Below are 288,358 nucleotides of genomic sequence, written 5' to 3'. Positions count from 1 at the left end.
ACCTTTGTGGCTAAACTAGCAGTGTTCTTGGCTTTTGTCCTCTAAGTGACGTCTCTTCCTAACTCACGGTATGTGTTGAAACAGAATTTACTGTATTCTAGAAACAATAGTTGGAATTTACTTTTTCAGCTACATAAATTCTGTCATCTCAGAAACTTTGCCATCTACATTATAGGTGTAATGTTACTTTAGTTGCATATTTGTTGTGTTTTTATTGGTAAAAACTATTGGAATAAATCTGTTGTACTCCTTATTTATGAACATGTTAAGTAATGAAAAATTATGCTGGTTACAATTGCACCAGTATGTTTTTCATTCCAGCTGATCTCTTATAAGCACATGATGTGCACAGGCCTAGTATCTAGTGATACTTGGTGAGGTTACAAACTTACAGAGGGAGGAAAGGATGCCCAAGTCACTATTTGCTATATTGGATCGAAGTGCAGACTTGGATGTTAATGGAGGATATTGCAGGCTAAAGCAAAGTAATCTTCCCCCGCCCATGATCTCAGGAGCTAGAATACTTTACAAATTACAGCCTCATTTATTTTTGATAATGGTGAAATTAGTAAAGGTAATGTTTGAACAAATGTAGTTATACTAAAAATCTGTTATCTTGAGGAAAATAGTTTGGGAGCAAGGAAATGGTTAAATTCGTGTCAGATTTCATTCTGTTAGTAAGATTTCATCATTGCATATCTTTGAACTTCACTTGATCCATGAAAGGTTAATGCAGCAAATGTAAGTTAACAAAGGATTAGCACTTTGATCTATCACTGGCACGTGACAGGAATTGTCCTGTGTTGATGAATGCACAATAATTGATTGTGTGTTCTAGGGTGTCTTTAATATAGCAAAGTTTGAATGCTGGCACCTGTTGCACTCAGATGACAACTTTTTCTGCCAGGCTGCATTGCACTGTGTTAAAACATATGCATTTTATCTCTTTGTTCACTGTGACAGGGAAATAATCTATCCGACTTCTATATTCTACTGAATGGGTTACAGGATGAACTCTGCTACGTTCCTCCTTTTGGTATTGGAGTTTTCACTTCAAGCATCTTGAAGATTGTCTCTATGACTTAGGGGACTGCAGTTAAGACTAGATGCCACAGATGGGCTTGGCAGTGGTGGAAGTCTGTGGCATGGTGGTAACTGGGGTCACTCCCACTTTCTTCTGTCAGCTTCCATCTAAGGAGGCACTTGGCTGCTAGGCCATTGCCACAGATGTCAAAGTAAAGTAAGGGGTTTGCTATGTAACAGTTGGCTGGGACACTGCATGGTGTAATGCCGTAGACGCCTCTTCAGTGGCTGAACTTCACTGTTTAAGTTCTCAGCTGTGGAAATTAATCAGTAATTTATACAAAGCATGAGCTCAGGCTTGATTTTGTAGTATGATCATGGGCCCATAGTAGTGTCAGGTGAAAAAGTCTGGCAGACTGTTAAGGTGAATGAACCTTAAACTTTCTCAATAATTGGTATCAGTAATTAATCCCCTTTTCAACCCCTTTGTGCCCACTTGTGTTTTGGATGCTTCACAGGACTTTGGAATAGAGCTGTTGAATAAGGGGCGTATAGGCACACAGAAAAGTGAATCTAAACTGTTCTTTGCTAGATCTGGGAGGGAACCTACAGATACTGGGACCTGAGGGGACTCTTTACCAGCCTTGATGGAAAAAAAAAAAAAATGACACATCCTCCTTTATTGGGGACTGTGGTATCTCAGGCATTTGTTTGTTCAGACTGAGCTAGGATTTTGTTTACTGCTGCTTTGTTTGATGTCCAAGCACGTTCACCTTTAAATGCTGCGTGCTTTCTGTGTGCTCTTCAGATGTCTCCAAGGCTCTAGCCGAGGCAAGTACTTGACCTGAATCATAGGCCTGGAGAAAACTGTTGGCTTCCAGGTGGGTTAAAAACCAAATATGCTCCTAAACTGAGGAATGCAACAGCTGCTAGGCAGGGTTACCAGCTGTATCTGTGTCCTGTTAACTTATTGGTGCCCTAGACACTGTAGCAGTAGAGTGACATGAGTAGTGCAGTGCTGGCATGAGACTGACTGGGCCGTGTGGAAATGGTGTGCAGAGCCACCACTGTTTGAACAAAGTTTACTGTCTGTCTGAAGAATTAGTGTGAAGGGAAAAGATGGAGGGGTCAAGGATCCTGCAGGATGAAAGACAACAGACTGCAATTGCTACTTCTCAAACTACAGACTTCTGATCTGAAACACTAATTAGAAAAAGGTGTTGCTTTCTGGACAGTAGCAACTGCTTAACTGATTAAAATTGAAACCGACTTTTCTGTAAAATCCCCTTTACCCACTTTACAGGAATTTTCCCCAAGAGAAACCACTGTGTTTGCCTTCGGATATGACAGGTAGATGTTTAATTTCCTTTCCCCACATTTGCTGAGCACTCTTATCTGAGCTTTTGTGCAATAGTGAACTTCAAAGGGAGAAGTTGATGGTGGTTAAAAGTGATGGAGGAAAAAAGAAAAAGGAGCGATGAGTTCTTAGGTCAGATGCACTACTTCTACAAACAGTTGCCTCTGTGCAGAAGAGGTGGGGTGAGCAAGAGCTAAAATTTGAAGGTGAGACCATCTCTTTTACTTCAGTACTTCAGACCTAAACTGATTATGGAAACATAGCTCAACTATCTGTCTGGTCAGCCCAGCTTGTGCAGGTAACTTGAAGGAATTAGATTGTGAGAAGTGGCACGTGGCTTATTGGCATACATTTTCCCTTAATTCTTGCTTTTCAAAATGATTAAAATAAGATGCATGCTGCTTTTAAAGCCAGAGTTTGAAGGTGCAAAATGCCTAGTGTTGTAGGTATGTGACACAGCAAGGAAAAACCTGACACTGGTATGTGCCCATATGTTGGAACAGTGATCTGAGACCCTGAGCTTCATCTCTCTGAAACAGATTTGCAAAACTAAGGCAATATATCTCAATTACTGACCAGGTCTTGAGGCTGTAAGGAATGTATCTTGTAGAGTCAGATGTTGTGTGTTCATCCTTGTTTTTGCTAGGAAGTATTGTTAATGCTGAATGCAAGCACTGAGTTTGGAAGGGGGTGGTGGGGTCATGGATGAAATGAGCGCTGAAGCTGTTCATATAATGAGCAGTCCCCAAGGACAAGCATGATTTATCCTGCAGAAGCCATGGATCCTGAGCCATTGTCAGAACAGCTTACAAAAGTAGAAGGTGTTATCTGTGGGAAGGGCTCATGCCCTGCTTGCTGCTGCGTGAAGGTGGGTCAGAGGGTTTTGTCAATTCAAGGTATTTGCAGAGAGAACAGATGAGAAAAGGAATATGTTTGAGAAGGGAACAGTCACACAGTTCATATTCCTGCTAGGACAAGTTTGTATTGTTCTGTTAGTAAAACTCATTTCTTAAGAAGGCTGGGAAAGCAGGAAGGCAAAAATGTTGACACCTAAGGATATTTGTCTGAGGTATTTCTTCTTGGGGGTTATATCTTATGAGACTGATTCTGATAAAGGAAAGTCTTTGTACATCTCTCAAAACAGGAAATGATGCAGCAGTTAAACCAACTTTGACTTTTGTTCCTCACTTGGATCTTGGTTGCAAGGCTTAGTATTTTAGAAAATTGGCTAATCAATTGTAGTATTTATGTAAGCTTTTTTGTCCTCTTGGGCAATTCTTCTGCTTGGAGAGACATTATTTTATCAGTAAATATTGGATGGAATATGCTTCATGGGCTTTGTTGTTTGTAAAGGAGTTTAATCAGTTTGGAACAAGATGTCTGTGAGGCATACTTACATCAGCCATACCATAAGGAGAGTGTGTCTTGTGTGTATGTTCCCAGCAATTCTCTGTGTACATCAGTTTTGTTGTTGGTGTAATTGTGTATGGGATGGGGCTCAGGAGATTTAAGTTTATCTGGCACACTCTCATAGTTTAGGAAAGCTTATTTTGAATGAAAATGAAGTGTTTGAGAACCAAGGTTTTTCCTTTCAGCATGATAGGGAAAAGGAGATGCCATGGTGCTCAATGAATATACAACATCACTCTGAGATTGTGTGGTCTGGGGATAGTGCCAGCTCTTCTACTGACTGGCCACAGCACCCAAAGCAAGTTGTGTGCCGAGCCCGTCTCCATTCTACAACCTGTAAAATAAGAGACTGCTGCCTCTCAATGCTTTCGCATCTGTGGGGGAGAACATGGTGTACATACTGGCAAGGAAAATGTTTTGCACTTCAGTCTCATAATGACTGTTGTCATAGTCCTTAAACACTTGAAATTTTCCTACCTGTGGAAATGAGAAGATTGTCACTCAGGTTAAGATTTCTGGCCTGTGCAGGGCAAAAGTTAGCATTAACCCTGTTTTCTTTTGGGAAGAAACCTTTCCCCTGGAAAATAGTTTGCAAGAGGCTTCATTCACTTGTGGAGACAATGGACAAAATGACTTTGCTGTGGTGCTGAAGTGAATTTGAAATTTCGAACTATTTCCTTTCAGAGTTGTTACCTGTTATTCATCTGAGTGGAACAATTCTGAAATGGGAGATCTGTTCAGGGAGCACTTGGCTTCAACTTGAGAAATAATAAAGGGGAGGAGGAATAAAAGGAATGGTTTGTACAATGTATGGAGCAATGGCACTCTGAGATGCTTCGGTAGACTTACGTATCTTGAGTGTAACCTTTCATGTTACCTCTGGCTGCACTCGCTTAGCTACAGCCTCTAGCTCTTTGTCTTGTTTGGCTATTCTTCTCTTTGAATGGATTTATATAATTTTTTTTTCCCCTGTATGAATTGGCTTGCATCCACTTCAAGGGCTTATTGATCATGATGGACTTTACTTGCTTTGGAACAAGCCTCTGATGAGGCATGCTTGTAAGGTGCTTCCTACAGTTTATGGCCAATGGATCGTAACTTCCTTTAATCTGCTTCCTCTGTAAACTTGCGGTGGCCAGGTTTTTACCAGTCTCAGCTTGCTCCTGCACCTCCAGTGAAGTGTGAGGATGCAGTGAACCCCATCCCCTCTCAAAGGTGACTGGTGAGCAAAGCTTGTTTGGAAAGGAGTTGTGCCAAGTTTCCCAAGACATGTGAGTTTTGGAAACTATGCAGAAATGCCTCTTGCCATTTAATACTGTGCCAGTACTAAGCTCAAATCGGTTCAAGCTGATTTTATTTTTTTTTGCCCTGCTAAAGAACATGGAAAGACAAGTTGCTTCTCGTCTGTTGCCTCTTGTTGAATTTTTGAGAGATTTCTCTAGAAAGCTGTTTAATTTATTGAGGATTTAAAGAAATTGACATGCAGTGGCAGATCCCAGCCTCGGAGCCGTGTCGTTTCTTGCTAGAAGGAAAACAGGTTTTGCAGTAATTACTCAGGAGCCCCATACATCCCAAATCTAAACTTGAGAGCTGCGATTCGGGACCGTGCCCGTGCCGGGCTGCGGCGCCACCTCCGAGCCACGGGGGGGCGCTGCCGCCGGGTGGGCGGCGCAGGGCTGAGCGCAGCGGGGCTTTTGGGGGTCCCCGCCGCCGCCCGGGAGAGGGCGGGACAGGGCGAAGCCGGGGAGGAGGGTCCCCCACCAAATGAATACATCCCTCCCTTTTGAGTGGGAGGTCCTGCTGCGGGCTCCCTATCGTTCTCACAGCGTAGGGCTGGGGGCGCAACAGCCATGTGGCAGCTCAGAAAGTTTGGTGGTCGATTTGCTTACAGTGATCGTGTATTTTATATGTACAATGTTGTTTCTTATTGTACTTGCAACAGAAGGTATAATGAAAGAATATATGTGTATGATAAAGGTAGTCAAAATATAAAGCTAAATAAGTCAAAAGAAATAGTATTTCTGTGGTATTGTTACTTCTGGTATTGGTGAGCAACTCAGTCTGCTAATTTGTATTCTAATTCCCTTTTTACAACAGAACAAGGAGTTTCTTGGGATGGTTCAGTTAATCACAGTTTTCATGACTCAAAATACATAAAATGCTACTGTATAGCAGTGAAGCATGGATGACTCTGGGCACGCTGGCTGACCTTACAATTCCATCAGTTGAAGGTCCTACTTAAGCTTTTGTTCTCTGTTCTCTGACCCAAAACCATGTTTGGGTCTCAGAGGTGCAAATAATAAGTTCTTTTGGATGTGACTTGCAGCGAATGATTCATTTGTGATGAGTGGTGCTGCTGTGATTATTTCTGACACGCAGTGTGTCTGAGTGGTGTGTGCTGGGTGGAAAAATCTGATAAGGGATGAGTTCATCCCTTTCTTGCTGTGGCTCACATCTCGCTACCAAAATAAAATATTCAATGTTTTTCTCATCACTAATCTACAACTTTTCTTTCTTTATATCACTTAACATATCGAAGAAGACTCACTGTTACCTGAAAAATGTCTTTAAATATTTCTGCTGCTTAAATACTTGAGGTTTTTCTGTTTATTTTTTCTACTGGTACTGAGCCTGTTCAGTGTCAATTCAATAATCTCTGTGCCATTCTTAAGATTAAATTTCTTTGGCAAACCAAAATTGAGCTTTATTGCTGTCCTTATGTTTATGTGTACATTAGATTGAAGCATCAATAGTCATAACTGTTTGACTGAAAGTCACGTCTCTACCTTCTGAGAACAAAAGGCAATGGATCTTCATGAACACCACTGGCAGCTGCTGGTGTCTTATTACTGAGCTTGCCTGTACGGTTTTTCTTCCCTTGGCTAATAGAATTGATACTTCTTACCTCATTGAACTGTCCTTGAGTTTTGGATCTAGGGCTGCAATGCTGGTTGTGCCCTACTGAGTTATTTGTACTTCTGCTGTGAGGTGACATTGTCTATTCAGGACTTAGCAGGGTCAGGGAGTAGCTTTCAGGTTACCGACTTCTGGGGGACAAATAAATAGTGTTTTGTGAGGTTTTCACTTGTCTCTTTAAAGAAAGATATTTATGGCAATTTTGTGAGACAGCATTGTAGCAGTTGTCTGGGAGGCGGGGGGAAGGTCCTTAGTGGTCTGGTTACCAATTCTGCTTTGCCATGTTTATCTCAAGCTGTACCTGCATGAGTTGGGCCAAAATATTTTCAGTACTTGGAGAATGCACTTATTGCAAAGATTCTCTGGCCTGGAAGTGTGGATTTGATCACTTAGTTGATGTTCTGCACAGCTGCTCATCAATCTGATTTCAGCTTTGTGGCTCCCGTTATCCCTTATCATCACTGCCCTGGTCAGAGACTGCTGGGGAAACATCATGCAGCTGTTGCCTAGTCAGTGGCTATTGTTGATGTAGAGAAGACCATCTTCCTTGCAGCATGAAGGTCCTTGATGAATTTTATAGCATGACATAATGTTGCCTTGACTTCTGCAGTTTGTGTGTGTTGGCTATTAGCACAGCATGAGGGGAGATTAGAACAACAGAGATGTCCAATGCACACCAGGTGTACATAGCATAGTGGAAAAGGGAAAGTAGCAGGAGGGGGGGAAAAAGCATGGAAAACTCTGGTAAGGAGGGAGCTTTCTAGCCTGTGGAGCTGGGCACCTTGTCTTTCACTTATAGGTATGTTGTAGCTTACTCTGTCTAGAAGAAAGGAAATTTTTACCTTAAATCACCATCTTGTTCTCCGTGTAATATCCTTGCACAGAATTTTCCTGAAAATGTTCTATTGTGCTTTCTCCTGTTTACCACTTCTGAACTTGGAAGTTCTGGTTTACCTTAATACCGATGAACAAATATATCAGGAAACACTAGCTGAACTGATTATATATATTTTTTACATGTATATTTCACCAATGTAATAAATGAATATTGCAGACAGACACACTTGGTTCATTAATGCTGTAACTTTACCTCTTTGCTCCCTGTCATTGGGCTACTCGAGAGAGAGTGCAGACAAGAATGGAGAACCTTCATCCCACTAAGCCTCCAAAACACTCACAGCAGAACAGACTTGTGTTTTGGGATCTTCAGCGTGGCTCTGCAGTACTTAACACGCTTCAGGTGGTCCACTTCTGAACACTTAGCATAATATTGGAAAAATGACTAAGAGCTCACTCATGTAAAAGCTGGACTCTAGTAGTTTCTTGAACTGTAAAAGTACAATAGCTCTGTACAACACTGGGTGTCACTTTTTTAGGGGCTGTGTATGCTTTCTGGTTGATTTACTTGAAACTGTCTCCAAAGTATCTAAGATGTGTTATTGCTCAATTGAATTGGTCACCTGAGTGGTATCAAACCCAAGTTAGCTCTACCTGTCTGCACGGTAAGTCATCTTAACATCATATATTTTAGTTATATGCAGAGGACATTTATGTTACCATTGTAGGTAGAAAGATGCAAGATATTAATTGTACTTTTTTGAGTAAGTAGAAAGTGATTTCGTGGCTAAATTACAGATGATTTAATTGATGACAAATGCATCTGTTGTCAAGTAGTTCATATAGTACAGCACAGTTTGATACCTTTTTTTTTTTTTTTTTGGCTTACAAGGTCAAGTCACATGTATGACGGCCAGTGAGAGACTGCAAGTCCCATTCAGCTCTGAATCGTTTTATCTGCGCATGTCACGAATGGAAGTAAGATATCAGGTGTAATCCTACAGTTAATATTTCTTGCAGTAGGCAAACCAATGAGGGGAGGATTGGCTGTTTGACTGATAAGCAGTTAAGTTTTTACAAATGTGTAAAATATCAGATAAGCATAGATTTAGTGTGGTGTAGGTATTCAGCTATGTGTACATCTCCTTAATGCCTGTGCAATGGTCATACCAGTAAAAGGAAACCTCGAAACAAAACTCAAGTGAGATCTAGAACTATCCTTAAAGCCCCAACCTGGCCAAAAGGTCTCTGTGTAAAAAGTCTTTCACCTAGGTGGAGAATGAGTTACCAAATCACCCATGTATTATAAGAGCAGAACCATGACTGAATTGTTTTCAGGTGAACTGCAATTGTATGTCCACTATAACATTTGTGAAAGGATTCAGAATTCCCCAATGTAAACCCTTAATTTGGCTTTAAAAGCACATCTTCAGGTGGGCATGTGGAATTAGAGGAACCTTTGTGTTAAGGCATCAGAACTGGCCATTGGCTTTGTACATAGTAGCACATTAATTAACACAGCTTTGAATTCTCATTGGTTTTTGCCTTGTGATTCAATGCTCTTATCAGAAAGTCATCAGTATGTTTTAGGGGCCAGCGCCTTTATAGTTTAACAGGGTTGCACAGAATAACAAAATACAGATTGAAAACTGAAAGTTTTTGTACTAGGAAACAATATGTGAAATAGCATCTTCATATATGTTTTTAAGAGTGCATCAAAAGCCAGAGTGCCATTATCTGTATTAAATGTTCTGTAAGTGCTGGAAATTAATGGAATGTAATTTGTTCTTCAGATCTAATATATGGACTGGTGAGAAAACCTTACAGCCAAATGAACATTTTTAGATTTAGAGTCTGAAGTACTTTTAGAATTGCAACAAATCTTTTAAATGGAAATCTTCATGTAGTAACTATGACATTTGATTGTTTTTGACTGTGAGGTCTGCCAAAATGTAAGAGCCTCATAAAGTTCAGGGGTGAGATTTTTGGTGAGGTCAGAAACCTTTCTCTACATAGTTAGAAGACAGGCAAAAAAAATGTTCCAAACGCTTTAAAGATAAAAGTGAAGTTTGGAGCATACCCACAGCTAGCAGATGCTGTATTGTGTACTCAGTACAGTGTTTTACATATTTCACCTTAACATAATTTATTAAGTGATAGTTTTATTTTCCTTGACGTTTTGGAAATTATTGTAACATTATAAAATTAAAAGTTTTTTGCTTGCGGAATTAATTTTAATTGGGAAGGACCCATCTGTATCCTGCAGATCTCCTTCAAGTTAAAGGCTTTGTGGCTCTTCTGTGTAGCTGCAGAGTAATACATCGAAGTTATTAACCCCTGATCAATGGAGGTTATGATAATAGAAATGCTGACACATTTCATCTTTAGGGCTACAAGGAGTGCTACTGTGATAACACAGTCTCGTCTCACTGTGTGAATATTGTGAAGAGGCCTTCACATGCTCAGGTACTTTTAAAAAACAAATTTGATTTATTGTGGAACAAACTTTGGGACAGACAGCTCTAAAAGTGAAATACTGCTTTTAATCGTAGAAGACATGTAATGTGGACAGTAGAAGCATGGGTTTCTTAACACCAGTAACAAGGAGTTCCAAGTTATTTAAGGCTGGCTCATAGAATCAGAGAGTCATTTAGGTTAGAAAAGACCTTTAATATCATGGAGTCCAACCGTAAACCTAGCACTGCCGAGTGCACCACTAAACTATATCCCTAAACACCATCACCATCGTCAACCTCTAGACAGTCAAAACACTCTCTAACCCAGAGGGGCTACCCCACCGCCTCCTTTCCTTGCCTATCCCATCTGAGGAGTTGATAGCCATCCGTTGCAGCACTCCAGTTGTATGAGTCATCTCGCTATGTTTCTGTGATTACAACTATATCACAGTTTTTCCTGCTGCACAATGGCTTCCAGCTCCTCCTGTTCGCTGCCCATGCTGTGTGCACCAGTGTAGATGCATTTCAGTTGGGCTGTTGATCCTGCCACCTTTTTGGGGTAAGAAGTCCTAATTCCTATATGACCGTTCTTAGGTACTTCTGTGGTTCCTGACACATAAGTAACCCTTGTGTCTTTGCTGCCATGTGGATCTCCATCCCCTGCCTCCACTGAAATGGCAGACCAAAGGACCTTGCTATCACGCAGCCCCCAGGCTTATCTCTAGTGAGCCTGGTTTTATTGCTTTTTCCCTTGAAATCTAGTTTAAAGCTAACTCCTGTGCAAATATCCTTTACCCTTTTGAGCAAATATCCTTTACCCTTTTGAGACAGGCGTTTCCCATCTGTTGCCAGCAGACCTGGTGTCCTGTAGACAGACCCATGGTCCAAAACCCAAAATTCTGCCAGTGACACCAGGCTTGAAGCTGGGTAATGATCAGGTGGCTCTTAAACCTGCTGAAAAAAATTGGAATATGCTAAGGACACTGGAACTTTTGGTAGCCTGAAGGTGACTGGCAGCTCTCCCCTTGGGAAAGACCTTGCAGAACAACTAAGTTAGTGCATGCAAAAGTAAATTAAGGTTTTGTAAGTGAGTCTGAATTGGAGTGTGTGCCCAAGATCTAGGTTGCGCTTCCAAATTGCTGGGAGTGATATGTAATTAAGCTTATTGGGGTGGGGAGCAGTGCCGAAGGTGCTGCACCTTGCATTTCTAACTCAGGTTTTGAGTTTGCACTGGGATCGATGTGATGTAATTATTCACTAACCTTAGGATGAAGAGGGCAGCAAAACATTGGTTTACCTTGCTTACCAGCCTGGCATTTTCAGGAACCTGATACGCAGTAATTCACCAACTGATATATTTCTGAGTTCTAAGGCTTCATTTTCTAGTCTTTGAAATATAGTTATTACTTGGAATCAATGAAGTTAATCCTTAATGAGTAAAGATGTTGGAGTGTGATCTGTCTCATTCTCCTGCATGTTCTGTAAAGCATGCCATTTTCCAGGTGCAGTATGATACTGACAGTTCAGGTGAAAAGTGCTAGTTTCCTGAGTGCAGCTGTCTGCAACTGAGTGTTGTTGCACATCCCCTGAGAATTCCTAAGCAGTTCATCTCTCACCATTTAGTACCTTGCTAGGTACATCTGACATGGTGTTACTCCTTTGGCTTTCCCTAAAATAATGCTAGAACAGTATCATTCTCTTCTGTTGAACATCAACTAATGCTGACAGTACTGTGAGCAAGTGCAGACAAGAAATCCACACTTTTCTTTTGGATTTTATTGCTTTCTATATGATCATGAGTGGAACCGTATATTGCAATCCGCTGCAGCTAGTGAACAATAAATATGAAGAATCATAACCCCTTCAACTCTTCCTGGTGGTTGACTTCAATAATATACCGTTTCTAATGACATTGTAAAATTGTATGGATAAAACAAACTCATTCTTTCTGTAGACTAAATGTAGCTCACGTAGTACATACTCAGCATTATGAGTGAGATTTGACTTATAATACAATTGTTCTTTTACCAGTGTAGCCCTGGGTTCAATTTCTTGTTCTGTAGCTTCCAGGAAGCCTTTTTCCCTTTAATCATCCAGTGCAAGCATGTCTTAAATGACTCGTGATGTACATCTTATGGTAAGAATTAGAAATGGGATACCTGCTTTGGATGAAATATGAAATTACTAAGCCTGTATCTCGACAATTGGGTTAAACTTCTGTTAGGTTGTGGACACTGTAAATTCTCCTTGTATGTTGCCTTGTAAGATGCTTTGCTTTGCCAGTTTCTCTCCTCTTCTAGCTGGTCTGAAACTGATTGAATAGGTAGTATGACAAAAGGGCTACTTTTGGTTATTTTACTTGTCAAATGTAAATAGTGTTTAGGAATTCTGTGAACAGTAGTGATGTCCAGGATTGGGATGAGCATCTGGCCAAATTGAATCTCTTGAGTTCAAGGATGTGCTTTCAGTGCTTATCCATACAAGCTGATGGATTCCTCAAATCTGAAAGTTTGAAAGCTGTAGCGAGACCGTGATAATACTGACCAGAATCTCGCATTGACAGTTTCTGTTCAATGGAGGTATAGTATTGCACATCACATTCCAAAAGAGATTTCTATTAAAATTTCTGCAGGGGTTTAATGTCCTGCCTGTCAGCGTTGTAGAGTTGTATTTGCAGAAACAGAAGAGCCACATGTTTGGTGTTTTTTTTTTAAATACCTGTCATGATAACTAATCAAAAAAATCTGCTGGGTGGAAAAGAATTAATGAGCCATCAGATTTTGGGCAGTGAAATTACATGACTCCTCTTACCATATGCTTACTTGAGCTTATCTATTGCAGGAGAAGTATTACCGTGGATCCTGAAATGCTTGCTAAGTAATAAGCAAGAAAAAGTAGATTATTCTCTGGCAGTTTTCATTCATTAATAATTGTGAACTCTGTCAGAAAGAGCTGTGAATTTTGATGCTGCCCTTCCAAGGCAGAGTAGTGAGGTTAAAGAAACAGTAGAGGCCAACAGCTATGAATGGATTTCCTTAGAGAGCAGCTTGATTTATGCAGAGGTAATTTACCTTTGTTCCTTTTATCTGAGTCTACAGGTATTTCTTACTGGCAACACACTATTATTAAATTGCATCATTGCCTCTTTATAAGAGCTGTGCTTAAAAAGTTCAGAGGTGATGTGGAGAAAAAAGCTATGATAACTGATGTTTTACTTTTTTTCTCCCCTAAGTCAGAGAATAATTATTGTTTTAAAATAAAATCAGTATCTTGGGTTTTAACTATTTTTTTTAATTTTCCATTAAGAAGTGCAACTTGTCACTAGAAATTATGCTTTTGATGTATTGCTGTAAAACAAAGTGAATAACAAGGAAGATAAATTGATGACAAAATAAAATTAGGTTATTTATTGTAAGGGAGGACTGCAAAACCAGAAGGGAGCATGATGGTAGAATACAATGAAGCATCAACAAGTTTAGTTTTGATTTTTGCTGATATTGGCACTTTCTTTTGTGAGAATAATGAAGGGGATCTTCTTAATGTATACTTAGTGTGAAAATTCAAACATTGTTTTTAATAACACAATACAAATTTACATGGATACATGAAACTGTTTACTGCTAATAACAAGGACACCTTTCCGTTCAGTCTCACTTTTCCTAAGTTTTTGTCATCATAGAGCAGCAATAAATTCCTTCTAAGCCTGAAGAAACATTTTTGTTTGTTTTGACTGAGTATGTGCTAGCAATACTTATTTAATTTCTCCTCTAAAAAGAAGGGACAGGGGAGTAGCTCTATTCATAAGGTTCCCTGGAAATAGTGTGTGTGTGTTAGTGTCTGAAAACCATGTCTTGTGATAGTGCTGGCTGTGATGTCTCCCCATGTTTTAATTGACTAGACTTTCACTGAATGTTTCAGTGATGGATGCAGCTTTTCAGTGTATCTTGTTTTCCCACCATTGTTTCTGCTTGGTCAAAAGTAGATCAAAGTCTGAGGAGACATAACATGGAAATTTGTACAGCTGAACAGGGACCACAAAAAAGAAGCAGAAGTTTCATGGGAAGTGCCTTGGGGATGATGTCTGGACAGCAAGATGCAGCAAATGTTTTGGGGCTGGAACTGAATGTGAAGAATGGGGACAATGGTATTTTTGTCTCCCAGCCACTCCAGGGAGCAGTGGGGGAAGAGGCTTTTAGGGTGTACAGTACAGCAGCCTCCATTAGCAATCAAACTGGCTCCAGGCAGATGCGGGACTTGAGAGGAGCAAACTGCCTCTCCATGAGCTCTGCTTGATGCTTGGATAGGTCAGGTCTGGGAGATGACAGAGGGGCTTTTGGGGGGAAGGCAGCTTCTCCAGCAAGGAGAGGTTCTTCCAAAACGTGTTATTGGTGCAGATGCATCCTGGTGGGCTGTGTCCTGGGGTGGGAAACTGTGGGAAGATGAACTCTCCAACTTCATATGTCAAGCGATATTTAGCTCAGGAGAACTTGTGTCATGGTAGAACCTGAGGTAGCCTGTCCTGTGAACTGTCTGCTAAACTGACGTTTCTGTTGGTGATAAAGTTTGACAAAGAACAGCAAGAGGAGCCAGATGCCCTGAGGGTTTCTGTATGTGATAGTCAGTATTTCTTGCATCAAAAACAGAGCTGAGTGGTTACCCTCAGGGCAAAATGATAGACTGCTTGAGATGTTCCATAGCTCTTCCTGTACAATGAATGAAACTTGGATAAATGAGCTGTCTACTAGACCAGCATACAAGACCCCTGGTTATTAACTTGCTGAAGTGAACTGTACAGCTAAAATTCTAGAAAATTATAAGTTTAAAATTATTTTATGCACTTAAAGGTAGAATATAATTCTAACGGCTGTGGGTGACAGGAGTAAAAATAGGCTTGCAAGATCATCAGCAATGTGGTAATTGCTTCAGTTGCCCACTTTGGGGTCAGGAATGAATTACAGATGTTGTCACCTGTCTGAAGCTCTCAGACTGATTTAGTCTGAAGGAGCTTGTCAGTTTAATATTGTGTGTGATTGTAATGGTTATCAGATGTAAATTAAATTGATTGGGCAGGAAAAATAGTATTTCACTACTTAAATGTGAGTCTTGGCTCTAGGAAGGTGGCTTTCTGTAAAGTTTTAAGTAATATCTTAACATTTTTTAACAGATGTCAAGGGTAAATTGTGTTTCAGTCAAGTGCATGTGATAATTTTTACCTTGGATCTCTGGCATGCTGTTTTGGTGTGGGCTGAAGGTCCAAAATATGGCTCAATCTGGACTTCATACCTTGCATTTTGGGGCACAGAAGTCTGAGACTTGGCTGTTCAGCAAATAGCAGACACCAGCTTCTCATTTAATTATTCCTGGCGGTACTCATGTTTCTGTCCAGTTATCTGTGCAATTTAATTTGTTGGCCTTGATTGCTCTTCCATGCTGACTCTTTTGATGGCTTCATTAACTTCAAAAGTCATATGTGTACCACCTAAGTTTGAGGACCCAGGGCACTGTGTTAGCAGTTAGGAGGCTGGCTGGACTTGAACAGAGGTTGTCACTTCAAATCCTAGTAGATGTAGGATCTCAGTTCAATCATACCACCCAACTGTTCACAAAGGAAGACTCGTTTGCTTGCTTAGAAGCGGAGGGGCAGGGTAAGGAAGAAGGAAGTAAATCTGTTGTCTAAAAAATAGCTGGACTTTTAAATCTTTAAGGTGCTTCAGGCTGTACTGAGGCAAAGTCAGAATCTCCAGTAATTAATTTCACAAGAACTTGGGTTCAATTCATCCTTCTTAGTTACATAGTTGTCTTTCATTACCTTGTCTCCTGAGTGCTTGCTAGCTGATGACTGCTCTTGAGATTTATGGAAGTGTCCATTCTTTCCAAGTCAGATACAGGCTAAAAGCTCAGGCAAAAGGCAGAACTTGTAAGGCAGGTAGGTCCTGTAGGCTGTATTAGCTCTGTGTTCAAGCAAATGTACTGGTGATGTTCTAGTTTTGCAGAAATAATTATCATGGGATTTTGATATTACAGGTGCTGAATTAAAATAGTGTGAAAAATATTCAGTGGTATGACCAAGGGAGCAATGTTTTCCCAGAATGTGTGAAAATAGGCAAAGAAATGTCCCCTCCAGTAGGGCTTACAGATTATCTTAGAGGGGAGTTGAAAGTACTCATCTCAGAAGAGCAGAAGAGAAGTAAGTTAGTCAGAAGGTGCTAAGAACCTCATGCTTAAGCTTATTTATTTAGTTAGCTACCTGTCCTACACAGTCATAATATCTACAGGAAAACCCTGACATAATTAGGTAGTTTAATGGATTTTCTATCTAATCCTTCCATCCTATTGTCCTTCCCTTTGCCAGACCAGAAATGAGTATTACACAATGTTTCCTCTGGCTTACCCAGTCTTGTTTTAAATGGTCAGGGTGTGGGAGTTTGTGCTAATTTACTTGCAGGTAGCATCTGGCAAGTGTGTGGGAAGACGGTGTGGGCATTTTAGCCTTGCCATTTAATCTGACAGTTGAAAAACAATGCTGCTTATGTTACCTTATGCTTCTCTGTATTAAGTCCCTTATTGTTCCTTATTCATAGTGGTATCGTAACATTCTTGTACTTGCTCGGTATGAGCGTGCCTTAAACTGCTGGAATATGTCAGTTTTGTTATTAATAAAAAAAAAGCTTTTGCTCTCCATTTTGAGGGAAGGATTGATTTGGATTTAGCATTAGAATAGGGGAGCTGCTAATTGAAGACAGACATACCTAGTTTTTCCCTGTTTCCAGATCAAAGTGCTGGTTAGTTTCATTAGTGCGTGTAACCCTAAACTATTCAAATTCAAGTCTTCTGTAAATTCTGTGGTACTAATCCTATAGTTTTGGCCACCTGGTTGAGCATTACTAGCTGAGAAATGGGAATTAGCCTACTTAACAAAATCAAGAATCTGTCTGGAGTGAGCTTCCATCAGAATGCAAGATTTAAAAAGCAGGTTAGGCCAAAACCCTAAAAATTACTTGAATTCCAGATGTGCTTCTGGCATTTTTTTCTCTTATGGCCCTACGTAGAGCCAGGACTGAAACTTCGCTATGCTATTTGTATAACTTGTATACTGTACAAAGAAAGTTTGAAAGAGGAGCCCATTTCTGTGTTGTCTGGATAGCCTTTGAGGCAGACTGCTCTCCCCTGAGAATTCGCAAAGCTCAGGTTTATTTTAAGGCTACATCAGAGTTCTGTAGCTTCAGGCTATTCTGTTTTCATACCTGCTGCTCACTCTGTGCCTGTTTCTAGCAACCTTAGATTCCCTTTACCTTTATATCAAATGAGTCAATTGTGCAGTTCTTGAAAAGAAGCCAGAAGTGCTGCTTATTCACCTGTGCAAAGGCTGAGCGGAGACTTGTGGAGGTAGTCATCTGCTCACTGACTCATCCTGAATGCCTTAAATACTCTTGTAGTTTGCTTATGGTTGATCATGGTCAAAAAGACAATGTGTTTGTGTAACTACACAAAATTTTTCTCAAAGTTAAGGTTCAAGAGTATTTGCATGTTTGTTTCATAAGCCATCCTCCTGGCTAGGGAGGAGCTGTGCTGTTGGGAGGTAGAAATACTTTCCTTTTTAGTTAACCACTTAGAACAGTGTGATTTTTAGGGAACCTGCAGGATCCTTTTGCTTGCTAGACTCTAGTCACAGGGCTTCGATACCCTGTGGCATAAGAGTAGCAACAAATTCTCTTCAAAGATGAGTTAAAAACAGAGCTTGTTGGAGGTTGCTGAAGGTTGGCCTCAGCTCTGATTGCCCTTAAGATGTAAGAGTGTGCCATGATGCGTTATAGCTGGTCATTCAGCGTTGCACTGCTGTGAACGTGCCAGGATACCCCTGTTTTCATGTTGCCTTTGGCTTCATCTGAAAGACAAGGGGTTATGCCCTACAGTATGGTTCATGTTCGTCATAGCTTGCTACTGGTCCCTCTTGAGGTAGAGTTTGGGGTTGTGAGGCTTTCACATACGTGGAGAATTAATGCTTGCTTTTATGGACTATTCAGCCCTTTAAGAAGGACCTGTCTTATGTGATCACAAGAAATAAACCAGATAGACATTTCTTTCACCCTAAGCAAATAGCAAAGTTGTGGAAGCAGGTGGGTTTTTAATCTACCAGCTTCCTTACTAAGCTTGCCTTCAAATTTCAGAGTCTCTGGTTTTTATTTAGGCAGTTAAACTTAGGTTCCATGGGAACTCTTCTGCATAAAAGAAAACTTGATCATTCACAGGAAGTAAAGATGATAGAGCTAGATTGCTCTCAGCCTTAACACCAGTGAAAGGGCAAAAGGCAATGGCCACTGACAGAAAAACAAGGAAGTCTGTTTTATCACAAGAAGTCTTTCTCCTGTGAAGGTGGCCAAGTAGGATCAGTGGTCACTCGGAGAAGCTGTGAAATCTCCATTCTTGGGGGTATTAAAAACCCAAATGTACATGGTCTTGGACAGCCTGTTCAAGCTGACCTGTGTTTAACAGGGGTATTGGACCAGATGATCTCTGGAGGTCTCTTGTAAGTCAGTCCTCTGATGTCCTGTGTTTCCTCTGTAAGCATCAATATGAGGCAGAAAGCTGATCATTTTACTACAGTAAGATAAAGAAAAGCTTTGTTCAGCCACACAAAAAAAACCAGCCACAGAAAGACTCAGGAATACTGTCCTTTTTGCAGAAACTTGTAATAATGAATCTCCTGTTATAGCCTATGTGTTAAGGAATTCTAGGCTTTTATAGTATTCCCTGTAAAATTAAGCTGACTTCATCATTTTCTGCACCTACATGAATAAGTCTGTTAAACAGCGTTGCAAACTGCCACAGCCTGACTTGTGATGCATTTAATTGGTCTTCAGTTTTAAACTTGCTTGCTTTCAGTATCTTCTTACACTGACAGTCCTGTTAAAATATATGTATAAAAGCAGGTGCAACACGTGATTTGATAGAAGTATTTGATATTCCTGACTTTGAAATGGCAGCCTCGGCTAAAACCTATGGGCTGCCTTAAAAGGCTGAGGCCCTTTAATATCACACCTTTTACCTTTGTCTAACACATAATATATATAAAATTAATGTACCTTACAGAGGAGAAAGCCAGACTGTTTCAGGGATGCTTTGGCTTAATTTTACGGGCTATTTGTTGTATCCTTTCACCTATAAAGCCGTGTACCTTATAGCTGAGAAATCCATGTACACATTGGAGGGAGAAGGAAAAAATTCTGTAAAATCACTTTCTTGGACATGAAAATCTGAGCTCTGCTGTTTTAGAACATGCTAATGTTAAAGATAGAGTGCTGATAGTCGCAGCACTGGTAGAACTCCATTTCCAGGAGACTGTATCTCCCTCTGAGCCTTTGCAGAAGCATTGAGACCTGTCCTTCCAGCATCCTTCTGTGAATAGATGTGGTGAAACAAGCATGGCTTAACCTGAAACATGGAGAGCTTGGGGAAGTGGTGAGGACTTCACATACGGTGCTTTTGAGGGAAGAAAACAAGTGTTTGGGAAGTTCTGATAAATCATAAAGTTTGAGTGGACAAAATATAAGCAAGCAGAGTACAGTTCAATACTCACAACAGTGTTCTGTTTTGTAAATATGAAGTCCTGCAAACAATTTGATTTGCGTTGGTGGTAAGAATATAATCATACCAGCAAAGCCTGCTGCAATGCTGCTGATGCCTTTTTACCTGAATATTCCCCTAATGGAGTTAAAATTCTTTTAATGCTGGCTTGCAACTTGTTTAACTTGATCTATCACTAGGCTTTAACTCTGGGGGTTAAAGCATTGATAGGTCTTTTGCTTCCTTTGCAACCTGTGTAGGTATTACAGGTACTTAAAATTTTTGCTTCTTTATCAGTGTTTGCAGAATATTGTGTGTTTTAACAGTGATTTTTGTCCAGCTGCAGACAAATTGAGGAGCCATAGCTTAGTGGCTTACAGAAGCGGCAAGTACGCAGTCTACATTTCATGGATTACTGTGGAGTGGAATTTAAAATATATTGGAATACAATTAACTTCAAAATAGAAAGCTGGTATGTACCACTATTATTGGACTAGTATAACAATGATGTTCTCATATCATGTAGTTTTCCTTCTGTTCTGCTTGAATTTGAAAACATTACAGGGAGAGAAATGAATGCTTCTAAGAGTTCACAACTGTGTGCCAACTACATGAAAGACCAATACTGCCTATAATGTCAAGTGCAAGTTAGGGGTCTGTGTGATTTTTAAAGTAAGTGAGAAGCACATCACTTTGGTAATGAAGTAATGAAAGGTGATACTTCTATATCTTTAATGCTACTCGAGGTGGGGTGGAGGTTAAGGTTTGGCTCTGAGTATATTTTTAACAGAGTTGGTAGATTAATGCATGAACAAGTGTAAATAATGAATTTAACATGCTTTCTTTTAGAGACCAAGCTATTTGTAAGAGTTTTTGTGTCTGATGGTTGGAGTTGTTTCTTAGCCTGGATAAACAAAGCCTGTGCCTTTACAGAACACCACATGGGGCTGTCATTCTCTATATTAATTCCTCTTGCTATGAGTTCTGCTCTGGCAGAGAGCTTGTAATTAATATCATGTTGTACAGTATCTAACTACGGCAAGGTTCAATTAAAGGTGCTCTGGCAGCACTGGCACACAACTACCTGTTCCTCTGAGTTAATCTTACGACTTCAAAATGTTATTTTTAAGATTGTTGCCTTTGGAATGAATTTACTGTGTTAAAGTTGAGTATTTGGGAACATTTTTAGTAGCAAGGTGCAAGATACAGTATGATGTCAAAAGCGCACTTAAGTTACTTCCTTTTCAGAAGTTAGTAGACAGCTTTTCCGGGAAATGGATGAGCTTTACTTTTCTTAAGAAAGTAGCAGAAGAGTGTCACGAACCTGTCCATAAGCAGTGAGAGTGTGTGCACGCACACCAAGTTACCATGAATTCCAAGGAAAAACCTTGTGGCATGGTTTATGAAGAGGGTTTTTTTTAAGAGATAAATGAAGGACATGTAGAATTCTGTTTTGAAGTAAGCAGGAGGTAGTATCTTCAGAAAAATTAAATCCCCAGTTGTGAATAATTACCTAATTGCGAATAAAGAGAAGATATGCTTGCAAGGAAGTTGCCTTTATGACACAAGGTGGGTGGAATAAAATGCTAGTTAGGCAGGGATAAGATGAGAGAGAACTGAGAATCTAAGCAACCAGCTGTGTATATTTCCTGGTATTCTGTTTGTTATCACTACCTCATTCTGTTATATGAGTTGTCTTAAAGGTCTCTTTAGTGTTCTCAGAGCTGCAGATGGTAGGCGGTAACATGCAACCGATGAAGGCTTAGACTTGTGCAAAAGTTGCCCACAAAAGCCAACTGCAGAAAGCATCATACTGTGTTTCAAAGGGTGTGATCTGTATTAGTGTTCTGAAAGTCAACATTAAATGTTCATAGTTCCATAAAGTAAGACTGAAAGTGAAACTGGGTCACAGTTGTCCCATGTATTCCTAAAGCCTGCAGGATACCTTCTTTTCACTTGGAGAACTGTGGCTGTCAAGAATCCTTGCTGCGCTGTCTGCAGAGTGGAAGCATGACTCTCTGTGGGGGTCATGCTTCATGTTTAGGTCTGCATAAATGGAGTGGTTTTCTTCAAAACTGGTAACAGTGAAGCTTCTTTAAATCTGGTCTTTGATATGGTTTCTCTTTGGGATACATGTAGTGTAAGGGTTTTGTACCAGAAACAGTACAAGCCTCTCAAACCAGGAGTAAGAAAACCCACAAGTGGCATCTTCTGTATTTTTCCTGAATTACCATCCAGAAAATTAAGCTATTTATTTTGAACTGCCTAGTAGTGTAGATTTATAAGCTCGCTGGCACTGAAGAGATGTTCTTCTGTCAGACAGCTACAGAGAAATGTACTGCATAGGAAGAGTTTTCTATTACTGAAGTCATCAGTGTTTAGTCTCAGAAAATAAACCTTTGAGAAGAGGACTCATTCCTTTCCAGCCCAGTTCCTATGGAGGCATTGATCCTAAAAAGGCGCTGGCTTGGGTGAGTGTCAGGGAAGGCAGTTAGCTGAAAGAGTTGATGTTTATCTCAGCCATCTCTGCTCTGTCTGTGTCAGTTTGACGTGGCTAGCAATGGCTTGGCAGTTAAAGCAGCTGGAGTAATGGTTCAGATGAAATTTAGAAGAACAAAATTCCCCAGTAAGCAGAGCTGTTATGCTAGTTTATTGCTAAATCCAACAGTGACAGCTGTACTAGATAGGCTGTGAAGATAAGCATCTGTATAGTGTAAGTTCTTCATTGGTCTTTTGCTTCAGTAACGTTTTAAGTTTTATGATGGATAAAGAAGTATATGGCATTGGCTGAAATTAATTACTCTTTAGCTTTCTCAACTACTTTTTGCCTTTGATGCAAACACAAAATTTAAGGTGTGGTTTAGAACTGATAAAAAAAAAAGGCATTGAGAAAATTGATGAATACCTATGTTATGGTTTTCTTAATCCATATGATCACATAGATGGTATATACCATTAAATCATCTCATTAGGTAAAACATGGAATGATGCAAAGTTGGAAAGAAAACTTTGCAGGCCTTTTTAGATCTGGTATTACTTAGATCCATTTTAGGTCAGCAATGACTGAGAGGCATTTTCATATTATGTTCTCATGATTTGTTTTACAGCAGCTTGTGCCAGACACAGGTGAAGACATCAAAAAGTAGGTATCTTTCAGTGTATTGTGGGCAATATAGCAAGAGCTTGTCTGAAGGAGTAGGTGATATAACAAAGAAAGAAGGTACTTTTGTTCCTTCTGTCAAGTAGTTTTTCCCAAGCTGGTATTAAGGAGCTTGTCTGGATTTCCATGCCTTTCTTTAGAAGACAGGGTTAGTATCTTGCACATCAGTGTTCTTCTGGAGTTGAAGTGGGACAATTAAGAAAATGGTGAGCTAGGGTTCTCTGGTGCAGAGCATGTAGGCAGCTGCCTACTTTGAGTAAGAGAAAATAAACGTGGCTTGTATTTACAAATCAAATACATGCAGGTGCTCTGGAATTCATGGTGTTGTGGGTGATGGATTTCAAGGGGATGGAGAGGACTGTTAACATTAGAAAAAGGCTTAAAATGCTGGAGGAGAGATCAGTGTGTGTAAATGCTCACTTTACTCCTCCTGATTGGTATTGTTAAAAAGATTACAATCATCTCCATCCTTTGACACTAAATAAGGATTAGGGGCACGTTTTTGTTTTGGTTTTTTACATTACAGCACTTGTGACATATTTGAAGTGATCCATTTGACCAATGAGACTGGGGTTTTAGATTTTTTCAGACAAGGGGGCATGATTCACCTGTTTGGTTGCTCATGGTTTGGGACTGCTAGTTTAACCAAGGAGCAAGCTAATGATAAATTATAAAAAGGACGGTATAAAAGGGCTGAGAAATGAAACTAAAGAACAGTTGCAGTGTTTGATTCACACCGCAAAGTGGAGGTTCACCTTTCCAGTCAGAAGTTCCTTTTTTGTGTGTCTTAATAGGTTTTATTTTTTATTTCTCTCAACACAGAGCTAAGCTGTCCCGTCTGGTATCTGTTCTCCAGAGGCCTTCCTGTTGGGAAAACTTATGTTAAGTCATTACTTCTGAGAGTGGAAATTCTGTGTTCCCATTAGGGTTCATGTTTCTTGTGCGTGTTTGTGTATATATAACAAGGAAGCAAATGTTCTCTTAATACTGTTATTGTTAATTGTTGCCCATTCATGCTTTTGAATGCTGTAGGATAAGTGGTTGAATGATCTGATGTTCCTAATGATCTGTTAAAGAGCCCTAATACAAAATACTACTCCTTCATAACACTTTATGAGTGATCTGGAGAGATAGGTAGACATATATTTAAAAAATCTAAAAAAATATTCTTGGAATATAAAGAAAAAACCCGCCAACTTTGAGAAATGAAGCCTGCCTGTGCACTTCATAATGTGACATGCTCTCCCCGGAACATATTTCCAGTCTTAGGAAGTTGTACTAATGTAAGAGTTTCGCATCTGTAGTACTACTACATTGATTATGAGGCTGTAAAATCCATATATTTAGCTTAGTCCAGGCCCATGCTCCGAGGTAGATGAGTAACAGGTCATTGTGTCTGCAAATTGTTGCTTGTCTACATGGCTGGTGTCAGAACTCGGGTGGTGCAAGGAGAATCTGCTCAGAAAACGTTTTATATGATCTTGCATTACTGGCTCAAATCATGGAGTTGCTAGCAACACAGAAAGAACTAGTTCAATTTCACGGTGGTAGTGCGTTTATTAGTCGCAAGTATCAAACACCTTGAATTCATTTACAAAGCGAAGCTGTTTGGTTTAAAATTCCTTCATTAGTTAACCAATTTAAGTTATTTTAACATTTTTGCATAAAATTTAGTTAGTTGAATGACCAGCAAAATAAGCCATTCGTTTGTTAAATACTCAGTGGATTTTTTTTGTCTGTTCTTATGGTTGGTATTTTAGCCTTGATGTAAACTGTACAGGTCAGTTCTGTCTTATCAAGTTGTTATGATTCTGAATCATAGAATCATTTAGATTGGAAAAGACTTTTAAGACCAAGTCAAACCACTAGCACTGCCAAGTCCACTACAATATAATCCAATACTTTAACTGAGAAAGATATTAAAAAAATATGTGCAAAAAGATGTGCAAATTAAGTTCACATAAAATGCAACACTAGCAGTTCAAAGATAATGTATTTAACCAAAGTAGTAAAAAAATCAGAGAAAAGCCTTGTCCAGTAGTTAAAGTACAGAACTAGTAGCAAAGCCTGCTGAATTCCAGGCTGCAGTGTAGCGCAGGTGTTACTGTGGTAACTTTTAAAATCAAAAAAGTATGTGGATACACAAACTTTCCCAGTAGAGACTTGGGAGGCAGTTAGTTCTGTCCATGTGAGGTACAGGCTCTGAGCTCTATTGCAAATGGGCTTCTCAGTGAAAGCCAGAGGAATTGGGGGCTAAACAAGCATTTGAAAAATTATTGCATTAATAATGCTTATTTTCTGAGAAGTTACTGCAATAGATTGATTAGTATGTGTAAGGGTAGAATCATCTGTATTTAACTAAAATAGCAGTGGGGAAAGAAAGGATTTATGGGCATGACCTAAGGGCTTCACTGTTCGATTGCTTCTGTGGTTGGAATTATTTCTATTCCAAACATATTTCTTGAAAACTTGTGAAGTGGCAGCTGTTAAGGGAAGGACGAATGGTTCCAAACGTGTGCTATGCAAGAGATTCATGGGCTGGCCAGTCTGACTTTCAGTCAGTTTTCACTGTGGTGTCAAGCAGACGAGACACAGAGACAGAATACTGATGGCTGGTGGGAAAAGGCAGCACATCTGTCTTAACGCTGACTTTAACTCGTAAGCTGTTTGTTTTCAGTGCAATATGAGACTCCTGACAGATCAAAGCTGTGTTTGCTTTCCCAAAACACAGAAAAACTGGCTCCTTGGCAACTATTATGGTTTCATTAAGATTTGAGATTTTTATGGGGTAGAACATTTTGTACTAGTTTTGCTGTCACTTGACACCCTGGTGATGAGATCGATGAAATCCAATTCTGTTTGTATGTACGTTTGTCCTGTCCTAAACTGGGATTGCAAGGATCGTTTCCTTCAATGTAGCAGCTGGCTATTACAAAATTCCTTTCAAATAGACCCCTGTTGTAGATATTCCCACAGACCTTCTCAAGTGCCCTCCCCATGCAGCACACACTGAAGGCTCTCTCTAGAGCAGGCATAGCTGGTGTTGGAATAATACCTAGGCTTTTTGCGGGTACTTCAAGAGGATTTACTGTGGTCTCTTTCCTAAACGTTAGAGGGATTATTAATGACGCTTGCTAGGAGAGAGCAGAAGAGGAGAACGGTGGAGACAAAAGGACACAAAGTCACCTCACATGAACTGTCTGTCAGGCCAATGAATGAAAGGAGTCACTGATGTGTCAGGAGGGTGAGTAATAAATGATAATGTTTTCAGTTGTGCCAGCTTTGTGGAACGGCTGCATGATACAGCCACCATAGAGATGACCTCTGTCTGGACACCCAGACAGACCATAAAAAATTAGTCACAAGTCAGAAGTTACCTCTGCAGACCCTATGGGAAATGGTTTATAGGACTTGAGGCTGGTGAGCTCATCAGGTAAAGAGCTAGAGGACTAGAGATGGCTGCCATGTGCTGTTTGCTGGTCACCTGTAGTATACACTCCAGTCCTTCCCCTTCAAGACTGCCATGTCAAACATCAAGGGAGGACTTTAAAGCTCGGAGCTTTTCTTGACTATGCTGATGCAAAATTGTCTAACCACTGTATGTTGTGTATTGAACTCTGTTGTGTACTGGGACTTGGTTTTTGGCTTGAGTTTCAGATCTGGTTGCTTGCAAGTGACACAAAATCTGAAACTAAGAAAATGAAATTATGCAGTGTCCTTTAGGTACTGATAGCTTTGATACCTTTTCATGGTAGATAAGAACAGGTTATAGAAAGGAAGAAGAACATTAAAGGCTAGGGTATTTCAGTTTATATAGCCAGCTCTAGATTAAGGGTCTTATGCATATTTTTGTAAAAGATGGAAGCATTACTGTTCCTTTATTAATTAGTATCTGAGTTCTCTTTATCAGTTATGTGTACTTTATTTCAAGTGTCAGTTCACAGATAAGGTTTGTTTGCATTCATACTCATGCTTGCTCTGTATCATAATTTTCATACAGTTGTAAGAATGAATTTGTTTGAAAATTCATAGTTAAGTGTAAAAAATACTTTCCCATTAATATTATCTTTTTGGCAAACATTTATGAGAAAAGGAGAAAAGTACCTGCTGTGGATACTGTTCTGTGTGTTTGGGAAGATCTTGCTTCAAAATCCCTTTATGTTCTGGGAAAAAAGTTTGAGTATCACTCATTGCACAGAAGGCCTACAGAAGAAATACCTGTATCACCCAGCTGTCTGTGATATTGATAAATAACACTGTACTCCCTAAAAGATTCTTGGGGATGAGGCTAAAGTTAAGGATCACATTTTCAACAGTATCTGACAAATCGTTACAACCTGTTTGAGCAACCAGGATATGCTGCTGCATTTTGCATGTGCAAGTCACATGGTGTTGCAAGGATTTAGTAACTGGGAAGATTTGTTCTTGATTTATTGGGATGGAAACAATTCTGCCAGGTTAAATTGTTACATCCTAATTTTACTAATGTGAGCACTGTTTTAATGATACTGTAAATGTGTAATGCTAGAAGTTTTCCAGATACATAGTATATCATTTGCATATATTTTTCTAGATATTATATTGGCTTTTCAGTTTGTCAGGTGACACCATTATAAGAGGGAAAACTGTGTTTTGTCTGGGATCCTGAATGCAGTTTTCTCCCCTTATTTTTGATCTGAGGTCTGTAGGAGGTCGCTGGAGATGATGGCTGGGAACAAATGAAAGTGTGCTAGTACAGAAAGCTACAGCACCATAATCGAGCATCTGTTGCTGTAATGCGTGAATGTTTGGCAGTCTGGGAGCTGGGACACAGATTGTTACTAGCTCTGTTCTGAGCTTATTTCAGAAGCACACAGAGCAGCTGGCAAGGTCTGGGGCAGGTTTAACTCTCTAGTGGCTTCCAAGTGCATGCTGTGTTAAAAGTTAAGTATTCATCAAGAAGCAGTTTTTCTCTTTTCTCAGCATAATTTTTTTCTCTACTGTAACTTATGCTTGACCTCAATACTAAATCCCTTGGTTACCATCTGAATGAATTACATCGTGTAGGACATGCAAAAACAGAAAATAGAAACCTGCAATAGGTTGTGATAGGGTTTGGTGATTGTTTTTGAATCTGAGGGGTTGAGCCGAACTGAACAAAAAAATAGGATATCTTTACTGGGAGCTGACATTAAATTACAGCCAGATATTAACTGCCCTAGTAATGACCTGTAGGATGTAATGAGACATTCTTTCGTCAGTCATCACTGTGCTATCCAATTAGGTAACTGTGGTTACAGTTTGCCATTCTTCCCGCAAAAGGTTTACTGCACAACTAGACACTGGCAGCTAGTAAATTGTAGACTAATGTTTTTCTACTTTCACATTTGATCTGAGCTTCTTCTAAAAAGAGTTTAGACTCACTATAGTGAAATAATAGCAGGAGAAGGTATTATTCATATGGGAAATTAAGTTCCCTTACTTAACATGCTATTACACCTGGCTTGTTCCTCTACAACTGGAACATCGTTGTAGGATTAGGTTTTGAAAACTTACAATGTGAAGTCTTGGAGACAGATGAACAAGTCAAGTGAAATGCAAAAAGGAGTAGTGAAAGTATTTTTCTTGGCTTCTTAAGACCTTATACTTCATAGCATTTTTGAAACTTGGAAGTTGATTGCTTTTACAAAATATGTTTTGAAAATAGTTAAAGAATATACTCACTATGTGATCATGCCTTCACTTCCCTGAATGAACACATTCATCATTGAATGTCTGTTAGTTCTTGAGCTATCACAAAAATAATTTTTTAGTGATTTAAGCAATGAACTATCTGAGTTTTGAAAGTTCAGGGTGGGCTTGGGCTTCTTGTTTTGGATTTTTTTGACTTAAGATGTAATGTACTTAAGATAGTCTTCAAACTCAAAGTAATCAAAGTATATGCAGAGAAAGAGTTTCCCATATTTGTGGCATGTTATTAACACGGCAGTGAAAAATGTATAAATACCTCGTGGTACACGAAGGCTGCTTGTTGTGCTTAACAAAGAAGTTGCTCATGAGTGTCCTCACTTTGTTGCCCTCTCAGATGGCTTGTGATGGTTAGCGTGTATGGAGTGGTCATTAAGTTATAAAATAATCTTAACAGGTGAGCACATCTAGGTGTGCAGGTGTACACAGAAACTAAGAGTAACTATATAAAAGAGGTGAGGCAGTCTTTCAGCACTGTCATGGGGTGGGTGGTTTTTATCAGTGCTTATTACACAGCATCTTCTATTGTCTGATTTGGCTTGAGGCACAGTTTCAGTATGGTTTACAAGGGAAAATATGTGGAAGCTTCTGAGGCATGTCTGTTACAGAAGCTGCATTGTAGTCTTCAGTTTGTAATAAATTGCTATTTAATCCACTGTACAAAAGTGCTGTTCATGATGTTCATCATTAAGTCTAATATTGAATATGATTTTACATGCGATGTGATTTTTTTTTTTTTTTTTTTTTTAATCCTTATCTAAGTTTCCTGTCTTCTGATCGTAGCTGTCTGAAATGTTGCTGGAGGGAAGGGAATGAATCTTGGCTAGTAATTAATCTGGTAGCTGTTGGTCTTGTGCCTTTTACAGAAATCAAGACTGATTTCCTTTATAGATGTCTATGAACACAACACTGGCCACAGCAGAGCTCAACTCCCCTGTGACCTGCTTCATTACGCTTGTTCTGAAGGTGTTCCTGTATCTGATGGAAGAGCTTAGATCCCATTAGTTTTCATTTCCTTCCATTGAGACTCTCCCACTACTCTCCATTTCCCTCCATTGAGACCAGTGCTGGCTAATAAGAAGCGTGAGAGTAGTGTAGCATTGCAAATACTTCTACAGTAGCACTGCTTAATTAGCATTCTTTCTGTCTCTAGAGGAGTAAGTTTCTTTCAGTGCTGTATATAGAAGTGTCATATGTTCATTTTATGTGAAGAGCTTATTCTTTTCTAGGTACCCTTGCTTGACTTAGTAGACACAAGGAATCGGAGCCCCATGTGAGGAATAAGTTGAAAGTATAAATCAAATTGTTCAGTCAGTCCAGGCTATGGCTTCTAAAACAAACTGAAACATGGTGATGTCTGGCCATTAATGTAGGTCGTCTTGCTGCATATTTTTTTGCTGCTGTAGCCTCTGTTTCTCCCCGATTTCCTTGTTCTGAAACCTTAAAAATTGACTGCAAGTGTTTTTCCATGAATAAATTGTAGGGGGGAGGGTGTGTGTGAAGAAGATGAAACACAGGTCCTGTTGTTTTTCATCCTGCTTTGCCATAAAGGTAATAGAAGCAAAACACATATTTTCAGGTCACATAGGTATGGAAATTGTCACCGTGTGGTGTCCAGCACCTCCTGTAATGAGCAACTCTGCTTTTTTGGCCTTCCATTTTTCCACAGGGAGTCTCGGGTCTCCCTTGCCAGACAGAAACCTGTTAGGTGCATGTGTGATATGTAAATATTTTGTATTAATATTATTTCATAAATGTGAAACTTAAACAAATGCTGAATTATTGACCTTGTCTCAGAAGAAGTTCCTATTTTGACTTAATGCCATGCTTATTAATGTAGAATTTTTTCCAGTGTATCTTCCATGATTTAGAAGTGATGTGAAACACTGTACTTGATGTCTTTCTGTATGAACATGATCAAAAAGGAGAGTTTTTGTTTGCTAAAGGTCAGATTATATAAAAAGGTTACACTGTTTTGGGAGGATTGTTCTTGCTCATGTGTACGTTTACTGGGTCAGATGTGGGTGGCCTGCTCTGATAATATCAAATATCTGAGTAGGCTGCTTGCGGACTGCTCAGTAAACAGCTCAGTTACTGTGTCTGGAAGTGTCTTAAAGGGTACTCATGTAACATTTTTTGCTCGGTGTATTGCAAAATATTTGGTAGTTCCTTTTCCACAACCTGCTTGCACTTACTGTACTGTTACATCTCTGCAGCATTATTGGAGAAGAGTCTCTGTAGTAACACCTGGAGTGTTTATTTTCTCCTGATAAGCTCTTCCTTTCATCTTGTGTATCAAAACTCATGACCTATTCTCATCTTAAAGGGCTTACATGAGCCAGGTCAGGATATTAACGCAGTGCTCCCCCCAACAACAGCCTTTATATTATTATTTGCTTCACATACATAATTTTCCTTTCACCATTCCCTGCATGCACACAGAATGTTGCAAGCAACTGACAAGTTTTTGGACACTGAAAGGCTTCACTGTTTACACGCCTTTGCTGTTTGACATGATATTTTCGTGGTTTCAGTATAGGTCAAAATACAGATAACTTGGTAAGTGCCTTTTTCAGTGAGGGAGGTGAGTACAAAGATGGTGTTTTATGAAACTCTGTAAGAACGCCTGGAATAACTTTTATACGTATTGGGCATGTCTCTTCTGTGTTGATAAGTAGGTGGGCAGGGTTTGTGTACACAGTTTGACTTGCCTTTGCTAAGCTACAAGTCGAGATCTCAGGATTTTGGGGATGTGCCTTATGTTTGATCTGTAAACCTCTGAATGTGAGATAGATGCAGAAATTACAGAAGGGCTTCTTAGCTCCCCAGGCTTACAGGGTGCTCTTTGACAGGGTTTCCAAACCCTTTCTTGGCGAGTTGGCTTTGGAGGCTTTGCCTTCTGTGGGGTCTCATCATTGATTTGTTCCATAGATTGCTCTCTCCTGGTGTCCTGACAGGGAAGTCTGTGTTATTTTTCTGGCTAAGTTTGCCCTTAGCTCCTGTCCTGCATTTCTCTTCTTAAACCTGCTTTTCCTAAAAAGAGTTGTCTGAAAAAGTTCTTGCAGAGGTGTTCTGTTTTTGTTGTTGTTTTTCATGTGGGTTTTGGGGTTTTTTTGAGGCCTCTGGAGTTTATAAAACAGGATTGAAATGTGAATTTTAGCTGTATGTATTTGATAAGCTGCTCCTCCATAGTGATTTTAATATATTGGTGAAGAAAAGAAGCAGAACATTTCCTTCCTGGTTCATCAGTCCAGTACACTCATAGATCACCTGAATTTGATTTTTGTCTGCCACAGTTTGACACCTCAGTTAACACTGGGCTTGAAGGAGAATTCTTGCTTGTTATTACATGTTAGCAAGTTAAATATTTAACAAATCAACTTGATAGCTCACCTACTTTTACCGCATACCTACAGCTGACACGTCTGATTACCAAGCGTTGCTACAAAGTTGAATAAAATACTCATATGTGGTCAGTGAATAATTATCATCATGAAATCCATAGCTGCTAGCACACCTGAGGATGGCTTCCTCGTGTGTGAGAGATACTGTCTTCCGTATTGGTAGCATGTAGGTTCTGCTCCACTCCAGCATGTTCTCCCATGTGTCTTGGGATATCCCACTACCCCAGTGTCCAGCTGGCCCTCAGGCAGTCAAATAATGGGTGGAGTTGGTTCACCCAGCTGTAAGGCAGGAGGTCTGATGTATGCATAGCCACAGGGTAAAAATGATGCTTCATGCTGTGCCTTTTGCTGTATGCCTCCTTGCCATGACTGGTTTTTTGGCACTCTGTGGCAGGCAGACAGAAGACTAAAATCAGGTGTGAAGCGTGATGCAGAGTTTTGAAGCCACCAGTGGAAGAGGGAGGGAACCCCTCAACCTTTGTATAGCGTCTTTCCCTTTGGGCCTGATCTCTCTGCTGCATTGTAGGCACTGCATTTACTTACCCCTGTTCTGCCTGAAGATGAAGTACTCAATTTTGTTTCCTTGTACAACTCTAAATGGTGACACAGTGGTAGTAATGGGAAGTTCTATATTCCACTAGCGTAAGCCACGTGACAGCCAGGTGAGAGAAACTAAATACAAAGAAAAAGTTGTTTTGTAAGAAAACAGACACAGTTTTATCAATTTAATGGCACCAGCTGAAGACTTGTTTAAACCAGTGCAGTTTAAACTGGTTTTAAATGGATTTAAGCACGCTGATTGTAAGTGAAGATCAAAATGCTCTATGTCATACTACGGTAAAATTGGGACAATTTATCTGAGTGCTTGTTTGTTTTGTCAGCGTGATGTTTGCAGCTGTTGTTGCTTTATTTTATAAGAGATACTTGTATCCAGGTTGTAAAAAAACCTGTCATTGATTGTTTCAGCATGGTTGCTGGCTTTCACCTTTTCTTCCATTCACACTAGTCTTATGATTGCCTCAGAAGCCTGGGTTAACAGGCTGTCTACAAGGAAGGTGCTGAGAGCCTCCAAGCCTGCACAGGCAGGGGGAGCCTCTGAGAGGCAGGTAAAAGAACAAAAATTCATTTATTTCTTTTTAGTTTAAAAAGCTCATGGGAGGCAAAAGCCAGCATGAAGATGTGTCTAGGCCAGGATCACATCACAAGGGTTTAGGACACATTTTAGTCTGTCATTCATGGAAAGGTCCTTTCAGAGGGGAAAAAGAAAGTTTTGTTAAGTCTTTGTACTAATAAAGTGTTTTGGGAGATGTACCCTGGAGGTAGCAACTACCAAGTTTTAAAGATTTCAAAGAAACAAAAAAAAACCCTCACCCCCCATTTACAGGTACTTTTAGAATAAAAGCAATGAAACAAACCCAAACCATTCTCTTTGAGGTAAAGTTGTCTGAGCTTAGGTATGGTATGGCTTAGTGTCTTCAGTGGAAGTAAATGGGAAGTATACCTGTTTACATCATTTTGGAAATGGATGTTACCATCTTCACTTTCTTTCATAGTTTTTGCTCATCAAACACTGAGGCAGGAGCAAGGATGAAAATCTAACTTACTGGTTAAAACAGCAATAACCCTTCCCATAGCTGTAATAACAAAGTTCTTTTCTGATTTAAAAGAATAGAATGTTAAAACATTAAAGCATATGGAAGGCTTGCAGATGAAGAAAATAAACTAACTTAGAAGCTTCTGATTTATGGTGCCAGTGGATACAAAGCTTTACAAGATGGTCTTGTTCAGAAGCTTATAATTAGAGTATCAGTTTTCTTGTGGGAAACTGTTTCTTTTTATAACTGAAAGGACAAATTCCTTACTAGTTCTATCATCTGTTTTATTTATTTTTCATGTTATAATTCAAACAAAAAGTATTTTTCGAAGGTTAAAAAGTCAGCAGTTCATATCTGACAATCTGTGACTTAAATCCATTAAAAAGCCCCATACATTAAATGAGAAATAGCACTCTAGACTGTCTTTATTACACAGAAGTCTTAAGAATTGGTTTTTTGCAATACCTTAACCCTGAAATTAAGTTGATTGACTGTCTTAAAAACTGCTCTAAATAGTCTAGTGAGGAAGAGGAGAGATTGTCAAATAGCCATTTGCCTAAGGGCATGGTGCTATTTAATACCTGGATAGGAATCTCTGGCTCCTTCTTTAGCCTCTTTGGCCTAGCAAATGGAATAACAACCTAATTAAGAATTATAGACCCCATAACAAAGAACATGTGCACACTCTGTTACTGTTCTGTCTGAGTCTTTTGTAGGTACATCAAGAAGTGGTGGTTTCTTCACAGCTGAGAGCTTATATAGCTCCTGTAGCCTTCATTTATCTCTGATTTCTAAATGTCTGATTTGTTTTGCTATTTGGTCAAGGTTTCTTCCTGTAGTCAAAAAAGTCTCCAGTGTAGAAGCTCTTGGAAAAGTCAGGTGTTTTAATTAACTGAGTCTATTAAATATTGCTGTGCCTCCAGATATCTAGAGGATTGTTCAATAGCCAGAATGAGAAAATACCAGACAACAGAAGTAGGTGTTAAGAATTTTAACTTGATGAAAAACAGCTTTTTAGAGTGGGTGCCCCCTCTTCCCACTTGAACTGCAGGATAATGGAAAAGAGCTTTAGTACTAAGGAAAAGGAGCTAGCGAAGGTTTAGACACACATGAAGATTTATCAGCTGGTATTTGCTGCTGCCTTCCTTTCAGGACTCTACTATCCTCCATGTGGGTGCAAATGAGAGGGAGCCTGTGGGTGCTCCATAACTGTGTATGCTCAAGTCCTGTCCCTGAGCTGAAGATGCTGTCCTCTTTACTTGAGTGTTGCAAGAGGGCTCATATTAACCCTTCTGACAAAAAAGAGCTGTGGGGCAGTAAGGCCCGTTTAACTGCTAGGAAGGAAAAACATTGACAGTCTTTTACTAAGTAAATGTGTGTTTAAACTTTAGCACCTTTGCCAAGTGCTCTATAGGAAATTTGCAGCAGCTCTTAATGGTATTTAGCAATTACTGCTCTCTGAAGTAATTTTCAAATTAACTTTCCTCTGCAATCAATTTCTCCATTGTACATTTTAGTAATATCTGATTGCTTCAAATGAAACAGTAGTTGTGTTTTCTTCCATTTACTATATAGAGTTGATAACGTTTTGTTAAGTAGTAGTTTACCATTTCCCTCCAAAAGGAACTGTATTTCCCCTGCCCCTTGATTCATGTGGGTTTGCCACCACACACAAAAAAGTTTTGGGTTTTTTTAACTGGGAAAGTTGATGCTAGACAAGACCAATTATAAAAGTAATTCAGTGATATCTGAAATGGCTAACATCATCCTTTAACCAGAGTTCTAACAAGATGTCTGAACATTTGCAGTTGCACTAGGGTACCGTAACTCTATGCAGCATCATTTGTCACTTAGATTTTAGGTCATTTTGCATGATAATGAAGTTGACATACCATACTTAGTAATAGTAGTCAGTATCTAGAATTAAATTTAAAGGTATTTTGTATGCTGGATTCCCTGACATGCAAACTACTGTGTAATGGCAATAGGGTTAAATCTTTTCATTAGTAAAGGACAACTGCAAAGTTGAATGTGTTTTATAAATAAACCTGTTTCTATTCCACTGACATAGAGATTAGACTGATGTGGTATAATTAATCCTCCTGTTGAACATTACTGGAATTTAGGCTGTAGAGGTTTAAGTGGGATTTCAGATAGGTTGTATGACCTCATCAGCATTGCACTTACACTGAAAAGTGCAATACTGTTTGTTTCAAAATAATGTGCAATTTGAAAATCTAAAAATGGTAGTTAAGTTGCAAAATACTACTTTTAATTTTTAAAAGGACTTACACTTCTGTGGTATGTTGGTCAGGCCTCATCTATGTTTTCTTCAGTTGTATATGTACAGGTAAAATTACTATATTAAAAGTCTCAGGACGAAAACTTGATAAATTTCCTTTGTAAATGTGAAGTGACTCAAGTAATTGGAAAATGTAAAATGAATACTCTACTTAGTTTGTAATAAGTCCAAATGTACAATTTAAGTGTTTAAAACTCAGCATTATTTGATGACAGTGATATATACTTGCAAAGTCTGCATACCTATTAAAAATAATGGAGTGTAGAGCTTTTGTACCCTTTTGAAGTTGTTTCAGAACTGAGAAGGCTCTGGGATCATGGTATAACTCAGGATGTAAATTAATATCTAATCAAGGCATTGTTCAAATGTTTCCCTGGATTAAGTATAGCATGAATATTGCCCCATCTTGTCATATCCAGAGAACGTTCCTGAGTTGGGTGCTTCAGTACCTGGGCGTGGATTAGTGAGAAGGTGCAGGAGAAGTAGAAGTAGAAATGCCAACTTTGTGCCTGTTGCCAGCTTGACTTGTGACCCTTTGTCTTCTGCACTCTTCTCTTTCTGTTCTTATACCTGGAGAGTGCTTTGTTTCTCTGTGATCGCCTGGATGTCTTATTTGGAGCAGATCTTTCATGTCTGAAAGTCCATTTTGTAGATTTTAACTAAGGAAGAGATTAAGGAGATGCTGCTTGAGTTTATGCCTGAGTTAGGTCAGCGGTCACACATTTGGGAGTACGAGCACTAGCCAAGGGGACCCTACTCTGTAGTTAAACAGTTTTTTTGCTACCTTCCCACTTTGATAAATTGAAGTAGCTTTCACTGAACTTCAGTTAACTCTTGCATCTTACTGATAATGCCCCCTGTGGGTTTGGCTAAGTGAAGGCTACCCTTTCTTTAACAGTTCACGATCTAAGCTCCAGATACTGCAGTAAAAAGAAAACCAACCAAACAACTGAATGATGGATCCTGAGATGAGATCATTGTGCAAAATAATTAACAACTCCTTTCAGAGCTGAAATACTACTGTAATTCCAGTGATGTTCTGGCTATTGTAGTTGAGTTACTATTGCCCTGGAGTACAGTCTCAAGTCTGCTAAAATACTCTAGTTAAGTGACCATACTTGATTCGGTTGTGGTCGTTTATTGCGTGCTTACATTCACTGTAGGTGGAGACATAAGAGGGAAATCTTCTGTGCAGGGGATAATCACAAGACAGGCAAGTCAATGTTAGTAGAAGAGACCAATAAACGTGGAAGGGCCAAAACTAGTTTTTCATGAGGGTGCTGAGCAGCAGTGCAGGACGTGAGAAGGAGCTCACTGCTGAGGTCTTTCTTTTCCCAGTGCCAAGAACATGTCTGCTTGTGGTTCTGCATGAACCAAACTCCTTGCAGACTAGGCTCTCAAAGCATGCTGTGGTTATATTGCTGTAACTACTATTTCTTCTGCGATAACTCAGAAGATAATAAACATGAGGTTATTCCTGTCAAGTGTTTGAAGAGGTTTGGTCAGAAACTTAAACAAGGTGTGGGCTAACCGATTCCTGGTTTTGGCTTTGCTCAGTGACTACGTTCTGCATTTTGGAAGGAAGAGGAAACATACAGCACAGGTTTTTAAACAATGACATGAAAAAGAGTATCTTTAGTACACTTTGTGCTTGTAACATAGAGCCCAGTTTGTGGGACTGAAGCAACAGCAACACGCCAAGATGTGTGCACAGCAGTACCAACTACACCCACCTGAGGGTTTGGCAAAGCAGTATCTTGAAAAAAGAAAAAGGCCCTCTGAGGGTCACAGGACAGTGAAACAGATTGTCTGCAGGGCTAAACTTGGCCCTGGGGCCCTGATGCTGTTCTTTGCTGCAAAGCCAAGTGGTCTGGCAGATTCCCTCTCGTGTACAGCAGCAAAGGGAATTGCATTGGTAGGAGCATGAGTGGTGGTGTGTCCCCTTGGCCTTGCAGCATGGAGCACCTGCCACAATCCTCCTTACTTGGCCAACAGCTGGTCTTGTAATACTTCACTTGCAGAGAGGATGTTTCCTAAATGCAGCTGAAATTCATACAGATGTCTCTGAATGCTCAGTTCATGACGTTTTCAAGAAATACTGGACACCTCTCTGGTCTTGTGAAATCTATTAAAGCTGCAAGTACTAAGCATCAGTAAAAATCTGTGAGCCTGTGCTTGAAATGCCTCACCTAAAGAACCAGTGGTTTATATACCTTGTCGTATGTTTTGTAGTCATGCTTTGGCACTGTGGGATGCTGTAACTGTAGCCCTCATTAACTCTGAAATAGCAACCATTTTCTGTGTATATCCTCACATAAGATGAAGAAAGTCAGACTACTAATCTAGAAAAGGTTGAGAAAGAATAATTTGGAAATTACCTCGTTAACTAGGAAAGTTGCTGCTTTTTTCTGTGTGCTTTGGAATGAAGGACAAACAGTGCTCGGTAGGGCCAGGTCAGACCTGTAATAGAATCATAGAATATCTGAAGTTGAGAGGGACCTGTAAAGATCATCAAGTCCAACTCCCTGCTCCTCACAGGACTACCTAAAACTAAACCGTATGACTAAGAATATTGTTCAGATGCTCCTTGAACTCTGACAGGCTTGGTGCTGTGACTACTTCCCTTGGGAGCCTGTTCCTGTGACTGACTGCTCTCTCAGTGGACCAGTCGTTCAGAACCTTTCCTGATGTCCAGTCTGAACTTCCCCTGGCACAGCTTCATTCTATTTCCTTGTGTTCTGTAGCTGGTCACCAGAGAGAGACCAGTGCCTGCCTTTCTGCTGCCCTCCTTGAGGAAGCTGTCGGCTGTGATGAGGTCACCCCTCAAACTTCTCTCCTCCAAACTGAAAAACCCAGTGACCTCAGCTGCTTCTCATAATTCTTGCCCTCAAGGCCTTTCACTGTCCTGGTCACCCTCCTCTGGACACACTCCAGTAATTTCATGTCCTTCTATTGAGGCACCCAAAACTGCACCCAGTACTTGAGGTGGGGCCACACCAATGCAGTGTGAAGAGGGACAGTCGCCTCCCTCAACCAGCTAGCTGTGCTGTGCTTGGTGGTGGTACATTTAAAGGGATTGCTCCAGTGAGCTTCCAAGGCAGCACATTGTTCTTTGGTGTGGCAAATCCTTCCTCAGTGAGGTGCAAATGGCTGATGATCAACCCTTTTTCTCTGGGTAAGATACTTGCACTTCAGTGAAAAATTGTCAGCTTTTAAACCAGGTTGCCCACTGTTCAGCTGGCAAGATAGACTTAGCTAGTGTTTGAGCAAAACGACTGTTAAGACATGGCTTCTACCTGATTTAAAACACCCCTGTGTATAGCACATGTACCTGCTGGGTAGCAGAAATCTGTCTAGTTATACTTCTTAAAGTCTGTCATGTCTTCACCAACTATCACCAATTGCTGTATTTTCTTTTAAAACAAGCTTCTCAGTAAATACTTCCTCTCTGATTAAATAGCTTAGTCTTGACTGGATGTTGCTTAGTCTTTCTGCTCAGCGTGCTTTAGCAAACATGTTTCAGTTGTACATTGTGTCCATTGTATTCTACTATTAATGTAACCCTTGATGGTATTTTTTTTGCCAGCAAGTTGCTGACCATTTTCCCATTATCTTCTGGTCTTATTTCTCTCATAGACCGTACTTTAAAGACTCTAGACAATTCCTAATTACAGTTTGACATAGCATGGAGTAGTTCTTTGGAAGCTTCCAGAGACAGCTGGGATGATTTTTCAGCCATGCTCTGAAACATTTTGTACATTCTCAGGCTTCATTTCCTTTGCCAGTTATTTATACTTGCTTTATTATGTACATTTAATCCAAAGATTACCACAAACGAAAGAGCAGTGATGGACTTCTGTCATGGGGATGGGACAAGCAACTTGTGATTTCAAAAACAATGTGAAGTGAGCAGTTGAGATATCCGTGATACAGGCTTACCTAAATCCATTTGCTTGTGTGAATACCAGTCTTAGTGTGGGGTTTTTTTAAAATGATCAATCAGAAGGAAATAATTCAGCATACCTCAGCAGATTCTAGTATCTGCATTTTACTGTTGCCTTCAAGAACTGTGGATAGTCTGCTCTCTAGTTTGCTGATGTATTGGCACAAATGTACTACCAGTTACTGAAGAAAATGAGTATCGGTGCATTGTCATGATACTGGTGGTCTTGCACCACAGGCTAGCAAGGCTTTCAGAAGTAATGCTTGGGCTATAGCTTCTTTTAAAAAGATTTGGCTTACCCTTCTCTTTTTTTTTAAAGCTGAGGTCAAATTTTACCTTTTTGGAGATGGCGATACAAAACAGATTCAAGCTGTGACTCTGGTATTGGTGTTTTGTCAGTTTTCTTACAGTGAAAATGGCAGTAGAGGTAATACTCAATACAGGTAAAAAGGCAATTTCCAAAATATTACACAGAAGATGGTTGAACTCTGGCTTCGCAGGGCACTGTTGCTGTACAGCTTTAGGTGTGTTTCATTGTCCTGCTCTCTTTGTGTGAGTTTCCTTTCTTGCTCTGTCTGACCCTTTTGATCTTATTCAGCATAAAATGGCCAGCCTGACTGCGAAGGCACCAATTGATTCTGTTACTTAGGTCACTGTAAAGCAGACGAATGGCAGTATTGCATTCGTACATGTGCCAGCAGCTCAGCTGAGGTACCAGGCATCAGTGACAGCTCTTAAAAGTAGAGCTCTGGAGGTCCTCTGTGTGATGGTCGTGATGGAGGGAGGCTTTCTTGTTGTAGAAGCAGTGGATCATAAAAATTACTTGTGACAGCTAGTAGGGAAACTTAACTACTTCAGAGATGCTGTGCAAGGCTGAGTAATGTTAAATAACATTAGTGAAATATTGCTGCTGATAAAAACAAGAGGCCTTGGAGGCTGATCTTGCAGATATTCGTATATTCTTTTTAATAAGAAAAGTCATTTATCAACAGGAGTAGCTGCAAACATGGCTGGGAAGGAGAACAATACAACAAGTGATCATAAATTGGTGAACTGATTTGAATGTATATATGGATTTTAATTAGGAAATACACAGTGTAGCATGTCACTGCAATTATTGTATGTAAAGGAAACCATGGCCATTGAACTTTGGTTTTTCACCATCTGGAAGGTGAGATTGTAACTTGAGCTATTGTTTTGCTAATACCTGTGAAAGCTAGGACAAAACACAAAATAAGTGAAAAAGATTTTGTGGGAGTCTTGCCAATAATCGCTGTTTTTTGGAAAAACGTAAAGGAGGAGTGTGTTTACTTTTTTGGTAAGGGACTTCAGGCTGGGAGGAAAATTAGCTGTAGTTTTCTGCTAAATGTGCCTTGAAGTGGAGGAACAAAGGCAATACAGAGTCCTAACATCAAGGAATGCCAAGATCATACCACACGTACAGTAAAGCCCAAGGTGTTTATATTCTACACCACATAGTGATGCTTTGTTTTCATGTAAGTACTTATTTGATGAACCAAAGAAAGTGTATTATTCAGTTTCACTAAGTTGCTATACTTGTAATGGTTTCTGTCAAGTGTTGCTATGCCTGCTCAGTTCATCAGACCATGCCTTGCTTGACAAAAAGCACCTGAGAAGGAAAGAAACTTTTAAGTATTAATTCTCTTCAGAAGCTTGGAGTGTTATTACAATGGCATAAAAATACATTCTAGGTAAGCCCCCTGCATCAGCTGTTGAAACAGGCTACCGCTGTGTTCCCACTGATGGAGAAGTTTCCATTGTAGGAATCCATATTAATTAAAAGTGAAAGGAGCTTAAATGTGGTAGATTAGAGATCACTTAAAAGAATTCCAAGTAAGATGATACTGATGGATCTAGAAATACACTGATGAAGAATGAAGAACAGGTGGAAACAAATTTCTAGGATTTTTTTTTGATGGATGTCTGAAACATTAGATCATAGTTGTTATGATGGGGGTAGGGTGGTGGTGGGGAAGTATGTGTTGAAGGAACCTTTTATGCATCTAACAAACAAGAATTTGTATGTCAGTGTGTGCAGAATTTGGAGTGTTGGCTTTTCATCCTAGCTGTAAGTAAAATAAAAGGCCAACTTTTAAATTACTGCCAGTGCTATCAGAACTGTGAATTTTTGGCCCATGTGAAAGACTGTCAAATGTTCATCCTGACAGAACAGAGAAGAGCTGGCACACTGCCCCATTTGCACATTAGCCCTGGGCTCTGGGGAAGGACAGAGGTCTAGTTTGCATTTTCTTCAAGCAGCATTGCATGTTCATAGTGAACAAGGGTGATGAACCCTTTGTCATTGAGTAAATGGACAACAAAATTATGTCCAGAATATAATTACATTGTTATGAAATATGCTTTTATTTCAAGAATGGTCTTTTACCTGTTCTGGTTTTGCCATGACACAAACAGTACAGGACCTTATCTGAAAAGTCCAGAAGGTCTGCATGATGGATGCACTGAGTTATTTAATGATTTTTTAGAGTAAGGGTAGAATTGTTGTGTGGAGCAGTAATTTAGCATGTTGCACAGTGTATGTATTGCTTACACGAAACTGTAAATACATTTTGCTTGTTTGTATGTTGTCACAGAGTGGCATGTGGACAAGAAGGTAATATGCGTGTCTAGGAAATATCTGTTACCTATTTCCAGAAATCCAAAACCTGAAATAGTCTTTACTGGAAAATCATGGTCACATTTGTTTTGGTTTTTAAAGTTGACTTCTGTGTGTGTGTAGCAAAAAAAAAAAATGCATCGCCTCTGTTGATGAGGTGGCTATAGTATTCAGAAGGAATGCTGAGCTGCTATAAGCGAGTAATGTCTTGCAACAGTTGGCCTTGACAGTCTTGCACTTCAAGTGGATTTATAATCATCTTGTATTTGCACGCTTCCTTTCAACACTTAAAGCGTCAGTTTCTATTTTGTCACCATTAATGTGGGACTGCTTTTTCAGGAGGCATTCTCCATCCAGTATGAAGACAATTTTCGCCTAAATAATTTCATTCTCCTGAAACGCTAAGTGAGATGGTTGCAGCTTTCATGAGAGGGACGTTTCTTAGTTCATCACTGGCTGTGTCATAAGAGGACATTTGCACTCTTGTTTGGGCAACAAGAGTCTCATTATAACAATTTTCACATAGAAAAGAGCTGAATGCTGACGTTCAGCTTTAATTGTGTGCTATATCTAGCTTACCTTCTTTAAAAGGCTCAGAGGATGAAATACCATATAATTAAAGGGATAAGGTAGACTAATGACTAGGAGCTATAACAAAGAAGTGAATCTGGTTTCTTTTAAACATGAAATGTGGGGCTTTTTTGTGGACTTGAACATCTCAGCCCTTGTGGCTCTGTTGCCCCAGCTAAAGAAATAAATGGTTATAATGCTCCTGAAAAAGTTGTTAGTGAAAACTAGTTGACAGCAACCTCACAAGGCCTATTATTTTTCTAGGTATTGCCACAGAGGAAAACATGACAGCATGATGGCTATGAATGAACTCCTTGGAAGATTAGTATTCTGGTTGCTGCAAAGACAGTTAACAGTTACTGTGGGTTTGGTCAGAAGTATAAGCTCTGTTTAGTCTGGTTGTACTGTTTGGTTTTGGCTTTTTTTTTTTAAACAAGCAAAAAACCTTACTAGTATTAGTATTCCAGACCTGTTTGTCTGAGTTAGCAAACACTGAAGCTTATCTGTTCGTTTGCTACACTGAGGCTATTGCTGTGAGGTAAAAATTGCTAGATATAGAAAATAACAGCACTGACGTTCAAGATACATTTGAAGTTATTATATACATCGCTTTATTGAAATTTTTGTTGAAGAGTGACAGAATTTGAAGGGCATTTTGCTAGTACTAATATCTTTTAGGACAGAGTTACATTAAGAATAGTATTCCATAATATTTTAAATCTGGAAATTTGTCAAAGTTCTGTGACAATGCAGATTTTGTTAATTTGTCACCAGAAGCTATAGTTAAAATTTAGACATCACAGTCTAGACAGAACTTGTAGAAACTTTTTTCACACTACAGAGTTGGCTCTAATTGAGAGTAACCATAGTATCTATTATATTTTATTCAATACTGCATTAGTCAAAGACACTTTTTTCCTTGTTCATTAACTGCTCCTTTCTGTATATTCTGGTCCTTAGGTACAGAGGGTAATCACAATTCTCACTTTCCTTATTTTTCTCTTTTCTGGTATAAATCTTCCAGATCTCATCAGCTGACAAAAAAGCATGGCTGTGCACCCTTCAGCACAAGTTTGAGTTCAAGCAGGCCAAAGAAACACAAGGAAAAAAACATTAAGATGCATGTGTTACCAGGTTGATCTGCAGAGTAATAACATTTAGAGAATGTAGTAGATGTGCACTGCTCCTGGTAGCATGAGTGCTAATGGCTGTTTTTTCACCTTCGAGATAGGAAAAAACCTTCTTCCCTTCAGTCTGCTAACAAGATTTTTCTACTGTGGTAATACTGTGGTTTGTTTGTTGTTTTCCCCAGGAAACGTCCAACTGTTTAATGTAATTACATTTTACTAAAACCAACTGTGATTCACTTGTATTAGATTTTTGCTTTGCTACTTTATCATATGAAGCCAAAGCTAATCATTCACCCCCTCAATTATTCTCTTTAAAAGTCCTGTATTTCTTAATCCTGGTGATGACACATGTTAACAGTGTAATTCATAGAAACATTTCCTGGTATGGAGAAGGGTCTTCAGCTGGTGTACAAGAGCATTTAATCTTTTGACTTCTTTGAAGCCACAGTGTTGGATAAAGTGATTTAAAATATTTGTAAATTACAAACAATATTAAAGCAGCAACAGTGAAGTGCAGTGTGGCAGGAGGCACACCGGTCCTATCTAGCACTACTATCTAACTACAGTACTGTTCCATTGGAACAGGAGTGCAGAAATAACGGGCATAATGAGAATAAAAACAAGGTGGTCAGTACTATGTGTACTACAGATGCGCAGCACTTCAGTCAAATGCAAGAAGAGATTCCCCCCTGTTTCTCATCTGCACTCGTGTGGAGTGTGATCTGCTGTAGAGCGGACGTGGTCATCAGGTGGAGCAAAGGAGTGGTGAACAGGAGGTAGAAAAGATGGTATGTGAGGAGGGTGTGTCTGAGCTTTGGGAATTGCAGAAAAGGCACTTCAGTCTGTGCTCTTATTCTCTGTCTTGACAAATGATCTTAACATCCCAAAGGTACAGATGATAGACAGCAGACTGTGTAATGAGGTCCTCCCAGATGGTAAGTGATGCACATCAGCGGTGCCAATGGAGTGCCTGTGATCTTTAAAGCTGAGACCCTCTATGCCATGGAGTAATAGGTGCCCTCAAATAATGTTGTGGATTTCAGTGATTTTTACGTGTTAATGTGCTTTCATCTCCTCTTCAGTGCATCTTAAAGCTGTTTTTGCCCACAGAGACATTTATCTTGGGCCTAGGTGTTTGTGTGTTACGCACAATTTGGTACATTACCTTGCACCTTAACTTCCCAATGTCCTTACTCATTTTTTCATTCTCTTATTTCTTGAGGTTGCTTTGGCCACAGCTTACTGAAATGGAAGGTATTCTATAATTTGTTACGTAACTAACATCTTCTTGGATGTTGTTTGGGTTGAGTGACTTAAACTTAAGGGTTTTTCCTTTTTGTCTCTCCCAGTAACAGTGGGTGGCTGGCTGTCAGAGGTGATGGTATCATGAATGTGGTTCATAAGTACAATGCAGATGGCTTTGGAAAGGAGCTCAGCAGAAGTACCAGCACTGGGATATTACCGTCAAAGCATTTGTGAAATGAGATGTTTCTGCCTTCAGCTAAATTCTGAAAGGCATTTAATGCATGTGGCTGAGCAGTAGTAAAAATGGCTCATTTTTCTCCTTGAAACCATGGTCTGTGTTGTGCATACCTATTTCTTCTTTGGGAAGCCCTTCCTATGTTGCACTTGTCAGTATAATTTTAATAATCAGGATATTGTTGTAGGTAGATGCCCACAGGTAGGTGAGAGAAAGTGGTGTGTCTGCTTAGGATTCTCTGCCCTGCTGCAGTATATAGCTGGCCCTGTGTGTGTGAGCTTTGTAGAGGCTAAGTTACTGAGTCTTATTACTCCTGTTAGTGTGTATATCAAGACAAGAGATGTGTTTATTTTGCTGAAGCAATTTCCAACCCAGAGTTCATAAAAGCAAAATGATGTCCGCTTCTCACTTGGTTTTTTGAGATTCTGTTTACCCCACGTAGTGGGACCAATATTGGGCTACTTTTCCCTCCCCTCTTCCAGGCCATTTACGTACCACCAAATATGGAAAAAATTATGAGGGTCAGCCCAGAATTTTCCTGTGCCAGAAAAAGTCCTACAATCAGTGGGTTCTCTCAGATTTTTATGGTCTTTGTGAAAATCAGCAAGGCATTATTTACTTGTGCTTTTTACTGTTGCTTGAAGTGATATTAGATGGGTTTCCTGGTCTGTTGAGATGGGTTTCACAGTCCAAATTCCTCTTTACTTTGCTTCCAGCACGAGTGGGTGACTTCATCCGGTTCCTCCGCAGCCGAAAATACAGAAAAGAAAATCCTGTGCCAGAATTTTTGAGAACTGAGCCTGGATATCCAACAGTCACCTTATGCATATAAGGTCTTTGTTGTTTCCTAATGGAAGCACAACATGTTGGGCATTGTAGCAACAGAGAGTCATTGTCCTGGAGAGCTTAAGTTGAAACAGATGTGTTAGAAGTGGGGAAGGAAGAAGAAAGGCACAGAATAGCAGCATGGGTTGCCCAGATTTGCTTGGCTGGCAGAAACTTGGACTAGAGCTCAAATCTCATGGCCCCTAGCTCATAGCTTTTTTGGGGCTGGATCCTGTTCTCTGTTTATATCACTCATGACATCTGTCTCATTTCTGGGACTTGCCAGGTAGGTTGAAGGGATGTTAATGGGACATTACCTCTGCAGTATGGATATCCAGAAGTTCCCCACACCACAATTACAAATTTTGGAAGGGGGGAAGTAACCAGGGGGGGCGGGGGGGTTAGCATCCAGATTTGCTGAAATGTTTGAGTAAAAGGATTGACTTGTACATGACTTCTATACAAGGATAAGTAGGAATTGTTTTATAGTCTGGGATGCATTTTCCTACTCTGAGATTTTCAGCTCTATTGTCATGTTAGCAGTGTAACAACTTGCTGCTGTCTGGAGAAGTAGGATGGTTGTGCCAAACCTCGTGCCATTGTACTTCTGTAGACAGGCCAGGAATGATTGTGGCTTTTTTTTTTTTTTTTTTTTTTTTTTTTTTAATTTAAGGAAGGGGAGTGGGGAAGCTAGTCACAAGAGCATTTTCTCTTGCATCTGGTCCCCAAGGTCTGGGAAGCAGGAAGGCTCGGGTTGCTATAAAGCCCTGGTCTGTGTTTGACAGCTAGGTTCTGGCTGAGAACTGGCAAGTTTTCTGGCAGCCTCTTCTGAAAGGGATTTAAGTCCTACTGTGGGCTTAATGGTAGATGCAGTGTGATCTGGTTCCACAGAAAGTTTCTGGTTTTGTGCAGCCAGTTAAGTTTTCTTCCTGCTCTACAGTCTGTATTGTATGATCTCAATTAGATGGGTGAGGGGGGCTTGGGTGGGCAAAGGGGGCTTGGATGAAGTAGACTTCAACAAATATTATCACACAGATCTTCTGTGAGTTGCAGGAAGAAGGCTGTCATATTTTATTTTTTTTTGCCTGAGTTTAAGTAAAAACTTACTGAGCGTAATTTTTACCTCAAAAAGTCAAAGAGCTTCAGAAAATAAATTAAATATATTGGAGCATCAGGTTGAGACTTCCTAGCATGGGGCAGGGGCATGGGGAGTGATTTATCAGGAAAAAAAGAGGAGAGGCTTTTAACTTGTTAGGGCTTGGGATTTCCTATGAAAGGCTTGGTGGAGATGAGGTAGATGGTGCTATTCCTCTATCAGCCATTGTTTGCATGGCAAACGCCTAGTGCCGGTTCCTTGTAAGTAGAGGATTTCTGGTTCTTTGATGTTGCCTTAAAGTCTTTCAGAAGTGCTTCTCCATAAATGGAGATAAGCAGATCTCCAGCAGCAAAGACAGAGGGTCAGAAGGGACATGTGACATTGCAGAGACGGTCAGGTGCCGAAGAGACCCTGAAGGAAACCTGGTATCTAAAGCTGGGATGGCTGTAATTTCTGTTTGGTGTGTCATCTTGCAACTTCAAAGAGTTCCAGTAACCGGGAGTCAAGCGCAACTGTTGGAAAGCTATCCCCATTGATAGTTATCCATAAAGGTAAATATTATTCCTCATTTGAAGTTTGTAATTATTTAGTCTCACTTGATAGCTGTTGGGTTTTAGTATACATTTTTATTCACTGGTTCCTGTTCCCTGATACAGACGGTGATGCAGTGTGAGGCAGGTGTGAATCACTGGTAGCCTCTGTCAGATCATTCCCTTGTTTTTCAGCATTCGTTGTAGAGTCTGAATGCTGGAATTGTGTACTGTTTTAGAAATGCTCCTGTCTACAAAGCATGAAAGGTGACAGCTTCCCTCATGATGAGGAAAACTGCATGACCAAGACCTTCCCAGGAGCAGCTGGTGAGGTTCTTAATTCTGGAAATACTGGGTCCAGTCTTAGTTCCTCCGTTTTTGGATCTGGATGTCTGTCATGGAAGGCTTCTTCCACAGCCCTGAAGAAGCTGGGGAGCAGTGACTGCTGATTGCCATGCATAGCTTGCCTGTGAGGGGCACCAGATAATCTCTGTGCATGCAGGAGGTACTGCAAAATGAGATTAAACTTTTAAAAACCCACAGCACAACCTGTATGCTAGATCCTTTATATATAGATCCTTCACCAGCTCTAGTTAAATTGCTTGACATAGTGGGTCGAAAAGTGAAAGGTCTGTATGTCATCCATCCTGGATTATGCTGCATAAATAAGCAATCCCCACAGTTTTAACTTGGTGACTTGAAGGCATTACTCTGAGTAGTTCAGGAAGGGAAGCGTTTTTTCTTCTTGAAGCAATAGCTTTAATTATCTCATTGTTGCAAGAAGTGACCCTTTTCATTTCTGTGGCTGCTTGCCTAGAGGAGGAGGTCATTTGCCATGACACCTTGATAAAAATCTCTGGAATTTAAAACTTTATGAATACACAGGTCATCAGACATACGTTAGGTTCTGGAAAACATAAACCTAAATGAGGTGTGTGGAGATGAGTGCAGCACCCTTTATTGCCATGATTAGGTATCCAATTTTGTTGCTTTATTTGAGTATCTGATTCCATGCAGCCTCCACTCATGGCATCACCTCCATTCACTGTATCTGTTTTGCATAACGTTGGGGAAGCTGTGACAAGAGTTTAAGATGGAGCTCTGTGGCAAGCATAATAGAGATGCTTTAAAATATTCAGATGTAAAAATCCTGTTCCTGTGGGCAGGGTTCTTCCTGGGTAAAAGAAAGGTCTTGTTGAAGAGGGTAATATCCATAGAGAGTTCTAGGGGGAGGAAGAACAGATGACAATGACATTGCAAGAGAGAAGCCCAAGAGCTAGTTGAAGTTTTTTTTCTGTTGAAAGACTTTTATTAAGCACCTGGAAGGCATAAAATACATAGCGGAAGCACTCTCAGTTAATTGAATAGCCTTGGAAAGAGCTTGTATGTGGGAGAAGAATAGACAGATGCTAGAGTGGTGTTCATGTATGGGATACCAGAAAGAGGTCCCAATTTATGTTTGATCAAAAAGAAGTATGCAGGGTGGCAAATGGGGCTTTTGGACTATGAAGATAAAAGCCTTATTTTGCTGTGCTGTTAAATGGCTCAAGAGCTCTCTAATATTTTGAAGTTAAGTGCTACTGTTTGAAATGGAGTATTGTCTGTCAGTTATGCCTCAGGATGCATCCAAAAGAATGGAAGAGAAAGGACTTTGGACTGCTGTGTTTTCTTTTAGTATTGAGTCTCTTGCTAGAACTGTTTGTCACTTGAATCCCCCATTGGAATTTGAAGAGCTTAATTGGAGGATCCTGAAAGCTCCCAAAGCAAATAGTGGAGCAGAGTAAATGTTAAGCAGCTGTCAGTTGGTGCTTAAAAACTCCACTGATTCTCCAGATGAAGCAGGAAGTGGTAGCTGTGTGTGTTGTAGCTCCCAGCTCTGTGCTACAGTGCAGCAAATAGTTTGTGCTTATACCCAAAATCTCTGGTCATCCTTTAAGAGCTCATAGCTGACTTACTGCAGAGCAATAACGAGGACCGTGTGCAATCTATCTTCTTTAAATCCATGTGATTTCACTAGTTGTTCTCGGTGCCTTTCTGAATGCTGTTTTCAGAGAAAAAGGGGACAAACATAGCAGAGCAAACATACCTGCAGAAACTCTTGTAGGAAGATGCTATGCTAATGAGTTTGGGAAGTTATGGGTATCATATTTCTTAACTGTCAATCTTCATAGCGTCCAAACACGAGAAGGTTTTCTCTTGCAGTTAGGCAGAGCTGTACAATGAGCCATCAAGATAGCTGTACTATGCTACTGCTAGACTGAAGTAGCACTCTGGTTTTCCTTATCTCCAGTTCATGTGAAACGCATGATGGCAAACACCACTGCAGCTCTGAGAGCTCAGGTTCTTAGTACTCAAAGTATAAGCAAGTTTACAGTGAAAATGTAATGAAAGTAGTCAGGATTAGCAATCAGCAAATACGAGTGGGGTTGCATTTCATCTTTTCTGATTTTCTTTTTTGGCTTTACTCTTCTAGTTTAGGTCAGCATCATATAATGGACACAGTAAGACCTCATTTACAGTACTGAGAAATAATGTATCGTGCATTAAAGCTGAAGTGCATATAGAACTGTTTGTGAGACTTTATAGAAAGCAAACACACCACTAGTAAAAGGCATCTGAGCTTTAACGATTTGAACTTTTATTTCGTTTTCATCTAGCCAGGATCACAGTTGAAGGGAAACAGCAGATAACGGAGTCCAAGTGATCAGTAACATTGGTGAGGCACTGAACACTTCTTAACCATTTTTGTTGTGGGTGTCTAAGTAACTAACTGCAGAGATATGCCTTAATACACAGTTGAAAGAATCCCAGGCATTTAGCGATATCACCAGTAAAATAAAATTTTAAAAAGCAAAATAATGGAATGCAACTGCAGCCTTAATAAAAGCATTTTCAGTGCTAGGGTAATAAGAATGCGTTCATAAAAGTAACAAAAAGCTGGTGAGTTTCCTAGAAGAATTTTGAGGAAATGAACAAACATTGTCCACTATAAATGCAGATCAGTAATATTAAAATGCTTTGATGTATTAGTCCATGGCACACTGACAGGGTAGGCTGTTGAGAGGGGTAGGCAATGATGAATTTATCTGGAAATGTTTGTTGCAGTAGTAAGATTAGTGGATGTTAATAGCCTCTGATGTAGCCTGCATGCATATGTGGATATTCCAGGAACACACTTAAGTTACTACAGTATAGATTTTGCAGGCAACGTCCTGCAAACAGGTTGCCTGTGGCTTTACCAAAGCTCTTTGAAAATGAGTGAGGTTCCCCTGGCATACAATGTGTTGGTGATAGGAGGTCTAGATTTCATGCAGGTATTGTATATTCATGGCACCTAACCTGTGACAATTGCTATTACATAGTGATATAGTGAGATACGACTAGAAAGGATACTTGTATCTGGAAGAAGGTCTGTGAAAAAAATGAGATTAGCATGATCTGGGAAATGGTATGCTCAGTTTTTAAGGCATTGTGCAAATCCTGATAGTAGCAGTCTTGACACAGTAACTTTACTGAATGAATTCAAGGCATTTTAGAGGTCCTCTTTGCATTTTTTTTAAAAATAAACCTGCAGTGATATGGAACAGTCATTTGTTTCCATCACCCTTGCTTACATTTGCTCAGTAATGAAAGCTGACAAGAAATGCTATATGTGGAGGTTTTATTGCCTTATATGAGTCTTCAAAACCAGAATTTCTGATTTGTCCCTAGTGACTAAGCCTGTTGTCTCATGCAAGTGTGTTCTGTGGACAAATTGTAAGAGTCATGTTTAGTTTTTGCTCTCTTGTTCTTTTGTTGTGATCTCATCATGTAAGTCTCTACCTCTCTTTCCATTTGCATCTTTAATGTAGCTAATCAATGTGCATCTTAAATGATGTAGCTCATATGATGAGGTTTGTCACCCTGCAGAGCTGCAGTCCAACAGGTCAGGACTGCCCTTGGGGAATCTGTGTCAATGTTAAACATTGATTCTGTTAGATTCCTCCTTTTCATGTGCCACCAGGGTAAAATAGAATGCAACGGTTGTGTTCATTTTCTCAGCTAAAAATTAGAGACATTTCCTAATGAAAGCCATTTGAGACATTTCCTGCCCCTCTATGCTTGTTCTTTACTGATGTACCACAACAGCAACTGACTCAGAGGGCAATGTTTTGCTGCAGATGTCAGCAGAAGTCATTGCTGTGATAGATTAGGACTTGGGGATTTTTAAATGGACACAAATTGTGCCTTGTGCAATAACTGTACCTGTGCACTTGCTGTAAAAGCTGGTTTTTACCAGAAAGCATAGAAAGGAGTACAATGTCACCCCAGGAGGATGTTCTCTGTGGTGTTCTCATATTTCAGCTTGGAGATGATCCTTGACAGTTAGGTGAATTAGTGCCCTCCAGACAGGGCGTGCAGACAGCTCAGTAGAAGTCAAGGAGACTGTGAAATACAGGCACAGTGACACATAAATTCATTGTTGAGGGTTTTCTGAGTTCTTTACCTGTTGACTTAACTGTGTTAAATTCTTCGCATTGGATGCATTTATTCCTGCGATCAGGTTCACTGTGGGGTGCTGGTTTTTCTTTGAAAATTTACTGCTGCTTTATGGGATGGATGTTTCTGTTTTTCCATCCAGCCTATTGAGAGGCAATGTAAACTGGAGCTCCTGTTTACTGTTGATAAATAACGTTTACTTCCTAGTGACCTGAGAAGATTTCTTGGCCAGTGGTGATATCCTCTGAGCTCTTACAGCTTGAGGGTTTTTTTCTACTGCTTAAGCTGGTATGTTGCTTATGAAAGTGGAGTAGCTCACAGTCTACATCTATGTGAAGGTGGGGAAACTATGCATTTAAACACCGGTTAGCAGGAACATAACTATACTTTTAAGTTCTGCTTGCATTCTTGTGTATATACATTTTAAGTGTATCACCAAAATAAACCCTGATGTAATATTTTTGGGTTTGCTAATTTCAGCTAGGCTGCTGCAGCTGCTAAATAGACAGCTGAGGAGTTTTATGTAATGTATTGCAGAATGTAAGTGTAGATGTTAATTTTTAAGGGGAAGAATTTTTTTTTTTCTTGCAGTGTCAGTGTTCCCAAGAGGGACAGGCTAAAAAGCTGGCTTTTTTTTTCCCTCCCCCCATGTGAATGTCAGCTTCTACAAAGATCCCATTCTCTGGAGGGTTTAAGTGTTTAAAAGGAACCAACATTATTTTTGAATGTTGCTAAGGACTCTCTGACATGTCCATTGTCAAACTGTGAAGAAAACCCATGCTATCTCTGTATTTGAAGGTTTTGCTCTCTATATAGAAAGGAACAGAGGTAAAATGTTCTGTTCTAAGCTGTCCTGTGCAAATAGGATCCAGAATTTGCTGATTTGAACTTTGATGTTTAATGGTAAATTAAGATTCACTGTTGGAATGGCTACATTAGGGAGGGGATTTTTAATTACATTCCTTCCTACCTGCTGCCATTCCTTGTAGGAACACATATGCTTGTGTTCTCTGCTTCTGACCAAAGACACAAGGTCAGTTACCTTCTGCCTGTCCTGTAATTCCAGGAGAAATTTGCTTAATGGCTGGGAAAGAATAGTATGTTCATATTAGTAAGGGCTACTTCCAGAGTAATCTTGGAGCAATATTGGAGGATGTTTAGGAAATCAAAGCCAAGATCAAAATGAGATCTAATGTGAGATCCTGGCAACAGCCTTGTGAAAAAGTCAAATCTTGTAGTCAACGAGTGCTTAAATAAAAACATTAGTTTTAAAGGTTTCTGTTGATGTACCTGGTTGTCTTGTTTCTACATTTTGTGCATTGATCTGTCACACCATAAATCATCACTATATCTACTGAAGCTTTTTTCTGTGTCTTCTGACACTTTTCAATTTCTAAAGAATTAATATAATTTGAAGCATATATTAGATGGGTGATCATCTTTTCCTCAGTCAGAATACAGTTGAATCAGCTTTCTTCTGCGTGTGTCCAGGAAAACCTTGTTTTGTTTTTTGTAAGGTTTTAGTGCAACTCTAGACTCAACAATCTGGACTTGGAGGAAGTAGACTAGATAAAATTGTTTGTGCTCTTATAAGAGGAGGAGAAATTCTCTGCTGAATACTGACCTCCAACCTAAACACTAGATTATTCTGAGCACTTGCACAGAAAGGAAGAGGGAAATGATGTAAATTATTTAAAATATTTGGTATTATGGTTCTCCCATGTGACTTGATGTATGCCATGCAGATCTTAATTGTCTTACATTAGTCCCAGTTGTCTAGACTGGAAAACAGAACATGTGGTTAAGAATTATGTTGCTGAGTGCAACTAAAGGTTGTGTGTGAGGTTCAGTTGCCGAGCACAGGGCTGGAAGAAGTTGTAAGGCACAGAAAGCAGAAAGTCTACAAACTGGTGAGTAATATCTTGCTGCAGTTGAGAGAAGTGGATGTGAAAGTGGCTGTATGTCTGTGGGTTCTCTGAGATAAAATGATTCCCAGCTGGACAACTAGATTTTGTAGATTTGAAGATGCACAGATTATCAAAACATTCCTGATGACTAGACTAGAAGTTTCCTGTATGTGTAAGGAAGATTACCTACAGTTTTCAATCCTTTTTCGGATGTGTCAGGTTTTGGCCCTGTCTTTGAGCACTTTCATGTCTCTGATTTAGGGCTATTAGTGTAAGTAGCTTGACTAATTTGTGAAACATCTTGCAGAATGTGTCCCTATGGAAACAGTAAAGATTTAAGCCACTTTTCTAGGTTTCGTCAATTAATTCTGAGTGTGGCTTGTCCTTTTCTTGCTGGGGACTAATGATATAGAACGATATTTATTCAGCGAGCTGTGGTTGTGTTTTCTACCTTGTGGCTTTAGATTTTGCTGCAACCTGCTATATTATATCCCAGTTCTTTTTGACTGTAATATTATTGACTGTAATATTGGATGAATGAAGGAAACAGTGGTGAACCAGTACTCAAAAATAGCCAACAAATGTTGGAACAGTAGTGTTTAAAAATTGTACATCTTCCAAAATACTCTAGACACTGGGGAGGTAAGACAGATTTCATCTGTAAAGTGGGTTAAGGGTAAAGGTGAACTGATTTCCATGAAACTGAATATGGGAAGTGACTATCCAGCCTGCTCTATTGCACAACATAACTGCTGCGAATAGGATGAGAAGATATTTCCCAAAATGTGTAGTGTATTCAGTACCACCTTCTCCATCAGTATTAGCCAACAGAAACTGCAGGGGCAGCAGATGCCTTCGGGGTTTAGTTATATTGAAAAAAAGTGGTTTTTCCCGTTTGTTTATACACTTGTCCAGTTTGTTCACCAGACAGTAGTGATGCCTGCAGAGAAGCCCTGTTACAAAGACTGTGTATATACGCACATGAACACATAAAGAGTGAGGCTTCTGTGTATACTCTATGAAGTCCACAAGCTGTGCAGACCCCCTCTTGCTAGATTAGAAAATGCTTGCAAAATAAGTCTGACTTAGTGAATGAAATTATTTTTTTTGTTGTTGTTTGGCATCCTGTGGTGCAGAACTTTTCAGTGTGTATCTTCAGGTGTTGACAGTCACACGGTTAACTTTAGCAGTAGATTTTAAACAAATAACCTGTTATGCCTTCTACAGTGATGAGGTGAGAAGGTGAGGCTCTGCACAGAGCAACAAAGTCAATTTGCTGCTTCCACTGGTATAAAAGGCTTTAAGGGCAAGAGGCTTAGTAGTGGACTGTAAATAGTTCAGTGGTGGTAGTAATTACAGATCCATTTCTACATAAGATGAGCAGGGAAGAGGGAACTTGGCTAAGGTACTCCATGACCCCCAGCTAAGTGACCCCACTTGCAAAAGGAGCATGTTTGTCCAGAGGGGTAGAATTATCTTTGGAACTGCCTGCAGTTGCCCATGGGTATGCCGTGCCTGAGCAGACTCACTCTGTCCCATGCAAATGCAGTTTTCATCCTTCCCATTTGTTTGATTGCTTGGTACAGTGTATCGGGCTTGTCCCGTTAGATGTTTTGAAAAAAACCATCATGTTTTTCTTCCAGACAGAAAGATTCAAAATTTTAGTTCCCTGCTACGCAAAGGTCAAGTCTTTGTGTCCCAGTCTGCTCAGGTAAGATACCCAAGAAGTTAGATAGGAGCGGTCTTGGCAAGGAAAACTAGCTGGGTACCTACCAGCACCAGCCCAGGCTTTTCTTAGTCTTAGTGGTGTATTGCATGGAGTTGGGTAAACCATTTCCAGTTACAGATCTGGTCCTGCTGGCCCTTCCCTGATGTAGATAATGAATGAGTAATGTTACTGATGATGTACACACAGAAAACACAAGATGGGGTGAAGAATTTTAATGTGTCTTGCAGATGAGCCCATAAAGCTGCAAATATGAATTGTTTTATGTTCTGAAACTCAGCTTGAAAAGGATATCAGCTAGCAAACCATGACTGCTGCAGAGAGAAGGAACAGTAGCAAAGGGCCACCAATAAGAGAAGGAAGGAAATCTGACTTCAAAAGGTCTCCTCATTGTTATTGTTGTAATTATGTATTAATAGCCAGACTTCAAATGTGCGGTTCTTCAAGGATATGAGTGGCTTTGCAGCTCAGTTTTTGAAAGCACCCATGTTGCGGGCCCAAGGCTGTGAGCTTTTTGCTGTGTGTGAGCAGTTCTGGCGCAGGACCAGGGGGTCTGCGTGTGCCCACTGCTGCAGCCAGCAGTTCCAGTCTGCCCTGCAGCTTGCTTCCTGTGTGTCTCTGTGCTTAGGAAGTACATTGTGCCACTCTCCTTTCTCTCTGGTAGCTGGAAATTTCCCTGGGGTTACTTCTCTCTTAAGAGAACAGTACAGCAACAGAACAGTAATTTCCTATAATTTAAACAAGAGGTCTTGTGTGTTAATATGGCTGTTGTTCAAATAAAGGCACGGAGCTGCGGAGACGAAAGTTACAGAAGTGCCTGCGTTAAGTTTTTATATAGTGTCGATTACTGTGATGCATAAAGTGAGGCTCCCATATGTACAGGCACCTCATCAGAGCAGGCATGGTCCTTGATGGTGGAAGGCTTTCCAGCCCATTAAAAAATGTTTTTTCTAGTATGTCATTCTGGCTGTTCTCCTTGTGAGCCTGCCTTTGGCAGCTAACCAGACCGAAGGCCAGCACAGGTATCCTGCTGTGCATGTGTTTAATTGTGTTCTCCTCTTTGCTGTCTAAAGTTTGTGCATGTTTACTTTCTCTTCTTGAGCAGCCGTGTATCTGTATACTCTGTTTACTCTTGGAGGGAAAAAAAATTACACTGGTGTAGTGGCAGCAAGACTTAGTGTTTCTTCAGACTGGCGTGGTTGTTGGGACAAGCTGCATTTTGGCGAGGTGCAGCATGCTGTCCCTGATGCTGAGGACCTCTGTTGGCCTATCATCTCTGAATTTGGCAGAGAGATGATGGGAATGGTTTTGCTCTGCCTTCTCCTTGTTTTATCTCTACGGACTTGTTTTCCAGGGACAGGAGTGGGAACCAGCCCTTGGGCTGAGTGGCTTGCATAGTTCTTTTTTCTGGCTGGCTATTCTCATGACAGACTGGGAAAGTGAGGAAGGTGTCTTGGGTGTATTCCCCTTCATGTGCTGATATCTGGGCTGGCTGCTGCAGGCCTCAACCCTTCTTGCAGTATTAGTGAGAGGCAGAGTTCAGAGATTTGATGAACTGTGAATAACCAGGCAGTTGAATGATTTTTTTATTACTATTCCACCCCACCCCCACCCCCGTTAAAAGTAGAAGCTGCTCCAGTGCAGTGGTATCCCATTATCACTGCTGCAAGCTATAACATGTCATATGTTAACAGTATGTAAATGTTCTTCAGACCTCATCTATTGAAAAACTTCATAGACCTGAGGAATTTGTTAAACTGATTGCTTGCAAAAGGCTGTAACTATGTCTTGTAGTACTCAGGAGTTTTTAGTGCTGTCACATTGGGTGGAGCTGGAACCAGCAAATGCAGAATTCTAAGTGGGTCATGGGAGGGAAGTCAGTGGAAGTGTGTCTAGGTCTGTCCAAACTGCATACTCATCAGATGCTGAGATTCTAGGTCATGCAAAACACTTTTCCAGCTTCTACAGATTTGCCAGCTCCAGTCATTAGAGGAACACCACGTGGCTGGTATGTGTAGCTGAAAATGGGCAGGGTTTTTTTTCATAAATGTGTACAGTATGCAGAAACTGGGTGTAAAAGTGTACTGTTGTGCTGTTTTCAGCTATTATTAGTAGTAATTTTTTCTTATAACCTCATTGTGGTATAGTATTAGAGACTGCTGCTTTTTCTCCTGATGGGGATCTGAAAGATGTGACCAGTAACACAGGGCAATTAATATTTTCCAAGAGAGGATGTTTTTCCACCTAAAACCAGTACTGTGGCATCTGATGTGCTGGAGTGAGGTGGTGGGAGGGAGGACAGAGGATACACATCATTACTTGCACCAAGTGTGGGGAAGAGTGCAGCCTCACGCTCACTGAGTCACCCGGGAACAGACGACAGTCATGCCATTCAGAGAGGGAACAGCGGCTCCTGAAACCCAATTACAGCTGCAGTTCCCATCATAACTCCCATCCTGATTTCTGCTGTGTGACTGAGTTGGGGCTGGGCCTGCGGGAAAAGGCATGCAGACCTTGTGCAGGTTCCACGGAGACCTCCGTCAGGTCCACCCAAGGTAAAATCCTTAGTCCCACTTAAACAGACCATCGTACCCAGTCGCAGAGAGGCAGGCTGTTGAAAGTAGATGAGTCAAGACCACTTAAGAGTGTGTCTAGTTGACTGAAGAGGCATCACAGGCAAAAATATAAAAGGAGGTGGGCGGCAGCAAACATCTGTGTAGGGTCACAGGGTGTCTCTGTCAGTTGGTGGCCGTATGCAGCAGGAGAGGAGCCCCTTGCCCCAAGGGCACGATCGAGTTGCTGCTGCTGCTGCTGCTGGTGTAAGGTCTCCGGCAGAAGCGCATGGTAGCGCTGAGAGGAATCACAGTGCGTAGCGCGGCTGTGTCCTACCCCTGAGAGTGCAGACCCCGCTCCGCAGCACCAGCAGCATGGTGAAGCAGCTCACGGAGGGTCTCCAGGCACTGTCGGGGAGGCGGGTGCCGTGTCGCTGGGATTTCCAGAGATGTCTGGGAAGGGGGCCGGATTCCTCCCCGGCGCTACAGCAGTGCCGCTGGCGCGCTCCAGAGCTGCCAGCTGCCAATGAAATCTGAAACGCGGGGCTGTGTCTGCGGGCTGGCCCTGGGAGGCCGTTCCAGCCTCTCGTACTGTATATTTACACATTCATACACACACAGCCACTCTTTTTAACTTCTTGGGCTGCTCCTCCTCGTGCGGCAGCTGGGATTTCTGGAGGACGTACGGTGGGGAGCGCAGAGCTGCTGTGTGGTGGCGGTAGCCTTGGGTGTGCGCGGATCGGCTGAGCGGCTGAGAGGGTGAAGGAAAAGAAACTTCTGAGTGCAGTCAAGCTGAAACAAGCTGTCACTCTTTCCGAATTTGTCTCAAGAAGCCACCGTGTTTATGGGTGAGAATATTGACCCTGCCTGTGGAAGGTAGGAGTCCTGGTCTGGGGCAGTTCCGGAGCTCTCGCTGGACTGGGTCAGCGCTGCAGCTAAAACCCGGGTAGGTAGCATCGCTGTGATTTTTATCTTAGTGACAAAACCGTGTGGTCTTTGCAGGACGAGTAATTGCTGCAGACCAGGAAGCAGTGGCAGCAGCTGTCTGTGAGTGTTACGGCTGGTCTTGCCTGCTGGAGGGTGTGTGTGTGGGGAGGCATCTCGAAGTGGTGTTGTGTGCTGTTATTTCCTAACAATGTCAAATACTTTGTAACGGGATTCCTTTTTGTTGGTTTCAGGGGTACAAGCAGAGTATGTGTCATCTGACTACTTGTTAGCTTAAATATAACTAAAAGCCCTTTGTGCTTTCTGCAATCTCCATGTTAGTGTTCATCTTTGAATTTGTGATGGTTGTCTTAAAATCTTCCTCCTCGTACACAAATATCTGTAGCAGGCTTTCAGAATCAAGGTTCTCACTGAGACAGACTCGACAGCAAGGACACTGATAGTAATCACAAAAGAGTTTGAGAGTCTTCAGTGGATTTTTGAGCTACTGAGTGGATTTCTTTTTAATGGAGTAATTGGCTTCCCCTTTTTTCCCCTCTGTTGGGCTTGTGTGTATGTCTCTATCTTTCATAGTAGTAACATGAACGTATGTTGTCAGTTTGGGGGTTTTCTTTTTTCAGCAGTGTCAGCAGTAGTAAGTAATTCATGTTTGATGATGTTAGAAACATTTTTACAACAGATGACTGGAAAAAAACAGCAGGGTATTTTTAGATAGGTACCCGTGTCCTGTATAGGTAGAAACAAGAAACCAATTTAGTTCTCTGTGTAGCATAGTGACTTCATAACACTGAATTTGTCTAATCTGAATTCTTTTTGTCTGTGTTAAGTAGCACAGTTGCTGGGAGAGGGTGAAAGCTCTTATTAGATCAGCAGGTATTAAGATGCTGTTAGGTTAAGTTTTTCTGTTGCAGAGTAGTTCTGTACCTGGAAGGTGACAATAACTTTTGTACATTCGGGGAAAAAGAATTTCCTGTGAGTTAAGAAATAAGGGAGGGTTATTTATTAATACAAGGGGCAAAGCATCCAATCCTAGCTAAAAATCATTGAAGTGGCACCTCATACTCACAAGAAGACATGTAGAGTTAAAAGCAGAGGTAGAGAAAAGTGAGTGAGAGTCAAGTGCTTTGTTTCCAGTCCCATGACATTTTCATGTTGTGGCAGGTTATGTTATTGCAAAAGGCATCTTCTAGTACGTGATACAGTGACTTGTGTTAAAAATAAATGTGCTTAGAACTCATGTTTCTTTGTGCATGGTGCCTAAACTTATTTGTCTGCCTCTTCTTTGATTGTTGTCCTGTCTATCAGCTGCTTTTTTCCTTCTCTTGTTCTTTACTTGGTTTTCATTCTTAATGAAATTAAATAAGTTTAGTTTGGAATAAATAGTTTGCCCACCCAAAGGAAAAAAAAAAAAAAGGCCCACAGTAAGTAAAAAAACACAATATAAAGCCATGTAGAAAACTCTGCTAGCAACATGATTCTGTGTGGAAGACACCACTTCTTCGCACTGTATGGCAAAGCACTTCTGTGTGCAAGTGAGAGGGAGCCTGTGGGTTATTCCTTTAAAGACTCTCCTGTGTTTGCATGCAGGCTGGTGTGTAAAGATCGCTTTTATTAGTGGTCCTATAGCTAGGTTTAGTTTTCATAAGATGGAGTTAAGAAAGCTAGAAATGAAGATCCCTTAAAGGAAATTACCTCACAAGTAATAGTTTGAACTCCTGATAAGGTCATGTCTTCAGAAGTAACTAGAATAGAGAAAACCCCTTCGAGCTCCATGTGCAGCTATTGTACACAGGCCTCTCTCAGGACCTTTTCATCTCTTGCTGCTTGATTCAATATCTGGTTTTTTTTTAAACACACCAGGTTGGGGGGGAAGGGAAGGAGCTGAAATTCACAGTGGGTAGTTTGAAGTGATTTGCATCCTATATTACCTTTAGCTGTCTTCTCTGCAGGCTGTTTGGTTTTTATTGTGACCTGATGGCCTTTGGAAGTATGCTTTATTCCTGGAGCTATTACTTACTTGCTTTATCTATATTGGACAGAGGGAATGCTTGACAGGTTTGTTTTTTTTAAATAACCTTCTGGAACAGAGTGCGACACTCAATAATATTGGGGTGGGATTGGTGTTGTAAACTGTCTTGCAGGTGAATGAACTGTATGTTAGCTTTCAGCCAGGAAGAAAAAGAAAAGGTTTTCTTATGTTGGCATTCTAAAACAAAAACACTGAAGGAGAATAGCTGGTATATAGGGTTTCTTCATTCACTGTCTGGAACTTGACTTTCTGTAATGTGGAGAACTCCAGGTTAAGACGAGTGGCTGATAATGTTGGATGATAGTGAAACACACAGCTTTCTATGAAACTTGTTACTCCACTGCTAGTCTTGGGAGGAACAGAAACTTAAAAAGATAAAAGAGGCTAAATTTCCAGCTTAGATTCTCATCCTACATGTAAGACTGCAGAAAGTACTAGTGGTAAGATTTGGTCTATGTTAGTTTCTGTTATTATGCTAAAAGCAATGATTTCAAGTTAGATATTTTTTTTATAGTTGTTGCCTGCATTTATTTAGAAAACGTAGATTAATTGCCTTTTTTTTTTTAAATTGGAGGAGAAAAGGTGGCTCAGTTCTATAGCAATGAAAAGGGTATGAAAATACCAGGCATCTCAAAGATGGGTGTATGTCAGCTTCAGCAGCATAGCAGACTTCAAGTCCTGTGCTGAGACAGATAAAGATCCTTAATCTGTAGAGATGTAATCAAATGATGCTGAAATCCCAGCCTTATAGCAGCGGGGAGGGCACACAGCCTTTGGTGGCAGCAGTACTGTGGGAGCCAGGAGCCAGGCTGCCTTGCCATGGCACTGTGCATGAGCTCCCAGAAGCAGCTGGATAGTGTTAGGAAGCAGCTCGCTTTGGTTCTTGTGGTGTCCCAGCCTTGCTAGGACAGCCAGCAGCTGGTGCTTGCCAAGCCTCATGGTTTTGTTGTCTTCACTTTCAATAGGTACATCCAGGATGTGCCTGCAAGCGTTGAGTTTATGAAGTGACTTTTGGTTAGCAAGCTGGCTGTGGCAGCCTGTCTAAGTGGCAGATCTTGATGTGAGGAGCTCCATGCAGAGAAACTCCTTCCTATTCTGCAGCTTCTTGTACTTTTCCTGACTCCTCCTACTTCAGCATTTTGCCAGTTACATTTTTGTGATCAGAGTGTGGATGGTAAGGACTGGAGTGAAGCTGTAAATTTATTTTGTATTTGATTACGAATCAAATGTGAACCATAAGGGTCCTTGGTTAGGTCCCATTTATAAGCTAGGTCATTTATTTTTGAAAATTATCCTGTTTTGGTAACAGAAAGTCACTTGATGAACTCTCAGTGCTCGCAGTATATTCACTTGGTGTAATTATCATCAGTCTTAAATTATGTGCTTTACTGCTTGTTTTATTTCACTGTCTTTTAACTACCAGCTTTGTTAGCTCTGGTTGTTATTAGCTTTTTGTACATTTAATAGCCTTCTCAATACAAATTTCTGCTCCTTCTAGAGTTACTATTGTTCTTTACCTTCTGTTTGTAAAAGCAGAAAACAGAGTTCCTTCATTATGTTCTCCCATTCTTTAGTGATTCTAGCCTTTTAAAAATGGTTTCCAGTTTTCCAGAATGCTTCTAGATGTTTACCAGCGCTGGAGGTAATATTTAGGGTGTAGTCCTGCGAAACCCAGAGACACAATGATTTTATACTGTCTTTTTCCTTGTTAAATAGTCTTGTGATGACAGTAGAGATGGGGCTGTTGTGTTGAACAGGGACCTTGGTTCTTTCTTCAGGAGGATGCTCTCAGGTGCTGTCAGTTCTTCACAATTTGTGTGTCTGCTGAGCAAGAACACATGGGCTGGTGCACAAACAGCTGTCAGTCACATTTCCTCTTTGCAATTAACGGCTTCCTTGGTACTTGTCACCTGCACAGTTTTTAACTCATGATCTTTTTTAAAAAAAATTTTCCTTCCAAGTCATTGGCTAAACTGTGAAATAAGATCCCCTGAGACTAGAAACCACCTGCAGTATGATGCTTTTTTTTTACAGTCATGTTTTTTGACTTATCTGTTAACTGTTTGAATAAATTTTGTCTGGCTGGCTCAGCTCTTGTTTCATTGGACTTTCCTAATGAAAGTGTCATGCTCTACCAAGCCAGAGGCCTTGAAGGAGCACACAAGCTCAGTGATTTTAACAAACTTGCATTGTTTACTGTTGTACTGGTTAGTTTGGAGGGGCTTTCATTCTCTATGGCTCAATGAGACAAAATTTAGCAACAAGTCTTGAATTCCTTGGCAGTGTTTATACAGTTTCTTGTCATGAAATAACATTCATTTTCCTATATTTAATTCTGTTCAATTTTGTATAATAGCAATTATGATTAGTAGCTCTTTAGTAAAGACATCTTGCACGTCTGTTGCTTCCAAAATTTAACTGGTGTGTCCTGTTGTATTATTACTACATGTGTCTTTCCTTTTAGAGCAGTTTAAATTTTAATTGGGCTGATATTCTTGGCCTGCCAAATTGAACAGTCATGAAGTGTTATAAAAAGTAAAACGCAAAACCCCAGAAGTTTGTCTGTATCTTGAGGGCAGTATGATCCCTCTAGGTCACTAACTGGGAAGAACCAAACATGTTTTTTCCTGCGTTAGTGTGGTCTGGGCCAAAGTGTGTTGGTTATTTCCATATTTTGAGGTGTTTCCCTGTTTTGCAAGGAGGTGAAGTGCTCCTTCAGTAGGCAGAGAAATTAGCCTTCCGGTTAATTCTTACTCAGATGACCTGACCTCAGCTCCAGTGGTAGCATTCTGGATTTTCCTTAGGCTGCCTTTCTAGCTGTTTCTTTAAGCTCCCCCAGCTACCACATCCTCCTTTGTGAGAAGAAAAATGTGAAGGAGGATAGTGGTGACACCAGGGAAGTTGCTGGCTGCCTGAAAGTGCTAGTAGTTTGCAGCTTAAGCTGGAAAAGGTTTAAAAAAGGGTGAGAAGAACAGTCAAAGGCATAGCACAGCTTCTGTCCAAGAAACAGTGAAGCAGGAAGGAGCTTTTCAGCCTGGAGATGAAATGACCGAGAGAACTGCATTAACGAGTGGCAAGGAAAGGGTGAGCAGAGGCCAGTTCTTCCCTCATTTTCCAGTACAGGAATCCCAGGATGTATCAAAGAGTGACAGCAGCAGGCTCAAAACAAATGAAAGGAGATAGTACTGTGCACAAGAGGCAAATAAAGTGTAATCAAGATGCACAAGTACTTGCTGGAAAATGTTGTGGTTAGTGAAGGGAAAATCCAGCTTTAAGGGTAGCTATCCAAAAGAATTGTTGCATGCTTGTCTGGGTTACCCTGCTTGTCCCTGAGGTTTTACTTTAGTCTCAGTTAGAGACAGGATGCTGGGCTGGGTGGACTCTTTCCATCCCATTGTAGCCATCTGTTGTTCAGTTTTGACCCTCTTTTGTTTGGATGTTCCTTATATAGGGGGAAAAAATAATTTGATATTCTGTTTGTGGCTTGATGGAAAGGAGCTGAATGACTACAGCAGGCTGTTGCTATACGTGAAGGCTTGCCTTCTTCAGTTGGAAGTGTGTGGCTGTAAGGAAGGATAAGAGTTGATGTTGCAAAGCAAGTTGTGATGAATCCTTGTGCTTTTGATTTTTAAAGATTACAACCCTGTTTCCAAGTAGTGCTGTAGGCACATGTGTGCACAATCTTAGACGGTGAGTATTTAGAAAATGAATCACAAGAGTGGATCACATGATTTCAAGTGGAGCAGACCCCCTGAAGCATGTTGGAGCTTATTTAAGTAGAAAGTCTTTCTCTACATACCCAGCTTGACAGCTGGCACTGTAGAGGTGAAAAAATAAGAAGCTGAAGCGCTACCCTGCTCTGACAGTCCCAGTGTGCTAAATGACTGTTTAGCAAATGGGAGAGCACTACAGTCAAGGGTGACTTAAAGTGTGCTTAAGGCCCCTCCTGAGTTGGTTGAGAAAGAAAAATGATGCAGAGGCTGCAGACAGTTAGCTCTGCTCCTTGTTCTTCAGATCCTGCTCTGTGCATCAGCTAAATGTGGTGACTGCCCTCCACAGCCAAAATGTCTGGTAATTCTTTCAGTATTTTGGAGGAGGAAAAAAAGTTTCAGTAAATCCCTAAATCTGGAGGAGCTGCGCATTCTATGATAGCTCCAAGAGCTTGTTGCCATCATGGCCATGTGTATTTATAACTGGCTACTTCAGCTGATTAATACTGTAATAGAGTGCTAATCATACCTACTTGAGCTTTGACTGAGAAATAAGAATTACAGTTACTAATATATAGCACAGAGTACGATAAAACTCATTCTTAATGCTTCCCATTGGAGCACAACAGATTGCTGCAATTCAAAGACAAATATATGAAGACAGACATGTATCTAGGAGATGAAGACAGACTTTTGGAAATCTATTTATTTAATGATATCATCGCCGAATTACCAAAGTATTGTCTTGGAAATTGTGCCGAGTTATTTGGGGTCTTAGTGGTGGTGTTAAATGTGAGATAACAGTGAAAAAGCTGGGCTGTACATCTGCTTATAATTATAAATTACTTACCCTGGTATTTTGATTGTCCACAAGAAGTCAGAGCAAGCAGCTTATTTGCTGTATAACCTTTGTATGGTGGTGCCTCTGGGCATTTCCTTCAAGGGTTTGGGTTTCTGATTTTTTTCTGGTTGTGTGTGTTTGTGTGTCTCTATGGTGGGTTTGTGTTGAGCTTTTACCTCTTATCCGTGATTGAGATCAAAATTACATGTCAGATGCATGGATAGTCACTGTGGTTACCCACTACTAAGCGGTCTTGCAAAACACAAAACAAGAAATCTTGGATGCTAGAAAGAAATCTTATCTCTGGCAGCTGCAATATTTGTGCAGCTGTTCCCACAGATGTTTCTTTTATTTGGTCTTTTTAATTTCTCCTAAAAAGCAAGTGAACTGAGGGAAAAATGTTAAAGGGCCTGCCTGGAGAATGAGAAAACTTCCAATAACTTGTAGTTTGGAGATAGTGATGTACCTTCTTTTAAAAGGATTGTGAATTCTTACTTTATGTTTGCAAGTACAAAGCCTGTTCAGTCTCTGTATTCAGAGAGCTTTGCAAATGGGCTTTGAGAGTTCAGAATCTTTGGGGATCTTAATAGCTTTGCTGGAACCTAAATCAATTTGATCTCAGTAACTTCAATGTAAAATATGCTGAGTTTTGAAGTGAATAGGAGAAATCCCGGTCAAAAAGCTTGTTCTGACAGAGTTTTGCAGTGTGGCTAAAAATGAAGTTTCAGAATGAAAGCATAGTAGCAACCCTTCCCTCCCTCCAGGTCGGTAACTGGTTTCCAGACTGGAGACTAATTCTGTTCATATGGGTTGCCAAATATCATTCAGCATCCACTATAAGACAGGTTTATTCACAGTTTTTAAAAAAAGCAAATACAGTTCCATTATATGGCTGTGGGAATTCTTGAAGGTGCCGTTTTAAATACAGTTCAAGTAAAAATTATTCAGAAGTCAATAAATTAAATGGAATGTAAAACATTAACATTTGGGGCATGATGCTGAAACCCCTTTGCCTCCGAGGAGTGTACAGGGCTCAGACCGGAGTCAGTTAACTTCATCCTCCATAAATTTATAATAAATAATATTTAGAAAAAACATACATTTGTAGAAGTAGATGCCAGCAGGCTTTCTTAGGTTGGGTTGGGTTTTTCTCAAGAGAGGGGCAACTAAGTAAGCAGCAAGAAACTGTAAGAACGCATGCTGTAAGTAGTGTTTTTGAGTAATGAAAGCTTACAAAAACAATATGTATCTGTCCATAAGCAAAAGAGACCTGGTGCTTTTGGGTTGTTTAGTTTTCTTTGTAACCTGGTATGTGTGTGATACCTGCTGCCTAGGCTTAACCAGCCATGGCTCAGTCCTCTTTCTTAAGAGAAAATGTCTTTGTGTATTGCACTGAAAATGAGAGAGCAGCACATAAATGTATCAGGTCGGTAAACATCAGGAAGGGAACAGAATTGGGTGATAATGCAGGAGTAAATTTGTGTAGACTGCCCATGAGTGTGCTGGGATGGAAAAAAAAAATTCTAACAGAGTAAGGAGTTCCTGGGTAGGCTTGGGACTGCTGGGTTGGGGGTGAGGGGAAATACTAAAATAGCTGTTTTGATGGTGTTTTTTCAGTATCTGAAGTAACTGTGTTGCTGGCTCCCATGGGGCTTCAGAAGCTGGGCCTAATGAATTGGGAGGTCCTATCCTGTCAGGCCTGTTTGTCATGTGTGGACAGTTGTGAAAGGATAGCCGGGTCCCTAACCATAGGAATATTTTACATGTATTATAAGAAGTGCCAAGGCAACAATAAAACTGACAGTAAATAAACATGCTTGCAGTAGGACCCTTATTTTCACTGTGATGATTCTGTCCTGTAATAAGCCAACTATTAATTAATTTCTCATAACTTTACTGATTTTGAAGAAATTGCTAGGTCTCAGCATTGATGTTACAAACAATTCTGGTCATTTGCCATGATGATTTGACTCCTGGTTTAGTCAGCTGTTACTGCTAGGCTTTACCACACTTAGAAATGGTTGTTGACTCTGCCCTTTGCAGTGGTCTGTGGGTCTTTGTGTGGGAGTAGCCACATCGGTTCCTTCAAATGCTGCCTTCTCCCAGGCGTAAGGGGAGAGGGAAGCTTCTGGGAAGGAGCAGGGGGCAGCTGTGATAATGACTGTAAATTGGGGAACTTGGCACAGTTTCTTTTGCTCAGCACAAGTATCTTGTGGTTGACTGTTGAGTCCTTTCCTGTTTAATATGCGTTGAATTTCCACGGGCACTTCTTGTGCTCCTGCTGACCAGCTGGGCTCACAAAGCTCACAGTGCTCTTGGCTGACACCAGTAAAGGACTAAAGCAGCCAGCTGAGTGTGGACCACATGGCACATTCAGCGTCAAGACTATTTATCATGTAACAAGATTAAGCCATCGTGTAGCACTGCTGTACAACACAGGCTCACGCAGCTCCCAACGCCTTTCCTTGGCAACTGGAAAAGTGCAGAACAGGAGTTTGGCATAGGGGTGATCCTCTGCTAGCATTAGAAATAAAATCCTAAATGCTGAGATTCCCTTCAGATGTTTGTGTGTTATTTGATGGCATCACCCCTGGGACACTGCTTTGGAGATCTTCATCTCCCAGCATGAACAAGAAGGCTGTGAAACGTGAGTTTTGCCGTTTCATACTTTCATAGGGACTACTAGAAAATAATGCCTTAGCCAAAAGGACACAGTAGATATTGTTAGTCTAAATATGATTATGCAGTAAGTATTTTGCACCTTACTTGGATGTCCAGTAAGTCATGATAAATTACTGTACAAAACCTGGTGGAAATACCTAGTAAAGGAAATAATTTCTAGGCTGTGCTGTTACACCAAATGCTGAATGAACACAGGATGATGAAACAACAATGAAAAGGTCACGCTACTGCAGTGGTGGGAGAAAAGAGTGGAATGATGGGATACAAACAGTACTACTGAGAGATTTCAGAGAGACATGCCTTTGTGATATTTCAGTTTCTTTTCTGAGGATGTGAAAAACCGGCAGTTGTCACTGAGGTGTTGCTGTGGGCAGGTAGGTATCACAGGGAATAGATCCAATTTCACTTGCAGACTGATTACCTTATAGTGCTGCTGGACTGCTGAATTGTAGACAGATTGGGAAGTGTTGATAGATGTGGGAATGTTACATGAGGAGCTAATTATTTCTCAAATGACTAGTCAGAAAGTTTAGGTTTTGCCTTTTTTTTTTTTTTTTTTTTGCCTCAGAGTTCATTAAAAGCTTTCACCTGCCATTTGGCTCTCCCTTGTAAGTTGTTATTACCTTGAGTCAAGAAGGATCCTTAGGTTTTTCTTTGAAAATACAGAGCTGCTTATGCCTTCTCTGGCAAGGGCAGGTCTGTGCTACTGGGCTATGCATCGAGACTAGGCTTGATGGAGGGGAAATGAAAGGTTTGTGTGGAAGCATCTGTAGTTCATAACAGATGTTTTGTAGGAGGTGATGCTGCTCAAAAGGCACAGCTGGGCTGCAAGCCTGTGATGTCCCATGAGCTTAGGCTTCTGAGGAAAAGTTAGCTTTGGTAACTTTGGTTACTGTTGTGGCACTATGACATACATCATTATGGAGCTGAATACCCTCCTCTGCTTTATAGCTGCAGTGTCTTAGGCTGGTGGGATTGTCCTGGGGACAGACAAAACCAAAACTGAGTGTCTGGGGCCTGTGATGCCACTCTGTTATGAAGATACTTTAAGTTAGGTTGTATTTATTTTTTAATGCCATAAAATATCCAGCAAATCTCCATACGACATGTGTCTTGAGGGGGAAAAAGTGTATGGGAGCTGTGATAACATTTTTCACTCAGCGGTTTGATTTTTGAGCCGCAGATACACTACTTGTTCTACTTTTTGTAGAAGAGTTTAGCATTTTCTTCTGAACCTTGGAGGTGCCACATGATGGGCTACTCTGTGTGTAACAAGTCATCAGGCTGTTCAGTTCCTGTGTTACATACCTTAAAGAGCTTAAATGTGAACAGTGTCATGTACCTTAATGATTCAGAGCCTCATTGCTTCTTTCATCCCTAGGCGGGGATCAGGTGTTCACGGAGATATGGTTTGCATGCATCTTGTTTGAAGTAGTCTTGAAGTACTCAAAAAATCCTATGATACCTCCCATTGAGTCTACATCTTTCTCTCATGGAAAGTTTCTCTTTGCATGTTACTGAGCTTTATGAAGTCCTGTTCTTTAATATGTGTGGGGCATACCTCCTCTACATCTTTATGTATTGAAAGGCAGTGTTTGTTTTCCATTTTCTGTCTTCTCACTTATTACATCTGGGATCAAAAGGCAGATAAGAAAAAAGAAATCTATTTTACTTGAAGGATGGTCCCTGTCTACCCATATTTACTGTTATAGCATGTTCACATAAAAGAAAAGGTGTACAATTAGCCAAATCTTCCACTGAAGGAATATTTAGTAGTATCAGCAAGGTAAGGTACTTGGGGATTTCCAGGAAGAACTGCTCTTCTGCCCATCTTTTCTACTTATGTGGAATTTCTACTATAGAAGTTGTGACTTGCAGTGCCTACAGTTGTACATCTTGCATTTGCCCACCCCAGTGCTTTTGAGAATGAGTAAATAAGTAAGATAGAGTAGGTTTTCTTTTATATCCCTCAGTAAGATTTGTTCTTGCCTTTGATCCGCACTTTGAAGCAGTGAAGAGGTAACACTACCTTGGAGAATAACCAGAGGTATTCGGGAATTGCCTAGAATCATGGAAACCCAAGTATCAAGCATGTCTAAAATCTCTCCGTATGGGAAGATTACTGACACTTCCAGCCAGTATTGAATATTGGCTGTGGTATGATAGTACAGCTGAAAGGATACATGCAGACTTACAGGTGCTGGCTTGGAAAATGTGTGAAGCTGGTGGTAGCAAGGTCCTCTTTAGATTAGTGTGAAGTTAATGTCTCTGCTTAAAAACCAAGATGAAAACTTGAGCTCAGAAAGCGCGTGCTCCTGGAGGTCTGGAAAAAGTAGATTTTTTTTGTATGTGTGTGTTTTCAGAAGCATACAGAAACACAGCTTTCTGGCATCTGCTACAGATGGCTAGCAATAAAAGGGTTGAAGTCTTATCACAAAACCAAAAAGATGATTTATTGGAAATGCCAAGGAATAAATCACAGAGCATATCAGGCCTGTTAAACAAGCTTTTTGGTTTGGGTATGTTTAAAAGAAAGGAGGCTTAAATAGTTCTTCTGCTTTATAAACTTGGATGCCTAGACAGATTGCTTGGAAACTGATATGAGCAAGTAGTTTGTTCTGAGGCTCATTGAAAGTGGAACAAAAAGAAACTGTGTTTTTTGGCTAGTCCATCATTTGCAGATTTTTTGAGGCTAATAAGGTAGAAAAAAAGTAAAGTATTGTGGAAATCGTGACGTGATCCTGTAATTTCTCCCTCTTTAACCAGCCTATTAAAATTTTACAGAGCTCTTTAGAGAGTATTTTTAAGCCACAATTTGTCATATTTTTGGTGGTGGTAGTGCTGAAACAGCTCTGCAGCAAGACTGGAAGGTTTAGCTGAAAGCTTATGTGAAAATATATTAGTTTTGACCAAGCTGTCATCAAAAGGACACTGAATCCCAAGGTGGTGTTAGTGAGAGAGAAGATACTTATTTGCCATCCTGGGACAGAAGGGCACAGGGTAAAATTACTGGTTGGTTGGAATGATCTGAATTATTATTTTTTTTACATTATGCGATTTTTACTGTCCTAGTTTAATACATATATATGCTATGTCATTTAGTGTAATAAAATTATCAGTTCCATTGGTTTACATTACATTTGAAATGAAAAACAAATATTGCTTTAATATTAAGTAAACAAATATTGCTTTAATATTAAGTAGCATTTCTCATTAAAGCCTTGGTGTTCCATTGTAACATTAGAACGGCTAATTCTTTTGGTCATTAAATTTGTGGAGGTTGAAAAAATTTCTCATAGTAGGTGTTCTAGAGATGGGAGAACAATACTAAAGCCTCTGCACTTGGGAAATGGGGAAGAAAGCCTTGGTCTTAACACATCTACACTTAGGACAGGATTGAATTGACTTGATAAACTGGTGTTGTTCAGACAAGGAGTCCATGGACAAGAAGCAGTGATTTTTCTTGCATGTTTTGTTTCTTTGTAGATCTATTAGAGATAGTTAAAGGTCTTAGAGATCCTGAAAACAGTTCTAGATCCATTGGTGCCAATTTCTGCTAGTGATGTATAGGCTTAAGATTGGTCTTGTGAGTGAATTGAACTTCTTTGTTTGACTTGGCAACGTTTTAACAGCTAACAAATGAAATTCAGATGTATGTGATTGGTTCTTGGTGCCATATCACTTTATTTCCTTACGGACTCTCTAAAAGCACTTAATTTTCTAATTATAATGGTTTTCTACCAATTTATCGTTTGTCACCCATTAGTCTGTTATATGCTATGCTAGCTTACTCTGAGAAAATCTTGTAGAATTACCTTGATTTTCAGGGATATAAGTGAAGGTTGTTGTGATGTGTAGAGTGGGGTTCTACAAAATTCTCTGCTGAAATGTGTTGTGGAATCTGGAAAGCATATTACAGGAAAAAGAAGACACTTCAGCCTGCCACCTTGAGAAGTGCCGTTGGATTGTTTTAAACGTTGTTCATTGTCCATACAGATGAGTTTAAATAGAATTATGTCATTTGCAGAGCTGGGGAAAAAAGATCTCAGTGGTAGAAAAATCAATATACCATGGCTCTCCTGGCTTTTGCACCACTTCACTTTCCCCTAGCTGGCACTTACTCAGTGTATTTGCTTCTTGTTAATAGTCATGCTTTATGTCGTTTTGTAACATGAATGTGTGCCTCTACACAGCTGTTAAACTTTCTAAGGCATTTGTGAAAAGGAAATACTACATGTGAACAGTTTGCAAGTGTTCCCTTGCAAGAAAATAAATTATTTCCATCAGTCAGGAAACAGACACCATGTCTTGTTATTGATCACAAACATCAAGCACAACCAAGCAAAATACTGGATTTTATCTTGCTGTAGAATTCGGGAGACCTGAAACCTTTGAATAGTTAAGAGTGATATTTTACAAAAATGCATTACTTTGAGCGTTTGGGGTGGGAAAACAAAAAGTGAAATGATTACAAACGATCTTAAGTATTTTAGTGATTTGAGAGTTGTCTTAAATGTAATGTGAACTTGAAACTGCTGCTTTTTTTGAGCAATGATGACAGTAAGTCCCCCATCATTTCAGTTAGTCGTGCATAATTTCATGGTCTCACTTAGGATATGTTACAATGTTTTAAAAGCCACATAAATAGGCTTAAGCATCAGCAAATTCGAAAGTATGTTATGAATGATTTAGTAATTTTTCAATAATTAATTTAGAGCAAAGGTCTTCATGATAACATACTTTTTTGCATAGTTATAATAGTCTTGCTGTGTTTTTTTTGCAGCTGAAATGGAAAAGCTGTTAATCAGAAAGGTTTTTGTTGTTATCAAAGTACAATGATATGTTGTGTGATGACTGAATACAAATATGCTATAACAAGAGCAAATTTTTATCATTCTTCTTGACAGCCAGATTTTGACTGGCCCCTTTGTGGGTGTGCAGGGCTGGCAAATAAAAATTTCTCTGAAGACAACAGAAGGCAAGCTTCCAGGTGTCTTTATGTTTGTAACCTACCTGGGAGTTGGTTTTAATTGCAGGCTTTTTGTACAGCAGACCAGAAGGAATAATGTTTCATTCATTACTCTGTGCTTTCGTTCAGGTAGCATACATGGCACATGGTTAACATAAGAGAGGGCTCTGAGAACTTCATGGACAGATTTAGGGTGAATATGTTCCTCTTAAGTGGTGAAATTGTGGGTCATTTCCACTGAGCATCACCTATACTCTTCACATAGCAGTGTGTTTTGCAGTTTGCCATGTTTACTTTCAGACAGGTTCTTAAAAATTGCCAGAGTCCTTAGAAAACCCAGCTAACTGCTGTGCAGAAAACCGGGCAGTTACGTGTGGATGCTAATGTGCCTTCAGCGCTTTTTGGACTGAACTGGTTTTTTCAGTATGTTGACCTGCCCTAGAGTTGTCAGCAACTCCACAATCTATACTATTTTACCAATATAGTTCGACACACCTTTCTTTCAAAAAAACCTGTTACCATTGGACTTAGTACTGTTGTTGTTACCCTAAGTGTTGCTGACAATATCTTGGCATTCTGTTTGCATGAGGGATCCGATTCATGACCTCAAGATACATCTGCTGTGGGCTTCTGATAGCTGATGTAATTTTCCCCCAAACAAATGCTTCCGTTTATATTGTGTTCATTATCTCCTGAAACCCAATAAAAGGCAGGAAAAGTATTGCTGAAAAAATGCAACACATACCAGTAAAACAAGAATCAGGTAAATATAAGCAACAAGTATAAAGCCAGTAGCAAGTTGAGAAATGTGGAACAGAGTTTTATGGTTTTGCCAGTTGTTTGTGTCAATCTATGAACTGAAAAAGGAAAACTTCCTGCAAGGTGATGTAGTTCATGGAATAAAAATTACTTTAATTGTTCACAGGTAGAAATGTTTCTTCATTACTGCTGTTTTGTCCATCACACATCCACAAGTTTGTTCATATGCTTCAATCCTTGGATTTGACCTGTACAGGGTGGATGCTGTCTTAGTGAAAAACACTGTAAAAATAGGAAGATATCTTCATACATTGTGGAAGTAATTAGTAGTGAGTAATACTAAGGTGTGTTTTCCTGAACCTCTGTATTTTCATAAATTCAGAACCATACTTAACATCTTGAGCTTGATGTGAAATCATGCAAACTTCAAAACATGGGAAATCTGAAACAATTGGCAGTAGCAATACTGAGAAATCTTTTGGCTAAACAGTAAAACAAGCATGTTTTCAGAATATACGTTTTGTGTTTATGTACAGAATTCTCATGAACAGCTTTGGGTTTATGGAATCATAGTTGTCAGAATGGTAAAGATGTTTGAATACCATTCAGGACATGGTTTTTTTTAGTAGAAATTTGGATGAAGGTGTACAGCATGGAAAAAATTAACTTGTGCCAAATGGTGTACATACATTTCTGGCTCTGAAGAAATGGTTAGATGCAGGAGTAGTCACTCACTGAACACTTGAAGGCTTTTGCTGGGCAGTGGAAAGGTGGTGCTCGTTTTTGTTCTGGAAACGAGGGGCTATTTACTCACTTAAGCATGCTGTGGGAATGTAACTGTGGTGGTGTATATTGCTGCCAGTGGATATGGCTGATGTACTACCTAAGCCGCTAATGAGAGCTGATAGTCTTCCCCTTTAAGCTGTTGTTTTTCTGCTTGGTGTTTGCACCCTTCAAACATTTGTGGAATGTTTTGTGTTCTTTTCTTGGCTGTCAGGGTGTCAGTCCAAGCAAATGCTCATCATCGTTCCTCTGCCCTGAATGTCTTCCAAGTTGTCTTTGTTGTTTCCAGTGGAGAAGAATCAAACTCTGTAAACAAGCTGATGATACGTTGATGTGATGTAGTGCTTTCCAACTGAATATGGAAAATAAGTTTGCAAATAATTTGTTATATATTACAACTGTTAGAGAACTGTAATGAGGAAAGAGATCTCTGTTTACTTGGTGTTCCTTTCAGGCTATTTTTATCAGAAAAGACGAACTACTGTATTTTTCAAATGTGAATCTTGCAAGAAAAATGCCAGAGTTGTGGTGTCTTCTCTGTTCTTTGTCCATCAAATGTGATTCTTGCAGTTCTCATGAGGATCAAATTGTCTTAAAAATCTCAAAGGCAGGCTTCTGTCCAAGACCAACGACCTCATTGCCTTAGGATGTGAAGGAAAAATCCCGAATAGCTTTGACAAAGCCTGAGTTTTGTAAATTGTACCATCACTTCCAAATTACTGCTCTCGAAGCCTTTTTTTCCAGGGATGCTAGCACAACTTGCTAAGGCTTTGCTTTGCAGATTCAAGCTTTAAATACTTCCTTAGGAAAAGGTTTGCCACAGGGCTGCTTGAATGGTAGGTTCTTACAAAAATCTGGAGTGTGAGGTGAAATATGCCAGGGTGCTCCCCAAGTCCCAGACTTGAGATATCTTCTGGGGTACCCCAGATTTCTCAGCAATCTCTCAGGAAATTCCACAATGCTGCGTGAGTTCCTTAGGTCCGTCCTTCCTTCCTTACAGCAAACATCAAGTAAAATTCCCCAGTGAACCATAATAAAAATGATAAAGCAGCTTTGTTCTGGAAAACTGTGTTGAAATCTGTTCCTCTTAAAATTGGTTTTGATTTTTTCATTCCATCATGTGCTATGCTGCTTATCACAGGCTTTTTGATTTTGCCAGCAGAAATTTGCTGCTGCTTCTGGGTTATTTTGTATTTTTAAACTGCAATTCAAATAACTTGGGACTAGAGTTTAGCACATCTAATGTGTATTTGCCAGAGAGAAAACCTGGAAGTCATGTTGAAAATATTTTGCTTTCATAACATCCAGATGTGTCTGGACTTAGTTTGTCTGTCTGCTGTTGTGATGACATCCCACTTTTCTTTTCCTTTCACTTTGTTTTCTTCACAAGTGACTGATTCAAAGGATAAACTGTGTCTCAGTCCTCTGTGTAAAGTGTGACACAGGGACATGATCAGGCTCCCCTCAACATCTGTTTTGAGTTGAAGTTGTGTTTTGTCTGCACAGAAGAGCTATTGTGAAGATGCATGTGTCACCTTTTCATAGTGTTGAATTCCTCTTTTTAGGAGTTGTGCAACACTCCAGTTGGGTATTTTATTGAAGAGGGCTAGGCAACAACTTCCCAAACGGCTTTCCACCAGAAGGCACTTATTCATGTAATTGTAGCCATTAGTGAGGGTTTATCATTTGCATGATTTTTTTTTTAATTGAAATACTGCATTGCATGGTTTAGACAGCATCTTGTAGACTAGTGTTGAATATAACAAGTAATATACTTTGTGTTGACATTTAAGATACTAGGATGTTTCTGAAATGATGAGTTTTGATGAAAAATAGGTCTTGAATTCAAATTTGAGATGACAAAATATTTAGAAAGCTGGTGGGGGGAGGTTCTTGAGAATGTGATGTCTAAGGTTCCATACTGTCTGATTAGGTCACAATTGCACTTTTAACATTCTTAAAATGATCCTATGCATCTTCTCAGGAGCTGTTATGCATACTTGAGCTTGTACATGGATTTGGCAGTAAATCACATACAAAGATTTATTACTAGGTATCAACTTAAAGTGGTCACTATGATAAATGTCTACTTCTTTGTTTATATTGTTCATTTATAATTCTGTATACATCTTGCTTCTAATACTGTGAAAGAGCTGCTGTCTGACAACCCTCTTTTTTCTTTCCCATCTCATTATCTTCTAGATGTAAAGTTATTTTCTAGATGTAAAGAACTGGTTGTCATGTTTTCTTCAGACTTTGAATTGTCTCTTGTAACTTCTGTGTGATGACACAGTAGCTGTAGACCCTGGATATAGAGCATCAGTGGTACATTGGTCGCTAGGTTCATTTGCCCCTCTGACAAAAGTAGATGTCTTTGGATATGGTGTCATCCTTGCTTTATGATGGCTTTGGGACTGAAAAGATTATGATTGGGCCCTAAAGTTACACTTGGGTTGTGGTTCCCAGTTCCTTATCTGTTCTCATAGTCTAGTTCTATCTTGCAGAATTGGCAGTCTGGATCAGATACCACTGGGAGAGTGAGGTGCTTCTCTTGAATGCCTTTTTCAAACTCCTTCAACAAAACGGTTGGTAAATGTTTCGGGGTTGAAAAACCAAGTAAAATGGAGAGGTTTTGGCTGTACTGCTTTGTGTCATCTCTTCTCCTTCTGTGCATTGTTTTTCAGTGAAAACACCTCTGTTGAACCATTTTCTGCAAAGATTTGTGTAGCCGTGGCTGTGGTAGATATTGTCAGTCTTGTTACAGGACTGGCAAATCAAAATGTCCTCTTGGTACAGTGGACAGGTCTTTTTTTGGTTGCCAGAAATGTGCATTTTTAGCTTATTACCCTCCTTGGGAAAAATGAGCCATATCATATGGACAGGAGCATTTTCTTACAGCATTCTTCACAGCATACAGGTCTGTTTAGGAGGGGGACAGTAGGTGGAGGCTGGTTTTAGTTTCTCTGCTGCCGTTTGAGAGAGGCAAGTGGAATTTTTCATGACTGTCTTTGCCCTGCCTCCCTTATGCTTCTCAGTTGTTGAACCAGGTGTAGAGCTGTTAAAGGCTCAACACAGCTGACAGCTGTGCCAGTGTTGTGCTTGGATCACCTATGTGGGTGTGCAGGAAAAGCTGTGTGACTGAACTGGATAAAAGTACTAGTAACTAAATCATTGCCTAGTAAATTCCTGGGAATGTATTCTGTTTGTCCCAAAATATTTACAAAGGGAATGTTTTTTTGCCAATTTGGAGCAGAAAATAAATTGAGCTAAATTTACAGAAGTACTATTTAAGGAGGGGGCCGGGGGAAAGGGAGATGTTTATAATCAATGGTTTTAATATACACACTCCTCCTCCACCTGCGTTTTTTTGGATCCGGAATGTGAACCCAGGCCTCTTTCCCATTCATACTAGTTATGTAAAATGGTAAGCTTTGTAGGTTGTTCAACAAGCTTTAAAGAACCATGTGAGTTGTTGCAAGTGAAATTTTTCTATGATTTGCTTAGTGAGTAAGAAATATTTGACAGTACTTGAACACTAAAGTGTGTGTGTATGCTTGGAAATGCCATGGTAATAGTTGAAATTTCAGGCTATTCACAAAATTTTTGTGGCATTTAAGTCAGAAATAGCTGCTCCTTTGGGGAAGTTTCAAACATACTCTGTGTAAGGTCTAAAGCATTAACTTGTAGCATGGATAGCCAATTTTCAGAAGGATCAGCAAGTACTAGAGGAAGGCATCACATGAAAAACTTGCATTCTACTCCCAAGTGTCAAAACTACTTACTGCAGAGCTTACAGATCAAACTAATTGCTATCAAGCTATGTATTGAAGGATGGAGCTTTGGAAGGAGAATTCATTCACCATTAAATAACTTCTGATGTGTAGAAATATTTTCAGAATGGGCAAAAAGCCTGGGAAGCTGGGACTTAACTGTGTGCTTTTAGTGTTTTGGATTTTGTCAACCTTAGTTTAATATTCGAGGACAAACTAAACATTAAGGAAGCTAAAAGTATACCCTTGTTAAACTTGCGTTTGCTGCCTGCAACACCAGTTAAAAGAATAAAGCCACCTACACATGGTGGAGGGAATAGCTTCTTTTCACAACGATACCCAGAAGTTGTATTAGCAATGGACATAAGTGGTTTTTTTCTGTGCTGTGACTATTCAAATAATAAAATGAGCAAGGTTTATATACTTGTGGCTGAGACTGAGGACTGCAAGTGCTTGTGCTTTCAATTTCTCTCTCAGTTAAATGTCTTGTAGGCTTTGGTCTGTCTTGGGGGTGTTAGGAAAGTGATGGATTTAGTCCTTTGGTCTTGGGTTTCCTGGGGCTGCCAGTACTGAGGTGTACATTCTTTCCCCTTTTGTCTAATTTCCTCCCTTTGAAGTGGAGATCAGGCTTCCATTGAAAGCAGAGATTGTCCAGATACATGACACATGAACATCTGACTTTATTTGAGAGTACATGAAAGGCTTTTATTACTTTCTTTTAACATTTCTGTCTTGTAATATCATCCTAAATCACACTATGAAATGAAATCATAGTAGTTACTGCCTGGATTCCCTGTGCATTGTAGAAAGCTTAATGCTTTATGTACAGGATCTTTCAAGGCCTAGCTGAGGTTTCAGCTGCATTGTCTTCCATATGTTTGAGGGAAAAAACCCTTCATCATCTGCATCTAATTTAGCAGAAAGCTGCAATACCGGAAACATATTTTTGTTCCTGATGAAATATAACTGCAAGTACTTTGTGAGCGAAAGCATCAAATTGGAGCTGTTCCTCTATTTGTGTAAACAGAAGATTTCTAAGTTCTAGGTGCTTTTACCCATTTATAGGTTATGGTCCATATCTCTTTGGTGTGGCCCGAGCCTAGAGAGCTGCAATGAGCCAGTGCTGAAGCCATTAGGTCAGCCGTGGTTCAGCTTAGCTCTTGGTGTAGGGTAGAGGAGCCCTGCTGCTGCTCAGCTCTTGATGCCTGTATTTGCGTGCGGATCGGAAGTCCTTAATGAGCTGGCTGCTCCTGTCGATTTCTCACACAACCTAACAGAAGCCACTTGGTGATGTTTGATATCTTAGTAACTTGTGCTTAGACTCTTCAGCTGGCCTTGATGCAGAAGGTAGGTAGATGCTACCGCTTTATTACAGTGCCTTGTCACAAATAGCAACGGCATTAGCAGTTTTATTTTTTGTTTTGCTGAAGCGTGTGGCAAGTTTAGTTATCCTAAGAGGCAAAGTGATCTGGTGCTTGTAAGCTTTGGTGTGTGTTGTGCATATTTTGTCCAGATTCCTTTACCAGATTATCGCCAAAGAAGCTGAATGCCATCCACAAACAAAATAAGTCCGACATCTGTTAGCTGTGCTTGTTTTTCTCTGTCAATTCTGAAAATTTTATGTATAAAGCTATTGTTTATTTCTTTGAAACTTCCAGGGCATTTGACTGTTTTGTTAGGAAGTGCAAGGTCAAATAACTGGTTTTGATGAGTCTTGCTGTTTAACAGTTCTGAAGTGGCACCAGCAGTCTTATGTCTTCTAAAAGACAAAGGCCTTAGGAATAATTGAAAACAAAAAAGTGAAGAATTAGAAAAGCTTTTCCAGAGCTAATCTAAAAAGAGAACTCAGGTCACAAGACAATAATCAGGGCATCTGGTCTGCAAACCTCCCTAAGTGCAAAGTTATTTGTCTTTACTAGAAAACCCAATTGTTGCTGCAATGTCATCCATTGTTTACACTGGCTAGTCTGTTTTTTTAAAAAGGTTAATTATATATTTCCATTCATAAAGATTGAAATATTGTCTTGAGAACTACTGTGTCTGTTGGAAGATAAGTTGAACAATCTTACTCCATCTGCATCTGTTCTAATTAAACTTAGTTCCTATGAATAATGAACTATGTACAACTTATTTAAAGAACAGAGTGCCCACGCTTTTGTTTGTCCAAGAGTTTATAAACCTTCAGAGACCCTCATTACTGGCTCTGAGGATGCACTAAATTCTTGAATTGGTGACGTAAAGAATGTACTAATTACCGAGGCTTTGGATTTCTTTTATCTTTAGAAAGACACCTGGTCCTAATAATATGAAGAAATTGTATGGAATAGGGACAATAAGTTAAGTGTAAATATATTTACTCAAAGAATGTAGGTATAGTAATTAGGTCATGTAACCATACAGTTTGAAAGAAATAATTAATGAAATAACTAGTGAAAGAAGGGGTCTGTTTCTCTTTCTCTAACTTTCTCTAACAAGGGACCTGTTTATAAGTTATCTAGAGGGAGCGACTGAAAGAAACAAGAATAAGAAACAGATAGTTGACAAGGACATAAGTTAGCTCAGACCGATAAGAACACTGCAAACTTGCAAGACCATCACATTCCAGGCAAAGGGTGAGAAGTACACCATGAGGGAGACCTATGGCCTTCCTCCCAAAGACCACTGCCCACGTCCCGGAGACCCCTGCCCACAATTCTTGAAAGAATTTGCACAAGTGCGAAGGACTAGTAAGCTAATGAACATACGAAGCAAGAGTAGGTGGGTTTAGGTAGTGAATATGTATAAGTGTTAATTGATTATTCATTGTTTTATTGTATGAATATGAGATAGTTCATCACTTTGGGTGTGCATGACTTTGGTGGAGTGATTCCTCCATGCACCCAACGCTGCCGAATAAAGATAACCTCTGCTCACTCGAATATTGGTGACTGATTCTTTAAATCACCTAAATTTAAGTAAGTGATGAATCAAGCTGATATAAAGCAGACAACTTTGAGAAAAATTACTTCCTATGGCACTGATACCTAGAAATTTTGCCTTCTACCTTGGAAGAAGAGAGCTCACTTTCAAATCACTAACTTATCAAGAGTAGATGAAGAAGTAAGAGTGTAGTTAGGATTGCAGATGCACAGAAAAGGGAAGTATGAAGTTACTAGAAGAACAGATTTAATTGCCTTACACTGGCTTTTCTGCAATGTCTGTTCTAGAGGTTGTTTGTAAATATAATTCCTTGGGAAAAGTTGTACATAACTCGATAGTTTTAAAATAATAGAAGTGACAGTTGTAGCTTTTACACAGCTCTTATGATGCTGACTTGCACATGGAATAAACTGTGATGATGATTACTGTATTTCTTTTAGCAGTCACCTCACGTAATTAGTACTTTCCAGAATGCACCTTACGCTGCAAAAATACATCATCAAACAATCAGTGCTTGGGGAAGTAAGGAGTTATTTGAATTTTTGAGGCATTGATTTAAACTGCTGTTGGTTTCCTGCATAGATTGAATACATTACTTTTGAAATGCAGGATGGTGTTGGTACAGGCTGTAGATAACCTGAAGGTTACAAGTGAGGAAAAAAAAGGTATCCTTTCCTTCTTTCTAAAAATAAATGTTTTTGAAATGACAAATATTTTGACACCTGCTGTAGACTGCAGAGGAGAAAAATAATTATTCTATGAAAGGAATTTGATTTTGTCCTGTTTTCCTTAACCTGTAGCCACCAAAAAGAAGGAAAGGATAAGATAACTTGCATATGCATTACTCAGGGCTGCTGAAACTCCTGGAAGAGCAAAACTGCAGGAATATGAGGATGAATTGGTCCTTGAGCAAAGCTTGAAACTGGATATGGTAACTACCGTGTACAACTTGCATGAAATGCCTTTCTCCTTGGAGAAGGGAAATAAACAGTTCATCTAATAGTAGGAGATTAATATTACAGGTAGGAATTATTGTAAAATAGCACTCAGGAATCATGACATCTCTCTTCATTAGGACATTAGCTTTTGGAAGATATACTTGATACTGAAGTGCAAGGAGCTACATTCCATTGTACTTCTGTTTCTGTTCTCCATCTTTATGTCTATTCAAGTCTTGGACTGTAGTATCAATTACGTCAGTGCAATTCTGTTTTCTGTCCTTTTAAAATATGAGTCCTTGTTTGTACCATTTGATTTGTGGTCAGGCTTCCTTGATTTTTATTGTTGTGGGCATTGCACTGCAAGTATGTCCCTCCCAGCTTTACGGTGAGTTTATTAGGCTGGGAAGGCCCTGTTCATTCTGGTGTGGAAGTGTTGCTTTATGTGTAGGAAGGTCTTTCTGTTGTATTTCCTTCTTTATTATTCTGTAGTGTTTACTGATGAACATTGGCTGATTGTATGTATCACAGAGCTGTTGTGGCTTCTTATCTCACGGTGACAATTTTTAAAGAACTGGTCTCAGGAAAGGATTGAAGCTTTAGGAACCAAAAGGAGAGTCCCTGGGAGAGGAATGCCTGTTTGTTGTGTTGCATGATGCTGCTTTTCCACTGGGCAATGCAAAAGGAAGAGCAGGCTGTATACAGACCAAGAATGTACTTTCCTGCTAGTCAGGAACAAGCTAACCCTGCGCTGCCCCAGAGGCCAGGACCTCAGCTGACAGCGTTGCTAGAGCCATTAGCACAGCAAAGTTCGCTGATAAGCCTGGTGATCCTAGTCCTCAAACCGCGCTTACTTGGCAAGTCAGTGACTGTCTGCTGTTAACTTATAAATGTAATATCCCTGTGAATGTGGTTACTTTCTCCTGTCCTGTAATTTATTGCTTCTGATGGTATGCTGAATGAGTTTTATTCAGTCATGATTGAGGATGGTAATTTGGAGGGAGGCAGGAGGGTGGGGATGATTAGCTATCTGACCAAACTAGCAGGTAATTTACAGAGATGGTCTTGACATTAAGAGTGCAATTTTATGTAACTTGGTCTCCAAGCATCTTGATGTGTTGGCATGATGACCGGTGGCTTTGGCAACTCCTCAAGAAGATAATATCATTCAAGAGTTATCCTAACCTGTTTGTTTGCCTATTTACTTACAGTCAGCAAATTTGTGAAAGATGAAAAGAAAGCTGAAGTGTGATGAGTAACTTATGTTGTCACAAAAAGGAAGTGTGTATCTTGGAGATATCGTGGTAATGTTTTCAAAGCTAGTGCTGCAGACATCTCAGAATTAAGCACCATGTGTTACAAGTTTAGGTGTGAAGAAAAGGGGGCCTGTGTTGGGAAGAAAACACTTTAATACAGTGCTGTATCTTTCTAGTAGTGCTACAGAGATGACCCAGATCCAGGTCCGTGTATGTATTCCTTGTGATTTCATGCTGTGGGGGATGAGCTCTATTAAAATGGGTGGTACGTTACTAACATTGAAGTAAATTCTGCATGTTCAGGTTTGTAAAAAGAGAAGCCCCAACAATGAGGTTTTTTTTCCCCTTCCACACACAAACTAGAGAAATCTGTTCATGGGGTTCATGCTTCAAGGTGTACTTATCCAAGGCAGTAGTTGCAGACCTGTGAAATCACGGCTGTTTAAATGGGGAGAGAAATTAAAAATCAAGGGAGCAACACTGTGGAGCAATGATGTCCGTACAGAGACAGTAAGGCCCTCTGGATGTAGGTGATAACCTTCTTTCCTGCAGGCACACCGATATTTTGCTCTGCAGGTAGTGATTTATAAAAACACAGGCTCTCCTTACTGTAAAGGAAGATAATAGGAAAAGGCAGGTCTTGCTGGTTTGTTCTTCATATTTTGTGCTGTTAATGAGCACTGTCCTTCATATCAGGAGGAATTTATATTCTCGGGGTACTTTGCCTCTCTTAAAGTAGATGCTGAATAAATTGAACTATGTAAACATGAACATGCTTAGCACAGATTCAAAGTGGCTGTAGATTCAGGGGCTGCCATCTTTGAATTGTTTCTCTGAAGTGTTAGTCCTAGTTAATGCAACTGTCTCTCTTTTTGTAGTCTGCTTACAACCTTGAGAATGCCTGATGTTGCCTTGTTACTTGCTGGTGCTTTTTTTTTCAGTAAACAAGAAATGTTTACCTTAAGTTTTGTAACACATGCGTCTCTCCTGTTTCTGAATCATGTACTAGGTGAATAACTTAACTTGGGTTTCAAGTATATATATATATATATATATATATATTTTTTTTTTTTTGGCAGAGCAATGCCAGAAAAAGATGTTTACATCATTTTAGTTAGCTTCCAGGTTGCTGAAGATAAGAGCACTTCAGCAAGTAACTGGTTGACTTCAGTTCTGCTTCTCACTCAATTCACATAGCAGGAAGGTTACGCGATCTGACAGCACGCAGTTAAGCTCTGTTGTGCATTTTATGTAATTGCCAGACAGACACATTTGAATACAGAATGCTTTTAAAGGTGCGTTCACCTTTTCACTGTGGGTTATAGTAGCAGAGCCTGAAGACTTGTAGGTGCATACCTTATAGAGAGTTACAACTTTGGCTTTAATGGTTCCTTTACTACAAGCTGGAAAAGTAGGTGTTAGCATCCGTGCACATCCATGTTAGCATCCTAATTTTTAAAGGATAAGGACTACATGAATGTATAGCCTTCCTCCATATGAATTGATTTCAGAGTCAAGGGGTAGTGTCTTGTTAATGGCTTAGGAATTCGGAAACAGTATTTGCTTAGAGCTTTACTGGAAAAGGCAGTGCCACAGTGGCTTTATTAGTGTAGCATAAACTTCCATTTACAAAAACAGTTTAGATGGCATAACATACTACTGCTTTCTGAAATACACAGGAAGGATTGTGGACTCTTTTTCTGATGTGAACTTGGCTTTAGAAAAGTGAGATGTTAATTCCATGGGTACAAATTGATGCTTTTCCTAGGCAGAAGATGGAAATGTCGACTACAAAGTAATGGTGCTTATTTTGAGTTGGCTTTTTCCATGGAAGGACACACATCTGCTTTTAAAAATTTTTACTATATTGTCTCCAGTATTCTAACACAGGAATTTATGTCAGTATGGTTAATGTTTTTAAGTGTCAGAAGCAATTACCATTTATATAAAACATTTCTGAACAGCATTAAAACTATACTGATTTCTGTTTAAAAGTAGGTCTGTTGTAAGTTTAGGTCCTATTGGGGCTGGCATGCAGAAAGGACACAAATCTTGGCTCTGGTGCTGGGTTTAGTAGGAGTGGAAGCGGATGCACCCTTGAGCATGCCAAGTGTGAGCCCTTGGTTCTGACCTGCCCCTGTTTATTTCAGCTGGGATGGCGCCAAGATATTCCCTGAAGCTGGGGGGTGCTCGCTACCTGTGTACCGTACGTGACTGCCTGTTTACTATCCAGATGCTCTTTTGGATGCATACAGTACATGTGTAACATGAACACACATGCCATTACAGTTGCCCCCAGGTGCTGCGCTGCCCATGAGCCTCTGGAGCAGGTCAGAAATGAATACAGTAATTCTGAATTTCAGTGCAGGTGGGTGCTGTGATTCTGTCAGTCCCTCTGAGACATTGGGGTGGGATGCTCCCAAGTGCATATTTCAGTGATGCCGTAGTCCTTCTGGGGAACACATTTCCAAGTGTGAGATGTCTACTTCAAAGGCACTCTCAGCGGAATACCAAATGCTGCTGAACTTCTTTGAACTGAAAAGGAAACACATTACATTGTACTTAACAAAGCAGAAGGAGGTCAGTTTGTGTGACATGTTATGTCAAAAACAAGTCCACAGACTTCTGTTTATCAAAGATGAACTAATGTAAGACTTAAAAGGTAATTTTGGGGTGAGTTGAGGTTGGTTGAATCTTCCTTTGTTTCCACTGTGGCTTCTGTGGAGGCACCCAAAAATCAGGTTCCTCCTGCTCTGAACATCTGTGTATCAGGAGAGACGTCACCAGCCAGTACTTGCTGTGCTAGCTGCTTGTTGCTGGAGTTGGAACTTTGCTGGGGCTAGCTTTGGTCAGGGCAAGAGATGAATCTGGAGTGTGGTGCAGGCAGAAAATATTCCCCTTACTTCTTCCCACTCTCCAGCAACCACAAAACCTTTTTGCAGAACCTGTATGCTCCTTCGATTTAGAATTGCAGCAGGTTTGGGAGGAGGCTTTTGCTGCCATAGAGAAACTAGAATGTATTTTTCCCACCTCTCAGCTTACTTAGTGAATGTAACTTGTAACATCTTGATTCTTTTGGTCAGTATTACAAGGAGTGTTGAAGGCCTGAGCTGCTGTGAATAGAACAACACAGAAAGTCCTGTTACACTGGATTTCCTAAAGGAGCCTTATTCCATTTTCAGTGACTGTCAGGGAGCTGTGGACATCTGTACTTGGATGCCTTTTGCCATCAGTCTTTCAGAAAAAGAAGTAGTGCCAGAGAGTATTTTTATGCTTTGAGAGATCATCTGTTGAGATCATGCTTGGACACAACTTTTAATCAATTCTTTTGTAAGTGAAGCCAGTAAGTGCTGAAGTATTCACTACTCACATATGGGGATGAATTTACTTTTATGATTACTTTCTCCATGTAAAGTATGAGGCTGTAAAGAGAGTTTGAGGTTTTTCAGCATCAGACATTCAGTGTCAGCATAACCCTATGGTTGGGAGAGACGTCTCTGCGTTGGAATATCTTTTTGCTTTTCCAGATGCTGATTTTGACTTGCTCCTTGACCTTTTCACTGCTCAGTGTTTCAGCTTGTGAGACTTGCCAACTGTTCTGCATTTCTTTGTCCATCTTGCATCACTTGACCTTTCAGCCACCAGAGGCTCTTTCTGTCTTTTCTGTATGCTTTTCCAGATAGTAAAGCTGATTTTCCGCTATATGCAATTTCTCCCTAACATTGCCAGTTTTACAGAATAAGACACCTGAAGTGGAAGCCTAGGCAGAAACCTGGAAGATGAGGGACCACTCGGTTCTAATCGTAGCTTCACTATGTCAATCCAGTGGTAGTAGCAACCTTGTCTTGCAACCGTGTGCTACCACGTGAGGAAAAAGCTGAGGACCTAAGTGTGTCAGTAACATGCAAAAGTGTAGCAAAGACAGTGTTACTGAGTTACACAAGTTCTTCTGCAGGTGGAGTCCATCTTGACTCAGGAAAGGCAGTGAGGTTAAGACGTGATGGAGGGAACAAAATGTCATTTTTAGGGGCCAGAAGAGAGTCTGTGATGGACAAAGGGCTGTTAGCTAGACAATTTCATTATGCTTCCTGCTGCCACAACAGCAGTGGAAGGACAAGAAAGGGCATGTCTAAATATTGCTGCATAGATTTAAAGAGGATAGGACCAAATGGCAAAGGCAGCAGAAGTTTACCTACGACAATTACCGAAAGTACTGATGTGACAGCATGATGCTGCAGTCATAGAACTGCTGCAGTAGCTTTCCTTCACATAGCAGCAGCTGACAGACAGGGGGGACACTTTGAAATACTTTGTTACCCAGTTATCTCTACCAAGGAAGCCAATATGATTTTGTTGCTCTATGTGGAAGAAATACGTTCTATCAAGCAGAGAAATTAAGTGTTTAGGACTAACTGAGCTCCTTTCGGTGCTGACTGCAGAAAGGACAAAGGGGAGGCAAGAGGTTCTGACCCTGCAGTCCCGTATCTGCCAGCGTTCTGTACCAAAGACCACACTAAATAGAGAGTCATTACTATTGATCATTGCTGTTTCAAGAGCAATTGCAAAGGTTTGGCACACTTCAGCTTCCCATCTGCCAGCTTAGGCCGAGTGTTGTTGTCAACATAGAAGTTGTTTGAGACAAGTCTGTTATGTGACTTCTAAAAGGTAGGTCTCATGTCTTGTCAGTGACCCTAGACCATGGGCAGATTCATACTGGGATAAATGCAGCTGGTACTGTGGGATTACGGTGAGGGGAAGTGAACTAGTGTCCAGACCTCATCTATAGGGTTTCTGTGCATATGTATACAAACACTAGTGGCAACCACAGGAAATGAATATGCACACACAAAAGCTGATGTTTTCAAAGGTGCCTGACAGTTTGTTAATTAGCTGCCATTATGATTCACAAGAAGTTGAGTACCTTCTGTTGTTCTTTATAAATTCTCTAGTGCCATTTTATTGGGGCTATTTCTAGCTGTGCTTGAATTCCTATAAGCAAATAGTGGGCTTGTAAAAGTTTGGCTAGTGTAGGAATTTCTGTAGGATTGTTCTGGCATGGAACTACAAATCACATACTAAAGAGTTATATTTGACCAAGACCTCAATTTTGTGGCAATTGATCTTTGTTTTGGAACTGATCCCAAAATGCATTGATAAGTAATGAGTCTTTCCCGTAGCTTCACTGGGCAGTGGATCAGGCCTTCTACAATCTGACTGCTGGTAACGCCTCTCACAACTTTTTATTGCATAAGTAGTAATTATTTAGGCCTTGGAAGTTAAATCCTTTCAAGCAAAATATCTTTAGGCAGTCCCTGGTAGGACAAAAATGAGAGTGGGGAATGCGGAACAGCCAGATGTATCTGTGATTAGAAGTGTTACTGCCAGTAGTACAAAAGGTTTCTCAGATGTCTTAGAAAACCTTCTGGATGAAAGTATAATGTCTGTTCTAAAGGCTTGTGGAGGAAAGCTACTGTCAGGCACACTACCGCAGCTTTTGAAAAAGAACAAGACAGGAATACTTTAAAATCTGTCCTTGCAGTGACAGAACTTGAGACGTTCCTCGCAATGTGCATCTTGTAAAAATCGTTGCTAAGCACTAGCAGAAAGTCAAGTCTCTTTTGAAGTATTTTTTTACCTCTTTGACATGTTTTTTCCTTCCATGTGCAATATCCTGTTGACACAACAGATGAGCAGCAACTGATTTGAAGCAACCTGATGGTGAGAAATAGGCCAGTCTTTTGCTTCCTGCAGCAGTTGCTTACAGATGCATGCCTGTGTTGTAGCAGAGATTCAGGTGTCTTGAAACACATTTCAAGATAAATACAGACCCTGTTTTCACGTACTAAGTAGTTTTACGAAGTTGTTACTCAGCCAGACCAAATCAAGAAAAATCAAAGGGAAACTGTCAGAGGCAGCACTCCATACCTGAAAGATAGCAATAACCTTAAACTTAAGCACTTATGCTCTATATAGTTCATGGGTAGTAAGTAGAAAGGAACCCAAAATTAAGTGTTGCTTGTAAAGTAAGTTATACCTCTTCATTTAAGTGTTACAGTACTGAAGTAATCTAATTTTATATAGAACAGTCGTGTCACAAAGATGTTTACAAATTTTTCACGTGTATATGTGTGTATGTATATATAGTTGGCAGATACGTTCATCAGTGACCAAATCAATTGCTGATGCAAAATTACAGCCTTTCACTGGATGTCTGCTAATGTGTTTGACATGGAGAAGCCATCTCCATGCGGTGTTGCGTTGCTTACCCTTTTGAGAGACAAAGGAGTTGGACCTTGTGACAAGCTGGAGGAGCATGGTTCTGGGGCAGGCGCTTTGGTGGTTTCTCAGCTTTATCTATTTTGTGCCAGGCTGATATTGGGCTGCAAAGAACCTGATACAGCACCTGAGCAATGGCAAAGATGAAGAAGGGTTGCTGGAAGCAAACACTGATGATGTTTTGCATGCTTGAAATGTGCTATCTTGGCCATGAGAAATTTCAGTGAGAATAAAAGCATACTGCAAACCATCAGGGTTTCTTGCCAAACGTCTTGGTGTAATCCTGTGACTTTTCGTTGTAACTGGATTTGCTTTGCTTTAACGAGTTTCTCTGACTATTTCCTGGCAGCGTGCTGGGATCTGGGGGAGCTGCCCAGTTCCATATTTCAAGTATTGTGTGAGTGGTAGCTGAGGAGAAAAGAAACACTTGACCGCTTTCTGTGCGTGGTACTGGCACAGCCCTTCCATGTTGGTGAGGAGAACTTAAGTGCAGTTATTTGCCTTCTAGACAGACTAGTGACAGAGGCAGATGCCCTTATGGCAGCACAAAAAGCTGGATTGGGGCCAGCAATGGAAAATGGTGATGGGCTCTGTAGACCGGGAGATGTTGATGCAGAGCCAGTGCATCAGGGAACATTTCTCATCTTGTTTACTTTGCACTCCCAATGTCCAGACAAGCCCAGGAGAGTTAGCCTGCAGCCAGCCCCAAATGAACAGACTGTGTAGCATTTGTTCAGTTCTGGTCATTACCTAAACTGGAGGTTGGCCAAGTCAGTAGAGTTGACTCTGGCAGCAAGTACAAGTTGTGTTTCCCGTTCAGAAGATGGGTTTGAGGAATATGCTCATTTAGTGCTTGAAAATGCATGGCTTTTTGCCTCGTCTTACAAGAGTGAGAGGGCTTGGAGTATGTTGATGTAATTCCACACTTTGTCATGTGTTATTTACATACTGTTTGCACCTCGCTGTTCTCTGCATCAGTGCCAGCACCCTGATATTTCTGCAATTTATTTTTATGATCTTGGTGTTGAAACAGCTGTAAAAACAACTAGTGAAAGTGAGCCAGCTGCTGGAATTTCTGATTCCGAGTCTGGTTTGTAAGTAGGCAGATTCTGAAAGGGAAGGAGAGATGGAAAACAACAAATAAACTTAAACTCATGACTAAATACAACTTCTCTTAACAAAAGCAAGTTAGGTGGCTGAAATTTTAACTGCTGAAGAGAATTAAATCCCTAATAAATGAAATGAAACTGTTTTGTACAGAAAGTGTCTAAAGATCAACTGCTGCTTTAAAGGAGATCTTACGCTTGCCTGTGAGGGCTTGGGAATGGTAGAATGTCATCTGTCCCACACCTCATTTGTTTCAGCATTGCAGAAATAGTTTAAGATATAAATTTTACTAGACACAGAGATGTAGATCAATTAACATTTTTCCCTGGCTAGCTAAAATCCGAAGGCTTAGTTTGTACAGTGGTATCAACACCAGTGAAATGTGACTTTGTGGAACGAAATTACAAATATCCTTTCATCCAAGGAGTTAATTGCTTTTGACTTTGGTATTTAGATTCTTATTTGTGGTCCAAGCGTAATAAGGACCTGGTGTCCTTAGCACTACAGTGATACACACAATGTCTGTATTTAAACTCTTCCTTTGCCCCTTCCTTGAGGCTGGCCCAAGCAGCAGCAGAGATAAACTGATCAGGTTAGCTGCAGCTGAGAGCTGTGATTTTCTGCATTTGTGCAGTAAGGAGCAGGGGGTAGCCTACGGGTTATGATTTTGTTCCTTCCTTTTTTCAGCTGCACTAGCTTACCTGCTGTTTACAATGCTTTGCTTAAATATTAGCTAATTCATTTTCTAGGGATGTGAGTTGGAGGACTGCTTCTTGGCATCTATTTTGGCCCAGCCAAAACCCAGCAGCGTCTAAGAGATTTCTGTTTGTATTCTTAAAATGCCAGTTATGAGTTGTGTGTCGTTCCTTTTGGAGAGAATGATCTCATATAGTGCAGCCTGTCCTCATTCCTGATATATTTTCACCGCACTCAGTGAGAAGCAGAGGTAGGGTACAAGTCAGTCTAACCAAACCTGCTGTGTATGGATGAAGTCAGTTCTTGGAGATTATCTTATCATTGCCTATTGCAAATAATCTCAATTAGCTTGTCGTCTTCATCTTAAAGAGCTAAGGTAACAAGTGAGAGAGCTTGGGCATCCAGGGATAAAGCTGTAGGGCTCTCAGAGGCTGCTTGGCCGCTGATTTGTTGCATTCATAGTTAATTATTACAATGTGAAGTGAATAAAAAATATGACAAAAGCCCAGACCACTTTGAAGTGTGAGCAGACATTTATGAACAAGGCACTAAGAAAGCAAGCTATTGATTTTTCTAGTGGTAGTTGAATGTGCCCTTACAGCTCCGGATCAGAAGGAAGCAAAGTTCTGCTCAGAAACTCACTGCAGCATCTAATACACTCTGCAGCCCAGAGCTGCAGTTTTCAGAGTCTGTACTTTGTGTATAACCCTCACGCAAACCCTATGTCAGTGTGGTCTGGGGGTTTATCAGCTGGTTTGTTTCTGTTAGGATGTAATTGTAACCCTGGGCACAAAAAAATTCTTTGTCTGCTCTGTTGAGAGCCAGACACGTTTGTATGTTTTGCAGGCACACTTTGCTCAAGTAAATGTAACAGTACAAGTGTTCCAGGTAGCTGTAGGTGAAGAGGCAGGAGGAAGATTTGTCTTTTCCTTTTTCTGAGAAGAATGCCAAGTGACTTAAGTTTTGATCCTCTAATTTGTACCTTGCAATGAAACCTCTGTGCTTGTAACCTCAGTGGCACAGGGCAGTTAAGAATTTCAATCACGGAGATCAGATTCCAGGATCCAGCCTGAAGCTGGGACGTGACAACAGGCAGTGTGCGTGTATTAAAAGCAGAAGGTGTAAACACACAGCAGAGATGGCAGCTGGAGAAGTTGTTCCAAAGAAGGATAAGTATGAACAGTAGGAAGAAGGGAGACAAAGGAAAAATGTGCTGTAAAACACTCTTGACTGCAATCTATTGATCTATTTGTTTCTTCTTGATTGATTATATTGCAATTTATTTTACAAGGATGTAGCACTATCCAGCCAAAGCACCTGTATTGTCAGAGGGATGCTCTCATCTGTCAAATGAATGTGGATCTCTGTTCTTAATCTGCTTTAGAAGCCAAGTACTCATCTTTGTAATGCTGATGCCTGTTCCTGCGTTCAGTACTGTAGTTCTGTAGAGGGGACTGGAGCTTGAGTGCCAGGCTTGGATTTACCAATCTGCTTTGCCAAAGTCAGAACAGGAAGCTTTGGTCTTAGTCAGAGACATCTCCTGCCTGCAACATCTAGAATATTTTATTCTTTTCCCACCCTGATGTTTAGAAACAATAAATAGCTTACCTCTGAAGCCAGTTTTCCCAAACCCTAACAGCTGTCTAAGTTCCTGACTAGGCAAGAAAGGATGCCAGCGGTAGCCTAGAAAGAAAAGAAACATGCTGTTCTTCAAGCACTTACAGTAAAATTTCACCATTAATTTTGCACGCTGCTGTGTTTGTGGTTGTAGTCACATTTTATTCTGTTTAGGTATACGCTATTTGGCACATGTAGGTGTGGGTTTGATTTGTATTTCAACTGAAGATAGAACTTGCAACTCAAAATCCTGAATTTGTTGAGCTCTAAACTTAATGGGGGATCAGGAAGAGCCTTCTGACCATGAAGGTTAAGTATATGACTGCATGATTGTATGTACGAAGTCCATCAGAAAGATTCATGACTGCCTAGAGATGGTCAAAAAGTATATTTTTAACAAGGCTGAAAAGCCACATGGAATTTTCTCTAATTCCACACTTCAGCTCTGGTTTTGACACACTTCTTATGCCTTGAGCCAGTGCACCAAAATTCTGTGTGATTTGCAAAATGTCTATAATAAGCATGGCCGGACACATACCCACTTTAGTCAGGGTGTTTGTTGTATGAGGGGATATGCAGCTATTCTTGTATTTACTGTCACCATTCCATTAAATGGACTTCAGTAAAACAAAACAAAACAAGCCTGCGTGTCTGGTGGATCAAGCTCCGTGGAAGCAGAGGCTTCTTTAATACTACCTGAAAGCCCCAAGCTTGTCAGTGAATATTAGATCAAGAGGTCTAGTAGTGAGAAGGTTACTGCTTTCCTTAGTCTGAAAACATACTGCAAGTTCATTCCTTGTTACTGCCTGTAATCCAGCAGAACTGACCTCAGGAAGCAGCTGATGGCTTCCTCGGTGGCTGTTAAAATTTCTTACACTGTACTTGTGCAAATCTTCTGCCTTTGGCCTGCTTTTTAGCAGCTCAGTGTGTTATTATTGTTTCATAGGCAAGTAATCTCTCAGCAGATGGGGTGCCAGTATACGAATAAGCAGGTAGATGCTAAATGGTTTTCTAGCACACCCTTGGAGTCAGGGCATGTTTCTTTTCCAGCTGTGTTGAAAGGACCAAGTTACTGCCTGGATAATAAACTAGTTATTTTACTTTTTCCTCGTTTTCCCAACAGGAGAGTTGCCCAGTCCCAGTATGGAAGAACACAATGGCTCTGTAGAGACTCCCCCGCCAAGCCAAGGGCTGCACAGTGCTGTCAAGTGTGGGTGGCTGAGGAAGCAAGGAGGCTTCGTCAAGACCTGGCACACACGCTGGTTTGTTCTCAAGGGTGACCAGCTTTACTATTTCAAAGATGAAGATGAAACCAAGCCCTTGGTAAGTGAAAGGAGGAGACAGGATGGGAGGTGAGGGAGGAAAATAAGTTAATGCAATCAGAATTGTTTGGTGTTTAAAGAACCAGACCTGTCTGTCTCTGTCACTGACTCAGTACAACTTGGGATTTTGATTGTAGTGAACACAAAATTGTGTTAGATCTTGGCAGTTAGTGTTGTTTACCCGTCAGGCTTGTTTCTAAACTTCCTTTTCCAGGTCAGGTTTTCTCACCGTAGCATTTTAAATGGAGCAAAGTGTACATGAAGTTCAAGTAGCAAAAGTCAGTCAGATGGACTTGATTGAGGCAGATGAACAAGCTGTATTTGAAAAGGTACTGCCTATTGTTCTGCTGTTTAAAATGTGGAGTACCCCTGCTTTGTGTCTTCCCAAATAGGAAACCCCATAAGACTGTAGCCTGAATACATTGCCATCTGTAGTGTGGAACAGACCACTGTCTGCTGCCTCATTCTGTTGTGGCGATTTAGGGCTCCTTAATGCTCATCTATTTTCCTATTTATTTAGTTTTTTCACCAGCATGCTGTAGGGCCGCCTATCTCTAGAGTGCCTTAAGAGCAGGGAAATAATGCTGCCTCTCAGGTCAGGGCAGGCTTGAGCTTCTGTGATAGTTAGCTGAGAGATCTTGTGCTAGCACCTACAGGAATATAATAATCCTATATATTAATCATTTCCTAGGTGCTTGTGATTTCAGAAAAAGCTCTGGCATCTGAGTAACTCCTGTGCAGGTATTAAATACATCTGCACTCATGCCTTTTACGCTTACTACATTTTTGATGGGTGTACCTTTATGTGGAATTTCTCAGGCGCTTCTCAGAAATGTAAAGCCTATCTAATCTCGCTTCCTGTATGGAACAGGTCATGACACTTTGCCAAGCTTTACAGCTTGCATTATGGTGCACATGTTAAGAAAACCATTCAGTCTTGAGGTGATTGTAAAGAAGGTTTTGGTATGACTTAATTTCTAAGTATCAATTTCACAGCCTTGGTAGCTCTTTGCCCTTAAAACTATCCCAAATAGTATAGGTTAATTAATAGCACACTGCATATTTACGAAGTATATGTTAGTATGACTGCTTTGAATAGGAAATAGTTAATATTGCTGGGAAATCAAATGTATCTTTCACTGTATATATTTTGTTAATCAAGAGTGTAAAAAGTAGCCATCAAAATAAAAATGTTTATGGGCTGGAGCCTGGGTTTCCAGAATACAACTAGCACTTGACATCTGCCAGTATGTTTGCATGCAAGGACATCATTGTTTTTTGAGAAGTGACATGGTTGTGTATCACGTGGAGCTTTGTACAGCACAGTGGAGCCCAAATTATCATCTTGTCTGTCTGCCACTGACCTGTGGGATGACTTCAGAAATCCTATTTACTTTTGTGAAATGGAGGTGGTGACTCTGATCTTCTGATACCTTTGATAAGTTAGGTAGCAGTTGATTAAATAACTAAATGTTTGAGTTTTCCACTTGTCTCAAGTAAGTTCCTAAGAACACCTAGAGATACGAAGTTTGGCAGGGGGGGGAAGCCAACAGAAGTGTAACTTAAAATATGCCAGTAGGTTTGGAAAATGAATGGGCCTGTCTGAATTAGGATCAGTCAGTATCTCACCTTGGTGTACCTTTGGAATGTTTCTGAAGCAAACTGCACAAATTTCAGTTCCTGAAATATGGCTCAGGTTCAATGCCATGTACTGAAATGTTTTTTTTTCCCCATTTAACCATACTGAAGAGTTTTCTGCATTAACTTTGACAAGAAAATTGCTGTGACCTTCTGGGAACCCTGTTGTTCATACTCTGGAGAGCTAAAGCAAAGAACTCCACTGATACCATGAATTTTCAGTGCTTAGGGATATCATCAGGAAATGGCAAGTAGTATTTTGTTACATTAGCCATCTAGGTATTGGATCTGTATATAGGAGTAGTACATGTTTATTCACTACTGGATTGTACAGTCTCTACAATGTACAATTGTACAGTAACTTTTTTAGACAATAATATAATGGAAGAGAGTTAATGAGGTTTTTTTTCCAAATTAGATTATGGTTTTCATTTTGCTTGTTGGTTAGTTGTGTTTGGAAGGAGACAGAAGAGCAGTGATCCTGAGGAATGTTCTAATTGCACACCTTGTGTATATATGTTTATAGACAGTAGAAGAACTATTGCAGGAGAGGACAAGGCAAGCAAATGCATTTATGTTTATAGCTTTAATGCAAATTAAAGAAAAGCAGAATCCACTTTCTGGTGTGAATTCAGCAGCCATCCTGAGCACTAGTCTGCTTAAGTCTTATTTGGGCTTGGGTTCTGTCCAGTCTGTACCAGAAATTATGCCGCGATGTTTCTGTTTTTGAAAGTGATGGAGATGTGAAAAGAACTGAATTTCAGAAAAATATTAGTATCTGTCAGACTTTATTCTACAAATGCCTGTGTATAATGGGAGTAAAGAAAAATACCATCTTGCATCCGAACCATCAGTAAATTGCTGAAGCATGCTCATTTCCTGCTAGTAATATAGATAGTTACCACATATGCTTTAGTCAGTATGTGTACATGTCATTGGTGTCAGATTATTACATTTAAAAGTCATTAACTCTCAGTGTGAGTGTGGGCAAATGTCTCTGCCAACCTGTGTCAGATGCCTACAGGCACACAGAGCTAGTGAGGAACAACAGAAGAAAAAGCGGTACACAGCTGTTAGCTTTACAGTCAAGGTCAGTGAATTTTCATTGATTGTTTATCATCATCAGGCACAAGAATCTTTCCCTTGTAATGTTTTATCAGTAAGAATAGCAGCTATTTTTTGCTTGCTTGTCCTTGAAATGTCTCTGGGGATCTGGCAAAGATGGCATATCTGTTTATTGAAGATGTGAGTATAGATTGCAATAATCTAGTTAATTCCAGAAGGCAAAAAACCCTAACAAATAAGTGAACAAGGCATGTGAAGAAATAAAATCTGATTTCTGATAGTTCTGTGTAATTTTTACTTCTTGGAAGTGACAATGGATTTTGCCTTGTTAATTCTTTTTACAGTCTTTGTAGGTCACCTTACTCCTGACAGCCTATTATGCATTAGAAAGCTAGTATTATGCCAGATCTGAAGGTCAGCTTTGAGTTTGAAATGTGGGCAGCTGAAAGAAATCAGCGTTTAGCATTCCACGTCTCACAGTATAGCTGTTGTTTACATGCAACCCATGAAAATGTATTTCTTGCTTTCTTCTCTGCCTATGGTTAACTTCACCAGCTGCAGTGTCTGGGTTGGCATGCTCCTAATTGAAGGTGGGAGAAGGAAGTCAGTGCCTTCTCAGTGAGACAGCGTGCCTTTTCTGTGGTTTTGTGAGCAGCAAGAGGGAGCTTCCAAGCATCATCTCCTTGTTTTATCTTTGCTGTTGCGCTCTCCTGGTCTTACTTGAGTGAGTGAGTTTATCAGAGCAAAGCTAGGTAGCCTGTACTGATGGAGCATCATTGATATGAGGTTGTAAATGAATAAGAATGGGCAAGTTCATCCAGTCACAACAGTGTTCTAGGCTTAGGCACCTATTTAGTGTCATTGCTGCTCAACTTGGTTTACGGACTTGAGTTTGAGGTGTGCACAGTAGAGAGGTCTTAAAGAACTATGAACTAGCCTTCAAGAAATACTTGGTGGTGTATGCCTGAAAGCAGACAGTGATCTGCTATTTCTGTTTATATCCCATCCTGAACATTTTGGTGTGCAGTTTTTGTCCTCTGGAGCTTGTTAAGCTCTTCACTGTTTGGTATAAGTGATGCTAAGCAGAATTCAGTGGCTCACAGGAGCTTAAGACAAACCCTGGGAAGGGACAGTAGACTTGAACGCTAAGGTGTGAATCTTAAATGCAGAATTTGAATCAGTCTTTGACTGAAACTGAGCAAGTGGCAGATGGAATCTTAAGTACAGGTCACCGTTTGTAAGGGAAAAGACTGTCTCTGATGTACAAATAGAATATATCTTGAAGTATTCCTTTCTGGCAAAATACATGCTACTCATTCAATTTGTGTAAAAATTTCTTTAACAGAAAAATCCATTTAATGGCATTAATAGGGAAGATGACAAAACTCAGTTGCATTTTAAAATTACAATAAAGGTTCTAATGAATATGTTAAATAGAAATTAATATGATAATTACTTAATTTGAAACAGCCTGTTAGTAGGGGAAATATTTTAGTATTAGTATTGAATATGATCAAAGATTTAGCATGGTGCTTTTTTACAAGTTAAAAAGGAATGGATAACATTTCTGGGTGGGGAGAAAATACGTAATTGTACATGCACTTTAGGACTGCATCACAAGAAATGCCCATCTCTCCTTGTTGCCCAGAGGATTTTCAGGAAGGGAGATGGGAGTATTATTCGCTTTGGTCCTTGTCTTTGGAAAGGCACAAGAACTAGCTTTCCTGTAAATACTGAAGAGCGCTGTAGCAAGCAAAACAGCTTCTCAGTAGATACTGCTTTGACTTGTAAGAGCAGCTCCCTCAGTCTTGGGTAGGGGAAGATAGGAAGCGCCAAGTCTCTGCACACTTGGCTTCATGAGCCTTGCTCAAAACTCCACTTTTCATGGAGCAAATTCAGGGACTTGATGTGAAAATAGCAAGGAGTGTCCAGATCATGGATGATTTTTTGTGGCTTGTTTTTTTTTTCCCCCACGTTTGGGCAAAACACTTGCTATTAGTCTAGGAAACAGAAATGGTCTTGGGATGAACGTGTGCTCAGGGTGAGCCCTCACCTGTGTAGGAGCAGTGCTTTGAAATACTGAGTAACCTAAAACCTATTGCAAACTGTAAGAGAGAAATCAATCAAATACAATTATGCAGGTGTCACAAGAAATGTGGGGGGTTGATAGCAAAAGCGTGTTTCTCAGGAATTTCACCGGAAGCTCAATATACTGGATGAAATTGTATAATTGTATAGGATTTTCTTGAGATCAGTAGTGACTTTTGCCAGTAATGAAAGGATTTGCCAGAAAAGCTTTCTATTACTAGCTATTGGATATATTTTTTTATTTCAAGGTAGTGAACATGGAGCTTAAAAACCAAACAAAAAGCTTCCACAAAGAAAGCCCACTTTAAACAGTTGATGTGGGTGCAGTGGAATGGAAGGACGTCCAACACTCCTTAAATGAAGATTTTTAAAAAAAAGTCAAATGCATGGTATTGGCACTCAGCTGCCAATGACTTGAGACAGTACATGCTCTGGAGCAGTCCTGGTAAGTTTTCAGCTGGTCTTGGTGAAATTTGTGTAAAAAAAAAAATATAAAGTAGACAAGAAATAGTAGCCCTGTTTTTCAGATGTCTGCATGGAGCCTCCTTGTGACTGACTGTATAGCCCTTCTAATAATTTCTGCTTGTGGAGTGCTTGTTGCTGGGTATTAAAGTAGAGCAGTTGGCTCACACTGAGCTCAATGCAGTTGTGGCCTTGTTGTTCAGCAGTCTGCAGTGTGATCTGTCCTTTATTTTCTTTCCTTTCACGGCTTTTGACTTTGCATAAGCTCACTAAAGGTGCTGTTTGTTGGAGTTTTGCACGCATCGTACAAACTAGCAATAGATTTTGGGTTAGCCATGTGTTCCTAGTGTAAGGATACTTCCTGTTGCTTGAAACACTTAGCTGAAGGAAGAGAAGCCTCTGTGTAACATACTGTCCTGTTTATGACAAATGCATTTTTTTCCATTCTGATCATTCTTGATCTCCATCCACGGAACATGAGGGTCTTTCAAGTTTTAAACTGAAGATTTACTTCTTAACTCTGTCACTGATTGAGTTTCAGATGAGGCAAGAAGGGTTGTATCCTGTCCAGTGTGAGTGGCTGCATCTCGGGCTGTTTTTCTGTGTGAGGCAGAAACAGGTATGACCTGGCAACGGCAACAGGCAAAGCAATCTGAAGCTTGGTCTGTGTCACATGGTAAACTGCTCCAGTGGTGGCTGTTCAGTGCAGAGAGTGAAGGGAAAGCCCCCAAACTGCTTTGGGCCTTTTTTAATGGGTTTTCAGGGAATGGCCCCTCTAGCATATGAATATAAGCAGGCTTTTTGCAACTCAGTGAGATTTCTGGAATACAGGGATGGTTATTGAAGGATAGGTCTTTTTATATGCAGTAGCAAGTTCTGCTATTTCTAATACCTGTGTGCCTTTGTAAGTTTTAAAAACATTTATTGCTGCAGGTTTCAGCAACTTACTCATAGAGACACTTTTTTTTTTTTTTTTTTTTTGACTGCAATGACTTATGCAAGTGCTATTAAAGATGTAATAAACTTTGGTCAGTAGATACCCATGGGAATTTTGTACTAAGAGATTAGTGTGATAAGGCTAAGTTTATTTGAAACCAGGGTGTTCCAAATGCCATTATTCTGTTTCTTGGGAAACATTTCTCAAATTCGCAGGACTGAATTTCTGTCCTCAACCAGAGACAAATAGCACAAGTTCAGTCACTGAGGTGCTCGACTTGGAGGTGATCAAATTCCAACTTTAATCCCCTTTTCTGCTTCTTTTAGACCAAAACTGTTAGCTTGAATTTTCAGTAATTGTTCTTTATTTTGTTTCTTTGAAAAACTTTGGAGGCCTTGGGCTTGACCCAGTAGGAGTCTCAAAAACTTTCATAGGAAGAAAAAAGTTTTCTCCTCCAGCATTAACTGCCTCGTTGTTACAGGAATGTAACTAAACACTGTGGAAGGTTATGGATTCTGTGCCAAAATCAAGCAATTCTTGGTCAGTGCTTTGCCCCAGCTTATGCTGTTGGAAATTCATTGCCCTCATAAAGCTGGTTTTTAGGTTTCAGTGTAATGCAAGGTAAATTCAAATGTAAAGCTAAGTGTCTCCCTTAGCTTTGCACGTAGCAATCATGTCATTGTGACTGTACTTGGAGCATCTGCAAACTACCATCCTGCTATTGTACAAATTCTTTTAAATCTGCACAGACTTCATTCCTGAGGGCTTGTAGCCTTTTGTTCTCCCTGAATGCAAGTGAATTTTCAAAACAGCTCTCACGTGCAGTCGTCCTTCTTGCATGCTGCTGTTCTCTCTCTTCGGATCCAGCTCTGACCCCACCTTCCCCTGGAAGACTGGAAAACACAGGCACTCTAATAAGATGTAAACTAGCCGACAGCTTAATTTCAGTTGTTAGTGGCCAATGCGTCTGCTTAGTCCAAATGATCAAAGAACTGCCCCTACCTTTCGCTTTGTGGGACCAGGGAGCTAGCTTGTTTGTAATAGCTTGGTAACTCTGAAGTAAAGTTAAATGCTTGCTACGCTTCACCACATTTCATGGATCAGCAATACTTCCAGATGTAAGAAGCTGCTATGTGGTACAAAACTGCTTTCCTGTGGTGGTGGGGCTACCCAGTCTAACTGTATTGAGTCTTGCATTTCTTTTTATGCTTGCACCATCTTTCTTCCTCTCTGTTTCTGGCTTGTGCCCATTGGCAGGGTTTGGAGCAGGAGAGGGGAGATACTCTTTCTGCTTTTCTCTGTTGTCTACCAGATGAAAAGTGCGTTTCTGATGGATGCTAATGAATGTATATTTAACAAGTTAATGAACCTGTGTGGAGAGGAGTAAGGATGGTGTCAGGCTGCTGCTGGTTAAAAAAGAATACTTTGTTATGTTGTGATGGTTGTCACTGATTGTCTTCATACTACCACCTTCTTGTTGGAAAGACCGCTGACGTAAATTCCTAATCATGCTAGTGGTTTTGTGTTATCAACTCCAGTGCAGTGCCAGTCCAGTGCCTTTTGTCATGTGCAGCAGTGGTCTGCTCTAGATGTTTCTTTCTAGCTTTCCTTGCTTAATAGCTGTTGTACCAGTAAAGCAACTAATGTAAATACTGCTACACAGCACATGTGAGGGTACGGGTGAAACTATGGAAATCAGTCATCAAATTCATCTTTAAGTAAATTTAATGTGTTCTTTTTCAAGCCCATGTGGAGCCTTAACCATTATAAAAGTAAATATTTTTTTTTGCACTCCATTAATTTCGGTAGCAGAGGCTATGTGATAAGTTTGTCTTGTCTAAGGGCAAACGCTTGAGATAATTAACAGATACAGATGTTGTTTTGGAGCCTGACTGATTAAATTCCATGACATTTGATCAACTCTCAGCCCAGAGCTGCTGCAGGTAGCTTTTAGCTTAGTGTATGCTGTTAAAGAGAATGCTTGAGATGTGGAAAAGTTCAATTGGTGCTATGTTATCTTGTGGAGGCCATAATTAACGTCCCTGTTCAAAAAACTCCTAAGTGTGCTTGCTTATTTTGTTGCGTATTGCTAAGGGACATATTTAATGTTACTGCTGTAGTAACTGAGAACCAATTCTACCAATAATTTTAGCAGCATTTGTACAAATCCACTGATTTCAGCTTCATTCAGCTGGCTTGTGTGAGTGCTTTTCCGTGTGAGCTTAGGCTCATCACATGGAAAATGACCTGAATCCTATGCAAGTTCAAATGCAGCAAAATGGTGAAGACATGCTACGCAACATAGACACTGTGGACTAACCCCTCCCCCGCTTCTTCAATGTCTTGGTTATTAGAGCCTTTGGCTTGGCACATGTTCCCTGACAAGCTGAGCCAGACATTTCAAATCCCTTCATACAGAACAAATTCTTGAGAATGGTCATCACAGGTGGTATTTGTGTTGGCAGCTTCGGAACAGAGACCAAGGGTTGAACGGTAACAGAAGCAGCTAAATTAACTTCTAATGCGGGAGGGACATCCTTTTCAGCAGACTTGCAGCACAAAAGTTGGGCTAACAAGAGCTTTCTCTGTTACTGCTTGGGCTGCAGAATAAAACCCATTAAAAGCCTATGTATCTACCCATGAAGAGCTCCTGCTCTGAGTAATTGCAGCATCTCCAAGAAAAAAGCAAATGCTTTTAACTCTTCAATAATGACCACAAGCAATTCAAGAGTACTAAGGACTTTCATAGACACAGGCGTGTGTTTTAGAAGCCTGTTGATGTGAACCAAGCATTAGTGTAATGGTGTGGTCATGCAGGTGATGGAAAACAGGCACAAGGCTGTAATCTCAGTAATGAGCTGATGCTTTAGTAAGCCTCTGTATGTGCATTTGACAGAATACATTTGGGATCTCACAAGAATCTTCTTGTGATGGCTCAGCAGCATAGACTTTCCTCACCTAATCAATAGGTTTCAGCTCTGTTATAGGACTGCTTGCCTGCCCCTTTTCCCTCTGTCTTTACATAATGTCTGTTGCTTCAAAATTAAGTTTTCCTTTATTCCATAAGCAAAGGCAAAATGGCAGGTCTCCTTGACTTTGAAGGGATGACTGTTTCAGCCTCGAAATAGTGCTAGACATGTGAAGGATGGGGAGTGATGAAAAGCCTACATGCCATGGTCCTACAATCTACTAGAGCAATTGGTGTGTTTCTGTCCTTATGCTGTGAGGAGCATAGAGGGTACACCTGAGGCTGCCCAACTGGTCTTTGATGGGGACCAACCTCCTTGCCTGTTTAATCAGAGCTTTGGTATCCTAAGAATACATTTTAAAAAGCACAAACACTCTAGCAGGATGCAATAAATAAATAAATAAATTAACAGCTTGTCCAAATCTAAGATAATTATTTCCCCAGTGAGAATGAAACACACTTGCAGGTTTTTTCCTCTTGCTTCTTTGCCTTTTCCTCACTTGAAGAGCAACAAATAATGCTCCGCATCTGGGCAAGAGGTTTAATAATTGAGGGAGACAGGATATTGTTAAAAACTTTGGTCTGTCATTCCTTTTAAAGTGTGCCACGTACTGCCTAGTGTTAAGGTACCAGATTTCCTCCCTAGGCTTAAAAGCGGTACCCACCACATTGTGTACCAGCAATTACTGAAACTCTGTTTAGGTTTTGCAAGCTGAAAGTATGTTTAGCAAATTATTTATATATTGTGCTTCTCCTGATGTTTTTTGTGCAAATAAAGTTGTGCTCAGTACACATTATTATACAAACTTTCAATTCTAGTATGGAATCACTAACCATGTAGTATCTGGGAGCAAGCTTCACAGCTTTTCTTGCTATCTTTTGTTGAATGCAGTACTACCTCTTCATCTGCATACTCTTAAATCCAACATAATGATTTAGTTTCCCATAAGTGAGACAGATGTGCTATAGAACTTCTGCATGTTACAGAAACAATCCATTTCAACAGCAGAAAGATTGTTTTGAGAAAACACCTCATGAGAAATGGTAGCGTGATTGGTATGTTACAACTCCTGTTAGCACTTCTCTGAAAAGAATAAAGAGAAAAGGCAAAATGAGATCAATCTGTTTTCACAATTCCTTAAATAAATGTTTAAGAGCAGAGAGATTGGCTATGGGTAGAGCTTGGATTAGATGTACAGTGGTGTCTAGAAAGAATAAGAGATGTAGCAGTGTGAAGTTTTCTGTGCCGTAACCTTCTTTGTGCCTTTCAAGAACGCCAGATCAGTCACATGAGCATCAAACCTTCATTTCCTTTAAACAAAGGTGTGTTAAATTCCATACAATATCAAAACTCTTCTGTGCCCAAGTGTCTTGCCACGAGTAAAAAGCTATATGGTGTAGCTTTTCTGTACACTGTAAGAGTGAGGCTTAGCGAGACACATGTCACAGTAGACTCCTGAAGCTATGTTGTTTGGTTTGAGAATTCACAGATTAGTCTAGAAGAAGTCTAGTGTTAGATTTCATTCACAGTCTAGGCTGTAAAACATATATGTTTCATTTAACTAACTTCAGATAAATGGAAGATCTTTTTCCTTTTGCTTCCTGGGTTTGATTGTTATTCCAGGTGTGTTTCTTCATTTTCTTTCTGTATTTATATAATGTCATTTATATAACCAGCACTATCTGGGAAAAAGAAGTATGGGTCACAGCTGAAAAATAAAACGTACAGAGCATCTGTGTCAGCCTTTCTGATATACTGGAGGTTTTGGCTTTCAATTTTCTGGCCAATTGCCTCATTTTTTAATAGGTTAACCAGAGCTGAGTTGGAGGGTACAGAGAAAAATAAATTTTCAGTATTTTATAATGTGACAATAAGAAGAAACACATAAAGTAAGTTTCCACAGTGTGGCTCATACCAAGGTGAAGATAAAACCTTGCATTTTGAGTAATCGAGCTGTTCTCCGCCAGCTGCAGCCAAGGATTCACATATCTTCTGTCGAGGACATGCTAGAGAGGAAATAGTGAGCTTTTTGCCTTAAAATAGTCTCCAAGTTCTAATAAAACACTTGTTTCAATAAAAAGACTAAGTCTAGCAAACATCAGTGCTATCGCTGGCTCTTGGCTCTGGATCAGTCTTCGCTAGAAAGAGAAGGTCTAATCCTTCTCCCTTCTCTGCAAGCAGGAGCTTTGCATTTTCCAAGGAACTTGTGACTTTGGAGTGTGAAAACCTGGCCTTTACTCCAGTGTGAAATCAGGGTTTTAGGACCAATGCATTATGACCCTTTGTTTTAGGTGATGTTTCTGACAAGGCCTGTGGATGTGTTTGTGACTGCAAGAAACACATTCCATCCAATTTTAAAACCAGGCGAGCATGATGGCATTTGTGTTAACCTCTTCAGTGTAATAGCTAGTCTAGTAAACTCAGTGATCATTTTGGTGTCCCTTTGCCACACTGGAAAGAAGTATCCAGTTAACTGAGTGAAGAAAACACATCTAGTGCTCTGAATGCACGAAACGCTGATTACAGCCTGATTACTACAGATGTGTCTCTCAAAGTCCTTTCCATTGCTAGGAGTCCTGCTCAGTTTCTGCCTCTGTGTATTTCTGTGTAACATGGGGTCTCTGTTGTAAATCTGAGAGCATTTAATATTGTGAGTAAAGCTAATTAAGCTATTAAGCTGACATGAAGAGAACACGAAGTAAAACAAAGATAGCCATTCTTGGCTTGCATTCACAACACAGCTATATTTTTTGCACTTTTTTGATATGATGACTCATGCACAAGTATAGTACTATTTCTAATTAAATGTTTAATTAAACAGAAGGAAGGTCTGCTAGGTTACATGGTTGCTGCTTTTCTTGTTATCCCGGAAGATGACAGCATTGGGACTTAGCATGGTTATTTGTGTCCTGCTGAAAATATTGATGTAATGTTCAGAATAGCTGTATAAGTGGGCTGTTGTTCTTCGAATCGCTGGAGCAATTTTGTCCTGACTAAACCAGTGTTGCATATGGAGCCTGTACTACAGATGTGTCTCTCAAAGTCCTTTCCATTGCCAGGAGTCCTGCTCAGTTTCTGCCTCTGTCTGTTTCTGTGTAACATGGGGTCTCTGTTATAAAACCATCAGTACCGGTGCTGCTTTTAAGACACCAGGTTTCAGAAGTTAAAAGGGTTTCATTACTCAAATGATGCATATTCATTGTATTTACAAAAAAATATAATAATTACAGCTTTCAAAAGCAGATAATTCAATTGTGTGATGTTCTCTGCAGTGGCAGCCATATGACTTGTATCTGGTACAGTGATCAACCGTTACATGTCTCCAGTATGCTACAGGACCCTAGAAATGCAGGATGCTTTCCAGACCCTCTTCTTTTAGAAAGGCTTGAGTTCATCTCTGTACTTAAGCAAGTATTCCTTCATAAGCTTTCAGGTTACCCTGTTATCCAAAAGAAAGTATTACTATTGAAAAGAAGAACAAGTTTGTGTACTTGACTGGGATAGTCTGCCAGAAAGTGTCTGTTCTTTGGTTTGGTTTTAATTCGTATTGTTTTGTCCACTCTAAACGTCCACAGTGTGCTCCTGCTCCTCTCCCTCTCCTAGTCTCGTTGCACTGTGCTTTGGGAGAGGAGCAGAGCTGGGGACGTAGAGACTGGCAAGGGTGAAAGGCTGTTAAGTACTGTTCACACTTGGCTTCCTCTAGCAGCATTCATGTGTCAGGACTGAAACCATCTGCAGGGCAGGGATGATGTATTTCCATCATCCCTGTCCTGCTATCTTTTCTCTGCTGGAAAGGGGGTACTGGTAGAATGACAAGAGGAGATGGATGTTGCCTAGTACTGGGATCCTAGGGCGAAAGTCCTTTGTGGAGCTAGTAGCTCCAATGTGAGCTAGTCCAATTGACGTTTGTAGCTGGCAGAGTGTGATTCAAGCTGGCAGTGTCAAGAGGGTGCAAGCAGGGGGAATTTCCAAGGGAGGTTAAATATATGCATGCAGAGCATTACAGTCTTTCTCAGATGAGGGGCTTGAATGTGGTGCTGTGGGAGCTGGGATGCGAATGTAAGCGTGTGAGCCTGTGCGGGAGGACCCTGGAGTGCTGAGAGGGGCTTGTGTGAGAAAATTTAACTGTGTTGTGTAGGCTCAAAGAATGTAACCTGAGATCGAGACAAGAGCATGTTAAATGGATGGCTAGAGACAGGACCAGGGTTTCGCAGCAGGTGCATGTGGGAAGGAAGAGTTGGACTTCTAGACCTAAAGAGCTGGTAAGACTTTTAATAATTTGTCAACCACCATTCTTCACATTCTCTCAGTTTTCTTCAGAGGATAATTATTAGCTTGCATTATTCTGCTTGGCTCAGCTTGTGAGACACAGTGTGCATCTGCAAATGGCATTAGCTTCAGCATTTGGCTTCTAGTACTTTCTCATAAAAGACTTCAGCCACTATTGTTTTTAAAACCTTAGGCAGCTCACAGTAGAACTCGTGAAGATATGCTCAGTGGATGCCCTGTGATACCAAGGACGAAGGGCTTTTTTACAGAACACTCTCAAAGTCTTATTGTGTAGACACTCTTAAATTAATGTTTGACAAAAGAAATAAAGTTAAACATACCAGACTGTAAAATGCCAAGGCATTCCTGAGATGTTAGAATAATATGTATGCTTCTCTTGAGTCAGTGGTAATGTCAGCAATGGGACAAATGGCTGCTGAAGAATGAAACCAGCTACAGGCAGCCCCCACACACCCCCTGTTATCCTGTGAACTGTGTCCAGCAGGTCCCCAGTGTGTTGCAAACATTCAGGAGGAGCATAAAGGCTTTTTATGTAGGGTGGCTGTGAATAGTAGATGCTATCCAGAAAAGAATTGCTGCACGTTGTGGAGTTCATTAATGCATGTGTGGTCAGTGAGAAGGTTGAATGACAGATTTCTCTATTAACTGCTTACACAGACAGCTGACAATTCCACCACTGTGTGCTCAGCAGGAGTGAGGTGTTGGAGAGTCCCTCTGGAGAGGAAAACTGGTATCATCAGCTTTGAGTGATGCAATGATTGGGAGGGGAGTGAAAGAGATGTCTGCAAGAATTAAGTACTGGAAGAAGGCCTTCTCACTTGACTCAGAAGGTGGTGTTGCAGTAAGGTAGGGTTTGTTCTACCTAAAATATTTCAGGAAGAGATTTACTAAGGGATACAATTATCTGTGCAAAATTTTGGGAAGCCCACATAAATTTTTCTTATGGGCACCGCTGGTGCATAACTCTCAGATAGTAGCAGTGTCACCAAGAGTGGGTAATGCCATTATTGCCTGCCCCCTTTGGGGTGAGACATGGCGGAGAGGGCGAAGGAGGGTTTTGGGAAGGGCTGCTGCGCTCAGGCTGGCTGTGGATCTGGCTGTTTTTTGGGCTGTGCTGGAGCTGAGCTGGGAAGGAGGTGAGAAGCTGTGCTTCTCTAAGAGAAGATCTAACACAGGGGTCCTCAAACTTTTTAACCAGGGGGCCGGCACGCGGATGAAGTGGCAGGCAGTCATCTGCGGCTGCTTGGTTTCCCCCCCAACCCCCGGGGGGGGGTGTTCTGTAAATACCGGGGGCCGGATTGAGGACCCTGGGGGGCTGTATCCAGCCCACGGGCTGTAGTTTGAGGACCCCTGAATTCTAACATGTTACAGACTGAAAGGAAAATGCTGAAGATAGTATTTTAATGGAAGAGTGTTAGAGATGAGTCTTTTGACTTCCTGTCTGAAGTGTAAGTGATCCTGTATGACGCTTTGAAGGTCCTAGTTCATGTTACTTTCCAAATGAATCCAGTGTTTTTCTGTGAGCTCTTTCTAAGAAAATGAAAATTTCTGGGACAAGCCATTTTACGTGTAAAGCCTAGTAAAAAGATTAGAAATAATTTTAAAACAGAGGCTCTGGGAACCTTTGGTTCTTGGCCTGGCTGGTTTGCGTAAAAGCAAAGGGAAGGACTAAGCAGTGAGAGTTTTGGATAGGTACACACATGCAGACTGTATGTGTATCTCACACCTGCTCGTCGGGGGTGAAAAATGTGCACAATCTAGTTGACAGTGTTGAGTAGATTTCAAAAGTAGATTGCTCAGTTAGCAGTGTTTCTTCTGTTACTGCAAGGTTTGTTTTCTTTCAGGTATCCCAGCTTTACTTCGCTGTAGACTTCTGCTCAAGCCTCATATTCCTTAATGACTGTTTGTAGCACTGCGTATCAGTGTATCTAGGTTTTTTTACAGCACTTAGGGGGGGTGGGGAGGAAGTAGGACTGGTGTAATGGATGGTGACATCACCGTTGTCTTAACAAGCAGAAACTACATTCCATTTGGCACGTGCCTTACTAGATCAGAAGTGCCTCAGTGTTTTCAGGTAGAAGTAGAAAATATTTTAGGTCTTGTACGTAGCCTGACTGACATAGCACTCATTAAGTCCTTTGAAAAGCATTGTCTGCGCACAATACAAAGTAGATAGGGGTATGAACCTGAAATCAAACATGTAAAAGCAACGTGTGCCTTTGCTATTGCGATGACCTGGTAGCTGTGTGTCTCTGAGTGGAGGTCTCACCTGGGGGCTTATGAATGCTGTAGCAGTTTTGGAGTTAAATTTCCTTCTTTTTTTTTTTTTTTTTTTTCCTTTTTTTGAGGCATAACAGATGTTCTATCATTTTAATGACTCTAGGTACAGTTTAATTTATGTAAACCCTGTTACACAAATTTTCCAAAGTTATATAAATACCTTACTCTGTATCTGCAAAAACAGACAGTGTCTTTTTTTTTTTTTTTTTTTTTATGGCCATGATGGTGACTTTTTTTCCTTTGCTATCTTTTTGGTTTAAGGCTATTTAGTAACAGTAAAAGTAACAGTGAAAATATTGTTATTGAGAAATACCTTAAATCCTGTTATGAAAGTGGATCCTGGCTTTCTACTTTGTTTAAAAAAACCCCCACACCAAAAATAAACAAAAAACCCACTACCACCCTCAAACCAGCAACAACGAAAAAAACCAAAACCAATAAAACCCACTAAGGTTGGTAATAGACTGATACACAATAATGATTACTCTGGACTTATGACTGGCATAAATGGTTCAGAATAGACCTTGATGTTACCTGCCAAAACAGGGGCACTTGCAGCAGTGGGACTACTAAATTTAGAAGGTGGCACTGAAACGGGTACCTGGGCAAGTTTTCATTGACATGAAAATAGAGTAGTATCTGAAATGACTCTTCTTTTTTCATTATTATGCTGGGCAATAGCAGTTTGGAGTGATGAAAAAAACAGATTCTGTAATGGTGAAGATGAGTTTCTGAGCAGCAGTGCCAGGATTTCTGCAGATGCTTTTCTGAAAAGCACAGGCATAGGAAGGGCATGAGTTTGGTTGAAGTGGTGTGAAGACACAAGTAGGAATGGGGAGAATGTCAAAATAGATCACTACAGCTTCTTCTGCATACCAGCAAAGGGGCAGGGAGAGACAGTTCGCTGACAACCAGGAGAAGCGGCTTTGGGTACAGGAGACAACAGCTGGTTGTGATTCGGGACAGTCAGGTGTAAGTTATGTGCCTTGCCAGGATTAATTATTTAGAGAGCTAACTTTCTTCAGCTGTGTGTTGGCAGCCTCCTTGCCCTGAGTTGGGCGAGTAGTGCAATGCAGCTGTTGCACAGTATCTTTTAATGACTGAGTTCTCAGACAGCATTTGTGTCATCTAGGGCAGCTTGGAAGTGTACTGTGGGCTACCCGTCACCTGACTGCGGGTGGTACAGGTTTTGCACTGACCTTGATGGGCTCGAGAAGTCTGTAGTGACCAGCATTCAGGCCTGGGCATTTCTCCTCTCAAAGCAGTGAGTTGTTACTCAGGCGTGATTGCTTCCTTCTGAACTAGGTCAGTAATGAAGGAGGAATAACCACTGGACAAAGGTGTGCTTCAGGTAAGTGTGAGAAGAGTTGTGCTCTGTGTACGCCTGTGTTTGTCCTGAGTGGTAGAAACCTGAATACCTGTGTCACTTAGCTCTGGTGACAAAGTCCCATTTTGTGCCTTGCACTCTGATCCAAAGCATGCTCAGGATGCAATTGTGTTTTGACATAGTGTTACTCCAGGTAACACTGGCCTTTCACATTCCCCTCACCCTCGTGTTCGTTAAGTGGAGTGGAAGAACATGTGCCAAAAAAATCTTGGGGGTGGGAGGGTACTGGGAATGTCTAGAAAGGATAAAAGTGAGGCTAGGGTCCTGGGGGAGAGGAGGGCAGGAAGTCTAAGGGTGTAGATCTGACAAATATTTATCCTTACACGATTGTCTGCCCAACCTAGCATGGCAGGTATCTGAATGAACAGTTAGAGTTTCTGAACTGTCGTTTCAGAAGGTCTTACTATCTAGCTTGCAAAATATATGAAGCCTTGTGCAATCTTCTGTAGGGAGAAATTCAGTATCCCAGAAGGAAAAGCCTAGGTTTGTGGTTTTCAGATATTTTCAGTTATCCACAGTTAGTTTTAGTGTACAAATAATATAATAAACCCTTTTTAAACTTAAAAACATTGCAGAGTGTGAGTGAAAGCAGGTAGAGATAATATTCTAATAGGGTTTGGAAAGAAGATTTAATTGTAGTTAATATTCTGAAAATATACAGACCTTATTGGGGGGGGCGGGGGCTTGTAGCTTATTGAAAAAGAATCAAATGGAATTGGTGATAATTTAGATTGATTTGTGGATTAAATCCACATAGGATGCACATTTCTGTGCACTGATTGTGACACATATTTTTGACTGACAAAGAGAAAGCCACGGACTCTGTCAGGAACCTGAAGTGGCATGCTTGGACTAACCTAATTAAGGTAAGACCTTTCAAAACTGTCAGCTGCATACATAGAAAAAAAAAATTAGGTAAACTAAGTCACTACTATTATAGTGGTTGAGACACTGGGGTTTTTTAACCTAGGTTGAGATTGTCATTGCAGGAGGAATTGCAAATGCGAGGCTCTGTCATCAGCAAGATGGACAAATAAATATCCCACTTATTTTAGTTCTGCAGCATTTTATAGTGAGTTCCAGGAATCACATTTTTTATTGTTGTTGTCAGCCCAAGGCCTGCCTTTTAGTGGAAAATAGGCAAAATGTTCCTTCAGAAGAAGGAATGAAAAGTTTCATGTGTTCAGCACTTGCATGCACAAGCAACCCAACCAACCCTGTGAAAATGAATGGAGGAATGAGATTTTTCTGTTCACCTGAAAGAACCTGGTGAAACTACAAAGTTAGGTTCCTAAAATAAGAATGTTCTTTTAAACCCACAGAGTTTATTTTGTACGGGATAAAGGGGAGAGAGCTCTCTGCAGCTGCAGAGAATGGGGCAGTGTCTTATATAAAGACTCCATGGAAATGGCAAGTCTTCATTGCAGCCTGGCTCTTACTGCCTGTTGTCTTTTCCCCCTTAAGAACACAGATTTGAATGTGTTTAGAGCTTGGTTGAATTGCATAGATGTCCTGATATGCCTTCAGTGTGTCCATAGCAGGTTGGTGAAAGCATGCCAGAGCTAGGGAATACAAGTGTGGTGGGCTGGTGCTTTGGGATAATACCCTCTTCTGCAGTATGGTGTCTGAAGGCTGTGGTATGGCTGCTGGTGCCTACAGCCCTGTGCCAGTCACCTGTTGGAAGAGTTGTAACCGTTTTAAGGATGAGCAAAATGGCTTTTGTGTTACCTTTGAATTAACGGTAAATTGAACATAAGCACAGCTGGCAGGAATCTGCAAGTCTGCCTTTGAAATTTGGTAGCTCTTCACTAGAACAATTTTTCGGTATGGTGATAGTTTCTTTGGTCTGCGTTGCTTATTTCAGTCACCTGCAGGAGGGAACCGTAAGCTTTGCATGGGGTAAAGTGAAAAGAAAACTTACTTGTAAGAGGTTAGAAATTACATTAAAGAGACCGTAACTACCCTGTCTTGAAAAAATGAGTAAGGGCCCTGTGTCTTCAGCTGTGGGAGGGTAAAAAAAAAAAAAAAAAAGACTTTTTATAACTTCCTGTGAGACTGGAAGTGCATAATTACTACAGAGCATAATGGTAAAATACATTGGACCTTGCACAGTGTCCATGGCTTCTACAGAGCTGGTGACACAGTGAAATAGTATGTGTATCAAGTGTTTACATATGGGCAATTATGTTAAGTGTTTTCCTAAGAGATGACATCTGCCGGAATTGCACGATAATACTGGGATTAATGTAGTCACTTAGCATCAGGTGGGCACCAGGCAGCTCCTCTCCATCTGCTCTGGTTTTGCCTGCTAAGTTTATTGGTGGGTGAGTGACTTTTCCAGTGTCACATAAGCTGAATGGGCAGGGAAAAATCGCATGTGTGTGATGGGAGTACTGCCAGATCCCTTTCTGTGCCAAATGTATCCAATCATCTATGGTAATACACATCCTTCTCGTCCTAGCTTAGGTCATAAATGAAAATGGGCCTCTTCTCATGTGCATGCTTTTATAGATATTAGCACTGTGGTATTAGAGGCAGGTGGTGGTTTAGTTCCTGTAGATATTCCTAGCTAAGCAAGTACGGAGACTAATTAGCATTGTGCAAAGATGTCTTTCATGTTATCCTAAAGTAAAAGGGACGTGGCTTTGGAATGGTAAGATGTTTGGTGCAGGAACCTGTCCACTTCTTATTGAGTCTTTTATTGAAATATAAATCTTGTAATGATACTTTGTATCTTAACTGTGTCCTATTGCTGCAAAATAACCTCCTGCTGATAGTCTTATCATTTGTCAATGATAAAATGTAAACACCAGGTGTAAAGAATACCAACCATGCTCTCTTGCTCTATTTGATACCACTGTAAAATAGACCACATGGTTATGTATGTTTATATGCTCTTGTGGGATGCTAATCTCTACCTCTTTTTCAAGGAACAGTTTTACAGTCAGACACTGTTAAGAGGTTAATGTATTGGATTTTTTTCTCGGTACTGGATTTTTGATAGATTTTTAGGATAACTGCAAGAGATTTTTAAACAATGCTGCATTGCACTTAGCGCTTTTTATCGCAGATTGTTCACTCTTTGTGTAGGCAAATACTGCTGCTGTGCTATTTTATCAGATCGTGAAATTGAAGGCTAGTTTCTGCTTAAAGAGGAACAAGAGGTTAACATTGAAATTTATTAACTGTTTATTCCAACCTTAAAATTCTTCATAACTTTTATGGAAATTTTGTGTATCACTTAAAATGAAAACGGCAGGCAAGGAATTTCACTTTATTATACTGGAGGTTTCTCTGAAATACTGAAATGTTTAATGACCTCCAAACATTTCTGTAAGGAATATATTATCCCCTATTGAATTCCACAGAGTTATTTCATCAAACAATAAACCACAGGGTTTTTTTACTAACTCCTGCATGAGTTTTCCAGAAGTGTCTCCCCTGTCCCATCTCGTTAAAACACAGAAGGCCAGTGAGCAGGGGTGACAGCTCCCAACAGTTTTGGATCAAGAGAGTCCCAATAAATTATGGACGACTGTCCCCATTCATCATTTGCACTATAAAATGGAGCTAGCTGGAGTAGAAGGGATGTCCTTGGTTGTGGTTATGAGGTTCACGGTGGGATGCCTAAAATGACATGGAAGCAATGGGAAGAAAGTCTTAAAAGCAAGGGGAGCATTCTTCTGTATGACCAGCTGCCCTGCGTGGAGGCAGTGTGAGCAGTTGTCCAGGAGGTCACGTAATTTTTGGTGAGGTAACCTGATATAAGACTAGTTTTCAGCCATTTCTCAGAGTCTGCAGACTGAGGGGTGACTGCAGGTGTTGCCAGATAAAATTCGGCAGGGAACTGCTGTGTTTTATAAGGCAATTCTGATTTTGCTTCCATTTTTACTGCATGCCAGAAGCTGACGTTTTCTCACCAGCTGTTACTCATTTCTTAACTACATTTACACTGAGTTGTGAAAGGTTTTGACTCCGTAGCCTGTGCATTTAGATTGGGAATCAGATTGCCTTTTGCTTGCTTAAAATCGCTTACCTGAATGTGCAAATAAAACTTGAGATAAACTTGTGGAGGCATGACTGATGAGTTTTCGGTGCTCAATTGGATACACTGACTATATGAAAAATGAGGCTCTTTTCAGGGACGAGTTGAATGTGTAAAACTGCAGTTTGCTGCTTTATCATCTCAGCCTGATGCTGCAGTGGATAATTAAAATACATCAATAAGGCATTAGCGATGAAAAAAATTTTTTCTTCGTTTGCAGAAAGCACACGACTATGGAAATTATTCTGTATTTTAGCAAAGTTCTATGAAACTGAATGAGAAAATATTCAGTGCCTGCTGAGCTGCCTGCCATGTTGGTTAGCAGACAGAAGAACTTGCGTTTCAGCAGTGGCTTGCATTTGGAGGGGAGTCTTTCAGCTGTTTGAATTTGCTTTTTAATTTTTATTAATAAAATGCACATTTCTGAAAATGTTGAAAGTGTAGTAATAACTTTAGAGTCTGAGGCCTAAGGACGGGCCCTAGAACTTGGTCTCCTTATTTTTCAGTTCCACAGTGGGTAATGAGCTGGCCTCGTGCAACATTTCCTAGGGAATTCGCTTGTCTTTGATTGTGGTTATCAACTCCGTCAGCTGATCATTAATCTCCAGGAAATGTTATGGAACTTGAGCCTTATTACTTACATGGAGAATTCATCTTGTGGTTAGCTTTTCATGCTTAAGATGTTGCTCTTGAATGCTGTGTTTCTTGGTAAAGAAAAGCTGCTTTGGGAGGGGTACAGTGAGTTACACACTGATCATAAGGAGTTTACATTTTCTGTTGCATACATAGTGAAAATACTGTAACAGTCTTTTATTTTGAATACATGTTGCTCTACATATATGTGATACCTGTTTCATGAGTTGTGGATAGCTAGTGAGGAGCTTAATTATGGATATGTCTGTCTAATTAGACATGCGATGAGCTTTGTCTCATTCCCTCTGATGTTTGTCATTCGTTAGCGCGTTGCAGATATTAAATGGCAAAGAGGAAATGAGCAGAAAATAACACGCATTGCAAACAAAACTGTTGTCTAACGTGTAGTACCAGGAAGTGAACTTTGGATGGTCTGGTTCTTGGAGAAATAAAACAGCTTTTGGAAAGGATTTTATTATAGTTTGTTTTTCATGGAAAATTGATGGGAGCGGGAATGAGCAAAAATGGTGGAAAAAGGTGCCCAGGACCCTTGAAGCAGTGGAGGTGAGATTGAATGGTGGTGCATTGCTGCCTCTGGCCATTACCTCTGCTCTCTGGTCTGTGCTGGCGTCCTTAGCAGACTCATATCTATTGGTTGTAAACAGCCATGGGGGAAAAAAGTAGTGTCAGAAGGATTTCACGTGCCATGACTAAGCTGGCAGGAAACTAAGTTAGGTGTAGACAGCCATTTTATCGTGGTGGCAGACAGAGGAGGGACCTAGAGGCACGTTTTGTGTTGTGTACTTGGCTAGCACTGTATGAGGAACAGACAGAGCTAGAGGGCCACAAATCAAGTTGCAGTGACCTGGGAAACGGAGATTATATCTTGATGGCAGTCACATGAAACGTAGCACTCAATAATGATGCCTTAATTTTCTCTCCCCCCGCCTTGTGTTTTTGCTTCATGCTTTCAGTGAAGTTTTAATAAACTTTAGCAGCAGCAAAGGCCACATAATCACTACATGACTTAGGCAAGAAACATTCAATATATTTGTTAGGTAGAAGGAATAATAATAGTGCACAGATACTGACCAAACAGTAGTTTACTTCCACACACAAGATACAGGCTGTCTTCCACCGTGCTTTCAAACACCAGAAATAATGTTTTGCCCTCCAGTGGTTAGCAACCCCCTTATGTGTTTTAAGTTTTTAAAAGTATGTTTAGAGGCTTGTAGCAGTCAGTCTTGGGTGGCCACAGAGGACGATAAAGCAGGCAGCCTTCACCAAGGACTCATTCCCCACAGTGAAGGTGGTAAGCTGATAACACTGGTCCTGTTCCTTGTAATCTCACATAATCTCTTGATCTTGTCAGAAAGGAGCTCTTATGCATTAGACTAATCATGATATCAGGTCAATATCAGTGGCCTGAGAAAACCAGTACTCAAGTGTTTTCTGTCCCATATGCAGTCTACATGCTGAAATGTTGCTGTGAAAATTCCTGAACTGTTAGGGATGATAAGCAATTATGTGATAATCGTTTCTGTCTACAGCTTGACCCTTGCACACTGCTCTATGTACTGTGAGGGGTTTTTTGATGGGAATAAAGGGAATTTCAGCGCTGTTGGAGGTCTGTGTCTATTAAAAGGGCCCGTCATGATGACTTTTTTCCTCTCTTTTATTTACTTGGATGTGGTACAAGTGCTGCATGGCTCCTGAAGTAGCAAAATGAATAGCTCACAGGAGAGCCTCGTTAGTCTTTAAATGAAAATAATTGAGTTCTTTTAGCCTATTAGTGTTTAAGAATAGCCTTCTCTAAGTCCATTACCTCTGGGATAAAAGCCGTATTTGCAGCTGAATAAGCAGCATGTACAACTGGACTTGTTGCTAGGGAGAGAGGCTTTCTTAGTTCTTGGCCAAGTGGAGTGGCTTGTGTAGTTGATAAAAACTGGATGACCTCAAGCTGCATTCTTGAAATCCTCTTTACTCTTCAGTTGACAGTCTGAAAATATTTCCATGAATGACTCTGGCTTTCTGGAGCTGCTCTTTCCAACTCGGACGTGGGAAAAGAAGCTCCTCCTATCGAGGCCAAGTCTACGAGGGCAACACTCGTTGCAGGCACTCATCTCATCCAAGTGAAGTACCCAGAGCCCAGCCATGCAGGGCTACATCGAAGCCTGTGAGATGTGGGCAGAGTAGTTGGTTAAGTTGGCAGTCTTTCCCATTTTCATCACTGCAGCGAAGGGCTAACTTTCTTTTCTGTGCTAAAGAGCACTGCAGACTATGTCCTGCCTGGGAAGGCAGATGGGTAGCAAAACATGTAATAACTGATTGCAGGGAATAAAATAATTTAGAGCACCTTCATGAAGTTTTTAGCCTAGCTTTATCACAGAACTCACAGTTGCTGGAGTCCTGAGCTACAACTGGGAAGTGAACCTACGGTGCTGTGCCTGGATTTTGCGCCAACACTGTGTGGACTAACCCAGCAGTCTTGGGTGGTGGTGGTTGGCTTTTGTTTTTAATGGTTAAACCCTGGCTTTGGTGAGGTCATTGATACTAGTCTCGATCAAGATTAATTCCAAGGTTGTTAAAACAGACTGGGCAGTGTAAAAGGTTTTGTTGAGAGGAGTCTTGCCCGAGTACCTTTAAACAGGACATTTAACTTTGTCAGCAAGAAGGTACATAAAAATGTTTTTTGCTTTTTAACAGCTGAAGTTTGCAACAACTGCATGAACACAGTGCAGTGGAGAAGAAACTGAGATGGGTGCTGTACTTGAGTAGTATAAGAAACTTCAATGCAGCAAGTCCATGGCAGTGTCTTTATTGAGCTTGGGTTTATCAGATGGGTCCTTTTCCCCCTGTGGAAATGAGGACAATTTGGTTTTAAAACTCTTCTTTTAAGAACAGCAAGTTCAGGAGTTGATACTGGATGGGTGAAAAAATGGTAGTTAATAATTTTTAAAAGTTTATTTGCCAAAAAGGGCTTGGTGGTTGTTGCTCTGATATCTGCTGTCTTACTTTCCAATGTCATGTTTGTTGCAAAGACATTGCACAGGACAGCAGGGACCAGGACAAACTGCAATTCTTTTGATACTAGCATGATATTAATAATAATGAGTGACAGAACCCCGAAAATCTCTACGGTGTCTATAATGTGAGGCTGTGTCCTACCCACCCTTTGGATAGATGCTATAGCTGTCTCAACTTAATAGAGACAAGAATCCCACGAGGCTGATGGTGGCTGTCATTCGTTTGACGGGCACTCATATTTAAAAGGCCTTTTGGCCAGGGATATCTTAAGTCTTGAGTATGTGGTACAAAATAGCTGTGTATCAGTTAAAATGCTCTGAAACTCAGTGATGAGGGCTGTGTACTGAATATCAGACAGGAGCATTTGCAGGCTTTTTTACTTGTGTTGTTTTTCCTAGATGATAAAGCCATTTGTGTCTGAACACAATTTTCTGTATCCTAAGTTTTTCTTGACACTTCAAGCTTTTTAAAATCATTGTGTAAATGAGAACACAAGCCTTTTTTTTTATGCTTGGGAGGGAGGTCATTAAATTGAAGTACAAATTGGTGTTTCACAATAAAAATCTACTCAGTCCCTTAAAGTGGAATAGTACCTTGTCAGTTAATCTTCTCAGCTTCAAAGGGAGGAAAAAGGCAAGAAAGAAAAGTTTCCCTGGAGTGATCATTGTTACAAACTCTTATGAGAAGGAAAGGAGGTGGTTTAGAGATGGGGTTTTCTAATTCAAAGTTGTGGAAAATAGCCTTTTGTACCCTAACACAAACCCTGCTAAAAATAGATGGATAGTGTTGCTTCAAATAAACTTGCTGCTATTTGTGTTTGAGTGACTGTGTTTAACATCTCGCAATTCAAGGGAGCTCTCAGGCTGGAGAGCGTATTTGTTCTGTTTGTGCTAAGTGTATTCCAGGGGGGTCCCACTTCTTGAGTGGGGCTCCAACAGTGGATTGTAGCAGTACAATTTATGATGACTTCCTTAATTCTGCATAGCTCCAAGCCTCTCTTCAGATATGTCCACTGACATAGGCAGAAAATGAGTTTGAACCAAAGTCTTCCATCTTAGGTTTAGGCTGTCACTCAGTGGCTCTCTGTGTTGGTCTAGTTTTTCATATTTAAATGTTTGTTGGGCTAAACAGCAAGCATTTGTGAAGGTTTCCTAGCTGGATGGATGGGATCTGAGATGTGAGGCCATGGTGTTCTTCCTCTGCAGTGGGAATGTTTAACGCATTTCTTGTTCCTAAGTGTTATGTGCACCCAATCTTCCCTGACCTGTGCCTCAGGAGGGACCTCTCCTTCGGGTGCTCGTAGGAAAAGGTGGGAATTGTGCCTGGCTTTTGTGCATCCACAAATAACTAAATTTCTGAGTAAAAATGGGAAAGCACAGCAGCATAATCCCTCTTCCTTTAGACAGATGTTTCCCGGGACAGCTATTCGGTGAAAAGCCTTGGAATGGCTGAAATCTTGCTTTTCCATAAAAGCAGCGTTTCATATTAACCCCCACATCCAACTCCAAAACCTGCCTGTGAGTCTAGATGTCTCTTCTTGGATTGTTATGGGGGTACATTCAGAAGCCGTTCAACTGTCTGCCTTGCTTAGGTTATCCATCCAGCTACATTAAGCCAGTTTGTGTTCCAAATTTCCTTGACAATTGTATATTTAAACTGTAAAAGTTACCAGAACTGGAATAGGAAACTAATGAAGAGAGCTCCAAAGCTATAAATAATAGATGCTGATTGTCAAAATTGATGCTAACAGTTTTACAACATGATTTGATTGATGTAAGAGTTAAAACGGCAGCCTTGAACAGGATGCTTTTGTGAACAAGTTAATTTATCTCAGCAAATGTGTTCACATAAATGTTTTAAAATGAAAGGCACGATAAATCTGTCTAGAACCTGCATGCAGTTGAGGTGGCAAACCTGCCACCTGTTAAAGATTGTAATGAACTGTTCTTTATTTAACAGAAAAAGTCAAATTAATGCTGTCACTTGCCTTTGCTGAGATTTCCCTTGTCTCAGGCACTCTGAGATATCATTTAGCAAACGCTTCTAAGTGGAGCAACTCTGGTGTTTTAATTAGAATTGCAGCAAACTGGTGAAGCCAGCCATTAAATCTTAAACGTAGCTTTTGTGCAGCTCAGCCATGAGGATGGGCTTTTTATTCAAAGCCACACGGACCCAGTGTTTTGTCAGGAGATGAAGGATGTCCAAGCTCATATGTGCCACGAGATTACTGGGACATCAGTTGCTCTGGATTTTTTCTGAATGGAATAAGATATGTTTCTCAGAATAAACCAAAAATGTACTAGTATGTTAATACCCCTGGGTATGACAGTGAGTATGGTGGGTTGACCTTGGTTGAATGCCAAGTGCCAACCAAAGCTGCTCTATCCCCTCCTCAGCTGGACAGGGGAGAGAAATCATAATGAAAAGCTCACGGGTTGAGATAAGGACAGGGAGAGATCACTCAGCAATTACTGTCATGGGCAAAACAGGCTCGGCTTGGGGAAGTTAGTTTAAATTATTACCATTCAAATCTGGTAGGATAATGAGAACTAAGCCCAAAACTTAGGAACAACTTCCCCCACACCCCTCCCTTCTTCCCAGGCTTAACTTCCCTCCCGAATTCTCTACCTCCTCCCCCCAAGTGGCACAGGGGAACAGGGAATGGGGGTTGCAGTCAGTTCATCACATGCTATCTGTGCCATTCCTTCCTCCTCACTCTCTTCCCTGCTCCAGTGTGGGTTCCCTCCCATGGGAGACAGTCCTCCACAAACTTCTCCAACGTAAGACCTTCCCACAGGCTGCAGTTCTTCACACACTGCTCCAGCGTGGGTCCCTCCCCCAGTGTGCAGTCCTTCAGGAGCAGACTGCCCCAGCATGGGTTCCCCATGAGGTCAGAAGCCCTGCCAGCAAACCTGCCCCAGCCTGGGCTCCTCTGTCTCTACAGGTTCTGCCAGGAGCCTACTCCAGCATGGGCTTCCTATAGGGTCACAGCCTCCTCTGGGCATCCCCCTGCTCCGGTGTTGGGTCCCACAGCTGCAGGTGGATATCTGCCCCACCGTTAACCTCCATGGGCTGAGGGGCACAGCCTGCCTCACCATGGGCTTCACCATGGGCTGCAGGGGAATCTCTGCTCCAGTGCCTGGACACCTCCTGCCCCTCCTTCTGCACTGACCTGGGGGTCTGCAGAGTTGTTGCTCTCACTCATTCCTGTCTTCTGCGGCAATTTTGCTGTGCAGGTTGTTTTTCCCTTTGAACTATGTTATCTCAGAGGTGCTACCACCATTGCTGATGGCCTTGGCCAGTGGCGGGTCCATCCTGGAGCCTGCTGGCATTGGCTCCATTGGACATGGGGGGAAGCTTCTAGCAGCTTCTCACAGAAGCCCCCCCTGTAGCCTCCCTCACTAGCAAAATCTTGCTTCACAAACCCAATACAGAGGGAAAGCCTTTGAGTGCATTAAGCTCTGTAGGATGGGGCTTAGTGGAGGGTTTTTTTGCAGCAGCGGGAGAAGGGTTCACCCCAGTGTCCTTTCTGCAGCCTGTTTTCAGAGGGGAAGTAGGAGATGTGGAATATCTTGAAATTTTCAAGGACTTGAAACATCTGCATAAGGACAAATGCCATCCTCTGAGAGTCCATGGAAACTTTATGTGCTGGTTTTTTACCATTGACAAGTTGAGTGTGTCACTTAAGGGCTTTAGTTTGGCAATGGTTTGGATGATTACAACTTCCTAGGATCCTTTTTCCTATGCTCTTCAATGAATCACCACTCTTGTTTTCCATCCAGGAGCATAGTGGATGCTTGTTATGTAGTTCCTTGATTGTCTTTCACCTACTGTGGATGTATAAAACATTTCTTGCTGAGTAAACAATACTCAACTTCTGGTTAAGCTATGCAATGACCACACTGAAGCTCTCTGGTGTTGTAGAAGTGATGTAGAAGGTAGAAAGGTGCTAGAAAAAGTACAAGCAGTGTGTAAGGAGGTGGAATAGCAAGGGAGAAACCTGTGAAGAGATATATAAGGTACATAGGCAAAGTAATGGTCTTGATCAACAATAGCCGTTGCTAGCAGCGCCGAGTTATAAAATTAAATCCTTTAAAAGTAGTAATGAAACCTCATTAATTACTTTCATTGTCTATTCTGACTTCAATAGGCTTTGAAGCAGCCTTGAGCCAGTGGCTCAAGTGTGAAATAGGAATTCAGGAGCTTTTCTGTTTTTCTTTTGAGTAAACTACATTTTGTCCCATGAGGTGACAAAATGTGACAGTTTTCACAAGCAGCTCTAAATCTGAGATACCCCCTCCCTTTTTTTTGCCATGTCATAATCTGTACCTCATTTTCCCATGATGATCCCAGCCTCCAGCTGTAGTCAGTGTACTCTGCAGCTGTGAGCATGCCAGAAAACGGGGCCAGTTCTGGGTGGGCTCCAAGGTAAACATTTTTACTTGCAGATTGGTGGACTAACAGATTTGACATCTTTGCCCTGTGTTTTCACTTTGAAGAAAATAAAATGTCCAACAGAAATAAATGTACATCTAAAAATGCTTAGAGTGTCAAGGCTGTCTCTCTTTCAGAAAAGCAGACTCCAGAGTGTTGATAGCTGATGACTGGTCTGAACTATTTTTTCTTGTTAGTTGGAGGAGAGGCCCCTTTTCAAAAATAACTCCAGGCAGGGAGCAGCGCAGTGGCCAGAGTACTAGTGTGTTTGCCAGAAAACCTGGAATTTGGTTTCTGTTCACCTGCTGTGTGAACTTTGTCTTAGTTTCTCCTTTTGCATAAATTGCAGTTCATCCTCTGCTTTTGTAAGGGCTGCCGTGATCTCTCCTACAGGCTGTGAAGACCTTCATGGCCGTTTATATTTCGGTGATTTATTAAAATAGCAACATGGAATTTAAACGATTTATATTAATATTGTTTGGAACAGAGCAGCTGCTACAGTGCAGTTAACAATGTTGGCCTCCAGTCACCCTGAATCCATTTTTACCCTAGACTGTCTGGCACTCTGCAAGATTACCCCCCAACAGCTCTGAAGAAAGCTTGTCACGCTGTCTTATGGAAAAGTTTATAAATGATAGTTTGGTACTTAAATATGAAAACTTCTAAAAAGCTGTAATAAAACCAAGGACACTCACTTATTCTTTCTGTACCTTTAGAGAATGTTGTAAAATACCTTCAGTGTTATTAGGAGAAGCGAGTAAAAATCTAGGTTACAAAAGTCTTATTTATTCTCACTTAACTAAATGCTATTTTGAGACAGCATAATCCTGAAAAATATTGGCTATTTTTAAAAGACAGCTTTAATTCAAAAGGTCAGCCTCCCTACAGTCCCTGGTAAGGTCCAAGACTGGGTCCTTCTGGAGCCTTTTGGATATGGGGGAACAGCTGTATAGCTTAGCTTCATCAAGGCTTTGAATATGGTCACCCATAGCATCCTTATAGCCAAACTGCTGAGATAAAGGCTGGAAAGTATTTATTTTTTTTCTTATGGTTAACTTTTGAGTATAGCCCTTTCCAGCTTGCATTAGCCTATGACTGTATGATTTTCATTATGCACGTTGTAAATTCCTCCTGGAGTAGCAAACTGGCCTTCCTGTCCTGGCTGTCGAAGGAGGTAAGTAGGAAAGCAACATCCAAGGGGAAACAATAGGTCGATTAAACTAGCAGTGAGAGGATTTGTTTGTGATTGTCCTTGAGTGTTTTTTTGCATTATCCTAGGCTGATTTTGTGGTCTAGATCAGTTCATGCACTTGGCCCAACTTGAAAGAGCCCTGAATGCAGGGTGCAAGTTGAGGATTATGAAGAAACCGTGTGTACACAAAAAGCCCTCACTGAAACCTGTTTAAGCAAACTGCAGAACTGTGCATTTATTCTGCATAACTGAACTGGTCTGGAGGTTTGGGAGTGTTGTGATCTTGACTTGACCTACACCAGCTCCCACTTAATCCTGGCTGGATTTTATAATTATTTAAATTAGGGCTTATCTGGCATGTTTTATCCTGCATCAAAAGAAGTGTGACCAGCAGGTCTCCCTGTCTACTTTGCTCTCGTGAGAACCCACCAGGAGTACTGCATAATAAGGACATGGACCTGTTGCAGCCAGTCCAGAGGAGGGCCACGAAGATGCTGGAGCACCTTTTCTATGAAGGCAGGCTGATAGAGTTGGGGTGGTTCAGTCTGGAGAAGAGCAGGCTCCACGAAGACCTTATAGCAGCCTGCCAGTACCTAAAGAGGCCTACAACAAAGCTGAAGAGGGACTTTTTACAAGGGCATGTAGGGACAGGACAATGGGGAATGGCTTTAAATTGAAAGAGGGTAGATTTAGATTAGATACAAGGAAGAAATTCTTTACTGTGAGGGTGGTGTGGCACTGGCATAGGCTGCCTAGAGCAGCTGTGGGTGCCCCATCCCTGGAATTGTTTAAGGCCAGGCTGGATGGGGCTTTGAGCAACCTGGTCTAGTGGAAGGTGTCCCTGCCCATGGCAGGGGGGTTGGAACTACATGATTTTTAAGGTCCCTTCCAACCCACACCATTCTATGATAGCTAGTAGTTTAAGCATTGCTCTCAAAAAAAACATCCAATGGTTGTATTCTGAGCAGGCTTACATAAATATAATAGGAAACTTTTTTTTTGTACAGTGAAACCTGCAAGTTCCGTATTCTACAAAGCTCTTGCTTCCCTTCTTCCCAGCACTTAAGAAAGCATTAAGGCAAAATGAGCTATAGCACCCTGCAGTAACTTCCAGATGCAAATAACAAGTGTTTGATTTATGTTGTCTCTTCAAAATTCCACCTCATGTTGTGAATAGTATGTTTTAATTCTTAGATAGGTTTATGTAGGTATCTATTTTGACCAAGAGTCTAGTTTTTAGAACACCTTCATCTTGCTAAAAGCCTCTGCTTTTCATGGCAAACCATGTCAATGTTTTGTATACTTGCATCCATCAAGTATCAAATGGTTCAGTTCTTAAGGCAGCTTTTAAGCAGCCAAAAATCAAAAATATTTTGATTGCATAAAAAAAAATTTAAGGATACTTTTCAACACATTATTAATGCTTTGGTTAAGAAACAGATCTCATGCAAAAGCTATAAAAATGTGTGATTCAGATCAGTTATAAAGATGAGAAGCTATCTGAGAAGTCCAGTTGTAAATTGGAAACAGTATCACAGAGTGGAAGAGGCAGACTAATATGGTGAACTGAAAGTAAAACCTGGAAAAAATCTATTGTACAGAAATTGTACTGCTTAAGCAGTAATTTGTAATCAGTGAATCAGAGTTTTCCAGCTGTGTAATTGTTCATGTAGCACAGAAGACATGACCCCAGTCTCCCTGGGATAGGATCACTGCTAATTAATGTAATCCCTTAGACAAGGACCAGCAAAGTATCTTACACTAGATGCCAGAAAGTTAAGTGAGCTATTTATTGTGTCAATGCAGTATTTATAGTGCAGTAACATTTATAAATCATTCTAATAAAATATTTACTATATAGACAAAATATAAACAAAGTATAGATGTTAAAACAACAAGCAATATAAACATTAAAGAAATTTGCAAAAGAAAGCTAATGGTTGCCATTAAGCTATAAAATTTTTCAGTGTGAAACTCTATTTCTTTTCTTCAATAAGATGATAATTTTTATAGGACAGGCAAGCTCCACTGGCATATTCTTGCTAGCCAAAAGCCAGGAAGAATATTTGCACAGGAAAGGAAGAAACTACTTCAGTGGAATTGTCTCGTCTGCCATCTTTCTTTACTTATGCTTTTAAAGTTGTTCTTTATGTGTAAGTTCCAAGAAATCTGCAGCAACTTCAACCTTTACTACATATTGACCTGGAAATGGATTGTCCTCAGGTGGGATACTTGGCTGTGTATAGCTTTCCTGGAAGAAAACTGTGTGTTGGGGTTGGCAAGGATTTTATGTCTTAAATTCAATATGGAAGTCATAAAAAACTCTTATCCAACCAAACAAAAAACACCCAACAACAAAAACCCCAAACTGAACTAACTGGTTTGAATCATTCCTTTTCTCAGGGCAAGAACTGTTTTATATTAATCATTCCTGATAAATACTTGTCTTTATCTTGTGCTTCAGAGCTAGTCTCTGGAGGCTGTACTCTCCAGCTGTTTACTATTTCTTCTGTTCACACTGGACCTAGGGAACAAAGGTGGTTTCTGTGAATTTAAAATTTCTCTCATTTGATTTTTTAGTTTTAAAAGCTTGATTTTATCCTTTTTGTAGGCTTTATAAGAACAGTGTAGTGTAAGTTGTCAGAAGCAAAGCTGTTATCATAAGCTAAGCCAATATGAAGTACTGAAGAAAGGGGCAGGGAAGCAGGGGGAGAAGGATGACGATAATGATCCTAGATGAGGAACTTTGAAATATTTCTGATGGTCAGAAGCAGTCTGACCTCTGCTTCAGATTTACCTGACCATGGTTTTAGCCACTGCTATTTTTGTGACTGTGTGTGTTGGGATAGCTGTATTTAAATGATAGTAAAAGGGGATTTATTCTGGTGCTAAATTGGAGTGACTGGCAGGGCTCCCCATGAACCTGCCTCAGACCTTACCTGAGTAAGCTCCCTCACCTGCAAAGGCCTCTCTGACAGGGTTTCATGGAACTTAGAGATGGTGGAATCTTAATTATTGATTTCACTTGACTATTATTTTATGGCATTATTATTTTTTCTGTTGGTCCTTTTTGATGATCTTCAGAAAATTATGGCAAGTGGCTACCCTGGAGCAAATTGCTTCTGCTGCTTTGGCCCACTGACCAGCTTTGAGGGACAGAGTGCAGGTTTTAACACTCTGACCGCTTGTGTTGGGGTTTTTTCCACCTTCTCTGTGCTGGGTCTGCACCCACCTTCCAGCGCAGGGTCTCGGGCTGGGCCCAGTGTTCGGGCTGAGGCTGTTTCTGTTCAGAGGCAAACAGACAAGTTATTTGTTGATCTATCGTCTGCGCTCCAGGGTGACATTTGCTCCTGTCGGTGTTGTGATATCTATCACTTATATTCATCTGTTAACTGTTACAGTGGGTCGGGTCTTGACGATCTCCTCTGAAAGCCAACCATAACAATCCAGCTGTATTTCTTCAAACAAGGATGTAGTGGCGTTAGTGTTTCCACACGTTGTTAGACTGTTTTCCCCCTAAATGAATTCTACTGCAATTCATAATGGCAAAAGCATAATTCAGAGTGAGACCCAGCAAAGCACTTGATTATCATTAGCAGTTCTGGTCACTGTTTTTCTTTCCATCTAGACCTTAATCCTTTCCATCAGCTGTGGGAATGAAACAAAATAGAGTGTATAAATGATATCCACTTGACTCTTGGAAGTAAGGCAACTGTGTGCAGTGACCACTGGTTGCCCGCTTTTTCAAAATAAAAGAAATGAAGAAAGAATAGGAAGTTCAGTTTTAAGGCCTTTTTTGCTTCCTCTGAATCTTATCTTGAAAAATGTTTGATTCAGTATTTAATGACTGACTTGATTTAACCTGCTCAATCATATATGCTATATTCTCTCACAGTGTTGCTGTACCTGTCAAGACTGTCACTGGAGAGCTCTGTATATAAATGAGAGGCCATGCTTGAAACTTTCTCCTGCCAAGTCTCATCCTGTTGGGGAATAATAGCAGGTTTTTGGCCTAGATGTTCTTAGGACTAAAGTCAGTAAATTTCCTTTGTGAAAAAGATCTGTAGAGAAAGACTTGGTCCTTGGTTCTGATACCTTGTGCTTTATTGGCTTTTTTCCCTTGAGAAAATAGTTTTATCTAATAAAAAGTTACATTTCTTATTCACCAGAGCCACTGGAAGTAACATTTTTTTTATAGCTGTCTTTCTCTCCTGTAGTAATTCAGTAATGCCCAATCCCATTGTTTGTCTGTTGATCAAAATTTAACAATCATTATGAAGCCTAATTTCATCAAAACTTCCATGCATCTAATAATGTTCTTAGCTTCTACTTATGAGCCCTTAAACTCAGTGCCGTTTCGAAATTTATTTATGCGTGTCTCCTTTTTCTTGGCCTTCAAAAAATAGCAAGGGGTCCTTCCTGTAAGCGACATGGCAATTGCAGAGTGGGTTCCCCAGGAAAGCACCGTATATCATAGAGCTCCTGCAACATCTCTCAGCTGCTGGACCCTGTGACCTGTCCTGTTTTGTTAACTTGAGTTCAGTCTCCATCATGTGTGTCTCCCTCTCCCAAATCACAGTCCTAATTACTCCTTCTGGAAGGTTTGTGTGGGATCAGATGCACACCACGCGTTCATGCACAAGGTAACTCTCAAGAGCGTTACTCATGAATTGGCTCACCCCATCTAAATATAATTGAATAACCTCATTGATTAGAGAGAAGCCAGGAGAAGTTGGGTAAAATAGAGGCGCTAAAGTTTCTCTAGATACCACAGAAATTCTGCTTTAGAAGGGGAAGCTGCTTCATATTGATCCAAGATCTGTCTGAAACTCTTTGAAATAGCAGGCAGAATTTAGAGGTGGGAAGAGAGCATGTTAAGTTTTACCTTCAACTGTAAGGTACAGGTTGATACTGGGAAACAGATTAATTAATAATTTCAGGCATTGTCTCAAATATGGTCAGAAAATGGTCACTCTTCTCTCTTGCCCTTGCTACAGAAATGGAAATTGTAGGCATGTGATATGCTGGTATCTGGCCTTTGGTTTTAGGCAAACTTAATTCTTTTGTGGTGTTACAGCTTAACTTGATATGAGCTTTCTTTCTCTTCTGAACAAAAAAGGGAGTATTTTCTAGTGGCTGCTCAAGCCAAGATTACTTCATTCCTGAGGAAAGAAGTTTCTCTCAAGCAGACAGGGGCACTCAACCATTAAGTGAAATGTGCGGTGGAGAGAAAGATAGAAAAATCCTTAAAGAAACTGTAATCGCATCCTAGTAAAAGGGCCAGCTCTCTCATGTCAGAAGAAATGGTTTTGTGCTCGTTGCCAAGGAAATAGTACATGTGGTGTTCACCACCACAGAGGTGAATTTACTTCTTGTTTGGAATATTAAGCTATGAGGTAGGTTTGAACCTTTCCTTAGGTAAAGGAAAAATCTCCTTTATCCTTTGGTTTGTGGAATTTCTGAGAACTAAATGGCGATTCTTGTTCTTCAACAGAAACAGACTGGAGTGATGTGTTAACATAGTGGGATGAGAAAATGTCAAATGCAATGGAATTAATGCCAGAAAAACGTATGCTGTGTAGTGACTGAATTTTATCCAACCAACCCTATTTCTTTTGTAATTTCTCTGTCCTCCTCCGTCTTCATTCCTGGCCTGTTACATACCTCCCCAAAATCAGAATAGCTGGCCCCCTCCATCCCCTGCCCTGATGCCTCAAATATGATAGCACTTGTTCTCTCCCTGTGCATACTGAAAAACTGTAAATGACTGCAATATCTGCAAGACGAAGACTGCATAACCTCCTGTAGTAGTTGTACTTCTTCCTGAGCTTTGGTTGCTTAAGTGGTATAAAAATCCACTCTTACAATAAAAATTTAAAAATCTTACTCTCTTACAATGAAAAAAATTATTGTAAGAGAACATTTGGTTCCTTCATTCTCTTACAATTAGAGCTTGTATTGACTTTTTCATTGTTGTCGCACTGTTGTGTGCTAGAAAATCTGATAGTATGTATATTTAACAGTGGCAATTCAGTAAAATCAGTAAAATTTGTTTTCTTTATGTAGTGTTTCCCAGTAAGACCTTAAACCCGTAATGTATGTAGGGGGTAAGAGATCTCTGAACAAAAATAGTTTCTGTTTACATTGAAGAACAGCAATTATATAGCTTCAAAATATCACTAGGGGTTCGTAGGCAGAGAATTCTCACCGAGTCAGTTACGACCTTTTAGGCCCGCTGGTGGTAGCTACCTGTTAATAGATTTGTTGCTATGTAATCACACCGCATTACTTGATAGGTAACTGTAGGACAGCAACAGGAATGACTGAAATTTTTTGAAATTGACTGTTGTTGCTGAACTGGATAGAGGGGCCAGTGAATTTGAAACAAAGAGCTCTGGCAGAGGATGCTTGTTTTTGTAGACAAGGCTCTAGAAATAAGTTGGCTTTCGTGATATGCAGTAACGGCAAACACCAGAGCTGTGCAAGGGTGAAAGCAAACCAGAGGTGCTGCGCTGGGCAAAGCAAGCCAAGCCATGTCGGCCAGTGTGCTGTGAACATTGCTGGGTCATGCTGTGCTGCAGGTCCCAGTGTGCTTGGGATCTGCTGGGCTTTGCCCAGCTAGAGGCAGCCAAGGCAGTTCTCTGCCTCTGCCACAGCACTCCTCTGGGGTTTGGAGCCAGCTTGTTAACTTGCCCAAGTCCCAGTCTGAGATACTGATGTCTCTCTGTAGGTAGTTAAATGAGTAGTTAAAGTCTCTCTGTAGGCTGGCTTTCAGAGTTTCTGTGCCCTTTTGCAGTGATTGGACTGGGATCTTGGAAATAGATTGAAATGGTGGAAATCAAGTTGGATTTTTAAGTGGTTACTGCAGTCAAAGTGTGCTTTTAGTGAGCACAGCGCAGGTTTCATTACTGACCTCGGTATAAGGGGATTTCTTCCTGTGCCATAAGTTTTTCTCACCTCATGTCTATAGGTTCCTGCCATAGCAAAGGGCTGACTTGGATCTGAGGTAATCTATTATTGTGATAGTTTAAAGGCAAAACCAGTAGTTAATTAAGGAATGAGGATTTCTAACCGGTATCAGTTTGTGTGTTCACTTTATTCTTCTTTGCTATGCATCACATGATGTCTGTAAGTACATGTAGAAATATACATATATGTATATAACTGCATATGCACCAGGTATATTGTTTAATCCAGGTTGATTAACAGGCTTTACTGTGGAGTGGATGCCTTTCAGGCTGTGATCCTGTAAATACAAGTGGCGTTGGAGATTATTATCCACTAATTGTAGCATTTTTCAGTTTAAGATGCTATCCATGTTGAAGTGCATTGTTGTTCTTGAGTATGACCATCAAAATTTCCCAGAAACAGCAACAGTGATACATGAAACTATATAACAGCACTGCATTGTACACAGCTGTGAGTCGTATATTAGATACCTGTACCGAGAGATCCTTTCTGCCTCTTAATCCTCCTGATCAGCTGCCGCCTTCCTGGATGTTGACCTTAGTGTGTCTCTGAGAGCTGTTTCTTCTTCACCCCTTCCTCCCTCTCTGAGCAAAACTTTTCTAAGAGCTGTGGAGATGTTTAGGTTGGCACCATCTAAGGAGGGAGAGAGCTTGGCATGGGGAATAGCAGTTGATCGTGGGGCTGCAGACCTTAGCGCTATTTGAGGACTGTGTTTTCCTGAGGGATGCAGTCCAGCTGACTGGGGAGCCTTCTTGCAGAGAGGCATGAGTAGCTGGGCTGTGTTTCTTCAGGGTCTGCACTCTGGCAGGGATAAGATCCTGGAAACCTTTGCCACCAAACCAGTGTAGCCACTTCTGTGATGTTGTGGCTAACCAACCTCTGGCAACAGACAGGCAAAGGAGGAAGAAACTATGTGAAGATCCTCTAAGATAACTGAAACTATACTGAAGTACCAGAAAAAAAATCATGGGAAGAGTTTCCTACGAAACAAGAAAAACAGATATGTAAATGCAGCACTTTGTTTGAAAGCTGAAATAGAATTCAGTGATCTTTGATAAATCATAAAAGTTGGAAGGGCAAGAAGAACATCTGATATAAACGCTGATACCATGGACTTAGGAAGTAACTTTTTTAAGGGGTGGCAGAACAAAATACAAGCAAGCAAATAGAGCAGTTAAGCCTTCAGGAACTCTATTAGACTAAATACTGAAGACATGATTTTGACAAGAAAGCAGTTAAATTTCCTCATGTGTCTACATCCTTCTTCAGTAAAACCCATCCAGAGGCATTGAAAATCATGTCTTTGTCATTGCCAATGAGCATCTTAAAGGCATGGAAATTCCTTGTGTTGTAAGCTTTCTTGGGGAAAACCTGGTATCTTTTGAACACAGGTGATAAGTCTGCTTCAGAAAACAAAGTTCAAACAAGGCTGGGGAAAAGTGTGCCTAGGAAATGGGAATGGAAAAGAAAAATAGGCACAGGGTTGCTTTGCTGTTACAGTGTTACATGACGTGCAAAACTGAAATACCATTTCTCAACTGATTGTCATGTGAAACATTTGTGTTGTGGCCACCTTGTCTCCTCTTCCATGCTTCCTCATGAAGTTCATCTGCTGAATTGTGCTGAAAGTGTTGCAGGGGACCAGTGTGGAATAAAACATCTCTTTGAGCAAGACTCTAATCCAAAGTAGATTTGTCATTCTTGCTGCACTGCAGTATTTTATCAGTCTGTTTGTTAACTAAGTAGTCATATTATTTCTTAAGTTAAAGGCTTTGTATATACAGATTTTTAATTTTAACAAAAAGGTGGTTGTTCTGCTATTTAGGTATCTTTGGTTGAAGCAACAGCATACTAAAATCAGCATAGTAAAATAAAACAACAGCATAGTAAAATCCATGTGTGTGAGAAGCTCCTTTGAAAGTGGGCTTGATACTTGGTTAGGGGAAAGTATCGGTTGGTTCTTGAGCAACCCAGTCTTCTCCTGCATCCTACTGAGTCACCCAAAGCACTCAGCTAGAGAAGCAGAACTGCCCTGGTAACGACGGAAGTGTTGGAAATAGAAAAACAACCCAGGCTTATGCAGCAGGAGCTCTGCAAAATGCTGCTGACCTGGTAGAAGCACAACCCGCAAACAGAATGGCTATGGGAGCAAGCAGGGACTTGGGTCAGGACCACTTTTTTTCCTGCTCCCCTTTTTCTATATTTTTATAGACTGCATGTGTTGTTCCCTGCTGGTACCATTGTTTTTTCTTTCTTTTTTGCAAGAAAAATATTAATGTGGTCCAGTTGGTACTCTTGGGTTGAGATTATTGGTTTTTTTAACAGTTGTGTATGATTTGTAGAGTTTGATATGAAGCAATGTGAAGTTTTCTAATTATGGAACATTTACATGCACTGATACCCAATTCAAAACATGTATTTCCTTTGGAAATCACCTTCATCTTTTATATGCAAATAACTGTCTTGTTAGCTGTCTTAAGACTATATGGGTGGTTTTCTCTTATTTCCCCCTGGAATTAGATACTTGAGGGGAAAACCAGAGGATCAACTTGTTGAACCTTTGCAACTCCCTGGTAGCCTGTACTCTTTGGATTGTCTGAGCTCTAAGGATGGCCCAGCAAAGGCAACTGAGCAAGGGGACTGACAGCGATGTGGGGACTGGGGTCCCCTTGCTTGTACCAAATACCCGGCAGCTAGGGCTGTGCCACATGAGGGGCTGCAGGGGTTTTGTTACAGTGCAGATATGTTCCCTGGCTGCCAGCAGACTCATGTGAAACACACTGCCAGCTACTAAGAAACTAAACAAAGGGACACTCCAGATAGCCTTGGAACAGTCATGCAGATAGCGACAAAACTTAGCAAAGGGGAAGTGTTGCTGAACGGTGAAGGCAGACAGATGGGTGTGAAAGCAGACAGAATGGGAAGTGAAAGAGCTGCAGCGCTCTCATAGGCTTTCCCCGCTAGTCTGGGGCATCCAGGTGCAGATTGCACAAACAAAGCTATTTTCCTATTTGTAAAAAAAACCCACATATATATTTTTAAATATGCACTGATGTTTCCAATAATAGTTCTGAAAATAGACAATAAAATAAAATTACCATTTGAGGACATGTTTTACTTTATAAACCACAGCAACATTCCATATGGTGTTGCTGTCTGGATTCCCTTCGTATTAACTTAGCTGTTATGTGTGGCTTTAGCCTTCGTGTTTTAGTAGATGAAATATGTTTGAAGGCACTAAGGTTATAAATATGATGACTGTTTTGTCCTTGCATTCTCAAAAATCTGTCATTAAGACAGCTCACTGTGAAGTAAATACTAAAAGGATTTTACATCAGAGAATCAGAAAGCATCACAGTGTAATGAGGCTGCAGCATGTCTATTGCTAAAACAACAGCAAAGTTGAATGGAGTTTTCATTTACTGTCTCATAAATTGATTTTAGTTTACAGTGCTGTAGGCTAGGTCTCCGTATTTTTGTTTAATTGAATATCAAGACATATAATTAGCCTGCCTTGTACCCACACAAGCTCCTGAGCCAGTGAATTTTCCTGCAGACTCTGATCTGCTTATCCTGTGTACTGGGTGGAGGTTTTTTTAGGTAAAACCAGCTCAAGCTGCAAGTCAAAGTGGGCAAGAAAATTATACTAGTCTTAATGGTCTATTACCTGTGACATAAAATAAATGTAGTTAAAAATGCTCTTTAGAGACTCTTATTCCTGGTCTCCTGTAATTCTCAGAAAAATGTATTCCTTTTATTTGCTGGGGTTTTTTTCCAGCTGTTATATGAGAAGTTGAATTATGTTGTGACTTATCTTTTCCTGTTTGTATAATCTCTTTTGTTTATGATACTATTGTTGCCTAATAAGTTATTTCACAGAAGGCTTTGAAGTGTGACAGCTATTAACAGTTGCTGCTTGTAGCGGGAACAAAGGAAAATAGCTTCTAGTAGAGTTACTGGACCAAGCCAGTTGATGCTTATATCTGTATATGTAGTGAGTGGAGAAAGCTGCCCGCAACTGCTAATGCTTGCTGCTAACACCACCTCAGCAGAATACTGTTCTGTTTCATCTGTTTTCAATAAGAAGTATCGCAGTGTTTAATGGAGGTGAGGGCAAGGGTGTGGGCACGGGATTTATGCCTTCACTGCAGCCTCAGAAATGTTTTTGGGGTTGCAGGCATTGTTTTTGGTAACCAGTGTTACCAAACATGCACAGCTAAAACTCCGCATCTGCCTTCTCAAGGTAGTAAAGTTGTGATAAAGGCATTCAGTGCCCGTCAACAGAGGTGATCCGACACCTTATCTGCCTGTAGCAAATGCATCTTTGAACAGGACTCTTGCCGTGCCTGCTGTGGCTTTGTGGTGTGCTGGTCTGCTGGTGCTGCCAGTGGGTGAAAGTGGGATGTTTTCTCTGTACTGCTTCCTGGGAATGGTTTGGTGAAAGGGCACAGAGCAGGAACTCTGTATGCACCCCACAAACCGAAGTTACTCTTCTGTACACATATCCTTTGGCTAGAGCCAAGAAGCCTAGCTGTTCAGTTCATATGCCTCACACATGCAACTTCATAGCTTTTCATCAGCAGGGCCAGGTTAACCCTTTCTTTTGGTCTCAAATTTTCCCTGCAGCACAGTGAAATTAGTATAAAAATCTACGTAGTCTCAAAAACCCAAGAGATTAAAAAAAAAACCCTAAAGCCATTATTGAACGGCTCAGCTAAGGGAATCTATGATGATGGCTTTGGGATAATCCCTCATCAGTCTCATTTTGGAAGTCAGCTGCCCAGGCACAATACCACACCACCACAAATTCACGTATACCTCTAGTCCAAAAAGAAGCAGCGTTAGTCTATCAGAAGCGTGGTAGCCATTTTAATCCCATGTTTATTGTTGTTGTTTTTTTCTTTAGGGTACCATCTTTCTGCCTGGCAACAGAGTAATTGAGCATCCCTGCAATGAAGAAAGTCCAGGAAAGTTCCTTTTTGAAGTTGTTCCAGGTAGGATATTCTACTTTATGTAAAAAGTCTTTGCAGTGCGTTCTGACAGAACAGAAGCTGAGGGTGATTAATGAATCAGTTTAAGGGAAAAAAAATAATTGGTTAAGTTTTTAATACTTCCATTCATAATTTTTTCATTCACCTCCGGGCAGTGTAGGAAAAGGATGTGGTTTTTATTTCTCAGTGTAAAGCATGATTGTTCATGGCAAGGGGCTGCACCCCTGAGTGGCATAGTGACAGCACAAGTGTATTTGGTAATTATTTTAGATTATATTGGATGCTATAAAGTGTGTCCTGTGGTAACAAAGGAATCTGTAACTTAGCATCAACAGTTTATCAGTATAGCACATGGACTTGATGACATCAGTACCATAATTTAAGAATCCTCCCTGATCACTGTGGGTGGATAGACAGATTGTAACAACAGCAGGCATTGCTGCTTTGAAACACTACACTTACTTTCAGTTGTGGTTTTTTTGATTGGGTGGTGGTTTTTTTCCTGGGGGTAGATTTGTTTAAAGAACATTACCCTGTCAACTGACTGGTACTCCTGACTTCGCTGTATTGCTTAAATTATTTGCTAGCCTTTCCTTTGCTCCCTTGGACTTCTAAAGGCAGATTTTGGCCTGCCTGCAGGGCTGGTTGACAGAGTCCTGCAGGGCCAAGGGGTCCAGGCAGGCTGGGCGTCCTTCAAGAAGAAAATCTTACAGATGCAGGAGCAGGCTGTGCCTGTGTGTTGAAAGTTGAGCTGGTGGGGAAGGAGACCAGCCTGGCTGAACAGAGAGCTTGGGCTGGCATTCCGGGAAAAACAGAGTTTATGACATTTGGAAGAAGGATCAGGCAACTCAGGCAGACTAGAAGGATTTTGTGAGGTTATGCAAGGGAAAATTAGAAGGGCCAAAGCCCAGCTAGAATTTAATCTGGCTACTGTGGTAAAAGACAACAAAAAAGTTTCTCTAAATTCATTAGCAACAGAAGGAGGGCTAAGGAGAATCTCTGTCCTTTATTGGATGCGGGGACAAACAGTGGCAAAGAATGAGGAAGAGGCTGAGGTACTTAATGCCTTCTTTGCCTCAGCCTTTATTAGTAAGACCAGTTGTTCTCAGGGTACCCAGCCCCCTGAGCTGGATGACAGGGACGAGGAGCAGAATGAAGCCCCCATGACCCAGGGGGAAACAGTTTTACAGTCAGTGCTACACCACTGGGACACACACATGTCTGTGGGGCCACATCAGATCCACCCCAGGGCACTGAGGGAGCTGGTGGAGGAACTCGCCAAGCCGCTCTCCACTGATCACAGTCCTGGCTAACCGAGGAGGTCCCAGTTGACTGGAATTCAGCAAATGTGGTGCCAGTCTACAGGCGGTAAGGAGGATCCAGGGAACTACAGGCCTGTCAGCCTGACCTCAATGCTGGGGAAGGTTATGGAGCTGATCATCTTGAACACCGTCCTTACAGGACAGGCAGCTGATCAGGCCCAGCCAGCAGGGGTTCATGAAAGGCAGGTCCTGCTTGACAAACCTGATCTCCTTGTACAAGGTGACCTGCTTAGTGGATGAGGGAAAGGCTGTGGATGTCTACCTGGACTTCAGTAAAACCTTTGACACTTTCCCAAAGCCTTCTCCTGGGGAAGCTCGCTGCTCATGGCCTAGGTGAGTGTACTTTTCACTGGGGAATAAAGTGGCTGGACGGCTGGGCCTGAAGAGTTGTAAATACAGATTCAACCATGCAGAGTGCCGGGTCCTGCCCTGGGGTCACACCGGCCCCACGCAGCGCTCCAGGCTGGGGCAGAGCGGCTGGGAAGTGCCTGGGGGGAAAGGGCCTGGGGGTGCTGGTGGGCAGCCGGCTGGGCAGGAGCCAGCACCGTGCCCAGGTGGCCAGGAGGGCCAGCAGCATCCCGGCTTGTGTCAGCAACAGCGTGGCCAGCGGGACCAGGGCAGTGACCGTCCCCCTGCACTGGGCACTGGTGAGGCCGCCCCTGGAATCCTGTGTTCAGGTTTGGGCCCCTCGCTGCAGGAGGGACACTGAGGGGCTGGAGCGTGTCCAGAGACGGGCAGCGGGGCTGGGGAAGGGGCTGGGGCACAAGTGTTGTGAGGGGCGGCTGAGGGAGCCGGGCTGTTCAGCCTGGAGACAAGGAGGCTCAGGGGGGGCTTATCGCTCTCTGCCACTGCCTGACAGGAGGCTGTAGGCGGGTGGGGGTCGGTCTCTCATCCCAAGTAACAAGCGACAGGACAAGGGGAAACAGCCTCGAGCTGCACCAGGGGGAAATTTTAGTCTGGATATTAGGAAAAATTTATTCACTGAAAGGGTTGTCAAGGCACTGGAACAGGCTGCCTGGGGAAGTGGTTGAGTCACCATCCCTGGAGGTATTTAAAAGAGGTAGATGCAGTGCTTAGGGACATGGTTTAGTGGTGGATTTGGCATCGCTGAGTTAATGGTTGAACTCCATGATCTTAAAGGACTTTTTCAACCTAAATGATTCTATGTTGCAACACCCAGTTAGTCCACTGTGTTTATTCAATGTGTTCTGTAATCACCCTGTTACTTTTCAATAATCACCCAATTACTTCTCCAATTGTGGCTATCTAAAAGGGTAAATAGAGGATAATGCTTATTGAAACTCACCTCTGTGTTCTTGTTCTTAAACCATCTCAGAGCCAAGGCACAAATGTAGTTGTCTTGACTAATGCATGGAGATTTTGATATGTTGTAGAAGTGTAAGAAATATGAAGTAGATTTCAAAGCTAAGGAGGCCAGTTGCTCACTGGAATTTGCAGATGCAGCTCAGCACAGTGTAGCTTTATTTTGATTCTATACATGGCAAGGGATTTTATTATGAAAGCTACGTGCTGTAAGGGATTAGTATGCAAAGAAAGCAAGCATGGTATCTGTGAGGTTTGCTTAACGCTCACCCTAGTTTGAATTCATGACATTTTAAAAAGTTTCTCACTGTGGTCTGTATCTTTTTCATATCTTCAAAATATTGAAAGAAACCAATTATTAACGTTGCAGGTCTAGGGTTGACTAAAATTTTGTTTCCATTGAAAATTAAAGAGAGCTCTGAAAAAGTGTGTCTGTCTGTCTTCCCCTCCTCCCCAAACACACAGAATGCTTTCTTACCTAAAATTTACAGGCAAAATGGGACATCTTATCAGGCATTTCATAAATTAGGCCTGTATTTCTTCTGGATGTTGTAGATGGGAAAGAGAGAAGCTGAGCTGCTGCAGCTGTAGCTGTTGCGATTATTGAAGTAGGGTCCATACTCTACAGCAGGGGGTGTGGAGCACTGATTTCGGTGATGATGCTCTCTCCTCCTGATAGACATGACCATGGGAGAAGGGCCTTTAGTTCCTGCTGCAGGTTAAACTAGAAGGTGCTGTTAAGGAAGTGCACAAAAATGGGCTGTTCCTATCTCGGGATGGCTGCGATGCCACCTTTGCTGCCACATCGCAGGTGAAGACATTGATGTAAAGGGTTTTGCTGAAGTTGGTGCTCTATATGTCCTGATTCATATGACAATCTTTATCTGTCTGATGATGTTCACCCTGGGTATGCTTATTATGCCTCTGGTCTATGTGAATTTGGCATCGAGTGTGGAATATTTAACCGTAGGCCTGAGGGGTGTGTGTGGTGTAGGCACAGAAACCTTCCTGTGCAACCATGCAGGCAGCTGTATGGCACCAGAGGGTCACTGCCTGTGTGGGACCTGCCAGAGCTGTGCTGCAGAAAGCGCCCTCAGATGCAGTTTGCAGTTTTCCCTGAAAGGAAAGAACTTGGCTGATAACAGGATAGTAGGAAACGGTAATGGAATAAGGGTTGAACAGTCAACCATTAACGTTTTGAAGGCAGGCCCTCCTCTCCATGTTCAAGCACTTGCCTCAGAGATCACTCATTTCCTGTGTACGAACCCATCCCAAACACCACCGGTGTCTGGTGGGATGTGTACATCACATTTGGAGGTGAAACGGTACTTTGCTGCTGAGTTTGAGTGCTTTTACCACAGTACCTTGCAGTTGCCTAAATTTTAGAAAGCCTCCAGAGAATGCCATGTTTCATCCGTGTTTTGAGTTCTCTGTATGCTGTCTCAGCCACCATCTGTGTTGCTTCTGCTCCCATAATTTGGCTGTTTATTGCTTGGCACTTTTCACTCAATTTTCTTCCAGCCTGAGCGCTTATGTGCCAAGCCTCATCCCAAGATCGTCCTACCCCAGGTTAAAAAGTCCTGTGCAGCATCACTGACAGTGGGAAAGCAAGCTGCTGAACTGATGGACAATGCTGATGGGAGAGCATGATCACTCTTGTAACTTCACAAAATATTTGATATGCCATCTTTCTATGCAGTTAAATTTAAAAGTAATTTGCAATTAATTTTTGGGCTGCCTTCAATATTTATCCAGCACTTCCCTGGGAATCAGACAGTATTTTTTGTTTTGTTTGTGCGTTCTTAATTCTGGGTATGGAGTTTTGACTGTGTTTAGGATAGCACCAGTGTATTTATGTTTTCCCCCCTTCCTAACAAGCACGTAGCTATAGTGACTTCATACTGGAACAGTTCTCCTGGTGAAATATTATGCTAAGAATTCATGCCAAAAACAAAGGTTTTGGGCAATCAGGTAGGACATTTCATGCCACAGCACCAGTCTTTGGGGGATGGAATTAAGACTGAGACTCAGGCTGAGTGTGGAGGCATCACAGTACCTGTAGAAGTGGTGTCAGCTGTATGTTAATCAAAGATGAAGCGAGCTTTGCCGCCATCATTGTGTCACAGTTGGTTCTCAAGGCAAGTATTGTTGGTCTTTTTTAATGGAGCTGTTTGTCATCTGTAGCCTCTTCGTGACTCAGTATAAAAATCAGTTTTATTGGCTGACAGCAACAAAACTGAGCTCATTGAGTGTAATAGAGAAAAATATATTGTAGCCAAGGTTCTGTTTAGCCTTTGTTAGCTTTCATATGAGAAAACAGCTGCATAGCAACAGGTTCTATTTGCAGGGTTTTTTAAAATTTGTCAGCTTATATGAATGTTGTGTTAAATGTATGGCACTGAAGCACACACTGCTCTTGGATTCTGTTTTCCTTGTATTAAAAGATGAAGTAATTTTAGTTGTAATCCCAAAGGCAATAGTGACAAGTCCTCTTTTTATCTATGTCTGTGGGCAGCCTGAAAACTTGTGTGTGTCTTTGTTTATTGGTAATACATGTAAATTATTTTGGGAATGTACGTGGGAGTAGGTTTATACTATGAAATTCTCTGTATACAGCTATCTCTGAAGATGAATGAAAGAAATGTGTGTGGAGACAAGTATCTTGCGGTTTTGATGCTGTAATTAAAATACAGATGCCTTTATTTTGCATTTTGAAAACATTCTGTTCATTCCTTAAGTCATGACATAGTTTATTACTAAAAATTGCTCCTTTTTTTTTTTTTTTTTCTTCTTTTGTTGGGCTGGCAAATTTAATTTACAGGAGTGAAACTGTCTGCTGTACAGCATGAGGCCTGTGCCGCATTTCTGTGCAGGAGTTTTCTGTAGCAGAGTCAGTGTGATGATGAGGTGATTAGTGATATCTATGGTTATTAACAGCTTCTCTTGCACTCACAGGAAGGCTTCATACTTAAGCGAGTTTAAATAAATACTTTTTTAATGGGAAATATGCACATATAGCAAAATTGTGTAAGTAGGTTTGTTCAAGTGATTGTGTTTTATTTGCTGGTTGCTATTAGTTTTATTTAGAAGATTAAAATTCTATTCTGTGTGCTTGTTCCTTTCGAAAGGCAACCTGAGGTTTTTATCTTGGTTTGCAGGTGTAATGGGGGAAGGAGTTTGTGTTCACGCAGAACTGAATCGGATGACCTAGCTGTGTTTCAGTGAACTAGACATCACCCGAAAGTACAGAGGTGCAGAACAGAGGCACGTGAAAGCACTGTAGTTTGTCTGTGTGGTGGTTTGCAGGTGGGAAACTTGATTCCTGTTTGAATCGAGTTGACGTACTGCATTTGCACCAGGAGGAGCTGAGCACCAAGATATGTGGGAAGCTCAGACTTGTCCATTGTTTTTCACACAAAGCTTGAGTGTATTTTTTTGGAGTCCCCTGGCCTTACTGAGGGTTGCACTTTGGAGGCATTTTGAGCAAGGCCAGTACTGAAAGCCTTGCAGTAGGAGCCTGTGGCCTTCCCAGGGGTGTCTGGATGCTTATAGTAGCTCCCAGGACATGAATCCTCATCTCCTGATGCACTCAGAAAGCACATCCAGGTCAAAATACTCTGGAACTATGTAGATAATTGCCTAGAAGAGATGATGGTTATTGAATGGGTGAAGGAATGTGCTTCATCACTGACTGGACTTTGACCCTGAAAACTGAACTGCTTATACTGCTGCCTCCCCAGTTGCTGTTATTTGAGATCTTTATGTGTCAGCTGATGTCCAGCTCTATGAGAGTGATAAATCATTTCACAGCTTGGCCTCACGGGTAAGAAGCCAGATGACAACTCCAATGGTATTTCACCATTTGAATGTTATCAAATGATGTATTTGTCCCCTCAAAGCAGTTTTAATAAGAAAACAGCACTGAGGACAAGCTTGCTTACAGGACCACGTTCATTAGCATATAATTTGTTTGCATGCTCTGCTCTAACGCATGAGTTTCCCTAGAGACACAAATATCCCAAAGATTTCTCTGATGAGTTGTTCAGTTGCATGAGTGTTAATATTTAATTATTACTATTTAAACTAAAACATACATTTCCAAATGGTGATCTTCAGTACTCCTTGTGGACTCCTTTGCTTGTAAACTTTGTATGTCTGTGCTGTATTTTCACCATTGGCAAAATATCATAGTTCAGCATGGGCATCGGACTGGATGAATTTGTACTTTGGTAGTACTGAGTTAACCAAAGTCTGTTCATCCCTCTAAAAGCATTCTCAGTGCAGCCCCAAGTTACGTGTCTGCAGCTTAAGGCACGCTTTAATTCTTAGGGGTTATTGAGACTGTTAGGAAATAACTAATATTCCAGGGAAGTAACCTGTTGCCTCTGCTGCTGCTTTGTGTCTACTGATACCTTGTATGTATGGCTCCTGGGCTAATCTCCCTTCCCATCGGGGAATGCAAGATCTTTCTTGAGTTGTGGATGCAGGAGATTGCTGAAGGCAGGAATTACCTTCAGCACTGTATGCTTTTGCTTGTTTAAGGTCAGTTTGTCAGGCCTGAGAGCTGTAGTCAAGACAACAAGCCCAAATAGATTGCTGAGGACAATCACACAGTTTTTATTCTGGTTTAGGTGAGCTCTCTCTGTGCACAAGTTTTCTGTACGTACATGTTTTCAGAAAGCAGTTTCTCAGTGATGCTGTGCAATAGAAGTGTTGGTTCCCGTTGTGGTACTAATTGAAAACATGCCAAACAGATTGGCGTGATGAGACAACTTACTAATTCTTCAGCTAGGAGTACGGGATATACATCAAAGTATGTACTTAAAATACTTCAGCGACCTTCCCAAGTGCTTCAGCTGGAAAGGCTGAGAAACAAAAGGAGTTTTGCTGGACTGCCATGTACAAGCCTGTCTCAGGACCTAGTTTTGATACTCTGGCAGTCTTTGCTTCTATCATACTGTTCAAACATTTGGCTGCTTTTGCATCACAGCTTTTCTTGTAAGAATTATTTTCAGGTAATTTAGAAGTCTGCAATAGGTTTTACAAATTGATGTTAGGAAAGTGCTCCCCAAAGCTGTTGTGAAGAGTGCCCTATGAAGTATTTTTACATTATTTTCGACAACTTCAGTTGTCACTGTTCACAGCATGTTTGAATCTCATTTTTCTGGCATGAAATTCTTATGCTGTGCTTTCTCAGAACAGTAGGCAGTCTTTCATCAGGTTTCTAGGCTGACTTTATGGACTTCTGAAGTCTTTGACTACAGAGCATTTCCCAAAAGCCCATGGCTTTATTCAAGAATCTCTGCAAAGGAGTGAAATATTAATTCCCAGAACTTTGAAATTGTTAGAATTATTTTTTCATTAGTCAGAAGACAAAAAGAAAAAAAAAAAAGAAAAAAAGGTATCCACAGGCCTTTTTCTTTATATCTTTAATTGCATAGCATATGGCAAATGAAGTTTCCTGCAGATTAACTGTTCTGTTATGGGAGTATGAGATGGGGTTGAGGTTTCTTTTTTTTAAGCTTTCTTTACGTAAATGGTTGGGTAAGGAACTATTTTGCTTCCACAGCTACAGTAGGCTTTCACTCCCCAAAGCTTGATGATTTTTTTAGTTCTAAAGGGCGATGTTGTTTCATTTCTACAGGACAGCTATTTTATATTTAATCAGCTTAGATTTGCCTAGGTCTGTGCACCCATGGCTGAGTCAGGAAGGATCTGTTTAGCATATGTGTGTCACACTGATTTCACTGTCAGTAAACAGGCCCTTTAGCCTCCACAAGTGTGTTATGAGGTTTGAGAAGATAAATGGCTGCCAGTGTGTTGTAAAGTTATTAAAAACTCTTTGGTTCCATGTTGATATGCAGTGCTTAGTAGATAAAGTCCTTTGAGACTTTTGCCATGAGTTCTCAGACAATTGAAATGGGAAGGCCACACTAGGTGATAATTCTTTTCACCTACTAGTTGACAGTGTTTTTAATTAAGGATCCATGAAGGCCTGGAAAATGTGGTTGTGGCAAGTTCACTTGTGTGTTTTCCCTAAGGGACACAAGTAAGACGAAACAGAATTACAGATAAAACTTTTTTGGCTAAACAAGCACTTTTGTTTGTATCTACATTGTTTCCCGTGTACCTTAACAGGCTGGATGCCAGGTACTGTAGCTTTTATTCCAATATTCTTCTCTTCTGACATCAGTACTTTGCAGTCTTAGAAGTCATATGACAGCAGGACTTGGGAAAGGTAAGACTCTACAGTGAGGCACCAAAGGGGGAAGGTGATTAGCTGGCGTGTTTGACTGTGACTGGTGTAGGTGGTTGACTGTGACTGGTATAGGATGTCTTGAGATGGAAATGTTTTAGAAGGCTTTGGACCCTTTTATTTTGAAGTTGACCAGTTTGTTTTCTGTAAGGATGTAACCTTGTGAAAAACTGCCATGTCCACGGTGAGGGTACACCCACATGTTGGACAAGTATCTTTCCTTGAAGGCTCAGCAGAGTGTTAGGAACACATTGCACTAAGCAAATTCCCTTCTTTTGACTTTAGGGGAAAATTATGTATTAAAATGTTTCCTGCCCTCCTGCGAAAAATGCCTTTCCATAGTGTGCACATGCTCACGCCTGAGCACTATTTCTACCTTTGCTGTCATGCAGATGCTCTGTACTCCCTTCACCATCAGCATGGCTAGCACAAGATTGATTCCCTTTTCTCCATGATATAACACCCAAAAATGTAGAGTTAAACCAGTCAGCTGCTTTGACTTGTTCCGTGCACTGAATTCCTATTTCCTCCTGGTGTGACCCTGGTGGATTTAATTGGTGCTGCCACAAAGATGAATGCCTCCCTCTGCACATGCTGACAGCCAGCAGTGCCTCTTCATTAGCTGTCAGGAGCACAGGACCTCAAGGGCATTGCTGATACTGCCGGCTGAACTAATTGTACCTCTGATATTTTCTGGAGGGAGCAGGCAGCCTGTTTAATCAAATGGGCACCAGCCTTTCCGTGCACAGATATCTCCATGTAATGGCATAGTGTGCTAAAGCAGCTTTGAGTGCTGCTTGTTTCCTATTGAAGATCTCCTGAACACATGGCCGTCCTTATTAACACAGTGATTTCTCAAAAATGTATTTGGTAGGGAGCCACCTCTCTGTGTGTGGACACATTCACACGCTGTCTGTTCTCGTCCTTCAAAGGAAGCTGTAACAACTCTAAACTGCTTTTTTTTAAGTGACCTTTGGAAATGCATGGAGTCAGAGAGCCGGAGAAATGAAGCCAGCTGAAGCTTTGCTGCTTGTTTCTCACAAGGTTAATGGTGAGGGCTCAGTGGGAATGAACTCTTTTCCATCTCAAGCATCAGTTCTTGTGATGCGCAAATATCTGACATGCCAATAATAGGTTTGTCTCCTTCACAGTTTTTAGAAAAGCAAAATCCAAATCATCCCCAGTTCTACAGATGAGATGACAGGTCATGCCACCAAGCTATTGTGCCGGCATCATAAAATCTACTAATTTCAAGCTCTGTGCCCTACAGGTCAATGCACGTAATATTCCTCTTAAACATGTTTTTTGTGCCTTTGTTGTCGTGGCTACTGAACAACACCAGGAGAAGGCACCAAGTTCAGGATACCTGCTTTCTGTTCCAGTTCCAGCAGCGACACCTTCCATGATATTGGACCAACTAATATCTCTGTGCTTTTATGTCCTCCCATGTTTAGTTGAGATGATACCTGCATCCCTGTGAGAGGTATAAGCCTTGTGAATTAATGGTGGTAAGGAAATGTAAATCTGAACTAGTGATAGCTCACAAGAAGTTTTTATAACCTTTATACTGGGGGTCTGGGGAACAGGAAAGACCAGGACTGTGACACATACTTGCGGAGTGATATGAATAGTTTTACTTCCTCTCTTTCATGTGGAAGATCCCCTCATGATATCACATCTGTTTAAAGATCAAGATTGGTGTGACTCAGTCTTGGGCTGCCAAAGAACTACCAAAAAATACCTTGTTTATCTTGCAAGGGGAGATGGGGCACCTTTTCCCATTCAGAAGATGCGGTCCCTTTTCTGGAAGAATTCCAGCACTTGTATCTAGCAGAGAAGAGCCTGCAATAGCTGATTTAAACATCATTTCTATATTTATAGAAATATTCATTCATGGGTATTTTTTCTGCCTAAAATTAATAGAAATTATAGCAGTGAAGGCCATCTGATTTTTAAAGCTCAAGGAATTAAATCTAGATGCAAGAACTATGTAAAAATTAAAAAAGAGTCCTTTCTAAATGTTGTCTTTGAGGTATGCAGCATATGCAGAATAAACAGGTTACCTAGATCACTCGTAGGGCTTGGGTATGTAACTTTGAAGTCAGTGAAACAAAAGCTATCACAGATTTTCATATATAAACGCTGCTTTCTTGGATCTCTTCTATCTTTGTGAATTGAGTACAGATTATAGTTTAAAAGTGTGTGTATTTATATTGAAGTAGTAGTAATGTTGCCTGCTTTTTGAATACTATTTACTAGTTAGGGTCTGTTCTGAAGATAGGTTACAGATGAAGCACTTCTGAAAACTCATGAACACTTGTAGCTTTCATTTTCTTTCCTGTAAAGTAACTCTACTTACTTTTCAACCATCTGTTCTAGGTGGCATTAATTTCATGTGGCAGAAGACTGCACAGAGTCTATAAAATTTGGAATGAGCTCAGTTTCTTTACCTGCCTTTGCCATTACTCAAGCATGGTACATAAAGCTGAAGTTAAAAAGTTATTTTTCACTTGTCTTTTAATTCAGAAGCAGACTGCTTTTATTGGCCCCGCTTAACACGTGGTGCATGTGTTCTGGTGTGTATTTCCTCCATTGGTTAAGTTAGCAATATGGTTTGTCTGGATGAGCTTCACTGTGTGACCCACTGGTATTATCTACTACACAGAAAAGTTTGGAACATAGTGGCACTGGCATCTTTAAAAACTTAGGTGGCATGAAAGCAAACAGTTCAAATTTGTCATGAACATCTTCCACTATCAGCATACATGTACACCAGATTTGCTCTTAGTGAGGATGTAGCTTATGTCATGAAAATTATAGTTGGGGACTCTGTTTATTCCCACCCTCTTTTAAATGCCACCAGTTGTAATCACAGCAATGATGAGGTGTTTTTTTTTCTCTGCCTCAGCACTGCAGCTGGCACTGGAGCTTGACAATCAACATCAATGTTAGCAAATGGCTTAGGTAGTGCCAGACATGCAGAGAGAGTTGCCACGAAGCCAGGTAGTCTGCGGGAAGTGAGGAAGGTAATTGGAGCTTGTTGCTCTGACAATTTTTTATAGTAATTTGGGGACCAAATTGTGGGGGGCAATATTGGCTTTTTCCCAGTGTTATGTTAAGATGTGAGGAATGTCCTGAACTTTAATAGTGCAGACTCGGTGGGGCTGAAGGTGAATCACACCCTAACTGTATGGCTTGAAGAGTTGTGAAGCTACAGCGGGTCTTCAGCAACGTCTGTGTGGCGCCCGTTAACTGTATGCCATGGACACACCGTTTTATTTGTGAATACAAAATCACGTGTGTTGATACTTTGGGCATTCTCTGGTGTGTAAATACAAACTTTGTCTCAAAAGAAACAAAATGACTTTTATCTTCCTAACTACAACAGCAGGTCTGAACGGCATCTTTGACAGCTACCAGCTTCATGATTTTTAGCTTCGTGGTACGTCCCTCTAGTGGCGACATCAAAAAGTCCGACGAAGTAATAGTTTCACCTCTGCATTGGATACCCCGTTCAGGGCTTCAGTTTTTAGCTTGTTACATGCCAGCAGTATCCTTGGCACATCATGAAGCACAGCTTCAAACTTAGATTCCCAAACACACTGTGTGAATTGGGAAGACGGTAGTGGGACACTACAGAGGCAGTGGTAAGTCAAGCTTTTTGAGAAAAGATTTTCATAAATATCCACATCACTGGCATTATTTTGATCAATTGTGATAATGATTACTTTGCTGTTTGCTCACAGAAATGAGGATCCATCAGCTTTAGTCAACATGCAAAGTTTTATGATAAGATGATAATGTTTTTATTACAGTTACCTGTGTGCATTTTCTGTATTTCATTTGTTAAAAGGTGATCTGTATTTGAATACACTAAGTAATGACAATAGCATTGTAGGAAGAAGTGAGACAGAAATATTATGGAGGGATGCTCCAAAGTATAGACATTGAAGATATCAACATCTGGTGGGGTGTTCTGTAGTACAGATGTCTGCCAGTCTTCTGCAGTAATAACAGTGAAATTCCCATGCTCGTTGCCATATTCATCAAGAACCTCTGCAGATATGAAAAGTAAATAAATGAAAATGCATATACCTCCTTTGTCAAATCGCTGGTGGTATCCCACTTAAAACGGCAGGAAAGACAAGAGACTAGGTGACTTGCCTGAAGCTATCTGGAAAGCTGGTTGTTGAGTTTGAAGGCAGATCTCACCTCCTTGGTGCACCACAGAGCTGCTGCCCCTGATGTGGGAGGCAAAAATACACAGGCAGTGTAGCCCTCTCATCTCTGAAAGTAGTGAGAAAAGCAGGCTGTGTTTGGGTAAAAGGGTGGTTTAGCCAAACATCCTCAAAATAAGGTACTTGCTAGTGCCTAGGTCATCTGAATAGAAATTGGATTATTTTCCTAAAGTTTATACATCTTAAGGCAGATATGCTTTGTGTTTTCTCATGTGCTTGGGTGTTGCTGCCTGACCTAATCCTCTGCCCTGCCGCGGGTGGTAAGATGCTCACAAATCCTTTGCTCTTCATCCAGTCCTTCTGCAGGCTCTTTCATCTTCCTCCTTTTCCCATTACTGGTGCTAGAGGAACATTGATCCTTATTTAAAATAAAGTGTCATCTCTCTTCTTTTTCAGCCTCGTATTAGAGGAGTGGGACAAAACTTTTTAAGCCTATAGTGAGTGTGACGACCTCGCTTGTCTTTGTTTCTTCAGCACAGGTGTCAAATTTAAGGCTTAAAAGCAGAATTTCTACCTCATATTTGCCAGTTTTTCAGTTATATCATATCCTAGTACATAGTGCTGTTTTGTTATTCAGCATGGTAAAAGCTGGGTTAGCCTGACTCCTGTTTGGCAGAAAAGGAAAACCTTTCTGTGGGATGTAATGGCTTTGCCCAGGGTGACATTGTCTCATCTCTCCTCATGGAGGCCTAGCTTGTACTGCTACCTCTGGAGATGGAGATCTCTGCTAATTAAATGGTATGTCTTTTATAAAGCTAATGGGCATACCTGGTTGTGAAATCTTGATCTTCTGTGCTGTATTTCAGATCCCCACTATATTCGTAACTTCAGCGAGTGGTTATCTTTTATGTTCAGAAAGAAATAGAAAGGAGGAACATGTGATTAATGTATGTTGTTGAATAGACTGCTTCAAGGTTGGCTGTCAGGTCTTAATGAAGCTGGTCTGCAATTTAGCTGATGATTAATGAAGGAATAATGTCAAAGAGCAGTGCTTGATGGTATTATGTAGACTTCTGCTGCAGACCAAACAGTCTCTTCTGTGGGAGCAGGACTGCTGCTCTGGGTTCAAACAAGCTGTATGAAGCAGCCGACGCTCCCGCTCTGTAGTGCGGGTTGTGGGTGGTGCATGTCCAGGGCAGCCTGCTCGTTTATCCACGCACTGGCTGTGTGCAGCCAAGGCTGGCAGGAGGATCCGCTCCCTAAAGGGCTTCTTTCAGGGCGATCTTGGAAAATGTGACAGCCTTGTCAGCCAGACTGCTGCATGCCAACATGGAGGAGGGAGAAGGAAAACACCCAGGGAAGGGTGATCTTTGTGGCTTGCCAACTGCATCGCCGCAGCTACAGGGTCCTGGGGGAGGAGACACCATCTGCTACCATTTGGCACAACTCAACCACGAGGGCACACAGCACGTTATTGTCCTCGACCTTGGTGTAAGGCGTTGGCAGCGTGCCCACTAGGCTGCTGTCTTCAGTAAGAGATAGGAGCGGGGAGGGACGTGGCGGTAAAATAGCAACTGTGTTTGTGCCTTGCATGCTGCAGTAGTACAAGTGCTGGGGGAGAGAGATGGGGGGTGTCTCAGACACCCCGTGCCTCTCTGCTCTTGCTGTGAAAGGACACCTACACCAGGAGTGAGTGGGTCCTTCTTGCCCATGGGGCATGCAAGAGGCTCCCAAACCATGGTGGAATAATGTGCCTGTCCAGGGCAATAACACCAATAAAGCTCTTAGTAACGTTAGAGGGGTAATAACAGGAGGCTTACACAGGCTGATGAGAGAATGAGCTGGCTCAGTGGAGACCTTGCTGAACTTGGGTAAACAGCCCCAAACAAGATTAGCTACACCAGGGGCTGATTTCCTTCAGAAGGACAGGGCATCTGCAGCCTCATGCCTTTCAGTTTGTGTTATGGCTTACTGTCATCTCTAAGTGTGGACCTAATTTTCTAGGGACAGAGAAGAAATCAAAGGCTTAAGGAAAAATTTCAGATAAACTGCCTAAACCACCCAGGTACACCTTTGCTTACAGAGCAAAATACTAACATGTCACCTACGGGAATAAAATGGCACAGAGATGGAAGTACTTAAGGAGCAGGGAAGCCAAACAGTGAAATCAAGGTATGAGAGACAATAGTGGTTGGAGCTAAGAATGCATAATGCAATTAAACGGTAGGCTACTAAAAAGGTATATAAAAGAGTTTGTTTCTGTTGGGGGAACGTGAAATAATTTGGGCCATACCTTTGTTACTTCCTTATCAATGGAAAGTCAAGTTAAGCTATGGTAAAGGCAAATGAATAGTCATAGCATAAAGCTCGTTTGCTCAAGGCATGCGTGCATGTGTGTGCTGTCTTTCCATCTGCAGTATTGCAGAGGAGCACTTCCAAAATGGCAAAGGAGAATCCAGGCAGGGAGAGCAGCCTGTAGTTTGTTACAGTCTTGTGATGGATAAAAGCATGTTTAGCTTCCATCTGTTCTGTTTTGGAAAAATCGCATTAAGGTGTGTCTTACATAATTCTGCTTTAATTAAAAATAAAAATGTATTGTGAATGTGTGAAATGGTGCACCACACACAATTAGAGCACTGAGGAGTCCTTCCTGGAAAGCAGCCAGAGATCAGCAGCATGGGCCTGTAGGAGAGTCTGTAGTGCTGATTTAGAAAGTTGTCATTATAGCAGAAGCTGGGCCCATGGACAGGCACGTCTTCTCTCCAGAGATTTGTTCTTTCTGGGTATCTGTAGAGGCAATTCATATGAATTGAAGAGTAGTATTTTGCCACAAATGGTTGCAAATCAATTTATTGTGGTTCCATACTATTAATCTTTGTAAATTTTTAAAATGCTGTCATTGCTTTGTTGACTCCAAATGCGTATTTGGAGTTTAAAAGCCTTGTCAAAGGTGAGTTAGACTTCAGTGCACTAAAACCCATTTAAAGAATCCCCAAAGGCTTTTTACATGTCAGTTTTTTTAAAGCCATATAGATTTGTGGAGAAGTGGACTCTCTTAAAGGAGGTGCTGTAATAGGTGTATGTGTATATGGTGTTTTATTATGTTTTGAATATAGTTTTGTCCACACATGCAGATGATGGGAGAAGTGTGAAAGTAATTCTCCACTTAAAAGTGCTTTTGATCTCTTGGACTTCTATTTATCTAGTGATAAAACCACAATTCAGGTATGTTTGGCAGAGAGTGTCAGCATCAGAACTGGGATAATAGAGGTTTACATTCTTGGAGTATCATTCAGTACCGTTGGACCTACAGCTTTTTTTTTTTTAATGCATCAGCTTTCCTTAAATTCCTTTTCTGTTTTAACAGCATCAACTACATAACAACATGTTATTTAAGTAAATAGACAGAGAATACTCCCCTGGAAATGCCCTGAAGATTCAGTCACATTCATAAGTTGCCTTGTTGCTTATGAGGCTGGGAAGAGATTTAATAAGGCTTTTATTCCATGGTAATTAAGTGTTTGCCTGATGACACCATAACTCAACAGATTAAATTGCTGTGTGAAAAGATACGATCTATCATGCGGAGATGCACATTTAATAATTACTAGTGCTGGATACCATGTGTGATATTCCCTCAAAATTTGTTAGGCCTTGCTCGAGTCCCTGTGTCTGGAATAGAGGCAGCAATGCACGGTGTTTTTCCTAAGGTGTTTTGTGCTTCTTAGTCTATAAATGAAATTGAGACAAATGTAATGCTGCTGAGTTACTTGAACTAATTTGAACCCAAACCTGTAATTTTACTTGGTCACCATCTGTATGCCTTGATGCTTTCGGATTATTGTTTATTGTAATATTAATACTGTTACTTACTAAAGCAGGTAATTCATACAGTTCAGAGTCCAACTAAAATCCCTCCCAAAAGCATTTGGATGGTTTCAGCCTTGATGTTGCTGGAGCACATCCTTGGAGGTCTGTTGTACTTAACCTGCTTCTGGTTTTGAAGAGAATAGGTGAAGATTAAATACTGTGCTTAGCTTTTCATTTTGCCCTTGCCTCTTTCAGTGGCGTAACTTACTGCAAAAAAAAGTATTAAGGTTTTGTGCAGTGCTTCTGCTTAGTAGAATCCTTGTTCTCTTTAACAGTAATGTCAAAAATTTTTTTTGTAAATTGGTGATTAGATCAATGATATGTGGAGTGTCTGGCAGTTCTTTTAGTGGTCGCTTTGCTAATTTATATACTTAACTCTATAATCTCGACCAGCTCTTAAACAAAATGACATTTAAATCGAAGCTGAATTTTTTGTGCATCTGAGGCAGTGATGTCTGACCTCTGTTTGTGCTCCACAGCAATATTTTGTTCTGCAGTTTAACAAAGAACTCCTCTCCTAATTTCTGCTACTAAACAGGCCTATTAACTAGTTTGTCCAACCTTAAAATTAATCTAAGTACTCACAGATCAGCTCCTCTAAATCAGTTTGTTCCTTCTGCTGAGGTGGGTGATGAAGTAGTATATAAAGACCTTTTGAATGTAAAGACCTTGTAAATAGGCTGAACTCTGCCCTGATACAGTGCCAGGCAATTAGCTGAGAGCACCGCTTGTTTGTGGCTGCTTCCAATTTACTTCAGATTTTGTATCCTGTGGCAGCAAATAGTGGTATTGTAGCCAGGCCTTTGGCTGTTCCTGTACTCAGTGACTTTTTCCAGCTCTTTTTTTCCTGCTAAGGGAAAGAATTGCAATTCCCTTTTCGTCCCTGATGAGCCTTTGCTTCCTCTCTCCATCTTCCTGACCTGGAACTAGCTGTATTTCTGCCCTTGCTGTGGTCTCTGACAGTTGGCAATGCTGTTCTTGTCCTTGCTGCTCCACGTCACAGTTAGCCTCTGCAAACCACCCTGATCTTGCTGACCAAAGCCTTCACGCAGCCTCGTGAAATACTGTGCTCCTGAAAGTCTCGCAGTGGAGGCGTGTGGGCAGGACTGCAAAGGGTGTTTTCCTAGCTTTCATTATCAAGGGCCAGTTACAGTGTCAGCATATACAAAGTCTGATACCGTTAAAAGTCCACTGTTTACTCAGAGAGACGTTAAAATCAAGGAAATTTTTTGATCCATGCAACCATGAGGTTCATATAGTTAATGTTTCATTTGTATTGCCTATGATACACTGTGCTGGGTAATGCAAGTCAAGTGCACGGCAGTGCTGCCCTCTGCAGCCTCCCGTTTTGGTGGCCACAGCAGTCGTGGGGAGCTGTTTTAGGGCACCCCTGCCCAGGTAAGCCTGGAAAGCTACCCACCTTCAGCAGGGGTATCGTCATGCTCGCTCCTTCCATCATCAGCCTGCTAATGCACTTTTCGACAGCAGGCTGTTGTACACCCCAGTCAGCCTTTCCTGTTGCCGTTAAGCAAGCTGGACTTTTCAGGTTTGCATGGGATGCTCTAAGCCTTAGCTCATATTAAGGATGCTCCCAATCTTGACGTAGACGTATGAAGCAGAGCTAGTGGAGTGACTTGCCGCGTGGTGGGTATGGCAAGTAGGTACCATCACACAGTCACAGCTGTGTTTTGCTCTCCATTCATCTCTGTCTGGAAATTTGCACTTTTTGTGCCTGTTACCAGTTCTGGCAGCTCATGGCAAGACGACTTACTGCTTTATAGATGATATTTTTTGAGGAGTAAAGTTCTCTGCTTGGACAAAAAAAATATTTTGGGAAAATGGGTATGATGACCATAGCAGTTTGTTTGTTTGTCTGGACTGTGCGGTAGGATGATGTTTTGAAGAAAAGGTTGGATTTCTATGTATTTTTCATATCAGTAATTTTGAGTGGGCTGAAGACAAGTGGTTGGATCTATTGAGATAACTTTGCTGGAAGCCAAACAACATTTTCCTGCTCTATTTTTGTTTCTGTATTGGGTAATCCAGACTACTTAATTCACTCAATGTCTCATGTGAGCAAAGAATGTGGTATTCTGTCACCAGATACACTTAGTCACCTCACCTTTATTTGCTGGTGTATGTAGTTAGAGTGCATATGTACTACCCAACTTACTCTGCCTCATTCAGATACAGATGTCTTCTTCAAAGTTGAAAGTTTTGTATTTAGATTTATTTACAGTGTCCAAGTGAATTGAAGTCATCCTGCATTTTCTTCATTGTAAGTGAGGACAGTTTGGCCTCTGTGTAATTCAATTTAAACTTTTCCCAGCAATGTAGTTAACTTGCTAACAAATTATGCGAAGTCCCGTAGTTGTGTGTATGATGACTTGGAAGAATTGAGCCAAGCCTTGACTTTCAGGCTGGGGAATTCAGTTTTAATCTATCCAGCAGGTCATCACTGCATGTTTCTCAGCAGAGCCCTATTCTTGACTCTATTATTGTCATTTCTCCCCCCGTGACTATTTTATGTTCAGAAATTAAACATAAGCAATGATAATCTTTTCGGGAAGTCGGTAGAGAAACTCCAGAGAGACGTTAAATTTAGTAAGTTGAAATGATCAAGTCATGAAGTTGGCAGAACCAGCATAGGATGCTGACTGTGATTTTGATACTGACTTTTTTGTTCTGTAGTCTGAGCTGTGAGTAATGCCCAGCTGACAGAGGCAGAGAAATGTGTCTTTTGGTAGCCAAAATAAAACCATGATGCTGCGTGCTGGAAAGAAAGGAGGGTTCAATCGCATGTATTAAGCTGTGTAAAACTTCGTGTGTCTTGCCTCTTCCAGCAGTTTACCTACCAAGGTGAATCATCCCATTAAAAAGTCTCCATTGAGTATCAAGTATGAACAGATGGAGGGTTTTCATGGGTATCCTCAGATGTTGTATCAAGCCTTGGAAGCAAAACTGGCAAGAAAGTAATGGCAATGAATGCTTAATAGAATTTCCCACTAGTATAATCTCAAAGCCAACAAGTTATGACAGGCAGCAGGTGAATGTATACTTGAGGATAGATTGTTTTGCCTCTCAACAGGCATTAAAATGTGTCTTCAATTAATATATATATTTACAAGAAGAGAAAGTAAATATGTAAACAGTTTCTTCAATTTGCATTTAAATTACAAATTATTTTGAAATAAAAAAACCCCACTGATTTGTGCAAGCAAGAGGTTTTCATATACAAATGTAAGTTTTAAGTTTCAGTAGGCTGCTCCATTTCTCCTTGCTTGATTTATATAAAAAGCTTTCCAGTTGCTTTCCTGGTAGGCAGTTATATTCCAAAACACTCTCTATGCTACCGTGCAATTACAAAGAATAACTTAGTGATGTAGGTGTCTTGTTGTTCAGGGCTGCTTGAAAATGGGAGAGCATTTGAGGTAGTAGTGGAGCTGCTGTAACCATTTTGTGTGATGTACAACTAGGGTTTAAGAAAAAAGCTCGGTTCTGGCTGCTAGACTGAATTTTCAGGAAGTGTTGGCAGACAACAGGTATAAACACCAATTAATCGCTATGTACAAGAAAAAATCAAGGTAATCAGAAAAAGCCTCTGGAAGGTGCCAGTAGTTCAGCCATCTAGCAGATGGAAGTAGTTAATGGAAAATAAATACAAGAATTAAAAAACGTACTAAGAAAAAAATTAGAGAATCAGATTGTATTAAAGTGGATTCTTGAAAAGCATACATATAAATGCTATAAAACTGCTAAATTAATTAGAATTATTTATAGGCTGAAATATCTGTTGTATTGTGAATAGTAGTCAAGTGGAAAACTATGTACGATCTTCATGCTGTGTTGTCACAAATTGAAATCATCCCTTGCATCCACTTGGAAAGTAACTGCTGTTTCTAAAATTGAATAGCCTGTATCCCCTCTCTAGGGAACAGTCCTCTCCCATCCTTAGAAGGCTCTTAGATATTTGAAAATGAGCTTTAATGCTACGATGTTAGAAAAATTCACCTGAAGTACAGTACACTTGAGATTTTCTTTCCAACTGCAACGTGTTCTGACAAGCAGTGTTTTCTTAAGGGGGTCGTCTTGCTCATGTTGCAGCTCAACAGATAGTCTGACATTGCTCTCAGCCTCAACGTGCAGCTCTTCTACCTCCTCCTCTGCTTGGAAGATGAGTGCAGAAGAGCATGGAGGCTTCCAAACAGTAACATAAACAGTGCTTCATAATTGTCATAGAATTCAGGCTAATGACCAGCAGTGGGAATGAAACCAACCCTGGCTCATGGTGCAGAAGTTGCTGTGCCGAAACAGAGTGTTCCATTACTTTCTACATCTGTGTCTTGTAGGACTTTCTATATCTAGGTCTCCCTAGGAGATCCTGGAGGTTTCTCAGCTCCCAGCCATGTCAGAGCAGCCATTCTGTGAAATATCTCCAGAAGCAAATTCTCTGACAAATGCGGAGTGCTCTAGGCTTCTGGTCCTCTGCTTAGCACTAACGTGGCTTAATTCTGGAGCTGGCGGTGGCCTGCTTACCGCTGTGAGCCCTGGCATGGTGCAGGCTAGCAAGACAAGGTGCAGTGGTGCCTGCGAGGGTCACAGCAACCACCTGCAGGCTTTTAAAAGGGTAAAGTGTAACTTTGAAATGGTATTTTTGACTGGATTAGGAATACCTATTCTCAGACCTGAAGCACTGCTGCTAACTCATTGCTATAATCTTTCTGTTAGGGCTGGGAAAAAGCTAGGCTCACCGTTTTGCGCAGAAGCATGTGTGCACAAGAGAGATGCTTGCACACTGGTGGTTACAGCATTTCTGTGACTGATTGTATTATGTGAATATAGATTGTTCACCTAGGATGTGTTTTGACACATGCACCTATTTCAGAAAAGCCTTTCCTGAATACATTTTTAATAATAAATAAGAACTAAATGTTCCACCTTGTATTAACATGTTTCAAAACTAGCTTATGTTGAAGAGGGATGATTCACTCTTCTTTTTGAAGGGAAGTGCACCCACACAGTTACTAAAGATTGCTGAATGTCAAATGTTTGTCGTGACACTTGACCTTAATCTCTGTGTAACTCTGGGAATACTTGAAAGTCTGGCCCCAAATGGCCTCTGGGCATCTATGAAGATTTTTTTTTAATTATTGTTGTTTTCCTGTTCCGCTATTAAACATTTAAATATTTGGTGGTTAGGGTAAAATGTTCCAGATACTAGTCTAACTAGTATTTTACCCATGTGATGTAAAGAAAAGAACCATAATTCTTAAACAGAGGTTAATTTAATCGTCTTATGCAAATGTTGTACAGTGGACTACTTGTAGGTTTTGGGTTTGTTATTTTCTTGTTTTAATGTTCTGGTTGATATTACTGTCTCAGGAAAATTGGACAATGTTGTATTCAGGCCTGACTCTCACTGACCCTGCTGCACAGACAAGTTTAATTTGTAATAGAGAATGCAAAGCAGAAACGGAAACTTGGAGTGGGAAAGTTTCCCTCTAGATACACAGCCTCAGAGAGGAGAGCTCCACGGGTGCAGACACTGGCTTGTCAGGAGAAGCTCCGGGTGCCACTTCCCCTGTGCGCTCTGATGGGCAGTACTCGATCCTGTGTTCAGTGGGGTGGATAGCATTGCAATTTACTTGAAACTTACTGCTAAATATTAATTAAAACTAAGAAGAGTGGATGGTAGACTTGGAGGGAGAATACTAATTCTTTGTGGACTCCAGGCACTGGGCTCAGCTTGCAGCCTGAGATGCCGGGTCCTGGCGCAGTGTCATCTTGGAGCTATCTTCTCATTCTCTGATGTATTTGCAATGTAAATAATACTGTGTTTAAAACAAAAAGTTTGCACTGGGTACTGCCTGGGCTAAAGAAATGTATGCACTCAGAATAAAAGGTGATCTTGCCTTGAAATTCCCTGGTTGTCTCCAGCTTCAGGCTGCAGAGGGGTAGGAATAACTTCAGTGAATGTGAAGACCGGGCTGTGACACCTTTCTGGTCTTTGAACTACCTCTTTACGTGTAGTTCCATAATAAGTGGACAGATGTATAGGGGTTCATTTTGGAAAGTCAGTATTCATCATCTGAGAAGCTGCCGCAGTGTTGGTCTGTGCTGCTACACCTCATCTTTCAAAATGATCAAAATGTTTGGCAAAACTGACTTTTCAGTGGAGATAAATCTACATTTTTATCAGTACTGCAAAGCTCTTCTGCATATTATTATAGAAATAAATTTGTTCCAGAAAGGAACCAAAATTTGTAACAAATTAGAATCCTGTCACAGAACGGTTCAGTGCTGTAGCACCTTGTGAGAGAGTATGTGGCCTGCATGTTCTTATCTTCAGTTGGCAGTATTTTAATATTTATATAAGAGGCAATGTTACAACTAAAACATATGGTTTCATTAATGCAGAAGGGACGTAACTTAGTCAGATGCTCGTTTGTTGATCCTACTTGTGACTGGCTCACTGATTCCAATAATTCGCAAGAAGCATGCTCCCAAATACTTGAAAAATCTTACAATGTACTTTCTCTTTTTTTGGATCTATCGGAAACATTTAATGATGTCTGTCTGGCAAATCACCACTTAGAATTTTACATGTGACTCCCGATCCCAGTGGCAGAATTCTCAGCAACTTCAATATAAACAAGACTGCAGCCAAATTATAACAGTATAGAAAGTACCTTAATACATTGAAATGGGAAAGAGCATTTTAGGTAGAAAACGGTTAAGTACCAGATTTGAGTTTAGCTGTAATAGCTATGTTTAAACATCCTCTCTTCCCTGTTGCTCCATGTGATATTTTTTGGGGGGTGGGGGTGTGTGTGTATGTCAAGTCATTGCAAGGAATTGGATAACCACCTGTGGTCAGGAAGTCTGTTCCAGTTTGCATCCAAATGTGTATATGTAATAAGATATACCACAGCTCTGAAAGTATGTTCTCAAGTGGAAAATCAAGTAATGCTATTGAAAGTTTGTCAGTTGTTGTGTGTGAATCTTATTGCGTTATAGAACTACAAGAAAAGAGTAAGGAGAAACGCACACAGTCATGCCCTCTAAGCTCTTCCTTGCCTATAATTTATTATTGTAAGAAGAAAAAGAGGATGACTGTGAGGCTGAGTTACCTCTGAAATGCATTGACCTTTAAATAAGAACAGCATCAAGAATTTGACTTTCACTAGCTAGAAGCTGATTATCTGAAATTGACTTGGAACAATGTTTGCAAATATCAAGTCCTATTTAAGTGATAAGCAACACAATTTCAATAATGAAATGATCTACAGGGTATGTTTATACTCAGCAGAGGGATGTATGTGTATAAATACAAGTATGTATGTATACTTGGTATTGTTTATTCATATACATGAGGATGTGTTTAAAAAACAAACAACTTTCTCCTTTGTGAGGCCAGAATTTGTGCCTAGTGTTGATAAAATCCATCTGCATGGTGGTGGTTTTGAGAAACTTCAAACAAACTGTGCAACACCAGAACTCTTCCACTCCTGCCTCCATCTTCTACACAAGCCTCCTCCTGGGAAGCTCTTTTGCCTGTAAACTATACATACCTAACAATTCAGTGTTGTACCTAGCGTAAGATTTTTCTTCCATACCAAGGATATTTTTTCCCCTAAAAGATAAGATTTTTACATAATAATTATTAGATAGAAGAGTACCATATTTTAAAATGAGCAAGCAAGTGTAGTTTCATCTTTATAAAGTATTTGTCAGTTCTAGAAATACCACTTCAAAGCTCAAGTGTAGCTAATCTTCACCTTTTTTACCTGTACCCAAAATCTGACAACATTCTGGCTTGGGGAGTATTTGTGTTTCGGGGTTTGGGGGGTGGAGGGAGGGGGTTTCAGATTTTCTCTTGATGCTGCTGAAAATTTACAGGGAAGTTAATATGGAAATACAGATATTCTTGCTCTGTCCTTTAACGAGCCAGCATGTTTGACAGTGTTCTGCACGTTATGAAATTGTATCAGTATGGCTCATGAGGCTCAGCCAAAGATGAACTTTTAAATTTCTTTAATGGCAGAAAGCAGAAGAAAAAAGAAAAGGGCATTAATGTACAAACACTTCCCATTCTGAGCTGAGTGGGGTTTTTTGTTTTTTTCCCCCTCTCAGAAGATTTAGTGGTATAGCTACTTAATGACTTCAAACAGCACTAAAATAAACAGCTGCTCCCGTTACTTCCTAGCTAATATAGCCCATCAGCTCCATGATTCATGGCAGAGTGATTAGATTCACTTCATTACTGATGGAGTAACTGGGAGACTGTAGGCAAAGGTGTTTCCAAGAATAGCAGGCAGCCAACATCAATCTGATGTCTCAGACATTCTGTATGCTTTTCAGCAGATTTGTTCTGGGAACCAGAGGGAAGAAAATTTGGGAGTATTTGTGGCTTCTGAGAAGCACAGGCAATAAATTATGTGATGCCACTCTGAGTTTTTACAGTACTCTTAAGATCTTGGTCATCTTCAGAAGCTGCTTTCTCGAGGGACCAAGTGAGGAGGACACTGTTTCAATGGGGGAAGTGTCCTGGTGGATAAGGGCTAGCAATTAAAGGGAAGGCTTCAAGATCTTCCCTCTTCCTGATCTGTACTGCCTAGGAAATAAGATTGCTCAAGGTTTGGGAGAAAAATGGTGATGAAATCTTTGGTAGATGAACGTGCTTCTTTTCTCAGCACTCATGAATGTTGGAGTCAATGCTTAGTTGGTGAAATATGGATCCTGGGAGCATCCTTTTTTCCTTCAAGTGATTGCTGGTGGATATTGGATGAACAAAACATGCAGGTCAACAAACTGTTGTTCTCAATCTCCAGTCCCACAAGCAGGGAGGCCTTGCTCTCGCTGCAATCCAGCAGGAGCTGGCTGGGGATGCTGTCCCTCGTGGTGCTGCCTTTTGGCTCCCCTCTGTCAGTGTCCCCTGCTGCTTAGGATGGTGGCCCTGGGCCAGCTACTTGTCTTGCACCTTCTTCCCCTTGCCCTTAATTTTTTTGCTGGGAGGGAACATCAGTGCAGCCAAACCATTGCCACTGGTGGCCATGGGGTTCTCAGCTTTTCTCCTGCAGTGTGTGCAATTGTCATGAATCTCAATTAAATTGCCTTCATGCTGTTGCTGAAGCTTACTGTCGAGCAGCTACCCACTTGTGCAGCCCTTGTGGATCTACTTGTGTTTTCAGGCTTTCCCTGCTGAAGCACCTTGTATGTGCCAAGCAGTGGAAGCAGCGGGTGCCCACAAAGGACAGTTTACATAGCTGGTGGAGCACTAATGGAGGCAATACTGACAGCCAGTTGGTTTATATCTATTTACCTTGGAGTGAGATAACCCTTGCTGATACCATTAACCAGATGAAGCTGTGGTTTGAGTTGCTCAGTGGTATTAACTGGGCGTAAAAAGCAGAGTTAATATAGGCGCCAAGGTGTTGACATTTGCTGTTGACATGGCTTGCAACTATAGTTCTCCATCATCAGCAGGTGAGGAGCCCTGGAGGCTGGCCAGCTCCCTTTAGCTGACTTGTGTTGGCCAAACACTGCTGCCTTCTGATGCTGAGTGGCCCTCCCGCAGCTGTATTGGGAGCACCTGTCCCATTTCAGATTGCACAGGCTCATTGGAAGCAAAACCTGCGTTTCTCCTTTGGGTGTGGATGTTTGCTGGAATGAAGTTGTGTTGGCCCAATAAAAGTAAGAAAAATTTGGTTTTCATTTGTAACTTGCTACTTCTAAGGCTCTCCACTCTGTCATTTCCTGGTTTTATTCTCCCCCTTCTTCATGTGGTGATACTCTTCCAAGTGCTTGGACCATGTCATTGCTTTCTTGTTGGTGGTGTAGAGTGTGTGATGGTTGTGATGAATTCATGGCTTATAGTGGCTGTGGTTTGAGTGCAACGCCTTTATCTTAGGGGTTAGAACATGCTTGGGAGCTATGAGAGCATCATTTATTCATTTTAAGTCTCTAAAATTAAAGAAGGAAATTTTGTATTGAAAGAGAATTCTAAAACCAGAAAGTAAAAACTATCCTAGTTTTAGTTCAGGTTGTAGGAAGTCCCTAGTTTTTCTAAACAGAGGCACAGTGCTATTTCTGTTTTGTGTGTCTTCTGGTATGTTTTGTAGTATGAAACTGGATGTAATTCTGCTCAACTTTGGCCCTGAAAAGCAGAAAGCTTAACCAAAACACACGCCTGTGTTTTGTGTACCTGTGCACCGTGACTGCCTTCAGTGGTTCCTAGTGCAGCTCTGAGTTGTGGGACAAGCTCCCAGAAAGGGTGCTGCAAGCTGTCTGCTGGTCTTTTCACCTTGTTGAACTGTCATGGTCTTAAAATCTGGTGGAAGAAGGTAGGCAGAAAGAAACCTAACAGATGCTTTGTTGAATGAGCCAAATGTAAGGAGTCTTTCAGAAACAATACACAAACAAAGCCCAAGCTCACACCCACTGGCAAGCCGTGTCAAAGTCTGGGTCTCCAATCTACATCTGACCTGGACGCTTATTCACTTACTGCACTGTAGGAAATGGCTTGACCTTCTAAATAATTATTAGCCCAGATATTCAGATCAGCAAAAATGCATGACAGCAGCTGAAAAACCTCTGCTCCGATATATTCTTCATAGCATAATTATTGTTGGGGTCATTATGTGATGTTTAGATCCTTTCAACTGTGTCTGCTTGTTACTTCTCCCTAGAAGACAGGTAACCAAACAGTATTTTATTTCTGGGAGTGAGAATGCAGCCTAAAGATCTAGCATGGGAGAATGTATTTGTCTTCAGTGCTACATAAACATTAACTTGATCCCTCCTAAGACAAATGTTTCTTGACAAGTAGAGGTAGTTAATGCTGTAGTACAGGAGGTTTTCCTATGGAAGTTTAGGTTTATGAAAAGATATTTTCATTTCTAGGAGAGTAAATCCGTATCTGCAAACTGTAGTGCCCAATGGACACTTGTATTTCCCCAAAGCTGAAATTTTTGGAGGCTGTTTGAAGGTTTTACATTAACTCAGAAAGTAAATAAAAGAGAAATTCAACTAGCATCACTAGCTGGGTAGTTAATTCCTTGTAATTTTTATTGTCTGATGACTAGGGGCCAAGTTGCATTCATGGGATACTTGCACTCATAACTGTGATATCTGTTTGATACATGTACAGATAGTAGTTTTACAATACAGTCAGGAATTTGGATATTTGTGTGACTGGTATTGCAGGCACACAAGCAAAAAAAGCATTCTGTAGCTTAGTCCTTCAATTTTTTGTTGATAAAGTAAAAGCACAGCAATAAAAAGCTTTTACACAGGACAGATAATCCCAGCTTATGCTGCGTTATTAAGACAATACACGTGAATGTGTTTTTATCATTTGACTTAATATATTTTTTTCTTTCAAGAAGTAAAAAATCTAAGGGATTTTATCATACCATGTTTATTAATTCTATTCAATGAAAGATTCAGACTTGTGCCACAAGGAGAATAAGGCACATGCCTCGCAACTGCCTCTCTGTAACAGTCTGGAATTGTTCCTTTGAGGCTGTTAGGGTTTGTGTGTGAATGTGCGTCCAGCTTTAGAGATTATTTCATATAGTATTATGCACAGCATGAATTTTGTTATCAGAAACACTGAAATACCTGTTAGAGCCATGTGGTATTTATTCATCATGCATGAAGGAACAGGTGGCCCCAGTACGTGTGAGTTCCCAGCGTAGCCTTTTGGAGCAGAGAGACACGCCTTCTCCGTTAGCGCTTAAACACTCAGTTCTATTAAACGCGAAGGTCCTTGGGCGTCACCAGGCTGAGGAAGGAATAAATTGGCAAATAAAAGCACTTTTTCTGGCTGTGAGTCATACCTTTTAGTTGTCTTATAGCAGTGGTATATGCAGGCCAGCTAAGCCTGTTGTAAGCCTGGAATTCAATGATCTGATCTCGAAGTATTTCCAGCGCCCCAGTATGCATGCAGCAAGCCTCTCCTTTGTGACACAATGCTTTCCTTCAGCCCAGCTGTGTGTTAAGCATAAACGGATACGCTAAGTTACTAGGATGTGACCACTATATGGAAGTCCTTAAGAACTATGTATGTGTGTGGTGCCATGCCCTAGTGAAGCCCTAGCACCAGTTAGGGCATTAGGTACCCTGGACAATAAAGGATTTGCCATAAGGTGTGGAAGAGAGGAAATCATTCTATAAGCTGGGATTTTCCAGTCTGCTGAGCCTTGTACTTCCCAGACTTACTCATTAAGAGATTTATTATAAAAGAGCTAAAAAGATTTATTGAAGGTTTATTAAAAGGTTTATTAAAAGAGAGACAAATACCCTTCAGAGACACTTATTCACTGCCTTTTCCCATTGCCTGTGCTAACTTTAAGTCATTGTTGTAAATAGCTGAGTGCGTGATCGAGCAGTGGTTTGAAGAGGCCCTGTACTGGGCCCGAAACTTGTCTGGGCAGGCAGTTTTAAGGCTGGGACTATGAAATGTAGCACTGGTTTCTGCAGAGAACAAGAAGGTTTGAGCTCTGGGTGCAATGTGACCTTTCATTCCCACCCCTGGTGGGCCTTGCCCTGCAAAGGGTGTGATTGAACCTTATGTGCATGACTGGTAGTTGGGCAGGATTTTGTTACTCAGCCTTAGGAGGGAAGCATTGTAAATCTGGTTTCTCCTGGAAAATAACATGGATATGCTCACTTTTGTCTTTGGGTAGGTGCCAGCACACAGGGAGTGAGAGAGTTGTTATTGCTTGTGGAGGAAAATGAATGGCTTTACGTATAAAAGATGGGAAGCCTCCAAAACTGTATGCGTGTTTGCTCTGGGAAATGACACACTCATGAATCCTACCATGGCGTCCCCGGCCCGTCTCAAAGCAATTCTTTGTGGTAACCACTTATGCGCCTTCTTTAAATGGCAATTCTGTGTGGCGGATGCTGCATATGTTTTTTACGCATCCAGCATAAATTCTAGATGTTAAAGTAATTATGTTCCTCGGGAGCTTCAGACCAGCTGAGAGTTAGAGCTAAATGGGAAGAAAGGCATGAGCTTCACTGATAATCTAGTTTGGGGATGGGAGCAGGGATCTTGGGAACAAGAACAGTTCTAGATCTCTCTCTCTTCATCACAATTCTGTGTTAAATAAGTAGAAATCTGAAAAAGTGTTGCTTACTTGTTTAACATGAGTCATGAAAGATACAGTGAGCATATGCCCTTGTCCTTTAATGCGGTTTTAAACTGATAAGACAGCTTAGATACTGTTAGACTGTATTCGTGGGGGGGTGGTGGGGGGGTGGTGGTGGTGCTGAAATGGTTGTCGTGGCAGCATGTCCCCAGGCAAGGTGTGTTCTTGGGAGTATTTCAGGGTAATGATCTTTACACTTAGGCTTTTATGGGTGTTTGTTACAGGAGATGTGGATGTGGTGTTTGTGTGCATAAATCTTTGATATGTTCGAAATGTGTGTGCTCTTAGACCAGGTTGTGTGCTGGTTACTCCTGCGGGAGCACCAAATACATGTGCCTGAGCAGACACATGCTCCAGGCACCAGATGGAAACTAAAAGGCAACTAGATTAGAGTTAATAAATCTGGTGGAAAAGTCTGTTTGAGGAGGGTCAGCATGGAATGGGCACTTCATCCCAGAAGAACCTAGGAAATTGTGAAAGCCAGAAAAAGCCCACTCTTGTAATTGGAGCCCTGGGACGTAAAACCTGGGAGGTAATGTAATTTGTAGCTCGCTGGAGAACTCAGAGTCAACACAGAGCAAGCCAAGATGGGAGACTGAATTATCTATAAAACTGCCTGTGCAAAATTATTTGCTTTCTCCTTCCAAAAATGTAATAAACATATGTTACAAATACATTTTTTCTTTTATTCTTCAATCATCAGTGAAACAAATAACTTAAAAAAAATCTCAGTAATGAGGAGACAGGATTGTCGTGGGTCTGCTATTTCAATTAGTTGAACTTGTTCTGTTCAAGAAAACAGTGAAGGCAGGAAGCTTAGAAACTAAATATTAGAGCCAGAATCCCCTTAGTTCCTGTTCAGAGAAATGGTTGCCCTTCTAGACTATTAAACCATGTCCAGAGCATCAACTGTACATTTACTGTCTGAAGAGATTGGCAGTTATTAACTTGTGAGTTTGAACTTAGAAGAGGTATAATTGCCTGTCTGTGTTGATAGTGTTACGTCTTCTGATTTGTGTTCACAGTTTGGATTTCTGTAGTGTATGAGGACAGAAGAAGTTCACATGCATTTCTAAAGACATCAAAATATGCATGTACTGGAATGGAAAAGATGGTTAAAATATCACAGCTTGCTGCTTACTATAGCTAATCAGTCCGGTCTACTGCATATTTCTCAATCCCTCACTGACATTTATGGATTCCTTCTAATAAGGTTTTTAGTGACAATGCTGAGACTGAGAATAAACTATTTCAGTAATGTACATGTTTTAAAGTCAAGTCATAATCAGAAAAAGAACGATGTACTGCCTTTCTTTGAAAGAGACAGAGCTTTTTAAAAAATACTTTCAGAGTGCCTGATACCCTTGTTCTGCTCTCATTGGAGAAGGACAAGAATTTGAAACTGTTCCTCTATCCCTTCTGGTACTTTGCCCACCGTAACCTAAGAGGTACTGTTGGTCTGTATTTCCTGAATGAATAATTAAGAAAAATAGTGTCCATCTGTTGTTTATGAAGATTTTGGATGAGAAAATGTTGATTTACACATGGTCAGGAACGGATAAACTTTGTTTTGCAAGGGACGTCGAAGAGCAGCACACCCATGGGTCTGCAGCTGCCTGAGGAAGTTTTACACCCCAGCTAGTACTCACCAGCAGCCTGTTTGTGTTTTGCTACATGGCTGTTGCAATCCCTGCCATCCAGCAGACAGCAGCAACCAGTAGCGGGCATGGGCAGGTGGGTGAGTGGCTCACATTCTGCATTAAAATGTTAGTTTTGCATGTGGGACCTCTGAGATACTGGTAAGGGACAGTGATTTTGTGTTTTGCATGCCCAACAGGGCACACCGTAGAGCCTCGGTCTCTGGCAGAGGTTTGCTGAAGAGTTGGCTGTAACCTACAGTGCCTCCAATTTTGAGTTGTCTCCATTTTTTCCAGCACTCTGCTTCCATGCCATTCAATAAAGAGTAAAGTGCAGTTATTTCTGTTATTTGTATATACTTCACATGCGCAGTCCAGGAGCGTGCTACCAAGGCGTCTCAGACACATGTCATGACATAAGAGCTTTGTGTCTTGGACTTGGACAGCAAAAAGTGATTCTTGGTGCCTGTGCTGAGATACTATTGAAGTTAAATGAGAAAGTACTTTGTGTTTTCAAATTACAGGCTACCTTTAGTTTTCATGTGTCACAAATTTCTTATTTTTCTTTTTCCATTTTTTTTACCATCTCTCCTTTGCTATATAGGATGGCCAAATATTAGCAACCTGGGCTGTCTTAACAGCTGGAACATGCCAGTGCTCTGAGACTTGATCATCTCCCCTGTATTTGGACTGTTTGTGAAGCTATGGAAAGGGCTTGTAAGCAGTGTTGACATTGATTAGCATTAATTTTGAAAACTTAAAATTATTCTGGGCATGCAGCATGCTTATTATGCCTGGCTTGCACCAGGTGGCATGAAGAGATGCAATTCAATAAGGCTGTTCTGTGGAAAGGTCACAAAATCAGCCTGCACTTTCACTGCATACTGAAGAAGCAGGAAAACTTGAAGCACTGCCAAGCTGTTGCCCACCTGCCTCTTTGGGATGTGGCGGTATTGGTGCTGTTCATGTTCATTAGATATGGTTCCTGCTGTTATTTCTGTGGGTTTTGTACCTTCATGCTGTCTGTCCAAGGTTACAGTTTCACCAGGACCTCAAGCAAATGTTCTGTTTCTCTGAGCAACTAGAAATCTGATGTAGCGTAAGTTTGACAATCCTTTTGCTCAGGTAGTTAACTTTGAAGGCGCTACTAGTTGTCTCTTCTTTTAGGAGGACTGCATTTATGCTTAAAGAAAATACAGTTTGGATTTATCTGTAGCTTGATTTGAAGTATTTTAAATGCACTATGGCATCCTTTCCTTTTATATGTAGTTGCAGGTAGCTGAAGTTCTATTTTCAAGAGCCAACAGTAATAAATTATAAAAATGTATAGCATTTTTAGGAACTGGGAAATAACAGGGCATTATACTGCAGGAAGCAGCAGGAATGTGGGCTATCTAATCTTGTCACTGCATTGTTCACCTTAGACAACCACTTTGAAATCTTTCACATTAATTCCTCAGTGAACAGTACACGTGGGTGTTTTCCCATTGCTTTTTGAAAGTGGATTGATACCGATTAAGGAAGTGCTGTTGTCTACTCAAGTTGCTCGAACTAATTGTACACCAAAGTTTAGATGGAAATTCTTGCCTTTCCTCTGGTGCCAATACATTTCAGCTAGTCATTTTAGCTTGTAAAATATGTACTCACTATTACACAACACAGTCTCCTAAAGACTTGTGCTTCCTACTGTGAATGTACAACCAGCCTAGCTGGTGCTGGCTGGGTGAGTGCCGTTTGGAGTCCGCATGGGTGTCACTCGTTCTGCTGGAGTTTCTGTGGAGCTCTGCATTTCTCACTTGAGTTGGTGACTGTTGCCTGCATGGGCAAATCCATCTGTCCTTTCCCAGGCCACATCCTCCTGGCATCCTGACAACAGAAAGCTAACAAAATGAAACATTATACAGACTACCGCCTTTTCTGTGTGCTCTGAGAGTTATGGATTTTACCCAAACTCCAGATTTATCTCTTGAATTGTTCTTGCAGTAGAGAAACGTAAGGACACATTTATGTTGAGGAATCCTGACCCCCTGGAAAGAGACATGGTGGACATGGTGGGTGAGGAGTTGTGCAGGCTTCAGCTGGATGTTCAGGGGCTAGGGAGGCCAACTGCAGCAGAGTGAGAGAAGGGCACCTGGTCCGGTTGGGGATCCCCAGCACAAGGAAGAGCCTGATGTACTAACTTGTTAGGGGAATGGTTGGAGCAGTGACAGGAGAGGAGAGGCTGAGGGAAGTGGCTCTTTTCAGCCTTGAGCAGGTGAAGGGGACTCGGTGTTGCTGCCTGCAGCTACGTGATGGAGGAGGGTACAGAGAAGGGAAGAGATATAGAAATACATTTTTAATCTCCCCCACCCCCGGAGTTAACATTGTTGACTGCTTTTACAGTAGGCTTTTGATATCATGGGTAGTAGAATAAAAGATTTGCCTCACAGAGATAAGGCAAAGGAGATGCACGCCCTATTTTTACACCAATATAATTGCTAGAGGTTTACTTGGCTCTCTGCAAAGTAAGGCAGCCTAAATCCCACAGCATCACATGGGCTCGGTACCTTCCTCCCTTCTCCTACTCAGACTTTCCCTTTCTGCATAAGAGACATAATTTTCATTTGCATTCACGGGAACAGTCTGCTGGGCTTCAGTGCTTCCAGGGATCCTTCTGGGTATGTGCCGTGTCCAGACTGGGCTAGCTAGCAACCGGCATCCGTACAGGAGGAATTTGTATTGTCTGACAGGCCTGAACGCTGAAGTACTGTAAACGGTGTTTTCACACACTGCAGCTAATTCCCACAGTTTCCATTGCTTTAGGCTGTTGCCTCTGTTGAAAAACAAACAGAACAGTCGGGGAACTGAGGAATGTAGTCTGAAGTGTCAGCATGCGGCTTCTGCTGGAGTGTACAATTGGAGTCAGCAAGGGAGCTGTGCAATGCCTGTACAGAGGAGTGTCCAGGCACGGTGCTCAGTGCTTCTCAGTGCCAAGGCCACCATTCTCGGAGGCTTTCAGAGCTTTGAGGACCCGGGGCGGGGGGGTGGGGGTAATCCTCTTCAGTGGCTGGATGCTTTACCCTGTCAACAAATTGAAGTGATTCCTGGAAGGCATACTTAGAGCAATTTCAACACTGAACCTGTAGAGTCAGTAGAGCAGTTCTCCAGTCATGAATGAGTAAATGGACATATTCACTATTGGGGAGCGCTTCCCAAATTTCTTACTGAAGAAGAAAATAACTCTGGTAGGGGACAGTGACTTTTTGGAAGTACAACGAGGAAGCACAGTGAGCGTGTCCTGTGACTTTGTATTCTGTTGGGATGACCATGTATGTAACAATGCTGCAGCTTCTCCTTAGTACTGGTGCCTGGTATTTGCTCAGGCCCTCATGCTCCTCTTTCTGCACCTGGTCTTTCCTATAGTCTGTTCCTTGACTCCCCCTTGCCATGTGCATGCTGCATTTTCTCATCAAGTTAAATGTATGCAAAAAAAAGAAGTCTAGTTTGGACGCCACTTAATTCTTCTAGTGTGCGTGACACGTGGTTGCAAATGCTGATATTGATGATTAGCATGTTTGTAACACCCACAAATAATTCTCTGATTCTCACACTGGACAAATTCAGCCTTTTTTGAAGCTGTGATTGCACAGCAAAATGTCTTGCTATATGCAGTATCTAGGAATTTTTCCTTGGCTAATTCTGCCAAACCTGTGGAAGGGCCTTCTTTATTCTGCATTCTGTCAAACTGACTTACTGTGGTTTAACATAAATCGAGTATTTTTTTCCATGAGCTGCTGGCGAACATCAGCCAAATCATTCTCGCAGTATCCAGTCACCTCTTGAAGAATTGACAGCGGAGTTTCTTTGAGGAAACCCTTTCATGTTTTACTTAGATGCACTAAGAGCTCATTGCCAGTGCTGCGAGGACCTTTCCATTCTTTCCTGTCTAAAAATGAAGACAATCAAATGGAACTTTAAAGATCAAACTATATTGTCGGAACTTTAAACTGCAAATCTGCCTTTGGTTACTTGAGTGCTGGGAAATACAGGTAAACCTGCCTTGTTATGTAAAGTATCATCTCAGGACCGGATTTTGTTGGGAAGTGGGTCATCAGGGTTCACTTGAGTTTTCATGATCGGGGTGGCTGGTACCCCATCATCAGCAGCCTCAGCTTTTTGAGACCCACAGATGCCCAAAGACCTGCAGAATCTTCCGGATAGCTATTATTAATGTGCCTGCACAGTCTTGCAAAAGGCTACTAGTAGGCGATGCCACAGATCTGCGTAGCTCAGACAGCTTGAGCTGAGGTGCATGAGTCAGCCCTGGGCCTGAGAAGGAAACCAGTTTCCAGGTCATAATGTGATGAATGGTTCTGAGCTCTCTGGGAATGCCACAGCCAGCGCTCTCCCTCCCTTTGCTCCCTCCAGGAAGTGCCGTAGCTCCGTGCATGCGTGTCTGCTGTAGAAGTCAGGAGAAGGGAGCGTGTGCTGTTTTGACTGCTTTTCCTACTCTTGACTGCATTTTGGGAAAAGAATGGGGGATATTTTGGACAGATGAACCAGATGAGATGTTACAGCTTAATAGTACCAGTAACGCATAGGCTCTGACTTTGTGAATGCAGCATGAACTCCCAGCAGGACGGCATGGGTTTATGTGACAAGGAATCCCTGGGGACAGAGTATTCAGTGCTCAGTATGTTTAGGAGTATTTCCCTTGTGACCTGTAGCGCTTCTCGTTTTGGTCATGGTATTTGGAAACTTCATTGGAGGTCACAGAGGTTCCCGAGTGCTGTCTGCTTGGGACGGTTGAATTGTTCCAGGGCGCAGCTGCCATGGCAATGAGCAATCTGTGTGCAGGGCTGCCCTTCTGTCCTCTTGCAGGCGAAAAACTGCAGAACCAAAAATACATTGCTCTGAGATGGACAGAGTTAGTGCTTTATAATACACTGTCTCTGTATATGCATCTATAAAATCCCATTTTAATTAGGACATGAGTGCAAAAGGGAATTCTGAAGAGGAGTAATTCCTTATGCATGCCCGGGAGGTTGAGTCAGTAATAATTATGCTTATGAAGCTGTTAATTTTTTCAGTTGGTAAGTTCCCCTTCAGGAAAAGAGGATCCTGGTTTCCAAGCCCTTTGTCCATGTTTTCCCTGTCCCCTCGCAGCAGCTGGATGACTGCCCTTGACACACCTGGCTGCAAACTGAGTATGTATACAGGGAAATCGCAGGGGGGGTGTAGGGGGGTGTCCAGTCTGGAAATTTTTGCTGAGGAAATAGCTGGTTGCACCAGTGTAGTTGCAAAATGCATGAATCCCTGTTTGTGATGGCATTACAGTGCGTGAGACTGAAAGTTAGTCACCAAAAACCTGAGTACATAATCTTGTATGTGCATGAAATAAATTTTGCAGTTTTCTGAAGTTAATGAAGACACAGACAGAGCAGATCAGGGACAGTGGCATGCTCTCCACTCTGGCATGTCTGTTCCCAGAACTGCTTCAGCTCTGGAGTTGGCATGAATGCAGCCGTGGCAGGCCATACTAAACTGGTCCAAAAAAAAGGGGAAGCTATCCACTTGGAGATACATTTTTCCCATAAGCCTTAGACCTTTAATCCTAATAACTGTAAACAAATGCTGACCTGGAAAAAACTTTTCATTTTCTTTTTTTTCCCCTTCAAGTGTGGGAAGAGAAGTCCCACTCCTTAACCTTTGCACAACCACATATTAATCTAATTTCCCACTCACCATGACCTAGAGATTTGGAAACTGCAACTATGCTTAACTTGGTTTTTCTTCCTATGTTTTTATGTTATGTTTTTGCTTTTTCTGCTATTCATGTTTTTGGTTCAGTGCTGGTTCATTAAACTTCAGTCACAAATACCAGCTGGAGGGCACACAGCTTGTTGTCATTTCAGCTAATCAGACATTTGTAGATCAGAAGGGGTTATTGCATATGCACATGAAAACAAGAGCGCTCTCCTATTGTTCCTTCCCCTTCTCAGGAGGCTTTTGCCCATCACTTTTCTGTCCCTACACTGGCCCACCAGGATACATGCTCTTTAGCGAGCTTAGCATAATAATACTCTTTTTGTTTAGGTGATTCAAAAAGCTGTGCCATCCTCTGTTCCCTGCTGCTGTTCTTGTGCAGTGTTTTGAAAGTTAGCACAAGCATACCAGCAGATTAGAAGGCACTTTATGTTTTGCTGTGTTATCAGACAGCAGATATAATCCAACTACTGCATCAGGTATGAGGGAGCCGGTAGCTCTATGCTTAGTCATATATTTATTTTTTTCTTTTATCACTTACTTGAAAAAAATAATACAGTATTAAATTGGTGTGAGAAGAAAATTGCATTTTGTATTCCTCTAAGAAATGTCACAAGTTACAGTTAAGCTGTCAGGGAAAATGGCAGTAGTTTGAGTGATCAGCAGCTGCCACTGGCTTTGCTTTAAAGCATTAAGAGCAAATGTTCAGATCTCAAGATGTTTTAACCTTCCTTTAGCAGAAACGTTCTGGGAAAATCAGAAACGTATGCTGCTTTAAGTTGAAAAATAATAACAAAAAAACAGAGTTACGGTTACGATGGGCAGTTGACACAAGTATTTTTTTAGGGACGAAACTCCAGAGGTGCACACCTCTCCAAAGAGGGAAGGAAATAACTATTTTTTCCCCCCCTTAAATGTCTTTTGTTTGCTAGAGGGTCCACAAACAATGTTCGTTTTAAGCATAGTATTTGCAGGACTCTGATTAACACAATACCTTCAGTTCGCTGTCACTGCATAGCGTAACATTTTTTCTTGTGCCTATGTTTAATAGCTGCAAATGCAGCTGTTCCCACAGGTTATTATGAATTCTTTCCACTAAAATTGCTGAATCTTGGAATTCAAGCTATCAAAAATTGCATCTGTGAAAGTAATGAATCGTACATCATAATAAATCCTGAGTGACTTGAGATTGCTTCCTTAATGGTTTTCCATCCGCAACATTCCCTTGCAAGTTTTATTTATTTTTTAACTACTTTTTTTTTTTTTTAGAACTCTGCTATTCCATTTGTGAGCAATATTTTTTTTTTAAGACATTATCACTTGGAGATGACGTTGTTCTTCCAATCTAACACAGTTGGTGTCTTGTTCGTTTGCAATAGAAGGGTGTGTTCTTCAAAACTTTGCATGAGTAAAGATATTTCTGTTGGCCTTTTGAAAGTCAGAGTGGAGAAATACACAATTATGAAATTCTCATGACTAGTGTGTGCAACCCAAGCGTGTAAACCATACCGTAAGGGAGCAGACTGCTTTCACTAAGCTTCAGGGGCTAAATTCAAAGGAAAGCAAGTGTAAGTGGCAACAGAAATTGTGAACAGCCAAATGATATGTTGTCTTTTTTTTTCAAATCATAGCAGACATTATTTTTAATAGGAAAGGTAACTTTGCCGGGTGTTATTTTAATAAATGTGTTAGATGCTAATTTAATTCATCTCTTCACATTCACATTGCTGCATATGAAGGTTCCCAAAGGATTTGACTGCGTAATCAGATCACTCTACAGCTCAGCAGTCTCTAAAATCTGAAGTTCAACAGATGTCTTGCTCTTCCAGAGTGTATGTACCAAAGAAAGGAGAAAAACTGGAAAATTGGCCTGACTTCTTTCAGAGAAATGTAGTGGTATAGGGAAATGGTTGTTCTTTCTGTGAAGTAAAACAAGACATCTGTGAGAGGTTACTCGCCTGTGTGGTTTTTCTTCTATACACGCCCATCCCCCCACCCCCCCTTATTTAAAGTAAGTAAGATCAGCTTGAACTTTATAAAACTCTTATTGGAAATCTTTTTTTTCCTGGAGGTGAAGAAAGTGTTTGAATGAGTTTCCAATTAACAAAAAGCCCCATAGTAATACCAATTAGAATGGGTATCATGGCTGTGAATGTATTGAATTTCCTTCCCTTGTCCAGCACAAAGCAGCTGGTAGTTTGGATGTCGGTAACTGCAGGCCTGGGAGGGCTCTCCAGCAGCAGGTCAGTCAACTGTATCGCAAAGCAGAACCGGCTCTGTAGGTCACCCTCTGAGTAATGAGTTGTGCAAGGTAGCAGCGGAGAAGTGGCAAGGGTGTATCAGCTAGGTGGAGATGGGTGGCATTGGGATACTGGACTGCTGCTGGAGTACCGCATTGCCTGTTGTTCTCCACTTGACACAGTGCTTGTCCTCTCCCACTTTTGGGGATGGAGTCCACAGTCTGTCCTTGCACATGTGTTTGGGTCACCTGCCTTTGCCTGGCTCTTTGTGAGGCTCAGCCCTCCTTGGACCAGCAGTGGTGTGTGCCTTCCCTGCACCCAGGAGGGTTTTGGGGTAAGATCCAGAAGTTTCTTAGAGCTATAGCAGTATGATAGAACCCTCTCACAACACAGTTGCTTATTCCATGCAAGATCAAAACAAAGCAGTGATCTGAGTTTATTTTACTTACAGCTACATTGGAGAAGTGTGCTGTAATATATGCTTTCCTACACTCACATATTCCTTTATTACTCCCAGTTATGTATTCTATATGTTATCCAAAGAAATTACTGCTCAGCCATTTCCCAGCAAGGGTAATTCCTCTGCTAACAGACATTAATTAAAGATTGTCACCCCTAGATCAGAGCTAGGACAACTCGATGTACATCTACTTACAAGAATTATCTTTATCTCTGTTATTAAATTAGCAAACAAATAATAGCTTTAGAATGGTTTTTGAAAGAAAAGACTATACAGGGAGCAAAACTGGGTACCATGCCACTTACTGCAGATGCATAATGTTTCAAGTGATCCATCTGCCCTTAGTGCAAATAGATATCACATTAAAATGGAGGAAGATTACATTTGTAATTGCTCAACATTTATCTCTTTCTGGAAACATTTATGGTTCATGAAACATTTATACCCATTTATGCTAAGAAGCAAGTAGAAAATAAGCGATTGCACAGGATCTTATTTTTTTGAGACAGAAGTACATAGTTGTGTTCAGTAAACTTGAAAATTAAGGAATAATTTACCAGCTGTCTTAGAGAGATGTGGGCATCTCAGCATTACCTCCTATTCTTCTGCAAAAAGGTACTCCGTCTTCTCTAAGAGATGAGTACAGTTGGATTTTGCCATAAAGTAGCTAAGAATAAGTGCCGAATGAGGAAGGAATTACTGCTGGTGAAATTATATATACAATATATATTTTTGTATATAACAAAATAACCAGTCCCTAATCCATCAGGGAACTTGCTCCAAGTTCATTTCCTTTATGTTGGCCTTTAGTGTGTTAGCTTTGAGCAGAAAAACGTTAATGTGTATATAGGGCACAACTAGGGGATCGGCAATGGCAGGGTAACTAGTGGTCTGTGAATCCCCAGCCTGCAGCTGGAGGCTGCTTTACGCTGGTGGAGCACGGCTGGACCAGCCTTTTAGTCTTGTCCTTTTACATTCTAATCCACCTGCCTGTGAACTGCTCATCTTCAGGCTCCAAGATGAAACCCTTTTCTGGGCTAAAAAGAAATCTTTTCTGGCTCCTGAAGACATCCATTATGTGTTTCCTTATAGGAACTAATAGTTCATTTCTTCTTTCATTGTGTTGGGGGCATGGCAAAGTCCACCTGGTGAAGTGAAGGGAGTCTAGGGCCAAGCCAAGGCAGCTCTCATGCTGAGCTGTACCTTAAAACCCATGTGAGAGAACCTTCGGAAGGAAGCTGCTCATTCAATGGTTCTGCGTAAATGCATGCTTAGATAATGTCAAATGAGTTGGCATTTGCTGGTTTCCAGCTAAGTGTGAGTAATGGGATGCTCGAAGGTGGGTGTAGAAGGAAAAAGTGAAGTCGTATGGTAATTTTATAAATGGGTTCTGTGGGATCAATGATGTTAAAAGATGCTGAAGATCCGTTCAGATCCTTCTAAAGTTTTGTTCCTCTTCTTTTTGCACCTTCCCTAGTGCTATAAAGTATAATTTGACATTTACGGCTTGTGAATCACCTTAGCATGGACCCAGGTTGTTTTTCAGCCTCTTCTTATCTTTTTTTATTCACTTGAAATTAAGTGAGCCACTTAGTGTCTAATTACTTTAATTTGCATACTAATAAACTGAAGTGATGGTAACTGAGTTTGAAAAGCTCTTGCGGAAGACAGGTAAAGTCTCTGTTAACAATTCATTCATAAACTATAGTTCTCATTATCATGGAGCATCTCGGATGCAAGGAGATTTGCACAGAATTACAAAAATGAGAAAATTTGCATATTCCGCCTGGAATGGTCTTTGTTCAAACAGGCAGGTCTCTGGTAAGAGGGGATTGCACTTCTGTATAGTGCCTCCTTTGCAACTTGACGGCCCTGACCGTTTCTTTTGGAAGCACCTTGTCCTTCCCCGTTGCGTGGCTGACCCTGCAGCACTCCTGTGTGCCTCTGGCTCCTTGAACAGGATTTTGAGATAAAACTGTTCACTGTGATACATTGCATATTTTAGTCTTTGGAAGCGTAACTTCCCTAGCTAGAAAAGAAAATGTTACCCTATCAAAATGTAGTATTTTCTTAACCTGCTTCACTAACAGTGTAGGGTCACCTTTGCTTTAAACGGTTGTGCCTCCCTTTGACATTGCTGGCAATTATTTTGCCTTCATTGGTAACTGAATTGCCTTTTGTAATGCAAACATTTTAAAAGAGTTTCATTAACGTGGTTCAGTCCCTGGGGCAAAAGCTTGCAGGCACCTCTGCCCTCTCGTGTCCAGATCTGCTCTCACAGAATGGTTGGTGATGGATGGTTTGCGCCTCTGGTTTGGACATCAGGGTGCACGGAGAGACTCCTCTGTGCACCTGCAGATTTCACTTTGCCATGAACACTCTTGATGCCACCAAAATGTGGATTATGATACTGGCCTGCCCTTGTCTTATGCAACCCAATCTCCAAGTTCTTTTTTCCTGTCTTAACTCATGGCTGCAGTTTTTCAGAGGAATTCTGAACAGATAAGAAGAAAGATGTGGAGAAAGGCATGTTTTAAATTAGGGCATGCCTTTCATCATTAAAGGCTTTTCTCCTGAAATCGTAAAAAAGTCTGCCTGTAATCATTTGGTGTTTTCTCAAAGTGAACAACTTTCACCAAGGAACTTGGCTTACGCTGTCCTGTAGAGCAGCCAAAGGAAAGGTAATATTTACCAGATTTAACATGAGAGATCAGTAGGAATGTAAATAGAGTAGTCCTTCAGAAGACACTGTAGTCAGCGCAATCATCCTGCGGCTTTGACAAATTCACTAACATCTGTTCTGGTGCCATTTCTGCTCTACAGACCTGCCATTAACCATGGAGAGGAAAGGGTTTGAATTAAATGAGCAGACTGACATGTTAAACTTTGATAAGATTGTGCCATCTGGGTGGGTTATATTTGCAATTCTCTCCACAGCTTCTTAGATTTAGGGTATAATTCAGCAATGCCTCATGCTCAGGTTATTCTCAGGTTGATGCACCAACCCTAGAGCACTGGGGTTACTAAGCCAAAGTGTCAGTATTTGTAACAAAATATGTATTGCAGCACCTCGTTTCTGAGCTACAAAAAAAAATATTATGGTTTTGGTTTTGATATTAGGTCTTGTTTTACTAACACATCGCTACCTAGTGCTAGCCACGACTGCTACTGTCGATTTCAGGTAGTACAAGGTATATAAAAATTATTTATTTACCATAACTAAATGTCAGTCAATAGTCAGTTTGGGCCACAGATGAAAAAACATTTAAGATATGCCTTAAGATCTTTGTGCTGTAAGATTTAAGATCAGCCACATTGCTGATGCTTTGTTGGCTGGCTGCTGCCATTCCTCAGGGTGGAAGAGTGGTGTGACTGGTGGGGGAGGCAAAGTCTGATGCTGGGGAGCTTCTGCCAACAAGAGACTGCATTTTAACTGATGGTGTAGTATAGAGACTGTGCAGGAGCCACCTCTGTGGCTGTGGCTGTGCAGAAAGATGACTGTCCAGGCACAGCCACTATTGGTGGCAGTTCTTGAGAGATAGGCCAGAAGAGCTGTGAAATGTAGATTAATAACAAAACCCACATAGTTTGTTTGTTTATTCTTTGCTAGCAATGTATTGCTGGGTTCGTACAAAATAGTCAACTCAAGAGACGATTGCTCTTACTCAAATGGAAATTGATAAGTAAAATTTTGCAGTGCTTTAAATGCATAAATGTGCCGAGTGTATTTAGTTTATGCTTTAGTATTTGTGATCCCTTCAACTTGTAATAGATTAGAGCAGGATGTGAATATGATGAGATGTGGTTATAAATAAAAGGCTTTTATAAGTTCAGAGAAAATCTTTACAACTCAATTGTGTAAGGAGGTTCAATTCTCAGGAAGGCCAAGAGGGAAATCAATTGATAATTTTATTCCAAAATCAATTTTATTTAGGTTTTTTAAGCATGCTGATCCAACTTTTTCATGCAACAGTCTGTTAAAATAGCAAGTGTATTGTGGTTGGTGTGTTACTTGAATTGAGTTCCCCCTTACACAGAGCTGAAATAGCTGATGAACAGATGAAGCTTTTTGGGAGCTGGTGCTGCTATACTGGTACACTGACCTATTAAGCTCAGGTAACTCATCTGTCTGCCAATGCTCTTATCTCCAAGTGAGATCATCTTTCTGCTGTAATATGTGAGCTGATGCTAAAAGGTGCTGTTGCAAAATGCTGCCTGCTTCCTGCCTTTTCAGCTGCAGGATGGTGTCTCAAGTGTTGCAAGAATCTAAACAAAAGGGTTTGTCAGAACTTGGAGATGTAAATGCCTTAAAAAGATTGAATGACTGCATGAGAAACTATGGATAAAATCTAGTAGTCTGGGTAGAGTGCAGGAACACAGCTTCACATTTTCTTCCCTGATAATGGCACTTGGTAAAAAGAATAACTTTGAATTCAGATTTATGCATCCAATTTCTTCAAAATGCAACAGCTATGAATCAGGTTGCCTTTGACCAGTTAGGCCACCTTTTGTCCGAGAGGTAGCAAGCTTTCTGGTAAATGCCCACAACTTGCACTGGTTTTGGTCTCAGTTTTTGTGTAATCACTGTAACCACAGGAATTTGTTGAGCTCTTTTAGTTTGTTTGAAGGAAGGATGTCAACTAAGACAGGCATGTTTGTGAATCCTGATGATGCCGGACCGTAGCTCATCTAGTACTTGGAAGGACACTGGGGTTTTGTAAGTGCTGTTAATCTGGCTGTAATACCATGCTTGTGTACACATTTTGTCTGGAGGCTTTAGAAAGAAAGCAATATGAGCATCAAATAAAGAAGTCGCTTGATACCAGATGTAGGTATAAAGCCAAGGAAGGGGGTAGAGAAGAATACACAAAATAAGGGAAACTTAGGCTCCTGATAGCAAATGTACATATGCAGTTTGGAACATGCCACATTTGTAGTATTAATGATAAATTCATGTATGTTTTTTAAGTACTCTAGTTGAAAATATTTAAAGGATCATTACAGGACATAACATACCCTGTGCATTATACTGTGTTGGAAGGTTGCCCCTTGCTGTACAATTGCACCAGTTGTGCAATTTTCGTTATTGTAGTACTGGCTGTTTCCAAATGTTTTTAAACAGTTGTGTCTCCCAGTGTGATAGTGTGTAGGATATAGATACATATAGAATACCTGAGCCAAGGCTTTGTGGGTGTTTATACTTGTGGACTCTGTGTTATATGTGTGTTACATGGGGAGAACGGTTCTCCTTAGCACACAGTTGGGCCTGATTTTCCTTAGTTCCTAAGAGTTTCCAATATGTTTGTAATAGACACAGATGCACGTAGGATATAGCACCCTTCAGGGCGTTTCAGCTTCTTGGCACTCCATAAGGATTACGTGTTTGGGATGAAAGGGGAAAGAAATTGTGCTTTAGCTCCTTGGAAAAGTGTGCAGTTCATTGAAGTATGGGAAAAGGTTATCCAAACAGTCTAAGACCTTGTGAGCTTGGAAGTGTATTGTATTGGTTCAGGGGTGAAAAAAGTTATGTTCTTCAAGCCTTGTCAAAGTAAAAAGCTGGTAAATAACATTGGAGCTGCGAATCGATCCCCAAGCCCCTGTTTGTGTGTAGAACAGATCCTTCACGGAGTGCTGGCAGCAAGCCTAGATGTCTTCTGACAGGACTCTGCGCTCAGCATGTTTTGATCCTGCCCTTTAGGAGATACTCATAACTTCTTTCTTTGCTGGCCTGGACTGACCAAGAAATTAGGGTTTTCTGAGTATCTGCTAAAAGTTGTGCAGCAAATGTGACAGCTCAGCTCCAAGAGCTAGCAAAAATGGACTGTTCAGGTAGGAGGCTCTTCGAAGTGATAAATTCCAGGTTTCCTCAGGGATGCCCACCCCATACTGAGCAAGCCAAATTGGAATGAAGATCACGGCTACCCCCCACATTGACTGCAGAACAGGGATGTGTTTGCTGAGGGCATCTCTACCCTGGGCAAAGCAAATATGTGATTTATTATTTTTAGTCTGGTTAGCAATGGAGCAACAGTGGTGGAGTGAGTAGTGGTAACAGCAAGGGAATTGTTCCTGCATTACATTACTTTTGCTATCTGTAGAAAGGGGATAAAAATATTTATGTGTCTACTGAAGCCTAGAGGAATAGTCTGTTTGTTTATCTATCTCCTTTTTCAAATATATTTTATTAGTATTAGCCATAGGAATAACTGTTTTTTTGTCTTAGTCGCAGGAAGATGGTAGATAATACCCAGTAGACCCTTACTGTTTTAGGATTTACCTATGAGGGATATAGGAAATGAGTATTCACAACTCTTTTTTTGTCTCTGTTTATAAACTGCACAAAAGCACTTTCGTGAAGAGAAGCGAGATTTCTGCTTTCTTTCTGTGTTTTCCCTTGACACTTTCTCAAACTTAGAGCAATGCAAAGTATAGAAATCTAGCTTTACCTTCCAGCTTGCTGTCGAGTCCATGTTTTTGGAATAACTTACTCATCCTAGCTGTCAAATTGCAGCTGATGTGTCTGTGTGTGAGTTGGGAAGTGGTGATGCACAGCTCATTCTTGCCCTGTCCTCTCCTGGAAGCTTTGCAATAAATATAAGCTTGCATTACTCCATGCCCTAATGGGAAAAGAACAGTGTTTGATCTCCTGACAGAGACTAAGTTACACAGGATGAGACAGGTCACTTCTGGCATTGATGCTGTAATTTAGGAAAACTACCAGAGCCCATATGTATGATTTGTGTATTATTAACATTTTATAAATTAGCTGTAAGTCACAGTTTTCTGTAGGACCTTTGAAGGTCCCACACATGACATAAAAAAAACCCAAGCGCTTTTTTGAGGAAGCGTGTTTTCACCCTCTCAGCAGAACAGTGGTTATCAGTATCTAATTTAGCATGGCCCAGCAGAAATGATAGTATTGCCAAGCGTCTCTGAGAGTTGGCAGGTAACAAAAAAAATACCCAGGAGTTTTAAGAGATCAGAGATGCAGTGTATCTTCTGTAAATCTTTCTGTCCAGAACAAAAAGAAATAATGGGCCAAAGTCAGAGTCCATCCTCCACATGTGCCCTGCCCTTGGCCTCTTTTATTGAGCTGGGTATCAGAGGTGCTGCTGATTACCGTCATTTTTACGGCAATGCTTCTCCAGCAGCAACAAGAGTGAAACCAAGGTCTAATTTCATCAGCGCTGCTTTGCAGGTGTCAAGCTATAGCAGGTTTCCATCATTTCAGATCGGGGCTCTTTTTGAACCGGTGACCCAAGAGGGAACAGCTTTAAAGAGCTGGATTCGTCACTGTGGTATTGCAGATGAACTGTACCCCTGGTGGCACATGTCGCTGAGCTGCTGGGAAACAAACCCTGTGACTTGCTGGATTGTGCTGTCTGTGTTTCCCAAAGGCAAAAATTCGAGAGATTTTTCCATGTAAGAGCAAGTAATGTCTTTTTCTGGCTCACCTAGAGGGTTGTTTTTCATGCTCGAACCTCAAAACCATGTTAAGTTTCAAAACCTCTGCTTATTTTCTGATTTCCTCTCTGCATTTGAAACTGAGACGGTAATGTAACCAGCATTTCGCAGTGATGCAGAAGGAGACACAGGTGGAGCAGGTGTATGGCCACTTCTCAGCATATATATGACTTGATTTTGCTTAAGTACCTGAAATACCGAAGTCCATACTTGATTATGTCAGACAAGATGTTAGTGGCACATGTAAATAAAGTGCCAAGTTACTACTACAGAGAATATGCTCCATCTTCTCTCATGTGCTCTCCTTGACTCAGAGTTGACCTGATTGTGTAATAAGCGTTGAATCCACATCTAAGCTTTCTGAATTCCCCATTTAATTAATAAATTCTTGTTTACTCATTTTTTTAAACTAAGCAAATAACAGCTGCTGTTTGTCAGAAGTACAGATGTGTTGCACAAACACCATACTTTCCCAGCATCCAATCTGGAAGTGAGTTTGTCTGAAGTGCGATTTGTGTATAAATGTGTTTATGAACCTGTGCACTTGAAATGTAACCAACAGATGTAAGAGGAAGATAGAAAAGGTGTTGTCCTTATGGATTATATCAACACAATAATTTTTTTCTGGTGTTTTCTTCCAGACCTGCTATAACATTTCTCATGTCTCCCATTCCCCTTAGGAGTAAGCTCTTTGAAAAGTAGTGTGTTTTGGCAACTCCTTCCCTCCTGGAGAGGGTTTCTCTAAGTTGCAAGGCAGAACAGCAGCCAAAAATGTCATTGGGCGAGTTAAATGGTTGTGCAGCTGAGAACCCTTCACATGGTACAGCTGACAGAAGCTTCCATGAGAAGATACCGATATATCTTATTCAGAGTTATTTGGGCATCCCCGTGGGCTGCATGAATACAACCAACTCAAACCCCAAATGCACAAACATGTGGAAAAATACTCATATCTTACATATCAGCTGAATTGGATTTGGACTGCAGTGAAGTTGGAAGGAAATGGAGGAAAGCACATGGGAAGATTTACTCCTGTGTCAGAATATGCAAAACCAGATGCTGCATCTGTATCTCACAGGAAATCATTTTGGTGCCTGATTCTCATTTTCTGTGATTGTAATCTTGTCTCCCTCTTTGTATGTCCTTTAGTTTGCAGCTATGGTTGTGCATGTGACTGACTTTTCACCTACCCGTGGAATGTGTGTAACACAGTTTTACCCAGTAGATTAACCAAAAGAACAGTTTGACTTCTCATAGGAACGTGTAGTAATGTCTGTCATTGTATTGCTGCTTTTAGTAGTTTTGAGGGCCAAGCAGATAGCTTTACTTCAATAGAGATTATTTTATTGACAGCTAGACTTGCTGCTAATGTGGAGGGCAGACCCAAATCTGTGCATCCCTGCGTTTTCTAGGAGCTTTTAACAGAAGTGTTACCCGAAGTGTTCTTGTCACACTAAATTCCCTAAGCAGTTGGGTACCGATGGGTACTTTAAAGATTCAGATTAGTGTTCTGTAAGTAGCTATGCTGCTTAGCTGTCTTCCTTCATACCTCATTCCTTAGTATATATGTGATCATACTATTAAAAATACGTCATAAACCACAAGGGATATGCTGGCCAGCTAAATTTACATTAGCGTATGATCCTTACAATTCACATTTCTGGGTGTTGCTGCCTTTTCACATGGGTGTAGCCCAGCTGACACCTCTGAAAACGTTCCTGCCTTAACCTACTTAAATTGAAGGGAGGAAGAAGGTCAAGTCCCATTTAAGCATGCACTATGAAAAAAAATGCTTTCTGAAGTCACATGAAGTATTAAAAATAATCCCAGTGTGCTCAGTTACAGTTGCTCCAGTAATAACGAAGGATCGTTTCATTGGGACATTGGAAATTTGAGGCAAATACTTTAAACAGCAGACTCTGGACCTTAGAGGCAGAGCAGAAATTACTAAGCAGTGTGTTTCATCAGGTAAGAAATGTAATTTATTTCTGGTGATGGTACTAGGGAAGAAAGCAAAATGTCTGACGAAACAGTCCCCCTTACCTTGGCCAGCTGGCAGGAGAGGAAAACTTCTGAAACAGTCTGGATGCAGCGAGCCGCAGTCGGGATGGTGACATTTGCAGGCAGTTAAGTTGGTAAGTTTCCCATCTCCCTGTCCCTCCCCTTGTTCCCTGCCCACCTACACACACAGCTGCTCCCTGCCCGGGCAGCCCTGGTGTCAACCGATACTCAGAAACTTCAGGCACGCAGCCCCACGGTGCTGTGGCCGGTGCTGGGGCAGACACAGAAACACGTGCTGTTTACAAAAGATTGTTCTAAATGTTCCCTGGTGCAACAGAGAGGAGAAGTGCGAGACGACAAAGGGGACTGATATTTCTTGCCTTTTCCATGGACTGCAGGAAAGGTGGAAGGCTATTTATAGTGTAATTCTTATTGAAGAAATTCAGAAGTTGGGAGCCTGATCTCTGATGTAGTGTACTTTGTAAGGCTATTGATTTGCTTAGGGGAAATGTGTAATTCATCATTTACACACAGAAATGGTGTTTATTTTCTGCTTGAATTGGTGTGCTTGATCAGGAGCCGTAATTCCTGTGCTTTGGAAACTATTTTAAAAAAACCAAGGTCACCTAAGTGTAACTCACTCCTCTGCTTTTACACAGTGTGACGACTCAAGGTTGTGATTTGGACACTGAATAGGTTTTGAACGTTACTTGTATGTTGGTTGGGGTTTTTTTGAGTTTTAGACCAGTCCTTCGGAATATGGAGTTATGTTCTGTATCATGCTTTACACTTTTCACCGGTGATTAATCTTCACTTTTTGGTGGTGGTGTTTCCCATAAGTCATGCTCCCATAGCATCTACCCTGTTCCCTCTGTGTTAAGATGTAAATACACACACCCAATTAGAAAACTGTTGGGGAACAGAAACAGCATTGCTGAGCTTCCCACAGCAAATCGCAGAGTCCACTTACCTAAGGATGCGAATGTGACTTTGCCATGTTAATGACCCATTCTGTTGCTTTTGACAGTTCTGCAGGTGGGCAAATTGAGGCATCAAAGCAATTAGAAGGTAATAGCTTCTAAATTTGTACTGGGAGCAGTGATTTATCTGAGTGGTGATCATTTGCGTTCAGAGTCTTCACTTGTGAGCCCCCAGTAGAACAAGTGGCCAGGGAGCTCTGCACGCTTGTGGCACAATTTTCCCTGGGCTGCTTCAGTGTTCTCCCAAACCCAGCTGATTCGCCTCAGTGTGCTAATGTAGGAGATTCAGGCTAACCCCAGCTGGTAATGAGGAATCCTATAGTATGAAGCTTTAGCGGTTTTGTCTCAAATAGTTAAAAAACAACCACTGTTTTCAAGTGTATTCTTGGGCCCAGGAGGTGACTACTGCTCATACTCATATGCTTTTGACCAAACTATGCAGCAGAATTATGGGCTGACTCCCAACCAAATTAATCTTGTAGTCTGTCCCACCACTGTATGGGACCGTCGTACTCTGAACGATTTAGGTGGATGTTTAGAAGGTATTTTCTCAGGAGGACAGAGAGCTTTAACCTCAGCACTTCCAATGACGGGCGCTGCATACTTGCTGTGATGTGGTTCAGCTGTCTGCAGGGCAGTGGCAGCAGCAACCTCATTGCAAGTTCAGTAGTGAACTTATCTAAATCTTGGCAACCGTGGTCCTGTATTTCCACTCTTCTTTCCCTGCGTAGTGCCAGCCAATGTCTGACGCCTCAGGCAGTGGCTGCCTCTTGAATATTTACATCACTGGCCCACTGTTGAACAGGAGCGGTGAATTAGTCACCACCAACAAAGCTGGAAAGGCAGAGGTTCTCAACACTTACTTCACCTCTGTCTTTACCAGCACGTTGGGCCTTGGGAACGAAAGTCCAGGCTGAGGCACACACAGACCCACCGTCAGTGGAGAAAAAGTTGGTATGTGAACTGTTACAGGAACCTGACCCCTACAAATCACTGGGCCGTGACAAGAGCCCCCCGGGGGTGTTGAGAGCTGGCTGGTGGTGTTGCAAGGCTGCTCTCCATAATCTAAGAAGTTGTGGAGATGCGGGGATGTCCCAGAAGACTGGCAGAAGGCTAATGTCACGCATGCCTACAAGAAAGGCTTAAAGGAGTATCCAGGAACTACAGGCCCATCAGTCATACTTTGGTCCCTGGGAAAGTTATGGAACGCATCCTCCAGGGGCCCATCACAAGTCAAATGAAGCACGTGGCTGGGAAAAGCCAGCGCGGATTCACCAAGGGCAAGTGGTGCTGGATGACCCCGATCGCCTGCTACGACAAAGTAACCTGCTCGGTGGGTGTGGGGTGAGCGGTGGTCATTGCCCACCTGGATTTCTCCAAGGTTTTCCATACAGTTTCCCACAGCCTCCTCCCAGAGAACCCGATGCGTTACAGCCTGGGCAAGTGTCCGTGCAGTGGGGGAGAGCTGGGTGACAGGCTGCACCCAGAGGTGGTGGCAAACGGCTCCTCTGCAAACGGGCAGCCTGTCACAAGTGGGGTTCCCCAGGGATCCATATTGGGCCCAAGGGTGTTTCACGTCTTCATAAGCGATCTGGACGGTGGGATCAAGTGCTCCCTGATGAAGTTTGCCGCTGGTACCAAACTGAGTGGGGAAGCGGACGCTTCGGAAGGGAGAGCCACCCTGCAGGAAGGCCTGGATGGGCTGGAAGAGTGGGTAACAAGAACCTTATGAGGTTCAGCAAGGACAAGTGTAAGGTCTTGCACCTGGGAAAACATAACCCCGGAGTGCAGGACAGGCCGGGATCTACCCGGCTGGGGAGCGGCTCTGTGGAAAGGGACCGGGGGATCCTGGTGGACACCAAGCTCGGCGCGAGTGAACAGTGCGCCGCTGCGGCAAAGCCAGCCGTCGGGGTGCTGGGCTGCATCGGCAAGGGCATCGCCAGCACAGGTGAAGAAGTCACTACCCCCCTCGGCGCTTTGTGAGGCCACGCCTGGAATACTGTGCTCAGTTCTGGTCCCCGCTGTACAAGAAAGATGGGGACAGGCTGCAGAGGGTCCAGAGGAGGGGCACAAAGGTGACCAGAGGACTGGGAAGGCTGCCGGGTGAGGAAAGGCTGCGAGGACTGGGGTTGTTCAGCCTTGAGGAAAGGCCGCTCAGGGGAGACCTTATCACCGTGTTCCAGTATTTAAAGAGTGGCTGCAAAGATGGAGACTCCCTTTTTACAGGGAATCACATGGAAAAGACAAGGGGTAATGGGTACAAGTTACTTCTGGGAAGATTCTGGTTGGACACTAGAGGAAAATTTTTTGCAATGAGAACGATTGGAATTGTTCAACCATTGGAATGATCTCCCCAGAGAAGTGGTGGATTCTCGAACACTTGTAAGATTTGGCTGGACAGGGTTCTGAGTCGTCTTGTTTAGACTGTGTTTTTGCCAAGAACGTTTGGACCAGATGATCCTTGAGGTCCCTTCCAACCTGTTATTCTGTGAGCACTCCGTAGATGAGTGCACTGCAGGAGAAGCAGCTGCAGAAAGCTGGCTGTTCAGGGGGGTATGGGTGATATTTGTAGCTCTCTTATTGCCCCTTTGACCAGGTAGCAAATTGTGAATTACTGAGAAAAACAATATTGAATGGGATACTTGCTCAACATGACTGCAAGAGGCTGTGACCCAGGGCTGTGTTCATATTAATGGCAGCGTTCTCCTTGATTTCGGCAGGGAAGGAGCTGCTGTGTAGCAGCAGAGTATGATGTATTGGAAGGGGAATATTCCCCTCCTCTGGTGACTTCACACGGTGCAGCTGGTCCTCAAATATGTTTTGAAGTAGTTTCTCATTAGGACCAACTCATGAGAAGTAGCAGATGGCAAAGTGAGGCTAAATTAGCGAGAACTTTGCGTTCTCTTAATGCTCTTTCTCTCTATAAATAATATTTGGGGAGTGGAGCAGGAATGAAGACGCTGTTATGTTTGTGGCTACCTCTGCTGCTATGTATGTTCTGTGCTGCCGTGCAGCATGTTTTGTCAGCAGTGAAAAGGAGGGGGAATTTGGCAGCCTTTTCACAAGGGCAAAAATACTGCAGTTCTACCACAAAACAAATAAAATCGAAGCGATGTTCAAAGATATTTGAGAGGAAACAAAAATGTGGGAGACAGTTTTACATTAACAGCCAAACAGGCCACATAACCACCTTCGATCTTTTTGGTTTCAGCTTCTTCCTAAGAAAATCAGTGAAATGAACTAAAACCAGTATCTCTCCTCTGATATTCCCAGTAATTCTCCAACTTCACTTTCATCCTAAAATTTTCATTTAAAATAAATGTATCTATACGTTTCTCTTAATGTGTGGTGGTGGTGGTGCGTGTGTGCGTGCATATATGTAAATATGTATGTACAGTACTACTGTAGCCTGGAGAGCTACTTCTGGAAAGCTTCTCTGGCAGCAGCTGTTTATTTGTTGAGGTGAAGAAGTAATTTTCTTGCAAGTTTATGCTGACTTAAAAAGTCACTAAGTGTAGTCATATAGGGACTCATCGTAGCACAGACTGACTTTATAGATGCGATCTGCTCACTGGTGTGTATTATGTGATATGAGTCTGGATTTCTAGATCCCTTTACAAAGTAACATCCACTGGCAGTAGTAAGACTTAACTCTGTGGTTCAGGCATCCTGGCTTGCTTTCAGGTGTACTCTGGTACCCGCTTCACAGCTGAAGCAACTACCTGGAAAATGATTGTGGCTTTAAAAGCCTTTTAAAATGCTGTAAGTGGCTGTTGCCAGCCGTCAGCTGTACCTTTTCATTTCTTGGCTTATCCACCTGTATGGCACTGTGGGAACGTGGGTGAGTCTGGTATGTGCTGACTGGAAGATTTGCATCGAAATCTGCTTCTGGGATCCCAGCTTGGACATTGGCAGCAGCAGCACTGGCATCTGTATCTTGAATGACATTCCTTGCAACCTTTGTCTTCAGTGATTGTTTTCAGGCCACAGTAATGAAAAGCTTTGCAAAAATAATTCCCTCTGAGATTTTTTTTTTTTCCTGGACTTGTTGACCTATGCCGTAAACTTTCATACTTTCATATGCAGTGTCCTTATGGGCCACTTTATACTCTTTTCTGTGGACCTTATTAACAGCTCTGCAGGACAGGTGCTTCTGTTAATCATCCTCTTGAGGTGTTAGCCAGAATGAAATTCTGCTCTGTTTCTCGTGCTAGCACTAACTCTGCAGTGGAAGCAGGTGCTCAGACTATTAAAGACAAACACCAGCAAACTGAAAAACCCAACAGTGTGAAACTTTGTTTTTCAGAGAGGCATACGGATCTCTGAACGGTCTAGAGACTGCTAAGGAGATAGACTTCCTCCAGGGATCTTTTATCATAAAAGCAGCTTAAGTGACTCACTCTTTCCCAGAGGATATTCTTAAAACAACTCCACTCATTTTGTCTTTTAGCAGTCAGAAACAGGATTTGTTTTGTGCTTTCTTAAAAGAAAAGAAAAGAACATATTTCAAAAAAGTCAATCGCCATATTTCCAGGAAGATCTGGGCTATATTTAATAGTAAAGGTCTGTACAGCTCGCTAACTCATGGGCTGACTGGCACTATGTTCACTCAAGCAAGTGCTTCAGTGAAAAATTCAGCACTATTTTTAGTTCTCTTACAACAAACCACTTGATTGTAAGGCCTGGGGAACTGCGACATTGTGATTGCAAAGGGTCTCCTGGAAAAGGCAGGAGGACAAGAGACGGCAGCGCACAAGCAACGCCAAGGACTGCCAGCTGATGCAGAGAAGCACACATCACAAGCAGGTATTTTAAATCGTCTTATAACCCTGGGTCTGCTCACAAAATGAATTTGCTGGTAAGAGACAGGGCATGAAAGCGTTAGCTGGCTGGCTCTATCTGCTCCTGCCCTTAAAGATTTCATTCCATAAATTCCTGTCCTGACCGTCGGCTTTTAAATCGTCTCTTCTCATTTCCTAGCCTTTTCTGGGATTTTACAGAATCTTGGGCAAGTTAGCAAAAGACCATAAACGAGTTTCTCAAAGCGAACGCATTCTGCTTTTAAAGAAATACAGCCGTTGCAGCGCCCGGGTGAGTAGCATGTAGGAAGTACTACACTCTGTTCCTCTCTGCTAACTGCATTAACTTGTAAAAGAAAATAGTCTGCCTTTGACCAGCCAGCTGGCTGAGGAGGGTTTGATCAGACCTGCCTGGGGGGTGGAGGGCTTGCTGGCAAACTCCGCGAGTGTGTGCCTGAGTGTGTGCCTGAGTGTGTGCCTACACGCGTCGGCTCAGCCCCGGTGTTGTGGTCTCCCCATGGCAGCTCTCCCGACCCCCGCTTGTCCCCGCGGTGCTTCCCGCAGGTTGGTCCCAGGCGAGGGAAGCTGGCCCAGGGAGGTTTGGGGCTCGCTCCTCGGGTGTCTCGTACCCACCCTCGCGGGCCCCCCGCAGCACTGTGTCCCGAGGGGCGAGGTGGTTGCCATTCCTGGGCGGTGGAGTCACGGAGAGACTGCTGCCAGCCGGCAGATAGCGGGAGCAGGGGCCGGGCTGGCCGTGGCTCCTGGCAGCCCCGCAGGCACCGGCAGTCACGCCAGAGGTGCCCGCTGCTGCCAGCCTGTGCTCGTGCCAGGTGAGAGCTCAGAGCTTCAGATGTATTTCCTAGACCGACACTAGTACGTGTTGTGTCACAGCCTGTTGTGATACTGCTAGAGAGACGAGCTGTCGGATTTTGGCAGCGTCCTGCCCACCTCCTCCTCCTCAGTTCACAAGGGCTGATCCTGCGTAACAGCTTTGAAGCCTGCTTTGTTTTAAGAGAGAGGATTTCAGCCTGCTGGTCGCACAGGAGCTCCCAGCTTTCGCAGAGTGCTGGAGCGGCGGCTGGAATTAGGCAAGGAAACTTTTGCATATGCAGTATACCTTGGGTAGTGCTGTCTTGCGTTTTCACCTTTTTGTTTTAGCTCGGTTGTGCAGCGTTTGCAAATTCCTTGCTTCAGAGTCAGACCCCGACTTTGGGGTGAGCCTTGATGCAGTTTAGTTGCATTGCTGTGTTTTAAAATAACTACTCCTGTTTTACCCTTAATGATACCATTACCTTAAAATAGACGCCTCCTCTTTTGAGTTGTTTGGTAAAGAATGCAATGAAGGGGAAGTGTTGAATTCCCATGAACTCTTGTGTTTAAAGATCCTGCCTAGCTTTCAGCGTGCTGAGCTGCTGCAGCCTCCTCTGTGTACTAGAAATGGCTGTTACTGAAATGCCCTGTTCTTGCACCACGCTCTGCACTGCTGTGGTCCTGTTCTCTGTCTCAGCTGCGCTTTAGGTGCATTTGAAAAGACAGGTGAAGCAGCAGTTTCATAATCGAGTTTTCAGTGTGTTCTCACTGTATGAGTGCATTGTGCATAAACAGGGCAGATGGTGCAAGCAGAGTAGCTATAGCATGCCTTGGCTTATGTTTGCATGAACTGAGTTCAGATAGTTAGATAATAATCAGAATGTTCATATTCAGTTAGATAATTAATGGTTTTGGGCTCGTTTAAAACAAACAAACAAATCAACCCTGTTTTGTTCTCATTGATTCTGGCCAATTCAGACTTTTATTCTCCAGAAACAGACTTCAACACTGCTGAGTTGTCAGTCTCAACACTGGTTACTACAATGAAGGCAAGTGGAATGAAGAGTCAGTTACTCCATGCCCTGAATTCAGTAAACTTGAGTCTGAGTTGTCTGGAACTTGTTATACTTTCTGAGTAAGGAAGAAGAATGAGTTGGGTTTTCTTCTGGAAAAGGTAGAAGTGGGTGAGATTTCATTAAAACTTCAATGACAAATGTTTTAGTGCTATGGCAAATAGCATTTCTCTGGGAGACACTGTATGTGTCTGTAGGTTAAAGCTGTTTATGGTGATCAGATGCATGTACTTCACCAAATTGCTGGAAAGCTTGGCTGGATGTTTCTTAATCAGCATTTTATCTTTCTGTCTTCCTCCTCCAGCTATCCTGAGTGTTTCATGGGCAGGTACCAAACAAACCACTTCTGGAAACACTCACCAGTGTGTCTTGGTGCCACATTTGCATTTGCACAAAGGATACTTCTGCACAGTACAGTTCCGAAACCTTTTTAGGTGACTGATGTGCTATATGACTAGTATGTGCTAGAATCAGCTCAGCGCCCAAGACAGTCCATGTGACTTACTGCATCGTCTAATCTTGATATTCCTGTACCTCTGTACTGGAAAGAGGTACCTTAAAGCAAAAGATGAACAGTTATTTTCAACTACCTACAGTTATTGCCAGCTACCCTGCTTGGAGGCAGCCCAAAACAGCAGCAGTTGAGTTGGTTTTTGGTATTGTGAATGGTGCAGTATGAGAGGTAAGAGGAAAGTAGTTGGAATGCTCCTGGGAGCTATTACAAAGTGAGCATGTGCTTGCAGAGTGTTTGGATATAAAATCTCTTTTATCTCTTCCCCCAGACCCTTAAGCCTTTTAATTAGGTCAGTGGGTGAGATGCTGTCATGCCCTGAGCACAGCTGGAGGAGGTGGTACTGCAGGGTGTTGTAGCACCCCTGTTCTGGAGCTGCTTATGGATATTGCAGAGCTTCTCTCCCCTGCTCTGCAGGTGCCTGCCACTGCCTCCCGCCATCTCTTTCGAAAATGGGGTTACGCATCTACTTTAACATCTGTGCAGGCTCAGAGATGGGACAGAAATCTTAGTTCAAGGAGATGCAGTATCCTTCTAGCTTTATTGTTTCAGTTGGGATAAAAAAGTGATGGATTGCACATGAGCTCTGTACCTGGTAGCTCTTGCAGACTGTAAATCCAAGCAGTGCAGCTCAAAAGCAAACTCTGAAGTCTGGACTAAGTTTGTCATTTAAATGTCAATTCAAAGAAATACTGGTTTCTGATCTATTGGTGAATCTGAACAGTTGTCAAATTAATTCTCTTTTCATGTCCTATAAGTGCGGAGCTGTAAATCACAGTTACAAATTTGGTTTAAAACTGCACTCTGTTTCTGTTTTTGTTATTTCCGCCCCCCCTCCCCGCCCCCGAACTTTGTTAGCTAATTTTAACTAGAAGTAGCTGATTAATTAAATGTCATTTTCTAATGAATCCAGCTCATCCTTCTTAAGCCAAGTCTGATACAAACCCAAACTCATTCTAATCCTTAAATCATTAAATTAAGTCATTGACTTTTCTGTCTGTGAATGTCAGATGGTAGCAGGTTACTGAAGTACTTAACCTGAACATTATCCATTGACTGCAGCGCTCTCTTCTTCCAAGGCATATTTATGAAGTGCTTTAATGCAGTGCATGTAAAAATTGCAAGTTCTCACCATTCATTTCTGCTGGAAGAAGAGCAGTTATAGCCTGCTTTTGGGAACAGATCTTGTGAAAAATACGTTTTTGATTTAACAATGAAAGCGAGTGGCAGACTGCCAAAATGACCAGGTCATTCAGGTTGTTACAAGAGCTGCTGCACCTGTGATGCTTCTGAGAACCTTCTCTTTTTCCAGGTATGCAGATAGATTCTTTACTCCTTGTGAAAACCTGACCCCAGCTGTGGGAACAGCTTTCTTGAAAACACGGCCACAAATTTTATGGTCAGTGGAAAAGTAATTTTCAGACTCCTAGAGATTTTCCTGTCTGATGGTTGCATGCCAGCGTGCTGGGGACTGAACTGTGGGTCTCCAGGCCGTGCATCATGGGTGTCTAAGGTCAGGAAGAAGAGGGAGGCTACTGAAGTGAGGGTGGGAGCAGCACGCACCCCCTGAGGGCTGGCACAGAGCACCAGGTGCTGCAGCACTGGCCAGTGGGGTGCAGGATTCCTAGCCCACAGCTGTCGCCTGTTGTGATGCTTGGCCAGGAGCAGGCTTGTCTCTGCAGGTAACATCTTAACAACCCCATGGGCTGCCTGCACAGTGCAGTCACTAGGAGGAGTGTCTGCGTGGGAGGCGTTGCTTAAGGAGGTGGTGTGGCAGTTATGAGAATATGCAGGTTGGACAGGACTGCAGATTGACGTTATTGGTAGCTTGTAAAGGTACCGAGCCAAACTTGGCGAGATTCATGTTGTTGTTATCAGTTTCCCGGTGCTGTTCTTGGATGATACCGTCTTTGCATGTAGCTGATTTGACCAGTGCACTTTTCAGTCCATCTGGCAGCATGGTAAAGAAGTGGCCTCGCTTGCACACAAAAGTAAAAAGCTCAGCTTCTGTGGGTGGGAAAGATGTCAATGAATATCTGAACAGACATTTTACACTTACAATGAATAAAACTGAGGCAGCTAGAAGTAGTAAAGGATGTTTGTTAAAAACAAGTGTCATGTGCCTGGGAACAGGATAGACTAGAAGAGAATAGTTGAGTTGGAAGGGACCTACAGCAATCATCCAGTCCAAGTGCCTGACCACTTCAGGGCTGACCAAAAGTTAAAGCACGTTATTAAAGGCATTGTTCAAACGCCTCTGAAACACTGACAGGCCTGGGGCATCGCCCGCCCCCCAGGAAGCCTGTTCCAGTGTTTGACCACGCTCTCAGTAAAGAAATGCTTCCCAGTGTCTGGTCTAAACCTCCTCAGATGCAACTTTGAACCGTTCCAGTGTGAGATAATACAGATAATACTTATCTATCTGTGTACTTGAACGTTTCCTGAAGATGTGGTGTGGAAGAGCTAACAACATCACATTGTTTCAGCCTCCCTGTTTCCGTTCCGCTTCAGGCTTCACTTGGTTCAATTGGTTCTCCCCATGGGGTATTTCTCTTGCAGAAGCGCTGGATTTCTAATGAGAATGTATGAAGTTTCCAATATTAAGTCGACAAAACCCCAGAATGTTTCCTACGGCAGTAAACCCCCACCATGCTTCTCTGTGGATTTTGAACATCTGCCACTTGGGGAGCCAGTTGTTGTTGTGTTACCAGAGGAAAGAGGTGGTGTGCACCCTGTGTGTGTCCTCCCCTGGCCTGCCACTGAGGTCTTTGTGTCAGTATAGAAGAAAAGGAGGGTTAGTGGCTTTCGAGCTTACTGTTACTGCACACTCCTAACATGAAAACTAATGAAATGATAGGGTGAAGGTGTAAAGTGTAGGGCCAGAGTGACTTAAAATATGGGAGAGATGGCCATGCAATTGGAGCTTGTAGTAAATAGTCAAAGATAAAATGGAAAAATCGGTATTAGAAGTGGTGTGTGCAATGTATTTAGGCACTCAGAATCAGGAGTTGTGGCTGCTTTGAATGAGAAATGGCTCTTCAGGAAATAATTTTTTCGTTTAAGCTTAATTTGAGGCTTGAAAGTAGAATTCATTCTTGTGCAATTGGATTGAATGTTGTATTTCCCTCTTATACATCATCTTTTCTTTCTCAGACCCGCAAATAGCTTTTTCATCCTGGTTGCTACTGGCAAAAGCCTGTAAATCAGATTTTGGGACACATACGAGTGAATCAGAAATGCTGTGGCTGGAAGTTTTGCCGTCATCAGAAGGAGATGCTGAAGCGATACAAGGTCAATCGGTCAGATTTAAGCAAGTTCAAACTTTTTTTCAGAAACAGCATGGTGACAAGTTAGTGCCAGCCACCTCACTGCTGAATCACAGTATCATCTGCCTTTCTGCAGCCTGTGTGAATGGTACCATGCACACTCTTTCTGTAGAAATTAGGTTGCACACCTTACGCGCTTCCCACATGTGTTGTCTGGTGGCCATTGCTGGCAGGAATGAATCTTGAGCCACAACCTAGTGCATTTAAGTACTGACATCCTGAGGGGAACAAATGAATGTGGGCTTATCTTTGCCTTCTTTCTGCATCTCCGAAAGATGCAATGATAGACTGGGAAACATGCAGCTCACTTTGCTTTTCCCCCGGGGTACTCTGATACATGGCAAAGCCTGTGCCTTGTGGCTGGGGAGGTGAAAGGGAGACTGCTGCCCAAGAGCAGAGGAAGCTGTCAAGTGAAGCAAAAGAAGATGCTGAAATCCTTCATCATACAAGTTCTTACCTTAAACAGTCACTGTCTGGTCCCAAAAGGGTGTGAGGCCACTGGTGAGATCAGCTTTGTAAAGGGCTTTGGGTTCCCTGAATAGTGTGTTGTTCATCAGGGAAAAGAGGAAGGGTGACCACTTAGGAGCTTCATCTCCTCTCCTGTGCTCCTCCCAACCTTACGAAACCTGATGTAACACTTCAAGGTTCACGTGTGGTATAGGGAGGAGAGTTAGGGGAAGGAAACAATGCTGTGGGGATTTAGGGCAGAGATGACAAATTACATAAACTTTCTGTAGCTTTAAAGGCACCCAGGTGAACTGCCAAAAGTGTTTGCTGGGCCAGCTCTCCAGCAGGAATACAGGTGCTTGCAGTGGCTGTTAAGGTAAGGTACCCAGGCTCTCCTTGAAGGGTTGTCCTCACCTGCCAGCCCTCCCTCTCTGGCTGTGTGGTCCTGACTGCATTTGCCGCCTCCTGCTTAGCAAGTGTCCTGAGGCAGCAGCAAGTTCTCATGAAGTGGTGCAGCCACTGCTATGTAATTATTACATCAAGGACTGTCAAGTATTTGCCCTTATCCGTGACTTGACTCGTGATGCTGGCTGGCAGCTGGCAGGTTTTTAAAGCTGGTGCATGCTATCTTGCTTTACAGCCGTACACGTGAAATGCCCTGGGGGGCAAAATCTGCCACTAACCTTGCAGATTGCTGCGGTAGAAGTAGCAGCCAGTCCCCTGCCCTTGCACACGCTTTCTTCTGTCCCTGTCTGCACGTTGCTCACTCCCCTTTGCAGCTCAGGAGATCCTGTCCTTCAACCCTGTAAGAACCCAGTCACTGGCAGCTTTTAGGTTCTGAAGTATTGAAAGGAGCTGATTTCTTTTTTTAACACTAAAACTTAAAGAGGCTTTTGCTTAAAGCTAGTGATAAGTAGTAGCGAGAGACATTTTTACTTGTGCTCGTGTGGGACCTCACTGTCTTTTTATAGCGTAAAGCAGATAATAGGGCAACATGTATAGTTAGCAGTTTCTGCCATGTATCTCTGATTGCACATCGTCTTTAAACACATTCCTTCCAGTTCACCAAGTAGCATATGAAATTATTACCTCTCAGATTACTGTGTTGTAACATCTCAGTTAAGGTACAGTGGGAAAACATGTAGTAATTTAAGTTACAACTTTTTTTCTTTAAATCTAAACAGGATCTTCATTTGACACACTTCAGATATGACCTTTGTGTCTCTGCTGGGTTGTTTTCTGGGTTTATGATGCACTTCGCATTCCTATAAAGCCCTTCACTGGGTGATCTTAAAGTCTTTACAAGCTTTAATTAACTGAAGGACTATGTCTCCCCTGTGAGGTCAATAAATAGTCTTAATTGCTTTTTGCAGAAAGAGGAAAATTCGGCAGAGAAATTTTAAAGGCAAAATTAAAGCTGGGCAAAAAGCTACTGAGGAGGTAGGAGCAGAGCCCACGATTCCCAAATTCCTGTTGATGTGCGCCATCCCCCTTTATTACATAAGCATGCCCAGGAAAGATGTAACCTCGCACAGTGAGGCAAGATGTAGGTCAGGTTTCCTTTGTCAGTACCTCTTCTGCTTTTTGACCTGTGAGTTGCCAAAAGCAACAAAAGCCTATGGATGAGGGATTCTTTTCAAAACTAGTTAAAAAAGCAACAAGCAAACCCTGAAAGCCTCATTCCCCTCTAAAGAGCTATTTTTAGGAAGCTAAAGCAAGGAAGAGTACCCTGGGGTGTCTGTACACAAAGTTTCTGTCTGGCTGCCTTTGGACAGCTTAAGTTTTAATGCACTTGTCAGGCTGTCGCATTTGTGCCTGGTGAAGAGTGGGGACCAGACAGAGTGGACCATACTGATGGCACAACGCAGCTGCTGTGTGGTGTGCTGCCATGCAGGGAGGGGACAGATCCTTCTTCGAGGCTGCTGGTGCAAAGCCTATTAACTGGAGGTTTTGTGAAGAGGCAACATGCGGTGTTAAGACGGCTCCTGTTCCCATTGTGATCACAGGATGTTGTTGACTCTGTCCTGAACAAAAAGGAAAAAAAGATTGCAACTGTATTGTCGCTGACCACTTTATCAGAAAAATGGCAGTGCACAGAGCCTGAGCTGAAGGTACCACATTTATTCATAACAATATGTAATAACCAGTTTTAAGGACCACCAAGGAAGGAAGCTTATCAGGGCATCATTGCTGATCTTCCGCAGCCGTGAAAATCCACTAGTTGTGTCTGTCACTTCAACTATGATCCATCTCACATATAAAATCTTCCTTATCCTTGGTTACCTGGTTATTTACTTTTGCTGAAGGTGGAATGACCGTAATGACACTGTTGAAAGGATTTTGAGGCTTTATTTTACGTTTGAATGTCCTGAATGCAGGCTGTGTTCTCTTAATTAAAAAAAAAATAATCAAGAGGGATCAACACAAGCTGTTCTGTTGTTGAGAGAAAAGGGAAAAAGGTGCTCACGCTGGTGTAACAGTCGTGGGGCAGCAGAAGTGCCATGGGAAGGCAGTCCTCACTGCTGGTGCTCTGAAACACTTCACTGGGAGCTGAAGCACTGGCTTTGTACAAAGCAGTCTCTTGATTGTGGAAATTGCAAAGAAGCAGAGAGCAGCAGCTGGGGCAAATAAGGCAAAACCCTCGTTTACTGGAGTCCTTGGCAGTGGTTGTACTGTTTTCTTTTACTCAGCACGCATAAGCAGATATAATAGTAAGTGCACTTGTGCAACAACAAAATTGGATGAGCTGATAAAGGTGAAATGAGAAGCAATGAGGAGTTAACTCTTAGAGTGTTATTACTTTGATGTTTGCAGCACACATATTTTCTTCCTCTCCTATTCTTCCTAGAAAATGGACCCCTTTTTTTTTTCTACTGGGACTCTAGAAGGAAGGCTTAGACACAGCTGATTTTTATTTCAGCTTGACAGATTAGTAATAAAACCATGTCCCTCCCACAGGAGTGGAGCTGCTTCCCGCAAGAAAGCCTCATTAAAGCAGTGGAGGCTGGAGGCATTATAGCAACAGATTTCCGTGGCCTTGAACTCTGCTGCCACAGGATAGTTGTTCAGTTTTGAAAGAGCAGTTATCATTTTAAAATTGTTTTGAATTCTTGCCTTGAGACCATTTGTGTCGTTGATACAGATTGGCTGATAGAGAAGAACTGTGATAGACTATGGGGTGAGTTAAGGCAGTATAAAATAAAACAAGAGAAGATGATGGTAATACTCACTTAAAACCAGAAAAAAGTAACGTCAGAATGAAGAGGGGCAGCCCCGTGATCTGGTATGTAAATACTGGGAAGCACTTGATTAGCAAACAGACCAACCCATACTCCAGGCCTGGTGTCACTGGCTGAATTCTGGGGTTTTTTTATTATGGGTCAGTTTATGTGGCACAAGGTCCCGTGGTGACAGATGGGGTTCACCTGTCTCAAAGTGGGAAAAGGATCCTAGGTCAGGAGTTAGCAGGGCTTGTTGAGTGTACTTTAAACCGGGTATGAAGGGGGAAGAGGGTAAAACCAGGCTCACTAGAGATGAGCCTGGGGGCAGCACGCCGTGTTGGAGGCGAGATCGATAGCACAGCTGAAGTGCATCTACACGGATGCCCAAAGCACAGGCAAACAGGAGGAGCTGGAAGCCATTGTGCAGCAGGAAAACTATGACATAGCTGCCATCACAGAAACACAGTGGGATGTCTCATGTGGCTGGGGTGCTGCAGTGGGTGGCTATAAACTGCTCAGAAGGGACAGGCAAGGAAAGAGAGGTGGTGGGGTAGCCCTCTGTGTTAGGGAGAGTTTCAACTGTCTACAGCTCAATGATGGTAACAAGGTCAAATGCGTATGGATGAGGATTGGGGGAGGCCAACAGGGCAGATATCCTGGTTGGGGCCTGTTAGAGACCACCTGACCAGGATGAAGAGGGAGATGAAATATTCTAGAAGTACCTGAGAGAAGTCTCACTACCGCTAGCCCTTGTTCTCCTGGGTGACTTCAACTTCTCAGATATCTGCTGGAAATACAACACAGCGGGGAGGAAAGAGGCTGGGAGGTTCCTGGAGTGTGTGGATGATAACTCCTGGCACAGCCGGTCAGGGAGCCAGCCTGGGGAGATGCCCCGCTGGAGCTGCTGTTCATGAGCAGAGAAGGGCGGGTGGGTGGTGTGGTGGTTGGAGGCCGTGCTGGGCACAGCCATCGTGAGATGGTAGGTTTTGATTCTTGGAGAAATAAGGAGGGGGGGGGGGTCAGCAGAACCATTGCCTTGGACTTCCAGAGGGCCGGCTTTGGCCTGTTTAGGATCCTGGTGGACAGAGTCCCTGGGCAGGCAGTCCTGAAGGGCCCAGGGGTCCAGGCAGGCTGGGCATCCTTCAAGACGGCAGGAGCTGGCTGTCTGTGTGTGCCAAAAGACAAGCTGGCAGGGGAGAAGACTGGCCTGGCTGAACAGAGGGCTTTGGCTGGGACTCAGCAGGGAAAAGGAGAGTTTACCACCTTTGGAAGAAGGGGCAAGCAGCTCAGGAGGACTGTAAAGAAGTTGTGAGGTTATACCAGGAGAAAATTAGAAAGGTGAAAGCCCATTAAGCTGGCCACTGCTATAAAAGATAACAAAAAATGTTTTCAGATACACATTAGCAACAAAAGGAGGGCCAAGGATAATCTGCATCTTTCGTTGGACGAAGGGGGGAATACTGCCACAGAGGGTGAGGGAAAGGCTGAGGTAGTTCGTGCCTTCTTTACCTCAGTCTTTAACAGCCAGACCAGTTACCCTCAGGGTGCTGGGTCCCCTGAGCTGGAAGACAGGGATGAGGAGCACCATGAAGTCCCCACAGTCCAGGAGGAAACTGGTGTCAGTGACCTGCTGCTCCACTTGGACATGCACAAGTCTGCAGTGCAGGATAGGATCCTCCCGACGGTACGGAGGGAGCTGGCAGAGGATCTCACCAAGCTGCTCTCCATCATTTATCAACAGTCCTGGCTCACCGGGGAGATTCCAGAAGAGTGGAGGTTAGCCAGTGTGACGCCCATCTACAGGAAGGGCCGAAGGGAGGATCTGGGGAACTACAGGCTGGTCAGCCTGACCTGGGTAGATGAGGGAAAGGCTGTGGATGTCTACCTGGACCTTAGTAAAGTCTTTGTCACTGTCTCCCACACCATTCTCCTGGAGAAGCTGGCTGCTCGCGGCCTGTAGGTGTGCGCTCCGGGCTGGGTAAAAGGCTGGCTGGCTGGCCGAGCCCAAAGGGGGGTGGGGGATGGAGCCACATCCAGCTGGCGGCCGGGCACACGTGGTGTTCCCCAGGGCTCAGCGCTGGGGCCGGTCCCGGTTCGTGTCTCTGTCTGTGATCTGGGCGAGGGGATCGAGTGCCCCCTCAGCGAGTCTGCAGCCAACACCCGGCTGGGCAGGGGTGCTGATCTGCTGGAGGGCAGGAGGCTCCGCAGAGGGGTCTGGGCAGGCTGGATCCGTGGGCCCAGGCCACTTGTATGAGGTTCCACAGGGCCGAGTGCCGGGTCCTGCCCTGGGGTCACACCGGCCCCACGCAGCGCTCCAGGCTGGGGCAGAGCGGCTGGGAAGTGCCTGGGGGGAAAGGGCCTGGGGGTGCTGGTGGGCAGCCGGCTGGGCAGGAGCCAGCACCGTGCCCAGGTGGCCAGGAGGGCCAGCAGCATCCCGGCTTGTGTCAGCAACAGCGTGGCCAGCGGGACCAGGGCAGTGACCGTCCCCCTGCACTGGGCACTGGTGAGGCCGCCCCTGGAATCCTGTGTTCAGGTTTGGGCCCCTCGCTGCAGGAGGGACACTGAGGGGCTGGAGCGTGTCCAGAGACGGGCAGGGGCTGGGGAAGGGGCTGGGGCACAAGTGTTGTGAGGGGCGGCTGAGGGAGCCGGGCTGTTCAGCCTGGAGACAAGGAGGCTCAGGGGGGGCTTATCGCTCTCTGCCACTGCCTGACAGGAGGCTGTAGGCGGGTGGGGGTCGGTCTCTCATCCCAAGTAACAATCAATAGAATGAGGGGAAACAGCCTCGAGCTGCACCAGGGGGAAATTTTAGTTTGGGTATTAGGAAAAATTTATTCCCTGAAAGGGTTATCAGGCACTGGAACAGGCTGCCTGGGGAAGTGGTTGAGTCACCATCCCTGGAGGTATTTAAAAGAGGTAGATGCAGTGCTTAGGGACGCGGTTTAGTGGCAGACTCGGCAGTGCTGGGTTAATGGTTGGACTTGATCTTTAAGGCCTTTTCCACCCTAAATAATTCTATGGTTCTGTGATGCTCTCTGAGGGTGCAGCTGCTTGATAGTAGCCTGGTATGGCAGCGCATGGTGCTTCTAGTTGTTAGCCAGGAGCTGTGCGTGGCAGTGCCAGCGGCCTGCAGTGCTGCTGCCTACCCTGCAGGTCACAGCAAACCCAAAAGGACGCCCTGCTGCAGCAAGGAAATGGAACAAAGCATTGCGAGCTGGCACCTCACACCTGGCAATGCCTTCATTGGATGCTAAGCCTACAGGAAATAATTTATTGTTAGTAAGCTAAATGTCTGGGTGTTTTTCAGCTGATTCTAGGTACTGACTATTTTGAAAATACCAGAAAGCTTGAAATTCCTTTAATCATGACAGCAAGAGGTTACTAATACTGGCAGGAAATTTCAGTGTTAGAACTCTTCCAACTTGGAAAAGCTTGCTTTCTTTGGGGGGGGGGGAAAGAAAATCCTAAAAAAAAAAAAAAAAAAAAGGGCCGCGCAAACCCTTCTGCTTCATATCCCTTTTTCCTGTTGTCTGCCTGTGTGGTGTCTGCTGTGTTGTAGGTGGAACTAGTGTCTCTCCAGCATCATGAACTAGGGTAAGTCTGTTCCCTCAAACAGGCAGGAAAAGGGTCAGGAGGACAGAGTGAACCTGACCTTTATTTTTGACAGCCTGTCTTCAGAGTTCATGTTAGGATTCCCAGTGGTGGAGTGTGTACATAGGGAAGAGAATCCTTCCCTCTTGAGTTTTTCTCTAACTCATGCGACTGAAGTCACTAAGCAGCCACAGTCTGGGTGAGGAAATGCTTCTTGGCCATAAGCAGGCACGATGCAGTTCTGCGTATCCGGCACTACATATGGGAACTGCAAGAGGAAATGCTGAGAGTTCATGGCTTAAAATTTTCTTTGGTGCTGTTATCTTCCGGTTTGGGGAGAACTGACAGGCTGGAGGATAAAAATATAGTTTTAGTCTAGAAAATGTAATGTACTGAATAACACCTTTTTGTTGGTAGGTACCTGAGCATTTTCAGTACTGAGATCCAGGTGCTGCAAAAATAGATGACAGGCATGTTCTTTTTCTGTAATGTATAGCATCGATATCCCTTGTCATGGCTGCAAAATCACTGCTGTGCTGTCCATCCCTTTTGTTACATGCTGCTTGGGGTTTTGTAGCTTTTATCTGCTTCAGCACCTCCCAGCTCATTGATGTATTGGATCAGTATTTTGGCTAATTCTGAGTGTGTTGTATACATTCAACAATTCAAAATATTCTCTTAGGGCAGCTGAAACCATGCATTGATCAAAATTGCGTGTCTAAACTGAAAGAATCCCCTTAGATTAATTTTTTGCACTTCATATCCAGAGAACAGGGTTGCTGTGTACTAATATAGTATAAAAGAAATAGGTGCGTGTATCTGGACCTGTATAATGCTGTGGATTTAAATAGCCCACTCTCTTCCTCTTCACCACCACCCCTTGCAGGCCACTCTTCCATCTGGCAAATCAAAATGTGTTTTCTAACGTGGGTTTTTAAAAAAGCCTTGAACATCAGCCCTGAAGGATAGAAAGCTTGTTCTCTGGTGGTTGGCAGCCAGCTGACTTGAAGGCAGCCCCGTCTCGCTCCCCCTGCCGACTTCAGGTCATAGGGTTGTGCAGAGCAGCTTCACGCTGCTACAGGCATGACAGGCATTAAGAAGAAATGGCTCTTCCATGTAGAAACCGCTGTGGCAGCGTAATCTTTGTCCGGGGCTGTTTAGGCAGCAGACTGAGCTGCTGTAATGGGAATAAAACCGACATGGGACCGGTGGTGGAGAGCAGTACGGATACGGCCTGTTAACAGCTGAAGGTGGGGCTGTGCTGGGACAAACCAGTGTATCTTGCTGTCCTGAGAAACTGGAAAAAAGGTTGGGAGTTGACAGGAGCAGCAGCAGTAATGAGCAGAGGTACTCTGTGTGCTCTTTGGTTTTGTACTGTGCGAGTAAAAGGAGTGACAGCGGTTAGAGGGACGTTGTGTTTGTGGTGAAGTGGACAAGTCCCTTTTTCAGAATGTTATACTGAAAGCTACAAGTTTTCCCAGGGTAAATATCATCAGGTGAAGTTTATTGTGTTTCTGGTTGAATGTGTTTGCCAGCACTGTGATTTGTAATTACGTGAAGATGCTTACATCAATGCAGCATATACTGGAATCTCTTTGCAAAAGCCTGCATCTGCTGAAACTTTCCGTAATGTGGAAATTTCAGCTTAGGTCAGTTCCTCAGAATAAGCGTGTAGGAACTGTGGCTATAATGCACCTTCAGCTGGAGGGCAGAGCCGTGCTTCCTGATGAGGGATTTCCATTGTGTCCATACTTGAAAAGCCTGCGTATATGTCAGCATGTGCTAAGAATAATTCCCAGCGCTCCTGACAGAAGACAAGTCTTGTTTAGGAGTGTCACGATTTTTAAATAGTAAGAATACAAATGATTTTCCTTTCCTGAAGAGACTCGTTTCACTAAGTCCTATAAAAGGGCAGGATTATTTGTGTGCGTGGGGTTTTGTTGTTTTTGGTTTTTTTCCCCATCAAAAATGAATCACAAGACTGAGGAAAAAGCCTCTGGACTCCTCAAACAAGATCAGAATCGGAACAAGTCAAGAATGTGTTAAATCTGTGCTGCAGCCATGCCGGCTGTATAACGGTAGCTGTTACACACCACAGTGGCATAGAATTGTGGTATTTTGGACAGTTGTCAGCAAACAGCAACATGAATGTAACTCTCTCATCTCGTATATAATAGCAGCTTCTTGTGTCAGAGACTTCATTAAAAAAGTTGTGCTTTTTTTAACATAAGTTTGCTACAAAAGAAATTTTATGCAGTAGAAAGAGATGCTCAGATTTAAAATGAATGAGGTGAAAAAAGAATTATATGGTAAAGTGTTGTTCTTGTAAATATGCAAGGGAAATAACATACTGAAATATGCAAGTACTCAAGAGTATTCTGAAATACAGCTGTGAGGAAAAAACTAACAATATAATTCAAGAAAGAAATCGGGATTTATTGTGATTGTCTCTCAGAGGATGACCTGTGAAATATTGGAAAGTTTATTTGCGGCTCCTCTTCCTTACAGTGCTATACTTCATCTGCCAGCCTTTTCATCTGAATAGAGCAGTTGATGAGATGGGAGTATAACATGAAAGGAATGGCTGCATGTATCACCTCTGCACCCTGGTTGTATCTAAGGCCAGGAGAGGTCAGTTGCGTCAGATGCAGGAGTTGCCTGAAAGCAGAGCTCCTGCAGGGAGGCTGGGGATGAGCTGCAAGTGACAGGCTACTTTGCAGAGATTACAGATGTGGTATTTTATATAGTTTCAGCAAAAATTGCAAGCTGCGGGCAGGACAAAGTTAGAGGTAGTACTCGTTCAATGATCAGTAGTTACTTTTTAAATCTGGATAGGAAAGACTCCTTACTCTGATGGTCAAATTCCTTATTTTTTCCCCTCCTGATTTTCAGTCTTCTGCTGACTTTGGTATTGAACTGCATGTAAGCTTTTTTTTTTTCCTCCTCTTTGCTACCACCGAGTTGGAAGGAACTGGCTCCTCCTGTCTGTTCAGCCATCTGTGCTTATAAAGGACTTTGTTTCTAACCCAGATGCTGAGGAAAGCAGTTTTGCTCGTGGCTCAGCTCTCTCAACACACTAGGCTACTGGGACTTGCCTGGGTAACTCTTGTGGGATCTCATGCTTGAGCTTTCTCTCATTTCCAGTGGCTTGTATCGACACCTTCAGAGAAAAGGCAGTAGCATCTCACACGCACCCTTGCTGCATCTGCATTGAGATCACACGGAGTGTGAACTCTGAAGTGGGATCTGGATCGACTGAGGCCACTCCCTCTGAAGGAAGCAGGATCCCAAGGTGTAGAAAAAGCCAGGCAAACACAGCTAAACTGAATGTCTGTTTTGCTGTTAGCACAGGCTTCTGCTCTTTGTTATTACTGTAGCGTAATTCAGTTGCAAGGTTTAGCTCACCAGTTCTGCTGGGAGCTAGAGGGATTTCCCCCAGATAATAGTGTCTTAAGCTGCCTGAAAGATGTGGTCTAAAAATTTTTCATAACTAGTGAGACTCAGCTTAAATGCGTGTGATGTTGGGGGCAACAAATGTCCTGCTTTGCTCTAGTGTTGCTCACCAGAATGTGATTTCTTCCATTTATGTGGCCTTTCAAGCCTTAGTATTGTATAAACCACCTGTGCACCAAATCTGTTTGTTAAACGCTTAGAAATATTAATGGCTCATTTTTGTCAGAGCTTGATAGCGCAATACAGGGAACATATGGGATGCCTGGGACAAACAAGGTCCTTTATAGCACCTGCATATTGTCCTTCTTGCCCCTTTGCCAGCACCTGGAGGTTTGTATTCCTTAGTTCCTGCTCATTTGACTGTGAGCAGAGGCTCGTACTCAGAAATCTGCTGTGCAGTGTAGCTTTCTGGGAGAAACATGAACTTGATGAGTGTCCCTGACCTTTCTGTCCTTGGCCATAAAAATCTTTCCATTGTATGCGGCTGCATGTACGACAGGTTGGAGTTTGCCTCCTTGAAATGCATCAGGGATTAAACTTTTGCAGAAGCAAACTGCAGAAAGCAAAACCTGCTTGCTAGTGCAGACTGCCCGTTGCCACCTCTCTCCTTACTGGGGCATATGTTTGCCCCTAGCCTGGGACTCCATTTGGTTTTCTGCAAATAAAATCATCTGCCTTGCCCCAGCAAAAGGAGCATTTTAACGAGGTTTTTGCAGACCTTCTGCATTTTCCCTTGAAATCTAAATTTAGCCAGGGTTGGAGATTATTTTGGAAGAGCAGGAGCAAGAAAAAGATGCCTTTGTTGCGAAGACTGAGAAAGCAGCCTGGCAGTTGTGTTAAAATGCCTCCACCTTTAATTAATATTGACTGAGACTGCTCAGAAGAGAATGGTTGTATTATGTGCTCTGGCTGAGGGGATGTTGAAATACAGGCGGGAGTTATCAAGCAGGTTTCAGTCAGCGCTGTCATCACTGTTGTGTTTCTCTTTGGCATTTAAATCCTTTCCCTGTTTATTAAAAGAGCAATTCACAGAACAGCTTTCCTTGTGGAAGCTTGTTTTATAGTCCTAGGATTGGGCTTTCTGTTCCCAGCTGAAGGACTTAAGGAAAATACAAGAGATGGAAGACTGCAAGAATAACAAAGCGGAAATGAGTTGGAAATAAACATTTTGCAGTATGTTAAATACCATCTGTGGGCTAGGACACAGTCTCCCTATGGTGGAGAGTGATGGACACATTTCTGAGAAAATCAGGATGAGGTTGCTATGGGGGGACAGGTGGGAGAGAGGGAGAGGAGACACAAGGTCAGGAGAAGCTGTTACTGCCCAAAGGTGCCTTGGACCAGCAAGTGCAGATGATGAGGAAGAGCAGAGGGAAAGGGGCCATGCTGTGGATTGCCTGCATGAGCTCTGGAGGTCAGCTCCGAAGGCTGGAATTGACAGTCTGGGTGCTGCGGTTTTGGCTTCTATGGCTGAAGGCAATCCCCAAGAAATGCCCCTCTGAACGAACATCACGGCAGTGCCAGCCCCTGGAGCTCAGCTAGCAAGAGATGTCAGAGTAAGGGAGAGATGTTGGCATCTGCTGAGTTGACAGATTGTCATCTTTATGCCTTTACTATATAACTTTTTAAGGAAGACTAACTCAGCACATGGAGTGTGAAAAGCAGACGTGCTTTTGTATTTCCTCCAGTGTAGGGAAGGCAGGGATCGTGGTGTTACAGATGGGGCGGCTCAGGGCTAGCCAGGGAGCGCCAGGGCTTGGTATGAAAACACCTGGAGCAGGGCTGTCTCACCGAGTACCAAAAAAAAGGGGTGGTCTTTGCACAGGGATATTGCTCAGTGGCAGAAGCCAGGTGAAGGGCTGACACTGCTGACTGGCAATGTGCAAGGGAGCAAACGCATTATAGTGTGGGTAACGTTTCAGAATGTACATTGCTTGTTTTCTAAATGAACATAACAACGAAATGTCATGGTTGCAAGGGGACTGCAACTGGGTAACAACTAGGGGAGAGGCACTATCTCAGAAATATCCTCGTGTTAGACTTATAACCAAAAGTCACCAGTTTGGGATATTAAGCAGTAGTTTGTGATTATTCATTTTACACCTTGGTGATCATGCATTTCTTTTCAGTTCGGCTATTGAGTATACAATGCGACAGAAACTGTGAGGGCAGAAATATTTGTTTGCATTATGAAAAAAAAAAGATTTATAATCATCATTTGGGAACACTGAGAGTTCAGATCAGATTTCATGCTGACAGTTAGCTCCTTGAGCCAGGTCAAGAAACTGGGCTGCATTTTACGGGCTTCAACTCAGGCTGGACCTATGGCCCAGGGAGCCAGTTGCCATCTCCTTTCTTGCTGCTGGGATTCTTCTGTTAAACCAAACATCAAAACCACATCTCTCTGGATTGGTGTAGTGACAGATCAAAGAAATTGTTCCTGCTCTTTGTGCCTTATATTTAATTACTCATCTTAATGGCTTGTTTTAAGAATTAAAAAATGCCAGCTTGCTTGCAAAACAAGCGAAATTCCCCAGTTGGCAGCCAGATCCCAGGTAATGTGTTGCCATGGTATCAAATTGAACTAGCAACGATCAATGTGCCCACGAACAAGTTATCAGTGTAATAACGAATGTTTAAGTGTTTACACTCATTTTACTCTAGTGGGTAAGGCTGGTGTACATGGAGGAGAGCAGAAAGGATCGAAGCAGATGTTGGCTGGAGTCAGTGCTTGGTGCCACAGGGAGCTGCGCCCCAGGCTGAGTGCTGCCTGCAGCCACAGAGGGGCTTGCCCGTTGCCTGTGACCGCACAGTTGCTGCAAGCAGTGTTTGTTCAAGACCAAATTTCTGAGACTAGAAAGGGAGGAAAAGTATTTTATGTTAACCAATGATTGGGTGCTGTGTTAAGAGGGCTGGAAAACTTACTTGATACTCTTGGTTGACTGAAGCTATACATGAAGTTGATGTGAATTCACCAAATGGGCCAGGTAAAAAACAGGAATAGATTTTGTTTGATGTTTTCAACAAATAATAGGTTTGGAGTTGTTTTACCTTTTGAAAGAACCTGATCTTTTTAAATTATCGAAATTGATATTAAAATGCGGCATAACATGAATAAAATTCTTTCGTATTGAATTACCATGTAGTTTTACTGCTCTGAAATAAGCATTTTCAGTTTTGTTTTACTAAGGAAGCCAAAAAGATTGTCATTTTGAGTCAGTGAAGTGACTGTTTCGTTTTCTTTGGCCAGCACTCCACAAACTCACTTATTCACATAGCTATAAATAAGGATATCTTAATATTTTATCTGCGCATTTTGATTTATAGCAGCAGCAGCTAAAGAAAATAACGGCTTTCCCAGTCTAGAGCAAACTGCTGAAAAATATGCTCACATATGTGTCTTTTCCTTTCTTAATTGAGTTATGCATATGACAGAAAAATCCTGATTATATGAAAGTGTGTGTTGCCTTTGGGTGGCAGCCAGTGATAGATATTCAAAAATAGAGTTATGAGGGGATCAAAGGTATTTGTTGAGAGAGATTTTCATAAGGAACAGTAACAAAAGCAGAGGTCCCTTAGACTCCCTGGTGGTACAGAGCAGACTGAATCCCAGGCTGTGGGGTGAGTTTAGGAAATGCTGACTTTCCCACTATGAGTCTTCCCCAGCTAAGAGCAGACCTGGTTTCTACGGCTGTTAATTTTCCTGTCTGAACCACATTTTCCTTCACCCTTCCTCTCCTTGCCGTGTAAGTGTGTGTGTCTGAGGGACTGGAGAGCCTGTCCTCTCCTAAAGGCTCCCTTGCTGCAGGAGTCTCGAGACTGTCTTTAACCTTCTACCTCACAGCCTTACTGAAGGAGCCTGTTGCTTTTTGCTGGCTGGACTGGAAATGCATTTTAAAAAATAAAAACATATTTTTTTGTGCCACAGGTCACCTCTTTCCTGTGGGGAGTTAATTCACAGAGCCTGGGGCAGGTTGTTGACACCAGGCTGAAGAGAGGATGGGGGAAAAAGCCTGCTTGTGCTGCTAAATGTGATCAGTAGAGTGGGGGGCTTTGCTCGGTAGGGAGCCATGTGTCATCTTTCTGTTTGTTTGTTTTTTAGGGAAGCAGAGGTTTGTTTCTTGACTCTCCTTCTGGAGCAGCAGGTGGTATGATTTGATGAAAATTACGTGGCAGTGTTTCAAGGACAACACAGATGTGATGTATTCTTTTAATATTTGTAGCCCTAGAGGGAATGAACAGCTACCTGGGTGGGTATAAGGCTGTCTGGGCAGCGGGGTTGCCAGGCAAAGGCTTCTGCGATTCGGAACTAGCTGTAGCTGCTTCTCCCGTATCCCCTCCTGTTGCTCCAAGACAGCCAGCCCCGATGGCATCTGCTGAGGCTGTTTGTTGGTCAAGCCCTGACTCTGATTTCATCTTTGTGGGGTCATTAGCAACGTGGCATCTGCTAGCAGCTAGAGTCTTCACCTTCTTGTAACTGGCTTTTATTATCTTCCACAGTCATAATGGCCTCTGGTAAAGGGGAGCTCCACATGTGTATTACGGAAAGTCATAGCTGTGAGCCAAAGCTGTGCTGGGGTAGGAGTTGTTGTCACCCTGAGAGCTGAGGATTAAATCTCAGGTACCCTTCTCCTCCGTGAACATTTGAAACACAAGCCTTACACCAAGTGTTACATGAAAAATAGCGTGGATTCAAGGCACAAAGGCTTGATTCAGCTGTCAGCTCTACCAAAGCATTTCTAGGGGTAGGGGCTCAGATGCTGCCTTCTGGTCCAGGGCTACTACTAATGAAAATGCTTCACTTGGCTAGTTACTGTATTTCTATCTCTGTGATTTCATCTGCCTTGATACTCCGTTGTTGTCCAGGTTGCTATGGCTGTGCCAGCATGAGGCCAGGTCCCCTACAGGAGATCATGAAAAGAAGTGGCTGCCTTTCTGCTCTTTCATTAAAATATGCCAGGGATGCACAGCAACCTGGAAGGCCTGTGTTTTTTAATAAATCCGTGGCTGTTCAGCACCTTTCCGTGCCTCTTCACTGTAGTAATTGTGGTTATTAATCCCTTTTGCCGGTACTGAGAATAGAGTAGAGCTGCTGTTGTTCAGCAGCTTGTCAGAAGCAGTTCCTTGTGAGGCAGCCTTGGTTATTTAACCTGCGTTAGGGGTCCTTATTTAGGAAGAGCATCTCCAGTGAAAGCCCATCAAGCTGCAGAAAAAGGCGCTGCTGATGGCAGCAGCACTCTGCTTGCTTCAGTTGTTGTGACTGGATGTATTTCTTTGGGGTATCACCAAGAATACAAGGTTCCATTGTAGCTGCTGGTTTTGTGGATAGATGAGAATATCTGTTTCCTACAAAAACTGTTGCCTTAGCAGCTATGTGCTTTAAGAATGGCTTCTTAATACAATCTAGGTGTTTAATGTGTGCCACAAGGGTTAAATGCAGTACAAAACAATTGGTTTATGAACCAATATAGTTGGGCCTTACGCTAAACTACGAGCATAACTGGAATGAAGCCTTTGGGGCCAACTCTCCTTATCCAGGCATCTCCACACCCATCACATCAGCAGTATGCAGGCATGTCATGTTCAGAATTGCTTGTTGTAAGCTGACTTACCTATCTGTGTTAAAATAATAGCACAGGTTAGTTTTACTGCAGCCTAGGAGAGTGTGCGAGCCTGCACGTTTTCCGTGACTGTGCAGATATTAACCATAACAACTTAAGTTTTAATGATGCAACTAGACCAAGTTTAAGAATGATCTACTCGAGTCTGTAGAAATTATGGTACCAGAAATGGGGCCGAGGAAGCCAGGACAGGCTGGTTTGCATGTTTTTCCTCTGTACATGTATGAAAAGGCATACTCAGAAACAAAGGAGGCTCAAGCTGCAAATGTCAAGTACAGCATGGTTAACTTCTTGACCGGCTTTTTTTTTTTTTTCAAACACTATGTCATGTCTGATATCTAATTTCTACCTACTGGGAGAAGGACATTCAGTGTAAACTGTGTTTTCATTCTTCTTTTGCCACAGTAGTATGGAAAATGTCATTTTTTTGGTATAGATATTTTATATTCTCATTCTTCATGCGTATTGTCTAAACAAATCACGGTTCCTTAGGATTGTAATAGCCTAATTTTACTGAGGTCCTTTTGTGAATCTGTAATGAGAGGTTAAATAAGCATAGAAGAGGGGAAACGAGTTTTGGCAGATGCTTGCTGCTCTTAACATAAACCAGAAAATGCGAGCTCAGGACCATAAATCTAACTGGTACCTGCATTGCATTTGGTGTCCAGAGGTTGGGTGCAGTACAGGGTTACATTCTGAGTAAAACCCTTGTCAAAATAGAAATGTCATCTGCAGCTGACTAATGGGGCAGAGTGCTCTTTTGTGTGCCTTGTCCAGCCTTGGGCTGGGGACCACAGGCGCTGTCTCTTGTTAGCCTTAGTTGTCATGAACAAGACCAAACATCACCTCATATGTGCACATATTTCTAGACCGGTTGATTTCTTCCTCTGGTTTCTGTGCTGTATTCAGTAGGTTTTAGAGACTTTTTCTTCAGTAATCAAGCTTAACTGTGACCGTTGAAGCACCACAGCTGAAACAGGACTGGATCAGAAATGTGGCAGAATCGGCAGGTTGTGGAGGTCCTTTGATGCCCATGTGGCAGAGCAGACAGGTGGCTTTTTGTGACCCAGTTCAGAGCAGATGCTCTCCCACCAGAGGAGGTAATAAGCAAAGTGTTCACTTACCCTGGACACAGGTTCCTGCCTGCTGCCTACACTGAGCCACTGCCTGCTTCCCCACCACCGCTCTGTACGGTCTTTAGGGGACCCATCTGCAATAATTATGGCTGCACATATTTATCCATATAACTTAAAGCACCTGGCAGGAATTGCAGCTGCCAGTTAATGTTTGTTTGCAATATCTTGAATACAGAAAACTAGGGAAACACCCTTCTGCGTTACTTTCTTCCATCTCACTACTGTTAATTTCAGCTTTGCAGGCCAATACATCGTGTGTAGCCCCTATGAAAAGTGCCAGAGGAAGAGCTGGTGGACGTGGGCTTACACACTGTCCTACAGTGGTCAGCAGTGAAATAAACTGCTTTGCCATCATGGTCACTGGGTGACTTGGAGCCAGAGGAGTCACCTCATGCCTCTATCGTGTCCACTCCAGCTCAGCTTGTGCAGACCACTTGCAGGTTCAGACTAGGAACTGTGACAGGATGTACATCGTTACATTTCCAGCCCCAGGCTCAGCATGCCTACTCCTGTGAATCGTTACATTTCTAGCCCCAGGCTCACCATGTCTACTCCTGTGATGTAGCAATTTACTAACTGTGTATTTTTTTCAAATACGTCAGGGGAAATTAAGTTTGTAATTCCATCCCATTTTTAATTACTCATTATAGCACTGTGTGCACGAGGTTATGTGTTACCAAGTACCACTCTTGGATTACAGACACAATATGTCAAGTTGGAAGTACCGTCTTCGATAGGTATTGCAGTCACTGTGCAATACTAATACGCCTGTCACATCAGTCTGTACAGACGCCTAACGACATGGTTTAAAGCCTTTTAAACTGTGTTCTTTCTATCAGAAGTTGCTGTGGCAATTATATGAATCAAAACTAAGGTAAAATGTCTATTAATGTAAAGTTTGGAAGACAACTGCACACCAACTTGAAATACCATCCACTATGCTTTAACATATGCTTTAGGTGGACTGCGGAACTGACAGAATGAGCTCTGAATTAGTGTAAAAAGCTTATTAATAAATGATAGCCTAAATTCTGCTTTCTTCCTTTCAGAGCTGTGGATGTTAGTGCTGTCTTCATAGATGGATCCCTGCTGCCCTCTAGGAATTTTAATAATGAAATATTGTCAGCAATACTGTATCGCAAGCTGTGGATTCCTTTATTAATGTTCAGTCATAACCTTATTGAAAATACTTCAGATTTCTACAGGGACTGCTGAATTACCATATCCTATTTTTCTAAGAGCTTCAGGAGTGCTGCAAAGTCTCTCCATTACTGCTGAGTTGTTTAAGGCATTGGCAAAGAAAGCAGAAAGTTACTTGTAATTTATTTAAATTAGGAATCAAATTGGCTTTTCATTTTGGCTTACCCTTTGCCTGTCAGCAGAACAGAGGCTGTAGCACTGAATGACACTCGGTTTCAGATTTCCCGTAGAGAAATTGTATGCAGCAAATCTAATAGAAATGTAATTTTGATCGTTAAAAAGGTTTTCTACTCTAAATAGCCCTTAGCAGGATATTTAGCAGGTGGTGGGCATACCAGCTACATATGTTATAATGGGAGGTAAATTCAAAGCAAATCCCAAACTGTGAATAAAGTTCTATTGCAAACTGGAGTTTTGTAACTCTGGCAATTAGGATCAATATTGATGCCTGATTCATCCTTTCTTTCACATCTCCCCTCTTAGGAAAGAATAAGTGATATGACAACATTATGTGGGATCTGGCCCCTGTTACAAAAATAGTGGATTAAGTAATTGTCTGTGGTTAATGAATGCAGCTTGATTAGCTAGGTTTAGTCCAGAGATAAATGCAATGAAAATGCCTAACCCTGGATGATCGAGTTATCCTGAAAGGTCCTCTTTAAAGGATTAAAAAGTCCAGTTGAAATTAATAAATATTTGAATATGTTTCAGAGTAGATGTTCATCTGGTGATTTAAGAACATACTTCAATTTACATTTAGTGAGTGGGAGAAACCCCACCACACATGGTTGGCATGGTGGCATTTAAAAACACACAGCATCAAAGGTAAGAGTGGCTGCCCTGAATTCCCTGCACAGAAATGGCGTGCCAGGGCCCACTGTGCTGTATGCCCAGGCTTGTCAGGGCGGCAGGAGTCAGCAGAGACATCAGAAGGTCGAGTTTCTGGGGTGCAAAGCTGAGGGTGGATCAGTTGCCTGGTTTGAAGCCTAAGTTTTCCAGGATTCTTGCACTGAAATAAGCTTGATGATACACAGGCACTTCGCAGTCGTAAGGGTTTTCTGGAGCACATCCCGACGCGGTGTGCACGTGCAGTGTCACTGCAGGAGCTGGCTGCGGTGTTGCTTGTGACTGCTGGATCTGTAAGGTGAGTTTTTCAGAGAAAAAGAAAATGGGATTTTCTGACTGCTGTTATGAAATGGTGTAACAGAACAATATCTCTTCTTCTGTGTGATCCTTAACTCTGCCACAGTGTTCGGGGGCTGTTACTTTTCTTCTCTGAATAGTTTCCCTGATAAAGTTTGTTTGAAGACATAATTAGATAGTAAAACTTATGTTTACAGCTGATTAAAAAGAAAAATCAATTCATCTTTATGAAGGCCAAATGAGAGAGACAGTGGTGTTTTCCATAAAATTGAAAATTAAGATTTTTTTGGAGCAATGTTTTAGGCTCAGATATATTGAGTTGTGCGTTCTTCCATGACATGACTGCCATTCATACCAACAGGTGTTGGAGAAAGAAACAGGAGAGAGATTTACATTTTTATTGTTAGTTAAAACATTAGCTTGCAAAAGCTGGCTGTTAATATGTTTGGACCAGTTTAACCCTATTGTTCTCATTGGAAATATTCCCAACTTGCACCTTGTGCTGGGGTTGGAATTGGCTGGTTGCTTGTTGTGTAGTACCATAATATATCTGTTACCATATTTGATACAGAAAAAGTGTCGATCCAGAAACGTGTTTTTATGTATAGATTGTAATCAATGAAACAGTGGTGTCTCAAGGGAAATGGGCAGCTTAAAATCAAGCTTGATAGAAGTTAATACAAGTATCTGTAGTGAAATTAGGGATTTAATTTGCTATAGACTGATCTACACAAGGGAAAAATCTTATCACCTACCCAGAGTTTGTAAAACACATAATGATTATATTTTATTGCTGTTAATGGATGTCTCTGAAAGCTGTTTATCTTGCATCTGACTTTGGTCAGCTGATGCAGTGTGGCACTGAGGTGGTTACGGAGAGGGAATTCGTTTGTTGAGGAGCAGATTAATCCCCAGCACCTTTTTGAGCGAATTCTTGGCCAGTCTTGAATGGAAGGAGGAGCAGCCTGGGCAGCCTTCGTGTCGAAAATGGGTCACAGGGTCATTACAGCCACTGGCCCTTCTGTAGTGGTAAGGTCTGTGCCCCACTGGTGATGGGTGTAATTTCTGATAATACTCGGGGATTTCCATCCCTGACTCCCCCCACTGCAGCGCAGAATCACTGCAGTCCCTGGGTCCTGGGGGTGTGGATAGGTTTGGGTGCATGTCTGCTACAACTGCAGTTCTGTCTTTTATTGTTTGTTTTGGTGTTTTTTTTTTTTCTTTCCTTGAAAGAACCCCAGCACATGGCATTTCACCCAGCTCAGTGGTTCTCAACCCAGGGAGGTTCTCTGTGCCCAGTTTTCTGCTTCACAGCATACATACTAATGTCACTTGGGACCTGCCCTTTCTTTATGTTTCAGGCTTGCAGATGGTGCTACCACATCTCACACGCGATCAGTGGTTTTGAAAACCTCAGATGCCTGACTCCTGCACTCTCCCACTGCTGTGTTTCACTCATGTTTGTGCTTTCAAGGGGGGCACAAGAACTTTTCTAGGTTTGGTTAAGAGCAAAGAAGCAAGTCTCAGCCCATTGCTGCTAGGCAGGTGCAGCCTGCTAAAATCCTCAAGTGTGTCCTTCAGGAAGCACCGGGGTCTAAATACCTGCTGTTCCCGGTGCAGAAGGAGCCAGATGCTTATCTTTTTGTGGCCCATACCTGAGGCTTTTGTTCTCACAGAAGAAGTTAATGCTGCTTCTGATAAGTGGCTCTCCCCTCCTGTTGTGTGGCTGGTGCAGCTCACCAGGCAGGGAGGAGATGGGGGGCACAGAGGGCACAGCAGCTCAGCCCTGTTGATTCAGTAACGTCAGCTTTCCTGTTGAAACTGGATCCTGAAGCTCGAAATGGGACAGAGGTTCCCAGTGGGCAGCTGAGCTTGAAATGCCTCCACTGTAAACAGTCAGCGTTCAGCAGGCTCAGGGAGACATGAGGAACTGCTGAGTTGGTCCTTTGGGTGCTTTGCAATGATTTTTATGACTCTATAATTGCATTAATTTCTCTGATAGAGAAGTTATGCTTTGGGTTTATTTGGAGTTTCTGTTGTTTGTTGGGACTTTTTGTTTCTATTTTTATGAATCAAATAATTTTTTTACTTTTAATTTCAAGTACAGACTGTGTACTGAAAAAACACAGTATTTTCAGCAGAGGATTTAGGCTGAGAATAGCTCCGTGACTGCATGCAATATACAGTCCATTCAGTGGCAGCTTCTTCATATCAATAACCATCATATACGCCTTGAAAACTGGTGCGTCAGTAAATTTCTGTTCTTGTGGTAGGCCAGTGGAAAGTCTGTGCTTACTCAATAGGGCTAAATTCTGCTTGTCTATCTCTGTAACCTCAGAGACCACTCACGGAGCTTACTTTGATCAGGAGCTGAAGTAGCTCATTATTTTCCAAGCCATCACAAACAGTGAAAAATTCAGACACCTTTTAATTAAATGTTTCTGCTCATCTTTGACTGTTTGCAGATGACATGATTGAAAAAGCTATTGAAATTGTGCACAACAATAGATAAATGTCTTGCCATCAGCCTGTATTGCAGATCTGTATAGCAGCCTCCTTGTTTTTCCAGTATATTGAACTTCTGGTGATGGCACTGTGGGAAACGGTACTGCATGTAGCAGTGTGTTCAGCATACAGGGTACAGAAAGGAGAACATATTGCTTGGGTAAATGTACCCAAATGTCATCACCTGGTGTACGGGATGGTGATATACTTGCCATTCATTAATTACTGTTAACAAGTACATTGTCATCTGACATTTTATGAATCTAATTTTCTGTGTTTTGGTAAGTCATAAATTTCTCATGCACTGTAGCTTCCAGGTCCTGGCCTTCACAAATGAACACGTAAATTACTGGTTCCCAGAACTTGGCTGTGAGACTTAGGAATTTCTCTGGTATCTCTGCCAAAAATGGCTCTCTGAATGTTACTTGTTTTATGGAGTCCATGGTTGGATCAAAAACTCCTTTACCCTTAAATTAACAGCTCAGAGACTAAATACAGAGGAAGTGAGCTGAGGTATAGGAAACACATTTGGCTGATTTGTTTGTTTGTTTTTTAAAGGAAGCCTCTGTACACTTGCCTGGGTTAGAAAGTGCAAGGTTTTCTTTCAGAACTTGATCCAGTATATGCATTTTTCCTCCCCTCCCCTCCCCGAATCGAGCCTGGGAACAATTTCAGCATGGTTTGTCTTCAGAGAGGATTTGCTTTTTTTAAACCATTGGCTGCTGCAAATCCTATGGTCTCCCTCAACTTGCTCCTTTTTGCAGTAGGGTTTTTTGGCATCAGAGGAAGTTTGTTACATACCTGATAATGCACGCACTGGGATAACTTCTATGGATAGCGTTTAATTCCTTTAAAAAAAAAAAATGAACATACAAACAAAATACCCAGCAAAGATGTTTTAGATGACAGCTACATTTCAATTCCCAGACCTGCATCTTAACCCCAAAATGAAGTTCCCCATTTCACTCAGCTAGCTGAACTGTTTCACCTCACCTTCTTACTGCAAAGAAACTTTGGCCTGTATAGTTTGTGATGCAAATGACATGAACTTCCCAATTTCTTTTCTAACCCTGCATATGGGATAGGATTAGCAGTTCATCCCAAGTGTAGTCTACCAGCCTAAACTCTTCTCTAATGCGGTTTCCCAGCACTGGAATTGGTCTCCCTGCCTTTACCTTCCGGTGTGGTTCCTGCACCTCCATGCACACACCAGAAACCTTCTTTCACCCTTGAGAAATACTTCCAACCATTCTGTCCTTCTTCATTCTTGTCCAAGGAATAATTACGCTTTCAAGGCTAACAATACCTTTACAAATAATTGATACACAAGGACACTGAGTTCTAAGGCTGGAATGGCAAGTGACCTAATACCTGGTGATAGGATGGCATCTAGGTAGCTGACTTTGAGGATTCAGCCACCTCCTTTCATAAAGTAACTCTTGTGGATTTACTCTTGTGAATTTACCATTGGGTTGGTTTGTTGTACGCAGGCAGGATTTTTCTGTGTGTAGTGAGGGGTACTTCTTCCTTGCCATGTTAAGTGTTCTTCCAGCTAATCAGCAGGGTACAAGATAAGATGCTACTTTGTTTTGACTGCTTCCAAGGTCAGAGCTGTTGTTTGCATGGCTTTGAGCAGATTTGGTAGGCTGCTGATATCCTTGTCTGTTGTCTTTTGACTATAAGCCTCCTTCACTCCTTGCAGGGAGCGGAGACGGAGAGGCAGACTGCAAAGAAACATGTGCTTTGCAAGAAACTACAGGTTAATTCTGTGCATAGGATATCACAGCAAAAAGCTGTGGAGCTGGCTGGAAAGTTGTTTGTGACCTGAGCTACAGGCAGCATACAGTATTAGCACATTTTGAGCAGCATTTCCCTGTTCCCACTTGTAAAATAGGGTCTCTGTGAGAACCATACAACCAGATTTGACAGGAGCGAGGGCCAAGGTGAGCTGGTCTGCAAGGTATGTAAAACTTCCAGTGGTGTTCTGGGGTTTTTTGGTAAGCCATGCTGTGATGGTGGGGGAAGTGGTCGGAGCAGTCGGTTTTCTGGACAGGCGAAGTCCAGTTAGGGACCCATAGCTACAACTCCTGGCAAGTGACAACAGGGAGAGTATGTTCCATTGCTGAAGGTAACGCCGGCGGCATGTATCTCTGGCCTCTGCAGTACTGTGGGTAGCAGTAAAAGGGTTCTCTTGGTTCATACCAGTACTTGTTACCAAAGGACTATATTAACTGAGGTGGGTGAGTACAGTCTGCTCCAGGATGGCTCTGAAGTGCAGTGCTCTGCAGAAATGTTGTGCAATAACTTCCTTTTCAGTGCCTTTAGAGAGCCCACCTGCATGAAAGGCAGCTGAGAATCAGCATCTGCTGAAAGTGTGAGCCTGGCACCTTCCTACAGCAGTCTCTGAGGGAAGTCTAACAGTCACAGGCTATGACAGAACAGGCTTGGTACCCAGCTGTGTTTTTTCCCCCGTTGTATGTTTGAATGCTAATAGAGAAACTCAAGTGGTTCTGTTGCTATCTCCGAGAGAGAACGGACCTTGGTAGTGTCCAAGAGAAATTTAGTTTGTTTTGCAAACACGCTCTTGTTCATAGGTCTTACTGAGGCAGCTTGTAGCTGTTTCAGTAGGCCTGAAGCCTTATTTCAAAGCTTAGCAAAAGAAAATAAGTGGACACATTTGTCAAACCTGTCCGTGTCACAGCTGTCTCACACCAGCACACAGTGAAATGGAAGATTTCATGCAGTATACATGCAAGCCTGGCCTTTGGATAACTGTTCTGGTACCTGAGGCCCATGCAAGATGGGTTGGGAGAGGTGGCAGGGTAATGAAGCAGTGGGACTCCTAGATTAAGGAATTGGAGTTTACACTGTTTGTCCAAAATGTAGAGGAAAGAGCAGCTGGAATAGGGTGTCTTACGTGGTTATTATACCCACTGCTTGCTTTCCATCTGCACCTCATTAGAATATAACTATTTTCTATGGCACTATTTACCAAATTCATCCAACATCTCATTACTTCAGGAGGGGATTATCGTAATGAGCTCTGCATGGTGCCATATCTTAAGACTACTCATAAACTGAAACTGCTGCAAGAGGCCATGATTTGCTTATTAAGTGGAGCTGAATGAGGCTAACTTAACCATATACTTTGGGATGTGCAGTGGCAGTGTGCTGGTGTGTAGGTGATAGCATTATACCTTTTACAGTCAGGGTGGCAGTTAATGGATGAGCAGATCTCTTCCTGTGCCCGTCTGTTTTATGGAGCTGTAAGGGAGGTGGTCTGTGCTGCTGGGAGGAGGGGATTGCTGGGAGGAGATGCTCTTCTCCAGTTGCAGTACGGTGCCTCTCTCCTGATTCGGTGTGACTGGGCTGTGTATATCTGGTGGTCCTTGGGCAAGACGTGTTTTTTCATTGTGTGACTGGAGGATGAGTGAAGCTATTTCACATGTGCTGCAGTTGGTTGTTAGATTTCAACATGTTTGTTTTAGCCTGGGAAAAGTAAATGTTAGGTTTTTAATATAATAATATTATATTAATAGTAATACTAATAATAGCAAAGTTAGATGAAGTTATTATTGGAAATGGTTGGGTTTATGGGGTACCTGAGTTAAAGCAAGTAATGGAGCAGAGCCAGTTGTTCAGTTTTGGTTGGCTGTTCACATGAGCACATTACACGTATGTGAAGTGTTGATCCAGAGTCATCCTGAGGGCCAGGTTTGCTGGGTGGGGAATCCCAGCTGCTTTAGACGTCTGGAGTCTAAACAGAAAGAGCCCAGGCACTGCTGTCACACTCCCCTCCCTTGGTTTTTCCAGGGTATGTGTGTCCTTGTCCAGCAACTCCTACCTGGAGCTGAAACTTGCACCCATTATCCCACCCCCAGAGGTCACTCCTGAGATCCTGTCTTAGTACAAACACAACCTTTTGTGGGCTCTCTCCACAGGTGATAGCCTTGCAATTTACGGGTTACTTCTTCAGACCCGTAAGGTCAGAGGCATTTACCACATTTAAAAAAAAAATAATTAAAAAATATAGCTAGACATTGTGTGGCGTTACTAAGCACACAATTGTGTTTGCTTGCTTGAGGATAAAGCACAAGAGATTAGAAGTCATCTGAAATCAGTAGCATTCCTAAATGTTTTGGGTTTTGTTTGGTCTGTCCTTCATGTATGAACTCTCTGCACATCAGTCTGGGATGGCAGGTGGGCAAGTCACTCAGGGCGAACCTTCTCTGCCTCTGGCAGAGGTGAAAGCTGCCCATTGCGGCCTGAGACTGTCCCTCTCACCTAAAGGTTTGCTCCTGCATCTCTGACAACTCCTGAAACCTTCCTTTGTTGCTTGTGTTTGTCATATGGATGTAACTTTTCCTTCCTGTTTATTTTTGGATGTTCCCTCTTCGCAAGAGTGGAAATACTTTCTTCTTCCTCGAGCAAACATGTAGTCCAAGGAAATTTCCAAAGAAGCAGCAGCTGCTGAATGTAATGACTCATGTAATGAATATAATGGCTCATGATCGTTTCTGGTCTGGCATGGATGGGCCCTAGTCCTGGCAGTTTTGAGTGGATACACAAATGGAGGCATTTGATGAGAAAACAGCTTTCAGACTAGTTATTCATGTTCCCAGATGGATTTCAGAAAGTCCACCAATGGATTTCACAGATCATCACTGTTGAGTGTATGAGTAGTGGACCTACTCCTCAGAAGTAAAACAAGTCAGGGTGATGGATAAAAGAAAAACAAGAATGAAGGATCAGGGCTATATGGGTTGGGACACAGAATAAGTAGGGAGAAAATAAAGAGCTAAATGGGAGGTGAAATGAGAGCGATTATATTTATCTGCCACTAGATTAACATTGTTTGATAACCCCTAACTGTTTTCTTAGATTCTTATTGAAGTAAGTGTTAAATGGTCAGTCTTTTTCTAAACTATTTGTAAACTGAATTGTAGCAAGTTAGTTGGTATTCCATGAATATTTTATCTTCTACTCTATCACCGTGCATGTAAATGCTGAACTAAAACATGTTTGAGCACCTGTGCTTCATTTTCTCGCCATCTAGAATTCCTTGGCAGAGGCTCAGGACGTTTTGTGCTGTAAACTGAGCCAGCCCTTTGCTTGCAGCAGAGGTTTGCAAACAAGGACAGAGCCATGTGCTAAGCTAACATGAAAGCTCAGACCACTGAACTGTGCTGGAGTAGAGACTTCGATAGTTCCAGGGGAGAGCCCCAAGCTTACTGTTCTGAGTTGTGTGTAAGGATGCCTTGTGGCTGTATCACCAAAGGAACCTTCTCATGGCTGGTCACTTGATGCCTATGGAAAAATAAATGAAGGAAAAAAGAAAAAAAAAAAGCCCTTGAGAATGCATCTTTTACAGCAGGTTGTTTGGATTGAAAGAAATAATACTTTTGTGTTGTAGCTAAAAACCTCTTCTAAACGTGGTGATATTGTTCCTCATTTTAGCTAAGAGTTTGATTTTTTTCGTGAGGCCTTAGGCTTCAAGAGCACCCTGCAGTAGGAGACTCCCGTATTTCTGGGAATATCTGCTTTGGAAGCCTCAGGTCTTGATGCCTAGATGGGTCTGTAGGAACCAACAAACAGGGTTCCATTCATGTATAAATGAACGCCTTTTTTTTTATCACTGCACACTGGAGCAGAGCTGTTGGACATCATACCTGAGCCTTGCTGAGAAGCAGTTACTGAAAGAAATTAACTTTTCAGTGTCCCAGCCTCTGTGGCAACAAATCTGTCTCCCAGACCTGGCAGTATGGTGTGTATTTTAGTACAGTCATGGAAGTTGCCCTCAAAAGTTGAGAGCAGAGATCTGTGAGCTTAGTTAAATGGCTAAGAAAAATCTATTTAAGGGAAAAAAAGCTATTAAACTGCAGAAATCTTATTAGCAGTCCTGAATGGTAGACTTTGCTATTAGTTTTTTAAATTGCAATCTTGGTGCATTTCAGTTCTTCAGAGTTATTTAAGGCATCCTTGTGAGAATTATGCCTACACAGTAAGAATGCACAGTGACATTTAGTTTAATATAGTAATTAATTACCTCTAGATTTGTTTACCACTCTAATTGTATCGTTATATTTCCACCATCGTTTTGATTTAACTTATACTCTCCCCTCAGATACTACACTGCCTTTTTCATTTTCTCTTCTGTAGGCGGTTGTCTCATTTATAATTATTTTGTCAGCATTTAGACAGAGTGTTTAATCTCAAAATAATGAACAGAGTAAGGCACAAGGCATTCATCCCGGTTTTGCTAACATGGTATCTGAAGCTCAGGAAAATGGCATGATTTCTCTGAGATTCCTGGGCAAGACAGTAGCAAAGAGCTATGTGACTGTGGAAAACGAGGTTGTTCTCCTCTCCTGTGTCCAACTATTGAAAAACTTATACGGTGGTTTGGGCCTACACAGCATAACTACTGCAGTAACTGGCTAGTGGAGAGAAGCACCAACACGGTCACTGGGATACAGGGCTGGATCTGTGGGCCTTTGGGACTGTGTTAATCCATTTGTTGATCTGTCTGCATACTGTCGGCTGGAACCGAAGTTTTTTCTGTAGTAGTCCAGCCCCCTAAGAAGGAAAGCTTGCAGATTACTGCTGCCAGATGCCTTTCAGGACATTGAGAGTTAATCCTCCATTAGAGAAGAAATCAAGTTCTTGTGTATAAAATGATTTTTTTTTCCTCTGCATATACCAGTAACAGAACAGATGAATTTGAAAATCAAACAGGCTGTTTTCCTTCTCAGAAGACTTTATCCAAGGGCTAAAATCTAATTCTCTGGGAGTGATTTTACATGAAAAGTGAGTCTGGTCAGAGACAGAGTGAGAAACTGTGGCAGAAAACAAACTCCCCTGCCACAGCTGACTTGGGCAGCAACTCCATCTTACAGCAGGGCAGCGCAGCATTTCTCACGGGCTGACTAGCCCTTACACGTTAAGGGCTTTTTCTGAAGTGTTGTCCCTGGACTGTCACATAGGTTTACCAAGGTGAGATTTGACTTGGCTCACTCAGGTGTGGCTGGCACCCTGGCCACAGCCAGCACACATCTCAGTACAGCCTGGTTCTTGTATTATGCACCCTGCTTCGAAGGTGGGATTTTTTTAGCCTGGTTTGCGTGGCTTCCTCCCCTTGCCCAGGTCACTTCTTTCTCCATCTGTGGGTACTGTAGCAGCTCCAGACAGATAAACTGTGGAGTAATGTGGCTTCTTGTCTTTTTATCAGGGTGTCCTTTGGTCACTCAGGTCAGTTCTCGTGCCATTCATTTTGAACAAGTCTTTTCTGCTCAAAACCGGGCAGTCAAGCATTAGTCTCTCCACTGCAGTGCTGTGTAGTCACAGAGTAATTTGTAATACTGGGCATCAGCTGACGTATTTAATATATAAGGAACATGGTAAGATTAACTGGATATCGACCATCTGTCTAAGGCAAGAAGATCTCTTATAGAGATCTGCAAAATTAAGTTTGTAGTAAGTTTTAGTCTCTTTCCCTGTTTAATTAGCCGTAATCAGCTTGGGTTTTTCTATTGCAGAATAGAGTTACTGTGTAGTTCTTCCAGGAATATTTGTGCTTACAACTTCAAAACGTAGCATGTGGGATGGAAACTGTATTCCTGTTCACCTTGTTATCAGTAAATGTATTTACAGTAGAATGCTCACAGAAACAGAGAACACAGCTCTAGGTAATCTGTTTAAAAACCTGAACATTCAAATTGACTTTGTATCCAATTTATTTTCTTGAGAGTCTGGAAAGTGGCAGGGGAAGTGTGCTTGCAAAGAAAGGACAGCCCTAGAGATTATGTTACGCTGTTTGTCCCAGAGCTGTACAATAGATATTATTTTTTTTTCTGTAAAGCTTTGAAAAAAATTATTTACCTTTTAGGTGCTTTTATTATTTTACTCATAAAGATGCCATATTTCTGACCATAGAGATGTTCTGAAGATGAATTCTTTGAAGGGAAGTGAAAACGGTGCTGCAAGTGCAACACATGGATGGGTCTCATCTAAACATCACCTTTCAAGTATTTTCATTTGCTCTCTTTCATTTTGAAAACAGAAGCAGACACAGCTATGTAAGAAAGCACTTCTCCTGCATCTCCTGGTACTGGCTGAGCAGCCCTTCGGAGAAGGGTGGAGTGAGACTGGTTGCACTCAGTCTCCATGTAGGAGCAGCAGGACCCCCAAACTGCAGTCGTTCCCACAGACTGCTCCGAGGCCACTGCACCGCCTGCTGTTGTTGGCTTTGGGCTAGGTAACAAACTTACAGTTTAGCTCTGTGGGTGCATAAAACAGTGTTAAACTGAGCGTTTAACTTCAGACAGAAAACTGCAAGGGAGGAAATTATTTCAAATGGGGGGGGCCAATTGCGGTGTGTCTGATAGATTGACCACAGCATCCAGTAAAGTCTGAGGCTGTTCTGTAGCACATGGGAGAAGCAACTTGGCTTTCATTCTGATAGGGAACTTCTCTTTCTTTGGCAGCTGCTGGCTACACCAAAAAATACTTGGAGAAATAATTTTAAAGCGCTGTGTCAGGCTTACCTGCTCAGCTCTCTGGAGCACAGTTGTGCCCCTACATTGGGTTGTGTCACTTAAAAACATCCTGCTCTTGAGGGCAGCCTCCCTCTGCCCGTGGTGAGTGCCTCGGCGTAGTTCAGGAGGAAGGGCTCAGCATTTCGGCTTGGAAAAACATCAGAGAGTTTGTATCCCTATCAGAAAACTTAAATTCTAGAAATTAAGTGGAAAACATTACAAGAGCCATCTCTCTGACAAGCTTTCTGATACTTGCCAGTTGAAGCTGTACCATTGATACTGAGAGAGTCTAAGATACCAGTCACCTCTCAAAAAATCACTTAGGATTTGGCAACTTCCATTCACAGCATGATATGGGATCCTGCAGTTCCCACTATATTAGGAACAGGAGGTCTCGGTGATGAGTTTAGTCATCTTACTGGCAAATATCTCTTACTGACTTCTATCTTATCATATAATTTTTATTCCTGTTCTTATAAAAATATATTTTGCCATATATGCTGCATGGTTTAGGGACAGTTGCTTGCTGTCTCTGTCTTCAGCACACATAACGGAAGTATATTCCATACTCTCCATATGGAATAACATCCTTAGCGAACAGTAACTTGTCAATGAATGAGTAACCCTTTGATTGAATTAATAAACTTAAACTAAGCGCAAGGCAGAATTTTAAAGAATCCATCAAAAGAACATAACTTACTATTCAATGATTTTGTAGCTTTCAACATAGCTAGAGAATCTTGTTAAAGCGGAATATTTTTTGCTGACTTCCAACTAACATTAGCATGCTCTTCTGTTACTCTGTGAGGACATCAGAAAGTTGTACTATCTTCTATATAGAGGCCTCAGTTTACAGTGTGGGATGTGGTTAAGAACAGTAAATTTTTCAAAGGAACTGATGGCAGTTAAATTCCTGTCTCTTGGTCAGCAGCAGATATTTGCATGTCATCATTAAGTCCTTACCCCAAGCTTATCAATTTTTCCTGGTTGAGGCTTTGTGCTTCTAGAGAGGGTCAGTGATTACCTGAAGGATAGATGCCATCTTTTCAATATTATCCAGCTGGTGTCCAGGTTGTCACTGATGGATTTTTTTTGTCACTTTTCCTATTAACAGAGTTTGAATCCTTCCACCAATGCACAGAATTTTGCCAAAAATCATGTGCCAAAATGAGAAATACGTAGTGGTTACCTCTCATGCACTATCATGACTTTTATTATATGAAGTTTTTCTTTATTTCCTAGTAGGAAGAGCAAGTGTCTGATTAACTTTTTCTCCTTAATTAAAGTTTACTTACTTTGTACATTTTCTGATATTTCTTACTAAGGAAATCATTAGTAGATGTTGAGGGATATGTTTTCAACCACCAGCCATTTAAGAAATGCTAGTATTTCTTTGCGTCCTCACAATCATGTGAGTCTAAAAGTTGGTGTGTGGTCCAAAATAGCCCAGGGAACAAGGTGCTAACATTCACATGTAGAAATGAATCCTTAAAGCATGCATGTGCACACAGACACATGTGCACACATCCATGAACTCACAAAGCTAATGTGAGTGTGCGAGTGTGCCTGCATGAATGGCTCAGAAGAGAAGTGATATCTCTACAGTATGATTCATCTCATCCTAGAAGAGGCTCCAAAGATAGCTCAGATGAATCACATTCTGGCAGTTCTTCCTTGCCATAGAAAGAATGGTGACTGCTTCAGATTTAACTATCTGATTGCTTTCTTAAAGTGTATCATAGGGGCATATCTGTGAGTTGTTCTCAGATGGAATGAGGATCTGGGGGCAAAACCACTGGTATGAGGAGTTGAAGCTCCACTCATTCACAATGGCCCTGAAACCATTCAAGCCTATGACTAGCTGAGCCTAAAGTCTTTGATAGGCCCTCTCTGACTAGCCCAGTGATGTACTTGTGAAACAAGAAACAATTTTCCTTTATGCCAAACAGCTACTGTTGGACTTAAGCATAATATTATCCCTCCTTGCCATGTCTGCCCGATGGAGGGCATTGATGTCTGCTGTTTCCTTGTTCATACAGGTGGCATCAGTCTTCAAGTGTTGTTTCATTTCTTGGGACTGAAGAATTCCTGGTACTTTTCCTAAGGAGGAGTGGACCCACAATGGGCATCTCCCATGTTGTGCATGCTGCTGGCAAAGAGGTTTTGAGTTTGCTATGTGTGTCCTGGTTTCTGTGGATTTCTTCTGTGTGGGAAGTTGACCGAGTGTCAGTGTAGAGGGAAGGAGGGGCCATCTTCACCTGTCAGAGACAGATCTGTGGCTGGCAGGAGTCTCACCTCATCAGTGGTCCTCTTCCAGTGTTTCAAAGAAATGGCAAGTAGACATAAGACAACATTTTCTTTGTACAAGATCTATCTGTGAAGATGTATGTATATTATCCATTTAACATTTTTTCTGTATTGTCAACCAAGTTAGCATTTCATCCTGTATAATGCCCTTTAAAAAGCAGTACCTCAAAATATACTGGGTTTCTCCTTGCAAGTACTTTCTGTTAGCATACACTGCCAGAAATGAGACCCAAGTGATCTCTGTCTGAGAAAGACATCCTGTGGTATATAGGCGCCAGGTGTCAAGGCAAGAGTATAGACCTACCCAAATTAGAAATATATGCACTCTGGATCATGCTGTGCCCATGAATGAGAAGGGGAAATGTGGACTGTATTATCAACATGTGTCTGTCTGTGGCATATATATAACAAAACAAAGCTGAAATTAGGTTTCTGCTCATTCTTAGCTTGATCTGCTCTACTGCAAGGTGTGGAGATTTACAGAACAATAAGCACTGTCTGTACTCTGCAGATAACTGCTGTTTGGTGGCTATTTCTTGAGCAAAGCTGTACTTGTATTAGAAACTTCAGAGACATTAAAAGGACTGGAGAATTGAGCTGATAATTCATTAAATGGCATGTTCTGTCTGAGTTTAATATTGAACTGATATCCCAAAATGGTGCTGAGAGGCACAGTGTTGCTGGAAATGATTTCAGAGCAGCTGTGTAATAAAGGTCCTGAACTAATGGCTAAAATCTCATGCTTCTTTAGATAACCAAGACAGTGTTATGCTGATACTTGACTGTGTCTTCTTGAATAGTCTTCTGCATATGTCAGTTAGCCCATATGTTTTATTGAATAACTAATTCTTGATTTATTTTCTAAACTGCTAAAAACATGACTTTGCATTACTAAACAAGTGGTGTTATGATGAAATTGTGTGTATGCATAATATGCACTTGCTCAGTTAGGATATTTGCATCCTTTTGGGTTTCTATCTATGCCACAAAGAGCTACTATTTTTATCTGTGATCAAAACTGAAGTCAGATATGAGCTGAAATAACTGACTGCTCTCTGGAGAAATGAAGTATTTCTATGTTTGGGCGTAATTCAGTGCAGACTGGAAAGCACTGTGTCCAGAAGTTGGAAGAGTACAGTCAGTTCCTGCTGGAGAAAGGAAACTGCTTTTCTTGGAAGCTGTTGGAAACACAGTATCTTTTTTGTCTGTTTACAATATAATTGTCCATAAAATTAGCAGAAATACAGCATTTTCTGTGCTTGATAGGTCAGTTTTATTCCCTGAGAATTAATAAACAATAGCATTGTCTGGTTGTCTGCATGCAGCAATGGCCATAGGCCACTGTATGAGACAGGATTTAGAAGACTGGCTCAAATTAGGGCTTAGCCACAGTTGATTGTCCCAGGATACCAGATAGTTACATCCTAACCAAAGCCTTCTTTTTGGCTGGCACCTTTCTAAAGAAATACCACAAGTATTTAGCTCTTCATCTTTGGTTTGTACTGAGTTAATCCCCCCCAGCCTTGTGTTGTGCACACAAGAGCGCGTTTAGACTGGTAAGAGAGCATCTTGACTGGGACCTGCTGAAAGCTCAGGATAGTCCATATTCAAGAGGATCGCAGAGCTTCATGAGTAGATGCTGAAGAGATGAAGTGAGCACGTGCTTTGAGTGTTGTTCTTGTTAGACTCTGAGGACAACCTAGGTCTGGCATCTTGCCATGCTAGTTTTGCCACCTAAAGTTCATGTGCCAATGTATATAGGCAAGTCCTCCCAGTCCCTGGGTGAATTTATGCTTGAGGATGTTCAGGTATTGATTGTTCCTTACTTAAAATTATCAGAAGTTTTAATTTCCTTCTCAGTAAAATGCCATACCAATATGTGATGTGGAACTGAACTTTAAACTTTAAAAATAATCCATTTCAAGTTGAGTCTTTGCATTTCAGTGCAATTCATGATGTGTGGCTGAAAACCAAAGAAAGCATTTTGAAGCACAGAGCAGCCATCTCTCTAGCAGCAACAGCTCCAGGATCTTGATTTTGCCAAAACAGAGTCCTTGCAGTTAACTTCCTCTAAAGCATCTTTCAACATCATTGACTATGTCTCGACCAGCAAATCCATGGGGCGCTTTCCCCTCTCTCCTTAGAAGTTGAGATGGATATATATTTGCAGAGACTTTCTCTAAAATAAACTTAGAGGTCAGCCAAATTTCAAGTGACATGATGGTCATTTTGGGTGTCCAACTTGAGATGCTTCGAAGAAGGTTCTTGTTGTCAAGTGACAGGAGTGCAGTAATTTATGTTTAAGGTGTATAATGTAGGACAGAGAAAATAAGTGTGCTATGATAATTTGTATTTATGCTTTTCTCTTTAGAATAAACCAGTTACAACAGGTAACAGTGAAGTCATCTACTAAGTTTGGCACCACCATTAACGTTTGACATTGTGACCCTCACAGTCATTCTCAACTACATAAATATATTGATTCCTCTTGGCAAGTCATATAACAAGCCATATTTTTCCACATATTTTAACTGGTTTTGGAAGGAGTAAGTAAAATAGTATTTTTAGGGGCTAAGAATTGTTAAATTTGAGAAACTGTAGATACTGCAGCCATATTCCAATGATCAGATAGCAGACAGTAGGCAGATGAAGCAGTTAAATGTGGAGCCGTTTCTGTACTTTTGCCCTCCCCCATCTGTAATACACGTAACAGAAAAAGGTTTCAGTTGCATTGTGAAGCTTTCCTATTAGAAACAATATGTCTTATTGGTGGAACTCCTCAGTGCTGAGGACTTTTGACATCTGATTGAATAACTCTGCATTCCTCCTTAAAATCACCTACCCTCTAGGCACAGCATCAAATACAACCCTGTGTAGTCAGTGGCTGGGGGTATGAAAAGCTGTGCCACAGAGCTGAGACCTGGCTGTAGCAATCCACCCCTGTCTCGGTTATTGCAGTCCAGACGTAGAAATGACATAGCCTGATTCAAAGGTAGTAGAAATAAAACAGTGAAACATTTGAGGATGGCAGTCATTGAAAAACCCATGTTCTCTCTGTTGTGTCTTCTGGAAGGCCACCAGTAAGTTCAGTCTGTAAGAATCCAAGCTATAGTTCAGAAAGCAAATCTTTTGTCTCTGTCCCCAGGAAACTATTGACAATATGAGAAGAATGGGGGAAGAAAACTCAAATACGGACATAGACCACTTTCTTTGTCCCAAAAAAAAAAAAAAAAAAAAAAGTCTTGACATTTTGATTTTATAACTTCTGTATGTACAAGTTTTGACTAAAAAAGCCACAGTGTATTTTTAATAGTTTATGACATTAGGGAGGACGGCTTTGTTTTTACTTTCTTGAACTCGTAATTTCAAAGGAAAGCTCTTTGTGATTGAAATTTTGAAAATAGGGCACTGTGATGGCACTATACGTGTCCCTTGATGAGTGTGGCCTGCAATGTTGGGGTTTTTTTCTGTAACTGGATCAATATTATGTATGTTTCAAATCCTAGTAGTAATGAAGGACATAGAGGAGTGGGTTTCTTATGGCCAGTGTCTGGTTTTTTTGTTTATTTATATTTTCCACATCTTCTTACCAAAAAAGTTCACGTGAGATTCCATTAGAAGAGACAAGGAGTGAGAAGCCTTCTTGGGAAGTGCTACTGACTGTGTCTTTTGTGGATCCACCAAATTATTTCTCCACTTCCCTGCACTAAGTGTAATAGTATGTCAAGACCAGGTAAAATTACAATACATGCTTTGTCAGAATGTTTGCTAGGTTTGTTGTGAGTGCCAGAGTGTGTGTTTAGGATATCTGCAGTCAGTTGCACTGAAGCAATTTATTTTCTGTAAAGATATAATACATACTTTAAATCTGACCTTTTTTCCCCCTGATCCATCTGCTTCTGTGAGTTCATCACAATCTTCACTATACAGGCAGAAAAACGTGATTTCATCTCAGTATGGCTGAAAGAAATGTAAAAAAATGTGGGGTTTTGCTGTTGTGTGGTTTGACAGAACTTCCACATAAATAAGAAAGTGGAATCATTAATGAGTGCTGAAAATGCTACCAACAACTCTGAAAACAGCTGACATTCACAATAATAGAACAGCAAACATAACGGTTCAGACCACATTTTATATCACAACAATGCTGACAACATTGAAAAATTCTGGAAAGCTGAAAACTATCAACAACACTCCAAAAGAAGTTGCCTCTGACTTCCACATGGTACTGATTAACTACGAAGGCAGCGAAGTGTGCCGCTGCTCAGCAGCTGGTGAAGCATAGAGCTGTGATAGTCCACGCAGCTTGATGGCCTTTTAATGCAACCTGTAAACAAAATGTTCTGGGCGGTGTGCCTTGAGCAAGAAGAGAGATGAGACTTTTTCAGGTGGGAATGGCACTGGGGAAGGGCAAAATACAAAAGTTCACTGTGCTGGCACCAGCATCTTGGTGACAGGGAAGGGTAGGAGGAACGGACTCTACAAAATGGGTACACTTGGGATGTGTGTCTGAGGATGAGGTGGATAATTATGAAGTCTCAAGTACAGTGGAAGTACAAACTAAGAATAAAGGAAGGGCAGCAAAATTAAGGGGGAGGAAGAACAAGACATGCCTGAAAAGATTAAGTCTCTGAAAAAAATCAGCACTTTTGTATTGTACGAGGGATGATTTGAATTCACATGTATAATAACACAATTATAACTAATAATGAGCAAGCATCACAGTTTTTTTGCTCAGGTATTTAAGCAATAATTATTATGTTAGGAGAAACGCTTGGTAGCTGTGCAGTAAACAAAATGCTTAAAGGTGGCACTGACTTTATACTTTTTTTGTGCAAGACAATAAACTTACTCTTATGGACAGATGTGCTGCAGCTGTAGCTCTGCACCACAGAAGAAAGCTACCTGTACAGAGTATTCATTGTGTTACACGTGAGGAATACATTTCCTGAGCCTGATTTCCTGATCCAACAGCAGCTGGTTCAGAGCTTCATGAAAACAACTCCTTCTACCGAAAAAGCCCTGCTGTCTTCCAGGCATTCTGCAAGTGGGGAAATTGTGATAGAGCACAATGCTCATCAGGGAACGTACTTGTGTTAGCAGTCTTTTCCCATTTAGCACTTAAATTAGGCTGCAGCCTTCATGTTGAAAAGCTAATATGCCCCAAAACCAAATACACCCTTGGTGCAGAAAACTGATTCAAGATTGTTAATGCAAAAGATCAGCTTGGATTTAGCAGCAGAAAACTGTATTTGTACTGAAGTGTTTAAAAAGTAGTATCTTCATTATTGCCTTGTTTGCAGTTACTTAATTCTCCTCTTTAGGAAATGTGTTATTTCTTTGTGAAGAGAGAAATTTAATAGTGCACTTGATGTAGTTGGGTGGTAAAACAATGGTGAGTTTGATAACTATATTTCAAAGCTGAGGTTTCTCAGTGGTGGTGATATTAGTCATTTAAAATATGTAGGTGATTCAGTCATATCCTTTAAGAAGACAGAGCAGTATTGAGCCAAACAGGAATAGAAAATGTAATAGGACAGTCCTGGGTTAAAAGAATTGAAATTGTAATCTGTATATCTTCCTCCACTCAGTCTGTTACCTGTCATCAAGGCTTTAGAGGCAATGCAAGTATGTAGTGGAGATCAAAATAATCAACTGGGTCTGCTAACTGCTCTGTTTTAAAAGAAATAACAGAGGGTATTTTTCAAGTTTTATGGAACACCTTTTGAAAATGCTTAGGAGTTAAATTCTTATGATAGCAATTCATGCGTTGTAACATCTAGCCATCTAGATGGATTTATCCATCTCGACATCTGTGGAAAACGGGCCAACATATTGTTTCACCTAACACTATTAAGACTTGTAAAGTACATAGGGGTTTCTTCTTAATATCTTTATGATCTTTGGAAACTTGTTTGCCATATATTGTGTAATAGGGCCAGTGAGAAGTTTGTTGTTTCAATTATTGGTATATCTAAATTCTTGGGGTTTTTTCATATGTAAGTGAAATGTTTCAGCTTCTTTTTCACCATCTCTTGAGATGGATACTAAGAAATGCTACAGTAGTGACAATATTTAATTTATTACTTAAGTTTTGGGTTTTTTTTTCTAAAACCAAGTTTGTGCACTTGGTTTTGTCATGAGGGTCTTCAAAACATGGATCCTAAAATTTCAGGAGTCATCAAATAATAAGCTAAGTACGTGATTGCCCAAATCTCTTTGATCTTAAGCCAGACAGTGGTTTTTGTGGATCTGAATGAAATGCTAGACTTGACACGTTGTATCTTTAATTTAGTATCTGGGGAGCTCAGCGCAAGATAAAATGATCGGACATTTTAGGATTTGATTGGTTAGCATGCAAAGGAGCCTGTAACTTCCTCAGTTTACCTTAGTGATAGTTTTGTATTTCTCTTGGCTCTTGAGGTTTCCATCATTGGTGGCTCTGATAATGTCTCTTAAATAGAGACCTTTCCAGGGTGCTTTCTTTTATACTCCATGTTCAAGCTCTCTCCCCTCACCTGCCTTGGTCTTAGCCTTCCCAGTTGATTTTCAGCTTCACAAAGTTCAACATCACATCTTCAGTTCACAGACATCTTTCCTCCTTCATGATATAGAGGTTTTCTACAAGCTGTGCCATGAAAGTTGTAAGGAAGTTGAGTGTTGCTGGAAAATACGGTGTTCTGTATAGTTTCCATGGAGCAGGTCTCTTCTGATGAGAAGATACAGCATATATTTTGTAAAAAGTCACTTCAAAAGTAATGCTGAAACTCCTGTAAATACAGAGTATTTGTTTCTGATAATCATAGTGTGGCTTGTCCTTTTCAGTGTGAGTTTTTGCAGCACCATTAAGACCTTGGTTCTCCAGACTACCTTAATTTTGTGATAAAAGAAGAAGGTGGCAGTGACTGGAACTTTGGCTATGTACTCCTTTTTTCATCCTAGCTGAACCAAGAGCGTGCTGTAAATGTTTGTTAAAGTTTTACACAGTCAGGAAGACCAAGAGCAATGTCAGGCATGTGCAGAATAAAGCTTTTAAGAATTATAACCAACCAACAGAAAAACCAAAAGCCATGCCCCCAGCTCTTGTCTGCAAGCTCTGTGTTACACCTGCATCATCAGAAGTCAGTCCCCAGCTGACAGGCAGAAATTCAATGCCCCTACGTCCTCTTCACCAACACATCTGTAAGAACATATGCTTGGCTGCTTGGCTTAGCATGTGCCTGAAAAATCAGATTAATCCTAGGTTTTGATGTTATGTTCCTCTTGGGAAAAAACTCTCTTTTAAACAGCTGGTATGAATTTAATCCCTTCACATTCCATTCTCAAGAATGCTGTAACTACTGTTTGCAAGAAATCCAAGATGCTTTCTAAAGGACAAGTAACTATTTCATGTGGAGTTTGGCCTGGGTACATTCAGGTAAGAGTAAGGTGTTGGGTTAGACAGGAAGAGACTACAAAGAAAAACTGTCTTGCAGGACTTCTACATCCCCCCAGTCCGCAGCTGAATGCAAAAGGTCTGTGCATTCACATTTAATTGATTGAAGGTAAAAAGCTGGAGAGCTGTTGAGCCTGGTATTTCAGGAAACAATCACTCTTAAATTCAGTCACCACCTCTTCATGCTTTTCCGAGTGTGTGGTGTGGTGCTGCTGTATGAGGAAGCGCAGGCTGTTCCCTTTCTTTTCCCCTGCAGAGTGGATCCCTGCAGGAATTGGCCTCTCCGTATTTTAACCGTTTTTTTCCGGTTGCTGGCAAGAGTTCTTAAAATACCTCGCCTTGCTTGTATCAAAGCAGCGCTGGCTCGGTGCAGAAAGCTGCGCCCAGCATGGGGCTGAGTGGTTACAGGCTGTCCTGATGAGAAAGCACAGCGGCAGTCTGTATTTACTGGTTACTAAGTCCCCAAAGGAGGCAGGACGAAACGCTTGGGAACCTGTAAGTCATGGCTACTGCCAGAGGGCAGGAGGAGATATCTGACACGTTCGAAGTGGAAGATTCATCATGGCATTGTGCTATTTCACCATTTCCACTTCAAATAGATGTTATGGTTAGATTTCTTCAATAAATAAGAACTCATTTCTGATGCTGCCAAGAAAGTAAAACAGATTAGGGATTGGTTATAGCTGCAGGAATAAAAATACATGAAACTATATTGTAGTTTTGAGAAACAGTATAGATCAAATTATTTCTGGCTGTTACCAGAGGCTGGAAGACAGAGGATATACACAGCAGTTGTGTAAACAGCAGGTTTTCATCTTCAGTACGCCAGAGTCAACTTCTTCTGTCAGGTAGACTGGGTTCTGCTCCTTCCAGGTCCTATGACACCTGCAAAGTAACAAGGGGAAAAGATGAAAAAAAAAAAAAAGAAAAAAGCAGAGGTCATATTCCAGACCCTCAAGCTGGCTATTCACAAGCAGGCCGTGACACACAAGATTAGACATTTCTCATACTTGGACTGGAAATGCAGAAAAGCAAATTTGAGAAGGCATAATGTGGAGCTATGTAACAATACAGGTAAAATACATTATGATTTGCACACCCAAAGGGAAAGGAGTAAGGATGCGTTCGCACATTTAACGGACTTCATGCTGAGCACCGTTTTCAAGTTGGCGTACTTACTGCTAGTATCTGTGGTATGAATACATGTCTGATTTTTGGAGATTGTGATCTATTCATGCTTTGTTATAATCATAACAATAATGTCATAAAGGAAAAAAACCACGTGAAGTGGAGATTCTAAACAGCGTCTTTCAGAAGTGTCCTGTGAACCTACTGAAGATTTGGAAAGATCCTTCTAATTCTATTTTTGTTTATCTGATACTGCTTATCTGAGATGGCTCTTTCCTGAATCATGGTAATTTCTTCTTGTCTGTCCCTCTGAGCTGGTTAATTTTGTATTTAAAATATAGATCCACTAAAAATTAACGTTTTTGGTAAAACACAAATACAACACGTGTTATTGTATCCATAAAATCTTCTAGTGAGGCCTTAGTTCTTGAATAAAAACTAAAGGAATGCATAAGTAGAAGAATCCTGCAAGGTCTCACACTGTTGTGTGAAGGAAAGGAGTTGAATTACAAAGTAGAGAGATGCAGAATTGCTATAAAATAGTGAAGCTCCTTTTGTTAGGAAAGCTTTTCTCTCTCATACCAAAAGATAATGTAACCAAACATTATGTTTTCCTTCTCTAGAAAATTAAACACACATTGTGTATTAGCTGAGTGGGTGTTTACCTGAGTTGTTTAGAGTACTGCTCTGGAATCCACACTGTAAATTAACTATCTAGACTTCTGGGATTTATCTAGTTTATACGGAGAACACCCCCGCATTTGTCATAACGTGGTAACTGAGTAAATGTCACATACCCTGCTGAATTTAAATACGCAGGCTATTAAAAGAATGTGGAAGACAACTGAGGACGACCACCACGTGGCTATGGCTGTCATCTTTTTTTGTTGTCTCTTTAGTAAAAATCAGGTCACCTCTTGTTTTATTCCTGGATCTGATATGTATTTTGTATGAATGTGTCTTTTTGTACAGCATCTTATAGAATCCTGGTCCAGCTACACCACCACCCCTCCCCCCCAAAAAAAAAAAAAAACAAACAAACAAAAAAACCCAAAAAAACTGCAGTACAATGTGAAAGTATATATGTATAATTTTCTTCAGTTTTTATCAGCCACACAAAGTGCCCAACTGTGTTGCATGCTTTTTCTCTATACTGTATTTATTACTATTGTATTTAATAGCTGTGGCAACATACTGAGGCTTTCTGTTTGTATCTTGTTTTTGGGTCTTTTCAGGATGAGAACTCTAGATGATGCGTAAAATATGCCAGTGTAAGTAGACTGTATACAGTATCATGTCTACTCTTCGTGCTTGAGTTAGAGAGACCTGTCCCCTTTCTGGTCATAATGGCTGTGTAAAAGGTATAGATGGGGAGTAAATTTCCAGGGCCTGACTGCGTGCTTTCTGTTGGGCAGGGTTGATGGGGAGTGCTACCATTTGGAATGCTAATGCTTCCTGCTCCCCATACCCTCATCCTCTGCTTCTTGAAAGGTAAAAATTATGGAACATAGCATATAAGTTAGATTCATGTTTTCTACCAATTCTTATGATGGTCACTGAAAAGATTCCAAAAACATACAATGCAGTTTAGCTCATGCTGATGTTTCTCTAGTGTTGGTGCTTAAAATAGTTCATCCCTACCTTCTAACTATGTCTTAGATGAAAACTAGTGTTCTTCAGACTTTTAAACTGTGGTATAGCCTAAAATGTGTTGTGCTTCAGGTTGTTGCATTACTTCTTTGGATGCCTTTTGGGGGAATAGATGGTATATAAATTACTGTATTTTCACAGTAGAGAACCAGAGTCTCTCTTTATCTCTAAATTTAAGTTTTGAATAATTATGTAAACCTTAAGAATAAGTCTTGAGTAGGATCTGCCCATGTCTGGGAAAATCCAGCTTTTCTGTTCAGCAACTTTCAGTTAAGTCCCTTTCACAGTTGTGTATCCTAATTCTGTAAAGTGTGGACTATACAACTAGGTTCATGCAGAACGGTTGGGCCAGGAAGTTATGGTTAGATCTTATAGCCCTTAAAAAATTTCTCTTTAGAAACATAGCTGTTCCAGTGTGCAGCACTGAGCATGGAACTCTTCAGAAGACCTCTCAGAAGCAGTATTCCTGCTGTAATGAACTGAGATGCCTCAGGTATGACTGAAATAAAAAATAGGGACGGAAGAAGCTGGAAAGAGATCAACACAGAACTCAGGAGACTTCTAGGTGCATCCTGTTTGTGTGTGTGTGTCTCAATGCAAGGGCTTCAAAATGTCTGGCACTATCTGTCTGGAAGGGTTTGCTGCTTCTACAGTGCTGGAAGGGTGGCTTGAATCCCCATGTGCTCTGGCACTAACGTAGTACCTGTTAGGATGGAGGCGAAGCAGTACTAGAAGTGTAAAAACCTGGAGCTGTGGCAAGCCAAGTTCTGGTTTTGGCCTTGTTAGTGTTGATCCATCCTTTGAATAAAGGATAATAAGGCAGTGTGTTTCCTCTTAATCTAATTCTCATCAGACCCATCCAAGGCAGTGGGCTGTACCGTGTCAGCTGCTAGTGTTGGCTGCCTTCTCCTTAGAGATTCACAGCAACGCTTGGGTATATCAAATGTCATTGTCATGAATGTGACACATTGTGTTCCTGAAAATAAAAATGGATTCATCCTCGCTTGTTCAAAGCATGCTTATCTCTCTCTGTACTTATTCTCTCCATCATGGTACAGTAACTGCTGCAAAATTTCCAGTGCGTATATCAAGTTACAGATGAGTGCAGGCCCCCATGGTTCTTGGAACGCCATGGGGCTGTTTTTGTTTACCAATGACATTTATCCTCTCATTTCCTTTTGGAAGCATGACAACTTCTTGCTGTCTGATGGGGAATGTACTTACAGGACCTTCTTTTCATGCCGTGTCTGACGATAAACACTCCACTGCATAGTATCTGTGTCTGCTTGCTATGGAGCTGCTATTATGGCTTTCAGCAGTCTGTCTGGCAGGAACTTGGCTGGGCAGGAAAGCAAAAGGGTTTATAAGTGCAATTATCTTCTGTTGCAGGAGGAGACCGAGAGCGGATGACAGCTAATCATGAGACGTACCTTCTTATGGCGAGCACGCAGAATGACATGGAGGATTGGGTGAAATCCATTCGCAGGGTTATATGGGCACCATTTGGAGGAGGTGAGTCAGTGACTGAACACGCGAGGCTCCCAGATACAGAAAGGCACATAATGGTTCTTCTGTTGTCTTAGTCACAGCCAGAGTTTTGAAGTGGAGGAGGATGGTCTAGATCTTTCGAAAAAAGTGGAGTAAACCCTTTCTTTTCATTTGCAGTGCAGGTATTGGGCGTGTTCCCATGCAGAGAGCTGAATTTAAAAGCTTTAAACTGGTACCACTTTGTTGGTGAGGATAGCACATAATAGTGCATTACCAAGGCAAGGGGAAATTTTCACAGAAGGTTGGTCTTCTATGAAATCAGCTTTCTCACAGGAAGAAGTGGGGGGTAATTCCTTTGGTCACCAGCTAAAAGACCATCCATTTCGTTCATGACTGCCTGTTGTAAGAAGCTGTCAGTGATTCTCCTGCAAGTGACAGCTAAGACGAGTAATATCATTATATAAAGGTAGGCACTCCAATATAACCTTCAGAATATTCATACTGGCTGTATAGTGCTAATAGTGCACTTCTTTTGATTGGCATACTTAGTAGTACTGGATCAAAATTTATTGTTGGATGTCTAGTTGTCTTTTAGAAAAGCTCTCTTATGTTGAATGGGCTGCACATTTTTATCATCATGTTCATCATTATTATTCTGGTGATAATGTCTATAATATTATAATACAAGTATGATTGATATCCTTGCACAAAATGTCATGACGTTAATCAGTCTGTTCCTTGGAGTTCTCAAATCTCCAAGTTTGGGGACAGAAATATTTCTTCACTGTGAAGGAGCACCTGTATTGCATCAGACGCTTTTTGGTCTTGTTCGCAGGTTGCTGGAAAAGCAAGGCAGGATTGCCTGTGCTGTTTCATGACCAAGAAGCACATTTATCACTGAAAACTCTGATTGCTGACTGCAAATGTCTTTTTCTCAGCTGCCAGGTGGACCACAGGAGAGAGGATGGGAAGGGGTTGAAGTCAACTATCATTTTAATCAAAACTTTTCTTGTAAACTACCCAATTTCCATTGTGCTTTATTCAGGTCACACAGTTCTTAGGAGAAGGCTTTGGCTTCTCTGGTAGGCTGTTCTGAGGGAGTTGGTCAGCTGGGGCCTGCCTGGCACCTCTTCAAACAGGAATATCTTCTCTTTGGCTCCTCCTGGGGAAATGCGCACTGGAAAGATGGTGCTAAGCTGTCATCTTACTGGGATCTGGCCCTATAGGTTAATAAGACCTGGGCATGTAGGTCTTATAGGAGGATGGTTAACAAAACAAAAAAGAACAAACCCTAAAACCCACAAAGTGTCTCAAAAGGTGTGACCTTCTACAGGCATACTGAGTTGGTTTGGGACAGGGGAGGTGGGAGGAGCACTGTCTTCTGCAACAAAGCTAGGTAGGAAGTCTGCTTGTTTATATAGCATGAAGATTACCCATCCCCAACTTCCTTTTTGTAAAGCAGGGCTAGTGTTGAGCTCCTCAGTGTTCTTTTGCTCCAGTCCAGTAGCAGCATAAGCTACTGTGGCAACAATAATTTTGGGGGCATAACAGAACTGGATTTTTTGAAGAGCATTTTGTAGTTTTTTGCACTTGGCTTCCAGCACCACAGTATCTTTCTTTGGCAAATAATGAGGAAAAGCAACCTTTGCACTTCTTCTGCCAGTGAAGTGCCCGCATTTCACAGGTGGGGAGCTGAGATTAGGTGAAACTCCGTTTCTAGCCATGCACAGAGCTATGAATAGAAACAGTCTCCTGAGTCCTGACCCTATGCTTTCTTCACCAGCCCCTCATTTACTTTTATAAGGCAAGAGCTATTTCTGGTTTACAGCTGGGAATCCTTCCAGTCACCAGGAAAATTCTGAGGACACAGTCAATGTTGTTGGAGTGTTCAATGCAAATTACTGAGGGAAGCACCTCGCTGAAGGCTTTGCATGCTGATTTGCATATTTTAAATATATTTGTAGTTATAACATTTCTAAGCATGATCTTTTTGTTTTTCCTATTGGATTTCTTGAGCAAATACTCAGGGTTATTTGTATTGGGAAGCAAACAGTTAACTCCTTGGAAAACTTGAGAATAGATGGGACATGGTTTTGGGTTTAGCATTCACTGTAAGGTTTGACCATGATAACAAGGCAAAAGCAGTGAGATGTGTCACCATTAGGAACTGTTTTTCTAGTGTGTCCCCCATTTTATTAACTACTTGTTACTTAAACTGACAGCCTGAGCTATCAGTAACCCTATTAACTGTGCTGTAATTGTCTATGGCTGGACACACTCTGTATAATTCCTTGCTACATGCATGTTGCTACAGCTGCTGCAACAGTCTGACCCTTCTAAAGAAGGGCACTTCTGGGTTAAGTTGTCTAAGAGTCTGCCTTTGTAAGCTGTAGCCACTGAATTAAAAATATTTTTATTACATTCGCTATAAACAAGATACAGAAAAGTTGCAGTCCTGTGATGATGACTAGCCAATAACAAGTAATTACTTGCAACACAAAATTATTTCAGACAGCTAATAAATCAAAACACCAGTTTTATATCGGCTTCCTAAATTTCAGTAGTAGATGGTAAACCACAATAGTCTGGTGTCATACAAGTCAAGTGCCACTTTGAGTAACATATTTGAATTTTCGGGTTCTTTTAAGCACTGTAAGCAAGCTCTGTGTGTGTGCGTGCACGCACGTGCAATGGATGTGTCTGAGCCACTAATATTTAAAGTTTGTCTGGCAGTGGGAAAGGACTCCTGGTACCAGAGCAAAGAGCTCTGTAAATGATTAACCATATCATTAAATTGTTATTTCTTAACCTGTGCTAGAAAGAGAAGGTGGGAGGGGGGTGGGTGGGAATCTGCTAAGGTGATCAGAAACAGCTTTTTTTTTTGCACCACAAGAACAGAGTGACTGTGGAAAAAATTCTGAAAGGGAAAAGAGATGTAAATGAGCCAGGGCACGTAATGCCTGTTTGCACACGAAATTCCTTTCCTGATTAGATTAAAAAGGCAGTTTTTTACAGGAGGGAAAGGCCTGAGCTTTAATTGCAGAGCTGGCAACTACGGAGGAGGGAGGAGGCGAAAAGAAGCATTTTAGCAGAGGTAGCGGTGTAAGGTCTGGCACCTCCTGCAGGAGCCAGGCACAGCCTGCTTGCTTTTCAAGCTGCCGCACACGGCAGCCGCCTGAAGTCAAGGCAAAGTCACCCGCAGGAGCGGGCAGACCTGCGTTGCAGCGGCTCGCTCCTCTACGTCGTTTCCCTGCACCTGCTGCACGCAAGGGGCTGGCGCAGGCGGCGGCAGCAGCCGTGGCTGCCATTGCCAGGCATGGGACCGGGAGGGAGCGAGCAAGCAGAGCATCCCCGTGTGCAGGCACGTATTCCTCAGCAGCTCCCCAGGATCCTGCCGGCAAAGATGGGCTGCTGCCGCATCTGACGCGCCTCTCCCATGAGAGCTTCTGGTAGTTCGAAGGCAATAAAACAAGCAAGAAGCCCATGAGAACATCAGACAGGGAGCTGGGTATATAAAAGGCCTTTTGAAAGGAATCTGTTATGGACAGAGAGCCTTTCGGGTGAAGGGGCTGTTGTTTTTGCTTCTCGGTTGCAGAGATAAAGGGAGCCAGCAAGGAGTGTCGTATCCTGGAGTTTTCTTCAGTGGCCTTTTTGGTATTGTTCTTCTCTCTCCCCTTGCGCGCCGTGAAGCGCTAACATTTTCCTGTGGAATTGGAGTCTCTGCCACTCAACCCCCTGTTCCAGCTGGGAGGAAGAGGTCTTTCTCCCCCTCTGTCTGTGCAGACACTACTGTTTGAATGGAAGATACGTCTTTTTGCTGAAACTCTTTTGTTGTGGCATTGCATAACAGACAGTTGTCTTGCCGCAGGAAATAAAAGAAACGAAAGGAAATAGGGAGACGGAAGGAAATTGTTCCCCAAAGCAAAATTGAAGCAGAGAAGAGAACATTAAAATCACTTCAAGCCCTACCCAAGATCTAGAAGACCACAAATCTTCTAGCTCCAGAGGAAAATACACTATTATAAAAACTCCTCAGCAGTCAGTATGATGAGCAGTCGTGGTGTTTCATCTGGATGCAGCTGGTAAAGGAGAGCTTTGGAGGGACGTGGGGGCTCTGGCCTGTATGATGCCTGAAGACAGAAATGCTGGAGTCCGCAGCCCAGGTGCCTTAGCAGCAGCTCCTTTCATTCCTAAAACTACTTATAGGAGAATTAAGCGGTGTTTTAGTTTCCGTAAAGGTAGGTCCATTCTGTTGCAGTGTTTTGCTTTGTTCGTGAAGCCATGGTTTCTGAGAAGTCAAGGGGGCTGTGTGTGCAGGGGCAGATGAGAGACCCGAAGCAAAAGCATTAAACAATGCAGATGCCAACATTCCAGGAATGATTTATTTACTCCTTTGTTCATTTGTTTGTAGCTGGCCGACTGATACTGTCTCCTCTATATGACAGCCCATGAATGGGCTGCCTGAATGAGGTGGCTTGACACAAGATTATTGCAGAGCTTCTGAGCAAAAATCAGTGAGAGCAGTGGGGGAATCAGACCTGTGCTGCTCTGAGCTGCCTGTTTGTCTGGCAAAACATAGGGAGAAGAGTTCGGGTTTGCATTTTGTCTGCATGGGAGGAAGGGAGAGAAGAGAGGAAGCAAAGCAACATGATAAATGTGCATCTGTGCAGAAGACTCAAGTCCTTGGATTCAGAGATTTCTGATGGATTGAAGTGTAGCCCTACAGTGTACTGTCCTGTTGCAGATGCTGCATTGCCACTTCATCCTGCTGCCCTGCAGCCTGCGTTTGTCTTTCCACCTGCTGCATAGAGATGTTTAAAGCCAGTTTTCTTCTGCATTGCACATATTCCTGTTAAAGCAAAGCATGGCAGTGCTGGGGGGAGGAGGGCAAAGGAGGAGGCTGGCTTTCAAAATATGTCAGCTGGAAGCACTGGAAGGTAAACATGTCAGAGAGAGAGATATGATAAACGACGATAAGGTGCCACAGTGCTTGCGATGGGTGTGGAGAAACTACCTCTATGACAAGGACAAAACTTTGTGTGGGGGAAGAGAATTTTGGTGCTGCCTTGAGAACTATGCTGGACAGAGAAATCTAAGTGAAAGGGCTCAACTGTCATGTTGTTCTGAGGTATGAGAGGTGATCTTTATGCAGGGCTTATACAATCATCTTCATCTCCTGTTCGTCTCTAAAGTGTTCCTCCATGCTGCCGTTTGTCCTTTTGCAAAATCGTGCAGCTCTTTGCTCACAAGACTCAGTAGTGACATAGTGGCATCGTTGCTTTTGAGGATTATGTGTGCAGGCAGTCAGGGGCAGTGCCTTGAAATGAGGGATCGCAGCCAGTGAGGGTCTTGCCACAGAACTACAGCACAGAGCAGTTACCACCTGCAGCTAAGATTGCATTGAAAGCTGTTTGCCCCCTGTACCCCCCCTCCTTGATGCATTGTTTCCCTTGGTTGCTGGAGTTCAGTCCTTTGGAGACTGGCCAGGAGGACACGGATGTGTCTGTATGAAGTATGCTTGTGCATTTCAAGGTGTCGGTGTGAATTAGAGCTGTCTGTGCCCTGTTTATACACTTAACTATTTGAGAAATGGTTGGAAGTTGAATAAAGGCTTAACGGGTAGTTTTGCAGACAGCTGCCTTTGTGCCTGGGTGCAGCCTTAGCTGCTCCAAGAGCTTCAGCTGTTGATTCTTCCCTGTATGTTCTGACACAGAAACTCTTCATGTCTGAAACTGCAAGTGAAGCTGCTGTGCTTGGGGCAGAGGACAGAACGATGGAAGCCACGCTGCTAATTTGTTTTTCTCTACATATTGTTTGTTTTAGTTGCTTTTTTATACACATTTTCTGTCAAGAGGCCCCTAGATCAGAGCTGCAGAATGCTGGATGCCCATGTTTAACTAGGTCCATGTCCCACTGAAGTCAACAGAAAGATGAACATTAATTGGACTTTCAGTCATGTCTTCACTATGGATGCACAGGCAACAACACTTGTCTTATTAATTGGCATACCGAATTCTTGTAACTAAATTTGCAGATTGTATTTACCCAAGTACAAAAAAAGGCAAACCTAGCCCATACTTGGATAAAGCAGAGCATTTAGTTCACAGCTGTGCAAAACCATGCAGAAAACAAAATTAGCAGGGAAAACCATTGGCTAGTCATTGGAAGAACTACAAGGGAATCATGACTTTGTATGTTTAGGCAGAGATACTTGTTATCTTCACTGATGATACAAGGTATACAACCCCTCCTGGAAATGCAGATCCAAGCTGTATTTTGATAGACCGCGAAAAATTAAACGTCAGACCTGTTTGGACATCATGTCATAGGAGAAGTTGGTGCTCTGAGGGCAGCATCTGAGCAGATCCAGAGCCAAAGATCTTTAAAATCCAATTTAGAGAAGATGTTCTCTGTTAAGTACCACCACAGAAACCTCTTGAGAGCACATGCAGGGTAAGTGGAGAAAGCAGTAACTGAGGGGTAGCTTTGCTGGCACGCAGTGGTGAGAACATTGACTAGCATGGTGAACTTGGATGAGGAGAGTTTTCGAGGAGGAGGTGTCATAGGCCACGACCAGAGAAATGGTGCAGGCCCTGATGTAATAGACTGTGATAACTTCCCATTCTGTTAACTTCTCTGATAACTTCCCAGCGATGTTTTTAAAATTGCTCTCCTTACTTTCCAGCCTGTAGCTAGTTCTGCTCTTATTTCAGAATTGTTTTTTTCTAAGCAGTAACCTCTGGTGTGCAGCTGTACTAAACTCCAGGGCAGAAGTTTATCTTACCTTATCTAGTGCTGGCATCACATTGACTGTGGGCTAGGAGAAGGCTTGAAGGAAAAAAAAAAAATCATCAAGCAGGAACAAAATTCTGCTGCTGCTTTCCTTGGTGGAAATTTTCCTCTTCTGTACATTACAAAGTTCTTTAGAGAAGAAGAAAATACTCCCTGCCTTTGATCCACTCTAAGAGACTTAGTGCTGGGGAACAGCAGAGCAAAAAGCTGATAGATAATAATTTAGAACTCCATTTTAAGTGTTACGTGGCCATGACCACCACTTCTTTGAGTTATTCCAGGACCTTTGTTCCCAGCCCTGCTGTTGAAAGCTGTTGACCTGATCTTGTATTTTCACTGTCAATGAATTACTGATGTTGAATTGAGAGCTGCTTAAAATTCTCATCCAGATCCTAAGTTGAGATAATTCCTTTGACCTTAACTGACCCTTTCTGATCAGTATAGCCTATAAACTCAGAACTTGTTTTGGAAGGACAGAGATGCTCAGGTGCACACTGAAAGAACACGCATACAGGCATAGGCCCTCTCTTGAAAGCATCAGCCCTCTGTGCTTTACACTGTCTGAAAATCATGCTATCATCTGAATTGCTGAGGTCTGGCTTGGGAAAGACAGAAACTTTCTGCCTCACTAAGTACGTGTGCTGTGGCAGAGCTAGAGCGGCAGGTAGGCTTTTTCAAACTATTCCTTATAAAGCAAGGAGGCAGAACCACTGCCTAGATCTTTCTCCTTTTTTCTTACTGAATCAGAAGCTTGGAGTCGATAGACTTGAAATGTGACCCCTGCCTTGTTCAGTAGCTAAGGGAATCACTGACTAATAGCATTCTTAGATTTTTAAAAACATACTCTAACTGTGAATATGTACCATTGAAAATACCACAGTGCTTTCACAAATTTTGAGTAGACACATGCAGAATTTGGATCTAGCACTGTAATGCCTTTCATAAGCTTTACAGGTATCTGTTAGGCTTGGAAATCTGGTTTCTCAAAATGTTTACAAAACTTCTGCTGCGGGAATGTTCTAGTTAATGAATAACCACTCGGCATGCCCTTTTCTAGCATGTGATTTTCCTCTGATGTTATGCGTGATCTTGGCTTAATTTGGTATAGCTTTAAAGATCTACAAAGGCCTCTCCGAAAAAGCAGTTCTGCTGATTAAATCTAGTGACTGGTCAGAACTGGAATCCTGTACATTTTCCTGCCTTCCACCACTTGTGGGGAAGCCAAACTGCTGCCATTCTGAACCTCAAGTTTTCTTCTTGGCTTTGTTTGTTTCCCCTCTGGCACTCTATCCAGGGATAAATGAAACCGCAGGTCAGCACTTGTGCATCTGTACATTTCTGGATTTTGGAGACATTGATATTTAGGAAGAGAACTTGGGTTTGGCTTACAACATGAGTTGTGAGGGCTTGTATTTACCTCTCCAAAGAAGTGTTCTTGTTTAGATAGTGTAGTGGAAATTCACTTTTTAAAAACAGCGTGTGAAATTATCTCTGTGGTTTTGGTTTATGCTGTAGTCTCTGTAAGTTGGACTGCCTTTTCCTTGCTTCTTTGTGAAGGAGATGCTGGTATTTACCAGGTATAGCTAGCTGATAGTGTTCACTGTTGCTGCCTCTGTCAACCACCACGGTAACCGTATGTTTGCAACCACAGTTCTTCACAGCATTGCCCTTGCTTTGTAATAGTCGATGTCTTAGTCTTTGTAAACTATTAATTTGCAGTATCTCTGTAGCAGTTAGTTATGGCATAAGAGCGGATAAAAGCATTAGAAAGGGACAGTGGAAGAAGTGCATCTTGCAGGGCAACGATCATGGCTTTTATTCTAAAACAGCAAAAGACCCAACAGACACCAGAAAGTTGATGAACAAGGTAAAAGTTATGACAATGTGATGTGGAAGCAAAATTGTCATGTTTCTGCCAGTTCTGCCCCTGGCAACAAAGTACATATTCCATAAGGCATCAGCAAGTCTGTAACTTGGAGTCAATATTTGTGCAGGTTTATCATGACTGATCCCTTTCACGGCCAAGTGCTGCTTGGTGCAGTGTTCTACATTTGTTAGGTGAAGGAAGTACTTCCGTTGGAGAAATTCAGCCTAGACTTTGAAACCAAACTAAGCCTGCCTGAGATGAATTCCAAAGCCAAACAAATTGGAGAATGTAGACTGTAGTAAATGGTGACTTTGGAAGCACTTCAAAGTGTGACCTGGTGATTTTCCATGAGACTTAGGGTCTTAACTTTAGGTTATTACATGGTTGTCAGAATTGCCATGACACCTATGAGCTTTCCAAAGCTGAGTGTGGAAATCCTCATGCCTGTGAAGTAAATACGGTATTATCGCCATTCGTATAGATGGGGAGCCAAGTCCCTGAGGCTTTATCTGACGTGAGGATAGTGGGGCATACACCTGCCCCTCCAGCCATGAAGTGTGTATGTGGCCAGACTCAATGCAACTGTGTTTTGAGGATTGTGTAGGATCTGAATCCTATCTGTCAAATCTGAGACAACTGATGTGGTTATTCTCTCTCTCCTTCAGGCATTCCCAGCTATGTGTATTTTAAGTGTCTCAACAGAATTCCCTTAATTTACAGTGTACCTTATTGCAGTCAGTAGTAGAAACAATTCAATGTTTCCACTTCAGGGACCAGAACCGGGAAATTTTAGTCTCTGATTTGCATTAATTTTAATTTTTTTCTTGACACTGGTTACTTCTCTATCATATCAAGTTTTATTTTTCCTCAGATACTTTTTTTTTAAGCTTTTCTTCATTCAGTAGTGTGATTTGCTGCTCCAATAGAACAATGCAGTTTGTCATATCCATTTCATGTATGTCACCTTTTGTATGTGAATCACTCTTTACTTTCTATTTGTCTTAAAAATTACTCTTTCAAACTAGTTACAGACATTGTAATGCTTTATAGCTGCCACCTGTTTTCAATACATTTTGTGTTGTGGCGCATCAGGAATTTATAATAGTATCGGAACAGTTTTTGCTCCCACTGTGCATAAAACCCATATTCTGATTTTATTCATCATCTGTTAGACATGCTTTGAAAGCCAAATCTGAAATGAAGGGGGGGGGGGGGGGAGGGGGAAGCAGCATCCCAAAAAATGTATTAATAGAAAGTGATGTGTTTTCACTGCAGTGTCATTACTAATAGGAACTTCAAAGCAGTCTGGTAGGTTTGAGAACTTACTCTTTCCTCTGCAAATGTAAGCTGCAATATGCACATTGCTGATTAAAGAATGTTAGCATGGAGAGAAGAAAGTATAGCCAACAGGACAAAGCTTATTCATACTAATTGTACTGTTAGTGGACATGAGTTGTAATTATCCATCATATAATTGGAATAGCCTATCCTACGTGGATTTTTTTTAAAAGAGGCAAAAACTCTTGTGTTTAAAACCAAGAGATCTCATGGGCTCTTGAAGGGAAGCTTGGACTGTATATTCATAGGGAAAACTGGAGTAGGATGGCCAAATCCTACACCTTAGAAGGATTAACTCCAGGTAAACAGCTCTGTGGAAAGGAGCTGGGTGCCCTGGAGGGCACTGAGCTTGACACGAGACAGCAGTGGACCTGGCAGCCAGGAAGCTTTGACAGCGGTCTGGGCAGTATCAGCAGGAGCAAAGTGGACAGAGGGAAGTGATTAACCCTTTGCTCAGCATTTTTTAGACCTTACTCCAAATATTGTACCCAATAAAAAACAAAACAAAAAAACCCAAACAAACAAAAAAGGCAGGGGAGAAGATAAAACTGTGGAGGGAGGTGAGCAAAGGGTCACCAAGATTTCTGGGAGCTAGAACACATGCCCTTCGAGGAGAGGCAGGGAAGTGGGGCTCGTTTGGCCAGGAGAAGAAACAATTTTGGGGGTGCTGAACAGCAGCCTTCTTGTACATTAAGGACTTTGAAATCCCCAAACTCTAATAATCATGCACATTTCTTAACTGATTTTCTGTGGACCTTCCTCCTTAATTCCATCACTTTCAAAAGGAGGGTCTAGAAAATGGAGAGACTTGAGGATTTCCTCTATGTTGACCAGCAGCAACTCTTAACTCAAATACAAGAAACCCAAATTCAATTAATACTCCTGCTATGCCCGTAGGCAGTTTGCAGGAGGTTAGGAAGGTATGTAAGAATTAAGAAAATACATTTTAACTCCTCTGCCAGCATGAAGAGGCTGAACTTTGAGGACACCAAATATTCTGCATCAGTCAGTATTCTTCTGAGCTTGACTCACTTTGATATTCCAAAAAATCCTTCTTTAATTGCTAATTGTTGGGCTTTGGGTTTTGTATGACACGGCAAAAAGTGATCTAATAAAGAGTGTGTGATGATCAGTCCCCCTACCTACTGCTGGTTTTGGCATCCACAAATGTGGGTACCATGGAAATCACAAAATATGCTGCTCTGCATCTCAGGATACTTTCTGGACATCTTCGTTGGACATCAGTTACTCTCTCCAGTTATTTCCTGTGCTACAGTAAAAATAATTGCGCTTAAATACAAACCCCAGACCTTCAGTATGGGTGACTGACAGCTTGACGGCCACTTGACATAACATCTTGGAGCATACGCAAGGCAACTTTTCCCTTTACAACTGAGGTGTGAGTTACCTTTCTTTTGTTGAAAGAAAAATCGAAGGTTACCCTGAAGGATGCTTCAATCTGAATGCTACCTTAGCTTGTGGTTACTTATTCATGTAATTGTAATTTATGGGTGGATGAAGTTTTTGGGCCAAAAGCGAAAGCTGACTAGCTCAACTTTGGGCTTTCTTTAGAAAAAAACAAACCAAAGCAAGTCTGTTCTCCTTGTTAAACATTTTTAAACCAGTAGGCACTGTGTGCTCAGTGAAGGGCACAATTTGACTTTTTTTTTTTTTTTTTTTTCACTTTACACCATACATAATTGGAAAAGGAGCCTTCCAAGCATAGATAATTATTTGGTCTTTAGTTTCTGGTCACGACTGCTTCAGAACTATTCATTGTGTTGTTATATATAGAAATTGAATTGCCTCACTTCAGCACCAATAGTATTCAACAAACAGTGGTCTCAAGAGAGACCTTCCATCACAGATGACATGCCTGAATATTATTGTGATGCTATCTATGATGGCTGGCTCTGCAATTTGAAATGGAGGGCATAATAAGTTATGAAGGGTTGCTGTCTTTCCAGCAGTAGTGATGATACCGTCAGATCAGGGTTGAAGTTAATTCTGTCAAAAAAATCTCCATGTTCTTCTGAGGTTAAGTATGAATGCATGTTTCCTGCAGTTTGTCTGATATATTTCACCTTTCATGTCAGGTTCTTTTGTCACACACAAAATTTATTGTTGCTAAAGGAGATGGTGATAATGCAATTGGTAATAGATTATAGGAAAGATCTTTGTTTATGTGGAAAACTTAATAATTCGGTGTATTAGGAGCAACATCCTGAGCTGTATTTATAAATCTTTTGCCCTCCATGTGTAAAGGTAATATTTATATGCCATTGATACTGATACAGGAAGTACTTATTCTTTTATAGGTAATTGGGCGTGAAACAAAGTAGATGGAGATGCGTATCACTTTTGAATAGAAGTTTTGTGACAGAAAATCCTATTTGTATTATTTCTATGTTTTCTATGCTTATGGTCTGAAAAATTGTTTATAGTATTTTATTTTAAATAATATTTTTGAGTATTGTTGCGAAATATGTCAGCACTGTATTTCCATGAGAGTATCAAAGGTGAAACTGAGCATTTTATTCTTAAGAACAGAGTAGTTTAATTGTCCATGCATTTAAATTAATTGTAAATTGCATGGGTTGTAATGAAAGACAGAGGCTCCTCCAATGTTTTATGGATCTCAGCCAAGTTACATCTCTCTTTTTCATGCAGGTATTTTTGGCCAGAAGCTGGAAGATACTGTTCGATACGAAAAGCGTTATGGGAACCGCTTGGCTCCTATGTTGGTGGAACAGTGTGTGGATTTTATCCGACAGCGGGGGCTAAAGGAAGAAGGCCTTTTTCGACTGCCTGGGCAGGCTAATCTTGTCAAGGAGTTACAGGATGCATTTGACTGTGGAGAGAAGCCTTCTTTTGACAGGTAAAATCCTCCAGCTGTCCCCACTCCCTGAAGTCTAGACAGGACATGATCTGCTGTACCGGCTGACCCACAGTGCTGTAACACATGTGGCAGCAACATACAGAATGACATGTTTTTGTAGGTTTTTCTGTATGTTTCCTGTTATCACTCTAAAATGTCTTTTTCTCCACACACACACACACACACACCCGACTTTGATGTCTGATTTCAAAGCTTTTCTGGAGAATTTCTATTTGTGAAAAGCTGGTTAGGAAAAGTAATGCTAATGGCTTGGCTTAATCAAAAATATCTGGATTGCCTTGATCTTACTATCATTTGAAATAGACAAAGGAAGAATTTCTCTTGTCACCAATTTCAACATGTTCTGTTACCTAGAAAACTGGAAGAGAAGTCTACTTTTATGTATTCCTTTATAATTTTGGGCCTTTGGTTTTAAAATAAAAGTCACTGTGACCATAGTAACAAACCTATGTGGTTTTGAGGGTCCAGGTCCAATTTATATTTCAATACTTACACAATTTTGCAAAGTTAATGAGAATTTTCTGGGCCAAGGAAGAACCCAGTCCTGTTCACAGAACTGTGTATGACTTCAGTCTTTTGTAATATTAATCTTTTTGCAAGTTCAGCTCTCCTTCTATAAGCACTGATAGCAGTAGTCCACATATTCAGAGTATGCAGTCAGAGAAACAGAACCAGTGGATTATGAATGCCACATAGCCTTTTAACTCTGATCAGATTTAATATGATGGTAATGAAATTCCAGTTCAAGAGACTGTTAGTGGTAGTCTTCAGTGTATGCCCTAAGTGATATCTGTAACACACCTCCAAAATGGAATCAGGGTACATCACTCCAGTTGAGGGTCTAATGTGAATTAGGAAGAAGAGACAGCTTACATTTATTTTGTGTGACCTTTGACTGATAGCAATGCAAGTAATGAGAAGGAAAGCATAGCTTGATCGTTCAGTGCAAAAACATGCCATGATATGAACCTGATTGCTGGAAATCATTCACCTCTGTCCTTTCCCTGTTCCTATGAAGTGAGTATATTCGTTATGCATGAAGGTAGGTATATCACAGATGCACAGAAGACAGACATCTGTAATGCTGTTTTATCTCCCAATGGTTTCCTCAGTCCTGTCCCTCACTTTAAGAAATGTCAAGAATTTATAATGCTTTGGAAAAGAAAAGTGAATTGTCTTCCTATGAGGTTTGTTAGTTTTTCATCAGAATGTGAGAGTTAGGATAATTGACCAGAAAACAGCTTTAAGGAGCCAGAGGACTGTGAGAAGTGACAGTGTTAGCTGATAGATGTTTGTAGCACTCTCACTGACTGTTCAAATACTGTGTAACTTATTTAAAAATGGTAAAGAAGCATCTATTGGGTATATTTTCCTTACTTGGATGTTAAGATAAGTAGTACTGGTCATGTCTCTGGAACAACCTCTACCAGAGATACCAGTAGGCAAGTGGCAGAAACAAAAGGTTATTTTTTCTGTGCCTGTAAGCCAAATAATTGTGGAGGAAATGCTTAAGAAAACAAGCCACCCCCAAACTCCAGGAAGATGATGTACTGAACACCCCACTGAGAGCTACACCCACTGAGAGCTACAGCTTGAAAAAGGTGCCTAAATTCTATCTGTTCAAAACAAATGAGACTGGGGCTCAGCTGCATGCAATTTTTTTCCCTGCAAGGTTATCTAATAACATCTGTAGCACACACTGATGAGCCCCAGGAATAGGCATGCTAGCTGAGCTTTAGCAGACGAAATGGAGAAGAGATTTTACGTGCTACTGCTGTGAAGAAGGCACATAATGTCTACTATAGCAATTAGAAGCATCAGCAGGAGTTGCCTATAAATCGCTGGTCCTGCAGTTCTGCTTCTGAAGCTGAGAATTTATAGAACACTGACCTTGTATGTCCATGTGTTGCGTTGTGAAGGGTACTTTTTCTATTTACTTTTTCACATTTGAGTTCGGAGAGGTATGATTTAGGTGTAGCAATGGTCCAGAATTCAGGCAGACAAGTTCTGATCTCTGCTGTTGTTTCCATTGATCGTCTACATTTTTCCTCTAACCTTTTGTTCCATTTCTAAACTTCGGAGGCGAAGTTCATTTCACAGCGTTTGTACAGAGTGCCTATGTGATTACCTTGTTTTGGGGTAACGTTTCTTTTCATTGTGCTGAAGAGCGGCATGGTCTCTGGGTTTGATGCAACCTGTTTGGCAAGTTGAGCTCTTGGAAAGTGGCCACAATATGAAAACTTGCTGTGGAGAAAAGAAAAAAATATATATGTTAGGGGTCCATGCTGACTTTTTCTCATGAACCTCCAGATTCACTGTGTTTAATTTGTAATTATATGTTATTATCAGTCAAAAGTCTGGTAGTGCAAAATCTACTAAGGTTCTGTTTATTAATTTATGTTTTTCCTGTTCTCATACATCAATAATAATAAAGACTTTTGCAGTTAGAGCTGAGCTGACAGTTTTGTTGAGGGGGCACAAAACACAATGGAATCCAGGTCACACTTCTGTAGTGGTGCTGGGTCACTGGCTCCGACTGGGAGAAAGACTAGCTGCTGTCATCCATGTAGGAACTAATATAAAGAGCTGATATTTGAAGAGTTTGATATTTTTCATACTGGTATTTTTTCTGTGTATAAGTGCACAAAAGTCAAAAAAAGACTGTAGAACAGGTGAAGATGCTTTGAAATGTGTGTGTAGGTTTGTGTATGTGTTTGTGTGGGATATTATTGTTAAATAATCCTTTTTCTCTTTGTGCTTTCTTAGCTAATTCACTAAAATATGTAACTTGTAGAATTAAAAGCAAAAACAAAGGTAAGACCATACAGCCATGATTAGTACTCATTTAAAATGTCATATGTGTTTTAATATGGTTGCAAATCTTAAAACACCTTACAGCTGTTGGGAGACAAAGGTCAAAGGCACAGATCTGCTCTTTTGTCCCGAGTTCAGCTGCTGCCCACAGTTTTGTGGAGCCCCTGCCCTTCTCCCATGTTGTGTTCCTATCAGCACCCCTTTGGCAAAGATGACCACAGAACGTATGCAAGCGGAACAAATGTGGTGCATTCGAAAGAAGAATAGCTTTGCTCAAAAGAAAACGCAGCCATTTTTTAAACATAAAACAAGTTTGACAAATGGTAGCTCTCACATGAGTGTGGATGTTCCAACACTGAAGTCAGTTATAAAAATGCAGACTGAATCCAGGACAAGTCAGAGAGTGGCAGAAACCTTCATGTGTTAATTGATCTTGATCTTACTGTTGGATAAGATGTTGCTGAAGAATTGTGAGCTACGTGTATGAGAATGGAAACAGTGTTTGAAATTTCTCAGACTCACAGAATGAGAGAACCCAGTATCTGAAACATCCAACACCCCAGCCTCCCAGTATGAAAACTGGAACATCAGCATTGCTCGCAGTCATGGAAAGGGAAGGTACAAGTGCTACAACTGGAAACTGCTGAGGCCTTTTGTGTGAAGAAAAAAACACCCCACAATTGAAAACTTATGTCAGTTTAAAACCAAAAATCAATAAATACCTCGCTCCCTCTGTATGTACCTGCACATATGTCCAGTGGTTAAATCACAACAACATATTGTGAAATCTGCTTTAAGGAACTAATAGTGCAATTAGGCAATCACTCATGCTTGCTACTACTTGAAATATCCTTGGTATTTCCAGTACAGCTCCACCTCTGTAAAATTGTCCCCTCTGGGGAATCCATTTTGCTTGCTCTTATGGTATTTGCTTCTCTCTGCTTGTGTGGCTTATATTTTAAATTTAAAATCCCGCAGCTGCTTTACACATCATACATTGGTAATGATACAAAGTGGATTAGAACTATTTGTTCTGTAAAATTAGCACAGAGAATATGGCACTGTATAAGGAAATTAACTTAAGGGTTTGTTCTACAATTTTTACCTAGAAGGGGTACAAAATTGGATTTCTCTTTTTATATTACCTCTTTCCATCTACAGTTCATCACAATTTCTACCAGATGACGTGACAGTTAAGATTGCTCAGGGAGCAAATAAATATTTGAAATGTCACTGAATCAAATATTAATACTTTTGCGACTGACTGATGTACGTGGCTTGGATTTTCATAACTACTATTGCTGATGTATATAGTCAAGTAGTTCAGAAGAGTTTAGTTACAAAGCTGACCTGCCTGTGTTTGTGTGTATGCACAGGAAAGAAAAAAAGCACATAAATGCATATTTAACAAAACAACATCCCTATTACATTTTCTTATGGGTATGAATTCCTCTAAAGAGGAATGCAGTACATTATATGACAAGATATTACTTGCTGCTCTAGTCACCGTTGCAATCAGCTGAGGAAAAGGGTATGTAAGTGGCAGTATGTGATAGCTGGCAAATGCTGTGTACTGGAGTCAAATAATCCAGAACGTAGAACTGGTATGTTCCTGTGCATTTAACCACTGGGACTGAAGAAGCAAAACAAGAAAATGATGAGGACACTACTAACATAATATCCTCAAGGTGAGAAGGAGCACGTGCACAATTCTTATTCTCCTCCAGAGACAAAGAATGTTTTAAATTTTTGGTGAATGCAAGAAATTGGATCTGTCTTAGTGGGGCTGCAGTCTGCACTGGCACTGTACAGACTGGAAGTAGACATTGACTTGGAAATCAATGATTACGAAAATTGTTCTTTTATTTTCCAAATGCAAACCTGTATATAAGAATTTCTTTGTTTAGAGGCAGATAGTTCCCCACAAGGAATGAGCTTTATTCTCTTCATAGTGGGAAACTACAGTAATCCCAAAACAAAACATTTTTATGTGAAATGAAGTCTTTACTAGAAAGCTGTTTCCTGCCAAACACAAATGGCCTTAGGACACTGAAAATTCCTGTTCATTTCTGCCTGTTCCAGGCTTCCTTCCCTGATCCTCACAATCTGCTCATCAATTATGCCTCTGGAGCCCCTTCCACGTCCTATCTAATTTCAGCTTTTTCTAACCAGCTAGCAGAAAGAACCTCTGCATATGGCACAACTTAAAGACCTAGTCTAGCAATTAAATACACATTAGGAGGCACGTTTCTAGCATGATGCAAGGGTCATTAAATCAGTTTAATTGGTGCCCTGCTGCAGGAGTGTGTGTTTTTAGGTACTGGCAGTGAATGAACATTTGTAGTTGCTTTGCATGAATTTCAGTTTTAGAAATGGAGTTGGTGTGTCAGCTGTGATTATTAAAAAAAAAAAACCAACCAACCAACAAACAACAAAACCCAAACAACAAAAAGGCAGCCATGTATTTCTCTTGCCAATGACAAATGACTTCTTAGATGGCTATGGTCACCTTTAAGAAAGGATGATATTTTGTTGCTATGTGGAAGGTCTGAGAGTGTGTTTTTTAAAGCACCCTTACTTAGGGATTTGTGGTGTTCTCTTCCAGTAAACAAGAACAGGTAGTTTATTTGTGGTGGCTCTTAGATACTTGCAATCCCTGCACAATCCTGTAGAAATTTAACAACTTTTCTGAACAACCTATCAAATGATAAAATAATTTAGCAGTGTATTCGTTGGAACTGGTTGATTTTTTTTCCTGATGGGAACCCATCTGTTTGTTAGGCTTCTGCCCACCTTACCTAAAAGCACTTGTGTGTCTCTTTAAGAATCTATGTTTTTCTAAGTAATTTTTAATGTCCTTCCATAGAGCTTGTCTTTTCTTCTCTGTGTCCTAAATTGCTGTCTTCATTGCTGCCTTTAAAGCATCACTCTCTTAACCTGAATGAGTTGGCTGCTGTTATAATTACTGGAGTGGTTGTCTAACTTGGAAATAGAGTCTGTCAATTTTCAGTGTTCCTTGTACTGCTTACTCCCCTGAATGTGTCCCTGGAAGGTAGCATGGATTGTTAAAATCATGAGCACAAGGATAAATGAGCAGAATATGTGTTTGTTTTTTCTCTCTGTCTAAACAGAAATATAATTGAGATCAGTTTTAACTTGCAGTAGGGCGAGGCTCTTGTGGCAGCAAGGAGAGGACAGACAACTCACAACTTGAAATGGTAAATGCTTTCATATATGCTTTGCAAGTTGTAGGCAAAATTTCAGCTGGTACTTAAGATTATGAATTCTGCTACTTGTACTAGATAAGTGTTACATAGGGAGATGATACAGAGTGTAATGCTTTGAAGATACCTACACATGGAAACATTCACATAGGACGTTCAACCAGTTACATTATACATTTGACCTGACCTTTTAATTTCTGGACGAAAGCGTGACTCCCAAAATCAGTTGAACCACTCTGGATTCACTGTAACATTACTGAACGCAGGCTTTGCCTTCCTAGCCTCAGTGTACTGGCTTCTCAGCTGTAATAGTGCTCCAATTCTCGCTGTGTGTAGTTAATGCACATTTGTAATATTCCCTTGATGTTTCTTACTCGGTGTTTCATCACTGGTATGTGATGGGCTCTAGTATCTCACTTAAGCTGTCTGCAGACTGGCAGTAAAGATACACACTGGGCAGCCAGTTGGAATCGCATGTGAGGAAAATGTCTCTACTGGTATGGGACTTGCTTTACAGACCTGAATGCAGGTAAGCAAGGATGCAGTCAGCAAACGTTGTGGTGGGTACAGGATATGTTGGTGAGGGGGGCTGTTTCCAGGATTGTGATCTGTGACACATTGATAGAGCTGTAATTCTAATAATTCTGGGAGGTACTGATACACAAACTGAACTGTACTGTTCTCCTTTGTTTTATTACCAGAACTCTTAAAATAAATTATAGCCTCACAGCTGCTTGTTTCCTACTGTTTGTTCTTTATGCAAACTGTTTATGTGTCATCATGATCTAGAGCTATTTTTGGCACAGCATTTATCTTTTTTGTAATGTGACCTTGCCCTGTTAATATTTCCTCTCTGAGAGTTTATGAGGAGCTTGTTGGCTTTGTGCTCTGAAGCGCTGACTCCAGCTCTCTGAACACTCTGTCTGCTTGTCCGAGTGTGAGGGGTATGCATGGATTTCTGGTGACCTGCTGGGCTTCAGTAATTTTTGTTTATGGTAGAGAGGGTGAAAAACTCCAGGCATTGTAATCGGTCTGACAGCCACTTCCACAGCGTCTGTGGTATCACAAAGGAAAGTGCTGTCAAAACAGCAATGCCGTGAGGGATATTAATAACAAAGTTCAGATGAATGGGGCTTTAAATATGTGTAGTCTGATGACTAAGGAGAGGCTGTGGTGCATTTGCATTTGTAATGCCTTTGCATGGACAGTGGCAGAGTGGGGGATGCTCCTGTGGAAACGTATCAACAGTAAAACAGTATTAATGTTTTAGTAAGGTAAGTCATCTTTCTCGGACTTTCCAGCATGACATGCCAAAATAGACTTTCTCAGCCTGCTGATGCTTTTTGCGTTGCATTCAATTTTCTGCTTTGTGCTTTGTCATTCCCATTTCAAGCTTGTAATTATTCATTGTGCACTTGGAGAAAATCTACCTCGATTAATGATGGTTGGATATCCAATTTAGATAACAGAGGATTTTCTGCTGGAACTGACACACACTATTTTAATACTTGTTAATGAATACTTTTAATCATGTTAAATATGAATGTGTAATCATTAAACACTCTGATATTACACTGTCAGATAGGAAAAGAAATACCAAGATAGGTATAATCATTAAGTTTCTGTGGCTGTAATGGTCCTAGAATATAAGCAAGGTCAGGTTTGAAGGGAGAAATACTGCCTTGTCTTAAATTGATCAGTTGTAGCTGGAAGAAGTCCAGGAGGAAAGGTCCTCTACAGGTCCTGGAGAGACCCACATCAAGGCAGATACATAAACGCTGTTGGTTGACTTACACTGCAGACCGGAAAGGGAAATAAATGCTCCTGATCCTCAAAAGAGCTTACAGTTCAGCACTCCTTTGAAACTCACAGCTGTCCTCTGTGTCTGAAATGCACTTAGTGGTATTTGTGGATTGAAACACTTAAAATACAGATGGAATAAAATGAAGTCTGCCAGTTTTTAAGTTTTCCTCTGTATTTTAAAACAAAAGGTAAAAAAAACAGTACTAGACTGCAAGGTCTCAATACGTTTCAGATTATATGAATCACTCAGTTACATTATTATAAATATACTGACATTTTTATACCAATATTTACATTGAAAGAAGAAAGCTTCTAGCTTTTGTCTAACTTGCTAAATAGAAACAATAAAATCCAATTCTTAAAGAGCTTTACAGGCAGTATATGTGTGTATCTACATATATTTGTTTATGCTGCCAAGATCTGTATGGTAATTTCTGTCTAGATAGATTTAAGTCCTAAGCAGTGTTCCAATACAGTTTAGGAAAAAAACATAACAAGACAAATTTTCCAAAATCTTACTTTGCAGTCCCACCATCTTGTGGCAGCCTGAGGTATTGCCCTAACATCCAGTCAGCAGAAGCAAATAAAAACTTTAAAAAAAAATAAATTGTGAGTGTGTCCCTATCTACTATTTAGAACCTGGGTTTCTAACCCCCACAGAAAGCACCTTTCTGCAGGCTTGTATACAGCATGTCCTTCGGGAGTTTAGTTTGAGAAGACAATATTTCTTATTGTTTCCTTGCTCCTCAGCATCCTGCCTTCCCATTTCTCTCTTGGTTCTTCCTTGGTAGAGCCACGGTTTTTAGCGCTCAACTAACCCTTCACAGTGATTTTCTATTATTACTTCACATAGAAAGGAGAAAGTTGCAAATTGCATCAGTTTTCAGGGGTTTTCCCCCTTCTTCAGTCTTTTTATCCTCCGTCTGCTGTGCCCTCAAGGAGCAAGTGTTCCACTTCACTCCAAAGGACTGGTGTAAAATTATTCCTATGTATTACAGGAAGAATGATCCTGGAAGTACAAAGGGAAGATGATATTGCTTAATCCCCTCACTGGGACACGTGTGTGCTAACTTTTAATTGTTCTTCAGTAATTTGTGTCACTCAACCTGTTTGAATCTTGTATTTGGAAAGGCCTCTCTAGTTTTATGTAAATAGTCTCCGTAAAGATGTGGTTCAGTTCTTCAGCAAGTCCTGGGGAGTTTCATTGTTTAAATAATAAAAATACTAACACTAAAATCTTCACAAAGATCATAAATGCCAAGGAATCAGAGTTAAATTCTCTGCAGATTGATGGCCCGTGCCCGCTTTCATGCTGCAATGTAGGGCACTGTCTTAAGGCTGCCAGTTTACATCTACTCTCTGTGGCTGCTGTTGTTCTTCAGAGTCTGACTAGCAAAACTCAGTCCCTCTGTATCCTTTTTGCTTTCCTGATGTACCAACAATTTAGGAAACTGAAGATATCTTTGTAAAATTTGGGTTTTGGATAAGGCTGAATAGTGGCAACTGCTTGGGCATGCCATGGTTGTGCTCTAAAAACTAATGCCACCAATGGCAACCAGACGTTTAAGCAGCTACCCGAGAGATCACTGGGGTCTGGGTTTCAAGCCCTTGGGTTGTGCAGTCTGTAAAGATTTTTGTTAGCCAGGACGTCAGGAAGAGCTTCAGTTTGCATCTGGATTGGAGTCAGGTAGAAGGCAAAGGTTAGAGGCCAAATCTAAGCTAGCATCTGAAATATCATAAAATAGTACAACTATATCTAGTTTCATATATAGTACTGTTCCTTACAGTTATATGTTATATATGCATCCAAGAAGCAGGGCGGGGTAAACACAGGATTCTTGTTTTGAATCCAAGCCAGTCTACGAAGTAGGGGGTTGCAATCAAGGGATTACAATTTGAACCTTCCTTAAAAATGCAGATTTCTATTAGTGCTTTGTTTATAGAGTTTCTCTAGAAAACGCTTTTTGGAATTTTGGCTGGGAATTATTCACGATTGAAATAGAAATGTTTTCTGGGAATTTATTTCAAGGAGGGTGGGGGTGGTTAACTTTTAAATATATGCAGCGTTTTATCATTTCTCGCCTGTTTTGACTTAGATTGCTCATACCACACCACGTTAATCTAAGGTTGTTCCCATCATTCTTGTTAACATTTAACTTAGTGAAAGCCATTATTGTTTTAACAGATCATTCCAAAATAATGATTAACATACCTCTAGCAAAGCTTAAGTGCGTCAAATACCAGTGGTTCCCTTTGAGAGTCTGAGAGTTTAAAAAATGTTCCAAGTGTGAAGTTTTCAGAGGAAAAGAAAATACACAATAATACATGTTGTGGAAATGTCTGTACATTTTCTGTTTCTTACAAATGAAATTAGCATAATTTAGTATCTGGGGGTTTTGATTTTTCAGAAGTTAGAGGGAAAAATACTAGCTTGTAGTACAACTCCTTATCTGAACCAGGGAAAGCATGTAGAACGTTCCAGTAAGAATTTGAGTAAATGCCTGAGTAGCTAAACTCAGAGAGTCAAAAGTAACGCAAGAGACTTGTAGTTTTTATCTATTTATTTCTTTTCAGAGAAGTACTCCTAAGTTACCATAGTGTAACTTTACACACCGCAGGAACATTTAAGCAAGTTTTACTGCATACTCAGAAATTGTGATTTTAAATCTTTCTCCCCATCTTCTTACTTTTAGTACACCTGATAAATACCCTTGGCACCTGTTAGCTGTATCGAAAAAATACCTTAAGTTTCTGCAAATGTAATTATGAGAAAGCATAAGTCTTGCCAGATCTTTGACTGTCAGCCCTATAACCTGTTGTGCTAGCACTCGGACATTTTCTAAGTTTCGTGACTTGCAATACATTAGCTTACGTGGTATAGGATAGAGCTAAAAGTAATTTCCCATGGATTTACAGTTCTGTGTGTAAATTATATTCAGGTTTTCAGTGTTAATGGTACAGCTAAAAGGCACAGTAGTCATTTTGTGGGAGGCCATAGGAAAAAGATGCATGGCAGGGAAAAAACTGTAATGCAGATCAGGCAGTTTCAACTAAACACCTGTGGTATATATAGTCTCCTTTACAACTTGCTTACTTAATAGTGATACCAGGGAAGATGGTGATACAGTGGAATTGAGACATGCTGGGCATGTTTTGGGAGCTGGGGCCATTTCTGGTAAAATAATAATCCCCACTGTCTAAATATAATGACTGGTTTCTGGGTCAGGTGAAAATGAAAAGCATCAGTTAAGATGGATTTTGCATGCCTGATATAAGATGCCTGTCAATGACAGCCAGGATCTCATTGCATCTGTGCCTACAAATAGGGCCTTATGTGTAATTATTTATAGTAATAAATCAGAAGAGTTGACAGACTTTTGCTTGGAGATATTGTGAGGTTTTTATAGGAAAAAAACCCCCAACAACCCAAAACAAAAAACCCCACAGATTATAGATATGGTCTATGAATGTATGAAGTGCTGATGAGTTAAATCTGGGGTGACAATGGAAAAGTGAAGTGGCGGGGGTTTTAGCCTGTCAATCTCACCGTATTATCCTGATTCACAGTAACAGCTTCTTGTATTCCAACCCAACAGCAATACAGATGTGCACACAGTGGCATCGCTGCTTAAGCTGTACCTAAGGGAACTCCCAGAACCAGTCATACCATACGCAAAATATGAAGATTTTCTTTCCTGTGCCAAAATGCTCAGCAAGGAGGAAGAAACGGTGAGTAAGATGAAATAAAAGGCTGGTGTGTTATAACCTGTTGTGATTTTGAAGAGGAGAGAAGCTGGTGATTACCTATCCTAATTTAAGATGTGAATCTATTAATGGACACTGGGTTTATATGAAAATTTTTGCCACCTAGATAATTTGCAAGTCTAAATAAAGGTACATAGCGTAACCTTAGCTCTATTAGTTGCATAACACTGAATCCAGTTCAAATAAATATCATTTTGGTCAATAGCTTCCATTTTACACAGAAGAGGCTTACATTTTTGTTGATTATTGTTCTGAAATGTAAAAGGAAGGGTCTTGGTAGTTGTTAACCATCTCTTGCTATTAAATCAGGGGTCATTTTCTTCGAAGTGCCAACAAAAAGATGCCAACTTTTACTGACTTTTGATCGAAGGCCAATGTTCTCTATTCGGTGCCTATCATTGAATCAGAAGGCCTCAAGAAGATGGAAGCGGACCGCCTTCCAAACTCTTAAAACAGCATAACCCAGATGAGCAAAATAAGGGTTCTGACCGATAATGCGCCCTGCGGTGGCATGGTCCTGCTATGTATTAGTCTGAAGACATAAGAAACTAAGTGCTTGCTTTTACATTGTTCTGTGTGCTTACAGATAATGAAGTCAACCCTGATATTTTCAAAGTAAATACAAATAGGCTCATTCTGTTGGTTTCAATCTACTGCCCTAACTTTCTAATGTGGTTATTTCTGTTTAATTCCTTTTTGACATTTCAAATCCTGCCAGAACTGGAATCCCTCCTGCCTAATTAATTAATTGAGTAGGAGCCCCTCTTTTCTAACTGAGAGTCTGTCTCCTTTCTGAGCCCTCAGCTGATGACTGCCAAGCAGAGGTGGCAGTTGTTCCCATCCAAATGGAATGGGGAGGGGGAAGAAAGATCTGTGGCAAACTGTCTTCTATGGTCATAACCTCTTACACCCACAGAAATCAGATCGGTTTCTTTGCTGGCCTTTGCTACAAGGTGCATATTTTTGTCAGCTGCTTACAAAAGGAGGGAGTGGGCTGTTCAGCTGGTTTAGTTTGAGCTGTTACTTGCACAAGTTATTGCAGGGGATCCTCGGAGCTAAAGTTGCAGCTATTTGCTTGTGTGTGTTGCATATGTCTCTAACCTTTAATAGCTCCCATGTAAAGCCACCTGACAGCTCGAGTTCATCAAGCAGTTTATACTTGCAGTGACACTCATTTTCAGATTCAAATTTTAGTCATTTTATATTGGCTTAGACCAAAGTATATTTATGTAGTTCCTCTGCAATTATGCCATGATACACTTTATTAAATTCATTTTGAAAGCAAAATTCAAATTGCAGTGGCCTTTTGGTGCTGGAATTGGTGTTGATAGCTTGTGAAAAATCAGCACTATAGGTGATGAGCCACTTCAGTCCTCTTTATGGTGGCTTAGCAGTCCAGCTATAAAGCTGTCTGACTAGATTTTCAGTTGATCTTTCTCCGTGCAGAAGTTAAAAGTGCAGTCACTGTTAGGGGAAAGAACTGTGCATCTTGTTTCTTTTCTTAGCCCACAGACAGCAGATTTGTGCACTATCATGGTCCACACATCTCAATTTGCATTTGTTTTCATACCATATTTTAATCAAAACCCTACTGATACTGGCAAAGCATCAAAACTCCAATCTGAGTCTAAAGGCACTAATTGGTACAGAGCATAGCCAGGGTCTGTTTTCACAGGGCACAGAAATCAGTGTGTGATACTCTGCTTGTCCCATTCCCAGGGAGAGCACAAACTGAAGTAACTGTTTAATGGTCTGAATCTGTTATGGACCAGAGCTGGGTAAAATACCTGAATAGTTTCTCATATGAAAATGGCAACTAGTTCAAATAAGAACTGTTATTGGGAGCCTCAGCTTTTTTATCAGCAGCAGGAGGAAAGGAGCTGCTGGTCAAAAAAAGAGAGTGAGAGAGAAGGGAAAGACAGGATGAAACCAAGTTATTTACTTACTTGTTTATTTTTATCCAGAGCTAATCCTTATTAGTCAAATATAGCTTTCCCCCTCCAAAATGGGGTCTACAAGCTGTTCCTGATGGTAACCTGTATCTAATGCTGCAGTTTCAGCAATGTGTTTGTTGTCTTGTAATTGCTAATATTTTTCTGGTAAGATACTAAGAAACTGTGCCTCCTCGCTCTTTTGTTGTTTTTTTTTTTTTTTAAACCACTTAAAGGGCCTGAAAGAACTGGTGAAGCAAGTGAAGAGCCTGCCAGCTGTCAATTATAATCTGCTAAAATATATCTGTAGGTAAGCGCTCTTGCGAGAATATCACAATGGTTTTGTAAGTGTGAGCTGACAGACAAACCTGTCTGCATATGTGCCCTGAAGGAAAAGCATTACTCTGTGGGAGGGTTGGTAAACTTCAAGTGAATGCACTAAAAAAACAGGTTTACTGCATGACCAATTACTAATTTGCCCTATCAAGGTACACAGTTATGACATTCCTGTCATAAGCGGGCCACACTCAGCAAGAAATACAAGAAGGTAGAAGTGAATACTTTCTGTCCTCTGTTTTTTCCCATTTCTAACTGCAGTTATAGGCCTTGGCTGTGCACTCCTGAAGCATGTTATCCTTGGAAACTGTGTATGCCTTGTCATATATAGAATAGTCTCAAGGATACATCTAACATCTTAAAAAATGTGTCTTACACATTTGCAATTTGTGAAGTGCCCAGTATAAAAAAATGTGTTTTAAAATGATAGAAACTTTTTTTATTAAAAATTGACAGTTTGCATTTTGAGGATATTTTATGAACCAAGCAGTTGATTAATTATGCTGGAGAAGGTTACCATCTTCAAGAGAGTTATCTCATCATCAGTCCAGATTGAGATTTAAATTTTGTTAACAACGTCTCATTTTGAAGAAAAATCTGAAGAAGTTGTAGAGAATAGCCCTGAGTTTTCAAGACGTTCTGTACGGAATTGGAATGGAGTACTTGAACTATGTTAAGGAACTATCACGTGCTTTTTTGTTTGTTTGTTTGTTTTTTTTCACATTTCCTTTTTCACATGTTCCTTAAAGGCTTCTGTCTTCCCCACAGATTCCTTGATGAAGTCCAGTCTTACTCAGGTGTAAACAAAATGAGTGTGCAAAATCTGGCAACTGTTTTTGGCCCTAACATCCTTCGCCCCAAAGTGGAAGATCCTCTGACTATCATGGAGGGTGAGCTTACTGTACTGAACTTGTAATAGAAAGAAGGAATGTCTTTAAGTTAATTAACAGTACACACCAGTCCATGTAACATGTACAGCAAGTTCCATATATCTGTTTTATAGACACAGAGTTCTTCAACTTAAATGAATGTTTGGGTTAAAGCTTGCACAGGTTACTATAAAAGTGACTGAAACGTGGCGCATTGCAAACAACCTTTGCATGAGATTGCGCTGCCCTGGCCACTTCACTAAAATTGTACTTTTTCTCTCAAAACTTGCTGCAAATATGGTGTGTTCTTACTCAGCATGTGCAGCTGGAGTGCAGTTAATATTTTACTGTGATTCTTAACGATGAGAAAAAATTAGTACAAGTTCATACTGCAATGTAGAATCCCCCACAAGGCAGTGGTATATTATGTGCCTTACATAACAGTGATCAAATTGTCAGCTGCATTTTGTTATTTACAGCAATGTTCAGATGTAGCATTTTGCTGTAATTAAGACAAAAATATGGCCACAATAATCTCCTCCCCTAATTTCCTCCTAGGCTTAATCTTTGTGACCTTGATTGTCCATAAAGTACATGATGCCTTTTCTCCCTTGAAACACTTTTTTCTTTATATGGAAGATTTACTTAACTTTCTTAGAAATTAGGGCTGCACACGGATGCTGCACTGAAAAACTTACCAAAACTTGAAAATGCAGTGTTCACAGTTTATTTGAGAGCATACGGATTTATTATTTTTGTTTGATGTTTTTTCTCTTTCACAGATAAAGTTCCCCGTATCATTTGTTCATGTACTTGTTTTTCTGTAGTCTTATGGTCCCTTCTTTTTCCTTTTAATTCCTAACGCAATGGCTATGTTGTTGTGAACAGAAACATGGCATTTCCAAACCATGTATGAAAGCAGTGAATGCCCAGGGTTAGTCATCTGAACAGCAGCTCAGATAAGGCAGAAAACCTGATGTGGAAAGGGTTTTTAATTGTCATCTTAACTTTAATGTCTGGCTTCTCATTGTCACCGAGAATGGTTTGATCATGCATTTGACTCAAAAGAGTTTGCAAGAGCAGGCGTCCAATTTACGTGCATGTTTATTATGAAGGTGCATGTGTATCATCAACCTGTGTAGCTTCAAATACCCTTAAATCTGCATTTGTGTCTTCCCCCTGGTTTCTGTACATACCTGTCTCAAATGCACTGTGACTGTCTGATATAGGGGTGCAGAGATAAGCTTTGCTGTGTCATTAAAGTGCTAGTTTATGCATCTTACATCATCTCCCCATGGTATTTTGAAAGAGAAACACAAGAGTCTTTCCTGCTTTGTTTCCTTCCTCTTCAACTATCTTGTCATGTCTCTTGCAGGAGCTAGGGTTTTTGTGTGTGTGCACATATGCTGTCTATCACTTCACTTTCAACCTGTCTCTTTGTACCTATGAAACTGCCAGACTGACTGGAATAGTAGCTTCTCTTACTCTGAAATTCCGCAGAGCTTAGAAGCCTGGTAGATAACTGTTGTGAATGTTTCTTTTGGTCAGGCAGCAAACTGTCTCTTTTTTCCCCATGCTTTTGAATTAAATAGTATAAAAAGTACTTCAAATTGTTTAATAGATTGGAATTGGAGAGAGATGTCACAGAGCTGATTTATACTACTGAAGTCAATGAGAATAGTATCTCACAGGGTGGCATTTACTGATGGGATACCATGTATCTTCAGCTCACCCTGGGCAGGGGAGGCAGATGGAGATTTGGGATGGGGAGACAAGAGTTAGACATTTCTAAATAAAATACTATCTTCTAGGTTTATATTTTTCCAAATGGGCTGCTGCCTAAAGGTTGTGAGTTGAGGGGGTTTTTTGAAAGTTTGAGCAAGAAAGTTTTCAGTTGTTTTTTCTTTAAACCAGGTGGAAAGGGAAAGTAGTATGTTTTTCCAGTTCTTGGGAGCAACTTTCCAGCCTGCTTATCAACAGCCCTAAAAGGATGGTGGCTGCTGTATGAAATGGCATGGATACTACACTGACTGAAGGGAAATACATATATCTTTTAACTAATGAGGAACAGATTTATGACTTCTCTTTAAGCATAACTTTAAGATTTGACATGAGAGAAAGCTGATTTGCAATTGGGCTATGCATAGTTAAATGTATAGGAACTTTTAACAAAGACTGTACATTGATTGGTGCTCATGGCCACCCTTCTTCATTGCTCTTTGCTTTTTGGAAGATACAGCGTGCTTTTCTTGCAGTCATTCAAAGCCAAACGTGCAGCTATGGGTAACCATACCTGTACAATGGAGACAAGGAGCTCTTTTTGTTTGCTTCAAGAGACATTTTCCAGAATTCCAATCATGGGGCAATTTTTTCCTGTCAAACACAGTGCTGAAAGTTGCCTGAGTACAGTGCAATGTTTGTAGTAAAATTTTGCCTGAAACAGCTAATGTTCTCAGAAGAAATACACCTAATGTACCATGGGAGTAACTAAGTGAATTTTCCTGCCATGAAGCTCTAATGTATGATTTTGCCTTAGCAAACAAACAACACTAAAAAAAGATGTTGTTGAGTACCCACATTGAATTGGCTCTGAGTAGTTGTAATTTAAAAGGGTGGGTTATAAAGATCCAGAATATTACAAATTAGTTGATGTGAAACAATATTGCACAGTGGGAAATTATTGATTAGAAGAGCACAGTATGCCTCTGAAAGCTCTCTAGGAGCTTAAAAATAGGGTGGTTATTATTATAACTACCTTGACGCTGTTCCCGAAATATTCTTAATAACCCTTAATGAGAGTCTGCTTAATGCATTAGAGTTGCACATCTGTATTACCCCAAGTCCAGTTATAAATGCTAGTGTGTAAATTACCGTGGAGTCAAGTGGTGTGCACACCAAGGAGTTGCTCTTTAAGAGTAAAGGTGGCCATTTATTACAGCAAATAGCAAGCTGTGGTCCTGCATTAGTTCTGTACCATGCTATGACATGGCATAGTTTCCTGATTGCATATAGTCTCACCATGGAGTGGTTAAAAGCATTCACATTAAATTAATTCTGTCTCATTACTGCCCTGTTTTGCTCCAAAGACTAAAACCTTTGTGTTCCAGCAAAAAAAATCCCTTGCCTGCCTGTTTTTTGTTAGAGTACTAAATACAAGTGCCGTGACAGAATAAGACATTGTTTTTAAAAGTGATCATCATGTTGAGTTGAAACACATCATTTAGAATGATGTTATCTTTTGCTACTCATTATCTCCTTCTGTGGTCTGCCTGGGATGCAGTTACTCTCATGGTAGTAGCTTCTTCGCAAAAGTTTCTTTCTTAGAGAGTCTGTGAGGCCTGCTGGCTTGGTTTCATGGAAGAAAGAGGTGGTGCTGATCTGGCCTGGTAGCCAGAGGCACTTCAAGTGTGTTAAACATTCAGGGTGTTACACAGATGGATGCATTGCATAAATGTTTGTATAAGCTGAATATTTGCTAAGTATTTGTGGGATCTGATGGATAAAGTACATTTATGCCCTAAACAAAACAGGTTATTAATGACTATGTACTTGGTGTGTCCTTTCAGGCACAGTAGTAGTCCAGCAGCTAATGTCAGTGATGATTAGCAAACATGACGAGCTGTTTCCCAAGGATGCAGACCCTCAGATGGGACCTGAGGTGTGCAACAACAACAATGAAATGCCAAAGAAAGTGACTGCAGGACAGCTACAGAACAAAGAGAACAACAACACCAAGGAGACAGCAGTAAGGCGCTGCTCTTGGGAAAAGGCTGAGTCTCCGCAAAGGGGAAGTACGGACAATGAGTCTCCAACTGCTCTGCCAGGCAGCAAGACAAATAGCCCCAGGAACAGCATCCAGAAACTAGATGTCACCAGAAGCCCACCACTCATGGTGAAAAAAAATCCTGCTTTTAATAAAGGCAGTGGCATAGTCACCAATGGGTCCTTCAGCAGCTCTGTGGAGGGCCCTGAGAAGAGCCAGACTTTACCAAACTGTACCCTGCAAACCAGGAGAACGTCGTCCCTGAAAGGACCAGTGACTAAGATGGGCACACACAGCGTGCAGAACGGAGGTGTGCGGATGGGTGTTTCTAGCACAGATGGGCACAGCAACACCCTCAATAGCCGGACCCCAGGCTGGGTGTCCAATGGCTACGTCACACTGAGGGACAACAAGCAGAAGGAATCGGTGAGTGAGTCAGGCCAGCACAACAGGCTTTCCACCTATGACAATGTCCACCAGCAGTTCTCTATGGTGAACTCTGATGACAAACAGAGTGTGGACAGTGCAACCTGGTCAACATCCTCTTGTGAGATATCCCTCCCTGAGCACTCCAACTCCTGTCGTTCATCCACCACCACCTGCCCTGAGCAGGACTTTTATGCAGGTAACTTTGAAGACTCTGTGCTGGATGGACCACCACATGAAGATCTCTCTAACCCGGGTGACTATGAGAACAAAAGTGACAGGAGGAGTATGGGGGGCCACAGCAGCCGAGCCACCAGCAGCAGTGATAACAGTGAAACGTTTGTGGCCAACAGTACTAACAATCACAGTGCTTTGCACAGCCTGGTCTCCAGCTTAAAGCAAGAGATGGCCAAGCAAAAACTAGAGTATGAGACAAGGATAAAAAGGTAAGACGGTTTGGCTCTACCATCTGACTGCCTTTTACAGCATAAATCCGAGATTTCCCTCTTGTGACTTGCTATCAATCTGCACTAGGTGCAGTGACTGGGTGCTCGCCACTGAGTTTCCTATCCTTTGGTGCTGACATACTCTGACATTGTTTCTGTGATATGATCCAAAGGGGTTTGTTTCAGAACAATTGTTTGTCATGGTTGTGATGTGCTATCCTATTGGCATGAAAAATATATATAGGGTCAGATTTTTAGACAAAAATATGTTGATTGCAGTTTTTCTGAAATTGTCAATCTATATTTGCAAATAGATACAGCAGATAAATCAGGTGAAGAAAGGAAATTAGCAGTGAAACACAGGCATTCAGGGCATTATTCTGACCTTGTAAGTGACACTAGTGCAACTACAGCAGGAGCTGGGTGTCAGCACTTCCAGAGGAGAAAAGAGTCTTTAACCTGTTCCTGGAGAACTAGGTGGAGCTGTTCACTACTGTGCACCTTGCCAATGGATGTTATTAAGCATTTTCTAAATGAGCTACTGAAGTGATTGCCCTATGAGAGTGGTTCATTGATGAAGCCATGGTTTGTAGGTACACCTCAAAAATTCAGTCTAAGCTTTCTAAATGGAAAGACCTGTGTGTGAATTTGTTGGTGGTGTTCATTTTTGCTCGAGTGAGTGAGGAGTGCTGCTCAGGAGCTGTCTGCTTTTATTTCGTTTTTGCAGCTTGGAGCAGAGGAATCTTACCCTGGAGACAGAAATGATGGCCCTGCATGAAGAACTGGATCAAGAGCGGAAGAAGTTCACAATGGTAGAAATCAAAATGCGTAATGCAGAACGGGCCAAGGAAGATGCAGAGAAGAGGAACGATATGTTGCAGAAGGAAATGGAGCAGTTTTTCTCCACTTTTGGAGAACTGACAGTGGAGTCTCGCAGACCAGAAAGAGGCAATACCATCTGGATCCAGTGAGCACTGGAAGTGTAGACTGTGGGACTTTGGGGAAGGGCTTGCAGGTATTATACTGTATCAGGTGGCTGGTCACCTGTCTGAGGCTAGTACTCAACATAATGTTATGAACCCTTGAAGGAAGAAATCATACAGACATTAACCACTCATATCTACAGTGTGTACTTACCCAAGTTATACTCTTTGAATGCTTCATGAGACTACTGTCAAGTGTTACAACTGGATATGTGTATATAAATTTAAAAGAAAATCACCTTAGAGAGCAAGAGATGTATCTCAAGAAATATTTTAATGCAAGTCTTGTATTTAAACTGGTAATTTGAAATGTTGTTGCAATCAAGCTTTATATCAAGGCTTTTCTCCCTTGCACTTAACGTAATAAGCTATTTTTGGCATTGTGTTACCATCAGCTTATTTTGTATATCAAATGTTTTTTGGTTTTGGGTTTTTTGTTACCCCTCTTGCTGGGGAGCAAAGATAAACAGGTATATTATGGTATATGTGCCAATGGTTAACCTTGATTTGTGTCACTTCTAAAAAGACAGCAGGATGAGAAACAGCAGCACAGAATAAAGTGGTACTAATTTAACGGAATTGATGGCCCAGGTAGAAAGTATCAGGGCACCTGTATCATAAAGACCAAATGAGGATATCAAGTCAGCAAAATTGGGGACAATGGCAAAAGGGTAAACAGCTGCTTGTTTGGGAGCAAATGTGGGTGGCAGAGTAAGGAGTTGGGAGATGGGAAGGGGGAACTTAAGGGGGTGTCAATCACATAACCAGAGCTTTTTGAGGTACCCTAAAGAAGCCCTGTGCCTGATCACTGCAGCTCAGAGCACAAACATAAACCAGTTGTTCTGACCATATCTGCATGTGACTTGCCTCTGTACTCTGGGTGAAAGAGTCCTTTTTGTAAGGCTGGTGAAGGGACATATAGGGGAGATGAACTGGACATCCTGGTAGTTGTCAGTGTGATGGGTGCTGAAAAAAAACCCCAAAATATTTAAGTCCAGAGTAGAAATTATGGAGCAACTGTGCAACAAACAACAAATGAGGAAGAAAATACACCAGCATATCCACCACCCCTATTTACAGTGTATATTAGCAATTTATACTGTCTGAATGCTTCATGAGATTACTGTCAAGTGTTACAACTGTGAAAGTTCACAGGCTCTCAGCATCACCAAGGGAATGCCTAGAGGGAACAGCCTGGAGCCTAACAGCATGCAGAGTGCCAATGAAAAAAAACCAGCAAAGCCATGCTGTAAATTAATAATTTGTTTGGCATCTTTATATATAGTAAGTATAACTGGTATTTTCTACACCATGTTAAGGATTTTTTTTTTTTAACTGCTTTTAGGACTGCAAGCTGTATTACTAGAGAGGGTTGTTGGGATGTCTTGGCTTCCCTCTAGTGTCTCTTAAATATATTGCAATTCTTTTTAATTCTAATTGAGAAAGAACGAAGGTAGCCTCAAAGAACATTCTTGGTTATTGCATATATATTAGACAAGTATTAACTAGATGTGGGAATTATACTGGGAAGCAAACATGAGGTTTACATTTCAGAGAAGTATTAACTTACAATGAAGCATTACACATGGTGCTTGTGGATGCATTATTTGTGTCTGGTGAGCATCAGAGTAGCCAGTCAGGGTGCTTATTGTACTGTGAACATGTCTAGTGCACATCCAGTCTGTGTGTAAATCAGAAAAAGTCAGATCGGGAAAGATCAAGGTAATAGGAAGGAGCATGTTTTATATCAGTTAGCAGCAATCATAAGATGTCCCCACAATGGTGAGAGAAGGAACCAGATTACTATGCTGATATGATTTTGTAATTGAATGAGACCTTGATATCTGATGCAGTAGGCCTCAAAGTTGACTCACAATTTAAGCAGTATCTGACATCTGTTGACATGACAACAAAGTCTCTGAGATAAATATTTTCTTAACTGGAATTCATGTTTTTACACTAGATGTATACAGTATCCCCTGTAGCAGTATCCCAAGGTGGAGAAAGTCCTGCTTTCTCATTCCCAGTAAGCCAATTTTATCATTTTGATTTCCTCTAGCAGTCCCTGTGTCATTCAAGCTCTGTTGCTGTCTGAAAATTTAGAGGAATGCACAATTCCTAAAACTAGTTCAAGGATATATGTAAATGAGGACCTAAAGTTTAGTCATGGAATCATTTCAGAAAGCAGCCAGTGAGGCAGTGGGGAAAGGTGCCACTACAAAATTATCAGCTGATACAGTGGCAAAAATGACAGCTACTTGATAAAATTTTATTTCTGATGCTTATTCAAAACTGAAAAAGAATATAAATTTTATTTTGCATCCACATCTGCTTCCAATGCCATAGGCTATACAATATGCATGGAAGAAGGGGAGATGTTTATAGTCCAGGTACTTAGCATTCTGTGTTCAATTTTGATTATCTTTGGTTTTCACAGGAACTGACTGGAAGCTTCCAGTAATTTGTATGTGCTGCATGTTTTCCTTATTTGTTTGAACAGGCTTCTTTGTACACTCCTGTTTCTGAGCTAAGACTCTTTGGTCAGTGATTGCTTTCTGAGGGTTAGTTCTTGGTCTACCCACAAACTACAAGAACACAGTTCCAAGTGGATTTTTTCTTATCTTCAGCTACAAGAGCACAGTTCAGAGTGGATTTTTGCTTATCTTCAGGTCTTTGCATTCACCATGGCCAAGATGGTTTATAAGACAAACTATTTCAGTGAAAACTCTTTATTTTTGGTGTATATAGATCCTCCTCATTTTTGTATTGTTCTTTTTGAGGACTGCCATTAAACACTCTTGATTCAGACTGAATGATGCTACTGCATTGATTTCTTCAGGGCATGATCCTTGAAAACATTTTTTTTTCGTCCTTTTTGCAGGGACTCTGGGAAGGTGGTTTTCCATGTGAATTTTAGGTAGGGCTTAGGCTGGAGTAGACCTGCTTCCTCCTGACTGATGCCAGGTGAAGAAAGCAGAATTTTTGTTTTGTTCATGTATTAGAGGGATCTTGACCTGCTTTGAAATTAGGATTTAGTCTTGGAAGAAAATACAAACCATCCACACAATTATAGTTGTTAAAACTAGCTAGCATTTTTTAGTTACCTGGACACAGAAGTAAAACTCTTTAGTCAGAGTATCTTCCAGGAAAGTCTTTGTTACCCTGGGAGCAGAGCAGCAGCTCAGGTTTCTGTCCATTTGGCTGAGCTCATTTTGGCTCTGATGGGTTTAAAATCATTCTTGGTGGTACTGTCACCTTCCAGCCACTTATTGCTGTATCGTACCACTTAGTGCTATTATCACTCAGCTCAGCCCACAGTGGTCCATTTCCTGGAGCTGAACCTGCACAAAGCTATTTAGGTTAGCTTTCTGCTGGTTGAGGTCTTGGTGCTGACTAAATAAAATATCAGACAAGTTCACTGTAGCTCTACCATTTGGAATCAGCTTAAAACAGTCATGGGATCACAATGCTAAGTATCTTTGAATGCTTTTTTGGAAGCTTGTGTTAGGCAGGATTTGTCTGTTTGAAGCTTGTCTTCACGTTAGAAAATGTATTCCAGTCAGTTCCTCAAAGAATGTTCTAATCCCAGTTATATGGCTAAGCACTGATAGCCCAGATTCCTTGCTCTGCAATCCAGGACAAGACTTCACCTTATTGTCTCTGCAGAAAACATCTGGACAGACCGGGAAACTTGAGCTGCCACAGCAAACTTAGAAAATATTATCAACAATGTATGTCTGCTCCCATCAGAATCCATCCAAAGTACCCCAGTCTTTCTGTGAGGCTTCCTCAGCTTTTAGGCTTTGGTGATAAAGTTCATTTATGTCCTCAGTGGTCATCCTCATGCTTCTATTATTGTCCTACTTCTTTAAATTAAAAGCACAAAATTATCGACATTTCTTACATTCAGAAGCAAATAACGAAAAGCTGTTCTTCTAACATTTGTAACTTCTCAGCTGTATGATACCATTTTCACATGGTCCACAACCAATTTGTTGCTTTGTTCCTGCATGTCCAGCCTGTGTGTGAATTGACCCGGTTGGCAGAGGCAATGTTGCAGGGGCATGCTCATGGATCTAAGTGGCCAGAGGATAAACCCATGCTCCCTCTCATGCAGTGGACGTGAAATTAAGGTCAAAGCAGACTGAGTCCAAAGGCTCTGAAAAAAACTGTAAGGATTTCATGTAGTGCATTTCTTGATCATTGGGTGTTTCATGAAGGTAGGTTTTTCGGGAATCTTACTCTTAAGGTATTGAGTGAAACTGAGGCTTTAGTCGAGACAACCAGTCTTATCACTAGCCTGTGTAATGGAACAAGTCATATTCTAAGGCCAAGGGACAGTGTTACCTACTGCTGAGAGGATACTAAAAGAGTTTCAAGTATTAATTGAAACAGGTGTAATAATACATTTGCTTTCACCTCTTTCTCACAGGTGTTTCTGTGAATTTCCAAAACTGATAATCTTGTGGGAGTTCACTGGCTAGCTCCAAGCTGAAAATGGCAGTTGACAGCTCAACCCTTCTAGCACATTGTTACTCTGCCTCATGCATAGCACACAAGAGACAATGCTTTTACAAGCCATCAATGCAGATGGTGGGAAAAAAATCTCTCAGAGCTAATAACCTTCAGGTCTAATCGTAAGGTATGATTACATTCCATTACATTCAGAAGTGTAAATTCAGGAGAGCACGCACACTTAAAAGCAGTCTTTCAGAATGCTACAGTTAAGGGACAGAGTAAGAGAGGTAGGCAGGTTTACCACTGTTAATCCCATCTCCAGCCACATCATCAGAGCACTGCTGTGGGTAACAGTACCCTACGTGCCTTTGCACAGTAGACTGGAATAGTGGCAGACACTCACTGTACCTTTTAAGTTTTAGATGCTGATGTTTTGCTCAGAAAAGCTTCTGTCTTCCTTTCTGTTTGTGAGATTCCTGCTATGCGTTTGGAGTGTGCTCTGGTGCAGCAGAATAATTAAACTTACTATACTTCTTCGCTACATGTTTTTTTTTCAGCATCTCATAAAGCAAGTTTTCCAAATACAAATAATAAATAAAATTTTATGTTAAATGATATGCAAAGCTGGTATGTTAAGTTTTCATAAGAATGAGGAGGAAAGGAGCTTGCTAAGATTAGCACTCTAAGATCTGTAAGCAGTTCTTGATCCAGAGGTTGAAAGTGATGGTCCAAAAATTTTTGAGAAAGATCCAATTTGCTAAAAAGAATGAATGTTTAAAAACATTCATTGTATAGTATTCCCAGAGGGATGGAACAGAGGTGAGGTAAGGAGATGCTGAAATAAACTGGTACACTGATTTGCATGTTTTGACAACCCAGTCAAAACAGTGAGTTGCCTCTGGCTGCTGTACACTTGAACCCTTCCTGGCTGAGTGAAACTCCTCATTATTTTCCTTTCTTGTTCTGAATTCCCTCTGGAGTCTGTCCATTGAAGAGGAGAGTGTCTGTAGACTCTCTGTGCCCCTGATAAATCTGCAAGGAAGTGGTGGGGAGGGAAAGGGGAGATGGGAGAAAAGAAATTAACGCATACTTGCGATGTGGGCATGCAAAAGTAGAGGAAACAGATGGGAGAGACCAGGAGAACAATCAAGTGAATATACCTGAAATTGTCATTTGTAGGTGGCAAGTAATTTGCCCCCAGTTGAGAGCATTCTTTCTGAAAGCTTGTCTCTACAAAAAGGTTACTACAGTTAATGTTGTGCTATTTTTTCAGAGCTTTTTCAGCTCTAAATTACTTTCTGGGCTGACACCAGTAGCTAGGTCAATTGTTTCACACACTGTCTTCCTTGCTTTTGTCAGTCCTATGTGCTAACAGTGAGAATTCATGTGGAGAAATACCTAGCAAAGCCACTGCTGTAAGGGCTGAATGCAAGGTAGGGAGCCCCAGAAGGTCAGATGGTTCTCTGTGGTTTACCAGCGCTCGCTCTGGGAACTGCTAATGGCCCCCGTACTGTCATTCAGCATCTCTGGAGAGGTGCTTCTCAGGAAAAAAAATTATATACAGCTGATGCCCTGCTGATATAAATTGCCATAGCTCTATAGAGGTTTGAGAGGCAGTGAAAGAAGCTGAGGAGCTTTCCCTTACTAGGCTTTTATAATGTGTGGATTTACAATTGGCGTTGGTGGTCTGGTTTTGCTGGAGTTTCTTTAGTATGCCAATAATAATAAAGAGTGTAAAAAATTTTTGAGCCCAGAAAAATTAGCATGATGCAAATATATTCCTCCCTTTTTCCTTAAGGGATCCAGGATAGTGAGCTTTGCATGCAATACAATTCCATTTCTGAATGTCCTAAATTCAAGAATGGAAAAGCCTTTCTACCTCTGTGTGTATTACTTTCTTCATGTGCAAGAGGTTTAAAATGATTCATGTTCAGCAGGACTTTATTGTGATTTAAAAAATACTATTATGAGCTGTTCAAAATACTACTATAAGCGTGCCTGTAGTTTTTTAACTGTATAGGATTTAGGAGGTGACTTGGCTTGAGACCAAAAGAGGTAGTTTTGAGCACTTACATTTTCTTTGTTGTTCAAGTTGCAAAGGCATGCTCATTTTTTTCTGACCTGAAGAGTTAACCTTAACAATTGCTGAAATGTAGCCCACAGTTCAGTCGAAATGACAGTGATTGTTGCACACAGAACTACTTGCAAATCAATTCTCCACACTTTACAACAGAAAGTGCTCTCCAAGTCTTCATCACTGCTAAGCTATGCTAGTAACTGGTATTTTTAATTGCACATTCTTTACATCAGGCTGATCTATGGCACCTGGATTTTGGCAGAGTAGGATGACTAGTGTAGTGTTAGTTCTTCATGTAACCACCTTTAATGTAGACTGAGCACTCTGGTGAGGTTTTGCTTAATTCGCTCTTGCATATGTGTGCTTTGTGTAATAGTGAGATCTTATTCAGGGAGTTGTGTGAAAAAGTTACAAATTCACACCTACCTAATTCTGTAATAGTACCCATGTGTAGGTATGACCTAATACTAATAGTACACGTGGTTAGTGGAGATATTTGTATAAATTAGTATTAGCAGTGAGTGTGTCACAATTGACATCATAGATATTCTTCTGTTTGACTGAAAGGACCTACACCAAAGGAGGCTATAATGGAATGTAAGCAGGGTATGAACCACAACAGAAATGAAGCATCTTTAGAGGCAATTCCAAAGGCCATTAAGAGAACAGTTCATGAACTATTAATCTATTTGTGTGCTGCCAGCCAGTCCTGTTTTTACCAAGGCCAGAACCTATCATCAAAAGCACACTAAGCTATTAAAAACCTTGCCTAAGAAGGGAAGAGGTGGAGAGCTGCTAGTATCAACTCAGGAAGACATACTGAATAAAGATGGACAGCTTTCAACACACCGGAGCCAGCAGGGGCTGGGTAAATTTGCAGTACTTAGCCGAAGCAGGCACACTTCCCAGCTTAGGTTCTTAGTCTGTTCAGTGTTCCTATAGTGATGCAGTCCAGCCAGCCTGCCCTGTGGCAAAGCAGGCTTTATTGGCTTGGGCATACAGCAGTGCACAAGTATTGCTATGCTAATTCTGGAGGTGACTCAGTCCATGAAGAACCAGCTGCAGGCATCGTCAAGCTCCTCAGCATTTCAAGCTGGGGTGTCTTTCATTCACAGTGTAGACATTCCCCAAACTTTGTACAGCTACAGTCCAAGGACTTTTCCTCCTCTCTCTCCTTAGCTCTGTGGCCACAGAAGAATAGCAGAGGCTGCTGGGCTTGAGTGTCCTTTGGAAGAGGTGGTGGGTGGAGAAGGGAACAATCCACCTGCTTGCTTTTTACCTACAGGTAAATGAAGTTTGGGAGACACAGGTTTGTGTAGCTTTATCAGTAGCCTGCCACAGGCGCAGAGAGATTAGTTCCTGGCAGTTCTGATCTGTAGTAGGGCCTGCTATGTTAATGCAGTTGGAAAGGACTGCCAACTCCCATCCTTGGGATCCATGCTAACAGCTACAGCTTCAGGTTTCACACAGACAAAAATTAAGATAATGGCTAAGGAAAATGCCTTCCCTGTGGCTGTGGCTGGCAGGTGAGAACAGGTTTGTGGTAGGCTGACAGGCCCATTCAGTTCTACAGTGGGAAACATTTAGTGAGAGCTGGTCCTTTGGGAAATGACCACAAGGCAGAGTGGGAGAGAAAGATTACAGCTGAGGTTCGCTTCTGAGCTATAATGACACTAAGGCCTGTAATTGAAGTTGGAGGGGATGCAATTGTGGAAGTCAGCTACAAGGTATATGTGTGCGTAGACTGGTAGAAACATGGAACAAATTCCAAACGGATGTAAAATTGAGAACAGAGTTTTTGTTATTGAAATCTGTATTTTGAGTCTGAATCTTACGTTGATGAAAGGAGCTGGGCTGGCAGATCTAAAGGTGTGTCTTCCGTTTGTCCAGGCAATGACTACATGGCATGTGTTAGTCATAAAACTACTCCCTGTGCAGCACAACAGTACATTTCAATCTTTTCTGGAACCTCTGCAGATAAAAGTGACCTATGCTTGCCTATAGTGACTGCATTCTTTCTGTTCATTCTGCTCACACAGCCATAATCTAAGTGAATTGAGTGGATGTCCTCAATCACACAGCTATGCCTGATTCCTGAGTCAGGAACATGTGGTACCTGGGGGACCACTTTCAGATTTGTTTTTAGCTGCTGTTGAATTTCAGCCTGTGCTTTACAGGTAAATAGTCAAAAGGATTAGTCAAGATTACAGAGTTACTTGTTCTTTCCAAGACCTAACACTTCTAAAATGTGGGGCTTATCATAATACTGAAGTTGAACCAATTTTCACCATCACAGCAGGGAGGAGGACTAGGCTATATCAAAATAATTTACATGAGAATTATAACTATATTGCTATCATGGGTCAGAAATTACTGTTGCCGTTAAAAGGGTGGAACTGAGGAGGGATCCATCTCGATTTTTTTACTATATATTTTAGGAATAGTTTTTTTAGAAGAACTTTAATCTTGATTACATACACATTAGGGGTAAGTGGTGTATGGTGCAATGGATTTATGATGTGATAGGTTTTTGGTTTCTGACAAATAGTTTCTGGGCAATTTTAAAGGAAATTTAAACAAATTGTCTTCTAATTCTTTGTTATTCAAGTTCTACTGTGAAGGCAAACAGGAAAAAAGGGGAAGAAAAAAGGAAAACCCAGCTACAGTCACAGTATCGGTTTCTTTGTTCGAAACTTATCATCTTAGTGGGCGCATACATTCTCTGTTCTTTGTAAACTGGTAATTCCAATTCACTGTAGCAGTACCATAATTACACATTGAAACATGCTTCAGGCAAGCCTTGCTTTCTGATACTTTAGTCATGCTTTGCAATAGTTCAGTTAACTTGGTTGTTACTGTGGGGAGCCAAATACACTGCATCTCAGCAAAGGCAGTAAGAAATCGGCAGGCTGGCAGGAGACTCATGTCCATGCTGATGAAAACAAATTAAAATACTTGTTGTAAACATTGATTTTCTACTTAATTACAAAATTAGAAAAGAATTGGTTGTGAACATTGGGTATAAATTTTGCATTGATTTATTGACCTGACAAAGAGGGATACATAGTATATAGGTGTGTACTCAACACAGAAAAACAAGTCAGAAGAATGCCTTTGATTTGGATTGAGTAGCTGGAGTCAAATCAGTAACCCTTCTAAGGACAGCAATGATGTATCATGTTCATATGATGGCTAGCACCGATAGTGGTAATGTTTAAGGGGAAGTTTATGATGCTACAGCAACACAAATCTGCTATTGTCTGCCACCCTAGGCAGCTGTGGCTTAAACAAAAACAATGGACACTTTTGACCCTGCATGTCAGAGAAGGATAAATTATCTGCTCATTTGAGGCAAGTCAAAGTCTCCCTGACAGGTATGCAAGCATATTTTGGAGCAATTCTAATACACTAAATGGCATTGCTTTAGAACAGCATAACTGGTATAACCAAAAGCAAGGTTTTACTCAAGCAGCAAATGTTTACTAATAAATTATGGTGGACTTTGGAAATGAAAGAGAAGATGTGAGGTTAAAGGAAAACAGAGTCTCCCATAGTTCATGTGGGGCCTGATACAATTCTTTAAGATTTTATTTAGGGTCTAACATGGTTTACAGTCAACAGAACTTTCCTTCATAGGGAGAATAGGAGTTCAGTTGGGCACCAGAGTGAAAACCTGCAAAAGGATTGTATTTCTGTCTCATTGCCTGCAAACCAGGTTGAATTAATTCAGTCTAACCTGTGTGACTCATATAGCTGAGAAACGCGCACTGACCACGAAACATCATTTAAAAAAAACTCCACAACTCCTAAGAGGGATTTTTAAAGAAGGAGTTACACAGGTTTAGCCTAGAGGGCAGCAGTGAAAGCCCAGTGCACACTGCTGCAGTAAAGAAGAGAAGCCAATAAAGCAATCCTTGCAGACATTTTATATGCAGTAGGTATATGTAAATCTTTTTAAATTTAGACAGGCATCATATCAAGCCAAGAGGTTACACACATCAGTTGTAACTTCCATGGCTTCTCACACTTTGTGTTACAGGCTCTCCACCGTTAAATGTAGCTGTTTGTGAGTGAAAACACCTGTGTTATGCTTAAACCTTTTCATAAATTAGCTTAAGACCTGCAATGCATATGCACACCTACACTGACCACTGCCATCAGTGTGCGCTGTATTCTATTACTCAACAAGAATATTTGACTTCTGAGCAGTGAGCAGAATCATATGATTTACTAAAGGAATTACTATTGCAATCTCTTTCCAATATTCATGTCTCCAAGCTGACTGTGCAAGGAGAAGGCAATGCTGCTCTGCCAGCTTCCTAGCTTTGTTCTGACAGCACTCTCCTGGTGGTACCAGCCCTTGTAGTAACACACTCTGGCATGTTTCTAGGAAGAATGATACTCTCTTGCTTTTCTTCAACAGATTACTGACAGTTTACATGGATAACTTACTGATCCTAACTCTCTTACTAATAGTCCTCCTCCTCACTTATTTTCTTTTTTTTCTTGGTAAACTTTTTACCTTCTTAATCTAGACCCAGAAAACGTCTTCTTGCCACCATCTTGCCAACTTACTGGTTGTTTAGTAATTAATCTCTGGGCATCTACTATTTGGGCTTACTTCTTCCTGATTTTTGGCACTGGTTGTTTAGAGGAAGGTTAGTTTGCTTTAGTGTTCCACATATTGAGGCAGCAGGCATTGTACCAGCATAGGGGGTTGACATAAGAGGCACAGTATGTGTAGTCATTTTGTGGAGTATAGGTGCTCTGAGGCAAGGCAAGGTTTTTCAAGAAAGCCTTCAAGATTGTACAGCCATCTTAGGATGGAGGTATATCTTATGTTTTTTGTAATTACTTAGTTTTACTATCAGGACATCAAGTGTTTTATTCTACTGCTGATTAAAAC

The 288,358-nt window shown here is 41.4% G+C and overlaps 1 protein-coding gene across 10 annotated transcripts; it reads left to right on the top strand.

The window, feature by feature from the left end:
- The first annotated feature begins 54,114 nt into the window (after positions 1-54,114).
- On the top strand, positions 54,115-279,730 carry ARHGAP24 (Rho GTPase activating protein 24). 10 transcript variants are annotated; one of them, XM_080365305.1, is made up of 11 exons: positions 58,926-58,944; positions 59,461-59,573; positions 95,048-95,247; positions 137,569-137,656; positions 243,563-243,685; positions 256,329-256,536; positions 267,995-268,127; positions 270,331-270,404; positions 271,199-271,320; positions 274,866-275,934; positions 276,662-279,730. In XM_080365305.1, the coding sequence occupies exons 3-11, from the start codon at positions 95,068-95,070 to the stop codon at positions 276,903-276,905; spliced, it is 2,241 nt and encodes a 746-aa protein (XP_080221431.1). In that variant the 5' UTR covers positions 58,926-58,944; positions 59,461-59,573; positions 95,048-95,067; the 3' UTR covers positions 276,906-279,730. The 10 variants fall into 10 exon arrangements, with proteins under 10 accessions (XP_080221432.1, XP_080221433.1, XP_080221429.1 ...); XM_080365306.1 differs by lacking the exons at positions 58,926-58,944; positions 59,461-59,573 and adding an exon at positions 54,115-54,352; XM_080365307.1 differs by lacking the exons at positions 58,926-58,944; positions 59,461-59,573 and adding an exon at positions 57,675-58,083.
- The last annotated feature ends 8,628 nt before the right edge of the window (positions 279,731-288,358 follow it).

The sequence above is a fragment of the Falco punctatus genome, assembly GCF_963210335.1.
Source record: "Falco punctatus genome assembly, chromosome: 1".
Taxonomy (NCBI): Eukaryota; Metazoa; Chordata; class Aves; order Falconiformes; family Falconidae; genus Falco; species Falco punctatus.
Note: the sequence above shows the minus strand (reverse complement) of the source record. Positions and strands in the feature narration are given on the sequence as shown.

What these genes read in the sequence shown, in the direction of transcription:
- ARHGAP24 (XM_080365303.1), top strand. Translation starts at nt 58,829, where the DNA reads ATGCAGCAGGAGAGGAGCCCCTTGCCCCAAGGGCACGATCGAGTTGCT. An exon ending in TCAGCAAGGAGGAAGAAACG is followed by an intron (nt 268,128 to 270,330) that starts GTGAGTAAGATG and finishes AACCACTTAAAG; the next exon opens with GGCCTGAAAGAACTGGTGAA. An exon ending in CTGCTAAAATATATCTGTAG is followed by an intron (nt 270,405 to 271,198) that starts GTAAGCGCTCTT and finishes TCTTCCCCACAG; the next exon opens with ATTCCTTGATGAAGTCCAGT.